Consider the following 254,259-nt stretch of genomic DNA (forward strand, 5'->3'; position numbering starts at 1 on the left):
AAGTTTAATATTAAAGTCTATGACAATGGTATAAAGAATTCAGATTAAAGTTTTTTGTTTTGTTTTTTTTTTTTTTACACAGGGCAGAGCATACAGTCAGAAAGCTCCGCCATCAACTCGACAGGGATAGAAGCACATTCAGGGTTGATTAAAGTGCAGTTTCATGGCAATTCCAACACCTCTGTTTCCTTTTCCTGCATGCGTGCAGTTGTTACCCATGTGTTCGACAGCGCTGGTACCGATCCCCTCAGAAATCAGGTTCTGCCCGAGTGCCAAATCTCTGTGGCCGAGTCCCCTGCTGCTATTTCCAAGGCAGTAAAGATCTGAGAGCCGTACCCAAGTCAGTGTGATTGAGGTGGCTTTGTGGGACCATCATGGGAAGAATGAATCATCTGCCCTGGAAATATGTTTGTGATCGCTGCTCCAGTCTATTTACACATTCTTGAGACACGCAACTTGTACAAGGGTGTTGATATTTATGTAATTCCATAAATTTAGTGCATTACAGACACAATATGCAGTTGTAGCCACAAAGAGCAGAGCAGTGGGACAGTTCTCAGCTATTTCTCATTTTCTATACGCCACGGATGAGATGTATGGCACGGGTTAAAAGTTAAGGAATTAGAGGACAAAATACAGTTAACCAACAACAAAAAAAGAGCCACGTGAGTCTGTTTGAGGTGGTGGAATTGAAGGCTAGACTCCTACCCCCAAAAAAACAACTAAAATCAATCCCTGAGAAGGTAATCAATCTCCAACATTTAACCATGACTAGAAGATGAAGTGCAGCAAAACATTTTGAAGTGGAGGATTTGTAATAGATCATGTTCATGACACAGTTTCCATGTCAGTGTGAAATTAACACCTGCACAAGGACTCAAATGCAGTGTTAAGACTGAACTCGTTTCTAAACCTTGGCTAATTGGTTTGCTTTGTTTTGGTTTGCTTTTTCCCTTCATGTTCACAACCGTTCATGTATGTACAGCCACACAGAAGGGTGCAAGATTCATGGAAAACCATGAGATAACATACAAACAGTATAACAATCAGAACAGTGTGCCAAGGAAGACTTTTCTCCAGACTAAGAAATTCCTCAAGTATATTAAAGAGGGACAAACAAGAAACTTAGTAAACTTTTCAAATTTCGAGAAGTTAAACCTAGAGCTCTCAACACCAAGAGCTTGCTTCAGGAGTTAAATCTGTCTGGTAACAACAGGAGTTAAGGCCTGTGATTTAGCAGTGGGTACCTGAGGTCAAACATCAATCTAGCAGTGACACAAGCAGTTAAGTGGTTACTTTTTTTAATATATATTTTTTAAAGGAGGATCTTGCATCAGTCTGCACCCTTATTTCTGTTTCTCTGCTCAACTCAATTAGTTCAGAGAAGGGGAGACTCCTGGCGCAAGCAGTACTTTTAGAGCCAGGTCAGTTGTCTCTTCATTTATACTTGACCAATAACATGAAAAAATGCAGCAGGTACCGCTTCAGAGGAACATTCAACTAATTTTAGACACTCAGATACTCACAAACACTCTAGGCCAGAATTTCACATAAGGGAGATCCACCCTAGCACTGCTTTGGCTCTGTTGATGGACTGATGCCATCCACATCAAAGGAAAACGCACAGAGCAATGAAGCTCCGAAGCAGGGATCCACACCTACTCTAGGGAAGCTCACCCTGTGTCACTGCTGCTTTCCAGCCATGGGGAAATGCAATTACCCAGCGCAGCTGCTGTTCTCACAAGGAAATGTGGACCTCTGGCAGAACAGAAACATGGTTTTAAGAGTTCTCAGTATACACCTTATTTTGTTAGACCGATGTCTTTCAGAAGTGTCGGGTAGAAAAGCTGAGCCTTTGCTTTATTGTCCAGCACAGATATCTCCTACAGTGCTTCTTCACACTGAATTGCTGGGGCTTCCCACGTCTCCTCATCTGCTGGGTGAGTTATCTGTGATGGCTGATCTACGGGTGCTTCCTCACCACAGGCTGTTAATTCATCTTTTTCTCCTCCTGCTAACTGAAGGTCAGAGCTACAGGAACGATCAGATCCATCACATTTGTCTGTCAAAGTCTCTGCTGTAGTTTTAGAGGGCTGGCCAGTCTCTGTTCCAGCTTCGGGTTCTGCTTTTAAGAAGAGTCCAAACACGTCATTCCGTACGATGTACCGAACACACTGCAGGATAACATTCCTTTCATGTCGGATGTCCTGGGCCAGCAACTGCAAAGTAACAAAAGACCCAGGAGAACAAATCTGATTAATAGAAAGAACTCAGTTAGGTTTCATGGAGTTTTTTTCTTTTGCAAGGCATGTGCAGGAAGGTAGAAAATACACTGTCAGCAGAAGGCCTGGCACAGCACAGAAGAGGTGAGATGATGCATCTGGAAAGGAGGCAAGGAGGGAGCTGCCCTTTGGGAAGCAGCAGCAGATGCTACAGCAGCACAGGTTGATGGTCAAACACCACTTCTGCAATGAGAGGCTCAGAAGGGCCGCTATACTACTTACAAATGTTCCACTGAAACAGATGAAAACCCTGAAATGCCCAAAATGAATGCGTTTAAGTGCCACTCATGTAGCGCTGTTGATGAACTAAGGCAGCTTGAACATGCTGACAAGTCTCAGGTGGCATAGAAAGTCAGTGAATACACCTAACTACTGGGAATTTCCTCCTCAGTTATCTCCCAGAGTAGACCCAGATGATGAAATTTTCATATTATGGACTATAAGAAACACCCAAACGCCTTCTAGGCCATGGGCAGTGCAGCAGGGTAGCAAGTCTGTGGGCATCTCTTAAGCTTTGCAGGCTATCCTGTATCTGTAATTTAATAGCCCATGCATCTTTTATTAGCTAATACCTGAGTGAAAGATGCTTTAAATACACAGAAAGGGCATTTTTCAACACCTACTAGACTGGGGGGGGGTTAAACAGCAGTAACTATTTTGGGATATACTCCACCAAGCTAGGTCTAATAGCTTAAACTGGGCTTGTAAAGTCACAGAGAAGCTTGCTGCTGGGAATTTGTGGTCTACACCAGTTCCTTCACAGTACATATTTCTGTTTAGGTTTATTAAGAGGTGTTGCAAGCAGCTCTCACCAGGTATTACGAGCACTGGCACCTGTAACCAGCTTTCCCAAGCCTCCTGCCTCAAGCAGGAGGTGCACAGCAGGGCAGGGAGGGGGCAGCATAATGGGATTCTCTCTGCAGGAGAAAATGCTGAGCTCCCAAACAGCCCGATAAAGGCACAGGTGGGACACCACCACCCCACCTATTTTTTAAATGCATTGATAGGTAACAAGAGCAATGCAATACAGGCCTTATTATTCTGGTAGCATTGCTAAACACACATCGTTAGCGTGATTATAATAAACATGCTTAGTAGTGCCCAAACTGACTGTCTAATGAGTGCCAAGACATCTCCACAGCTATTTTCCTACCTTCTACCCCCTCTCCTTTTCTTTTTTTAAAAGCATTTCACTGAGGTGACATCTTTTTCTGAGCCATACTACTACTACACTTTTTGGACACGTTTTCAGCGGTGATTCACTACCAAATTTCAGCCTCGCTTCCTCAAGGTTTTCACGCAGCAGAAGCCTACCTGCAAATCTCAAGCGCCCCTCTGTGATTCACAGCCCCAGCACACATCCCTGAACAACAATTTTAAACATTAGAAAGCCAAAAAAGGGCAATTTTAAAAGGGGGCTATACTGGCAAGCTACAATTCAGACTTCCTTGTTCTGCCAGCATCTCTAATGCCTCTCCCAGCATGCAGGACCTTCATATGACTTTTTTCCAGAATCTTCACTGCTTTGATCACCCACGACTTTGAAGAGCAAGAGATAAAGACAACTGCATGCTCGGGGAGCTGCACAAAGGGCAAACACTTCCTTTTTCAGTCACTAGCAGCTTTAATTCTTGGCAGCAAACGCAGTATGTGCTAAGAGGACTATCAAGGGATTTCTCCCAGACCTGCAGCTTGGGATGTGCCTTCCCCAGTATCTCTTGCCTCAACATCCTGTGCTGTATCAGAGCCCTGATGTCAGTGGCACCCGGCTTTCTCCTGAGCTCTGCCCAGAGTCTTCCTTTGGCAGGGAAGCTTCATGCTGGCTATTCACAGGATCACAAGCACAGCCTACCTCCTCTTGCCCTCCTGGCCAGTACTGCTTTGAGCGCTTACATGTGATAAAAGCTTTAGCACAGTTTTATCTCTAACAAAGAAAGCTAAAGTTCCAAATAGGGTGCTTCACATCGTTACTCAGAACGATGACACCTCAGAACTGCCCCCTACCAATCTTTTGACCCTTCTGAGACAGCCTGCTCTTCAAGGCACCCATGCTGTCACTTCCTCAGAGTGGTCTAAATGTGCCTACAAGGAAATCCATGCATCTGCAGGCTGTGCAGTTCAAGTCACCAACACCCTTAAGATGTCTGACTGCAGCTGAAGAAGCTGTCTCCTCAGTCAGGTGGCTGAATAGCAAAGCTGGGCACCAAGAGGGAAGGATCAGCACCAATCTGACAGGGTCATGTACAAATAAATTACAGAGTATTACCACAGAAAGGGGAGAGGTAGGAAGAAAGGTCTTATTCTTTGTGCAGCTCATTTTAGGCACGCAATTAAGGTGTCACCTCTTGCTCAAGGTCAGTCATTACCTGAACACACACCAGGGTATTTGTTTGTCTGTTTCAGCATCTACACTTGGAGGGAAACACTCCCTTGGCTATTTTAAGCCTTTGCTCCAGCTAACAGGCTGCTCTAACTTCCTGCAGGGTAGAGAACCACTCACACAGAGCTGCTCTGGTGCAGCAGGCATCATTTCAGTGCTCACACTTACCATTTCCAGCAGGGTGGGGCGACGCTTTGGAAGGAGAGGTAACGTTTTCTTGGCCCGTTTATCAGGGCCTCTGGGGGAACCCGCGTTTGTATTTGAGGTTCTCAACGTTGTGTCCACAGATTCTGGATGTTCTTGATTCAGCTTTGGATTCTGATGAGCTTCAGGAGTTTGAGGCGTGTTTCTGAGCACAGCCTGTTTTTCCTCAGCTTTTGTTGCAATCCTGACAGAGACTTCTAAAAAAACACAACAAAACCAACACTTATCTCCTAGACTTCGCATGCTTATATCCCCACGCACTGGCAGCTCATTAGTACTCCTCTTACTCACATAACCTGATGTAAAAAAACATGCAAGGATTACTTGAAAGAAGGGAGGCTTTTGTTTGGCTTGGATTTTTCTGTTTTGTTTGGTTTTGGTGTTTAAATGCAAAGAATCTTCTCTAAACAGTCACAGAACAGTGAGATACTTAATACTTCTGTCTTTTTTTCAATATACCAGAAGGGAGGTGTGGTTGACTTTGAGAAGTTGAACAAGATTTTCAGCTCTGCCTCGTGGAAGTACATTGCTTCCTCTTTACAGCATAGCTTGCTGCAAGCTTGGCAGCTGAGAGAAGTCACTGCACAGGGGAGAAAATGCTCAGGTTCAATTCCCTGCTCAGTGGATGCCCTCTGTAACTTCAGGTAGACCATCTGGGGCAAGAAATGGATGTTAATTAACTGCAGAACAAGGAGCAGCAGCTCTGCCATACGCTGATGTACACACTCAGAGAAGCATGAAATCCGAGCACTACGGAGTGCAGGTCTTACTGCAAAACCCAGAAGCCTTCTGAGGAAAAAACCCTTAAGGGCATGGAAATTAGTTCACTGCAAGTGTGTAACACCACTTTTTGGCTCTATTCAAACATGATTTGAAGCAAGACAGGCTGCTTTCCCTCCTCCCCAACAGCACACCCCTAAAAGGCTTGGGAAGCTTGATGATACACACCCTAACCAAAGAAATTTACATCCACCCTTCAACCTAGGTCACAGTGCTGAGAAAAGGCAAACAATGCAGGGGAAGAAACCCACTGAATCTTCCAGGAAACACTATTTGAGATGTTCTGAAGTATGCTGTAAGGCTAGAAAGAGGCCAGGAACTAGATTGTGGCACAGCCCAAGTGGACAAGGTCCTTGCAGTGCACCAGCTGACTGCACAAGTGCCCCACTCTGTCTGGGTACTTCTCCAAGATGAGGAGTTATTGCTGTACTTGGGAACAAGCAATGGCTCACACCGTAACGTAACCCATTTAGTGCTCAAACCGGGAGGAAGGAAGAATGGGGAAACAGACTGGGAGGAGGATGACATATGCTTTCACTCCTCCCTGCTTCTTTATGCAGGACTTGTACCAGTACCAGCATGCCACCGAAAGCACGCTGGAGAGATCAACACAGACTGCAAAAACATCCCTCTGCATAACCTTTACCAAGCTTATCTCTTCACTTTTATCTGATGATTTTTAAGCTTATACAAGACAGCTCTGAATTACAGCACTGCCAGACAGACCCCAAAAAATCAAGGCAGTTCCATACGCAGATGTTTTGGAGATGCAGCCAATGCCACTGAACTGGCATTATTTTAACAGCTTGGCTGATGTGCACAAGCTGCATTTTATCCTGCAACACCTATGCTTTATTGACAAGTTTTGAGTACTCAGTGCTTGCAATTTACTCTAGCACTGTGAAGGAAAAGAGGCAAGGAACAGCCAAGTATGAGCATATACACACCTTCAGGCTCACTCTCAGAGGCACTGCCGTAGTTGGCTGACAATGAACTCAGGGCTGAAGTGACCTGCTTGGGAACAACTGTCATCCCCAGCTTCCCATCTTCAGCTGCTTCTTCATCCTTGTCAGACTCTGCGGGGGAAGAGAAGCCAAGAGGGATTTTTCTGAGTTCTCCTGTATGAACAGCCACCTTAACTGATCATGACAGACTGATAGGCACCACTGCTCAACACCGTGGATTGATAAAGAACATACCTGCCTACTCTCTACAGATATTCTGTGGAAAAGTTTCCTCACCACTGATTTACAGTTAGCAAAGCTATAGAAGGTGAAGTTCAAATTCCCTGAACAACAGCTTGGGTTTTCTTCACATATTAAACATAATTACAGGTTTTATTATAAAGCTCAGGGGGAAAAAAAAGAGGATTTCATAATATGTTTTGAAGTCTCACTGGATTTAGTCCTGTGGAGGCAGGGGTGGGGATTCAGAAAGCCAATAATTTCACAACAACAGTTAGCCTCATGCAAAGCACGAGCAACAAAAATTCTTGGACAGTAAAAGACTTCATAAGGGACATTTTAGGGCCTACGCCACAAATGAAACAAATATGTTTTCAGCAGGACTTCAGGCTGATACTTAAATCCCCACAGAGCATTATGGATATGCATGAGTAAGTGAGGTACTGCAGCCTTACTGTAATATTACTGCTCCAAAAAAAGAATACCAGGAAGGCAAAAAAGAGGCAAGAAGCACAAAAGTGATGAAATGGCTACTAGGAAAAGCCTGGTTGCAGTCTTATTTTCACAAGGAAGTTGTGCCCTCTCCTGCCCCCCATCTGTTTAAACTTGAATATCACACCCCACAGGAAAGCTGCCCAACACTTTGTAAGCAGATATGCTGTAATAAACACTTTTGAGATCTTTATTTTTAAATCACAAGTGTTTGGCTATTTTCTTCTAATATATCAACAATTGTCAACTTGATTTATTGGAGCTCATGTTGTATGCTAGAACAACTTCATATAAATACACAGGTGTTTATCTAAAGCTACTTATCTGCCTCTTTTTACTCCATACATTTTCTGAGAGGTTGATTCTCTTTAGTTTAGTAGTCACGTCAACTCCCAAACACACTGGAAGTTCAGGGAAATGCAGTGTGTTTTCCTACCAGAACATACTGCATTCACATAAATTTAAGCAATTGTAAAGCTCTGACATTTACTCCAAATTATGTTGATTCATAGCTGCTCTTTACTCCTATCACATTCAAACTGAAGTGCACACTGGGGTCAGATGCCTTTTTTTTTTTTACACTAAGCTTAAAAACCATCTAGCCACATGAAATGAAAAATGAATTAATGAATAAGTTAATGAATATGCAAAAATCAGTTTGTACAAACTGTTAAAAGTGACAAACTTCTTTGCTTCTTGGCTAATTAGGAAGACACTTACTGCAGTACATTCTCTATTTGACAGTACCACCCTTGTAGGATGCGTTATGAACTACTGAATAGAATTGACTGTTCCAGGTCAGTTTTAGACCTGACAGGCTGATATTCTTACCTTATTTCTGTTTAAGAATCAGGAGAAAAGTGTCCTTTTCTTCAACTCATTCAATTACCTTAGCTTTGAAGGAACCAGCTAAGGAATAGAACTTGAGTGAATGCATTATGCAAAAAGGCATTGCCTCTAGAGAAAGGGCTGCTGCTGTTTGAAAGCTCTAAATACTCCAACAAAATGTTTCTATACAGCAAAATCACGGCCTTCAGTGGTATGATTTTAAAAGAAAACGTTTGTTCTACTTAACTGTATAAAAATTCAACTGTTTTTAATAATGTGTGATAACACATTCCTTTTCTACCTATTATACCAGAAGTTACTAGCTGTACTTTGCTATAATTCAAATTTCTATCATTAAGCAAAACACAGATGCTGGGGAGAAAAGCAGTTCTATTTGATCACCCCTTGTCTCCCAACTAACCGAGATTAGTGGAATACACAAATCGCACAGGGATGCTGAGCTCTTGTTCCCACTAATTGGAGATTATGTTTTCCAGAGGAGAAACTCAGCATCCGAAGTCTTTCCAGGGGATGCATGCTAGCCCTATTGCTAAAAATAGAGTATAAGCCAGCTTACTTGCCATATTCTAAGAGCACTACATCATCGCTGACTATATTATAAATAGTTGAATCAGTGGAGTTTATACTGCTGCCAGCACAGGGAAAACAAAACATGCTCATGAAAAAAAGTAAGCAGCAATACTTCAGAAAATATACACATATGGAACATATCAAGAACAAGCTAGATAACTTAGCAAAAACTGAAATTAAAGGGGAAAATGCTTGCATTTTAATGTCATTTTAAATGATTTAACTCATAGAAGGCAAGACATTGTTTTCATGCTCTCAGTGTTAAAGGACAGAAAGGGATATTAAACAGTCTTTAAAAGTGATTCTGTTGTCACACTGCTTGATGGTTCCAAAACGCCCTGGCTAGCAGGCCAAACTTCCAGTACCTTAATTCAGATGCTATTGTTTCTCCCCTACCATTGTGCCTAGCTCATGAGACTCCTCTTCACCCCCAAAACATAGGCAGCTAGTCTCCCAGTCAGTCTCCACCTTCCTGAACACCACGGCAAAAAGAAACTTGTATCTTCCTAAGAAATCTAGCTCAGACCAAGGACAAGCACCAAACCAACAAGTGCACAGACATTTCTATACATTGTCTTCAACACTGTTCCATTTACTGATGCCAATCCCTATGGTCTCCTTCCCAAAATTACTGATATCAATTCCCTAAGGCTCAAATTATTTTCCCTTTGCTGCCCTTCCCTAAGTGTTTTGAATAAAAAAAATGATTCCTTATCTCTGGAGGTTATGGATAGAGTAAGATTATGGTCAAGTATTTGTTTTAACAAAAATAGAACTGAGGTGCTCCCTTAAGAGCCCAGAAACCCTCTTCAATTTGATAGCTAAATATTGATTTAAAGCTAGTAATGTATTTGGAAATGTGAAGCCAAGATAAATACCCAGCGTGGATATTTTTCATATTCAAGACACTCCTACTTCCCGTCTCCCCTCTTCAAATTAAGATGTTTCTGATAAAAGAAATCTGATGCTTCAAGCAAAAACACTTCAGAATAACTTGCTAGATTTTCCCTGTGTTTATATGATTAATTTGGCTTGCAAGCAATCTTATGAAGAAGTTCTTAATGCTGTCAGCATCTTAAACATTGTGTCAGCTTTTCTAAATCAGAACTTTTCACCTTCTTCATTGACTTTGGATTTTAGGTTCTTCACCAACTAGGCCTGTAACAGCAAAGTAGGGCAGAAGCTGCCTGAACTGCAAGATTTACCCCGTTTCCTTTAGATAAAGCACAGACCCACTCCACAACATTCACTGAGTTCTCTTAGAAGACCACGTCCTGAATCAGGATACATCTGTACAGAAGTCTCCAGATAAAAGGAAGTTCTAAACCCAGCTTTCAGACACTGGGATGTTGGCCTACATTCAAAGTTATAAATTTTTGACCCTGCTGACCCTAGAATTATTTTAGCCGCAAAACTGGACTTTTTTGTTAATAACGAGAAGTATGACAACAGGCTCTGTAGTATTATTGTCCAAGCTTACTGGAAAGCCTTTCCTTAGTCTTCTACTAAAAGAATTTGTAATAAACATGCCCAATTAGCCCTCTTTCCATCAAGGACTAAGTTTGCATGGTGTGTTTTTTTTTTATTATTTTTTAAATCCCCAGTTCTCCCCAGAAGCTGCTAGCTGCACAAGAGGTTAGTAATAACTTAAGCAGTGCTACATAAAGTTTTTCATCTTACCAACATCACTGTTTGCCAGAAGACTGAGAGGGTCCACGTCCTTCATGCATGGCTGAGCCTCCAAAACAGGCTGCTTTTCCTGTTCTTTCTCACACGTGCTGTTCTCCGGTCCATTAGCTTCGTTTTGATTTATTTGTGATGGTACCTTATCATCGCCACCATTTTTCTTAAATTTCTTCCAGAACTGGCGCTTCTGTTTCCTCCTCTGCCTTCCTTGCTGCCCAGGCCTCTCATCTTCAGCTTTCCACATCCCCTTCATCTTGCTGGAAGAGAGAAAGGAAGTTCACAGAAATGACAGCCTGACCACACACGCAGACACAAACCATCTCACTGGCAGGATGTGACCAAGCTGGAACCTTAGTGAAGAGTTTGAAGTTGATGAATTTTATCTTTTAACAAAGGCAAAGGGCTAAGCAAGCTCCTTGATCACCTACCACGTGAAGACAGTGTTTTCATTTCAAATTAAAACATCAATAAACATTCACTGCACTTAAACAATGAAGTCACTGAAAACAGGCAGAGCATGTGGAATTAGAGGGTAGGCATCTACTGTTAGCATACTTCAAGTTCTGAAGTCTTTTTCCAGTTACAGCTCAGTGAAGAATTAATTTCAGTGACTTGCATCTAGCTAACAGGCCATTCATCTCTGGTAGAAAAAGAAGGAAAGCTTCCATCAGGACAGCAAGGTTTAAAGCAAACTACAGAACTATAGGATGAGAACAGCATGCTAATTCCACTTGTCTTCTAAACGTGTTTGTAGGAAGACAAACCTGGACAGAATAACTCAATCTACAGACAGAATGGGTGTTACATCAGAAAAGCAAATACAGAAATGAAAATGTAAGCCTCCTGAAGATACTTATTTTCAAGTAACAAAAACAACCATGAAAGACAGATCTGACAATCTTGAATGAGTCCCATGGTTGATTTGGCTCACTCTCTCCCTCAGTCTCACCAACAGCATAGCAGAGATCCTGTTAGCTAGGGCCTTTGAGTTAGCCCTAGTCAACTGCGTAACACCATGCCTGGTCAAGAGCTTCTTCCTGACACTTCTCGCTGGTTCTTGAGCCATTTATCTTAAAGGACAGCCCCAAAGGTACATTTCTAACCTTGCACCTTGTCACTGATAAGCAACCAGCAGCAGATCTGTTTTTTTTGTGCTCTTCCTTCCCTCACAAGCAGTCACATTTCTCATCTTTTTCCAGCGTTCAGAAGCTGACTGCTTAGGGACCCTCTCCAACCAGAGATGCTCACATGACACTGATCAGTTTTGTGGGGTGTTGTGTAAAACATTCATTTCCCCAAAGACTTGCAGAAAGGTGTGAATGTTCTGTGAAAAAGAACTTCCTCTGGCTTTCATTTTGATGAATAAAGTGGTCATTTGACAACTCTCCCTTGAGTTAGAAGAAACACTAACTATTCTATTTACCTTTTCACACCAATGCAAGTTTTTTCTTTTGTGATACAACCCTTCTAAGCCACCCACCTCCATTTGCACAGAAGTGTTTCCATTTGTAACCCATGTTTCCCTCTTCCACAACTTTCCAGTTGTAAGCTCTTCTTGAGAGGAGAACAGGACCAGGCACAGCATTCAAAACTGCTTTATATCATGACAAAACACTCAGTTCTCCAGTCATTTCTTGAATGTCTAGCACTGATTTCTCAGCCATCACTGGAAACATTACCCACCTTAGCTCTCCTATGATTCAAGAGAAGCCACCTCCTTCCTGTGCATCAGTCTCTCATCCACAACATCAGGCTTATGTTATCTCCCATAACTCACCTCTGTTTAAGACCAAACTGCATTCTTGAATTGTCCAACAGGGCTCCACACTGAGGATATTGTTGTAAAACAGATGCTACTGAGCACATATAGGCTCAATTAGATATTCCATCCTTGGCCAAGGGTTTAAAAAACACCTTGGATTCCCCTGAGGCCCCAAACACCCAGGAGGAAGCCCCAAGGTCACAAATATCCCAAACCTCAGCCTGGCATCTGCCTTCCTCTACTGAAAGCTGTACTCTCACTTCCCATTCAAAGGGGTGGAAGAGCCACGCTCTATTAATTAGCTGTTGTGAGACACCACACAGACTGCCGAAGTGGTCCTTCTGCATCTCTAATCTCACACGCAGGGATGCTGAGAATTAGCAGTTGTAAAGCACTTCAGAGAACCACAAATGGAAAGTGCTGCAGAAGTGTTAAGTATCTAATCCTTTCTAAATCTTCCTTAGCTATTTGCTTTAATAGTACAGCTTGCGGAGAACAAGCCCTGTTCTATTTTTGCCTCGTGCATCAGTAAGTTTGCCAGATAAGCACCAATTCCAGAATCTTTCCTGTTGATACACCAAGCAGAAACGACAGGTTTTTGGACAGCAGGTGAAGCAGACAGGGCTAGCAGTTCAGGGGAAAAAAATACCAGATTAGTTTCTAAAATCAACCAGAGGTAAAAAGTCACAAAGTGGAAGCAAACAGCAACCAGTGGTTTTTAGGGCTTTTTTCCTCCCTAACAATTTTCCAGCTATAAAGTTCCTGACACATCTAATAGATAAGCATGGAATTTCTGACTGACATTTAACACTACATATGGTCTCTGACTCACAGTTCACCAGAAGAGCTACAAGAGTTACCAAATAAACCTGTAGACACCACGCAGTTTATTACTCTGACAAGCAAAACTCATCCCTGCTTAGAAGAATCTCCAAACATAATTCCACATTTGTAGCTTTGGTCCCTCCCGCACCTTTTTGATCTTCTAAAGGAAGAAAAAGATGTTATTTCAGTCTTATGAAGAAAAAGGCTTATAAAAAAGGCAGCTGTGCAAATTATTTTGCACTTTTATCTTTAACAAATTAACTATTTTAAATAAGGTGAACTAGTGCAGGATAGGGTTTGTGTGAGACTAGTATAAAGTTTTTTTTTTCAAGGAGATGAAAAAAGTCAAATGTAATTTAGCAAGAGTCCCTTCAAAGTAGGTCCACTCCTGCTTTCTGGCCCAGTCATTCCAGTATAAACAAGTAAACCAACAATCCGCCACTCCTAGGTTATCTAAAAGTCTTCCCACAGGCCCTAAAGCAGAGCTAATGGAGCTGTTTCCATGTAACACTAACACTGTGGAGAGTAGAAAATGAAGCAATAATAAAAATAAAGTGAGAAGTAATTCACAGTATCAGGGGGACAAAAATTCAAGAGGACCAAGGACTAGGCCCGTAACAAAGGTAGCAGGTAGATAATGAAGATGGAGGGTAAAAGAAAAAAAAAAGCAACAAAAGCATTGCTTAAGCTATGAAAACAGTTAATTCTTCCTCTGCTCTTCACTTAAAGTTTGATTTATCATCTGAAAGTAGAGCGCTAAGAAGCCAAATCCACTCCTTAAGCCTCCCTGGGCCATTTGCAGGCATAAAAGGATTAGACCACTAGATTCATTACGTTCCATCCCCATTATTTCTTTCTAAGAAACCAAGGTTAGGGTGATCTAACAAATGGCTGCTAGAAAGGGCTTTTCTCAAACAAGCCGGAGTGCAGAATTCAGCAAGAACATCAGGTTTCTAGACCAGTTATTGTTTAATTTCACTGAAGTGGACTGCGAAGCACTGTAAACAAGAGGAACATTACATCTGCGACTTGTCAAGTGGCCTGTCCCCTGCTAAAGTCAGCTAGATGGTGTGAACAGTGAATGCATTGAGTACTTGGACACCACAGTAAGAGAGCATACCTTCCTCTCCGTGAGCTCAAAAGTAACAGCTTTGTTTTGAAATGCTTACCCAAACTGTGGGGTAGTCAGAACTTCTCCCCTTTCTTCCTTCTCCATCTGCATCACCTTCTTCTTCTCAATGTTCGCTAAAGTAGGAAAATTTCTAGGAGAAAAAAAAACATTTGTTCTTCAGATGTTCACCATAGTCTGTCAATTCACCCTTTAACAAACCAATTCAATCTCAAGCATAAGAGATTTTTAAGGTGTTTCATGGAAAGGCAGCAGCCTGCTTCTTCCTTCAAAAGGCATGGCAAGGAAAAGCAGCCTGAGTAGTTACACTTACATCAATACCAAGAAATCCCATAAATTGGCATTATTAGATTTACATAAACAAACGAGCTACAGACAAACAGTAGTCATGCTTCTGGTCCCTCAACCTGCTCCTACGCACAACAGGGCATGATTTAGTCCTGCAATTTCAGTTTATGGTGCTTTAATTGGAGTATTTGAGGGATCCTGGGGTATAACATTCCTTTAGCAAAAGGACAGCCAGACTCTTCTGCAAAAAAGTTTGCAAGAACAGCTTCTGGGTGCAAACAATTCCCTTAATAGGATAGCTAAGGAAAAAACCTACATACTTCCTCACTATGGGGCTTGCATACTGACCTCTATTACACCAATATTACTGCCCTTTTTTCTTCCAGTTTCAAGAATTGCTAAGTCATGCAGACAAAGAAAACAAACCTACTGTTATAATCATCTCACAAACCACCCCTCTCTTCCCACTCCCCACCCCCCTCACCATTCCTCCCTGCGGATGAACACCACACCGGTTCTAACATGCAAGACCTCCTGTAAATTGCTGTCAAAGCCTTAACTGGCTGCTCTGTAAACACCAGTTAGCTAAATCCCCGCGCTTTGAGATAAAGGTAGGAAATGGGAAACACCCCCACCCATCTCTGGAGAACACCACAGAGTATCAATATTTCATAAGTCTATTAAGTTTAGTGATATTCCATTTTCAAACAGCTCCTTACTATAAATGTAGCTATCAAGAAGGACACCTAGCTTTAATTATTGAATCTTATCACATGCATCTCCTCCGTTTTACAGCAAGAACATTCAGCTTCACACTGATGGAAGACAGCTTCAACCACATACCAAGAGAAAAAGATGAAAAGTATTTTTTAAGACACACCTAAACAGAACTTGTCTCGTTCAAGAGGATTTGAGTATGGGCTGTCAAAGTCTATTTTCATTGGATTTCTCCCAGAAATCCACCACACAGCTCAAATGAGCACAGGGACATGTCTCTTCTGTTCTTCCCCATTAGCTACATTCCTTCATCCACATTATAAAACTCCCAGCAAACAGCAGGTGTGGAATGAATTATTTAATCTTGAGAGTTTTACATTCAAAGACCCCTGTGCTTGGCAGCTCTCCACAGTTTTAGGATAAAACTGAAGATGTTTTCCTTCACATGAGTTAAGGCCCACAGGAAAAGTGCTCTTTAAATGAGTTAACTATGCCCAGAAGAACCCCAAGCTTGTCTTAGGCACGTTTTTATTCTTTTAAGAGGACATATGGGAAGACCCTTGATTCTAGAGGAACAAAGTGTCTTCCAAGTGCTCCTGCAGTTATGCTGATTAACGACATATTCAGACACGCTCTCAAAACGTGGTTTGAGACACAACTGCCTCCCACTCTCATTCCTCTGCGTTACCACTCCCTCCACTGAGCCACCATAAAGGACTCCGTGAATGCTTTCAGTTCAAGATTCAGTGCCAAGACAGACAAACTTCTCTCAGAAAGCCTCTTCAGTTGACAGACAGGAGCTAACAGCTGTAGAAAGCTCAAATTTGAAGGCTCAGTGTTCCTGCAAAAGTACATCTGATAGCACCTGTACTGATTATCTTCTCCAACTTGGACTGAGAGGTTCAACAGCATTTTACTCATTATCTTTACCTTGCTTTGTTATTACATGTGCAAGCACATCGCAGCAGCTAGATCCCTCCAAGGAGGCAGCAAGATCCACATCATCCCAAAGTGGAGGCTGATACCTGGTCTTGAGGTACAACTACATAGTGGAGCCCCATGGTTTACAAAAAAAATCAACAAGAACAGCTAGTAAATACTCAAGATAGGCCAGAAAAAAATTTTGATAGAGTTCTTATTCAGGAAGGCTAAATTTATGAAGACTGCTCCTGAGCGATGTGTGACAACGCAGAATGAAGGGCCCATGCTCAGTGTTTCCAGATAAAGGGCCGTGTATTAGTATCTGATGAGCTGACCCAGGTTTATATCCTTCTCTGAAGGTATGCCCTCCTCCCCCAGGGAGATGTGGTTCCTAAAATGTTAGCTACAGGCACCACTGAAAGAGACGTAACCCAGCACCCACGTCCTGTAAACAGCTTGTCACAGCTTGACTACAGAAAGCCTCGTCAGTCAACACAAAGCCTTTACAAATCCCAGTGACTTCTTGTAAGAGGGAGTTAAACCAGGCCCTGATGGACAGACAGTTTTGACAGAAGTCAGTACTGCCCAAGGCAGCAGCCGCATTTCGTAATAGCTGCAGGTTCCACCCAAAGATGCTTCTATAACCACGTGGAAGTTTTTCAGCAGAAGGTGTCAAGGTAACACTAGAAAACTCAAAGGCTAAGACTACATCTGCACCAACAAAATGATATGCAGGTAAAGGATACTCTAAGCTCCCAGAGACAGAAAATAGTAATAGCGAAGTATAACTAACTCAGTGTGCCTTAGCAAATAGATGATTTTTCAGTAAATGAATCATGTATGATGTTGGCTACTGCACTCATAGCCCAGCATACTCCATCTTGTCCACATAAGCCATGTCAACTAGCTCTAAGGAAGCACTGGGCAAAAAAAGCTTTGCCAATAGCTAGCTGAAAACAGACCTGAGCCGTTTCTACAGCACTTTGCACTGAATTTGAGGAATTCAAATTGAATTTGAGGGAGCTGATGAAATCCCCTTCCAAGACTCCCAGGCATTTTATCAGGCACTGCATCTCCAGGGTGATTTCACCATGAGGCAGTTTTATTACTGGTGCACAGCAGCAATACACAGTACTTATCCCATCCACATCCACCTTAATCTAACAACGCATTCAATCCACTTGGCTTTGTCTTTAGCTTTATCAGGCCCTAATAATTCATTTTCCTTATTATGTATTTAACTACTATGAAAGCACCACCAGGGAGGATGCCAAGCTGTTCTAGAACTATCATTATTCAGCTAGAGGATCACAAATTAGTAAGAAGTGGTTTGGCTGACAGCACCAGCCCTCGTTCATTAAGCACATGCTCAGCCTATCAGATAAATTGCAGGCTTGGACTGCTTTAATTCCTGAACTGGACCAAAACCTAGCAGATTATAAAAAGCAAGGCAGGCAGGCAGAATTTAGAAGCAATACACAAGATAAAGTCATCCGGTGCTATATTAGAACCTAAAAAAGAAATATATTTAATCATTTGCTTCAGCATCAGAGCAGCTTTGTCATATTTTCTGATAACCTTTCTAACCAGTTCTTCCTGGGAAAACAGCTGGCCTACCAGGACTCAGATTTCACTTGGAAAGAATGGAAGACAGCAATGCCACATTCTGACACACTAAGGAAATGCACTGCTGGTAATTCCTCCTAAGCTTGCATTTAAAAGTGCTGAAGACAGCACATTTCCCAGCAGTTACAGCAGACAGGACAAATCAGAACAAGAAAAGCAATTGTAATCACCGAAGCCAATGTCTGACTCCACAACCAGTTGTCTGCAAAACAGAAAAACCATTAGATCCTGTACAATTTTGTCTCTATCGCTGCCCATTTAACTTCAGATTGCCTGTCTTACCAGGTTCAGTAGGCCAAAAGCCATTAAAAAGCCTTTTAGGTAGAGACAGACTGAAACAGCAACCAGGGCATCCTATAGAAAGAGTGGGAAAGAGCATTCTGACCTGGCATGCTTAGTGCAGAGATACTCACTCATTACCAGCTTGCCCCTTTCCCTTTCCTCATCATGAGTAATGCTGCACTGTAAACACAGCCTCTTTCCAATAGATGTTAGCAAGAGACAACTGAGCAGCACAGCAGCTGATTAAAGAGAAAATCTCAATTTTATGAGAGCTGAAAGAACAAGCAAGACAGAAGTGTTAGGGATGCAACATGGAAATAAGTACATTAGATCTTTTTATGTCATTAGTAGTTTGTTTCTAACTAGCTTGTGATGATTTATTCTTAGCTCTGACTAGAGCTTTTAGAAAGAAAAAGGATTTCTCCTTTGACCACAAACAGAAGCTGCCTACTAATTCAGACTCCCTCTGGCACCCCCCTTTTCTTTACCATGCAGCATTTACTGCCAGTCAACAACAGGTCTTCAGTGTGAAGCCGCTGCTTTGCTGGAGACCCAATTAATGCCTCACAAAAGCTTCCTTTGCTTTTGAAGAGAAAGTTGGGACAGCTTCCTCGCTGTGCAAAGAGTAACACAAGCCACCCAAGCAGTCATTCCACACACATCCCTTATAGCAAAGAAGCCTGCACAGCAGCAGAAGTACCAAATTAAGCCGCCGCACTGCTCCATCTAGTGGCCGCGGTTCGGAAGGCCCTCATCACACGCTGCCTTTTTCCTTGGTCATGACTACACCAAGTCATTTCCATTTGTTTTACCATCCCACACAGAACGAGAAGCTCGCAACCTTGTACCACAGCCAAACCACACTCATCTGTAATAAAAACCAGTACCTAACACAGTCTCTAGGAAGAGAACAGATATTCTCAGGCAGAGCATCATCCTTCGTTAACCATGGCCTTGGGTCGCAGCACCCAATCCCCAAACAGACAGGACATAAAACATGATTGTATGTTCAATTCCTGCTTCCCTGCTGTCCTAGTACATGGTACAGCGTGTACTCACACACCTTGAACACCACTTCAAAGCTCACACCTTAGCACCAGCCACTCTCCTACACCATCCCAAAGCACACAAGTTGAGAAATAAGTTGAAAATGAAGGGACCCTACATGCAACTATTCACTTCTCCCTTGAGGCCCAGACTTAGTTTCATTACAGTAACTCCAAGACAGAAACCTAAGGACACTGTAAGAAATAGACTTGAAATGTCTTGGGAGGAGAAAGACATTTAGAACAAAAAAACAAGGATGGGCTATTTTTCTGAAGTACATTTTGAAGGAAACCTTGGAACAATAACTAATATAACACCAAACGTGGACTTGCACAGATCACAAGCCACTCCAGTATTGTTAACTAAGGCATTTTAAGCACAGAAGAAGCTTTTGTTTCCAGATCAAGAAAAGCTGTTAAATAGAATTCCTTGATATCTTTTGAGAGGAAAACACACACAGGAGGTTATTTTCATTTACAGAGACCACCAATAGAATGCCAAAGTTAATCATCAGTGAACTTGATTTAACCTATGTCACTTCCCACTGCGCATACAAGACTCCTGCCCATGGAAGCAAACCCACGTACTGCTCACTCACAAGACTGGATTCAAGTCAGGAACAGAAGTGAGGAAAACCTGCATCTTTCATCTGCTGAAGATCAGACTTTTTCACAGTAAAGGAGATGAAAAAGCCACTAATAAGGTCTTTGAAAGTGCAAAGATTTATTTAGCAGCACTGAAGTGTTAAAAAAAAAGTTACACCACTCACATCACAGAATGTAAAATGAGAAGTAGCACTTCCACGTGAACTTAACCTGGTATCCCAGCTACAACACGAGTCAGACTGCTTGAGGTATCGTTCATGGATTCTTTTTTCCATGAGAAGTGTCAAGCAATGCAGGAATGTCTAGAAAGTTAGAACTCCCTAACAGGATCTACTGAAATGACTCCAACTGTGAAAGTTTGCACACAGAGGAATATGTTACAAGTGGAGTCAGTAAAACAGCTGCAGATTTCTCAGCTATTTACACGCGCACACAACACTCTTCTGACATAAATGTCTCTGATCAGGAAAGGAATGGATCGTCCACCTAACCTGGGGCACCCAAATCAAACATTTGGGGAAACTCAGTGCCTGCCTGGCTTTCTATTACATCCACCCAACCCATCTGTATGCAGCCAGCACCCTCCTGGCACAGGGTGGTACCTCAGGAGTTCTGCAGAGCCAAACAAAGCCGCCTACTGTCCTTCAGGTGCCATCCAGTTACTGCTCAGGGAACATACAGTAAAACGAGTCCAGAGGTCACGATACTCACTTTTTCCTTTCTTCTCTCCATTTAGCAATCTCTTCCGGACTATCTAATTTTATTCTTTTAGCACCAGGTCCATGTACCTACAGAAGAGTTTCACAGGTCTTTTAAGGGGGACAAGAAGAAAAAAAAGCAACAAAAAAAACACAAAAACACAACAATTACATCAGCATCACACTGCTTTCATCTCCAGCAGTGCTGAGGCTCCAGACAGCAATCACAGAAGGAATCCATTAGAAAAAGTATTGAATATTCTCATTTGTAAGATCCCTATAACAGATTCAACCCAAAGGTGCTACATTGTCATTCCAGACAATGACAAAGCCCCAGAAGAATGAGAAGGGCAGATGGGAGGAGTGTACGGATCTGTATTTTAGGGCCAGCCGGGATACCTACATTCTTCCAGTGAATCTGAACCAACTTCTCGTGGGCATTGAAATTGCAGCCTTCTTCTGTGCACTGCAAGATAAAGGGAAGGGGTGATCTTAAGATACAAGAACACTTTATACAAGCAAATCAGAGCAAGCATTTAGGCAAAGGTCAGACTCAGTGCCAGATGATTGCACAGCTAATTGCACAGAGCGTAAGCCATAACTCCAACGGACATGATTAAGAACAGTTAGTGTTAGTATACTTGTAACTTCCATGTGGTTTTTGAATAGCCAGTGAAGCCAACATGCCTGGTAACTGGAGAAAATACAAAGTTAAAATAAGAGAAAGATTTGCAAGGCTATCAAATTTCTTATTTTGTTACTTCTTTGCAATAAAGGAACTCATTTTTAAAGTGCTTCTCCCGTACAGCATTTTCACACAGGTTTTTAACATGCTACACTGATATCATTGAAGTAATTCATAGCACTGAGAGGAATTAGCAATGACTCACACAAATGACATTAGAGTGACTTTAGCAATAAAACCAAACTGAGAGCTCCCCTGTGACAGGCATCAGAAAAAGTCTCGTATCAGGACTTTTTGTAGCTCAGGAGTCTTTGCTAAGTCTCCCATTCAAAGCACGGCTGCAGCTATCTACTTAGGCATGAAATCAAAAATCAAAGTGTAAAGAAAACAAGCCAAGCTCATCAACCTGTGTATGTTGTGAAACATGTTCATCATACTTCTCCTGGTTTTTATAGCCACGGTCACAGGTATCGCAGTAGTGGGAGAAAACTGGCTCCTTTTTCTTTTTATTCTGGGAAGATAACATATCAGGACAGTAGTCAAAAGACAGTAAGACTTTTCCATTTTTAATTAGAAATTATTTACATATTTCACATGTAATCATTCAAACATGCTTCAGAGCATCTAAAACAACACAAGTCAAAGTTCAAGTCTCTCATATTCCAAACAAAACACACTGCACTCAGTCCTTTCCACCACCTTCACCAACTTCCTTTCAGTTATCACTTATGCAAACATGTAAGGCAGACACAGATTCATCAGCAGCTGAAAGGAGGACAGGGTACAGCCCAAGTCTCCAAGCCATCTAGTCAGTCCATGGCTGCTCTCACATGACAGGCCAGAAGAGCTCAGGGGGCAGCAGAGATCCTTCCCTCTCCCACCATGTCCCTGGTAGCAGGGACACCTCCCACCAGCCCAAGTTGCCCAAAGCCCCATCCAGCCTGGCCTTGAGCACCTCCAGGGATGGGGCAGCCACAGCTTCTCTGGGCAGCCTGTGCCAGGGCCTCACCACCCTCACAGTGGTGAATTTCATCCTGATGTAAAATCAAAGCCTACCCTCATTTAGCTTCCCCTTGCTGTCACTACACTCCCCAAAAGTCTCTGAGCAAGCCCAACTCCTGCAACCTGTTTTTAAAAGAGACATGCTTCAGTGCTTTGATCAACCTCGTCCCCTCCTCTGGGTTCACTCCAGTACATCCATGTCCTTCTTGTGCTGGGGGTCCTGGAGCTGAACACAGTGCTCCAGGTGGAGTCTCATGAGAGCAGAGTAAACATGGAGAATTGCCTCCTGCAACCTACTTCCCATGCTTCTTTGGGGATAGTGTATTGAAAAGACGGCACACATGCCCACGAAGACAAGCCCCACGTGGCTGCCACCACCACAAACTCACACAACAGCAAAGATTAGAAGCGACCCCTGGAGAAGGTCACACAGCCCAACCCACCGCCCATCCTTACCTTCTGCTTAGCATTTCCACCCGAAGACCGCTTACAGAACGCGGGCGCTTGCTCTCCTTGCCAGTCGTGAGGAAAACTACCATTCCCACCTTAAAAAAAAAAGGAAGGAGAAAAGGGGGAGGCGTCAGGCACAGCAGGCAAAACCCACGTGCACCTCATCTGAGGGCCTGGAACGGGGAGGGACCGAGGTGCGGCCGCGGCGCTGGCTCCCCCCCCACCACCCTCAACGCCCCCTCACCAGCATGCGGCCCCCGCGGGGGCTCCCGGTAGGCGGGCGGGTACCACGGCGGCGGCGGCGGGGCGTATCCATCGTGCGGCGGCGGCCAGAAGGCGGGCTCCCAGGGGGGAGGCGGCGGGCAGAAGAGCGGCGCGCGGAGGGGCGGCGGGTACCAGCCGAAGGGGCCCACCTCGGCCAGGCCGGGCCCGAAGCCTCCCCCGCCGCCAGCAGCAGCAGCGCCGCCCGCCTGCATCCTCCCCACGCGCCGCCGGCTTCCGCTCTGCGCGTCACTTCCGGCGCGCGCGGCGCTTTTATAGGGGAGGGGCGGCGGGGGGCGTGGCCACAGCCGGAGGGGGCGTGGTTAACCCCGAGTGGGCGTGGCCTAGCTGCGAGTGGGCGGGGCGTAGCTGGCGCGCGCGCGCGGCCCCGCCCCCCCGGCGGCCGCCATGCCCCGGCAGCTGCCCGCAGCCCCGCCGGACCCGGAGGAGGACTGCGCCCGCGGTGAGCCTTTGGGGGGGGAGGGGGAAGGCTCTGTCGCGATATGTCCTATCGCGATCGAAACGTCCCCTGGGGAACAGCCCTGAGCGCGTAGGGCTGCGGCAGCCGTTCCCGTGCGGGGCGGCGTTTGCCCGATTTTAGGCTCTGCAACACGGGCGATAATTAATTATTTGGTTAATTAATTAATTAAGTAATTAGCCGGGCGAGTAATTAGCATCGTTAGGCTGCGATTTCGCCGCACCGAGGGTTTGGGTAGCGTCCGGGCTCGGGCACACGCTGACCCCGCCTGGGGGGGGGTCCTGTTACCCTGGGACCTGGAGAGGGAGCTTAAAAAAAAAATAAAAAATAAAAAATAATATAAAAAATAAACCTAAAAAGTATGTATAAATGTGTGTTTGAGTATTATTTGGGTTTGTAGCTCCTCAGCCGGGTGCCTTCCTGGCTTGCCACAGCGCATATTTTTAATGCCTTGTGTTCAGGGGTGTTTCTCAGCCCATATGGGAAGACTTTTTGAGCCTTTATGTCCATTTATTGTATTATTTGTGATTGTTTCTATTATCTTGAACTTACTTTGCTTTCATAGGGTGGCGTGTTTTTTTATTTGTTTTTTTTTTGCCCTCTTAATGCTAAAATGGGTCTGTACATCCCGGTTAAGGTCCATCCCATTAAATCTGGTTAAGGTCCATCCCATTAAATCGGAGAAAACGTAAGCGGCAGGTCTGTCTCGATGCTTCACAAACCAGCCAGCTGATCTCGTGCTGTGTCTCTTGCTAAAGACAGACAAAAGCATTATAAAACTCCCTTGAAGGTCTCGGTTTCTGCCCAGCCTTTGTCAGCTGACAGTGGGACCTCAGCCTGCATCAGGTATCAATTTGTGCCATCAAAAAAAACCCTTTAGCTGAAGGGGTAGTTTCCTGTTACCCTTCATTTATGTGGTTTTATCGCACCTCATCTTTTCATCTAGCCCTGTTCTGAAAGCTAACGATGCCTTTTCCCCACCAGGCATCTTTTTGTCCCATCAGGCTCAGGCTCCACACTCGAAATACTAAAAGGAGGAATGGTGCCTGTGCTGCAGGGCATTAAATCATCCCTCGCTCAGCAGAGGCCTTAACTCTGTGCCTGCTGTCTGCTCACTCCTGGGCTCAGTGTGACTAAAACTGGAGTGAGAAAACCCCTAACTGTTAGCCCATTCTTAGAGCAGGAGGGCAATTAAATTCTGGTAACGTGTGGTCTCCAGTGCTGCGTGTGTAAAAATGACGGGCTTCTTCACTAGGAAGCTTCAGATTTAACGGATTATTTAACATAATCAGTTCTTGGAAATGTCTAATAACTGTTGTGCGTACCTCTGGATGTTCAGTTGCAGGACCAGCACTGCCTCCGGACTACAGAAGCAGCAGCAGCTCGGAAAGTCCTGACAGCGATGACGACTCGGGATCTCTTCCTCTACCCAGAGATGCACACGGAGACTCTGAAGAGGAGCCAGAAGGAGCTTCAGTGCCCAAGTGAGTCTCTTCTTAGGTTGTTTGTGTTGTTACGTCGAAATAGCGACTGGAATGTGTCTGTGTAAAATAGGACAAACTGTGATACATAAACAAAAAGGTAAACCCTGTACCTACATAAAATGTAGTGGTATGTTCTCCGTGTTCTTTGGGGTCAAGATTGCTCAGCCAACCTCTGTGACTTGTTAGGGTGGAATTCAGATATTTAGGGCAATCTGGTCTGTGTATGTTCCTGTATGAATTTTGTTCTGTGATTAAAGTAATAAATTTCCTTCATGTTTTGATTGTGCTGAGGACAGGCTCCACTTACAGTGCATGTAAGTGTGTGGTGCTTGAGCTTAGCCTTGTTTCTATTACACTTACTCATAAAGTTAGAAGAACTATTTAGGGGCAGGAATTTACACATTCAGCTAAGCCAACTCGAAACAAAATTGTTTAGTAAATATCAAGTCTGCACATGCTCTCATTTTGGGGGGGTCGATGACTCATGATTGCAGTGCTAAAAACTTGTGTGTTTCAGACCTTGTGTAAGGGTCTTGAAGCACATCCTTCCGTCTGAGAGTGTTAGAGTAAATATTGCTCACTTTTCTCTTGCTGTCTTACTCAGCAGCTTTTCAATTCAGCAGAATTGAACTGGGAAACCTACCAGCCAAAATGCAGTCGACATATAAAAATGTAAAAAGTGTGCTGAATTTAAAATTACTTTGTGACTGGAAAATTGGTATTTTACCAGACTACTTCTCTTCCTTCTACTGCAAAAGCACTCCTCATGTTGGCTGGTTTTTGTTTTTTTTTTCTTAAATGTCAGAATATCTTTGGAGTGAGGCTTATGGTCTCAAATTTTTAATTGCTTCAAATTATTTTGGAACCTTTTGTACTGTTTCCTTGGTAACAGCAAGATATTTAGTACATAAAACTGAAATCATATTGTTGGTTTTCTTTCTTTTTCCCTTCTTAAAGTGTAGATAATTGCTGTGCGTGTCAAGGTAATTAGTAAGTGAAATCTCTGTGTTTGCAGAAAGCCAAAAAGAATGGAAGAAAATGATGATGACGATGGCTTTTTTGGGCCTGCTCTTCCTCCCGGATTTAAAAAAGAGGATGATTCTCCAGAGAGGTAATTAGAATGGAATTATGTTCAGGAACACGATTATTTTAGGTAAAATATTTTGTGGCAATGCTACAGAACACTTCAGTTGTACACTGCAGATTCAGGTGATTGAAATTTTTTCTTCAGTTTATGCTGAGGTTATTTGGGAGTGTCCTTTCCATACCTTTATTGAACAAGTTTCTCTGTAACCCACTTGTAATTGTGGGGTGTCCTGCTCAGTGGGCTCATTTTGTGCTTCCACAGCTCCCAGAGGAGCCAGCTCTCTTCCTGACATTTCACATGCACAGCTTGTTCTTTGAATGTTATAAAATGTAGGCAGTCACTAAAAAACAAAGAAGTCCCTAATACAGCACCACAAAGAAGTGCTTGGAGATTTAATATCAGCCAAGGTACATTTCCTGCTTTCTTGCATGAAGCCTGAAGTGGCAAAGTGTTACCTCGAAGTGTGCAAAGGAAAAGAGGGAGAAAAACAGGCATTGCGTGAAGGTTAAAGAGATGAGCAGCAATCTAGGTGCTCATCCGTCCCATAAGCTCAGGGTTTTGCGTGCTTAGCCACTTTTTCTCTCTCCAGGGCAGCTCTCTTCCAAGCTAGCAGAGAAGTTGCAAGCACCAGGCTGTGCGTTGCAGTGTATGGACATCCTGTTTCTTAGCTCGGTGTGACCTGTTTTTGTAGAAAAGCTGTTGTTCCATGCTATCCTTTCCAGACTTGTCAAAGCAAGCATTCCCAATTAAGAGCAGACCATAATGAGAATAATTCAGTTCACGTCACATTACATTTGGTTGCCCAAAAGCTCAGAGAGTGGAGATCATCCTAAATCCAGCCTCTGCCTGATGTATTGTGGGGATTCTGTCACCTGGATATTTCTGCAGGTGATAATTGTTTGGGTTTTTCATAAGCTTTGAGGAATATGATGGCAGATTATTAAAGAGCTCTTTCCAGTACAGCAGGCACAGTTTGTAGTCTGCTTTGAGTTGTGCTTACCATTGGGAATAAATTCTCACCTTTGTGTGTTCCTGGAGGTAGCTTAATTATCACACTACTTGCTGAGTTGCTGTCCAAAAGTGAATCGGTGACGTTAAAAGGCATCACAAAACCTTTCTTCTGTCTTCCCTCCTCCAAGGGAAAGCAAACTGAAGTTGACAGCAGTTTGCTGATGCTGTGCCTTAAAGGGTAGTGAAGCTGTAGTGCGAGACCAGAAGGAGCAAACGTGGCCTTGGTGCTGGAGAAAGAGCAGCGTGCGTTTGGCCTCGCTCCTTTCCTTGCTCTGTAATCTGGTGAAGGAAGCTGGGGAAGAAAAAAAGGGGATTTCCTTGACTACATGCCACAACTTTCCCAGTTTCCTTGCATTCCAGCTACCTGCAGAGATCCTCATGGGAAATGGAGAGAGACTGTTCTTACGAGTTCAGTCACTTCTGTGGTGTGCTCACAGGAGGCACACCTGCCATGGGAAGGAAGGAGAACTACACTTCTCTTAAAACTTTGATTTTTATTTTTATATTTACTTATTCAAAATTTTTCCTGCAGGAAATGCTGTCATTTAATGTAGCCATCTGTGTTGGCTGTGTTACTTCCTTTTTTTCCAACTTGAAAAAAATATATTTTTTTTTCTTCCCCCTTGAGGCCCATTATAGGTCCTGCATTACCGCCTGGCTTTAGGAAGTCTTCAGAGGACACCAGGAGTGCCAGATGTTCCCCTGGACCATCAGCTTCCTCCAAATTCTGCAACGAGGTTTGTGAAAACACAAGTCTTTTGCTTTTTTATAAGCTATCAGTGATGCTTAAGCAGGTAGGAGCCTGTAGAAGTCTAGTAGGCAAGCTTTTCTGCATGACAGTTTAATTTTAGACCAGCAGGTGTCTGACTTATTTTTGCCTGCATCGAATGCGGCATCTTAAGTAAGCCTAAAAAAGAAGCAGGCGGCTCTGGTGTGTTGTGATTTTGCTGTTAGATGGATGAATGCAAGAGGTGTGGGCATCCTAAATGGTAGTCACAGTGATTCTTCTGGATGCTTTTCCTTTATTTACTTTTGTAGAATATGTCCTTTGCAAGTGAACATCTTAGCAAAGTTCAGATCTTTGAAAACATTAAAAAGGAATGCAGCCTGCCAGAATGAAAATATTGACCTACAATTCAAGGCTTTACTCTTTTCTTGGTGGGGGCAGGTGACAGTATGAGCTCAGGGGACAATTCTCCATGCAGCGTGAAATTGGGATCCTTATGGTGGGGATGCGTCCAAACGTTGCTAGGGATAATGAAGCTCGGAGCACCAAAGCTCTACACCTGTGTGTTTCTAATCTATCTGCACTCTCAGGGGCTCCATGGCTGCATGACTGAGGGAAATGTTTTGTTTTTGGAAGGTAACAAGTAGCAGTGAGGAAGAAGACACCATTATAGGCCCAATGCCTGCCAAAGGACCAGTGGAGTCTGATGTGACTAAAGAATTTGAACGCAGAGCTCAGAGAATGAAGGAAAAACTTACTTCAGCAGACAGCGTAAGTTGGGTTTTTTCACTCATAATATTTTGTTGCTGGAGTGTGTTTGTGTTTTTCTTTCCCTGCCTGAGTCTGCTTGAGCCCTGTCACTGTTGTGTTCGTGATGCTAAGTGTTAAGACAAAAAGAAGTTCCTGATTCCTGCTGGAAGCTGAAAGATTCAGACAGTGGGTTTTACCTATCTGATTTTGTTGTGTTTTTTTTTTTTTTTCCACTCTTTTTTTCCCCCTCTCTTTTGTAAAGGATGAACCCAAGCAGCTTACCAGGGAATCATGGATGACAGAACTTCCACCTGAACTGAAAAACTTTGGATTTGGTCCAAGAACATTCAAAAGAAAAGCTGATGACAAATCAGGTGATAGATCTGTTTGGACTGATACTCCAGCTGACAGAGAGAGAAAAGCCAAGGTGAGCACTTACTCATTTGTATATGTGTTTATATATATAGAAAATCACTTTATATATAAATATATTCATGTGCATATTTATATTCATATATATGAAGTGTTGTTTGTAGATATATTTTGTATATATACCTACATATACTGCCCTCAAGTTTATATATGCAGACAGTTATTACACGTGTTGTTGGTACTCTGTGAAAACAAAGCTCAGCTGGTCAAAGAAAAAATTCTTCTCATTTTTTTCTCTAGTGACTTGCTAAAACTCCTTAATTGAGACTTAAAAATGAAGGAGAGGAAATAACCATTTAAAGTAACATTAGTATTCATTTGCTCCCTCTCCCTTCTGCAGTAGTCAATTACTCTGTATCAGGTCATCAAATTTCCAATTATCCATTTTTTTCCTCTATCCAGCTGAGCAAAAAATATCCAATGGTTTCTGCCCTTCAGATTTAATAAAAAATAAATATAGATTTTATTATCATTATCATCATCGTTATTATAATTATTACTTTGGAAGTTCTGATGACTGTGGTGATAACTGTAGTCATTCACTTGCACTCCTCAGGAAAGGGAAGAGACAAAAAAGTCAACCAGTAAGGATAATGAAGTTGTATTATCTGGAAGAGACAAGAGACTTGCTGAGCAGGTGACTTCCTACAATGTAAGTGTAATAGCATCATGCTTCCTCTTACTGCATTTCCTTCCAGTCTTCACTCTCTCCTTGTTCTTGTTCTTGCTAGCACAGCTGCTTTATATGGTGATGCCACTACGGTCTTGTTTAGGCCCTAAACCTACTGTTAAGTCATTAGGACATGTACCATTAAGCTACATGACTGATGGGCTTACAAATCCAGAGCTATTAGAATATTGTCTTAAATGCCTTCTTCTCTATTTTCTGTCTGTACTACCATTATGAAGGTAGGGGAATAACTTTTATTTTATTGAAGGATAGGGTAAGAGTAACTGACACCGTTTACGTGTTCTTCTGCAAAGCATTTGGCACTGTTCCTCGCCATACCCATGTCTCAAAAAATCTGAGAGAGATGGATTTGTCAGATCGACCACTTGGTGGGTAAGGACTTGGCTAGATGGTCACGCTCGAGGAGTTGCAGTCAATGGCTCAATGTCTAGGTAGAAAGCAGTGACAAGTGGTGTTCCTCAGAGCTTAGTATTGGGACCAGCGCTGTTTAACACCTTTGTTGGTGACAGGGACAGTGGGATTAAGTGCACCCTCAGCACGTTTACCAATGACACCAAGCTGTATGGTGTGATCAACATGCTGGAGGGAAAGGATACCATCCAGAGGGACCTGGGCAGGCTTGAGAGGCAGGTTTGAGCCTCATGTGTTCAATAAGGCCAATTGCAAGGTCCTGCATCTGAGCTGAGGCAATGCAAAGGATAAATAGAGGTTGGGCAGAGAATGGATTGATAGCAGCCCTGAGGAGAAGGACCTGGGGATTTTGCTTGGTGAGAAACTTGACATGAGCCAGCTCTGATCTTGTGAGACCTCACCTGAATTGGGGCCACCAGCACAAGAAGGACATGGACCTACTAGAACAAGTCCAGAGGAGGGCCATGAAGATGGTCAAGGGGCTGGAGCACCTCTCCTTTGAAGACAGGCTGAGGGAGTTGGGGCTGTTCAGTGTGGAGAAGGCTCTGGGGAAACTTTATAGTGGTCTTCTATTGCCTGAAGGGGGCCTGCAGGAAAGCTAGGGAGGGATTCTGCCAGGGAGTGGAGGGGTAGGACAAGAGAGAATGGCTTTAAACTAAAGGAGGGGAGATTTGGATTAGATGTTAGGAGGAAATTCTTCATTGAGAGGGTGGTGAGGCCCTGGCACAGGCTGCCCAGAGAAGCTGTGGCTGCCCCATCCCTGGAGGTGCTCAAGGCCAGGCTGGATGGGGCTTTGGGCAACCTGGGCTGGTGGGAGGGGTCCCTGCCCATGGCAGGGGGCTGGGACTGGGTGGTCTGTAAGGTCCCTTCCAAGCCCAACCATTCTGTGATTTTGAGGATCTTGGGAAATACTGCTTCTGTTTCTCCGAATCTTGACAGAGCATCTTATTCATTCATTTTGCATTAGTTTTGTAACTTTCCTTCTCTGGATATGGAGACTCAAGCACGTTGTGGGTATTCTGAACACCAGTCACAGCAAGTTACAGGTGTTTTACTAAGCGTGGCCAAGACTGATTAGCCGTGCTTTCTGCACTCTGCATAAAATTGACCCTTCTGATTTCCAGTTCTTCAGCTTTCTTCTTTCTTGGGAATTCCTACACTTGCTAATTCCTGGCCAGTCTTTCCACTTAGAAAGGTTGCATTGTTAATACCTTGTAATACGGTATTCCTTCCTCTTCCCGTTTTTACAGGAGTCCAAGAGATCAGAATCTCTCCTGGACATGCATCAGAAAAAGCTGAAGAGCAAAGCATCAGAAGAAAAGACCAAACCTCAGGAGAGAAGGCCATTTGACCGAGAGCAGGATCTCAAAGTCAATCGATTTGATGAAGCACAAAAAAAGGCCCTTATAAGAAAATCCCGAGATCTGAATAGTAAATTTGAGCACAGTAAAGGCAATATGTTTTTATAAGATAAAAGCGTGAAGCGTTTTGGAAGTCAGTTAAAATTTGAATGCTTAATTTTTTAAGTATTTTTCTGTAAATATTTGTACGCAGAATAAATATCCTGATGTTTAACTAGTATTTCTTGTCTGTAAATACTCTACTATGGAGGACCATCTGTACTAAAGCTAAACTGATATAGGAAAGTGCTGTTTTTTAAAAGAAAGAAAAAAACTTTGGAAGAAAAAAAAATAATGTGAACTTGCTAGATTTTTTTTTCAGTGTAAAAATGAATTAATTAAGCTTTACACACACCATTTTAGCAGGAAGAGATAGTGGTAGCAGAAGAAGCAGCAAAGCCTCCAGATTTGCAGATTTCATTATAAAATGCTGGTATGAATGAAGAGTGACTTGAATTTCTGTTTGCAGGGCCTATCATCAGAAAATCCATCTCTTTTAAGCAGATGCTATGTGAAAATTGAACCAAACTAAAGCTTATTTTGTCAGCTGCTTTGCAGAGCAGAACAGCTCTTTGGTATCGAAAAGGAAATAAATTTGATAGTTTAAAAAATGTACATCCATGCTTAGAATTTTTTGAGTTTTATATGTGTGTCTGCTTAGCTGAGTTGTGGTACTTACTTAAAACAGACTTGTTTTGTAGTCTTATTTTTTCCCTCTGGAGTAATGTTCAGAGTTGTTTTGTAAGGAGTCACTTAAAATATCTAAATGTGAACACCCGACAAGCCTTTTCTAGACCAAGCCAAATGGGATGGGGTTCTTTTTCAGCTCTTGAAATGCTCCTGAAGGTGAAGATCCCTGCTGTGACCTCTGCTGTTCAGCCCCAGGTGCACAGTGTTTTATTTAGGACAGTTTATAAGGGACTAGCGTTTTTGGGGTGTGGAGGGTTGGGATTGTCATATTGGCCTTGTGATTTTTTTTCTTTTTTGGGGGGTGAACCAGCCATTTGGGCACTGTGAATTTCAAGGAGATCTTTATAGGGGGACTAGCTTTTTGAGGCATTGGGGTTATTTGAGGGACTTTTTAAGGGGCCAGAATTTGGGGGATTGGGTCTTCTGGGTCCCCTTTTTTGGGGAGTTGGGATGGCTTAGGATCCTTGGAGGAGGACCAGCCTTTTTGAGGTTGGGCTTTCTGTGGGGGACTGGCCTTTCCATCTTGTTTTTTTTTTTGCGGGTCTTTGGGGCATTCAACATTGATGGGGTTGTCTTTGGTGGGAGAAGGGGAGCCTGCCCCAAAGTCCCAGCTCCCGCAAATTAAAGGAAAGGCCCAAATCCCTTTAGCAGGCCCCAAATTTTTGGGGCTCCTCGGAGCCCAGGATAGGCCTGGTCCTGGTGGCTGCAGAAGGTGGCAAAGCACAGGGCCTGGTCTCGACCCTTGGGACATGGTGTCTGGTGGTAAGCAGGGTACTTCAGCGTGCCTGTAATGGAAATACCCATAACTAGTACTGTACAGCGTGTATGCACCCTGTCGGCCTGTTGATGTCCCTCAGGATGGCAGCACGGCCCTCTGCTCAATCAGCCACTCCTCCTGGGGATGAAACCACCACAGGTGGATGACAAGATGTTTGAAAAGCCATCAGGAGAGACGTTATCAATAGGTGATTCTAAAAAGTCACCTTTTCTGAGGTGAGAAATTACTGGACCAGGCTGTCCCAGAAGAGGACACAGTCTCAGGCACTGAACATTTCAGGCACTGAACGTTTCTGGCTTTTGCGCGGCTGGTTCTGCTCTGTACGGCCCTTTGGACTCGTTCCCCAGCACCAGGAGCTTTTCTGAACGTCTAGACTAAGCTTCCCCTGTTGCACTTGGAGCTCATTATTTCTCTGCTGTTCACTGTGGACGTGGAAAGCATTTTATTACCTTCAGCTCTGCAGTTTCACTTTATCCCTTTACTGAGACAGATCCCTTTGCTTTGTCGCCAGTGTACTCAGCCACCTCAGGTCATCCAATTTGGTCTCTCAGCTCCTGTTTTCTAGACCTCTGGTCACGCCTATTGCTCTCTGCATTCTCTGCCGTGTGGGTTCACATCTTCCTTGAAGTGTGGTGCACAACAGCGAAGGCCATATTCCCTCTGAGACTGCACTAGCACCATGCAAAGCATAACCGTGGCTCAGCCTGGGGGACTGCTGGAGGAAAGCACTGTGTACTTTCCTTCAATTTCCAAGCGTAAGCCCCAATAACAAATAAATGCAGTGCTTTCAAGGCTACAACTACTGCCGTTTGGATGTGCCCAGCTACCCACTACAGCACTTCTAAAAGGAAAACTGAGATCCATGCATATAATCACAGGTTTCCAGGATCTGTGGCAAGCTCTTTTAGTATTCCCAGTTGGTTTTGGCCATTTGCCTCTTCCAGGGGGTGACCTCTGGAAAACACTAATCAAAATATGTCACCGGTGGTGGGAATGAAAGCCATGCAGAGATGCATCTAATGGGATTGAAATCTGGTGACCCAAACACGTGCACAGCCATTGTGGCTTTAACAGTGCAATCTTCTGATAGATCTTTAATCTACATGAACAGGAAACACCAGCATCTTCTCCTCCCAGTAATATTTCGTGGAAGACCTTATGGTACTACACATTTATGTCTCCAGCATCTCCTAATGTGAATTTTGCAATTTTTTCCTTAAAAGAGGGGCACAGCTGACACAGAGATCATCCTGCTGAGAAAGGGGCTGCTGCTTGGGCTAAGGAAGGTGGCCATCTCCCCATGAGGCTTTCATAAGGTTTCGTACATCATAAAAGTCAAGGAAGGACAAAGAGAATACGTAACTTGCCCCAAGGCCAGGAAGTCATCGAGGTCCTGGTAGGTGGAGACGTGCAAGCAACAGTGGTTGAACTCCTGGGAAGTGGAGCAGGCAAGGGCAACATTAAACTGCTGGAACTCTGGGCAAGACACTTCTTTAAAAAAATAAAATAATCTGATGATGAGAATTTCTTTTGCATATTTATGTTTGGATTGCTTGTTTGGAAGAAGTCACAGCTGCAGCTGCTCCTGCCAAAGTGATAAACAGTCTGAGCTGCTGTCTCCTAGAGACCTTAAGTTCCCACTTAAAAAGAGAGATTTATTTTTTTTTAAGGCTAGATTTGCCACACTGATTCAAAATCGGTATAATTTCAAGAGCAATGGGATTTGTTACTGGTATGAAGACAAGGAAGGAGGATGGGCTGATGGAGGAAAGACTCTCGGCTGCTGCAGGGATGCACAAGTGCTGCTGCTGTGAAGGACCAGCTCTGCATGGGCAACACAGCGGTCATCACGTTGGGATTAAAGACAACAGAAATGCCACGTTTGCCTGATTTTTTTTGCTCAGTTCTCACCTCCCATTCTGCAGACAGAGCCAGAAGCATGGGGACCATGTGTCATGCAGGAACGAGTCAACTGGGGCCGTCTTTTTCCTTCCTTGCTGACTTCAGCTAACGAGACGCTGTCTTTGTTAACAAGCAGCTGAGAAAAACCCAAAGCTGCTGGCTGAGAGACACCACATAACGCCCCTTTTCCAGCTGCTTTCCATATGTTAGCTGAAATGCACACACTTTTCTAGCTGTGCAGGTACACCGTGCTACCCCCAGACAAAGCTGGAGAAAGGAGAGAGGAAGAAATGCCTTAGACTGTTCTTCCAAATGAGGCTGTGGGTTTATTTAATACGCATTAACTCCCCAGAAACAGGTGTTCAAATTAGGAAAGCAGATTTTTTTCTCAGGCTAGAGTATTGCTAATCTATCACAATTTTCCTGGATCAAGCGTTATGGTAGCTCAATATGGAATATGCCCTGAAGATAGATGTGAAAAAAAAATCAGTTTTCTTAAAATGTCTTTTCTGCCTTTAATTTTTCCTTGGTAACAAGGCAGACTCAGAAGGCTTTTTTTTTTTTCTTTTGTTTGTTTTAATTAGCGTATAATATTCTTTCAAAAATCCCCTTAGACACCCACTGCAGCATTTCCTCACCACCTGCCAGCCTCCTTTTCACTGCCTTCACCACGAATTGCCTTCCGCACCCGTTTGACACCTCAGAAGGAGGGAACCTTACTCTCAGATTATTATTTTTTTTTTAAGCAAATGCTTTAAGATATTTTCTAACAGGCTTTTCACATCCGGGAAAATCTTCCTGACATCCTGCTACAAACTGGTGTGTCTTGGTGTGCCCTAAGCAAAGCAGACACTGGGCAGGCTGGCAGCCCATTAAACAGGTGTGGGGAGCTGCTTATCAGAATCATTACATACTAATTATAGCAAGAGCCTTCCATGAAATAAATTCTTTTTTTTTTTTTTTTTTTTTTCAAGAGAATCTTGAAAAAATCACCCCCTAACATTTCTGCTTGGCCAAATTGTAGAGGACAGCTCATCTCTTCGCACAAAAGCTTACAGAGCTTGTAATTTACTGAGTCGCTGTTTATTTAAATGACTGTTCTCGGCAACAGCTTGGCTTTGGTGAGAAGAGATTAGTTTGTGTATTAACACAACTCAGGAGCTCGCTCAATTTACACAAGGTAATGAAAAGCTTCATTTGAACTCTCAACAGTTCCAATTTGCCCCTAACTCGCAACGCAGATTTCATCAAGCCTCCGAGAGGCTGCTTTGAAACAGCAGCAAGAGCAGAAAAGATGAAGCAGATGAGAGAAAACACGTTCCTGACTCACATCGAGGCTTTGCTGATCAGAGCTGTGCACCCCATGGAGCGAGGGGCAGTGACTGCAATGTGATGAGCACCACACTAACCATGAAGTTGATGTCAGGGCTCCCCTGGCAGCTCTCCTCTGGAGCAAGAGTCAAGAGCTCACAGCCTTGCACTCACTGCATCCTCACAGAAGGACCAGAGGGCACTTGGGGGGAGCAGGAATGCAGCTGGACTGCAAGATTTGGCCATCTGCAACACCTGGTGACTGCTCCTGCATTTGGATGAGGGAATGAGAATGAAAAGGAAGAGCCTAACAGCTACAAGATCTCAATACAAGCTGCCCTCAGTTGTGTACATGTTCCTGCTTTCCATGGGGATCGTTCTTTGCAAACCAGGACACCCAAGCTAGCCCTGTGGTGTTCACCCTGCTCGTGCTGCAGCTGCCCACACAACCCCAGCTGAGCTGTGCTGGCTGCTTGTCTTCAAATCACAGTAACCCACCGGGTATTTCACATGCAAAATGGGCCATGCTTCCAAACAAGGTCCTAGGGGCCTCACACATAAATTTGGGCATTCACATTTAGATATCCTAAGCGACAAAAAAAATCCTGAACGTAACTCCAGACAGGAAAAAGAGACCACAAAACAAGTTTGTTTTGAATAGGTAACACAAATCAGTTTATCAGCCTCCAATGTAAGAGTTAAAACATTCTAAGCACAAATGTGCATTTTTAAAATATCAAAATTATGTCCTTTTTGATACCAAGGAGCTGTTGGGCTCTGCAAAGTAGCTGACAAAATAAGCTTTAGTTTGGTTAATTTTCACATTGTATCTGCCTAAAAGAGATGGTAAGCCCTGCAAATTGAAATTTGGATTATTTACCCCTTCATCTATACCAGCATTTTATAAAGAAATGTGCAAATCTTGAGGCTTTGTTGCTTCTTCTGCTACCATTAGCTCTTCCTGCTACTATACAGAAATAACTTTGTGTGTGTGAGTGGTGGTTGTGGGGAGCTGTACACACCATCTCCACAACACAAGAGCTGGGGGGATGTAAAAGGTGTCCCCGTCTAAAAAAAAAAGAAAAAAAAACCACCACACAGCACTTTCCTCTATCAGTTTAGCTTTAATACACGATTCTCCACAGTAGAGTATTAAACATCAGAATATTTATTTTGCATATAAATATTTACAGAAAAATACTTTTAAAAGTAAGCATTGAAATTTTAATTGTCTTCCAAAAAGGTTCATACTTTTATCTTATTAAAAAATTTTGATTTCACAATACTCATATCGAATAAGAAAAGTCAAGAGATACAAATACAAGGGCTTCTTTTTTTGTGCTTCATCAGATTGATCAACTTTGAGATCCTGCTCTCGGTCAAACGGCCTTCTCTCCTGAGGTTTGCTCTTCTGATGCTTTGCTCTTCAGCTTTTTCTGATGTACGTCCAGGAGAGATTCTGATCTCTTGGACTCCTGTAAAAATGGGAAGAAAGAGGAGGGAAAAACGCATTACAAGATATTAACAATGCAGCCTTTCCAAGTGGAAAGACTGGCCAGGAATTAGCAAGTCTAGGAATTCCCAAGAAAGAAGAAAGCTGAGGAACTGGATATCAGAATGGTCAATTTAACACGCAGAGTGCAGAAAGCACAGGTAATCAGTCTTGGCTATGCTTAGTACAACACCCATAACTCACTGTGACTGATGTTCAGAATACCCACAACGTGCTTGAATCTCCACATCCAGTGAAGGTAAATTATAAAACAACGCAGAAGAGATATAAGATGTTCTGCCATAATTAGCAAAATCAGAGGCAACATTTCAAGACAAAGATTTAAAATTCATGCCCAGTTTCTTGTACACTTTCCCTAACCATCTGGTTTTGGTCACTGATAGGAGCAGGAACAAGCTAGATATTCTTCCGTTCTCACCCTCACGCTCTTAAATTCTCGGTGTTTGAGTCACCTGCTACAAGCCCTGTAGCAGGGCACAGTCACAGGCTTAAGCTAACATGTATTTTGCAAAGTCAGGGACTTCAGTTGTGTTTGATAAAGAGTATAGAATCACAGAACCATTAAGGTTGGAAGAGACTTCCAAGATCACCTGGTCCAACCGTCCCCCTACCACCACTGTCACCCACCAAACCATGTCCCCAAGCACCACGTCCAACCTCTCCTTGAACACCCCCAGGGACGGTGACTCCACCACCTCCCTGGGCAACCCGTCCCAGTGCCTGACTGCTCTTTCTGAGCAGAAATGTCTCCTCATTTCCAGCCGAAACCTTTCGGTGCTCTCACAAGACTATGTGGCCCCTGCTTTGTTCAAAGTGTGTTTATGTACCCATATGTAGCCAAGTCCTCAGACTTTCCAACCACTACTACTAAATCCATTCTCTCAGAGAGAGTATAAAACAAGCAGCTCTATTTTCTCATGAACACAACATCTTTATTTGGAAGGTTCATTTTCCCTTTGTCCTCTGCACAAACCCTTAGTTCCTCACACACAGTAAGAATTCATGTATGACAGAAGAAAGGTTCCTCATGGAAAACAGAAAATGGACAATACTAACACACGGTGTAACTGAATCAACACTGACAGGATTGCGCTAGAGAATGTATCAGCACTAGCTATGTAACTCTGAGAAACTATTACAAGAGTTAAAGCTTCCATCTTAGGAAAGTGTCCTTGACTACAGTCAATGAAGAAAGAAAAAGGAAAGAAGAGAGTGAAAAAAGCTTAATTAAAATAAAAACAACACAAACTGGAAAGTTTGTTTTGTACAGAATGAAGCTCATAGCTTTACATAAATTATTCTACTTTCTTCATAACAGTAGAGGCAGAAAATACAGAAGAAATGTAAACAGTATGCCAGTAGCTCTGGATCTGTAAGCCTCGAAGTCAAGAGAGATGTGATTTAATGAACTACAAATAAATTATTAAAACTGCCAGATAAACTCCAAGCTTTTAATATAAGCCAAGGCTGCAATTCTCAAACTAATTACACTCTCAAGAAACCTGACTTCCTTCCTTAAGGCTTCAGGCCATAAAACCCAGGGAAGAACAGGTTAGAGCAGCTGTAAGGCAGGCAATGCTCCATATACAGGGTTGGTAGCCAGGAAAGTAAGAGGGAATTTGATGTGGAATTAAGTTTTTACTAATCTGTTTGTGAAAATTACATGCTTCTGCAGAGATTGAGAAAAACTTCATGTAATAATGCTATTATAGTGAGGTGGTTGATGACAGCACTGATCTGCTTAGCCCATGAAGCTCCTTTTGAGTTACTGTGTATGTCATCCTAATGGTTCAACCTTTATTATTTTTTTTTCCTTGGGATACTTGGGATAATATTTGAGTCGAAGTTATCTACTCCCAGCAAACAAGTCCTGATGCAAGGGTAATTTAAATAATATACAGACATAAACTGAGATGCTACACACCAAGCCACAGACTATCATAGTGTTTCCAGCAGCAGCTTAAAAATGAAATCTTGAAGTCAATGGCAAATGTCCTAATGACTTAAACAATAGGTTTGGGGTCGAAAAGGGAAGACCATAGTGGCATCACCATGGAAAGCCTCAGTGCTAGCAACAAGAACAAGAGCACAGTGAAGACTGGAAGGAAACGCACCAAGAGGAAGCATGCTGCTATTGCACTTACATTGTAGGGAGTCACCTGCTCAGCAAGTCTCTTGTCTCTTCCAGGTAACACAGTTTCTTCATTATCCATAGATAATGGTGGTCTTCTTCCTCACTATCTGTTACCTTCTAAAAATAAAACAGTTCTCTCAATCACACTGTTAAATGCTTGACTTTTTTGCCTCTTCTCTTTCCTGATGAGCAGAAGCAAATTACACGCTCTGGTTATCAGATTTCTTTTTATTTCAGACGTTCTGTATTTATTTTACTTAAATCTGAAGGGCAGAGGCCACAAGATAGCTTTTGCTCAGCTTGATGGAAGAAGAAATTGGACACATGCATTGGAAATTTGATAACTGACTACTGCAGAAGAGTGAGGGAGCAAATAAATACCAACATTACTTAAAGGGGTTATTTCCTCTCCTTCACATTTGCATCTCCATTACTAAGTTTTGGTAACTCATTGCAGAAAAAAACAAAAAGAACTTTTTTCTTTGAACAGCTCAGCTTTGTTTTCACAGAGTACCAGCAACATATGTAATAACTGCATATAGACTTGAGGGCAGTATTTGCATATACATAAATGTGTATTTATATGAATATAAATACACATGAATATATTTGGACATATAAAGCGACCATATATTTCACATATATACAAATAAATGTACAAATGAATAAATACTCACCTTGGCTTTTCTCTCTCTGTCAGCTGGAGTATCTGTCCAAACAGATCCAATGCCTGATTTGTCATCAGCTCCTCTCCTGACTGTTCTTGGGCCAAACCCAAAGCTTTTCAATCCAGGTGGAAGTTCTGTCATCCATGATTGCCTGGGAACTGGCTTGGCAAGAAAGTGAGTGTAAAAAACACAAGCAGATAAGCAAAACCTACTGTCTGCATCTTTCAGCTTCCAGCAGGAATCAGGAACATTTTTTTTTTGTCTTAACACTTAGTATCACGAACACAACAGTGACAGGGCTCAAGCAGACTCAGGCAGGCAAAGAAAAACACAAACACACTCCAGCAACAAAATATTATGAGTGAAAAAACCCAACTTACACTGTCTGCTGAAGTAAGTTTTTCCTTCATTCTCTGAGCTCTGTGTTCAAATTCTTTAGTCACATCAGACTCCACTGGTCCTTTGGCAGGCTTTGGGCCTATAATGTTGTCTTCTTCCTCACTGCCACTTGTTACCTTTCAAAAATAAAACAGTCACACTGTTAAGAATCTGAAGAAACAGTATAGCTTCTGTGGAAAGTTAACATTCCAGCCAGACCCAGTACAACCTCACAGGATTAGAATGATTTTGTCTAGAGGAGCAGATCAGCCTAACGCCCCTGCCTGTCAGATAACACAAACCCAGATTTCAGTTCCATGTCAGACCTGGTCTAGCACTTGGATACGGATACTCTAGGAAGTGCTGCTAGGAAGATTAAGAATTAGAGTGGCATCTAGAGTCTAATTACAGTCTAATCGCTTGCTGTTGTCATTTGCTTCTTAAATCGCTGTTGACATTGCTTTGTGAACAGTGACATTATTTGGAGGGCTGCTGAAAGAGCTGACTTTGAACAGGACTGGATGTGAAGAATCTCTGGGGATGCCAGGGGTTATACAAAAAGCTCATGGGTGCCTGTGAGCTGAAAGCAGCACAGATCTGGGGAGAGGCAGAACCAGACAAAAGGCAGAAAGGGGCGATGCTGCAGTGCCTTGGAAGCAAAGCTAAGGAGCTGACATCTACAAAAGTGAAATGATGCAGCCTGAGGGTGGGTGATAGAGCAACAGGAGCAGGATGCTAACAAGGCTGGACGCTCTGGATGCACAGAGCTTTACTTGGGAACACGAGGTGGCAGCAAAGAAGTTTTAGTTCAAGCTTAATGCTTATGGCTGCTCACGGACAGCACCTCACTGCTGTTGAGGGCTTTGAGCTAAGGAAGTCAGAGGATAGCAGGTGTGAAATCACTCCTGTGGGCACCTTTTGCTACCCTGCTGTGCTGTGATGACACTGCTCCGAGCTAGCCAAGCCAGTCAGCTCCATCTGCCTGCAGCAGTCAGCAGCTGTGAAAAGAGCAGAGAAGGCAAGCCTGCAGGTAGCAAGAGACACAGCCACGTATGGACCCCAAGGTGCAAGAAGAGGCATTAAAAAATTCAAATGCCTTTATGACCAGCTGCACCAAAAGGTTCTGAAAGGCCGAGGATGGAAGAAATAACCAGGCATTTATGAACACGACCAAGGCGAGTAGCTAACACCGATTTCTCCTGTAAGCTTTCTCCAAAGGATTTACAAAGCCAAATTTTCCCTAGCTAACTACCACTGCAATAGCACTTTTAGAGACTGTGGACCCTGCATTTCCTCTATTTTCTAAAGAAGGAGCTGGTGGAGAAGGGGAATAACTACCTTGAAAAGCCAAGCTAATAAAACAGTTCCCTCTCTGTATACAAACAAACGGAAAACTACAGAGATATAAAGCTTTCATAATAAATTGTGTTGTAAAGTAGTTAAGGATGAAAGACACTCCATGCTGGGTTTTAATTGAGGAACCATGTCTCATTTCCCTTCTTGTTAGTCTCAAGTTCAATTCACTCCATTATCACCTGCTGCAAATGAGATGCAATTAAACATTAAAAAATACAGCCCCATGTTTGAAGGGGAAATCAATACGAAGTCAAGAGTCAGCAGGGAATATGCTGTCTCTAAAGGTGTACTGAAATACAAAATAGTGAAATAAGATTAAAACAAAATACAAAATTAATCATCATAGTCAAAGGTTAGAAAAATAAAATAATACATTATCAAGAAGAGGAAACAACAGTATCATAAACTAAGTTGTCTGCAGCAAAGCTGATACTTGATCTGTTCAGGGAAAAAAAGGCTTTTCTGTTGTTTGTAAAATACAGGAGCAGACCAGTTTTGACATCCCTACCTCAAGAGATCTGTCATGATGATAAATTGCTTAATCGTTATTTGGAGATACAAGATGATGTGTATCTTAGAAGTGTCAGACAATCATTCTTCATGATAGATTATGACAACTCTCACTGTAGGAGGCTGGTGAATGACACACATCACAGATACAAATCAAAATTGAACTTTCAGAGCAGCCCTTGTCCCATTCCTTCCTCGTATGTCCTGTAGTGTCTGGGGGTTAAACCCAAACATTTTCAGTATCTTAGAAATAAACAGAATAGCAGTTCAAATATAAATTAATTGTCAAAAGCTTGCTTACGAGGTGCTGCTCAAGAAGGTTGTGGGTTTCTCTGAGGTGCCACTTGCCATCTGCCAGCCCTCTGCAGGTGATACAGATCCCTCAGAATGGTACCAGGGGCCCTGCTTTAGGAAGCTGAGGCCAAACGCACGCTGCTCTTTCTCCAACACCAAGGCCAAATTTGCTCCTTCTGGTCTCTCACTGCCCTTTAAGGCACAGCATCAGCAAACTGCTGTCAACTTCAGTTTGCTTTCCCTTGGAGGAGGGAAGAGAAGAAAGGTTTTGTGATGCCTTTTAACGTCACCGATTCACTTTTGGACAGCAACTCAGCAAGTAGTGTGATAATTAAGCTACCTCCAGGAACACACAAAGGTGAGAATTTATTTCCAATGGTGAGCACAGCTCAAAACAGACTACAAACTGTGCCTGCTGTACTGGAAAGAGCTCTTTAATAATCTGCCATCATATTCCTCAAAGCTTATGAAAACCCAAACAATTATCACCTGCCGAAATATCCAGGTGACAGAATCCTCACAATACATCAGGCAGAGGCTGGACTTAGGATGATCTCCACTCTCTGAGCTTTTGGGCAATCAAACGTAACGTGATGTGAACTGAATTACTCTCATTATGGCCTCTGAGTTGAAGGACAACCTGACCAGTGCAGCCCCGCTGTAGCAATGTTATGACCAGGACCTGAGAGGGGGAAATCAAAATCCAGCCACAAGCACGAACATGAGCTCAGGCCATGGCAAGGGCAGCGGTGAACCCCCCAAACCAAGAGGGGGGGTTCAAGAAAAGCTCTAGCTTACCATGAATTAAGCTCTCCTTTAATACACCTGGGATTTCACAGATGCAAAGGACGCTTTCATGGTGTTGGGCACCAAGTCCTTACTGAGGCAAGCAAGAAGATGGGTGTTGCGGCATCCTCCTGATGGCTCACATACACATTTTAAGATCACCTTTACTCTTCACCTTCATGCATAAATACTTCTCGAAAATTTACAAGTACTGGACTTCTGCATAACATCGATAAACAACAACATCCCTTCTAAAGGGGAAGGAAATCTGTTCATCTATGTTTATATTTTACACTGGAACGATTCAAATACTTTTGAAAAGCCACAAATTGCCACTCAAGCTGCTCTTAAATTGGGAATGCTTGCTTTGTCAGGTCTGGAAAAGGTAACACGGAACAACAGCTTTTCTACAAGAACGGCACACAGAGCTAAGAAAAAGGATGCCCGCACATAACAAGGCACAGCCTGGTGCCTGTAACTTCCCTGCCGGCTGGGAAAGGAGCTGTCCCGGAAAGAAAAGGCGGCTCAGCACGCAAAACCCCGAGCTTATAGGAAACCCCTGGCTGCTGTTACAACCCCCCCGCTGTCAAATAAAGCGCTCACCTTGCCGAGCCACACACCGGTGCTGTGCCTGGCCCCGCTCAGGTCCAGCTCTCGCCCCTCTCGCCCCATGGCACGGCCCCGGCCGATGGCGGACACGGGGCTGGAGGCTCCGAGCTCCCGCCCCGGGGACGCCCAAAATGGCGGCCGGGGGAGGGGAAAGAGAGAATAGGGTCTGGGAGATTGCCTGGTGCTCTGAGGGAGCCTCCTGCCTGCCCCTTGGTGCCCACTGCCCCTGGCCTGGCGCTGGGCACCCCTGAACAGAGCCTTCTCCAACAAGTCACAAGCCAGCTCCTCATGCTGCCTTTGCTTTTGCATGCCACTTTTCACCTGCAATTACCAGCCCTAGGGAAGGGATGTGGCATTGACAAGAGCAACCCAGCCATAACAACACACTGCTGGCCATCTTACATGGGCCAGAAAAATTCCTTCCCTCCTCTATCTGGTTTTTAAGTGGTGGTGGGTGTGACCTGAGCATACCAACAGAACTGAAACAGGAGGCAGGGAGACAACTTTGTCGCTAACTTGCTGCCTGTTCTAGAGGAAAATGATATTGCTGAGCTCCTCATTTGTGCCAGACCCATCCCCAAGCTGCCTTACAGCAGGGCAGGGAGCAATATGTCAGCTGGGAAGTGCCCAGAGAGGATTTGGGTGCAGAGTTTTGTGGAGTTACACTGGAGGAGAGAGTGAGGTCACGGCTGCCCCCATATTGCCTTGGCTATCCGGCCATGCCTCTGGGCCTCCCTTAGAGGGAGTGCCCCCAGGCCATCCTTAGAGCCCCCAGGAAAAAAACTGCACTATCACCAGCACAGAGCATCAGCGGGGCATGCTGCATCCAGAAATTACATCTTTGTATTGCAGGAGACACTCTGGAGTGACTGTTGTCTTAATGAAATCTGTTAATGAAATCTTAATGAAATCTGTTTTTAGTGGCAGCTGACTAACTGTATAGATTAAGCCACCCTCCCAGATGAATTCTACAGACACGTATAGTTCTAACATAAAACTAAACCAACCCCAAATATATGAAACATAATTAATCCTTATCAGAGTATTTCCATGTTAGCTGCTGTCCCTTCAGGCATACAAAAAGCATTGCCCTTCTTGGTTAGCTAGGTGCTTGCCTGCAATTCAAAAGACAGACTGCCCTACCTGAGATGTCCTACTGAGCCTGCTTTCAAGCCATGTGAGCAATGCCTTGCATAACGAGCCAGGGTTATGCTTTGCTTGGTGCTAGTGTAGTCTCAGAGGGAATATGGCCTTCGCTGTTGTGCACCACACTTCAAGGAAGACGTGAACCCACACGGCAGAGAATTCAGAGAGCAATAGGCGTGACCAGAGGTCTAGTAAACGGGAGCTGAGAGACCAAATTGGATGACCTGAGGTGGCTGAGTACACTGGCGACAAAGCAAAGGGATCTGTCTCAGTAAAGGGATAAAGTGAAACTGCAGAGCTGAAGGTAATCAAATGCTTTCCACGTCCACAGTGAACAGCAAAGAAATAATGAGCTCCAAGTGCAACAGGGGAAGCTTAGTCTAGACATGGAGAAAAGCTCCCAGTGCTTGCGAACAAGTCATACAGTAGGGCCCAAAGGGCTGTACAGAGGGGATCTGAGTGCAGCAGCCCTTCTCAGAGCAGAACCAGCCGCACAAAAGCCAGAAACGTTCAGTGCCTGAGACTGTGTCCCCCCTGGAGCAGCCAGATCCAGTGCTTCACGTCCTTAATAGGAGTAAGCGCCCTTTTCTGCAAGCCAAGCTGAATTCTCCACTTTCTTTCCAAGGGGAACCTGGAGAACCCATTTCCCTCTTCCCTTTTCCCCTGCACACATACACATGTGAAAGCTATAAGCATATTCCTGATCCCCTCTTCCCCACTGCCCTTATGCTGGGGAGTCCTATGAGGAAGAATTTGGTTTCACTGCTGGCTAGAGCTCCTGGTGTCCCTCTGCCTCCTGGACAGAGGAACTGGAAGTCATGGAAGGGAACATGCACAGCATTTCCATTCCCTGTCTGGTTGTTTTTTGAGGTTGTTGTTATCCACTGCTATTGTTCCATGTGGCACCAGTGATACTGCCAGGAGCGGTCTGAGGAGTATCCCTGAGTTTCATCAGCGACCCAACTTAAATGTCTCTATGGTAATGCACGTAGCATGGGGAATAACCAAGAGGAGTTAGAGATCTGCTTGGTAGAGCACTATGGGGACAAAGCCCTGGAGGGAAGAAGGACCCAAGAAAGCTGGTTAATATTCAAGGAACACCTCCTCCAAGCTCAGGAACAATGCATCCCAACAAAGAGGAAGCTGGGGAAGAATGCCACATGGCCTGCATGGAGGCCTGCATGGATGGACAAGGAGCTCCTGGCCAAACACAAGTAGAAAATGGAAGCTTACAGAGGGTGGAAACAAGACAGATCCTCCTGGAAACTCTGAATGGATTGAGAGCAGCTTGGAGGAGAAGGACCAGGAGGTGTTGGTTGTTGAGAAGCTTGACACGAGCCAGCAGTGTGTGCTTGCAGCCCAGAAAGCCAACTATATCCTGGCCTGCACCAAAAATGGTGTGGCCAGCAGGGGGAGGGTGTGATTGTCCCCCTCTGCTCTGCTCTTGTTGAGACCCCCCCTGGAGTGCTGCCTTCAGCTCTGGGGCCTCCATTATAAGAAGGACAAGGACCTACTAGAACAAGTCCAGAGGAGGGCCATGAAGATGATCAAGGGGATAGAACACCTCTCCTATGAAGACAAGATGAGAGAATTGGGGTTGTTCAGTGTGGAGAAGGCTCTGGGGAAACTTCATAGTGGCCTTATATTGCCTGAAGGGGGCCTGCAGGAAAGCTGGGGAAGGAATCTGTCAGGGAGTGGAGGGGTAGGACAAGGGGGAATGGATTAAAACTAAAGGAGGGGAGATTTGGATTAGATGTTAGGAGGAGATTCTTAACTGTGCGGATGGTGAGGCCCTGGCACAGGCTGCCCAGAGAAGCTGTGGCTGCCCCATCCCTGGAGGTGCTCAAGGCCAGGCTGGATGGGGCTTTGGGCAACCTGGCCTGGTAGGAGGTGTCCCTGCCCATGGCAGGGGGGTGGAACTGGTGGGCTTTGAGGTCCCTTCCAACCCCAACCATTCTGTGTTTCTGCAATACCCATGGGGCCAACCACCCTCCCACGTCCTGAAATGATGCGAGTACGATGCTATTTTGTATTTAATCAGCACTCTCGGGGACGTGAATTCTCTCTGTGGTGTTTCCCCTAACCCCTCCCCCCCGGCCGCCATTTTGGGCGTCCCCGGGGCGGGCTCCCGCAGCCTCCACCCCCGTCCCCTCCGCTGGCGGCCGGGGCCGTTTGTCCGCCTTGGGCCGCCGTCGGTGCTCGGGGGCCGGGGGAGGGCAGCGGGAGGAGCCGGGGCAGGAGCGGGGCCGGTGGGGGCCGGTGGCGGCCGAGCCATGAGCGAGAAGGGCGAGCTGGACCTGAGCGGGGCCAAGCACAACACCGGCATGTGGCTCGTCAAGGTGAGCGGGGCGCGGGCCCGGGAGCCGCTCGGTGCCATCTTAGGGCTGGAGGCGGCTCCTCAGCCTCCTGGGGGCAGGCAGCAGGCACTGGGCGTCCTCCTGAGGGGGTGTGAGAGGGGAAGGGGCTTCCCTGGTGCCGGGTCTGGGTGCTGAGGGGTGTCACTTGGTGCTCTGCTTGGGAAGGATGTAGCTGGCCTAGAAGCAGCTCGGAGGACAGCATGAGGAGTGATCAGAGGAATGGTGTCTGTGAGGGAATTCCCCAATACGCTGTTACCTTTTGTGCTAGGGAGGTGATTGATTTCCTGGCTGTGTGTACAGACTTGGGGATGAGAGGCTGGAGGGCAGCCCCACAGAAAGGGCTCTGGGGGTTGTGGTCCCACAAGCTGAACAGGAGCCAGCAGCGTGCCCTGGCAGCCAGGAGGGCCAACCGCACCCTGGGGTGCATCAGGCCCAGCACTGCCAGCTGGGTGAGGGAAGGGATTGTCCTCCAGCACTGTGTGCAGCTCTGGTGCCACGGTGTAAGGAGGGCACAAAGCTGTCAGTGCCCAAAGGAGCGGCTGAGGTCCCTGGGTTTGCTCAGCCCCGAGCAGAGCAGGCTGAGGGGAGGCCTCATGGCGGCCTGCAGCTCCCTCACGAGGGGAGCGGAGGGGCAGGCGCTGAGCTCTGCTCTCTGGGGACAGCGACAGGACCCGAGGGAACGGCATGGAGCTGGGACAGGGGAGGGTCAGGCTGGGGGTTAGGGATAGGTTCTGCACCCAGAGGGGGGTCAGGCAGACTCCCTGGGGATGTAGTCATGGTACCAAGCCTGCTGGAGTTCAAGAAGCGTTTGGGCTGCACACTTAGTTATAGGGTCTGCATTTTTGGGTACGCATGTGTGGAGCCAAGAGTTGGACTCGGTGATCCTCATGGGTCCCTTACATCTTGGGATATTCTGTGAAGTCTTACAGATGTCTGTAAAGTAATACGTGACATTACAGGTGGATAGGAGAAACATGCATAGGAGAAGATGAGTAGGTAAGAATCGGTAATACAGCAAGAATGAGGGGTGAGAAAATTCATGTGGTGGGCATGAAGAACAGACAAAGCAGGTACTGTTTTGCACAATATTTAAGTTTTGGAGCTTTTTGCAGTAGGAAGGTGTGATTGACATTAGACAAACTTGTTCCAGAATAATGTATTGAGATATTAAAAGTGAAGGTGCTCCCCTGCTTCAAGACCACTGAGTCAAAGATCACAGAAAGCATTCTAATTCCCACATGCTGTGGAACATTCCTATTCTTGTCATCTTCTGCTATTCCTGAAGCACCTGCTGCTGGCCACGTGTGGGGAGAGGATGCTGAACTGGGCTGACCTTCAGTCTGCTGTGGTTCGCTGGTTCCTGCAGCAAGGCGGGAGCTCTCAGGCACATCAGAGCTTGCAGTTGACACGGCTCTGTGAGCATGGGCTGCTGCCTGCTTTAATGAGAAAAGTGAACTAAAAGGAACACTGAAATACGGCTAATTTTGCTAGACCAAAGCAAGGTGCATGCAGGATTTTATCCTTTAAATCCCTTCGGACCTGAACTTGGAGACAACCAGACTTGTTACTGGGATCTTCAACATGCAGAGTGGTGGCAGCATGTAGCACCAGTACTTGCTGCCCTCGCTAGGTGGGATAACGAGGCTGACTTTAGCCTTGCTTTCAGGGGGAGAGCAATCAACTCTGTTGGAGGAGGGGGGAAAAAAAGCTTATTTAATCACCCTTTAGCATGTATTATGCTGGCACAGAAGGTATTCCAAAGAGACTACTTAACAGGCAATAAAAAATGCGGTCATGAGTATTTTAGAAGCACGAGACACAAGAAACGCAGTGGGCTGCTTTAGTACAAAACCAGAAGGCAACTTCGATAACTTTGTTTTGTGTTTTTAGGGAAAGCTGAGAGCATCATGAGAACTGTTGGGTATGCATTGGTAGCAAAGCGAAGCCCATTTAGTATTAGCTATTAGAGTTGTTAATTGCTTGCTCCCTCTGTGATGTGTTTATTTTTATTTGTTTTAATTTAATCTGCTGTATTTATTTATATTTTAAAGGATGAGAGCTTTAACTTCTTGTTTATATGGTCAAAAGAAAACAGAACCACAGGTCCTGAGATCAGCCTTACTTGATTTCTGATACATGCAGCATGCAGATAACTAGATAACTTCATCGAATGCAGAACATAGGCAGGATTTTATTAAAGGTGGGGGCTGCTTCTGTGTTTTGTTCCAAAGGTAGCCAAGCAGTTGAGAAAAAGCTGAGAGAAGATGTGTGAAGCAGGGATGTTTGTAGAGCTTAGGGATATGGTTTAGTGGGGACTGTTAGCGTTAGGTCAGAGGTTGGACTCGATGATCTTGAGGTCTCTTCCAACCTAGAAATTCTGTGATTCTGTGATTCAGGGGCCCTTTTGTTGTACAGCACCTGCAGGGCTCCTTGTGTGCCGGAGCCCTGGTGTTCCTGTGAGGTGAGCAGCAGGAAGAGAACAGCAGTTGTAAGAGGTCTTGAAATGGTGTTACTTAGTATGACAGATTTATTTTTGTTGTTATCTTGTATGTTTTTTTGGAGACAGTTTTTATCTAGAACCCCAGAATAAAGGCCACTAGCCTACAAGATTTCAAGTGCTCTGTCAGAAGGCAGTTCCTCTGTCCCCATGTCAGTCATTCCACGACTCCGTGTTTTTCCAACTCCTGTTTAGGATTCTTTGAAATTTCTTTTTGTTCTGTATAAAACAGAATGGCTGCTCCCATTTTCTGTACATTTATTTTCAGATGTTGTACATTGTTACATTTTCTGTACATCATTTTAAAGATTGTGAAGGCTGCCTGTTGTCAGGAAGTTACACTTGTATCGTGTTAAACTTAAAAGAAACTGGCCAGTTAAGACTTCTGTAGCGTGTAAGACATTCCTTACCTCTCCTGTGGTTGCTTACACTATTAGCATGGAGCTAGCGATTTCTGAGACCATTTTGAGGGTTTTGAGGGTGCAATCTCATTTGAACTGAAGTAACCATGAGCAGATAGAAGTAATCCTTTGATCTCAGCCCTTCACAACCCCTTTTCTTCTTTTTCTCTGTGTAGCCATTGAATCCCGATGGGCTGGCAGAAAGGTAATGATTAATTGCACTCTTTGAGGCAGCTGAAAGGAGCGGGATTGATCTGCAGCCTCCCAGCCTGAATAAATTCCCTGTCTGATCCTATTATGTGGCAAGTCAGCGACGCTAATGGCAGCAGAATCCTTCAGTCCTTCTCCAGTGATAATGTGTGTCTGCCTTATCACCTGGCAGTATAAATTAGACAGAAATGAGGTGCGAGCACATCATAATATTGCCATTGAGTCAGCCAGAGCACGTGTCACAGCATTTATCTTGTCTTTAGAGAGAAAATGAGGCCTGATTCGGCATGAAATCTGCTGTAGAAAGTCACCACTTCAAAAACTATGAAAAAATATATCAGTACAGTGTGCCCATTCATTGCTTTGTCACGCATTTGTGACAGGTTTGACCCAGTGCCAGCCTGGATTGACATTGTTTGGCTGAATGGTTGGAGGGCATGAGGATTTCCTAGGTATTCCCCAGTTATTGGGGTGCTGTGAGACTAAAGGTAAGTGTTAAGCCCCAGTACTAAGATGTTTTCTGTGGGGTTTGTTTGCTTGTTTTGGTTTAAGGAAGGATGCAGGATAAATGCAAGGTTGTTATTAAATTAGTCAGAGCTTTGGGAACTTTGCAGGCTACTGTTTGTCAGCGAGTTCCTGGGGTAGATTTCGCTTCCTCAGTGTGGAGTAAAACTGTGCTTACTTCTGTTCTCTGCAAGACAAAAATCAGGCTGCAGAGAACCAACTTGGTGCCTGAAACATACCAAGGGCAGCATGTGGTGTGTTTCTCTTTCTCAGTGGCTGCTCCTCACAACGTTTTTCGACATGGGCACGGATTTTTTGAGTAGCTGAGGACTGCGTGAGCTTTGTGGTACCAGGAATGTGAACTAAGCCAGGACTGCAAAATTAAAGAATGTGAATTTGTCCAGGTTTGTCGTGAGCAAGTTAAGAAGGAAGTTATTAAATTCTGGTGTTGGAATACTTTTTTGGTACGTTGTATTGGAACAGTAGAGGGATTTCTGCTTTGACAATTTACTATTTTGAGTCTTTGAGGTACATCCTTGCAGTGACTGCTACATCCTGAGCAGAGAGGAAGGGCTTCTGGGAAGTAGGAACTTCTGTTAGGCTGTTTTCAGCTATTTCCTTTAGAAAAGAAATATGTAATATAGTGATAGTGGGATATGATTGCCCTTGCTGTCTCGGGTCTGTATTGTATCTCTTGATGGAATCAAGGAAGCTCCTCGTGCCCCTGGGGCTCAACTGGCCGGGGGCTGAAGGCACCAAATGCAGGGGCTGGGTGGGGAGCTGCTCCCCAGGGCGAGGCTGTGACATCTTCTGAAGTCCTGTGGAAATGTGCACTCCTCTAATCAGCGCTTAGCTTTTTGCTAAACAGAGATGGAGGATGTTGGCACAAACACTTAACCTTCTGATCTCACAGAATAAATGTTATTCATCTGCCTCAAGCTCGTCTGCTCTGTGAGAAGAACTCGGTAAGGCTGCTGAGCGCTGGGTGCGTTGTCCTGGCATCCTCATCCCCAGAAAAACGAGGCGCTGCTGCAGAGGCACAGCCCTGCCTGCTGGGATACGTGTGGGAGGCTGAGGAACGTGGGTGGATGGACACCAGCTGCAGCGAGGCACGAGGCTGGCCGTGGAAGCGCCGGGTTTCAGAGCCTGGCTTACCCCGCAGTACTGAGCTGGTCTTTTATGGCCAGGGAGCAGCAAGGCAGGCTGTGATTTCAGCTCACACTGCGGTAGGAAAAGGAGAAAGCCAGCCTTCAGCTTGTCAGTTCATTACTTGTGCCCTGAGGCACCTTGCTGCCCACCAAGAGCCCAGGCTGCCTGAGGCTGCGGATACCAAAAACTTTGTAATTGAAGGGATCCATGTGGCTCCCAAACTCTAAACCTCCTCTTTTGCAGCACCTTTTGGTCTCTGAGCTGCCTGTCTTCTCACAGTCCTCATAGTTGTGGTGGTGGTGTTTTTTTCCCAAAGAGATGAGACTTTCTAGTGAGTATTTAAAAGTATAGTCTTATCTGGTAGGATTACTGAGACTCCTTCATTTAAGAACACAATGCTGATCTTTTTGGCTTTTTATGATTGCATAATAGTATTTGAGATTCAAGATAGTCCAGTTTTTCCCTCATTTGGACAAACATACTGTACGCTGGCCTTATTTTTACGCTGCATTGTTGGGGAGGGACTCTTTGTCTGGGAGTGGAGTGATAGGACAAGGGGGGATGGCTTTAAACTAAAAGAGAGGAGACTTGGATTAGATGTTAGGAGGAAATTCTTCCCTCAGAGGGTGGTGAGGCCCTGGCACAGGCTGCCCAGAGAAGCTGTGGCTGCCCCATCCCTGGAGGTGCTCAAGGCCAGGCTGGATGGGGCTTTGGGCAACCTGGGCTGGTGGGAGGTGTCCCTGCCCATGGCAGGGGAGCTAGAACTAAAGTCCCTTCCAATCCAAGCCATTCTGTGATTCTTTTTGCTCTCCCTACTGGAATATATTGCCTATGATGTTTAAATCATACCATGTTCTGGAGCGGTCAGTGAGAAAACATTTAAAGTATGTGCGTGTACATAACTTATATAGAACTTTAAAATCTGCTTTTCCTGAAATCTGTCATCTTGTTTTAGGTCCCGAAATACTTGTCACAGCAATGGAGTAAAGCATCAGGAAGAGGTGAAGTGGGAAAACTAAGGATTTCCAAGTAAGCCTTTACTGTACCTTTCCTGGTTGCAATTTTTAGACTGTTGACATTGCACATAGAAGAAGCCATCAGCAGTAAAATAGATAAGGTTGCACCTTTTATATTACATAATCCTGTTTCTCACAAACACCATGTGCATATTTCTCTGTAAACTGGAAAATACCTGCCTGTGTAGTGTTATCATTACCTAAATACATGAAATTATACTGGGGGAGTGGCACTGTGCCATCGTGTGACGTCTGATTTCTTAAACCTAAGAAATATGCACATATAACTGGAGAATCTCCTTTAATTTATGCTGTTTTGCTACTTCTGTTCTCACCTGCTGACTTCTCCCACTTATCCTTGGGCATCAGCATCCAAAAAAAAAAAATTGAGCAGTTCAGGAGTGAAGATGAGTAACAAAACCAGAATTTGCTTTTTGCATTTTGATCAGGGAAGCTAAACTTGTGGAAGTAGATCTTGGAAACTAAAACATTAAATATTTTCTTTTGCAGAAATCAAGGAAGAACAGAAGTAAGTAACTACCACATCCAAAGGCTGTGGATGTGTTATCTTTTGATTTCTAACAATTGTTTAGAGCTTTCTGGGTTCTAATATCGTGTATTTTTTGTTACACCTGTAATTAAGCGTTGTATCAGTGAGTTGGGAGTAGAGAATTCTGTTCCTAGCTATGCCCATAAGTTTATTGTGGGACTTCTCTTTCAAGGGGGGTTCAGGTTGGAGGTTAGGAAAAGGTTCTTTATGGTGGTCAGGCAGTCGGAACAGGGTCCAAGCGCTCACAGCACTGAGCCTGCTGGAGTTCAAGAAGTGTTTGGCCAGCTCTCTCAGACATGTGGTCTGATTTTTGTGTGGTCCAGGAGATATCCAGGAGAAAAGCAGTGTTAGTTAGAATTGCTTAAAAGATCACCTAGGTCTGTCACTTTGAACTGGAAGAAACTTTGGACCAAGCAATGAGTCCCTCTGTAGGATTCTTGCTGTGCCTGGCACTGGGCATTCAGCGAGTTCCTTTATGGGCATTGCTATGTAAATATGGCAGGGGAGCTGGATTTGGAGTTCCCAGGCTAATAACACTTGTGGTGCCCTAGCGCTTTTCTTGGGGACTAAGCTGGCTGTGTGAAACTGTTTAAATCACTGAATGATGCCTGGAAGCCTATTATGCCTTCCATTTTAATAAGGAAGATCAAATTATTCTCTGACTGCAAGAGAAAATAATATACTTAAAAGATGAGTAAATTCTATTAAATACATTAAAGCTTTGAATGCTTTATTTCAAAATGCAGTCAATGTGTTAAGATTCTTACCCACTCTTTTTTGGAAATGTTTTTGAAGTAGAAATGTTCTATACTACTTGTCTTTTCTCTCTTTCTGTTTCCCCATAACTCTTAGAGCTGTGTCACTGAGTCTGTTTAGTAACACTGTGGTCATTGTGACTGTTAGGTGTCATTTACTCTGAATGAAGAACTTGCCAGCATCAATGATATTGGAGGAAAACCTGCCTCTGTCAGCGCACCAAGGGAACATCCTTTTCTTCTGCAAAGCGTGGGAGGACAGACCTTAACGGTGTTCACCGAAAGTTCAGCAGGTAGGTCAGAATTTGTTACAGTCCTAGCGTACCTGATTTCAATAAACTGGGTGCTGAAAAGGCCAGAAGACTCCGAATAAATTTTGGCTTTGTTTTGTAGTAATCTGCATATGTATCACTGTTTTTTTTTTTTTTTTGTTATCTCGTACATTTCACCCGTGGGTCTGCTGAACAGAACACAGAGTGCAGTATGTTGTGCGTTCCCTTCTCGAGTTTTCACTGGAAAAAGTGTTCTTGCATTGTTTTACCTCAAAAGCACATGGGAACACATTTTCCCCTTGATCTCTACCTTGAATTTAGATTTATAAAAATGATGGTTCTACCTCTGCCCAGTTGATCAGGTCCATTTTAGCAAACACATCTGTTCACCACGTTTTCTTAGAATCTAACTGTGGTTTAAGCGTATTAAATCTTAACAAGGCCCTATTACCAAACACTGCAGAAGTAAGGTTACCATTTTTCTCACTGGATTCCAGTTGGTTGGCCTGCCTTAAGTAAAGCTCAGGAGCTGAATGAGCAGTTAGGATGTTTGAGGTAACATGTCCTAAATTGCATGTTAGATTTAAGGTACGTGGCAGTGTTACAGTGTACAATATGCTCAGCAGCCCGGCTTGCATGCAAGTCCCACGTGTTGTAGGGTTTTCAGCTGAAATTACATGGTCGTGTTTTGAATGTTGGGGAGAGAGAGAAGGAAGTAAGATGTCTGCAGATCTCATCTTACTGTCTCCATTTCAGGTACTTAGGTTTTGGTTTACCCAGGAGACAAACAATAATTTTTAATACTTCTGCCTTCTGTGGGGCAGCAAACTCTACAGCTTCTGATGTTTTCATGTTCATGGACTGGCAGGTAGTTGCTATGATGTCAGTGTGATGCTTTATCAAATAAAGGAGGGTGCAGAATCATAACTCACAGGACAGAGTTAAAATACTCAGTAAATTTGACCACCTCCTTTTTAAAATCTATTTTACAGATTTAATGGCTGGTAATAAGTTTATAAGGAGCTCGACTGTCACCATTGGGCTGGAAATTTAAGCTCTTCACACTACGACTCAGGCACTTTTCAGTTGCTATCCCTTTCTCTGAAACTAATTTAATCTTTTAATCGTTTTTTCACTTAAAAAAAAAAAAAGACTGTATTTTCATGTGCATAACATGCAACACATAAATATTGTTTTTTATAATCTGTAGATTATAGATTTGGAAAGAGATAGGGAACAAGTTTTCATGAACCTTGTAAGCATTTCAGTTGTGCCCCGTGTTTTTTTTTGTTTGTTTGTTTCTCTGTGCCCTGACCTCAGAACGCTTGAAAGAAGAGAGCTACTTCAGGTGTGAAGATGTGTTTAGAATTTGCATTCCGAGATTTTTGCATGTTTGCTATCTCGTGGGATTTTGTTTTCCAAATACTTTTTAATACAAAATACTGCTTCCAGAACCTCTTGGGGTAACTTGAACGTCTGCAATAACTGCAGCTTAACTTGAATATGGAATATTTGCCATCAGTTATAATGGAAGTCATTGGACTGTGGTAGCCAGAAGATGCCCTTTTATTTCTGTTTCACTATCTGTAATGCCAGTGTCTTGAAGCCTTTAGGTACTTAGAAGCTATCCTTTTTTTATCTAATCAATTAAAAGTTTGGCATTTCTTAGCAACTCCAAGATGTTATTCAAGGACCATCGACCTAGTGAGTGGAGTAGAAGTTATAATATTAATCAGGGGCAAAGGGAATTTACTGAAGTGAGAAATATTTGGAGTGAAGCACTGAATAAGCACAGAACCTGTCAAAGTTGTTTTTGCTTGAGTTTAGCAAGCATGACATGCAATTAGTGAGTTTTCAGGAAACCAAGTTAAACTGTGTTGCTGTTGTGTTAAAGCTGCTATTGCCAGTACAATCAAAAATAAACATTAGTGTACTTTTCTTTCTTGATTTTGTTTGTAAAAACGAACGTGACAAATATATCCCAAATTCCAGCCTGGTTGCTTTCAGACACTGTGTTCCTGCAGCCACTCTTGTCTTGGAATGTGAATCTCCAATATGGTTTGAGCTCCGTGGCCAATTTCAGCAGTGTGAGAACAGGTGTCTGAAGAGCGGAACAAACGCATGGATATACTGCCCAAAAGAAGGGCTGCTGAACTGTTTGATGCCAGAAAGTCCACATGGAAAAGAACTCCTAAAGTTGTGTCAGCCATGGGAAAAAGGCTCAGTAAAAGCTTATCCCTCTTTGCACGTCAGTCAACCCACAGTAAGAGGCAGTCCTAAGAAACTGAAAGGCATTAATTCCTATTCTCACAGACCAATGCTTGTTCTCAAGTTATAACTAGCATATTTTTGTGGAAAGCACTGGTGATCTCGCTGCTTTGTATTTTGCAAAGTGTGCTGTGTTACAGATATGATATGCCAGCTTGAACCATGGTTCAAAGATTCAGCTGGTATAGAACTGCAGGTGGCATTTCTGATGATGTATCTGGAAGGATGTATTTGATGAATAATGGGGGTGAAATATGGACAAAAAAGTGCTTTGTGCACTGTTGCGCTCAGTCAGTACCTTTCTTGAGGACTGAGCTCAAGATTCCCTCCTAAAACAGAGGGAATTCATATAACAGTTTGATTTCTTTTATAAAGAGGGTTTTGTTTTTTTTTCTGGTTCACATTAAAAGCCCTAAGATCTTTTATGTCTGCTATCCTGATATGCTTATGTAGTGACCATCTTCACCCAGAGGGTGGTCAGGCACCGGGACAGGCTTCTCAGGGCAGTGGTCACGGCACCGAGCCTGCTGGAGTTCAGGAAGTGTTTGGACAACGTTCTCAGACCCATGGCCTGATTATGGGTATTCCTGCTTGGAGCCAGGGGTTGGACTTGATGATCCTTGTGGTTCCCTTCCAACTTGAGGTACTCTGATTTTTCTGATTCAGAAAATGAATGAGAGATGCCAAAGTTTGCTTCTGAAATCTTCGGTAATCAGAGAGGATGCTGCAGGGAGTTCACCCATCTGGCCAGTTCAGCACTTCACATTGACTTATCCAGCCACTTAGAGCAAGCAAAAGAGTTGAAACTTAACAAGTAATTTAGTATTTTCTGCATGGTGTGATTTCCAGATTGCTGAGTGGGTCTCCTGTGGTTTTGTTTTGTCTGAATCGCAATTGGTTCTAATACCTGTTGGAGTTGGAAGAAATTTGTTCTTGCATTGTAAATCTCTGCAGCCTTGGCAGTCCCCAATTAGTTAATGGATGGAAGCAGGCTCTTCTGAGGTGCCATTTGTTACGTCCAAAATCTAATGAATTGCAGTTCCTTGGTCTTCTACTGCTTGTACCAGATCTGAGCTAATACAAAGTTGGATAAAGTGGATCCCATCCCAGATACTGCTGAAAAGCTGGTCTCTGCTTTCACACATGGCACGCTTTCTGTGTAAACTAACTCCGTTTTTTTCTCTTTGTTTCTTTTCTTTTGCTGTTTGTGTATTTTGAAACAGCTCTAGTGAATTACAGAGAATTAGCAATATGCATTCAAAAATACTGGTTGCAAAATAACACGTTCAGCTGCTGCCCTGACAGCTGTGAGGAGTGGTTACATCGCAGTTGTGTTGGTCCAGGTTAGGAGCAGATGCTCATTTCCCAGAAATGATCCTCGGCTGATCTTCCGAAGACTCGTTTTCTCTCCCCAGCTCCTTTGCAGTGCTGTTTGCATCTGCGAGACGTCGGAGTCCTCATTGCCGGGCAGATCACCGAGCCCTGCAGCGGTGTTCCTGGCAATCAGTTCAGCACAGCTAGTGGGAAGTGTGGCTTCCCTGGTGACTGCAGAGGGACCCGAAGCACGGTTGCCTCTCGCTGTCTAGGTCTTGCCGTCTAGGCTGATTTCGGTATTATTTTTGCATTAGCTATGAACTACATTCTGTTCCATAAACATCACCATATGTACATCAACAGTTGCTATGCAACAATGCTATTTGTGCTTCCAGGCATTTTAGCTTATCTTTGTCATCAGCTATCACAGTTGTAATTTTTTGGGCGGGAGGAGAGGAGAGCATTTTGCATATATTTCAGTGTTCTGTATCGAACAAAACGAATTTTCCTTCTGTGTATGGCTAAGAACTATGTAGGGGCAGATCATGAACTTGATGTGGGATATGCTGGATAAAAAGTGTTTTTCTGAGCTTCCTACTGGCACTCCCCCTGGCATGAGGAAGTGCTGTGATTTGACAGTTTCTGTCTTGGTTGAAGAAATGAGAACATGCTTTTGTTAAACGTTTAACAGCAAACTTTTCAGATTGGGGCTATAAATTGATTCCCTTAACTGCTTTAATTGCCTCTTGCTTATTTTTCTGTCAGCAGGTAGTTCAGACTTGCTGGCTCTCAATACAAATAAAAAACCACAGCTACGTTACAGACGGTGAGAAAAGTTTCGTACTCAGTTGTTTTTTGGGGGAAACGTGTTACTAATGTGCCATGGGAAAACACAGACCTTGGCAGGCGATTGCATCCCTCCTGTAAAGGACTGATGGATGGATAGAAAGATTTCATGCTGCAGGAAAAAATAGCGTTAAGATATTTCTGTGAAGTTGGGTGAGATGACTCATTTTATTGAAGTTTCGAATATATATTCGCAACTCCCCCTTCGTAAGTGGGATTGCCTTGATGCTTATTTTAGCGATGTTCAATTCCTTCCTACTTGCCCCAGCTCGCTGCTGTTCGAGTAAAATGTGTTCAGAGAAATCCGTGAAGTGGCAGAATGACAGGCAGACCTTTGGTTCTTTCCGAGAAGCAGTCGTGCATGGGCCGTTTCGCTGTTTCATGCCTCGCAGAAGATCGCTGGCTTGTAACGTGACATTCGTGTCCAGTTTTCGGTGTCTTCCTTCTCTTCTTTCAGAATCTCATTTCATGAAGTGCAACTGTTTTTTTTGTAACGCCGTTCAATAATACAGATGAGTCTGCCTGAATACCAGCTCCTGGATTCCCACTGCCTTCCAGTATTCTCCTCTTGTTTGTTTTGTTTTAACACAACCACTAATGTGAAAGTCCCCTTTTTGGGCTGATACATGAATCATGCCTACTGCATGGCTTACAGTGAGCCATTGTATTCCAGTGAAAATAATTATTCAGAGTTGGAGTTTTGAAAGCAGATGTATCTAGCCATTTAAAGAGATGTTAAGGGGAGCAATGGCTAATAACAATCTGGGAAAGGTGTTTCTTTCTTTCATTAAAGCAATTACTGCTGTAATTACATTTAATTATTTCTATAGTACTCAGAATCTTGATGTCTTGCGATACGACTTCCAGTCTTATTAGATGCATGTTTGACTCTTCACATTTTCATCTAACTGTTATTTGGGAAGTAAATGCCCTCATCCACTGCCTTAGTTCTGCCTGGTCAGGTGTTTCGGCACATACCCGTGTACCTCAGCAGCACTTTCCAATCTCCTCTATTTATTTGGGCTGTCACTTAACACATATTCCAGACTCCAAAGTGCTTTGCAGTCTTACTTGATGCCTCCTTCTTCATTTATGTACTTCAATCTTTTATGGGCTGGCTGGAGAGTAGTCAGGTAACAGCAAGAGAGGAAAGCCTCTTGGCAAGCCTAAGATCAAAAGAAATACAAACAGCCGCTGCCTTTCAGCTCTCTGGCATTTATGCAAATTTCAAAATATCTGTGAGGATCACGGGGAGGATGCAACCCATCATCAGAAAACCAGAATATGTGACTTGGACTAGTCTCATTACAGACAGCAGCTTGATGGGTCAAGATTTCATAGGTATTATTGTGACACATTGTCTGTTAATAAACAACAGTGACACTTAGAGCATCTTTCTTCTCCCTCTCTGAAAAATGGAAATGGTACTTGCTTACCAGCATTGTGAGGATTAGAAAATGAATGTAAAGTGGCTTCAGCTGGTTGTCAGGAGTAAGCTAATTTTCTTTTCATTTTTACTACTAAAACTATAGCCTGTTAATTCCCGTACAAATATAAATAAGTGTTTTGAGGATATAATTCAGATTATATGGAATAATAAATTAAGTAGACATGGTACAGCTGCCCTTATCTTCTTTGTACTATTTGTACTCAGAAGATTTGTAAAGCAGAGACACGTGACCCAGTCATAACAAAAACAAATTGTCTGGTGATGAGGAAAAAAGGGCAGTTTTTTACAAGGTTGAATATTTATTTATTGTTTGTCTCTGTTAAAGGCAAATTCACCTGCTGCATGCAGGCAGGCATGCTCACTCCTCTTGTAGACATAGTACACATTTATTGTTATTTGAATTGGAGATGCAATTAACAATTTTTAAGTGTGATGGCTTCTTATGCAGGAGTTATGGTGAGGTGGCAAGTCTTTCATTAAAACAAAATTAAAAAGAAACAGAAGCAGTATCTGAATTTGAAAACTATCTCAGCCCAGTTAAGGGCTGATGTCTCAGTGTGTTTGCCTGTTCTTCTTTTTGCTTGTTAGGTAGGTTGTGAATGTTTCCACAACTAAATTAAAACTGAGTTAGAATATTGGGTGGGTAATAACATTATGCTGCATAAATATGCCAAATACACTCAAAAAAGTCAGTCAGTGAAAAAATAGATGCTTTTCTTCGAACAGGCTGTCCTACGTGTATGTCTGGGATGTTACCAGGGTTTATAACTCACTTAGTGAATGCTTATGGGTGGGAAGAGGCCACATACAGACATTTTCTGAGTGAAAAGATGTATGCCTTCAGCTGCTAGGACTTCACAACAGCCTCTGCTCGGGCAGAGAAAAGCAGCATCTCTCAGATCCTTCTATTTGCATCAGTCCCCTGGCTGTCAGCCTTTTCAATGAGAAAATAGGGCCGTCAACCATGAAAGCCAGCAAGAACCAGTGGCATGAAAAAGGTTTTGTAAAACATTTCATGTTTTCAAGTTCTGTTAATACCCAGCCTGTAAATGGCAGAAATGATCAAACTAACAACTCACAAATTTCTCTCTGGATTATAGCAGTAAGTCCTCCTCGCCTGTGAGTAAATTGTCCATAATGATAGCTGTGACACGGCTGAGTTGGAAGCAAAAGACAAGTATATTTTACCATTTTTAACTGTATTGCAGATAAGTAAAAATGTTCTTCTTGTTCTTTGCCGTAGAGGAGGTGCAAAAAGAACAAATAATAGGAGAAGCAGTTGAACTTGAGGTTGAGGAATTTATGTAGGAGTTTATCTTCATAGGACTTTGTAGGTGTTAGAACTTGGTTTACCAAAATACATCCATTGGCTGCTGTCTCCTGAAAGGCTGGACTGAAATTTAATGTGGAAGCTGTTCCTGATTTTCACTCTGCTATTCACCTGAGCGATAAGTTTTATGGCAAGCCACTTTGCAACACGTGTCTTTTTTCTTTCACGCATACTTTCATTCTCTATGGAATAGGATGTGTTTCTGATTTTTAATCGATATATTTTTATCTGACAAGTCAGGCTCTAGTACCAGCTGCGGGCCAGTGATGAGAAGGTAAGAAGACTGGAAAAAAAATATATCCTTGTGTGATCTAGAAAGCTGCAGAAAAGCTAGAGAGGAGGTTGCCCATGTTCAAAATTGGTCTAGTGACAAACATGTTCTTTTGCAGAACTTTGGTTTTGTTTTAAATACACAAAAATGATATTTATTTGTCTACAGAGACTGGTAAGATAAATGGCCGTGGTTTATTACTTAAGCATAATCCCACAACTGATCTATAGCTGTGTAACTTCGTTTGTGCAGAGCTCAATCAGAGGTGTAATGGAGTTTATCCCATTTAAGTCATGAGTTTGGGTACTAAAGGGGACTTTTTGTTGCTCTGTGTGGTAATTTTTTCTTCAAAAAGCACATCTATAAACATTAATCAAACCTAGTAAGTGTGGTTTTTATCCTTCTTTGCTTTGCAGCCCACTTTTTAGTTGTAATTTCAAATAATCAATGCAGAAACGTTGTTTCTGTTTTTGTTCATTTGTTTGTTTTTTTTTTTCTTTTTTTCCAGAAGGCCAATCAGATGAAAAATCTGAAAGCGGCAGTGCTGGTGAGTGCGAACACTTTCTCTGAAACACTAAAGTGATGACTTATAGCTGGAGCTTTTCAGTTTTACTTTCCAAGAAATTGGTAGCTTAAAAAAAAAATGGTTATTTTTGTTATATTTCTAGGGCAGAGTGTCATAAAATTGACAAACAACTTAATAAACTGTATGCTGTAACCAGAAGCTTAAATTATTAATATTTTTGATTTTAATGGAAAAAATAGAATTATGAAGGAGAGCATTAGAAATGTAATGTTCTTTAGAATGTCATTATAGATTTTTATTTGGTGTTTCTCATCTATTTTTTATGTTCGTTGACTCACAGATTAGTTTGGTTTCTTTCCTCTTGGTTGGAAAGTTTGTAGCCGATTTCCAAATCTTTGTTAGCTGGTTTTAATTGCATAGGCTAATCAGTCAGAAAAATACTGTTCTAGTATCGTGCTTTATTCAAATTGTCTACTGCTTGCAAAAAAATTATAAATTCCTTGGAAAGAGTGAAAGAAAAAGTTGTAGTTCACTTGTGTCACCTACCAGTCGCATGTTAGTCAGTCTAACAATGTCTTAAATGCAGTTAGTACTTCTAAGGCTGCTTCCCAAACTGCAATTGCTCTAGTAAAAATGGTTCTTTGCACAGTTCAAAGAAGTATTTTTTTAATGAAATGGTCACCGTGCTTCTAGGAGATAAGATATCTGGCAGGCTCAGGAGTGTTAAGATTTCATTTCAGGTCTAAGCTAGCCTGAGCAGGCTTCTTTTACAGAGAGGAGGAAGGAGACAGCTCCATGAGGTATCTTAGAATGAGACAGGTAGGTGCAAGTGCAATTCCCCAGCAACTCAAGCAGAGCTCTCTTGGGGCTGTTAGATCCTAGGCTGCTCCTATCTCTTCTGCTAAATCCTTTGGGCTTACATTACTGAAATTGCCAGGTATTACATGACAGTACCAGAATCTTGGTGTCAAGCAGCATTTAATAAAAATTCCCCTTTTTGCTTTTATGAAAGATGTTTCAAAAATATCACTAATGTACTAGCACGAATAAGTGCCAGGGTAAGCAAGAGCCTGTGATCCTGGGAAACTAGACACAGCTAATGTAAAACACATAGACAGATTTCAGGCTTGTTAGCAGAAGGATTACCCAGGATGCATGCAGATTAGATAGTACTGGCACTTGGAAGTAGTAATGGCAGAGACAGCAGATGGACTAGAAATAGTCTTACAACCCTGTCCTTCTTAAAAGCACTTCCTAAATATAAGTCTAATGCTAGTGGCCTTTCAAAATGTCTTCTGGAATGTATTTTTTTATACACTGGAATATGGAGATGATTGTTTCTTCCGTGTTCTTTTTTCATTTCTTTGTTTTTCTTTTTTTTTTCCATATATTTGACTTTTATTTGAACTACATTTCAGCTTCAGCTGCTGCCAAAAGTGTATACTTTTGTCTTTTTTTTTGGAAGGAATTCTTTTTTAACATTGAGATGCTTTTTATTGTAGTGGCTTAAGCATATCAAAAGATGTATGACTAGTTTTAGAAATGTTATATCTGTATCCTCCTACTGAATCCAAGGTATGTTTCTAGCTTGCCGTTTTCCCCATTGTTAAAGCCTGTTCCCTCTGATTATCTGGCAATAGTGATGTGACTTTAAGGTGATGAAGGGCTACTTTCTAGAGATCAGTATTTTTATACCCCTTGAACAATGAGACTCATTGCTGTGGGATGTCACATTTTAAGCAGATTTTAAGAGTTTAACTTCTGAAGTGAGTCAGAATTTTAATATTTATATTGCATTTCTCTGCTGTTTTTTTGTTGTTGTTGTAGGCACGTGTGCGTATTGTTGCTTGACATTGGTGTTTTTTAAATTCTGTTTTGCTTTGCTTTTGCATTTTGAATGACTTACAATTGATAAGTATTGATATGAACGATAGTTATAGATCACCAGTATTACGTAGAATATTTGAATTAACATTTATCATTGGACCAGCATTGCCATGCTTCATACCATATGGAGGGAGACAACGTGATACAGGTTCAAACCAGAGTTCATGTACCCAGGATCTTGTCCTCAGTGGTGGCCGGGAAGTCTTGAGAAGAGTAAAAGAACAATGCAAAGCGTAGTGATGCCTTCCCCAGAGTACTTCTTAGAGTCTTCAATGATTTGAAGGTCAGAGAGAGCCAGGGGTGCTGGTTCTTCTCTTTAATAGGCCTTCATGGATTTTTCTTCTGTGAAGTATCTCTCTTGGTTTTTGCAGCCATGTAAACTGTCAATATCCATAATACCTTGAATGATGCTAAGGTTACAGTCAAAATATTCAGGAATTAAGATATAACGTGAAACAAGTTTACCTAAACAAAATAAGAGCTCCTTCTGCATATGCAGTTTGATAATTTGAGGTCACTCTTTCCATACAGAGATCCTATTTGGTTAGTGCATGTGGTAACACTGCTCAGGGATTCAACCAGTTCCCTAAGGCTGGGTTTTGCTGAATGTAAAAGAAAGGAGCAAATAAAGTGTCAGCTAAAGGAACGAGAAACGAGAACTGGCTCTGCTTTTTCCCATGTGATGCCAAGCAGCATCATACACTTTCTGAACAAATAATTTAAATCCAAACGTGTGTATATAGTTCCTGTTTACTTATGGCTTCTCTTGCACCTACCCGTAAGTGCTGTCAGTGGTGACAGAAGCTGTGAAAACCAAGTGTTTGTGCCACTTAAAGTCTGACCTACCTCCCCTCACCCCAAAGTAAAAATACCCAGAAGCTGCTGCCCTGAGTCTGTGTTGTCTTTGAAGAAAGGTATGGTAAAGAAGTGTGTTCTTCATGTGCTTATGCACTATCCTCGTGGAAGCACGTTCAAGTTGTTGCACAGCCAGCAGTTATTATTTATACATCTATCTATCTGTCTATCTATAAAATCATAATACTATTATTCATAATAATATTATTATAATATTTAATATTATAATATTGCCTAAGGTTTGAGAACATCATTTTGAAGGCACACTATTTCTTTCATAGGGGTGTGTGTTTGTTTCAGCGATGTACACAGACTACAGATGCATATTTTTCTTCAAGGATGTGTGCATCAACCAGCATTGCATGTCTTGAACCTGCATCTAGCCAATTGCACTCCTATTCTTTATAAACGTCCTCTCTTAAAGTCTTTGACATTAGTTGATAGCAAATAGCGGCCATCAGTACTTCACAAGCTTTAGGACAAGGTGTTAGTCATCTCTTTCCCTATACGTGCTGGTGAGTAATACTAAAGCCTTCTAGTGAGAGGAGAGGAACTGCTGGGACCATTTCTTATTTAATTTTGGGTAGAAGGAATAAATTACCTGAGATACTGCAGACAGTAGAGCACGAACCTAGAATTAGCATTTTGCCCATTGCGAATGTACACGTTTGGCTGCATACACAAGTATCTAATGCTTGAACTGTCTGCGGATCACACTTGCTTCATTTTTCGGTGTCACAACAAAGAATTTCAGGTATTGATTATACATACGTTGGTATGCTCAACATTCAGTGTAAGCACTTTGCTTAATGCTGAGCAGCGTTGCAGTGAAGTCAGCAAGTTTTTGGGAAAGGCACAGAGTTCTCCTGTTAGGACACAACTGCATGAAGCTGCAGAGTGCACACTTGATTTCATCCGCTTCCAAGTAATTAATGTATATTAATTGCACTTCAAAAGCAAAATCTAACTAAGGACAAAAAATATAATCAGGAGGAGTAGAGCCGTAATTCTTAATTTAAATATTAGCGCAAATCTCAGTGTTGAAGATAATTACAGAACCTGCCATTTGCAAGCTGTGGAAACAGTTTTTGTCTTGGAAATTAAACTTTGCTGTTGGCAGCTGAATGCAACAAAACTTAGATAACGGACCTCTTGGTGGTATTCCAAAAGTCATAATCAGTAATGAGGCTCCATTTGGTGCTGTTAAAACAAATAAAGACGCAACCATTCCTGCGTTATGGTATGTGGAGTCAGTCTATCATCCTGGTTATAACAGATAATCTGGAGAATTAGGAAGGGTGCACTGGTAGAACAGCTAAAAGGACCTACAATTTGATGTAGGTCAACGCTAATTGGAACTAATTTTTTTTAAGAAACTTGCATAAATATTGCCCTTAATGTCTATTTATTTTAGAATACTGTATGAATATTCTAATATTTGCTTTACTGAGCAGTCCTGATGAATTTAGCTTGCTTTTGATTGCATTTATGATTTGTCTCTAATATAATGTGAACAGAACCACAGAATTAAAGGGGTTGGAAGGGACCTCAAGAGATCATTGAGTCCACCCCCCCCCTGCCAAAGCAGGTTCCCTAGAGCAGGCTGCCCACGTAGGCATCCAGACAGATCTTGAATATCTCCAGAGAAGGAGACTCCACAACCTCCCTGGGCAGCCTGTCCCAGTGCTCCGTCACCCTCACTGTGAAGTTCTTTTCACATCTTGGTGTGGAACTTCCTGGGCTCCATCTTGTGGCCATTGCCCCTCGTCCTGTCCCCACAAACCACTGAAAAGAGGTTGGCCAAATCCCTCTGTCCCCCACGCTTAAGATCTTCGTGACTCTCAAGGAATCCCAGGAATTTCAACCACGTCTGGGGTTGCAAATGATGACTCCACAAGTTGCTTTTTGTCTTCTGCGAGGGATTTTGCTGCTGATTGGAGTTCACCCTCCTACCAGCACGGTCACATCGCATGGGCTCCATCCTCAGCCCTTTGCAGTGCCCCAGGACTGAACCAGAGCCTTGAGTGGTGGCGGATCAAAGGGGCAGAGGGAAATCTGCGGTGGCCAGTGCAAGGCTGGTGTGTAGCAGCTGTAAAGCTGGCAGGAGGCAGTTTCAAATAAGAGGTGGTTCTGCACACAGAACGTAATTAAGCTATTAATTGCTTGCCAGAGGATGTGTACATGAAGATGGGGTTTACAGGGCTTTAGAGGAGACCACAGAGGTGCAGGGAAGAATATCCACTGAAGGGCAGGAAGGCTGAGGAGATGTCTGGTTTGAGAGAGCTTTTTCTGTGTGCCTGAGCCTGGGAACAGTCTAGCAGAGCTCATTTGGTGCTTTCCCAGAGCTAGAAGGCTTTTCCAGCCCCAACACCTTGCCAGCAGGAGCAGTGTGTAGCTGTGCGTGTTGTCTTCCACATGCAGGCTGTCCTGGGAATTTCTGCACCGTAATCTGTGGGCAAACCCTAAAATCATCATCTGTGCACAGCAGAAGAGTATCACAGGTGGATTTTTATTGTCCTAGGAGAAGGCATAAAGCAGTTTATACGTTAGATTTCTGCGGTGTAGGGGAAGAACAGGACTTGCTATTCATTTTAGAAAACGTGTAGGAAATCTCACGGGACCTGGCAGTGCTGCTGGCCTTAGATAAAGTCAGCTGGTAACCCAAGAGTGCCTTTTTCTCTGTTTAGCTGATTCTTATCTGCCTGGCTTGAAGGACCTTTAATTTGTTTCCTATGAGATGACCAGGTTCAGATTGAGAAAATGTACTGCTTTATCCCTCCTGCTTGCCAAGGGCTTTGTTTAAGTAGGAAAGAGGCAATAAACAACTGGGTTTGGTGTTACAGTTGCTTATTCTGTTTACGTTTTTTGATGCTTAGGCTGTTCATTGCTAGTTTGTTTGCCTAATTTCTCCTTCCTAATTGGGAGAGTCTGTACCCACCTCTGACCTGTGGGGTTTTTTATTCATCTGTTCACTGTGGTACAAAATCAAGAACCTTCTTTGAGTTAACAAGCAGCTTTCTGTGGAGCTACAACAGTCGCTTTGTAGCTTGATATTTTTCTGTTAAATAAAAAAAATGTGTTTTTCCATTCCTCTTATTGCTGCAGAAAAAGAAAATTGTCCTCCTGATATGTGACACATGAAAAGCCAGAAGAGAATTATTAATAGCAGTAATTTCAGGATAATTAGAGTTAGTTACTGGTGTTGCCCAACCTCACTGCTGTCCTGTGCCTTCTCCATCAACCCGAGGTGGCAGTCACCCTCACGGAGTCCTTCTCCCCTCCTCGGTCCTGCTGCTCAGGTATCGTGAGCTGTCTCACCGCACTGCCTCCTCCCAGCCCTCGCTGCTCGGGCAGCTCCTGTGGAGCCTCATCTTCCTGGAGCTACAGCTTTCCCTGGCAAGCAGCCTTGGATTTTAAAACCTGTTGTCGTCTCCTTGCTCTTTGGTCTTCATCTCCAAAAACTCCTGCAGCGGGGAGGTGCCACCCTCCCTAAAGAGGATGCTGCTGCTTCTTTCGGTGTCAAGAGTGGTGGTAGTGGAAGTATCCTGGAAAAGCATAAGGATCTAGGTTTTCAGGTAACTGAAATAATGCTCAGAGTGGAACTGTGGGAGTCCCCTTTTAATGTCCAGACAGATTGTGGGCTCCATGAGTGCTCCATACACCTCTTGGATTCCCCAAAGCTGTAACACCAGTAACCAAGGCAATGCTGTACTTACTCCTAGCATTAGCACAGGTTTTGCAGACCTTCAGAATGGCTTCATTTTGAAGTCCTCTTTCTAATTGCTTGGTTTTTAAACCTTAACATGCTGAACTCGCATGTCACCGTGTAATAATGTTTTAAATGAGTGGCTGTTGTTTACGGCTTTAATTATTGTACCAGTTCCCTGACTGGTTTTGTTTCTGAAGCAGCGGAACAGTGCTCCTTTCGGAAGCTTAAAATGAACAAACGTGGTGTTAAATGATAATGGCAATGATGTTAAGCTGTTACCAGTGCGGATAGAAACAGCTTTTTGGTAGACTGTTGCTTTTAGCTGTGTGGTACTCCTACCACACACATTTTTAGGAGAAGTCAACTGTCTAGTTCTGCAGGATATTATGCAATTTCTTTCAGAAAGGAAGGCAAGTGTGTTTTCTTTTGCAGAATGCTTGCTCATCCAAGTTCCTCAGGTGCCATTAGACATCTCCCTCCTACCGTCTTTGCCGTGCTGCTTATTTTCTGACATTTTATTGTGAATGGTGATTTATAGAGGCAGTGCTTTGAGGCAGTGTTCTGTGCGATACCTCATGCATGGTTCTTACAGAATGGCCGTTTCAAAAGAAGCTGAAAACCCATATTATTTTCTGATCTTAAATTCCTTGTACCTTATCAGTTGCTTTTGTTTCAACCTAACCACTTACACAAGCTTCTCTCTTTGTATGAAGATACCTTTATTTTTTAACTAGTACTCACTTTCCTAATAATCCATGAGTTCCTGCCCTGTGTTATAGGACAGCAGACAAGACTTGAGGTTAGGTAATAGTTATTCATCAAAGATGAATTAATTCTTGCCTAAGAAAATAATGTTTACTTTGTCATAGACCCAAATGAACCTGCCTATCCCATCCCTGTTCCTCATTCATTACTTGAATCAGGACACCATGACCCTTCTACTTAAATAAACAAATTAATGGATGAGGCACTTCCATTATTAAATTGCAATAATTTTTGCAATGTGTCCTTATTCTGCATGTATGCTAGTGGGGAGGGGACCTGAGTTTCTTCATATCCTTCCATCTTATTGAATGGAAACCTTGCAATGCTTGCAAGAAAGAGGTGAAAACAACGTCACTGATTGCTGCAAATGAGGTTGTGATTTTTTTTTCCTTTTAGGATCTAAATAAATATTATTTATCTTAGAAAAGAGATGGCCAGTTGTCACTTGCACAGTCATAACAAGTACAAATGCAAGAATACAGTTAAAAATATGACACAAGTACATGGAAAGGTCAGTAGGGCAGTTAGGGTGCTGGGAAACACTGCTCACAGGGCAAGCAGGTACTGACAGTAGGGCGAGGAGAGCTGGAACCTGACCTTGATGCACAGCCTGTGGGTTTCACAGCATCAAGGCTCTCTGTAGAGACCACTCTGGAAGTGGCTGGTGATGAAGTGACTGGCTCTAGAAGTCACTGGGCAGTGAGCTGTTGGGAGTCTGGCAGCATACTTCAGGGGAGCATCACATATGTTCCTCTGCTTCCTATTTTTTTTCCTAGGCACCTGCTTTTAGCCACTGCCTTTACTTACTTGCCTTCTAGGAGAGGGGAAGGTCAGAGGGTCAAAAATGGGAATCATGACCAGAGGTATGAAGAGATGGAAACAGAGTTCACAGTCATGGGTAACGCTGGGCTAGAAACATCTTAATCTGACCTAGTGCAGCCACTTGGAGGTTTTGTCCTCATGTAGAAATAAACCAAATAGGTGAATGCTATAATACCATGCTGCCAAGTGTGATCAAACAGCTGTTGCTTGCTTCTCCACCAGTGGAGAGTATGGGCATGCGAGTGTGGGAGGAAGCAGTACACTGGGTGTTTTGATCAATTTGACATCAATATATACATATATTTTTCCACAAGCATTCACAGGAGCCAGAAAGTTTTTTCTCTGCAGTGTGTGTTGGTCAGCCCTGCCTCCAGCTCCCTGGCCTTTCTCAGTTGCCCACTTGATGGCCCTTTTCTCACCAGGAAAAGAGGCAGGGAGGCAAGTGGAGATGTCCTAGAGTGAGAACAGGTTGAATCCCCTCCTTGGGGAAGTTACTTCTTATTCTTACCACCGCAGTTGAAGGTAATTCACAGAAATTATAAAAATTACAGTTCCTACATGATGCTTGCAGGGTTATACTGGTAAGTCATCGTGATTCAGCCCTTAACAAAAGGAATAGAAGTACTTGGTGTATATCATACTCAAAGTGATGTTGTTAAAACAACTGTTGGTATTTTTGACTTAGGCACTTGATTTTGCACCTTTATCATTGTCATAACAGTATTAAATATGCAACTTCCAACTGGAAAGACAAGGCAGAAAAGGTAAGCATGCTGTTTAACTTGCTTCCTTTTCTGGCAACCCTACAGCGTTATAACACGAGCACCCACCTGAGTGAACATATGCAAAATAGATTTGTTATATTAAATATTTATGGAGCGAAGAGGAAACATTATGGAAGCTTTATGTGGTCATTTTGTTTATATATAAAAGCAAACCGCTGCCATCCTGGTTTGATAAATTATTCAAGTTCATCACTAGATCAAAGCATCTGATTGAACAAAACCACAAATACATTGAATTATCTCATATCAGCTATAATGTGAACTGGGAAGCTTTCAAGTGTTCTTTTTGTTTTTGTAAATTAAGAGGGAATTAGGTACTCTGAATCAAACGCCTGGCAAATGAAAGTTTTCCGGTAAATCTTGTAAATACAAAAGCTAAGAAGATATTTCAGGTGTTTTGAATTTTACCTGTGATTACCAGCTTGTGAATGGCTCATTCCAAAAGTATTTCCTAGAACAAATGCAGAACTGTCAAATTCTCTGCTGCTTTCTCACGGGTGAAGTCACGGTACGGTGAACAAGTGGCACTGCTTTCTGATACGACCGTGCTAACGGTTCCTAAGAGCCCAACTAAAAGGCAAGCAACCACAGAAGGTTTTTATTAATTGTTTGGGATCAAAATTGATTTTATTCTCTTTTTCTTTCTTTTCAACTCTAATGGCAATTTAAATCTCAATCAAAAATTAATTATAAGTGAAGGTTATAACCAAAAGCACTTAAGTGAAAATGGATGATGTGACATCTGAGGAGCAACAGCCTCCTCCAGACTTTGTGCTCATACAGGCTGTGTATTTGACAGCACTGAGAGCACGCTTCTTTAAAACTTGGAGATCAGTTAAGAAGCTCATTAAGATTGTCTTGTCACTTTTTTTTGCTCTTGTAGAGAAATGAGTCCACGAAGGGCTTTTCATGTCATCGTTCTGTGTGATGACATTTCTAGTTCTTGTCCTAGGAGATCAGCAGGAATCTGAGTTTCTCTCAGGTGAGCTTTCACATTTACTTTCTGCAGATGTCCTAGAGATTGTTTTAGGTACAAGATTAATGGTTAATGAGAATTTTTGAAGGCACCACTCTGAAAACAATTTATTGTGGTGTGTGGAGGGGAAGGAGGGAGGATCATTATGTACGCAGTGATAGAGTTCCAGTTGGAATGGCTTAAGAATATAAAAGAGGTGAGCATGTAAAGAATTGTATTTTTCTATGTATCTCTTGTAGATGGTTAATGTATGTGGACAAAGTCAGAGAAGTTCTGGGACATGCAAACTCTTCTTCAGTTTGCATGCCTGAAATTTCAGGTGACTTGATTTTTAATAGTTTGGGAAAACTCAAAACTTAAAAAAAAAATAAAATAATAAAAGCACGTATTTTCTGATCCTTAACTTTGTAATACAGAGAGGATAGAGAAGTTTATAGTTTCTAGTCTGTGGGTATTCTGGAGGGATCGGACTTCGCCACTTGATAAAACCATAGTGGATTGTTTTGCAGTCACTGCTGCCTGGTCTCCCTCTGAATTCATCCCAGCAAGGGACCCAGTTACCTACAGTCATCGTGTGTTACAGGTGAACTGGGGTTTCAAATGGGATGATAAAGGGACATTGAGTTTGTATTCCCAGTCACTATTACTGAAAATGGATTTGTTCCCTCTAAAAGCCGAGACAAAATTGTTTTCAGCCTACCAAACGTTAGCTCTTTTCCTCAGTTGTCACTTCTGGTATGCATTGCAGTGCGTTTCACTTGGACAGTCCTAATGTTTATTTCCTTTTTTCTCTACAAAATGAATATTCTGGGAAAGTTAAGAAACTGCTTGGTTGGATTTTCTGTCTTTAATGGTATTTAACTTGAATTTTGATTTCATTTGAGCTGCGAATGGTGGTAGAGCCCAGGGATGGACGAAGCTTAAACTTTGAGTTAGTGCAGCTTCTTTTTGTGCGGCGTGTTGATTTTTCAGTCTGCTTCTGCGGAGTGACTGGTTTGTAATACTTGTGGTTAAATTAGAGCTGTTCCGCCGAAGCTATTAAAACCTTGTTTAAAATATAAATTAGCAGATTTGATAAATTGTGAAGATGAGGAGAAAGAAGATATTTATTCCATTACTTATATTGATGCATCCTAAATGCCAGCAGGTGGTCTATTCAAAACTAATATTGTGAACTGCTTTTAGAAAGCTATTGTGCAAAGCAAGGGCTCTGTTAATTGCCTGTCTTTATGAACACCAATGATTAGTAGAAAATAGTAACTTGAGCATTGTAGGATGTCATTGCTGGAAGCCTGCTATGTCAAACTTTCTGCCAAACATTTTTATTAGCCATCTGATAACTATATGGAACCAGAAAATGTTACGTTCTCTGCAGATTCAGCTCGTTTCCCAGCACAGAAGTAATCCCTCCCCAGCATTATCTGTTGGTTCACGTGCTTTAGCAATTGTTGTTAATGCAGCAGCACAGCTGTAAATTTGATTTTAAGTGAGTTGAAATAATTAGTTTAACTTTCAAATCGAGTTGATTAATTTTTGAACCCTCTTTCAGTGTCACGTTTTGGCAAACCCAGTACAATAGCATGAACACTAGCGACCGTTCAGAAGAATTTATTCCATTTCAAAGCCAGTCTGAGAGACTTGTTAGAAGCAGAACAGATTTTCAGCCTGCCTGTTCTGTGGAAATACTCTCCCTGCTGCTTAGCAGAGCAGTTAGGTGTGTGCGTGGCAGTCAGACAAGTACACAAAAAACCCAGCTAGACTCTCCGGCTGAACGACAGCATGAAGAAAACATATTACAAACAGCACAAAGCATTCAATCTGCGTTTACAGTGGTTAGCAGGTAATTTTTTTTATTAAATTCAGGCATAAAATTCTCATTCAGCTTTAAGTAAGCCAGAGATGGATGTCGTTATGAGATTTACATACCATTAGCTCACATTAACTGATTAGCAGCCGAGCTCTGTGGCACGGGGCTGGTTAGATACGGCGTTTGTGATGCCAGGACGCTGTAGTTACAGGAGGTTTGCTGGCTGCATGCTCGTTTCCTCTGCCTTTTGCAATTACTTGATAAAATGAAGTGCATCGCTGTGAACAATAGACCCTTTCGAGCAATCCAGGCTGGTCAGCAGTCTAAATCCACATTTTAAAGCCATCATGATAGCCTCAAACTTAAGAGTCTCCAGGGTGCAGACAAAGGTGTTGTCCTCCTTCAGCACGAGCCGCGTACCGTTTTCGGACTTGATGAAGTATTTGAATTGGATGATATTCGAAGACACAGAAAACTCCTCGGGAAAGCCATCCAGCCTGCTTTTGGACACCAGCACGATGCGGGATTTAATTTTTGCTATGAAATCGGGAGCGTTACAAAAGATCCTGAGACCCTGGGAACGGTCGTGGCTGTCAGTGATCTCCAGGAAAGTAGTCTCTCGAGACGCTAGCTGCTCCTTCTCCCACTTGGATTTCACTGCGTCTGATAACACCTTAAGCTGAAAAAAATCTGCTTCATGTGCCAAAAGTTGATTTTCTCGAAACCCTTCCGGGAGCAGAAGTTCTCCATTTCGGAGGAAGTTCAGAATGTGCCTGAAAAGGAGTCCATCTCTGTCTATGAAGTAATGTCCATCTGCATCGAAAGGGCACATTATCTTGCCATTGATGATACCTTCAAGAAAGGAGTCTGGATACTTGGTTAGCGTCTGTTTCTGCGTGATGTACAGATAGCCACCAACGTTCAGGGTAACCAGAGACGTTTTGTAGTCCTTGTCTTGCTCCGAGCCTTCGGAGGCGCCGTGTATTTCCTCAGATTCCTTTGCTCTTCGGTTTGATTTTCTCTCCATTCTCGAAGCGAGGACAAAAAGCCAGCAGTCCTGCTTTGTTCCCGTCAGCCTGAAAAGACGATTTTTTTTTTTTAAAAGCACCTTTCTTCAGCTCCGGCACGATGTTGGAATGGAAATGCTGCTAGCATTGCTTGGTCTGTCAGCTGGCTTTTGCAGTAGGTGGCGTATCAGCTGTGTATGCAGGGAGATAGCAGGAATATGACTGTAAGGGGGAATTTGCATTTAACTGTGTAAGGGAAGAAGGGCATAGAAAGCGTTTCTCTCTCTCTCTTTCTCTCTCTCTCTTACTTTTAAGTCTCAGAAGTTCTGAGGGTTCCTGACTGAAATGAATAATGCTGTTCTGAATGACACCTTGTTTATAGTACTTTGAATGTATTTGTAGTAGCAGCCGGCCAAATCATGTGCAGTGCTTATGGTGTTAAACAGGACAGCTTCATTTATGTTTCAAGGGTTTTAATCTCCCGTTTTCCTTGTGCTGCTTATGGCACCTGACTGGTGCACCAGGACAAGGCTGAAATTAAAAGCATCCCCCTTTGTAGGAGGGTGGGGGGGGCTCATTTATCAGGTGTGTGCACATACTTCTCACTTACAGCACACGTGCACAGCACCAGGATGTTTTCCCAGCAGACGCTTTGGAAGGGATGTTGAAGACGTGTTGGGCTGACTGGCTTTAAGTTCGTGGTGAAAGCTTCCATTGTCACTGAGGGGAGCATCTGCACCAGTACAAGAACTGCAGCCTAATGAGGTTTGGCTTCTTCCCTTCCCTATGCCATAGACAAAAACTGTTCCAGGGAGGAGAGAGGTTTAAAATGGTGATTTTCTTTAACCCACCAAGGCTGTCGAGCATCAATTCCTCCCTTCTCGGTAGCAACAACTGTGGAACAAAAGGTTCGTGTGCCTACAGATCCCGTGGAGCATCGCACAGCGCTATAGCTTAGCAACACTTCTGCACGGGGGGGAAGCAGCAGAGCACGCGAACCAAATGGCTGGCTTCCCTCTGCGAGACTCTGCTCTGGGGCTCGCCTTCGGTGCCTTTTAGCAAAGGTTTCCCCTTTAAGCACTGGCAGCTCGGAGCAGGGAAGGGAAAGCTCTGCACTCCTCTGTGTGTGCATTTCCTTGGGGACAGGGAGGGGGGAGCTGCATGCAGCCAAAGCAGGGGCAGGAGCAAGCACCTACCTCAGGCTGGACGCGGGGAGGAGATCCCATCTTCCTCCAGATCTATTGTTCACTTTTACAGGTAGATTCCTCCTGCTTTGCACAATTAACAACAGAGAGACAGATTATCCCTTCAATTCTTCCACCCGATTCCTAAAGATATTATTCATACCGCTCCCACTGTCTCTAAGGCTGTTTATTGATACCGTGGAGTCATCACTGTAATATTTTATTAATTGGTAACTGAATCTAGTAGAAATAAATGCACTTTTTTTTTTTTTAACTCGCTATTCTACTTGCCAGGGTGTCCCTAGCACTGATACAGTATTTTTTTTTCTGCTGCTGTATGTGATATATTAGGAAGATATTATTCATTAGATTTGATTTATCAGGAATTAGTCATGGTTTTATTTTTAACTCTTTGATGCCATTGAAGCGTTTAGCATCGCTTCAGTCAGAGATTTCAACTAATTTCTGCCGATTTTTTAAACATTTAGACTTTTTTCCAAAATTAACTTATTTCGTAATTATTGAGTGAATAATCAAGGAAATGAAAGAACAGAATAGTTTTAAGTATTTCTTCTTTTTTTACCATTACAAGAGGCTTCTGTTCAAATTCAGTTTAATGTCAAATGATGGAAAATTTGGTTAACGTACTTAAATCATATAGAGCTACAGCGTTGAACCACGTTAGTGGCTGTTAAACCCTAAGAAAATCATTTCTATGACGTTTTCGTCTTACACTATGATCTTAAAATACTTTGGAGCTGAAAAGTGGTGTCCTGGCAGAAGTAAGCAGGGATTTCCAAGGAGAGCTGGGGTTTCTAAAGGATACGATTTTTTTTTTTTTTTTTTGTGGCAAGCTGATCTCTCTACATTTTACATAATCTTCTGAATGTTTTAACACTTGCAGTTGAAATTTTCTGCTTTCCCGAACGAGTACGTATTCTTCGAAAGATCACGCAAAATCATTTTATCATATGAACCACTAAAATATTCAAAGTCTATCTGATGTGGCAAATATGCTGTGGAGATCCTGAATATTTACATTCAAACCTTTGAGGCTTGAAAAATGTGGAGTTGACGTAAAACTTTCATTGCAACAAACCCATGTAACTTTACTTCACACGCGTCTGTAACATGAAATTTGAAACAGGCACATCTCTGTGAAAAGGATATTTTGAAGGTGTTTGTCTAGAAAAATGGAATTTCCTTTTTTCCCCTCTCTGTTCTTCCTCTAAAATATTGTCCAGAAGTTCATTTTGTTAAAGGTTCACAACTTTAGAGATGTTTTCCCCAGTCTTTTCACCCCAGAGTCTTTGTGCGGTGCACCGGGAGAGCAGTGAGATGTGCTCGGCGTGTCTTGGTTCTTTCTGCTTCAAAATGGATCGGGAGGGAGCGACTTGCTGCTGAATGCTGTCCCGTGCCGTGAGTGAGCTGCCTGTTTCTGCCATGTATAGCTGAATGATGCTTGCTGCTGTGGGTAGGTAGCAATCCCAAAATAACCATCACTTCACAAATCGCTGCTGTGTCACCTGCTGCTGGGGTTGGCCATTGAAGCGGCGCTATCACACTAGTTCAGCTCCTTCTCAGGCAAGCCATCCCAGAGACAGTGAAAATTGCAGCTCTGCTATCTATCAGCTACACAGAAAATCAAACCTGAGAAGCGGGGCAGGGATCTGCCCCTCATTTTGTGATATGTGCTTCCTTTTGGGGAAAAAAAAAAAAAAAAAACAACCTTGCTCCTCCTCAGCTTCCTTCTCCTCCTGAACCTCCTGGTCTGGAAGTAGCGCTCAGTGGAGCTGAGGATTCAGCGCTGGAGCACACGACAGAGAAGTCAGTGGTTTACCAAGGGTTGAGCTTACTCATGCATCTGAACAACATCAGCTTCACTGAGAGACTGTTATCAGGGCAAATGACCCAGGTTACAGAAAACAGCTATTTTTATTTATTACAGCACAAAAGGCTATGAGGAGAACTCTACAGCTGAAAGAGGTGGGGAATTTTTGAAGTGTGTTAGGAAACCCTCCTAATAAAGTCTGTTTGGGTTATCAAGGCAATGTGCTAGTTATTTAATGTCATAACACAGAAAATTGGCCAGGTTGTGGGATAATTAAACCGTTCAATAGTTACTGTCTCACAGTAACAGTAGCACAGGCATTCTCATCCCAGTAATAACTCCAGGATGTTGCTTAACAGCTATTGAAGACAAGCTCTACACGCTAATTAAAATTGAAGAACTTCAAACAAGGAAGTCTGAACAATTTGCATTCAAGAGTTTTAAAGGAGCTGTCTAGGAAACTCCATCAGCAGTTGCTGTTGATATTTTTCAGTAAATTTTGAGCACTGCAGTGCTCCAGGACTGAAGAAACAAATCCTGTGCCAGTGTTTGAAAGGTAAATCGGACAACTCAGGTACTCAGGAACAGAAAGTGACTATGAGAAAGAGTAGAACATCTGACTTGGAAGTCAATTAGTTGAAAATTAAGGGAGAGTAATATAATGCTAATCAATGTGGGTGGAAGGAAAAGGGACTGTACCTTTTCCTTGTTGTTTTTGCAGTTTGTTCAGCAAGGAGATAGTGTTTTTTTTTTTTGCTGTTAAATCTCTGAGTAGGTCCCATTTGTCAAAATACAAAAATTATATAAATTACACAATTACATAAAATACCAGAATTATCTGCCAGGTTTCAAACGGGTGAATTTAAGCAGCGAATTATCTCTAAAGTGTTGCTGTGGTTTGGGTTCTCAGTCCTATTTATTTTTAGTCAGCAGGAGACAGCTACTGATAAAGTCTGGAGATGATATAGACTGGGAGTGTAGTAGACAAGGAGACGCTTACTGATGCACAGTCATTTGGGTAGTCGGGTAGGGTGTTTTAATGTGGCCAAGTAGGAATTTTTATGCCTAGGAATACACCGTAGGTGGAGCTTGCACAACATATGCTTGTGGGAGGGGTAGGGCAAAGGCTCTGGCCTGTGGGCAGTGGATGCATCCCCAACAACTGAAGTGAATTGCTGTGGAAAGTGGTCAGCAAACTGGATCCTGTCCCATCCACCATCAAGCCTGCCTGTGAGGACGACGGCTCAGGAGAGATGGTAATAAATGGAAATTTCTCAGACCAATTAAGAAGCTGAAAAACACGGCTATTAGATTTGAGGAAACATGGTTTGTTAGGCTTAATAGGGGGTGAGAGTATGTAAGTGCCTGGATGGGCAGAAAACTTTTATTCCCAGCTCTTCAACTGAGCAATTACAGGTCTAACAAGATCTAGGGGCTGAAAATTAGAGCTAGGTGCAGTCAGACAGAAAAATTACCACAAAAAATCTGCAAGGCAAGCTGTCTCTTTCTTTCTCTCAAAAAATAAAATAAAAACATCTTCTGCATCGTTCCAATAAATTTCTCCAGTGCCTGTTTACTAAGATTTTCTTAAGTGTTTTCAGTGTTTTCATGGAACCATAGACTCAGTGGGGTTGGAAGGGACCTTAAAGCCCACCCAGTCCCACCCCCCTGCCATGGCAGGGACACCTCCCACCAGCCCAGGTTGCCCAAAGCCCCATCCAGCCTGGCCTTGAGCACCTCCAGGGATGGGGCAGCCACAGCTTCTCTGGGCAGCCTGTGCCAGGGCCTCACCACCCTCTGAGTGAAGGATACCTGAGGAACTGAGGTATTTTTAATGGGAAATTGCTACTTTCAAGCCTTATTCATCCTTTGGGTTCTAGGTTAACGTGATACAAAAGTGTCAAGGCAGACACGTAGCACTTTGGATGTCTTTTCATTGCAGCTCTGGCCTTACAACAGGTGAGAGGAGACCTGCTTCTGAAGTTACCAAGCATCAGTTGGTGATTTAAGGCTAAGTAGGCTGTGAAAGGAGTAAAAATAGTGTTTCCCCACTAGATCCTTGCATTTGGAAGTATGCATGCATCTTTACAGATTTATTTTGATAGCCTCTCTGGATGTTTTCAAATCCCCAGGAGAGTCCAGGGAAAGTGGGACACAACCCTCAGCTTCTGGACAGGGGATGGGTTTTGACAGCAGGCTGGGCTAGCTGGAAGGCCACCTTGTCAGACACTGTGGGCAGCCTTGTACTGGGAAGCAGCTGGAGGATTAAAAACCAAGTCCAGACCATTGGTAATTAAAAGAAGTTATCACTGAAGACATAAGCCATGAGGTAGTACTAAGGATAAGCATGGTTAATGGGTAGGTCCAAACAACTGTTGCTTCACGTCTAGAATAGTTGGTGTGGAGGACCTATTTGGTCCGCTGATACTAAATCTTCAGATTTTAAGAGCGTGGCTTCAAAACTCAGCAATAATTTTGTGCAGAGATTGACAGTGGCGTGTCAGTATTAGACAACTGGCCCAGATGGCTTGGGTAAGTACGGGCTAATCAGCCTTGTTCCATGCAAACCAAGGGAAAAATTGTCATTGAGTTGAGTGGATAGAAGAGAACAGCAATAAAACGACTAGCATGGCTTTACGTGAAGGTTTTCCAGTCAAGTATTTCATTTCTAGTTTCAAATATTCAAGTCAGGTATTTTATTTCTATTTTTATTTTATTTCTAGTGTCGTTTATTTTGGAGCTGACAAGTCCGTCTCATAAAGCACCAGCACGTTTGCAGTCTGCTTAGCATTTCGTATTGCATGTAATCTGAAGTCTTAAAACGTTCTGATTTTTGTTTAAAAAAAATACCAAGCATGGAATAAGATGACAAACTCGCTGACAGTGATCAGAAGGCAATTATCAGTAGGAAGGCACTTGGGTTGTAGTTTGAAGGGCTTCCTCCAGCATTAGCGAGGGGGACAGCGGGAAGTGAAAATCCCTGCTTATAGGATGTGTCGTGGTTGACACAAACGCTGGTCAGACAGTGAATAAATATGGCAGGACTGTCACGGTGTGACCTGGATCACTTAATTCACAGAATCTGGTTAAAGAAAATGCATTTTAACCAAGCCAGAGGCAATGACATACCTAGGAACGGGGAATGCAGAGCACAGAGGTAAAATGCGAGGTTTTGAAAGACTCCAAATAGATGCATTAGTGATATAATCGGCACTCAGCTCCATCGAGCTTGATTTTCAGAGAGCAATTGATCTTGGGGGGCAACCACCAACACGGGGCAGTTCATTGAATCCTAAAAGCGAGGGGGGAATTGCCTTCTGAAAGTCGTCCTCCCTCTCTTGAATTCAGTCTGCTGAATAACCTTATGAAGGCTAAGGTGAGGTGAGATAAATTGCAACCTCTTGTCCTCTATCTGTTATTTTATATCCATCTCTCGTTTAGGCAGGACGAGTACAGGAGTATTACATCCATTTTCTGGCCTCCATATTCGTAAAATGTCAGTGAAAGATTGAACAAAGCGCGGATATGAACCACGAGACTTTAAGTGTGGCATAAAGTGCCTTACGGGGAGATAATGCACGAGCTTTAACTACTTCATTTATTGAAAAGATGATTGAGAAGTGACTTGATTACAACGTAAAAGTGCTTTCCCAGGGTGAAAATACCAGGTACTAAAAGGCTCTTTAGCATAGTATAGAAAGACATAATAAGAACCGAATGCCAGAAGCTGGAGACAAATTCCTATTAGAAATTAAGCACCGATATTAGTAGCACTTTAGTCACACGTAGGTTGCTAGGTTCTGTGCAGAAGAAAGAAGATAAAATTTAATTGCCTGTAGTACACGGGAGTTCAGGCAAATTGGCCAGGTTGTTTCTCTTCCTCATGAACCTCAGGAATCAATAACAACAGAAATGTGTTCATAAAAATGTTGCTTTGTGTTCAAAACTACCTGCAAACGTGGTATTCTTCTTCCTTAAAAGGATCTAGTGAGTTTCTAAGCCAAAGCAAGAAGTTTTAAATTAAATCATTTTTTAAATAGTTGGTGTTGAAGTAATTGCTGTCTGCATTATTCAGGGGGAGCAGGCTTAGATTTCCAGATGTGGTAATATTTCAGCCAATAAGACATTGAAAAAAAATTACAGGCATCTCAGAAAGAGCCTCGTGTTACTTGACATCACTTCTTCTACGTGTTTCTGTCCTTTCGGTGACATTGTCAGCAGGAACTCGCAGTGACAGTGTGCTACCCTACACCAACAGCAAGACAAGAATGCCTTTTGGAAGGAAATCTCAGATCGTGAGAGTTAATCAAGCCATTAAAGCGAAGAAACTCATCTTTTCTTGTTATGCAAGGCTATTCCAGAGGTGTACATTTTACATGTGTTGCATTGGCTGTACCCAAAACAAATGGTAAAAATTGACACCACCACCCCCTTCTAGAACAGAACATTGTAGTACAAATTCAGACCACAGAAATATTTTACCATGGTCACTTCTTTCTTCCCTTCTACATAAGGTTGCTCTTAGTTTTTAGACTTTAAGACTTTTTTTTTTTTTTAGAGTAGGCTGGTACTATCGTACTGCTCTGGTAGGCGTTGTTGCTTTAGGCAAAAAGGTGTTCACATCGGATGACAAAGTGACTGTTAGGTGAATGTGGGGAGAGCAGTATTAACTAGAACCTGGTGGGTGATCTTCTGTGTTGTGAACAGCAAGATTTTATTTCTTTTTCCCCAAGTGTTAGCATATGTATTACTTGTTTTTTATCATAAGACAAAAATTATTTCTTCTGTAAGTAAAAATGAAACGAAAGCTCATATTTTATACCATTACTTTAGGATATTTTGGTGGTTAGGTTTTCTGTGTTTTTTTTTTTTTTTTTTTTTTTTTCTTTTCTTGGACACTGACTGTATTCAATGCACATTTTTGGAAAACTCTTCCTAGGTAAGTTGAGTGCGACAATCTAAAGAAAGGAAGACCGCCCCAGTTACCAGCCTTTTATTTAAAATTTCATCTTTGTGATTCATTCTTGCTATGTAAAACATCTGATGGCCAAATAAAGATGTGTTGGGGATACCTGCTGTGCAAGCATGTTTTGCCTGCTTCTTTCTTCACTGTCAAAATAGCAGAGATTTCAGAATATGATTTGGGAACTTACATTATATTTCCTAAATGCTGAATTAGAATGCTGAAACAGAATTCAAATATTGACCGTGTTGGTGACTTTTATTTTAATGTCCAATTGTGCTTTGTTTTTTCCTACTAGATAAACTCTCCCTGGAAGGAATAGTGGTGCAACGTGCTGAATGCAGACCTGCAGCTAGTGAAAATTACATGAAGCTGAAAAGGTAGGACAGCGCTATTAGAAATGGATATGTAATATCTTACTTCAATGCTTTTATTATTGTCTTCCTAGGGATGGACAACTTCAGCATTTTAGTGGTTTTATGTAGGATTTATATAGGATTGGAGCTGTTCTTGATTTTGGGGTGGATTTACAGTAAAGGAATGGAGGCTGGCGTGAGGCTTATATCGTCCTCTGGTGTTGTCTGGTGGGGTGATGTGGACTTTTGCGTTTCACTGTGTACAAAAGTCTTATTAGAGCACTCATATGAATGCATGTCTGTATTTAAATATGATCAAAACAGATTTTATTGAAGCCTTAAGGGTTTGTTTGTCTGGTTATAGGACCAGCTTCTGGTGTATAGGTGTCTGTGTGGATTGTCCAAAGTGAATTCCACTGAACACTTAAAACTGTGCCATGCTAGACAAAGAGCACCTCTGGGAAGATATTTTAAGTAGCCAGAATAGGAAAGAAGTTAGGGAGAAGTGCTCATCCTAAACTGGGATGCTTGGTAGAAAAAGTAATGGAAGTGACATGGAAATCACAAGACACAAATTTTACAGTCTCAGTGACTTTGGAAAATTTCATGCAGTGCATCTAGAAGTCACCATGTGATTCATGTATCATTTGCATAATTAACTGGCGATGCTCTCTATTAATAAATCAAATTTGGAATTCAATCATGCACTATATTAAATACATACTTATATATTTTAAATGTGAGTTTTCATTAAATCATCCTCTTACGTTGTTGGTTGTATATGGAGAAATGCAAGGCAGGAAATTTCAGAAAGACAATTGCCAGTGTTACAGACTTAGTTTAAAAGCCTTCAAAATAAATGCAGAAAAGGCAAAATGATGTTTTGATGTTTTTCCCCAATTCCTGATCTGTTTGCTGTGCATTGTATACCACATTTACAGTATCTTATGTTTTATTAACTTCCTCTGCGATCCAAACTGCTCCAGTATTTCCTGATTGTGTTTATTCAATTCGGAGACGTTATGTTCTAGCTGCTGGCACATCAGTGCCATAACTTTGCTCATGTGCAGTGAGCTATTTCATTTCAGACTGTGTTCTCTGATTGCTGTCATGATTTTTGTCATCAGTGTGAAATGGAGTATGAAGCAAACGCGATGTTACTAGAACAGGACTCATTTCAATCTGGCTAATTTAAATGTATATGAATATCGTCTGTGCAATGTATTTGCTTCATAATTGTTTTAATCACAGGTTGCTCGATCCAAGCGCTTTTCTGCATTTTGTACACAGCCTTCTGTTCCTCAGCAGAAAAGCTTCCATGGTAAGGCCACAGCAGGAGGCCAAAACCAAACTGACACATTACCCAAACTTCACATTTTTCAGCATTCTCCTCTCTGCCATGCGCACATGCGTACCCCTTCTGATCTCTGATTTTCTTTGTGTGTAGAACTCCTACAGGAGCAACAAAGACACAAACCATGAAAGCAGGTTTTGTCTTTGGAAGCACTGAGAAGCTGAAAACTGACTGCACCTTTTTTTTTTTTCCTTTGCTGTGGAGGAATTGTCAGGCTGTCTATGCCTAGTTTCTAACTTTGCACGTTGTTAGAAGAAAAAAATAATCTCATCTGGTGGAAATCAGCGTGAGATTTAGCAGATCTAGCAGTCAGAGCCTCAGAAGAAATTGGTTTATGTCCAAATACCGTTTCTGGTATTTCAGTAGCAGAATCTAACTTTTCACTCCCTTTCTATTCTCTCCCACCCTCAGCATGGTGCAGTGTGTATTTGTACTGGGGGAAAAAAATAAAAGCGAGAGCATTGAAGATAAACCACATAAATTATAGAATTGTGTTATATTAAACCATTTTTATTCCCTTTTTTATTTACTATTGTGCTGTACGTGAGAGAGACTCTCCAAAGGTGGAATTGATAATATTGAGAAAACAGCAAATCTGTTGTGTAGGCTTCGAGTGCTACAACAGCAAATTGACTTTGGGAAGGAAATAAAATTAAATGATAAGTGCAGTTGCTTCAAACTTGGAAGACCTGGAAAATGAAGTTAAGCTGCACACTCCAATAACTCTCATCATTTGTTTTCCGAGAGCTGGCAGTGACCAAAAGGAATTAGATGCCTCCCTGGTATCGAACGAAGACACTGATCCCTTCTCTTTTACCCTCTGGATCTGGGTCAAGGAAATAGGCTAATGGGGACGATGTGCTGCCTCCCGTTTGGGTTCTGTCCTGTTTTGTCGAGTTTTGACGGGAGGACGGAGCGATGGTCTTGTGACGGGCCTGCCAGCAGTTAGGTGGGAGATGCGTGTGATACGTGGGTTTTAGGATGGGTAATGAAAGCACAGAATTAGACACATACATAGGGGTGCAAACGTTGTCAAGCCTAGCAGATGATGGCTGGTTTTCCCTTTGATTTGATTATGGGAAGGCTGTAGACAGTTTAAGTTCAGAACCATTTAAATAAAAGGTGCAGAGGGGTCTCCTGCCACAAAGGTTGAACAAAAATTGCGTGATCTTCACTTGGCATTACCTGTTTTGTTATTTATTATCAGGTTTTGTTGTTGGCAGATTTATTTGTTCCATTTACCTGAACTTCAGGCCCTAGAAGGGGAACAAATGCCGTGAAACACTCGCAGCACCCTATGCAGGCTGCCTTCCCCTAGGCAGCCTCCAGATCCGCCCAGCTGGTCCCACCCAAACTGGATTATGTTCTCCATCTCACTGTGGTCGGCTTTACACCACGAGGAGGTGTTGTCTGTCACTTAATGTTGTCTCTTAAGCTTAAGAGATGTTCATTTGCATTACTTTCATTGTGTGGTCCCAGCATTTCATTGCCTTGGAGTTAATGACTTCCCCAAGAGAGAGGCCCCCCAGGAGGCTAGAACTGGGCACAGGGAGAGAGGAGGCCCCCAAGCAATTGGGATCCCCTCAGGCTCTATCTAACTTGAGAGGAAAACAAAATAAGGCTTTGATAGTCCTGAGGTGTCTTTGCTGTGAACAAAAGAGAGAAAATGGGAGACTGGCACGCACCCCATTTCAAATCCTCTCTGCCACACTCCCTGCTTCCATTCTTGCCCAGGTCCTCACCTCCTCGCTCCTGCCCTTCCCTCTGACCACGGCTGGCCCACCTCTTCTACAAGCCTTGCTCAGTCTCCCCTTCCCATTTCTATTTTCTTCTGTTTCTCCATTTTCCTCACAGAAAACTCATTTTTCAGAAATAAATTGAACGCATGGGCATCCCAGATGCTCCAACTGCATTTTGTTCTGAGGAAAGTTGGGAAAAACAACTCGGGGAGCGACTTCTGCACAGCTCTGATTCAACCTGACGTATCAGCAAGATCAGTACCTACAGCGAGATCCCTGGGATTGCTCAGATCGTTTGCAAGGTGGTAGCTGGGTCCCAGACTAACAGTTCTCGGAGGAGGCTTTGAAGGCACGTGCAAGTGCTGCTCAAGAAGTTGATGAATGTGGTGTTTGATAGAGCTTCCCCAACAGCAGTGCACGGCACGCAGAAACTGGGAGAAAATCCCAGTCCTTGTTTCATTCTCAGTGCTCTCCTCAAACTCTGATTGCCTTTCACGTTTTTTTTGGAGGCTCTGGATCAGGTATACGTAATCTGAATTACTGAACTCTCCCAAACTGTGTGCCGGATTAAAAAAAAGGAGTCAGAAAAAAGATCTCGGAAGGCGAGACTTGACATTTAAAACTGCAGCGAGGTTGTAATCTCCATAATTCTCTCAAGCAACTTAAAAATACAACTTGAATTATTAGTAGTGAAAGTGGAGTTTGCCAACGTGGCAACTCGTAACGAGGTTACACGAATTTTGTGTCATCTTGCTTTTTCTGTTCAAAGGTTTCTACAGAGAATGCAATGGAAATCCATAGAAAAAACTCCTGGAATAAACACGTATTGGGGGCTTTTAGGCGAAATACGCTGTTCTGGAATAATTTATCATCTTCCAGCTTTGAAAAGCCACATTTCTTTATAACCATATTACATAGGTTGCCAGAAGTCCTGACATTTGCTGGTCTAGGCCAGGCAAGTGAAATTTAATTAGTGTAGACCAGCTGAACTATTTGCTTGGCTTCTCAAAAACTACTGGTGAGAGTATTGACTGACAGTTCAGAATATTGCTGAAAATGAACATTAAGCCAGCTTTTTCTTTCCTCCTTTTTTTTTTTTTTCCCCACGTACCCCCTACTAGGAAAAGAAAATGAATAATTTGACCAGCATGCCACTTCGTATATATTTTGGTAGATGTGCTCAGTTGGCTACGCATTCCCTTTCAAAATAAATATGTATGAAGAAATGCGTGCGTTTTCCGCAGCAGCTGACGTGCTCCTCAGGTTGCCTGCAGTGGGAGGCCGTTCACACGCCCAGCTGAGGCTGCGTCTCCTGGAGTCGGTGTGACCACGATTTTCGAGCACTGGAGATCAGTTTCTTTGGCTTGAAATGAAATTCAGCTTAGTTCATAAAGGTGTTCCCTTAGATGTTCTAAGTAACTCACCCAATACCGTTCTAGTTGTGAACCATTGGACTGCGACGTCTTAAATACTTAAGTTTCTTGGTCCATTTTTTTCAGGTTTTTGGAATAAAGGAAGGAAGAGGAGCAAGTTAGAAAAACAGGGTCAAAGTGAGATGAGTGGAGCAGCGTGGAGGAGCAGTTACTCCTCAGTTCAGAGTTGGTGGAGTTGATTTTGTTGGTTTGCTACGTATTGCATTGTAATCTTAGGATCTTTTCTCTTTTCCCTTCCATTTTGTGTGTCATCTTTTACTGTTCTTACAAGTGCTGTTCAGAGATTGGATTTTAATAGGTCTGGTACATTACCATGCTATTTGGTGCAGTGATCTGAAACAGTTGTCATTTTGGACGCTGCTTCTGCCATTATAATAATGTTAATAAATAGGGAATAACATACTGTTTGTAACACAGCAGGTAGTTTATCACATTTCTCTTAAACTCACATAGGTCAACAGAACTTTTATGCCCCATCATTGTCTTCAGCTTCTCTTAGCCCGGTGTATACAGGCTATTTTAGGAGAAGAAAGAAAAAAACATCAATTTCTTTTGTTCAATACACTGCCTAGCATATGAATCATATTACTTAGGGAAAGCAGATACTCGCTTAAATTTTGGATAGGTAATTGTTGGATCTCAGTTTCCTTCCCCTTGCAAATGCACGGAGACACAGGATGAACAAAGCGGGCTTCCTTGCTGGGTAACTTACTCTTCTCCTTTCTCTTTTGCCTTCAAATGGCTTTGTTACTGTGCAGCATGAAACATGTCTTCTTCATGGCTTAAAATGTTATCAATTCCAGGTGATAGGCACACCTGCATCTCTCTGGAACTGCGGTCGTGTGATGAGATGCTGCTGGGATGCTGTCGTGCTTCTCCACAGCTGGCATACAGAATGTTTCCTGTGCTTTTCGGAGGAGCCTGGCATGAAGGTCATTTTCAAAAAGAATTGAGATGGTTAGGGGCAGGCATTTCAGAAGGGCTTGTGGCAAATATTGCATGGATTTTTCCTCATTCTCTGGGGAAGGAAATCAATAGTTGCAACTGTGGAGCTCTCCTCGGCATGTTTCTTTCATACAGGATTCATGGAACAGCGCTCTTCTGCTGGTTGCTCTGCTCCTTTTCCCCTGCTAGCACGGGCGTTGCATTTAAGAGCATATCTAGTTTGCCTTTGTGGTAATTAGCCAAAAAGCATCCATTTCCTTGTTATCTGCTGAAAGGGGCAGGGCTAAAAATAGTCCCTCTGTAATATGTTCTGGCTGGGGTCGTAGCCAATTTCTTCAGGCTGAAAAAAGCCGCTTTCAGTACCAGCACCCAGCACCACCAGTTCTGGGTACTTGTGTTTCCAGCAAGCCTAAATGTCACTGACACAGAGTCCTTCTCTGGGAACTAAAATCTTTGGGGTCGTGCAGCACTGGAGGTCTTTTTACCTTCCTGCTACCAGCCCTACAATACTTAGAAAGACGTCTCTTCCAGTAGGGTGCTCACCAAATTTCAAGGAGATATTTGGTTAGTAGGAGGGCCACCACTTAGGGACATCATTCCCAGGGCGTAAGCAGCACTGATTCCTTCTTTTCATCTTCCTTCCCATCTGTAGCGTGGATGTCACAGCGTGGTGGGTGAACACCTCTAAAAGGGAGCATCATGACTTACCCCGTGTGATTAGCCACACTAACCTTCTCTTTTATTTGTTTGCCAGCATGATTGACCCTGTCAGGGGAGGTGGGACAGCTCGTTGCGATACCAAAGGCCATTTCTCCGTCGGGGGCAGAGTTCAGATGTTAATCTCAGGTTTCTGTGTTGCAGAGCAGAGCCCGGGGAAGCGCACGGATCTCTCCCCAGCCACCGTGCCAGATGCTCCCGTCACGCTGAGCACCGCGGGTGTTCTGGGTTCTGCAAAACTGCTTTGGCAACCACCAGCCTTGACGAGCTTAAATTTACACAATATGTAGAATGTCAGCACCACAGTACATCTTCTATTTTTAAGCAACTTTGTTCGCATACTACCGATGGTATTTGCAATTTGGGGAAGATCAGTAGACTGGGATCATCCAACAGCTCCCCTGCTGCCAAGGAGCTCCAAAACTGGGGTGATGTCACCGAGTACTAAAAAGTTACCCTGGTGCAAAATCACCAGGTGGCGAGCTCTGTTGGTGCCGTATCGATTTCCTGTCTTATTCAAAGATTGCTGATTTTTTTTTTGATAAAAAGACACCGAAACAACTGTCGGAAGAGTGACAGGTAGCACGTACTCTCCAAGTAGCGCTTGTTACTTGGGGTATAACCATGTTCAGAACAAGTTCACGGATGACAAACCATCCACCCTCTGTTTCTGGTTCTTTTTTTTTTGCAGGAATGTCTGTTTGTAGAGCTCCAGTGCTTCTCAAACTGGGGTTCCCTGCGAGCAAGAGTGTTTTAATTTCTTGAGACATGGGCAAAATTCCAGCGGGAGCTCAACTGCTCAAGTCCCATAGGGCCAGCTGCGCCATGTGGGAAGCAAGCGGAGGTATCTCCTGTGCTCCTCACAGGCTCTGTGGGTGGAAAAGATCCCAGCTTTAGAAATTAATTACAGCATTTCTTATTATGGGAGAATCTTTCATTCTCCGAGAACCTCAGATACTCATACATGATGTTGAAACACTGCGTCAGTTAGTACGCAGACACAATCCAGAAACGTTTTCAGAGGGAGAATATTATGCAGTCACCTGCCAGTGCCCAAGTCTGGGATGTTTTTAAAAAATGTCTTGGGAGCTGAATTCAAATGAAAACCATAAAGTGAAAAAGAATAGTAAGTTTTGTGGGGTTTTATTGTTTTGTTTTTAGAGTTGTGTTGTAAAATCCCTTGACTTTTAGTAATCCAGAATTCTTCAGCTCACTTTTTTACCCCCAGACTAGCTGGATAGGGAAAATGAGACTGAATTATCAGAGGCCAGCAAGTTGTGCTGAAGTTGCCAGTGTTGTAAAAGGAACTTGTAAACTCTAGTGTGGCACAGATCTACCTTTCTAGTGAAATAATTTTCAGTGTTATTTTTCACAAACTCTCTTCTGCAGAAAGTTACTTTTCACAGCTTGAAAGAAGCATAAATGACTAGAAGGGACAAATGCCTAAAATATTTCTTACATAGGTTCATTTTAAGCAGAAGTTAACAATTCCATAAAAATGATGGTTTTCAAGCTTTCTATTTTCCACGTCTTCACTTATATACAGACACACCAGCTTATTGCCTTAAGGGAAATACACACTGCTATTTTAATTCTGTCACCATTGCAAAAGTAACATGGCTGTGAGAGAACGAGACGGTTTCTCTTTTAAATGGTATTTTATCAACAGAATGTAACTTAAATGTCAATGTTAGTGATGTGCAAACCATGAAATTATTCTTTAGTTATGAGTCTATATTGAAGCTTGCAAGTCACTTTATTTATTTATTTATTTATTTTTTAATGGAATGCATTTCTTTAGTGAACCTTATAGAAAATAATCCTACAGTTCCTTATTATGAACGACTGTGGCATTTCTGCCAAGCCATCACCTCCTTTGTTGGCAGTTAGTGGTTTTGGCTGGGATTTAATCAGTGTCGGGTCAGTATCTGTGATGCTTCACAGAAAATGTTATGCTCTGTACCATCAGCGGAGCTGAACACGCATGTATCTGCAGTGGTGGAAAGAGTTACTGCAAATCTGCACGAAGGTACGTTTGCCATATAGTACAGTGTGAAACCATTGTGGGGCTTTATCCATAGCTGAGGACGGAATGAGAAGTTTTTCCTGAGCTACCCTTGTGCCTTGAGTCATGTATCCTGCCAGGAAAGCGTAAGAACACTGTGGACTTTCTGCTGCTCGGCTCCTTCCTTTCCTGCTGCCCGTGGCACAAAGCTGGAGCTGAGCAGTCTTCTGCCAGCTCCACATCTCAATCTCCATTGAGCAAGAGATTTCCAGAAGCCTGGCTCGATGCTTTGCAGTGCCTGAGGCACTTCTGGAGAGCCTAGCCTGCAGGTCAGGCACTTTACAGGGCATAACTTCATTTTCCTTTTGTGTCTTAATAGGTTAAATACCCGATTAAGACAGTCCTGTAATCAGTACCAGTTCTCCTAGGACCTTCAAAAGGAGATCTGCCAGGTGTAGTGGGACTCACGGCAACACGTACACAGAGAGGGGAGTTCCTTGTAGCACAGCAGGTGGAGAACACGAGCATCTGTCTGCACTGCTGCTGAGCACAGTTGTGTTAGGGTTTGTACTGGCTCAAAACAGCCAGCAGGCTGTCTCCATCCTTTTATGTTCTAAGACATGCACTTTGAGAGCATCCAGATTTTGGATATGAGCCTAATCGATGGTGGTGGCAACAGTAATCCAACCGTTTGTTTATAAAGTGTACACATTCGCATGTTTCCAGTGAGATCTCTGTAGACAAAATATGCAGAAAAAAACAGTTTCTGGATAGTGCAAAACTAACATTTTAATGGATATGTCAGATTGTGGCTAGGAGAATCATACTGCTTGCATGCCTTGGACAGCAATGTCACAGCTGCACAGAAATGCTGAAGGGGCCAGAAGAAATACAAGGTTATACACTGTACCTGCTGGGAGTTAAATGTTTTTCAAACTTTTCCCGCCATGCATAATAATCAAAGCAGGTAAAAACAGTCCATTAAATGTACCTCATAAAAATAAATGTCTTTATTAAGGTCTTGTAATTTAGCTATCTAAAGCCATTTCCAGCTGGTTCATCTCTGAACATCCTGTGTGTACCCTTGCAAGGCAGAGGTGAGTGGCAGGGCAGGAGAGGGACTAAAATTGGGGTGTTTTGGAGCACATGCAAATTCTTCCCTTGTGCTCCCTGTCTGGCTCTTTTCTTCTGTCCCTCGCTTTTTCTTTCCTTGTCAACCTCCACAGTTATCTCACTCAGCCTTTAGGTGTGCCAGATGCTCCCACTGTTGCCAAGCAACACCAAGATTTGCTGATAGGAATTTTGGGTAGCCCTTTCTTTACTCGGATGGAACCGCAAGTGACTTTATCCAGGTTGACTCCTACCATGTATTTTATTGATGATTCATATTTCAATTTACAAATAACTAATGCCAGAGGTAACAAACTTCCAACTTTATTAATGTGTTAGTCCAGCCATCCTGGCAGACATTGATTGAGAGCAGCCCTGAGGAGAAGGACCTGGGGGTGTTGGCTGATGAGAAGCTCACCATGAGCCAGCAATGTGTGCCTGCAGCCCAGGGACCACCTGGATCCTGGGCTGCATCAAAGGACGTGTGACCAGCAGGGTGAGGGAGGTGATTGTCCCGCTCTGCTCTGCTCTCATGAGACCCCACCTGGGGCACTGCATTCAGCTCTGGGGCCCCCAGCACAAGAATGACGTGGGCATGTTGGGGTGGGTCCAGAGGAGGGCCATGAGGATGACCAGAGGGCTGGAGCACCTCTCCTGTGAAGACAGGCTGAGGGAGTTGGGGTTGTTCAGCCTGGGGAAGAGAAGGCTCTGGGGAGACATTATAGCAGCCTGCCAGAGCCTGAAGGGGGCCTGCAGGAAAGCTGGGGAGGGACTCCTTGTAAGGGAGTGGAGTCGTAGGACAAAGGGAGAATGGCTTTAAACTAAATGAGGGGAGATCGAGATTAGATATTAGGAGGAAATTCTTCACCCAGAGGGTGGTGAGGCCCTGGCACAGGCTGCCCAGAGAAGCTGTGGCTGCCCCATCCCTGGAGGTGCTCAAGGCCAGGCTGGATGGGGTTTGGGCAACCTGGGCTGGTGGGAGGTGTCCCTGCCCATGGCAGGGGACTGGGACTGGGTCCCTTCCAACCCATATCATTCTTTCATTCTGTGACATACCACAGAATCCTTTCTGCCTCAAGCTCCGAAAGACCTGCCAGAAATTAACAGGTACAGCACCATCTTTCAGGTCCCAGACGCTCAGGAACAGTAACTGAGAGAAGCGTGAACAGTCTCTTCCATGCACTCCTAGCCAAAGTTAATGCCAATTACGTATCTGTGTTAGGCTTTTGAATACTTCAGTATTTTTGCAGAAATATCTAGCTAACCCTGTTTTAATCCTAGTGGCAAAATCAGGAGGAACTGTACCCTGCGACATGTAATACAAATTTGAATTACTGTCCTGCTGTTCCCTCAGATTGTGTATGTGCCTGAGTGCTGACTGAGACCTTGCCAAAGAGGAAGATAAAAGAAGTAGTAATGCATTAGGAAAAGAAACAGCTCACCCAAGAGCTTTCCTCTGCTCCTTCTGCTCTTGGACTGTTTTCAATTCTGGGGCTTTGTACAGAGCTCCCATTAATAGACACAGAAGTTGGGGATTTTACAGGATTCATTTTTGTGACTAACTTAAGGCTCTGGCATTAGGACTCCAATCTACAGATCGTGGAGACGAATGGGACGTCCGTCCTCCTACGTAATCAGCTGAATTGCCTTAATTCAGGTTAGAATAAGGTAGAAATGTGATAACAGCTTTAATGTGAAGAAACTAAATGGAAGAAATAGCAAATATAAAAGCTTAACTTCTCAAAAGTCCAGCCTCTTTTTCATCCCCAAACCATCTCAATGACAGCAACGCGACTGCTTCGAATTCAAGAGCTGAGGGAGGTGGAAAAAAGATGTGAAATCGTTTTGGGTAAAAAATAAAAATAAAAAATGGTTGGGGCTAGAAGCAGTGAGACATATTCTGGATGCCAGGCTTATTTTTAAAAGTTCTGGTGTCACGTCTGAAAGAAGGAAAAGAAAGGATCCTCGTTGTCTGACACTGTTAACTATAGCTCTGTTTCTGATGTGAGGAGAAAGCCCTGTGTTCAAAACCCGGTGTAAGGCTGAATGTTATCTGTATTGTAGTTCATTTTTTCCAGCTGGAAAACAGACAGGAGAAATGAGAACAAAAAATCTTCACGGCTAGATTTCTTTATGTGAAAAATGGAAGAAAATCCCAGCTTTCTGGAAGATGTTTTGAATTGAGAAGTCATCTTGAAAGAGACATTTCAGTGTATGTGAGTGTAGGCGGGATTATAAAAACGTGCGATAAAAATAGCAGACTACATGGAAATCAACACTGATATGTGGATACATACCTGGAGATGTTATATGGCAATATCTGAGAGAGAAATATGTCTCGGGTCTGTATTTGTGAAAGATTTTGTAAAATGGAAAGCTCAAATGATTAATTCTCAAATTATATTTGAAGTCATTTATTTTGAGTTCTGATTTCAGCGCCGACATTGGCTCCTGTTGTTGCCTTTGGGGAGCTATTTGGAAAAAGCAAGGTCATTGAGCAACATCACATTTGGTGGTCCGTTGTGGAAAAAGGACTTTTCAGAGAAGTTCTTGAAAAGTAGGTGCTCTTTCTGGGAGTGCAGGGAACAAGTACGGCACCTTCAAAGGCTGAATCTGTGATCAGATTGCTCAGAGCACTGAGAAATAGCTGCGGTGGAGGAATGACCTTTTGGTTGACAAGAGGTAAATAGATCAAAATCGTGGCTTTCAAAACAAGTGGATGTTTTTGTAGGCTCGTGTAAAGCCTGTATGGATGCAGCAAGCGGAGGCTTCTCATGCACGGTATTTTTGGTATCAGGAGCAAAAGGTGATTTCTGTAGATAGATATAACTTCGTGAAACTGGAAAAGGTTGATTTGTTTATATTTATAAAATAAGCTGCCCTTCAAGTCGATATGGTAAACCAACTGGGAAAAAACTATCAGTGCTTTTATTCGGCACTATTTAACAATTCTCTTACTGTAATGTCTTCAGAAAAACACATTTCAGATGATGTCTTCAGAGTCAGTTGGTCTTTGTTGTTATCAGTGTGATGCAGTAGCAGCAGCTGTCCATGGGAATGAAATTTATGATAAAATATAGCTAATTATATCCCTAGGGAATTTATATTCACATGTCTGATGAAACTGAATCATACCAGTACTTCTCACTAAACTGTAGCAGAGTTAAAGCGCCCATTTTCATTTCTACCCATGTAGCAAAAGTCAACTGTGCACCTTACCCCTTTTCCCTGTCATAGAACCATTAGGGTTGGAAAAGCCCTCCGAGATCACCTGGTCCAACCATCCCCCTACCACCAGTGTCACCACTAAACCACGTCCCCAAGCGCCACATCCAGCCTTTCCGTGAACACCCCCAGGGACAGTGACTCCACCACCTCCCTGGGCAACCCGTCCCAGTGCCTGACTGCTCTTTCTGAGCAGAAATGTCTCCTCATTGCCAACCTGAACCTCCCCTGGCACAACTTGAGGCCATTCCCTCTGGTCCTATCACTGGTTACCTGTGAGCAGAGGCTGACCCCAGCTCCCCACCTCTTCCTTTCAGGCAGCTGCAGAGAGCAATGAGTTCTCCCCTGAGCCTCCTCTTCCCCAGACCAAACCCCCCCAGCTCCCTCAGCCGCTCCTCACAGGACTTGTGCTCCAGGCCCTTCACCAGCTTCGTAGCCCTGCTCTGGACATGCTCCAGGGCCTCGATGTCCTTCTTGTAGCGAGGGGCCCAGAACTGAACCCAGCACTCATGGTGCGGCCTCACCAGAGCTGAGCACAGGGGGACGATCACCTCCCTGCTCCTGCTGGTTGCACTATTCCTGATATATGCCAGGATGCCTTTCTACCACAAATCAAAAGTAATATAAAATTCATTTTATTACTGTAACACAGACCAGAAAAGATACCCTGGGTAACATGAAGAGGAACACCTACAGCAGTTACACTGCTGCATAACGGAGTAGGAGTAATGGTGTAGGTTTTATAAATTGACGCCTAAATCATCCAATCCAAGTACTAGATTATTAAAACTTTTTATTGTTTTTTAAAAACTATTTTTAGCTCTATTTTGTATTAGTAGATAAATATCCAATGTAGTGTCCGTTGTAGGCAGAAGATGCTTCCCACAAACTGCATTAGTTTGTGGCACCATAGCAAAGATAATGCTAGCAAATAGTTCTTTCAGGTTTAAAACATTTAATTACGAACAGACATTTTTCCTCCTTCTCTGTCCTGAGGACTGAAAGTTCCATGGTGTGGCACCATGAATTTTCAGTTAATACATCCTTCTGTTAAAAGAAAAAAACAACACACCTACAACTCTGATTTTTTGTCTTTTTTAAGCTTTAATATTAATTTCATTAACCTCTACGTTAAGTTAGGTTAGGAAATATTTTGGGTGTACATGCTGATTGTTGTTTCTGAGTGTGCCCAAAAGCCAACACACGTGGAAAATGATCTGTATTTTTCTGTATTCACTGAAGTATATTAGCTGCTGTGTAGCCTGTGCCTTTATAATCAAATTTGTCTGAACACAGATTGGAATATGGGAATTATTTGGTTTCATTACTTTGTTCTTCTAACCTAAGAAGTTGTTTTCTATTGCACACCTCTTCAGATTTATAAATGTTCATAGTACAGCTGGGAGGTTTCACATGCCTTAATTATCTAAGCATATAATTTGTGAAAGTGTAGAAGCTGGCAAAATGGAGGAGATGGAATACAGTTCTGGGGAAATAAATAGAATTGTATTTTTATCTTCTGTGCCTGCACTGGGACTTCCGATGGATGAAGGAAATCAAAATTTGTGAGGGCTGCTTGAAAAGCAGCTGCCTGGCCTGAACAGGGGTGCAGTCATTCATCTACATTGATGAGAGGGAAGCCAGTAAGTTATGAACTGTCCTATTGATACTGTTTTCCAACAAAGATTTCAAACTTCAAAGAGGTAAAAGCAGAGGTAAAAGAGGTAAAACCAGATTTTTTAAAGATAAGTAAACAAAACAAAAATGTAAACCAGTACGTAAGGCATCACAGGTAAGGTGTTAGCAGCCTTAGTGAATTAGGTTTTAGATAAAGATACACAAGTTAGGAAATAAAATGGCATGCATATTTTATTTGTGGTCAGTAAACTCAAATGAATTCATGCACCTCAGTGACTTCATGGTCCCTGAACATCTGGGCTGCGAGGAACAAGGCCCTTGAAAACAATATCCTCTCTTGTAGAGGAATACAACCAAATTAAACATCAGTAATTAGTGATATGTTCCAATCTGTACAAGGGCAGCTGTGTGATCGGTGCTGTGTAAATATTACAGAAAGAAACATGAATAACGAAAACAAGGAAGTGCCTAATTATGCATGAAGTAATTTGGAGTGGCACAGATTATGGGTGGATCAATTTCAGAAACTAATGGATGAAGTACAGGTGTCCTGTATATCATCCAGAGAAGATGATGTATAAACATATTTGTCCAAGCCTTGCATAAGCAATTGTTTTAATGAAATAATAAACACAGAGTTCAGGCCTGGGTTTTAGGAGGCATGGAGAGTGCAAAGTAGAAGTGATATTTAGTAGAAATACCTGAAAATTGCTAGAAAGCAAGCACACGAGCTCATACTAAATTCAGAAAGACCAATGTCCTTTTTAGAAGTAAGGGAAAAATCTTGTTAATCCATCGGCTTGGATGTTTCTGTGGGCCTTTGGATGTATTTGTACGTCTCTATATAAAGTGACTCATGCGCAAGACATTCATGTGGCAAAATTTAAAGGCAAAGATTAAATGATGTTTTGAATTTACTGCTGTGTCGTGACATCCTGCACCAGTGAAGTGGTTTTGATCGAGGAAAGCTTCCATCAGCTGCAGCAGGTATTTAATCTAACTCCTCAGTGGTGGTACAGTCACACACCTGAGATGTATTTCGTGGTCGTACAGTACATACTGCTGTCCTTACTGGTCTGCCTCTATGATGTAAGTGAAGAAAATAGTGCTTAAAGGTTATTGTGTTTTATTTTTTTCCCCTGAAACAAACTGCAAGATTGAGGCCACCCGTGCTGCCACGCAGAATGACTGAGCATTGCTTTGTCACCCGAGTGCTCTTCAGATAATCCGGCTTCTCACACTGGCTTGGCAGATAATGTCTTTTCTCTTCACTGATCACTTCAAACACAAGCAATTGCCCTGGACTCGGCTACTGTCTGAATCAAACAGATTGAACCTGGCTTTGTTTTCAGTTTTGAGTACGAATTGAAAGACCCCGGCGAGAGGAATTAAGGCTGAAAACAGTTATCTGATCGGAGCTCTTGGGGAGCAGGCAGTTAGCACACGCTTCCTTATTGCCCTCTATTAGGAGAAATTAGTGGGTTTCATCCAAATAATAGACATCGTTCCTACTTTAAAAAAAAGTAAATGTTTGGTTTTGTTCAGAATGTTTCCTAAGTTAAAGAAAAAAAAACATCCTGAAGGTTTGGCATGATGGAGAGGTATTTGCACCTCATGGCAGTATTAATAAAAAAAAGGGAAAGAAAAGTCAGGTTTTAGCTATACAAAACCCAGCTGACAAGAGAATCCCTCCTGTTCAGGCATAGCTCCTGCCTGCAGCAGAAAGGAGCCTTTTGGAAAAACTGTCAAAGTAAATGACTCAAAACAAGCAGCTAGTAGCTGATCCCCGCGGAAAATGAAGCTGTATATATATATATATATATATATATATATATATATATATATATATATATAATTATTATTATTTTTTAATAAACAAGATTGCAAGAAAGGAATATTTGATGCCATCAGCCATTCCCATTCCTCATTAAGCAAGCCTCCAGCATGCTGCATTTTGACTTCTGGGTGGAGATTAAAGGGCAGCAGCAGCTTCAGTGTCTCTACCTCCAAATGGATGTGTTTCTCCTAAGAGCCCCTAGTACAACACAAAAAATCTGTCTGATCTCCCCAGTCTCCTACGTGAAGTACAGAGGATTGATATCCTACAACTGCTGCCTGTTGGCCCCTTTCTCTATTTGTTGGTTTTCTCCTCCATATTGCGCCGTTACTCCTTTTAGAAGAAATTACCCTTTTTTTTTATTTGCAGCATTGTTTCTTGGCTATTTAAAAATGCTCTTCTTGAACTCCTAGTTTTCTGCAGCATCTTCTGTCTGCATTTTGATTCTTCATGAGGCTCCTGGCCTGAGGAGATTACCGATGAGAAGCCACGCGGGTGTCTGCACAGATACATTGGGTTCCCTGCTTGAGGCATTGATCTGGTTACGAGCACGTTGCTTTCTCCTACCTAAATGTAGTAATTCTCAAAGTTTTGTTTTAAACTTTTAGTTCTTTGTCATATCAGAGTGTAAATACCCAGTGTTGAAAAGGATGTGCACCATGAGCAGGTAATTTAATTCCTTTACAGTTTCATTGGCAGGCAGGAAAAAAAAAATATTTCATGTTTTTATCCTTCTACTTGGTTTTGGCTGAACTCTTTAGCCTGCTTGTTATTCCAGAGTGATATTTCTGTCTATTCACTTGGTCAGGGCATGGCCCAGTGGGGGTTGTTAATGCTCTGTATCGTACGGCTGTGTTCGGGGGTCAGGAAAGGCATCGCATTTTAGGTGGTTGATTTTGTGCTGCCTTTTCAGCTGGGGAAATAGATGCACAAAGAAGCTGACCAGACCAGATTTGAAGAGTGAAATGATGGTGTTCCTCTGCATGTCTCACCAGCAGCTCTGTGGCACAAGCATTTCCAAGCTTCAAGCAAAACCAGATTCTTTTTTTTCTTCTTTTTTTTTTTCCCCTTTGTCCATCTGTCTTCTGAGATTCTTCCCTCTATGACTCCCAAGTCAAGAGCCACGCTTTCAGAATAATGCTTTCCCAGCTCACAAAGGCTTCCTTTCAACGTCACTCTCAGATTTATTTCCAGCCATAGGACTGCAACAATCTAGGCCTTTGTATCCATGTATTAGATCCCGTGCTTCTGTTGAGATACCTCCGAGCAGCAGCTAATTAAATCTGCCACACATTTGGAATGACATTCAATTCTTTTTTTTTTTTTTTTTTCTTTCTACTCTACTGTGACTGTTTATGACACTTGATTACTGGCCCAGTAATTAACATTTCTCAGGCCTGTCATTTCAAGTGAGTGAGAAGAAATCACATCATCTTAGGCTTTCTCTTTCTGGACTGCCAGCTTTGCGTAGCCGGAGTGAGCACGTAGCACGTCCAGCTCGTCAGCTGCTGCTTACAGACCCGCGTGGAGCTGTGCTGGAGCTACAAAGGAGGCACCGAGGTGGATTTGTGCTCACTTTAACTACATGATTAGTAGTTAACAAACCTGTCCCAGTGTTTACCAGCCCTCTATACTGTTGTCCCCTCTTATTTTTCTCTTTTCCAGGCCTGAACAGTCCTAGTCTACTCTGCTTGCTCTTACACCACTTCTTCCATACCTTTAAGACTTCATATTTAAGAATTCCTAAAAGTGGATATTTTTTTTTTTCTTCACTGCCTTTACAAAGAAAATTGCTGTTCTTAATGAAATACTGTTGCATTAATTAATCTTCCTGCCCTGTCATCCCCACTACCGAGAACACACAGAACAATAACCTTGAAATCTCACCCTGGCCTCTCAGCTGTTTAACTCAGATGCATTTTTGCAAAGCTGGCGGATCAGGTGAGCACTTAACCAACACATCAGCCTGCTTTCTGCAGCAGGCATCGAGGTTTCTGAAACGATCTGGCCAGCTGCCCTGGGACCGCTGGGCTCTGGCATCCCTGTGCAGCTCCTGCGGTGGGGACAAGTCACCGTGCTGGGGCCAAGTCTCCACGGAAGCCTTTGCAGGCGCCAGGCTGGAACCTAACCCGCTTTTTGTCGCTTTTGTCACCACAGCAAGCCACGGAAATGACACTTGTGAAATGACAGGAATGGCATTAATTTCAGTCGGCAGCTGCTGAGGATACTGGGAAAGCATATTTTGTTTTGGGAACATCATGTTTGGGTTTCCAAAACAAAATTTTGAAGGATTTCTGTTCCATGAAAACTTTAAATGTTGGCTTACCTCCTGATTCAAGATTTTTTTTTTTTTTCTTGAAAACACAAAAATCATGTAATAAAAATTCGCATTTCCAGCCAGCTCTACTTATGCTTCAGTTGGGAAATTATTTCTCTTCTTTTTTTTCCCTACATGTTATTGGTTAAAACTTTATTACATCTATGCTTCTTGCACTTGTAGTTCTCTCATCAGTGCAATAATGGGTAGTATCCCAGCGTGTTTCTTAATTTATTTTTATCTTTTTGCCTAATTTCCTCTCATTACTTCATTGCACAGCTTTCACATAACCTAACTGCTTTTTGTGTGCACCCCTGACATCCACAAATGATAATGTTTCGCAGCTATTCCATAGCCAGGCTCTACCTATTTATCTCGCAGGCTTCTGATTAGAGAGTAAATAAGCAGCTATGGAAAATACACATTCTCTAATGTATATTAGTAGAAGCAGATGGTGCAATCTGTTCATCGATGGAGTTCAGTTTCGAGAACTGATCCCAACTCATTTGCAGCAAATACCGCTCTGGTACCGTCTGTCACAGAACATGTGCAAAGAGAGAAAAGTCCTTTTTCAGGTCGTTTGCGTTTCATGTCACTAAGGTGTTTCTTTTGTGTGTTGCATGCGAAAATACCCATTGTAAAGGCATGTTATTTAAATTCACAAGTGTGTTCTTTGTAATTTGGCGTTTTCTTACTCTATTTCCTTACTCTTTTCTGCTTAAAGCTGTGGATTGCCAGTCACTTTTTCAGATTTAATTTTCATGCAGCCATTAATAGAATTTGCACTTGAGAAGAAGTGATGGCAAATTATTTTCTTAATTTGTGGAGAGAAATTTTAAATTAATTATAACAGCGTTTCATATAAGTTTGGCTTTTTCTATAGTAAAAATAAGAAGTTTCTCCTTTCCTTTGCAATGGAGGATTTTCCAAAATTATTCCATGACCCTAAAAGCTGTTTGTGTTCTGTTTTTGCTAAGGCAAGTACAGAAAATAATGCAGTGTATAGGATCTATTTCCTGCAGCTCAGACAGATCCTGTGACCTCTAAAGCAGGAACTACTTAGGCTGAAATGATGAACTGCCATAGAAGTCTTGATCCTGGGTGTAGCTTGAAGAAGCAGGCTGGCAGAGACAGCTTTCTCTATTCCCCACTCACCACAAACTCAAAGTGTTTGCAGCTCTAGATACAGATGTTGTAAGAAATACAGCTGGGAAAGCAGTAAATGATAAATAAATAAATAGGTGATTTTTTATCCATTCCCTTCAGCACTGGAAGATGTAAGAAGCCTCCAAAATCCTGCGTAGTTAATAAAATTAAAGGATGGCGGTGGAGTAGAGCAGGTACTCTGAGAAGTATTGCAGAAATAGTACAGTACGAAAAGATCTATTTGGAAGAAACTTGTTGGGCTTTTAAAACTATTTTCTGCATTTTCAGAATTAAATGTTTGTTGCAGCTGTTTCTTTCTTTTAAGTGATTCTGTTTTCCAGTTCTTTCCTCTAGAGCATCCTTAGCTCCTCTGGACTTCGGGCTAGAATTTAAAATTTCATCACCCACGCAATTTCGACACTGTCCACCAGCTCCAAAGCTGTCAAACATAACAACTTTGGCCAAAGGTGCTTTGCTTTCCCTGTTCTTCTAGAGATGCTCTTAACTTTATTTGCGTACAAAGCTAGTAATTAATCCAGGAGGAACGAGTACTTTAAGCTGATGGCATTGTGTAAAAAGAAAGGAATGTGACAGGGGACATAATGAATTGGGAAAATAAAAATGGTCATTTTGTTAAGTGGCAAGTGTATGGGATATACAGTGATTGTTCATAAAAATATATAATGTATGCCACTGGAAAGAAGAATTCACATCACTTTGAGCTCACAAAACATTTTGATAAAATTTACTGCCATGTAACCTCTACAGACAGTGTATTATTTAATACAGGATGCTCCTGATGTTGGTGTTAAATGTCTCAATATCTCGAATCCCAAGATACTTTTTATGAAGTTACACATCAATTAGCATTTCTAAGATGCGCTGCTTTAGACTGCCATTTGATATGGATTTGCATTCTGAATTAAAAATTGAAGAATTCTTATCCTCACAAATAATAGTATTACAGCTTATTATATTTCATGCTTGAATCATTACTGATTGCTAGATTTGATTCCACATAGTTTTGTGGCAAACAAATGAAACTTCCACAAAGCATCTCGTTTTGTATACATATATATTTTGAACTGCAACTGTATGTGTAATTAGGAAAAATTATGCAGAGCACTCTTTAAAATACAGCGGTTCTGAAGCTACTTTCTTGACTTTTTTGTCCTTTTTTTTCTGTTTTTCTTTTTTTTTTTTTTTTTTTTTTTTTTTTTTGTCTTCTGTGGAGGATTTACTCAACTGAATTATCCTTGCAGAGAGTCTGCTTTCACACAGATCTTAGGGACAAACCCAATTATACAGCTTCCTATTAGGGAAGCTAGACAACATTTGTGCCTCAGCCATTAACCGGTTTTGGAATTTGTCATGCCAGATGAATCTGTAATCAAATCTGTTGTTTTTTTTTATTTAATAACAGAATAGGTACAGCTTCACAAAGTCTTGGGTGAGTTTCAGTGTATTCACAAATAACAGACACTCTTCTGAAAGTCTCTAATTAAGAGGAGAATACTGATGTAGCAGAGCTGACTAGAGCATGGAGCTAAGTTTATTTCTTAACAAATAAGCTCCCTAGGGAATGTTCAAAAGATAATATTCTGAGCTACCAAGCTCATGTTGTGTGTTTTTTTTTTTTTCCCCAAAACACAGGCAAAGTTAGTTTTAAAGTTATATTATTGAAATTCAGAATTTTGTCTTACGCTTCTGGGCTCAGTTGCCAGAAAACCTAGCCATTGCTTTGTTGTGCCTTCTGGTCATCGGGGTGTTTTTTAAGAAAAAAAAAAGCATTGGAAAGCTTTTTTAAAATAACTTTGAGAGTTGCAGCAGAGCTTGAAGCTGAAGTCTTGAGCCAGAGCTTCCACATCCTGAAGGTATTTTCAAAATCCTTGGGAGATCTTGTAACAGGGCTAGGGTCGGTACAGCTGTGGCTATGATGAGCGCTATCTGCCTCAGAGATGATGAACAAAACCCAAAGTTTTTATTTATTTACTTTTTAAAAGCAAATAACACTAACATTTGCCCTCTGCAGCAAGATTTCAAAGAGCAGACCTCCAGGAAGGTGATTGGAGCCGGGCTGAATGATGCAGGGCTGGTGTAAAACCTTCTTTCATGTAACCCGGAGAGCCACGAAGCAGCCCAGCAGCTCTTACCCCTTATTCCTGTGCCCTGTGCTCCATCCACACAGCCGTGTGGCTCTGCCGTGGCCACATGTCCCGTTGCTCTGCTCGTGGGAGCACGGTCCCCAGGCAAAGGACAGGCGAGGAATGGCGCGGCAGCGGCTTGCAAGCGGAGGTGGGCAGTGTAGGGGGAGAGGGAGCTGGGGAAGCGCCGGCCTTGCAAAAGAGGAGGAGGTAAAATGTAATTAAGCCATTTGAACAAATAGAGCACAGAGGCAGAGTGCTGTACAGTTGGCAATGGACATACAGTTGGCTGAAAGAATGAGGATCAAATTTAAGAAAATATCTCCTCTGCTTAAACCGATGCATCTTTCAGTCTGCTCCTTGGTTTGCTGTGCTTCGTTTCTTTTTGGCGGCTAGCACCAGAAACTGGTAAGTAGTTTTTCCCATTAGAGGATAAGCAAGACTGCTTTTTCACATGGGCTAAGGAGAAGGATGGGTTTCTATCCCTTTGTGTGTTTGCTCATTTATAGCGGAGGATTCCTAGGCTTGCTGAGAATACGCACCTTGTCCTTTAACCTAATGCTGATTTTGCTTTTAAGGGTGTTTTCAGAGCTCAACAACTGGGTATCTTTGCTTCCTGAAAAGTGTTGGGTGGGTTAATTCAGCAGCTTAGTATGAGCATAGGATTAAGCTATTGAACAGTGATGAACTGTGCAGGTTTACCTTTTAAGCTACCAACAGCACAATGTAGTCATGGGCACATTTACACACATGCACGCAAAGTGCTTCCTTGGAGCAGCTTCATTTCAGTGCCCTTTGCAGCAGCCCCTTGCTGGCTGTTTCCAAGTCTATTTTAGCAGAAGCGAGTGGATGTCCTCAAAAAGACAATCCGCTTATCTGGCATTTTTAGGTCTTCAGGCTAAGGAAGGAAGAGGCAGGGGAAAACCTGAAGTATTTGAGGCAGCGAGGTTTTCTAGGGCAGTAATCCAAATGCTTCCCAGCTTGCCACAAACTGTTAAATTGTTTACAGTAAATTTTAACTGGAAGATCCCCAATGGAGCCAGATGCTGTGGCTGTTTGCAGAGCTACAGGGGGAGTGATGAGGTATCTGGTAAGTGGCATTTTAGGGATGGAAGTGCCTAGCTGGAGGCAGAGCGCTGGCAGCTGCAACTCCCTGAAGACATTGCTGAGCGAAGGGGAGCGCTGTTCCAGTTGTCACTGGAAGAGGAGAGGTAGCAGAGATGCTGTAGATTTTATATATATATTTTTTCATTTGGGGACTCTTAGCCAACAGTCTGTCTCTTTCATTAGAGTTTTTCTTCAGATACCTGAGCAATTTCGTCAAAGAATTGCAGAACGAGTTGACTGAGCTTGTAAACCATCTACCTTTTTACCAATAATTTTAGTCTTAGGCTTTTTAGGATTTAGTAAAGACATGGCTCTTCTGTCTAAAAGACTCCTCCCTAAAATTATTCTTTCCTGTTTCCCATAGTGAAATGAAACAGCACTTCTGGAGCTGCAGACACCAGGTTGGGGGTTAAGCCTGGTAGCAGCTAAGCACCAGACAGCCATTCATCCTTGGTGGGATGGGGGAAGGGGAAAGGAAGAGGAAAAGCAAGAAAACTTGTGGGATGACATAGAAAATGTTTAATAACCAAAGGATAAGTGGAAGAAGAGAGAAAGAACACGAAACAAGGCAAAAGTGATAACACACCACCTCCCACCAGTAGACCGATGCCCAGCCAGTTCCTGAGAAAAAGGTGGCTAACCTACCTAAAACCCCACTTTTCCCTTTTTTATTGCTGAACATGATGTTATATGGCCTGGAATATCTTTCTGAATAGTTAGGGTCATCTGCCTTGCTTTGTCCCCTCCCGACCTCTTGCGCACCAGAGGGTGAGAAGCAGAGATACCCAGGGTACAGTGCAAGGACTAAAACACGGGTGTGTTACCAGCTTTGTTTTGATCACAGAGCTAAACCATGGCACCATACAAGCCGCTATGAAGAAAATTAGCTCCATCCCAGCACACTGGCAAGAAATGTGTAGCTTTTTGTTGACTGGATTTGCAAGTCCCTATTACTTACTACCATTGTTTTCGAAGCAGCAAGTGAAAACAGATCAGTTTGGGCAAGAAAACTATTTTCAGACTATGGATTTTTATTATTATTTTTTTAATTTTAGAAATAACTAATAGTTAAGAATTTAAATTCCATCTTCTAAACTCGGAGTCTACATAGTGTTTAACAAAGCCACCCTTTGTTATGAAGAAATTTGGGGACTGAGGAAAATGGGATGAGGAAAGGAAACTATATTTGAAAATGGAAGTGGGAAAGGAGACTATCTTTAAAAAACACAATAAAAAGGCACAAGCGTATGGTGATTCTTCATCATTTTCGTTTTTTTATTGAATCATGACAGGACATTTTTCTAAAAATGATGTAGCATATCAAAATTGACATAATAGCATGAACTATCACTAGATACTCTTCAGTCAGCAGTACAACAGAGAAAAATTTAGATTATCATTTCATGAATATAACGGCCATTTCTGCCTTTAAAATAGATAAATACCTGAAGGTAACTTCGTTTTTATAGATCTATTTTGTCTTGGTTTTTACCTCAGGAAGTCAGTTTTTTCCTCTTATCTCCTCAGACATCCAGGTCTAATGCTGGAATCAATTGCTTTATGATATCCAGGAAACTCTTCAGGTTGAAGTTTTTCTTAAAACAGTAAGTGATTTAGAGGTGCTTGTTCCCAGTACAGGCACACACGCTTTCAAACAGGTTGTTTATTCGTGTCAGTGGGAATCCAGGGTAGGATGGGCCTGAGGCACAGGGCCTGGTGCAGCTACCAGGGCAGGGCCCCTCGGGTCACCTCTCCTGGCCTTCAGAGGCCTCCTCAATGGGTGGCAGAGGGGGAAGGGGACTTTGTGGTGCAGAACACATCAGTGGAAAGGCTGATGGAGGGAAAAGTGTGGGCTGGGGGTGGTTAAAAATGAACTCAGCCCTGTCTTTCCCCTGCTGTAGGTGGGGCAGATGGGCAGCTGCCCCTTACAGAAAGGGCAGGGTAGTGCAACGCAGCTGGTGGCCATTGTCTCATAGCAAAAAAGAGGAAGAAGTGGTGTTGAATAGTTACCTTTTTTTAAATTTTTTTCTTTAAATAGGAATGACTATGAAATCTGTGTGTTCGGATATGTATGAAGTTAAAATTGTATGTCATCCTTTCTAAAGGAATTCAGAAATTTCTAATGTCCCAAATCCCACCTTCACTCTGATTTCTTCCAACGTGTTGCCTAATTCCTTCTTCCCGGCACACCTTGTCACCCTGCCAGTTTTCTGCCTCGTCTCATGTCACTGCTTGAGGTTGCCTATGTGCGCTGGGCAACACAAAAGCACGCTGATTTTACTTCAGCCTAGTTTTTAGACCTTTTTGTTGCTGGAGCGAGTGACAAACGTAACAGCCCAGTACAGAAATGCATTGTGTCCTGCAGTTTTACCTCCTTAGAATTTAAGATGAATTGCAAACAAATTTGCATGCACGTAATGGTGCTTGCAGGGATGCACCTGTGCCCTGGTTTAAGCCTCAGAGAAGACCACCCCCTCTGGTTCTGCTTTTGTTTGTTCTTGAATTTGATTTTCTCACTTCTGTTGGGATTTGTGTCGGGCTGAAGACTGGACAGAGACATTTGTGGTGTGTGTATTAATAAGAAAACGTTGAAAGTACGGTAATAAACCAATAAAAAAGGTTTTGTTTCCCTTCTGGGCACTAAATGATTGACTGTGATGATTGTGGTATAGAGAGGACTGCACAATCTTGACATTTACAGCAATTACCAAGCCGCAGACTTCTCTGCCCTTCCAGCATATGTGAATCATAATAAGAAAGTGTTCATTTCTTTGCAAGAAGCATGACTGACTGCGACAGGCCTTCCCGTTGATACACAGCACGCATGACAGCTGTGGAAGGGGCTTTTCACGTGGCTCAAGGTCCGTGCTGGCTTGAACCAGGCCTTCCAGGGAGGACAGGGAGGGCGCAGAGTGTTTTACAGGGCTGAAGGGTCATCGAGGAGGGATGTGGATGGAGAGAGCATCTGAAAATGGTCCTTATTATCCCAAAGAGGAATAATAAGCGAAGGGGAGAAGCAACAGACAAAATGGCTGGAGACAGCAGCCACTTACAACCTTCATTAACCTTCATTAACAGTCATATTTCAGGAAAGATAGCTCTGAGTTATGATTCCTTCTTAAGCTTAGCCTCAGATGATAAGCCTCTACCACATCCCCAGTATGGACCAGCAACCACCAGAGCCTAGCTCTGTCAGTATCCTCCAGAAGAATACATGAGACATACGTGAGCTTGATTTCAGATATCCAGGATGCCAAGCATTTTCTTCCTGCTGGTTGTGTTAGGGCATCGCTGAAAGTGTTTGAAGTTGAGCATCAAACACTAGGGAAGGTTATTCCATTGTATCATGCCTAGAATGCTAAAGGCTGTCTTACTTTATCTTATTTCAATTTTATCAAAACAAAACCCAAACCATATAAGAAATGGCTACTTCTTGACAAATTGTCATTCATATCATCTTGTGTTCTGTGCTGGAGAAAGATACGAAGAATTGGAGTCTCAGTGATGACTGTGGTGCCTGTCTCAATATTAGGCCTGAAAATATCTTACGTTCAAATGATTCATTGCTCAGCCTTCAGCATACATCCTTGGAGATGACAACTTCAGCAAAACCTTACAGGTTTCCTGAACATAAAATAATCGCAGCACTCTTCTTGAAATGCCAAGACTTCAGGACTTCAAATTAGTTACAAATCATGTACTGTGCTAATAATCTGAAATGTTTCAGTACTTAATGCTGGCAAATGCACTTCATAACGCCACTTCCATTCAGCTCATCCTTGTCTCTGTCTGTTCCTTACACCCGGGGCTGGGCTCACGTTGCCTTGACTCGGTGTGTGCGCTGTGTCTGAAAGAGAAGGATAGACGGAGCTACACAGCGGGCTGCAGTCACCTGCTTCCATGTAACAGGGGACGAGAGGATTTTTCTGCTCGCAGCGAGACGAGACGTGCTGAATTTGCATCTCGCTAGTTGTTAGCTTTCAGAATAAATGACAGATGGCTTCGCGTGGCAACAGGTTGTCATCGTTCTGATCTGCTCGCGTGCGTTTCTGCAAATTAAGTCATTCTGGTGGTTTCTGGTGCTGCTGCTGGTGGTTGGGTGCTGCCATGTATCAGGAGGATGTGCCCCGCAGAGTGATGAGTTTCCTTAATTCCCACAGAAGTACAAAAACTTTGTGAAATTTCAGCATCTCTTAGGAATATTTGTCTCTTATCTGCCATTGACTCTCGTGCAATTTACTCCTCCTTGGAAGAAAAGTCAGAAAAGGTGCTGCCTGAACCTAAGCAAGGTGTGGTCCACATAAACACAAGACAAGCTTGTGGGAAGCTATATTATTGTTATTACACATACATTTAACTTCTTAGCTTGTTTTCTACATGATTTTGCAGGACACAGCTACCTCTGTCATGTTTGGGATGCTTAGCAAAGTATGAAGGCAAAGAGTTGGTTGCCTTTTTCAGGTATCGTGAAGCTCGCATAATGCAGCTGCCTGTGTCTTGTTCGAGTACAAAATTGGTACAATAAGGTACAATAAAGTACAATAAGGTTGGCTCCTTCCTTGCTAGTGCCCTGTATAAATAAAAGCAAGCCCAAAAAGGTATAGAAACTTTTCGGTCCCATCCTCACAACAATTTCTTTAGAAATGTCAAAAATTCAAACACTAGCAATGCTTCTGATTAATACCTGTTTCTAATCTCTGAAACATTTGTTGTGTGACAGAAGATTAATCAGAGGAAATCATCTATTCTAAAGGTTTATTTTAAGGCTTATCTTTGTTTTATTTTCTTGATGCTGAAAGATTCGTGCATTTAAAAGCCAGTATGAGTAAAAGCTCCTCATACGAATGTAAATATTGCCTTCATCTGTCTTCCCCAGAGAGTCTGCTGCATGTTGACAAGTCCTATACAATTATTTCCAGCCTGCCTGAATATTTTTCCCTTTATTCAACTCTAGTCACAATGACAAATCAGAGTTGCGGTATAAAATGTATTTTGCTGGGAAATGACTGTGGTGAATTTGATGCCATGCTGCTTACTTGCTGGATTTCAGGGCAGAAGAGCTATATTTGATCGTGGGGGTGGAAGAGAAAAGCCACAGTGTGCAAGCTGGTGGCTGCTGTATCGTTAATTTATTGGCAGTTGTAGAAAAAAAGATCTGCATTCTCTTTTTATTTTTTATTTTTTTTAGGCCAGATACTAGCATGAGTTATGGCGTTAGCTATTGCAACAAGAGCCATGTGGAAAATTTAAGTCCTCGGAGAGTTGTGTGTAGTTCTGCTCCACAGCTAAGGCTTTTAACTCTTGCACGTGTGCAAATCATAATCAAGAGTAATAGGTAAAAAGCCCCTGCTCCTTTAAATCAGTGCCACCAGTGACTCAGAAAGTCTATCGATTTTTTTTTTTTTTTATTCCTACCAACAGCTTCAATTAAGATTCAGCAGATCCACTCCGAGAACACCCTGTCTAAAATGCTTCGTAATATTTTTGGTTTAATGTTGCTTTTTAAAATTCTGTTTAGGAAATGAGCACTCTGAAGTAGTGTTATCTGTTACATATTAAAACAGCAGTCTAAAAGGCAAAAGGAATGTGTAATTCACAGCTTTTGTTATAAATTTGTGTAATTATTAGAATATGCAAATATATATGTTTCCTTAACTTTCTTCAAACAACAGCTATACAAATTAAAACAAAAACCAATTATATTCACTCAGACCTACTACTTTCTGAAAATGGGAAAATAATGTCATAGTTTTGAACCACCCCACACCATATTTTCACCAAAAAGAGCATCTCTATAAACAAATTGCCTGGATAAAGCGATTGCAGGGTATTTGTTTTTACCCCGCAATGCACTAAGCAAATTTCAGCACTTCAACACACCAACAATTTGGTAATTTGTGACCATATTCAGCCCGGAAATCTGGCAGAAAGAAGGCAATGTGAGGCTCTGTCATCCTCCAGGAGATTGTGAGCACTTCAGAAATGAAATGAGAAGGGCAGCCATCAGGGAGACGAAGAGCAGCGTGCATGGGTAGAATAAATGCATATTAATAAAAAGGTTTGCCTCGTGAGTCACCGTGCTTCCCATTTAGATTTCCATACTGGCATGTGGCAACTGCTGTAATTGCTGGCATTAAGAAGTGATCCCAGGGATGTGATGTGCTCTTGCTTTTCACCACAGCAGTTTATCAGGTGGGAAGAGGAAGAAAAGGCAGCACCGTAGTGTTGGCCAGCTTCCTGAAGATGGGCTGAGATCTTTGGATTAAAATTTGAAAACCATTGGCACAAATGCAAGAAATTTTGAAATCTAACACTGATATCTCTGAAACTTCCACCTGAGATGGCAGACGTGAGATGTAGATATATTTGTTAGTTGGTACATGGCCATCTTTGTGAATTTTTCTGTCATTTCACAAACTTAGATAACCATTTTATAACTCAGTAGGCTTGCAGCCTGTTTCCTCAGAAGGCCAGAAGTTTTCCTTTACTTTCTGTGCTGTGTTCTGGGGGACTGCACATGTTATGTGTAACTTAACTGCCAACAAGCCTTTGGAGGCCTCACAGAAATGTACTAGTTCGACACTTTTGGTTTTCTACGTTTTGCAAATTAGCAGTTTGCAGGTTAAAATAAAAACACTGAAATGTGCTTCCTGCGCAGCGAGTCCTCCTAAGTGAAAAATGTGAAGAGATAAATTGCTGGTGTTCTTCTATGCAAAAAAAAAAAAGTAGGAAAAAAAAATTAATTTATGGAAGCTTCACTGAAACGGGTGATGAAATTTCCTGTGGTGTAATTTTCAAATGCCAGAACAGGGAGAGCCCTTTAGCATTCGGCGGTGTGAAGCTCTCATTACAGGCTCTAGGCTAAAGAGCTCTCCGTTGTTTGCATGCTTAAATATCTAATTTATTAAGAAGTTAGAGGGGGGTTGACACTACCATTATAAAGCATTTTCTTCTAAGGAAACGTGTTCAGTCCGTACTTGCAGTCTGCTGGCATTTCGTTATGGAAGGGCTAATATTCTCTGGCTGCTTTCCTGAGGAAATGGCGGATATTGGACGTTGACCCTGTTAAGAGGAATGAATATAAAACCCTAAGAAAGGGGATTTAATCATGGAAAAACGCCACCCTCCTAAGCCTCTTGTTCCCTGAGAGCATGAAGGAGACTTTCTGGTAGACTTCAGTGATGTTGTGAGCCTGGTTTGTCTCTTATCTGTGTTGTAGTGAGAAGGGCTCTACAACAACATCACCAGACAAATATAAAATTCTGGGCCGCGTGAAGGTGGCTCTGGAACAACATCGCCACACAAATATAAAATTCTGGGCCACAAGAAGGTGGTGCAATGGCCTAAAAGGAAAAGGAGAGACGAGTTTCCAGGCTGGGGCCTTCAGCAGTCATGGCCTAGCTCTTTGGTTTTGTGTGAGCCATCGAGTGGCACTGGGGTGTGAAGGAAAGTGGGGGACGGCTGGTTGTTGGGCCTACTAAATGTCCTACCAGAAACTTAAAGCGTTACGTAGGTGTTCCTAATTGCTAATATGGAAAATCTTGTAAAAAATGGATAAATAAAGTTTGTGGCTTAGTCCTCAAGGTGGCCATCCTGATGCTCCTGATGCTCCCCTTCTCCTCTCCTGTTTCAAAGGCTACTCTGGAAGGCTGGAAAAGGGCAGGGAGGAAAAACAGAAGAGAAATGAAAGCTATTAGAGAAAAAGGACACTAGAAGGTCTGGAGAAGGTTATTTTGGAGGCTTAATGGTGGATTACCACCTACTCCTTTGCAGTCAGGTGATGGGACGTTTAGATGCGTAATTCTTCTCCAGGAGCCCCTGTCTCATGAACAGGAGCAATATCTGTAAAAAGGTTTAGCAGGAAATGTATCTCTGCTTCCTACACTGAAGGAAAAGACGGAGACAGAAGAAGTGAGGTAAAAGATAGGAGGGAGAGGGAGAACACCCCCGTGTAACAAAAATTGGAAAAAAAGATAAAGAATTGCAAGAGAAGATGTTTTAAAAAGACATGCCATATAACCAGGCTTTTACAATAATAAATAACAATAATTAAATATATATATATATATTTATTGAGACCACAAAGAAAAAATCTGGCGATGAGGACATGGAGAAAAAAAATTTGGACAATATTGATTTAGCTTTCCTGTAATGTCTGTGTTTCTTTCTGAAAGCTAAGAGTTCAGGAGACCTTTGGCAATGAGGTCAATAAAATCTTTAAAATCATTTAGTTAGATTGAAGGCCAGATGATAAACCCTTGTGATAAAAACTTCTGCCTTTATTTGCTAGAGCAGTAGTAAACCCACTCATTTACCTTCAGATTGATTTTCCTTCAAGCTTAGAAGAAACATGCTACATCTGGGCAGAAGAAGGCATTGATGTACCTTCTGCTGATTCAGAAATGTAGAGTACAAGGCAATGGTCCATTAAGGCTAATTAAATCTATAGAACAGATGACGACTTTGCAAAGATTTTTCAAAAATTTTTCTTTTTCAAAACCATCCTAACTAATCTTTAAGTTACAAAGAGATGAACTTAACAAAATCTGTTCAACCTCTCTGCTTCTTATAGTCCAAACAGGACTAAAGGTCACCTTTTGTCAGCTGTTTCTTTGAGACTTGATTGCATGTTGTTTTGAAACTGGGTGGATTTCTCTGTCTTCATGTTTGTAAAAGTGCTTTTCAAATAGTTATTTGTGCTCTGATGCTATATTAGAGTGCCAAAAGAAAGGTCACGGAAATCTTTATTTTTTACATTAAAATATCTAAGAGAAGATCATGGAGTCTGATTTTGCTGTTGTCTGGCTGTCAGCAGAGGTAAATTGAAAGCTTTTTCAATTCTCAGCCAAGTAAGCTGATTTGGGGTTCATTTGCTTTGGTTTTGATAATTTTTAAATACAAAGGCTTTGTTTCCATGTGAATGTGAGGCATTTGAAGTCTGTGTTCAGACACAGCTTTTAGTATCTTCCCTTCACAACTGCTTGGTTTTCAGTATCTTCAGTAACATCTAGTGTCCTAATAATCCACAGTGTCCTCAAGCAAAAGGAGTAGGAAAAAAATCAGAAGTGTTCTTTTATTTTGCCTTATTATTTGTTTGCAGCTCACCTTCAATAAGGGATGGTTCATACTTGCAGATTTGGGGAATTCATTTTGAGTGTGTGCTTGTCTGAAGATTTTTATTAATTCTATTCTTCTTTTCTTTTGAAGATTACAGATAGAAGAATCTTCTAAACCCGTAAGGCTATCACAGCAGCTGGACAAAGCAGTAACCACCAATTACAAACCCGTGGCTAATCATCAATATAATGTAAGTAGCTTTGAATATTTGTCCTTCTTCTAGCCAGGAGGTATCTGGCTGAGGACTCCCAAGTCATGGTTGGCAGTCCGGGCTTTTACTCACAGTAGGACAAAGTCTTTGGAAATCTTTGGAAGTCTTTGGTTATCTGGTTTCTCCCATTGTTTTTCTTTTGGGTATCTTCTTTTTCCTTCAAGAGCCACACCACCCCTGGTGTTAAGGTCTGCCAATTCTTACCCTCTCTTGTTACCTGGTAGAGGACAGACTGCCTTTACCCAAACCTTTTCTATTGTCTTTACTGCTTTCTTCCTCTAGTCTTTTTTTTTTGAAATGTAATTTTAAAGTTTGGGGATAAAAGGCAATTCTTGCTTTGTGCTATAAGATGTGGAAGCACTCCTTTGAGCCAAATAAAATATCACATGGAGGTGGGCAAAAGGCTTGAATCTTTACTTTCTAGTCCTCTGCAGGAACTGGCATGAGTAGGAAAGAATAACAGCTGATAATTTTTCACAGTTTCATACCTTCATAGTACGTGTTATTTGCATCATTAGCTTTGTCAATATTACACCCACGCTGCTGTTCCAGATCAGTTGATGTACATACAAACTATAATGTCCTTTTTCTTAAAGATCCTCTTTGAGTAATTTGTATGTATGCATGTATAATCACTGTTAGTGTTGAATGTGAGGAATGTTAAGTCATACCAAAAATGAGTCAGTGTGTTAGTCATTTAAACTTTTACACTTTTTATTAAGATTTTATTTACATAAAACAAATGATAATATACTGGGTGATATTTAAGCATTATTCTGAAAGGCATATCTACAGAACCCAAAATAATCATTTTTCTCGCATGGGACGGTTTTATAGTAGTTGCTGTACAAAGTCTGATCTATACAGAGATGATCAGAGCAATAAAGCTATTCCAGCTAAGGGAATGACATTTAATCAAAATAGTCACACTGGTGTATGTACAACCGTATAACTTCACCCTGTAGTCAGTCTTCGAATCTTCCTGCCAGTTTCAAGCAGCTATGGTGGTATTGTTACAGAAATGTAAGTCTTGTGGATAATTCAGGCAATATAACTGGGATGTAACCAGGCCTCTTAAAAAGTTACGATGCCCTGGTGTACTAATTGTAATGTTCTTAGCAGTTACGTAGCTGTCCCTCTCCATATCCATCACTGGTTTGGTTTTCCTATCTGCCTTAAAGATGTTCTGAGGGGAAGAGTCTAATGGGACATTCACTTGAATCATTCTTGGCCTTGCCTTGACTCTGAAGACCCAGGCGGGACTCCTTCCTACCACATTTTTCTTTTCATTAAGTCTTTTATTAAGGTTCAGCTTAGATGACTCAAAGGATATCAGACTGGGAGAACAAGTCCATGGACTTTTTAAACCTCTTCATTACATCTTTCTGGTGATTTCAACAGCAGGTAGTTCTTAAACTTAGTGCATTGCTTGTAATTATATGACAGACCTGTTCAGGACAAGACTTTTCACGAGAAAAACAGGAAAAATGTACAAACTGCTGTACATGCTGATGCATTTGGTTATCTTCCTAGGTGTTTCTAAGAGAGTGAGCATCTACTAAAATAAGAAAGAAACGGGTAAAATTTCCTCAAGAGAGAGGTGATAGAATATTAAATAGGGCTTAAGTGTGACTGCTCTGTGTACTCCTAAATTAACATACAAATGGAAGGAAGAAGGAAAAAAAAATACTTGCAGATGAGGAACCACAGAATTGTGGAATCACAGAATGGTTTGGGTTGGAAGGGACCTTTAAGATCATCTAGGTCCAACCCCCTGCCATGGGCAGGGACACCTCCCACCAGCCCAGGTTGCCCAAAGCCCCATCCAGCCTGGCCTTGAGCACCTCCAGGGATGAGGCATCCACAGCTTCTCTGGGCAGCCTGTGCCAGGGCCTCACAACCCTCACTGCAGCCCAGACTGCCTCCAGTCTAAACCTCTTCAATGAGTTCATCCCCACTGGTGAGCACCAGGCCCAGCGACGCTTCTCCTCCGGTTGGGTTGTCTCATACCTGGACCATGAAGTTATCCTCAACACACTCTGGGAGTCTCCTGGATTGCTCACAGCCTGCTGTGGGGCTTCCCCAGCTCACAGCCAGGTGGGTGAAGTCCCCGGTCAGGGTGAGAGCATGCGAGCATGATGCTTCTTGTAGCTGAAGCAAGAAAGCCTCGCATGGTGGGGCTGCCATTGCTTTGCACAGAACTGAAATCACTGATATTCAGTCAATAGAGCAGAAGAAAAATGGTTTCAACGATTATAAGGTAATTCCTTAGTTTAAAAAAAGAATGAAAAGAATTTAAGACCTTTTAAAACTTCCTTCAGACGCATTCAGATGAAACTTTTTATTTGGTCTCACTTATCAGGCCTTCTCTATCATCTGTGTGCTATCTGTCTACCAAACAAAGTGTAATACATAAGCTTCCCTATTAATGATACCTTCAAGAAGGCAATTTTGGCAGCTTTTCAGCAAGCTTAGCAACATACTGCGAAGGTAAACAAAGAGAAATTGATTTCTCTATGAAGTCTTGCAGGGATAAGCTAGCAACTTCTCCATTTGACAGCTTGTTTTAAAATGGTTCGTCCTTGAAATCAAAGCATATTTTAATGCTCTTTAAATTTAAAATCTACGCAGTTTTAAATAAATCTAATTAGTTCACGGTGCACATGTATTCTGTAATGTGGCTCTCAGGAAGTGTTTTAAACCTGCTGCATAAAACATCTTGTTTACACAGAAAACAGAAAGGGAAAAAAAAATGAAAGGATGCATTGTAACTTGCTAGGAGCAGCGTGAGTACAAGACAAAAGAAGAAAACAGCAACACATACCATGTTTTTTTAAAACACACTTCACAATGCACTCAGTGTTTCTAGACAACAGTGGGAGCTGTTGCTGAAGCTGGAGGTAAACGCCAGTGTTGCTAATTAAAACACAGGCGACTGAGACACCAGTTGCAAATAACTTGTTTGCAGCCAAGGAGGGGGTTGACAATCAGTTTTATGTGCGAGTTGTTTTTATACATTAAAAGTGAAGAATTTTAGAATATTCACGTTGTGTTCTTATAGGAAATGCAAACACTCCTCTTTGATTTACTTCAGATAATCCACAGGATGTAAAATAGAAGCTCCTACCTACTGGGGAGGGTTTGCTGAGCCACTAAAATAATAGAGAAAGAAGAATGCTGAGCAGTAGTCTACTAGCAAAAAAAAAGATTGTGCTTCAGTTCAAAATACCACTTTGTGTTATTTTACTGGGGACTTTTATTCATATAATTAGGATTTAATACCCAGATAATCCTGTCAGAGACCTAACATCAGCAGAGACGGTTTTGAGAATTTCCTTATTGTTACTTTTTTCCCCATGCGTAGGAAGCACCAATTTTATAAGGATTATTTTTTTTTCCTCCACATGGAGAGAGTTGTAGCTGGTTGCTAGCTATGCACATTTTCCCTGTCTCATTTGGAGAGGTATGAACAACCCTGTGGATTTTTTGTATTGCTTTTAGAGGTAGTTTTGAGAGTCACAGTAGCTTTCCTCTTTGCCCCCGTAACTCACCTGCTATTCCCATAGCTCTGCCACGTACAGAACAAATAACCTCAGTGCCTGGCTCTTGTTCTTTCTCCTTAAAAACAAACCAGAAACCAGAAAGGGATGAGATTGGTTTCTTCCATCCCTTCAGCTTGAGCTTCCTACTTGAGGAGGTTGCAATTTGTTTCTGGTTTTCTTCTTCTTACTCATTTTGTTTTTGTTTTTTTGGGGAGGAGGTAGAAAATCACAGAAGGGCTGGGGAGGACAGACCTAACAGCTGCTCTTGCAGCAGAGTCGTGCAGCCTGTAACGGGCTGCGTCTCTCACACCACATCTTTCAGCTGCTGTACTGTGCAGTCAGAGAGAAGGCACTAACCTCAGAAACAAATTCAGAGGTCTTTACACTGAAAAGTGTCCTCAAGTGTTTGCAGGGACCCAGAGCTCAGTCAAGCACCGCAAACAGAGATGCCTTCATCTCTCCTACCATCTTCTGAAGTTGACCTTTGAAGTATCAGGTCTTGTCTGGCACATAGTTAAAGCTGGATGATCCAGCTCTTCCTCCTGTAAAATGTTAGCATGTGCCTATCTCCAAAACCTTGTGATGTCCCCGTAACACCAGCGTCTCAGATGTAATAGTGCTCTATTGACAGCTCAGCAGAGTGTTGTTTACTGCTGCCAGCTGTGACCTGATCAGCAGCTGCACAGAAAAACTGGAAAATATGTGGATGCCTCACTCAAGCAAGATTGAAGAGTCAGGCTCAGGAAAGCCCATTGTGGTTGACTGAAGAGACTGTTCAGAAAAGTCTGCTGCCAGGAGGATACAGTGTCAGCATCTCGGTTTTTGATGAGGATCTCATAAAGGTGTAGCTCTTTCTTTCCTTCAGATGTGGAAAGAAACACCCAATACACCCTACGGAACAGCGGTTCCTCGTGCGTGACTGTGAACTACCAAAGGGAAAGAATCTGGACCAATTTTTGAAGAGGAACAAAAAATATTTGGTGTACCCAGCTAGATTAGTGTATTTTCAGCAATATTTGGGTCGCTGCTGTTTACTGATTTTCTTCTGAGAACATAATATAACACGGCACTGCCTGCAACTTTGTGCTTGCCAGGTATTTTCTCCGTCTTGGTCTGATTCCATGTAAAATGCTGCTGCTGCCGTACTTCATGGTGATCTTACTCATTAGGAAGCAATTTCAGTCTCATTACCTACGTTACAATGGGTTTTGCCATTGGCTCTCTCCAGCTTACAAAGCAAAGAAATGGATTTCAAATCCAAATGCCACTAAAAAATAGAAACCCAAATGGTTGCTGTGGATGGAGATACGGCTCCCAGGCTAGACATTGTGATGGGAATCTGATCACAAACAGCCCCTTTTCAGCTCTAGCCTGGAGTATAAAGTTTAGACTGTAGCCTGGGATGTGACATTCATGTATTTTTCAAGACCAAAGGGACAACTATTGTACTAAAATAAATTAAAAATGCATGTCCTGAAGTCTGCATGCTGTATTGTCCTCAGTACTCACACACGTTCGAGTGGCACATCGCTATGTTTCTGCACTGAGTCAGGACTGTGGAGAGCTGGTTTCTCTGGCAGGAAAAACACATCATAGATCCAAATGTATCTTAGGAAATTCTGACTTGAACCAGGTGTAAATTAAGGGGGAATAAGGAGAAGCCCGGGGCTTGCCCGGGTGCCCAGGACCCCGTGCAGGCACCTTGTGCCGCTCACCCAGGAGGATACCCCACAGCCTCTCTGGGCAACCCTGAGTTCCTGGTAAAGAATTCAGCTTTCCAGCCACAAAAACATTGTCATTTTATAAGTCCTGTAATTATTTTCTAATATATTAATGGATCCTGACTCTTCTTTAGGCTTGTAGTTTTAAAACATCTAAACCGAGTAGACTTCTTCAGATACATTTCAGCATCTCTGCAGTTTTGCTTCCTGCGTTTGCAGTGAGACGCAGACTGCTTGGCACTACCCTCTATTGTGAGACGACACCAGCAGAAGAAAGAAATTGAATCCACAACACGGTTTCCGAGGCTTATAATTAAAATCTTTCCAAGGTCAGCGGAGGGCCCTAATGATTTGTCTGCTGGACTTTGAGAAGAAGCAAATGTTTTGACAAACTGTTATTTATAGCAAGACCGATGTCCTAGATTTATGTTCCTACTCCAGTTTCTGTGGTGTAGCAGCTCTGTTACAGATCATGCCAAGCGAGATGATGTTACGAAAGCTGTTTTATTTGATGCTGCAGTTTACTATCACTACAAAACTATTACTGTTTTGAATGGCTTTTTTTTTTTTTTAATGAAGAGGCTAAAGGTTTAAATAATTGCACCAAAATGTATCAATGGATGAAAATGAACCGGATTTGAGCAGAGATGCTGCATCCTTCGTAGCACTGACATAAAACTGGAAAAGCAGATAAATATTTGGATGCCCGAGCCCACCCCCAAGTTTTAAGCAGAAGAAACAACCTTCAGGTTATGGGTTGGGAACCTTTAGTGATGACATCTGCTCCAGAACTTGAAAGGAAATTTGGCTGGCCAGAGACCTGTGAGCAAGGGCAAAGGTGGTGATAGTCCTGAGCCTCTTGAGATGGATACCAAGAGGCAGGATATTATCACTAGGAGAGCAGGAGGGAGTTAGCTGGCTGTGAAACACAGGCCATAAAACTGATGTCTCTCATCAAAAATACGATTTCTAGTATCCAGTAGAACCTTAAATTTTCATTTTTAGCCTTCTTCTCTGAAGGTCTTCCTTGAGGATCAGGTTGGAGACACAAGAGGCAGGATGACTCCTGTATAAAGTTACCCTGCTGGCAGCCAGGTCTTTATCCAGTGCCTGGATCTGTTCTGCTGTGTCACGCCGGTTTGCATCCAGCCATGCAGTTTGTCTGCAAGCACCTGCTGATGACATTAATTGATGACGTTCTGGGACATGTTTGTCATTTCCAAGGAGTTTGGGGGTTATTAGGGGTGTCAGGGGGTGGATGGGGTGATGGACAGGTACATTTTGCACTCGGTGGTTGGGGTTGGGGCCTGTGCTGGTCTGTGCAAGTCATGCTTTTGATGATGGCTTTGTTGAAATGCAGGAGGTATTTTTGGAGACTGGCAAGGATAAAAGTTTCTGCAAAAAACTTTTTTTCTGCAAAAATAAGTCCTACATAGGTTATCACAGTTATATATTTTTCATACACATCCTAAAATAGGATGATGATTGGCAGTGAGGGGCCTGTGCTTGCTCAGAGTTCTCTTTTTGGACAACAAACAGTAAGTTTGTGCGTGTTAGTCACATTTCCCCTGAAGAGTTCCCAGCCAATTCCTAGAAGTGTGTTGTTACTTGGAGAAGATTGTTGTTACCTGGACGGAGTGGTTGTCTCGAGTGCCATTTCTGGAACAGATGAGGCAATGTCTGAGGGCCGTCAGAGCGTGCTCTGAGCAGGTGATTGCTGTGGTCATGGATGCAGCCGTGTTGGTCTCTGGATTTTCCTGGTCTTGCAGGTTGTTTGTTATTACTCTATGATATCAACAGAGTGAAAATAGCAGCTCAGTTCAGATTCCTGTATTAATATGAATTCTCTCTTCAGGTTTGGGCACATCTTGCAGGCTCTGTTTCTGATTTTTTTTGTTATCCTTGTTGTATTTTTTTTACTGGTTAAAGCAGAGATACATATCTGAAAGGCTCATTGTACTGAAGACAAAATGCTTAGTCTGTGTTCATAAAAGAACATTTGAGTGCTCAAAAGAAAAAAAAATTCAGATGAAAAGCACTGAGTCATTGAACAATGTTTTATTATAGTTTTTTTATGTCTTAATGTTCAGCACTAAGAATTATACAGCTTTCCATATGAATGTCTTTAAAACATGTTTTGTATCTAATTGGTAGATTGAATACGAGAAGAAAAAGAAAGAAGATGGGAAACGGGCTCGGGCTGATAAACAACAAGTGCTGGACATGCTCTTTTCTGCCTTTGAGAAACATCAGTATTACAACATTAAAGACCTGGTGGACATAACCAAACAGCCAGTGGTACGTACCCATAGTCTTTTAATAGAAGCATTTTCTGTAGTTGCTCTGGTGTTTGCTTTCCATACCACATCTCTAAATGTGTTTACAACAAATGGAAATCTCCAGGTTTTAAGTTGACTCGTGTAGAACTGTATAGGATGCCAAGGAAGCACTGCAATGAGTACACTTTTCCTTGGCAGAGATGGTTTAAGTAGCCTCAGTTGTCCCTTACTTGTTTAGGTTCTCTTTAAGACAAGAAACCAAATTCTCTAATGCTGTGATGTCTCCTGTGAACATTATTTGTGTTAGGAATGTATGTTAGGAGATCGGGCATCCCTAAAAGCACTCAATTTCCTTTCCAAACAAAAGAAATCTTAGATTAGAGTTCTCCTTTATGAACATGAACTTCCCAGTTCTTTCCTTTCTCCCCCCTCCTCAAGCTTTCCTTGTAGACTAGGCAGGAGTGAAGGGAGACAGCAGCAGACGAAGTGGGTGATTGTTGCTTGCCAACCAAACGCAGCTGTAGTTCTTGAGAAGATGGGATGACAGGTCAGGAAATTGTATAGCTGATGCTTTTATCTCCTTCTGTCTGCTGGCTTTATCGCAAACAGGCACGCAGAAGAGATAAAGTTCTAGCAGAGTGAAAATTAGAAGTGTTTGCAGGAGCCGTGTGCTTTTTCTGCATGCACAGGTTATTTGGTAGGACTACCAAAGACTTTTTCCCTGTGATTTGCATTACCTTAGCCTCACCCACCATCGTGCTCCCAACCCCTGCCCGTGCTCCTGGAGTCAAGTTTGAAACTGGCCTTGTTTTATGGGTCACTGGCTTCTGTTGCACAGCGTTTGTAGCAGCTTCTATTGCTTGTTTTCTCCTAAGATGTTGGTATCTTTTGTACTTTTTGACGTGTTGCACAGCTGGCTTTGATGTCTGCCCACAACCCAGCTGCAGTTTGCAGCAAACTCAAGGGAAATTGATTACGTTTGAGTCTAAACGGAGCAACAGTTTCAACAGTTGTTAGAGCTAAGGGCAGAAGAAGGAGCAGTGACAGCTGGATTATGGAAAAATTCATTGCTCTGAAAAAGAGGAGGGAAAATGGAGATGCTTACCAGTTTTGCTCATTTTATGGTGAGGAGAGAGTATATCCATACCAGGGGATTTGTGTAGTATAAGGTGCACAATCCGTGTGGTTATGAAGCTGCACAGAGATGTTAAATTCAAATACATGCAGCTACACAGTGCTGTAGTATCCTGGAAGAAACTAGCTGGATACTTTATTCATTTTTTCTATTTCATTCATTTATCTAATGAGTCAACTCCTTATCTGCGTGGCAGAGGCGGCGGGTAGATCATGGAAGCTGAGAAGGAGGAAGGAATGGGAGGAAGATACGAAGGCAGTGGCAAGAAAATGTTAGGATTTTTCTTTCTAAGTAAGAGATAGGTGTGACAGTCACTATCTGGATAATTTGGAATGCAAGTAGATGCAGATTTATCCCACCGAACATGACTTCAGCTAGAAATAGTCTTCCGCAACTCCCACTTAAGCCATGGGAGAACAAAAGTTTTCTTCTCCCTGTGAGGCACTTACCTCTGGAACATACCTGGCGCTGCGTGAACTCAAAGCAGCCTGGAAGAACTGTGCTTCTGACACAGGTTTCTTCACTGAGCACCAAATACTGGGCAAGATGATCCAGCTTTTGTCTTAGTCTTCTCCCCAAGGATTAAACGTAAAGGGCATTTTGTGTTTGGAAAATACCTCAGATTAATTTTATTATGTGATAAATGATTTTATGATAAATTTCTAATCGTGACTGTGGATCTCTGCTGTCAATAGATGCTCCTGAATGCCCACAGCATGGTGCACCAGCTGCATAGGCAAGGTCTAGAAGACAGCCCCCCTGTTCTTATTTACCTGAGGGTTCCTGACATCGTTCCAGCTGTTAGACTTTTTCCCCTGAGTGATCTGTGCAGTCTCAGTTTCATCCTGTGTGCGAGGATTAGGGATCTGCTGTTAATTCCTAGGTGGATCTTTGCGGTAGGTGTCTGTGTCCTTCCAGCATCCTCATGCCTGGATTCTCTAAACGAAGCAAATCTTCCTGATGTCTTTCTTCATTCAGTGGGTAGCCAATACACTGATAAAATCAAAAGCAAGCTGTCACAATTCCCTAACTGGACTCTAAAAACTTCTGTAGGGACTTGCTGGTGGCATTCATTTCCATTTAAAAATGCTGGCCGTCATCTCCCACTGCGCTGCCAGCTTCCACCCCGTCTGCAGGTTTCCCTGATGCTGAGAAACTTCAGCCTCTGGCCTAAAGTTTTTTTTTTTTTACTTTTCTGAAAATAAAGTATCCATTGCTGGCTCCCACTGCGACCCCATTGCTCGCAGGGCAGCTGTGCTTCCTAAAAAACCATGCAAATGCCAACAGGTTGAATAGGCACGCCGTCCCCGTGCCGCAGAAGTTGGCTGTTAATTAATCTCCACTGGGTGTTCGCTGCTTTATTTTCTGTCAGAGCATCTCAGATTTTCTGTAATTTCTCCTCTGGTTTCTAAACGTTGAGGTTATTTTCAGAAGTGAGAAAAAAACGTTGCTGCTGCTGTCTCGGCAGCTCTGGTTAAAATGAAGTCCTAGGTGCCTACATTGCTGGTTAATAGTATTAAAAATACTCTTCTCCGAGGGAATCGAAGTCTTTTTTAGGGAAATAACAAATAAATAAGGGTATTTTTCGTACCCAACGGTAAGTGCAAACAGCAAGTGGAATCCCTGCTACAGAATATATTCCATGTTGCATGGGAAGTTGCTGCCATCTTTATTTTGAGACTATGATCTCCCAAAGCGAGCTGTTCCTGAATGCAAACTGCTGTTACGTTAGGGAAGCCCGGCTTTGTTTGTTTCTCTTTTTAATGAAAAGTAACAATTTGCATTAGTGGGCAAATCTGTTGTCATCTACCCAGATGAAAATACAGAGCGCTCCCTGGAAACGTTGCGGTAATTCCAGATTTGGGCGTAATGGCTGAGAACAAAACCTGCTTTTTATGTCAGCAATCAAATATTTATAAGAAACGGAGCCAGTGGTCTAATAGGAACTGTATTTTTTCAAAATACCGTATACTGGTTGCAGTTTTTTCTTACCTTTCAGCTTTAAGTATTGGTTATGCTCAGTCTGTTTGGGGTTTTCTTTTGCCGAAAGTTTCAGGAGGGTTTTCAGAGCTTGGAAGTTAATGCCTCTTTCAAAAATGCTTTTATCTCATAATTCTACAACAGCATTTCATTTTTTATGTAAAATAGAGGATGTGTAACAGAGCAGAGGCTGCCTTAACCATACAAACAGATTACCCACAGATTAATTTATGTATTATGATTACGTGTATACAAATACATAGAAACTTTCTGTGAGAAGCAGTTACAGGTCCCTGATCAGTGCTCACCAGGTTCTAACGTGTGGTTTTTGGCACTGCGGAGGAATGTGGAGGTGAGAGGCTTCTCGTGATGCTGTAGCATCAGGCTGAGCCTGCCTGAAGATGCAGGTGGGCCCTGGTGCCTGGGGAAGAAGGGATCCCACGGGAGGAACCATCGTGTCCTCTGGGCACGCTGCTTGCTCTCCAGATAGGTGAAGAAGAGCAGGATTATCCCTCGTGCTCCTCCCATCCCACCTGGAGCCTTGGCTCCCAGCTGCAGATCAGCTCTCTCAGCACAGTAACTGCATTTTGCTCTACTTCACCTGCCTAAGTGCATTTTTATTCATTTTTCACTCTCACGAAGCCGTCTGCATGGTGAGGAGTGGAGCTTAACCTTGAATCCGAGTGCCTTTCTCCCTCCCACACTCTGCCATCTCCTGAAGTATCTGGTGGTGGCACCAACAGCTAGCTCACACGCACACACGGGGATGGCAAACAAAGCCGGGGAGATGCAAGCAAACACAGCTACACATCCCCGACATCAACAGCGTCTTCACCTGCTCTCATCACCTCTTAAAAAACACTCTGGGCAACAGCACCCTCCTTGCTGCTGTAGTGAGCACATCTGTTTGAGTGACCTGGCTGCCAAATAATGACAGTGCTCTACATCAGGTTGCGCTTGGAAAGGTGTGCAGGGAGAAATCGATCTCCTGCTGCCACCTGCTGGGCTTTGCACGCTCAAAGACTGAAATCATCCCGGCAGTGAACACCCTCGTCTCCATTTGTGGCCACCTTGGTTGAAGAAATACCCTAAGAAATGAGAAGTGCATCCCATCAGGTGTATATATCATCCTGCTGGACAAAGTGGTCTCATTTGGATAGCCCTCGATGCTCTGGGACACGTTTTTAAGGATCATTTTGCTACGTGCATCTAAACATCATTGTTAGTGTGGGATCAGGATGGTTTGGGCTTCCTAAATTTTCATATGTAACACAAGTGAGAGTAACAATCCCCTTCTCTAAAAGCCACTTTGATTTTTAAAGCGTATTTTTACTCATTTCCCAGTTTTTCCATTTGGCAAAGCACAAGCAGAGTGTAAAGAAGAGCCCGGGCGATTCTTTTTTGGGGTCATCAGCAAAGCTTTACCGTGTTACAGCTCGGAGTAGGTGCAGCCACAGAAAGCAGAAGGGTGCCCGTAACTCCTGCTCAGTGTAAGCACTCGCGGAGGATTAAATTGTTCAGACGAAAGCAATTATGAATTCAACGTGGAGATGCTTAAACCGTGGCCTGCGGTTGCCATGGCGATCAGCCCAAGTCAGCGCTGATTAATATTTAAACAAACAAGCAGGCAAATGGCTCTTGAAAAAAACTGCAGCAAATTGCTGGTGTTTAATACAAGGAGCTGGGAGCTGTCTGGTGTCAAAGTTCATACTACTGGTTATCAGACCTCTGCTTTTTTTTTTTTTTCCCCCTAATTTCCCTTAATGTTTGAATTTCCCTTCCTAGTCTTAATATTTGAGTGTATTAGGAAATGCTCTGGCACCTACTCAACCCTCCTCTAAAAACAAGGCAGCAGTAAAACGCCTCAAGCTTTGCAAAGCAGTACAAAACCCAACAGCTTGGGGCTTGGGTGGGATCAGAAGAAGACAGGGTTTTGAGATACCGAAAATCCCAGTGCAAGCGAGCTGATTCCTCTACCGAAAAGCCAAGAGCTCTTAGCTGGGCTTGTGAAATCCCAGCAGGATTCTCCCTGCCCTCTGTGGGAGACGGGAGCCTGGGTGAGATCTTTGAGCACCTGGTTGGGTGGCATCTTGAAATGTCTTGAAATATCCGGTGGTGTTCATTTCACAGTCACAGAATCACCAAGGTTGGAAGAGACCCCCAAGATCATCGAGTCCAACCTCTGACCTAACACTAACAGTCCCCACTAAACCATATCCCTAAGCTCTACATCTAAACGTCTTTTAAAGACCTCCAGGGATGGTGACTCCACCACCTCCCTGGGCAGCCTGTTCCAGTGCCTAACAACCCTTTCGGTAAAGAAGTTCTTCCAAATATCCAACCTAAAACTCCTCTGGCACAACTTTAGCCCATTCCCCCTCGTCCTGTCACCAGGCACGTGGGAAAACAGGCCAACCCCCACCTCGCTACAGCCTCCTTTAATTTCAGTGGGGTCCTCATCAAAGCAGTGCTGCTCAACCATGTAAAGAAAGGTGGTTTTGCTGTCTGTCGGGTTATTTCCTAATTGGTCGTGCTAACGAAGTAAGCGTGCCTTTATAGCTTGTTCATAACTTGGGTTTTGTTTCCTTTCAGATATACTTGAAAGAAATCCTCCGAGAAATAGGCATCTACAACGTGAAGGGGACCCACAAAAACACGTGGGAGCTGAAGCCGGAATACAGACATTACCAAGTGGAAGACAAGAGCGATTAACAAAACCCCTACGAAGCAGAAGAGGACTACAGAGGAGAGTGACCGCACCGAGGGAGCTGCTGTGGGTTTCCAGACAGAACTGAGCACAGCCCAACTGTGCAAGGCTAAATTAAAATCCAAACAACCAATCCTTTGTAATTTTCCGTAGCCTCGTTTGTTTTTCAGAGGAATATTTCTTGTAAGTTTCTATAAATGTTTGTCTTTGGACAAAAAAAAATATTTATAGAATAAACTTGTATTAGATTTATCTTTATTAGAAATCTGGTGAGTTCAGATCTTGCTTTTTCTGGATAGCTTCGTGCTTTTTCTAAGCCTCAATAACTCAGGAGGAAAACGTGTCCTGGAGGAAGCTGTAACTCTGTGTTTGTTGCCTTCCTGTAGAGCCGAGTTCCTGCTCTTTGCTTCTGCTGGGATCCGCCGGGGCTTTAGCTGCAAGGCTGCAGAGATGCTCAGTGCTTTGTGTAACGTTTGGCTGTGCTCTTTTTGGGAGAAACAGCCCAGCCGTGGTGCTCAGCACAGGCCTCAGGCTTCGTGGGAACAAATAAATAAATAAAAAAAAATAAGGAAAGGCGGTTTGTGGGGGAAAGAAGACAATCCCTTCTGGGTGGCTACTGGGGAAAAAAAAAGGCAATGTCTGTCTACTAACTACATCAAGGAACAGATCTATCTTTTTTTTTTTTAATTATTAATATTATTTTATCTATGTTTCATGCTTCAGCACACCAATAAAAGCATTATTTTAATTTGTACCCAGCACTGATCTGCCTTATTGACTGAGATTTTGATATTTAGGTATGAATTTCAAATCAAACGTATTTAGCGGTGGCTTTGTCACAGGGTTTCTGTGTTTTTTGGGGAAGATTTCTTAAGGTATCCACATCCCCAGTCCCCCATTTCTGAAGTGCACATTGCACTTGCAAAAAAATGAATTGTGCATTCAGCATCCTGTAGGGGTGGAGCAGGGAGGGAGGTGGCAAAGGACTGCTGGGTTGTGATCTCAAAGCTCGTGTGTTAGAAAACAGAGCAAAGAAAAACGGAACAGAAAACACCTCATTGGTGTGCCTGTAAATGAAACAGGTGAGGTTTTGTAGCGTGGCTGTCACTTCCCTCCGGTCCTTCAGACATGTGCATCATTTCTGCACATGGTAATAAAATAATTGGGCTATTGGAAAAGCCAACACACCACTACTGCACTTGGGAGGAATAAAAGCTTGGGAGGGGGGTCCAGTGCCCTAGGAGCTTTGTAAAACAAGTGCCCTGCTCTCTGTGCGCGTCACACGTTGTGGTTTCACTCAGATCATGTTTTTCAGAGCTGTTCGTCTCAGTCCCTGCCTGCTGATGCTTCCTGCTGGCGCCCAGCCTTCTGTCCAGGCTTTAGGAACAGCTGAGCGTGTCCAACAGACCCGGAGTGATCCTGCAGATCCTGCCAGTGCCACGAGCAGGAGGCCCCAGCCCGCCGGCTGCGGCGGAAGATATTTGAAAGCTGTGAAAAGGAGCCCAGGAAGCCGGCGGTCACGGTATGGCGTGTGCTCCCCGGGCCTCCTCCAGTCCCCTGCAGGGATATTTATATCTATTTATATCTATTTATGCTAATATTTAGAGTTTGGGGCAACCTGGTTTGGAGCCAGCAGGTGAGAATGAGCCCAAACCTGCTGGGTCTGCACCATGCCAGCCAGGGGGGGAGGGGACCACGGAGCCACCCCCAGGGCGCAGGCAGGCGGCGGTGAACCCCCAGGAGCAAATTTCCAGGAGGTTTCTGAATGTGACAACTGAAAAAAAAAAAAAAAAAAAAGCAAGGGTACAGAGGTGGAGAGGTCAACGGGAGGTATCTCACCCACCCCAGGCAGTCAGCAGCCACACAGAGCCAAGGTGGTGTGAGGGAGGCTTTTCCCAAGCGCATCGCTGCACGCAGGCTGGAGAGATGCATTAAAAACGGAAAAAATGACCCAAAAAGTGGATTTGGGATGCGAGCTATCAAAACCCAGGTGGGGAGGTGCAGCTGTGAAGAGGAGGAACAGGCAGGGAAGGGAAAAGCCAAGGAGAGCCTCAGGCACACCCAGCACAGGATTTTCTTCTGCCAGCCGTGACACGCCACGTGGTCAAGCACAGAAGTAGGAAATGATGAAGGAGGGAGGGAGGCTGCTGGCTTTTTTTTTTTTCTTTTTATAACCTGTCAGCTGGCTCCAGGCTGGTGAAGGCGTGTGGGGCTGAAACCTGAGCTGCCAGGGCAAAGATCGCTCCTGGAGCCTCTTCACCCGCTCCGGGGGTTTGGACTCTTCCCATGGCAGAGCCCTGCAGCTGCAGAAATGCTTTCCTGAGGAATGCAGGATACCAGGCTGATAAGTGCGTGTTTAAAACAGGAAAACAAGCCGCAGCTGCTGCCGGGCTGTCCTTCAGCTCGGTCTTTCACTATCAGGGTTGTTTGTTGTGAATGGGGACTCGTCGCAAACCCTGGCCTTGCCCTGCCCCTGCCCAGTTCCCAGTCACAGCACTTCCACACCACCTTAATTGGTAATTAACCAAGCAAGTGCTCACTCCCCCAGCCTTTAAGGAACTCCTTTTTTCACTGGTGTGATCTTTCCTTTTTCCTCACCTGGTAAACAAAGTCCTTTGTTGGTAGAGCAAGGACCGCCTCACTGATTTTTATTTTTATCCCACATTTTGAGCATAACTCCCCTTGGCTGAGGGCAGGGGAGCGTTAATCCCGGCTGCTCGGGTTACCCCACACTCGCACCGCAGCCAGAGCAACAGCTGCCCCCAGACCTTCCTGGGCAGGGGCTTGGGATGTAAAAGGAGTTCCTACAACTGCAGCCGGGCGTGTTTCAGATGGGCACCCCTCAGAGAGCCCCTTAGGGCGCTCTGCTCCCACCTCCAGCCCCTATCTTGCTCCTCCCAGCCCGCTCCTTATCTGACCGCTGCACGAACCTCCCTCTGCCTGCACTCAGGCTATCTGCGAGGCCGTGCCCACCCCATACAGGCCCTTTCTGTCCCCAAACTCCTGCTGGCACTGCAGCTCGAGGCTGCCTCGGGGCCTTTGTGCTCCCTTCTTCAATCCGGACTGCCACGGGGCGGGCAGGTGGAAAGCGCAAGGAGCCGGTTGCTGTCGCATCTCCACAAGAACCCGAGAAGCAACGGGTTTTTGCTCCAGGTCTGTCAAAGGATGCATTTCCGGGCAAGAACAGCGAGCTGTGAGCACCTGGGTTGATCCCAAACCCTGCCCCGCACCCAAATGAGGTCTGCTCAGCGCGCTCCTGGTTGCCCGAGAGGAGCCAGCGCCACCGCTCAGTGCTGGTGTTGGGCTCCTGCTCCCTCCTACCTTAATCCCGCAGTCACACTGACTGAGGATGGACCCAAACATCCTCACCTGACAGAGCAGCTCAGCCAGCACTTACTCGAGCAGCACATATTCCATCCTCTTTTTAATATTCCAATTAATTCTGGTGTCTCTCCCAGAGGTGGAAGTCTCTGCGCAAGCGCAAAAGATGAAGGTCCGCGTCACGATGGGTTTAAATGAGTTTTATTTTAGACAACCTACATGACAGATGTTTTGTTTTTTCTTTTTTAAAACAATGCCTCCACTCCAAATCAGGGTCAAAAATTAAGTGAATAAAGCTCAAGATGACATCAGTCCAGTTGTTAGACATCGCCGATTCCTGGTGTTGTGCTGATGAAGAAGAAACAGCAGCCAGCTATGAAGACGGGTGATCCGAAGCCAAACTGTTTGATCCGTTACTGCAACGAGAGCAGCGAGCGTTAGCTCAAGGTCACGACCGGCACAGTGAGTTCCTGCAGCTTATTCCTGTGTTCCCCAATTCAATCTGAGCTGCCACGGCCAGGCAGGCAGAAAGCACAAGGAAATTCTTTTCGCATCTCAGTGCAAACCAGAGAGCCACAGGAAAATCGCTCGTGGTCTATCAGAGGATGCTGAGCGTTTCTGTCACCCCGGGGAGCAGCTGCCACCAGCTGCTGGCCAGGCCGGACCCAATGCTCACTCCCAGCCTGTCTGCTTCACACACCGAGTTTGGGATTTCCTCTCAAGTTAATACTTGTTTAGGACAGGCTCTAAACTGTCTCTTACAGGAGCACTCCCAGAATAAGCCAAAACATACAAGCACTGGGATCTAAACACTGTTTCACTTTCACATTCAAACCCAGAATTAAAGAGAGAGCAGAGCAGAGTCGCTGCCTGAGCACAGAGTAAGGTAACACACTCAGCCAGGTGTTACCACGTTCCCAAACTCAGGGCAATGTTTAAACACAGCCCCCGCATAACAAAATAAAGGGCAGATAACGCAAAAGAGGGAACCACGATAAAGTGCAGCGCTCCAGAGTTAACCCACAGCAGAGGGATCCAAAATAAAAGCGCTCCGTTTCAGGGGCATTGTTTCCAGACTGACAGTCTGAGGACAGGGCCAGCTGCACACAGCTCCCCGCGGCGATTCCTCCCGCATTTCTCGGCAGTTACGTCAGGGTGAGTCACGGCGTGAAGCCATGCCCCCTTCGGCGTGATTCAGTGGCACACACGGGAAGCCTCGGCCACTTTACGTAACACAGAGCAGCCACCAGACCGTACTTGGGGGAACTTCATGTTTTTAAAGATACCGTTCAGCTTTTAGCAGAGATACTGAAGAGCCAGTGACAGATTTGGGCACATTGACCCGATTTCAAGTCAGCACTTACACATTTCTCGATTTCTAAGCCGTCCTTAAAGAAGATCATATAGGGGGTGACGCCGTCCTCGCGGAAATCCAGCAGGGCCACCATGCCATCTGGATTCATGTTCTCTCCTACGAAGAACTTCAGAGAAAGGCGTTACTGAGACACTCTGTGAGCTATCACCAGCAGACACTGCCCAATACACAAAAAAAATCTCCAAGCCAAGTTTAAAAGCCTCCCCAACCAGCTGCAGGGGGTTTGCTTTCTTAGAACTGTCCATTTTAGTACCACACTGCCATGAACATTAAAGTAGGAAACAGGGGCCAGAGTGATTCACCTCCCACACCTTTAACCCCACAGAACTTGGGGTTATCACCACAAGCACTGCAAAAGTTGAAGGAAGATCCCCAAACACTTAAAAGTCCTCCAACTATTTCTCCTCCCTGACTCCCAGGACCCCAAACACCCTCAGAGAGAGCCCAAGTGAGACGTCCCTACAACAGGGGGCCTCAGAACTCAACAAGCCATTGAGCAGATAAACTAATCTCAGAATCACTGCTGTGAGGAAGCACAAGTTGTGTTACCTGGTAGTTTTTGAAGTTGGCGAGGATGTGTTTGATTTGTTCTGCAGCCCCTGTCATGAAAGGCTTTACTCTCTCTGGCTTGTGTTCCTCAAGTCTGGCTTTGATTCTGGGAAGGAGAAAAGGAAGCTTTGAAAACATATTTTAGCCTATTAACTTCAGCATCCCACCACAGCAGGAAGTTACCAGCAGTCACTGGTTTTGTTGTGTTTCCCCCCACTCCTCCAGAAAACCAACCCACAAAATTTTAACTTCATTTTGCTAGGGAATTAGAAGAACAGTGCCTGCCACTCACATCAAGCTCGCTTTACTTGTAGCTTTGTGCTAGACAAAAAAAAAGAGAAGTCATTTCCAGAGCAGCAAGAGTGTTATCCATCAATACCACAGAAAAAGCACTTTCACCTGTAATGCCAGCCCACTGAACTCTGAGCAATAGGAACTATGATTTCAACTAGGAAACAGCTCCTTTTTACACACAGCTTTGGGCATTTAAGTTCAGTGTCCAGCTCAGGAAGCTCCCCTTTGCCACCCCACCCCCTCTACACAAATGTTTGGCACAGAGGAACGAAAGAAAACAACAAGGTTACAAATAATACCCAGAGCACATGATCTGCTCTTCTACCTCAGCCAAGATAAGCTTCGATAGTCCAGTATTGATTCTTTAGAGCTTCAGTTTTGCCAGGTATTAAGACATCACCGAATTTCACAGCCAGTTTGGCACCTGCACCAGAGCTAGCATCCACTAAAAGTAAAGCTCAATGCTATTTTTGAGGTCTGTGCCCTAGGAGCCCTGCAGTCCCGCCCAGAGAACCCCCCCCAACCCCAAACTTACGCTTTCATGTAGTCCTTGATGTACTTCTTGTAGGACTCCTTTGTGAAGCTGGTTTCCTGCAGGTGGTGGTTTATCACTATGTCCACACCAGTTATGACCGTGGCTTCTGTCCCCTCTCCCTCAGGACCTTCGGCAGAGGCATTGCCACCAATTAGAGAGTCATCAATTTGACCCTCTGTCCTGGTGACCATCTAGATTTAGAGACATCAAAGAACTTCAAGGCTCTGCGGAAAAGCCCGGCCCTCCTGCCCTTCTCACACACCTACAGACAGCAGGGCAGGGCTGCAGAGCCACAACCAGAGGCGGGGGCTCTGCAGCCCGAGGGGGGTGCCCCGAGCCCAGGTCCCCTTTTGGTGGCCTCACCACAGCCCTGTGACGGGCTGTGGGTCCCCCCAACCCCTCTGAGGCCACCCCATTAAAAAAAAAACACCCTAAAAACAGCTTTTCACCTCCCCCTTAAATAGAAAAAGGGCCGTGTGCGCACTCACCTTGCCCTCCACTTCCAGGCACAGGCCGTTCGCCACCTCGCGGATCTTGTAGATGTCCGAGAACATCTCGTCCTCTGCAGGGACAGACGGACAGACACACACGGACACACAGACACACACACACCGGGCCCGTCAGCCGCCGCCATTTCGGGGCCGCCCCCCCCACCTCAGGCATGCGCGGCCCCGCTCCCGGCCTACACCCGAGCCTCTCCCCCCCCTCCCTCTTCCCTCCCCCCTCCCTCCTTTTTTTTTTTTTTCCCCCTTTTCTCCCCGTCCCCTTACGGCTGATGCAGTCCCGGTAGATGATCATGGTGGCGGGGGCGAGGCGGAGGGCAGGGCAGGAGCGGCCGGAGTGCTCTGCGCGGCGGCGGGCGGGCGGCGGCGGGCGGCCGGCAGCGAGGCGGAAAGGGCCGAGTCAGCGCCTGCCGGGGCTCATATAGCGGGCACGGCCCCGGCGCGTCACCGCGCCGCATGCGCGCTCCCGCCCCGCCTCAGCCGCCCGCCCGCCCTCGCTCCCTGGTGCCCGCCGCGCACGCGCGCGCGCGCGCCCCCGCGCGGCCGCCATTTCGTGACCCCACCCCCCCTCCAGTCCCTCATCTTCCCCTCACGGCGATGCCCCCTCGCCAAGGGGCTCAGCTGCGGTTTGGAAATGACAATAAACGGTCGTGATGAGCGAGTTATGATAATTACATTATGATAATCACATTATAATAATGAAATAATGATTAGGGGGTCGTTAGGCTCCTCCTCCTGCCCTCAGATACATTGGTTTGCACACAGATACACCACTTCTTGTTGATGGACTGACTGGGGAAAGAGAAATATTCCTTCCCTTCCCTTCCCTTCCCTTCCCTTCCCTTCCCTTCCCTTCCCTTCCCTTCCCTTCCCTTCCCTTCCCTTCCCTTCCCTTCCCTTCCCTTCCCTTCCCTTCCCTTCCCTTCCCTTCCCTTCCCCCTTCCCTTCCCCCTTCCCTTCCCCCTTCCCTTCCCCCTTCCCTTCCCCCTTCCCTTCCCCCTTCCCTTCCCCCTTCCCTTCCCCCTTCCCTTCCCTTTCCCCTTTCCTTTCCCCTTTCCTTTCCCCTTTCCCTTCCCCTTTCCTTTCCCCTTTCCCCTTTCCCTTTTCCTTTCCCCTTTCCTTTCCCCTTTCCCTTCCCCTTTCCTTTCCCCTTTCCCCTTTCCCTTTTCCTTTCCCCTTTCCTTCCTTACGGGCAGTAATACTGCCCAAGGCCTCATTTTACCTCCCTTGTATACACTTCCACATCTCACCTCAGCTCCATTAAAATAAATGTAGACCTCCCTTGAGCCCTGATTCTTCGGGGACGTTGACAAAAGACCTTCAGAAGACATCATGGGACTTAAAACACTTCATGCTGCTAGCAATCCCTGACATGACAGAGCTACCAGAATCACGGAGTTGATATACAGAATACCAGGGCACAGGATGCAGTTCCCTGTCCCTCACCCTCCTAGGCAGTAAACTACTCATTACTTTTTTCGTGGGGGTCAAAAGAGCTCCTCTTTATATCTCCTCCTGCTCTGCTATTCCTTCCTTTGCTCCATATCCCAGTGCTTTTTATTTTTTTCCTTTTCCTTTTTCTCGTAAATACTTACATAATCTAAATCTCTACAACCTCTACGTGGTTGTTCTCCACCGTGTTTTGCTTTCTACGACCACTTCAGACCCAAAGAAGGGGCTTCTGCCCCCAAACTCGTGCTTTTAATCGGTGTCAGCTGGCCTGATAAGAGCTATTCCCTGTCTTTGCGAGCCTTGCCACAGTGGAAGAAGAGCAGCTTACGTCTTTAGCAGTGGGCTGAGTGACGGGAGAACATTTGGCTCCTTCTCCGCAGCTTAATATGCAGCTAAAAACATCCACTTTGTAGGTGTGCGTCGACTTGGTTTCATCTTGAAGAGACTGTTCTAGAAAAAAATGAATATTTCTATAGTAGCATCAATTAACCTCGTACAAATTCAATGGTTGCCTGTTTACTGGAGTGAGGGTATGAGGGTAGAAACCCTTTGGCATTCCTGGTAGAGTAAATGGACCTCTGGGTGGCTTTGCCTGCAGCATTCAGACCTGCAGCCATGAAATGGGAGATTTTGTCTAAAATGCATCAGTTAAATAGGTCAAGGCTCCTGTGCGAACACCAATTTGATGTGGAGTGAAGCTAAATCAACGTCAAATATTAAACGCTTTAAATGAAACTAGGAGCATTGACAAGGTTTTGCGTCCTGTTAACTTGAGTTGCTTCTAAACCTGATTCAAACGCAGACAACTGTGAATAAATCCTGGGACTAATCCTGGTGATGTTTAAATTGCTGTAGGCTTTGCTGTGGTCTAACCCGGGTGGGCAGCTCAGCGCCACCCAGCCGCTCGCTCAGTCCTCCCCCAGCGGGAAGGGGAAGGTGGAAGGTGGAAGTGTGAGATCCTGTGGGTTGAGATAACGCCAGCTTACCGGGGAAAGCAAAAGCTGTGCGCACAAGCCGAGCAAAACAAGGCGTTGATTCACCGCTTCCCATCGGCAGGCAGGTGTTCAGCCACTTCCAGGCGAGCAGGGCTCATCATGTGGACCTGTTTCTTGAGAAGACAAATGCCGCCTCTCCAAACACCCTCCCTTCCTCCTGTCCTCCATCTTCTATCGCTGGGTGTGCTGCCACATGGCATGGGATGGGACATCCCTTGGGCCAGTTTGGGCCAGCTGCCCTGGCTGTGTCCCCTCCCAGCTCCTGGGGCACCCCAACCTCCCTGCGGATTAGAAAATGCATTAAAAAACATTTTTTTATATATTTTTTTTCCAGAAAACAGCATTGTTTGAAGAAAACTTTAGTGTTCCTCACGTGCTTTCTGTGTAGACACCTCACACATGGAGCCAGGGTTAACACATTTCAAAGCAGTTGTTGAAGAAGTCAGTCCCTCTGCAGCAGGGGGCATTTTAGATGCTGATTGACATCTAAAATGACATGCCAGGTTTTCCCGACAGTGCATCTCATCTCTGGAGACGTGTAAATCCCCAGAGGCTGGCAAATTCCTGTGTTTTTATAGATAAGCCTTTGAATATCGCTTGAGCAGGATTTTCTAGGCAGGTTCCTGCAGAGTTGTGCGAGAAGCCTCTTGCATGGAAGATGCATCTCAGCTACTCATGAATTTCTGCAGTGCTACTCAATTCCACTAAACATAAGCATCTGGATATGGTTGTGCTCAGCTAATTACTTGTGCCTTGGATTAAAATGGCAGACGACAGCTGCTACTTTGCTGTTCTTTCTCTAAGCAAGCAGTACGCTTTCAGCCCGTCGTGGCGACTTGCCTTGAATGGTCTGGAAAGCGAGGAGATCCTGCCCACAACTGAGCCTCCTGCAAGGTGCAGTGTGTTAATAAATGAGATGTGAGGCTGAGGAAGAGAGGTGAAGCTGCACAGTGTGTTCTAACCTTTAAGGAGGCTGTGAAAATCACGTAGGAATAATAACGTTTTGTATCCACTACTGGATGTGGGGAGAGGGCCCTGAAATGTGTATGGCCTGGTGGAGAAAAACTGAAGGATTGAAGACTAACCAACACAAGACAAGCCAGGCAGTCACCATGGTTCTTTATGTAGGGTTTACACTAGGCTTGATAGGATATTCTTGGTTCCCCAGGACCTGATGTCAATACCCTGGACCACCAGCCCCTGCCCCCGTGAGGCCACAGCAGGGCCGAGCTCCAGCTCCCCACAGCCCTGCCCTGCCCAGCCATGGCCCCACCGTGCCAGGCCCACGTCCAGGCCTTGGCTCATTCCCCAGGGAGGTGCCTGTGGTGCCCCCCTTCAGTCCCTGTCAGTCATTGGGAACTTCTGGATTTCAAACCAAAATTTGTAACCTGGAGCTCCCTTGAGAGCATACTAAGCCAGAATCCCAGACCACAAGACAGGCACTGGGAAGAGTTGTGCTGACTGTGAGTGTAGTTTGTCTGGTTCAATGTACTCACAGTGGAATATGGATTAGATAGATAAGGGATTGGATAGATAAAGGATTAGATGGATAAAGGCTCCACTTTTCAGAATGCTAGAAAGGTCTGTTAGCAATCCCACCTGCACTCAGAAGCAGTGCAGATGTCCATTTGACTAGAACTATGTTAGAAAACCCCAATTCTGCTCCTGGACCTTGGCTGATTTTGACACATTGGACAAACGGCCTGGATAGGCAGAAGACACTTTATCAAGACCTTCAGGGCAATTTTCTAAAGGAAAATCCATTGAGGGCTTTTAAACACAGAACATGAGGTTGAGACAGGCTGTGAGCCACACGCTGTGGGGGTGTGCTGGGGGAAGTGCTGCGTTATCCTGGCCCTGGCCCTCTGCTCCTCCCCAGCCTTCCACCACTGGCAAATGCCAGGGGACAGCGAACAGATGCTGCACCAGAGGGATCTCGGTTTGCCTCCGTATGGCTCCTCTGGTGTCATGTTCCTGAGCGCAGAGCAGGAACAATCAAGTGCAGCCACAGGACAGAGAACTGGGCAGTTCCAGGACTGTCAGTAGAAAGGCAAGGACTCAACAGCACTCCCTGTCCCTGCAGGCTTCTGAGGATAGGCTAGACTAGAAACTGCCCGAGGTGAGATCAGGAAGCATGTCAGATCCATCATGAATGCAGATAATATCCGATCCTGCCCTGCAACAGAGAGACAGCCTGCCCCCAGGTCCTGTCTAGCCCTATTCTGTGTGGCACGATGAGTCTTAGATGAGCCGTGTGCTGTCATTTACACCTGTTTAGTATGGTTACACAATGGGGATAAAAATAATTCCCTCATATTCCTATTCAGAATGGACAAGAGGGTTTGGAAAATGTTGGCAGAGAGGAGTGTGCTCATTGTCCTGCATGGAAAGATGGGTGTGTGTGGAAATTACGTGCACAGAGGGAGAAGTTTTCAGGTTCAGCAGTGCCCAAAGCTTTAATCCTGGTACAGTTCCATACTTTAGCCCTATTTGAATATAAAATTATACGGTCCTTTGACTCAGATTAGAGATATGTGGCAGAAAGGGCTCCTTCCACACCAAGCTGAAGGAAAAGGGGAGCTGTGATTTGACTGCTTGTGCTTGCAGTGGTCAGACTCTGCCCTGTCTGCATGCAGCGATCCCTAAGCTCACAGGAGTTTCACCCAAGGTCATGACTTCTATCTCCAGATGCGAACAGCTTTTTTTTTTTTCTTTTCTTTTTTTTTTTTTTTTCTGTCTAAGGCCAAATAACACCTCTGCCTACGCTGAATTGTGTCCTTGGTTAGCCAGCCCCGTTGGGAGGACTTCAACAAGCCTGTCCCCACTAGGTGTCTGTGTTTGCCCTCCAGATGCAAGGCTCCCTGCTTCTCGGGGTGCCTGTGATGTGCAGAGATATCCCACTAGGTGGCAGGACAGGAGCCGGAGGATGGCAGGCAGGGCACTCCTCACCCTGGGAGGAGGCCAAAGATTTTGCCACCTCATTCCCACATTACCTGGAATGCCCCAGGACCAAAGTAAGAAGAATTTAATCTTGGGCCAGTGACTGGTACCACATCTCTGGGCTCCTGGCCAGGTGGATGCTGCACACAAATAGCGGTCTCCCCAGATAATTAGTGTCCTCATGGGGTCTCTCGAGCTTTTAACCATTGGAGGGGCTAGTTCTGGCCTGTTAAAATCACCAGGTTGTGATTTAATGAAATGGAATTTGCTCCACAGGTATTTTCAAGCCTGAAATCGAGTTCTGCGAAATTTTAATTCATTCATTGTTATGAGGTGTGAATGCTAGGAGGATTCGTCAGTAGAAAAATAGAGTCTCTAACATGTTGTTGGTGTTGTTCCTAAAATTCCGACACTGAATTCACCAGCAGGCAATAAATAATATTAAAAATAAATAAATAAATAAAGGTGCATTATAAGTAAGTAAAAGGGTAGATTAACTTTTAGGTCTCTCCACTTTAAAATAGTGTAGAGGAAACCAGGGAAGAGGACTAAAAGACTGTGTTTTAGAAAGCAGCTTCTTAAACTTCAGTCCAATAACTTGAGTTCTTGATGCTTGTCAACTGCAAAAACAAACCTGCTGTTGTTTTCAGTGCCAGATCCCAAGACAGATTTATTATTTATTATTTTCTGATAAGGATTTTTTTTGTGTTCTCTATTCCCATGCCCTGTTAAAATCAAAAGGGGACCTGAATGAAAAAGGATATGTCTGAGGGTTAGGAGATAATGCCCAACCTCTGAGAGATTTGGGTTTGTTCTGGTTTATATCATTTTAGAAAGGCACAGAGACATTATGAAATGGGAAATGTTGATGGAAGGATGGCAGAAGAAGCTCTTTGCAAACTGTCCCCCACAGATGTGCTCTAACAAAACAAGGGTTTATCTGTTTATCTGTGAGATAATCTCAGGCACGTCCAGGCTGGGGGAGGAAGAGACCTTGAGAGGGGTCAATTGGGCAGTCTTCTTGCTTCAGGGGGATTAGTCAGACATGCACCACTCTGGAGAGATGTTTTGTCTACGTGTTTTTTTCAGGTCTCCTGATGATGGAAATTTCCATGCTCAACAGCACAAACATCCACTGGAAAAGGGGCTGGCGGCTGGGTCCTCCCATTCCCCTGCTAGTGTTGGAGATACAGGCTGCATCACCACCTGTCCTGAAGTGGATTTAGGCTTCTGTCTGATGCTCAGATCCTGATGGAGCTCAGCCAGCCTGGACACATCTGCACAGTTTCCATATTTACCTGAAAATTTGCTGTATTTTTTGTCAGCAGTTTGCCACAGGATGGACCAGGATGTCCCCCCCTCTTTGGTTCCTTCTCTGGGCCCACGGGCACATGGAAGCCCATCTGCAGGGTCATGATACTGCAGGTAGAGAGGACATCCCATGTGCTTCTACCAAGAAGTTTTACGTATAAAAATCTTGTACACAGAGTAAATTTATATATATATTCATTTATATATGCACACACAGGTCGTGTGCTCACATATCAAAAGGTATGTGGAGTTCTGGCTTCCCTATGTCAAAAAGGGTGTGATGAAAGTAGCAACAGTACCAGAAGAGAGGCAAGGAGTAAAATAATTAACTAGAACAGGGCATAACACCTTTAAAAAAGGGTGTGATGGGGGTCCTTGAAATTAAAAGTGGCATGGAGAAAGTTACAAAGGGCCAGTTATTCACCGCTTCTGCATAGAGGAGCTGCGGGAGCATGGAGAGGATTGTGAGGCGACAGGCTCAGGCCAGCCAGAAGAAGGTCACCTTCACCCAGGGTGTGGTTATGCTGTGGAAACTACTGCTCCCGGGCGCTGTGGTTATTGCAAAAGCAATTAGAGAGAGTCACAGAGCTCTTCCATGGAGAGTTAAGGCCTGGGGCCTACAGAGGCCACTGAATTACGGCCTACAAGGACCCCGATAAATGCTACCACCGTAAAGGAGCAGCAAAGAGGATGAGGGAGGTGAGGATGAGGGAGAATAAGGACATGAGAAGTGCAGGGAATCGTCTCTGGCCACCTGCGTGGCCTGAGATCACCCTCGGCGAGCTGTGGTGCCGTGCTGAGGTGAGGGGGGGACACCTCTGCCGCTCTGCCTCGCCAGCTCCCAGCTATGCTGACCGCGTTGGCGGCTGCCCTGAGGACTTTCCATCGGCTGCTTTTGCTGTCTCACAGCTCTGACCTGCTTCTGACATTTGAGGGAGCAAGCAAGCCCTCCTGTGTGTCAGGTGCACCGGCCGCCACCAGCTTCCTTGCTGTTTAATTAAAGTGGCCGAGAGCCTGGCCAAGGCGGTGTTGGATATCCCTGGGCAAGCGAAGGATTGCAGGGGTGCTGTGAGGTCAGGCTGCTTTGTTTGAGCCCTGCCAAGAAATCATAGCAATCCTTCACAGACTTTTGGGCAGCCACAGGCCCCCTCCGACTGGATTATTTTTGAGTTCCTCCCTAATGTTGTCTACCCCTGTGTTCTTTTACAGTCCCCACCTGGATCATCCTGACACACACGCACACCTCACCCCACATACATTTACGTGTGTGCAGGTAAAATGTGGTCCACCAGAGGTAGAAAATCCATGTATCCACACCCAAACTCAGCACACACATTTCTCTGCTGTAAATGAAACCCGCTGGGGCCGTGCTGCACGCGGTAGCTGCTGTGTTTTGTTTTTTATTTTCCTCTCTTTTTCCTAAAAGCTTATGCTGTCCTTCAGCTGTGAAAAACTCAGCAGAGCATAGCCCTGGGAGGCCACAAAGTCATCCCCGTGTACCCAAATGGGTGCCCACAGCCGCTCGGCCCCGTGCCTGCAGCCAGCACATCGCCCCTCTGCCTCGGATTCCCCATGTGTGAAATGAGGCCGGTAATGTTTATCCACCCACTGCGAGGGCTGATAGGACAAATCATCATCACTCCGTGGGGACAGGGAAGCAGGAAGAAATCCCGTTGAAATAATTAATATATACAGGAGAAAAGAGAGGCCCGGGGGCGTACGCTCTTCGAGCACAAAGCAAGCTCTTCTCCACCAGGAACGGCATGAATATGGAAAGCACACACCAGATGCAGCGTGCCGCACATCAGATGCATGTAAATTATTCCCATCGTCTTTTTGGTGTATTTAGGTTTCGTGCTTAACATCCCAGAGAGGATCAGCAGGGCTGCTTTTGGTCACAGTGGGCACTGCAGGCACACAGGGTGGAGCTGCCCGGAGCCGTGGTCGACCCCAGGAGCACCAGACCCGCTCTGCTTTCAGGCTCAGAAGAGCTCCTCCGTGGCAAGGCAAAGGGCTTGAGTCACGGCCAGGCTCTTCAGAGCGACGGCACAGGAATGAGGGCTGGTTTTCTTCCCGCTAATCTGTTTGTTATCTGCTCCTTTGGATCCCCCCGCTGGTGGTCAGCGCTATTTAGAGACTTGGCTGTTATCCAAGTCCTGCGCTCACATGCTTCATGTAAGAGATGCTGGCAGAAAAAAAAAAAAAAGAAAGAAAAAGCAAATTCTCTGTTGGTTCCTCTGCTGCTGAACACACAAAAAAAAACATCTCGTGTTTTTTTTTCATGCACCTTCCACTTAAATGGAAGCTACCTCCCTCAGGGTCAGCTTCTCCACTGGAACGACCTGACTGCTCCTGGTGCCACGTGGCAGTACTGACACAGCTGCCTGTACACAGCCAGTGATTTTTATTTTATTTATTTATTTATTTTAGGGTTTCACATGAAAAGCACCCCCCCAAAGATGGCATCTTTTGATTGTCCTTCACTGAGAGGTTGGATGTTAGGAAGAACTTCTTTACCGAGAGGGTTGTGAGGCGTTGGAATGGGCTGCCCAGGGAAGTGGTGGAGTCACCATCCCTGGAGGTCTTTAAAAGACGTTTAGATGTAGAGCTGAGTGATATGATTTAGTGGAGGACTTGTTAGTGTCAGGTCAGAGGCTGGACTCGGTGATCTTGGGGGTCTCTTCCAACCTGGATGATGCTGTGACTCTGTGAAAGTGAAGGGCCATGAAAGTTCTTCATCACTTCCCTGATTTCTGCTGATATTCTCTGTGCCTGAAAACAACCATGGCAGCCAGCAGGCATACTGACCTCACCTGCTTATTCATTCACAGCCTCTACTTTGGTTTAACACAGTTGTGATGAATTATTACATTTTTCCACAGGCAGGGAAACAAAAATAGAAAGATCACAGTTATTCAAGGATAATAAGAACGTGAACTGCTACCGTGATGAAATTTATCAGGGGTGCTGTTGCAGGAGTTAAACCTTCAGAGAGCTGCAGTGTTTTCACAGTGTGGCATGTGGCCTTGCATAACTAACATTCAAAAGGTTAATCCCAAAAGAGAAGGCTGAAAAGAGGGCTGGGTTTTGGGCTGCCAGCTGGGAAGTCCCACATCTCAGCCCTGCTGGAGCTGCTTTCTGGGGGGTTCAGGGCTAAGCTCGTAAATCTGTAGTTAGGAAATAAAGTAATTTTCCTCTGCTTGGAGGTGGTAGGAGCTTCTTGTGCTTTTCAGGTCTTGCTCTTGGCACTGAATCCGCCCTTCCTTCTTTTGGTTTCAGTCCCTTTATTCATCAAATGTGCCTGTGGGCAGCAACTTTGACCACACATTGCCCCGGAGACTCACTGCTGGCAGCTCAGAGGCGCTGTGTATCGGATGAGATCTCCCTAAAGCCTCGAGGCAGAAGGCTGAGCACTGCCAAGCGTGTCAGACGCTCCTCCTTCATCCATGCCCAGGTGCAGAAACGTGAAGAGCAGCGGGCGCTGCTCCAGCCTCTTTGCACTATTCCTGAAATCTCAGTCATGGTCAGGGTTTTGAAGTCTTCAATCTTTTAATCTTTTGAAGACTTCGATCTTTTAATGCAAGTATCCAGTAGAAGCCTGAGAGAAAGAATGCTGAGGAGATGTGTTTTGTTTTCGTCTGGTGGGTGATACAGCAGTAATATTAAGGTGCTTTTATGATTTCCTGCTAGTTTTTCTATGCTTCTTCTGCAAGGTAGTGTATTTGGGCATTTTTAAGCTGAGCAAAAGGTCTGAATTATTACTCTGTTTGATCCCAGTTGTCACAACATGTTGGCTGATGCATCACCATTATTGCCATGGTTATTTTTAATTAATACATTGAATAGCTTAAATGTGGAATGAGTTTGTATTCCGTAGGCAAGGTTTATGCTAAAAACATGTGGCATTAATGTACAGCTGATACAAAACCCAGCACCACATTACCAAAAGTCACACTCCATTTGCTACGGGATCTGGTGCATTCCCTACAAGCATGAAAACAGCTTTAACTTGCACAACTCGTTGCAGCTTTCTCGTGCTCACACTTTTATTTTGTAGGCGCTGTATTTACTTCTCTTTACGCTGCTTGCAGTCACCCAGACATGGAGCTATTAATGTAGTTACACAGACGTGAGGCAGAAAGCAAAAGGCTTACTTTTTAATGTGCCAGCACGGAGTGACCCACCGTCAGGTCACGGCGCTTGCACTGGCTCCTGCCTGTGCTTGGGAGAGGTCTCTGGGAGCCGGTTTTGGAACCTGGCACAAACTCGCTCTGTCATGTGCTACGCGGGGAAAAGTTCAAAGATGCAAATCTGGGCTGAAAACACAGGCAGCAGGAGCTGAGATGCAGTCCTTAAAGAGAGGGCTGATTGTTTATTTTTACCTGTCCCACGGATCTCCTGGCTGCCCTTTGGAGGCTGTGCCTTTTAAAGTTCATGGTTGGAAGCACCTCTTTCAGTGTGAAGTAGGTTGGGGAGTGGGGTGGAGAGTATCAGTGTCTGGGGACGTGGTGTTCAGCGGCGAGGAACATCTCAGGGAATGCTCCAGAAGGTTTTAGGATGGAGACATACAGGAGCCCACGTGGACCAATGCACTGGCATGAATACAACTGGCCAGGCTCTGCCATCAAACAGCCAAACCTCAACTCGAATCCACAGAGCAAACCCTCTGTGGGCTGTGTTTGAGCCTACGTCTCCGTATTTACAGCGCAGGACTCAGCGGTGGTGCAGCAGCGTGGCTTCAGGCTGGGTGTACACGAGGGAGGTGCAGCTGCCCTAAAAATTCATCTCCGTCTTCTGCAGCAGCTGCTGAAGTGTCAGTGCACGTGAAATATTTTAATATTACCATTTCTAAAACAGTATTTGAATATCCTTGGTTTAGGATGAGTGGTGGTCAGCATCCGGGCAAAAAGCTTTCCCTGTTTTCACTCCCGAAACTTCTGCCCTGAGAACTTCACAAACTAATAATCAGCTTCCTGCCTGATTATTAAGAAATTATTAAGAAACAGTTATTGTAATGAAAGCTCTGACTTGCCAGGTGTTCTTGCAGTACGCTCCTCACAAGGCTAAGAGAGATCAGCTAAAACTAGGTACGTTTAATGAGCCTTTTGTTCGTTAGCATTTACATTGCCTGTTGTTGCAGTGCATTTGATGCTGCTGAAGTGGGAAAAAAAAGGAGAAAGCAGCAAATGATAGCAAGAAGGCTGAGGGTCTGATCCCATCACCACTGGCCAGCAAATGCTAAAAAAAACTTCAAACCTGTCAAATGTGCTCCATTGCTAAAACCATTGTGAGAGAGCATGGGATGGGAAAAAAAATGTTGTGGCCTGCCTGGACAATTGTTTTCCAGGCAGCTCATGTGTTTTGCAGTGGGTTTAGAAGAATCAGGAAGGAAAGAAGCGATTCAGCCCAGCTTTCTGAGTTAACTTTTGACCAAGAATGTTGTTCATGAGGATGCCAAATGCTCTTGTCGTTTCTAAGGCAAGACACCAAAACAAAAACCCGTGGCACAGACAGAAGGGCTTTGACTGTAAGAGCCCCAATTCAGATTTCTGCTGCCACGAGAAGTGCTGCACTGATGCCAGCGTGCCGAGGTGCTAATGCTGTCCTCTTGCAGCACGTGAAGGAAGTTTTGCAGGTCTCGCTGCTGTCTTTTATTACCCTCCATAGGGAATCACAGTGCTGCTGCAGGAGCTACGATGTTTTAAGTAAGCTCTTTGAACCATTTCTGGGCGGCGATCCAGAAGGCAGTGTCTGACTGAGCTTGTAAATCTTTTCAGGCACAACTAACCTGCTACTTGACACCCTTTGAATGTAGGGGTGTTAGCATTTAGATCAGAAGAGGCTGGCACATAGGAATGTGTGGCATGGTCAGATGAGAGGGCAGCTCGGTCTGCGAGCCGTCTCCTTCTGCGGTGGTGACGCAGGCAGGGCTTAAACAAAGATCTTTTTTGCTGATTAGAGACTTGCTGAGCTAATTGAACGAGCTCTGTTCAGATAAACCAGATGGAGCTGCAGGAGGCTGCACCCCACCGAAGCTTTTCCCCACCACCTGCTCTTTAACCAAACCATTTTAATGCCTGTGCTATGTGCCAGACAGTACGGAGAGGATAAGATCATCTATACTGTGCACTACCTGCATCAGTCTACCTGCCTCTCAGGTAGAGATTGCAATTTAAGATATAAAATAATAAAAGCCGTGGATATACATCTTTTGGAACCATATAAAAACCCTAATGTATTAAACTACAATATCTCCAATCCAGGGGGAAACACATAACCTATTGCTAAGTCCTGCAGCCTGACGGGTGGCTGTGCTGAATCTCCTGAGGTGTGTCTACATGGTGCTGTGGCCCTCTAAGGTCCCTCAGGAGCTCCTCTAAGATGTCCAGCTCAGCCTCCAGCCACTTTCCTGGCTGTATTTTGGGTCTCAGACTGCAAAAGAAGTCTACCACCACTGAAAGCTCCTGCACAATGTATGCATGCCTGTTCCCCTCATGTCTCCTGACATAGCCTTCATTTGCATTACCCAAAGACTTTAGCTGAGGTTTTAAACCTGCTCCAGCTGGTAGCCTACAGGCTGCAAGCTGGCTCTGCCTCGTTTGCAGTCGCTGCTCTCACCTTGAAGATGGTTGGAAAATGTTAAGCATTGCGTTAAGTCTGGTGGTTAATGCAACCTCCTGCCCAGCCAGGAGGCCAGAGGTATCAGGACGTGGCTTTAAAGGCAGGATGCACACTGCAGCCCCTCAAACTTTTTCCTTTTTTTTTGTTCTCTGCCAGGCACCTGCAGCTAAGTCCTGTGAGCTGCTGAGTCAGTCTTAATAGCGAGATGCTTCCAAAAAGGGTGAACTCAGTGCAGGTCATGCACTCCTGCTGCTTCTGTTACACTGGCTCCGGTGCCAATTTCAAGGCAAGTCAGGTCCGTCAGCTGGCAAAAGGCATAAACTTAGAGAGTTGCATCTGCTCACGTATCAGACCAGAGCCATCTCTGGTATGAGCATAGGGTCAGGACTGTGTCTGGGAACAATGGCTGAAGAAGGATAGTGAGGCTCTTTTGTACCCTTTAAAGTTCAGTAACAGCACTGAAAGTTTGAAGTTTTCCTCCATATGCATTTCTGCAGCCTAAATCCGGTACTGGGATGGACTTGGCTTGGGGTCATCTGTCCCCACATCTTTCTGTCTATTGTCTTATATGAGTAGTTATTTCTGTTTTTGCAGAATTACTTCAGCTGCAACCCTGCTTTCACAGGACTGTCGAGAAATGGGTAAAAAGTGGCAGAAAACACACCATTTGTGCCACGTGTTCTGTGGCGTAGCACCGACTCCAGTGTCCTTCGTTCAGCATTAGATCATCTCCTCTTGTGCAAAAGGCTGGGCCAGGATCTGACACCATGTGATGCCTGGCTTTTCGTAGGGCACAGAAACGTGTTTGCTTTCCTTTCTATTACATCTGCTGACATTCAAGTTGGCAGCATTTCATCCAGCTGCTACCTGTTCAGCTGCGGTGCCGTGCTGGACAAAAGCTTCCGTGAAGCAATTGTGATTGATCTTTATTTGACAAACAGTCAGAGGACAGCAGCATTTCTCAGATCGCCCGCTGGAGTTGGAAAGCACTGGATAGTAGCGAGCAGACCTTCTGTCACACCTTCCTATTAGATAATCTTTAACACCTTTTCATTTGCTCATTCAAATACCGTCAAATCCAACCCTGTGACATACACGGGAATTATTATCTCTGTAGGGAGTCTCCGAACTGAAGAGAAATCAATCTCCTAGGACCTGCTGGATGATTGCAACACTTTCAGAAAATTTTGTCTGGATTACAGGTTTGCATTTACTAGAATTGCCTTGCTGGGAACTCATGCTGTATGACCTCTTCCACTGAAAGCCCAGAACTAGCCTCAGTCCCTCTACACATTAAAAGCAAGTTAACATGTTCCCGTTATATCCACAAAAACAGGACATGATAAAGACTTTTGGCTCCTGCCAATGCAAGAGCTCAAATCAGGTCATCAATATGTATTAATAAAAAGGCTGTGAAATAGCATTTACTGCTATTCCTGCTTTCACTTTCCTTTCTCCTTGAGCTCTGTCACTATGTCAGAAACTGTAAGATGGCATCCACGGTATGCCTGCATGACATACGTGAGAAGCTGGAGCACAACACCAGGATATTTAACATTATATATTTTTATGTATGCCAATAACACATCAAATATATATATATATATTTTCCCAACAAAGTCATTTGCTGTATGACTAAAGGCCAGATTAATTCCTTCTCAGTCAATGCTGTGGCAGGGCAGGGAGAACTTGACTTCCATGTGCCAGGTTTGCTTTCACCATGCAGCCAACGTGACGTGAGCAAAGCAAATGAGTTATCTGACTAATGGTTATGATTATGATTAAAAAAGAAACATAAAAATGTGTGAGGAAAATCAGGAGCAGTAAGCTTAGGGGCCTGGGAACCGGGAACCAACGGGTCAAACTGTAACACCTACACAGTCCTGCAGAAAAGAGCTGGCTTTTGGACAAAGGCACTGTAAGAGTGGGTGACCAGTGGCACACAGGGATCGTTCAGAGCCATGTGAAGAGATGCTGAGCACCAAAGTCAACTGCTGATATGGCCCTGATGTCAGGCTCGAGGCAGCTCGCCAAGATCGTTCTGCTGGCGGCTGATAAAGGCGTTACGTATCTTGTAGCATGAACTGGGCTGAAAAGGCAGGGAAAGAGGTGATTCAGAGGACCCATCCAAAAGTCGGTGAAAGCAACATGAGGTGGCCTGAATTCCCTTTTATCTGGAATTACGTGGGTGAGTACTAATGGGAACTGAAGAAACGCGGCCAGGTGCAAGCTGCAATGCCTGAGTGCCTGAGCAGGACCCGCTTCACATATTCGAGATAATAAAAACCGGCTGCCTGCAGAAGGAGCTGACTGAAACCCCAGGGACAAATTAAGGTCAAACTGGAAGCCAAGCCTTTCTTAAAACGAGGCAGCAGCCTGTGAAGTCTGAACACAGCACCCTACCGCTCCGTGTGGTGCCCCCAACCCCAGCTCCCTCAGGGCCACCCCAGCACGGGGCGGGGGGGATCCTATGGGCAGGATCCTCCTCTGGAGGCCGTGAGGAGAGGCTGGGGATGGGGACAAGGCTCCCACAGGGCAGCCTGCCCCACATGGCCCCTTTAATGTCCCCCTCCTGCTGTCCCCGGGAGGCGGGGAAGGGGGCACGGCTTGGGGCGGGCGGCAGCCTCCAGAGGCCGCCCGCTGGCGGGGCAGTCGCAGCGTGAGGGCGGCAGGAGCACGGGCTTTGGGTTTTTTTTCGCCCTCTTCGTGTCTCTTAATCATCGACCCGGCGGCTTTGGCAGAGGCTGTGTGGGGGAATCTCCCCGTTCCCAGCCTGCTGGGGACGGCAACACCGCCCTCGGCACCTCAGCTCTTCCGCGGGGGGCTAAGAGTGACTCCTTGAGCCGCGCATTTATTTTTATTTTTTTTTGGGGGGAAAAACCGAAGAATCCGCTGCGTTTGGAGGCTGAGAGGACGCTTAGGTACTTCGCCATTGATGCATCCGACGTGGATATTTTGGAGAGGCTTAGTACGTTTCTGAGCAGTGCCGGGAAGAAATTCTGACTAAACGAGCAAGAATTGGGAAAATGAGAGAGCTGCGGCGATAGGGCTCGGTGATATCTGTCTGTTTGGTCGTGTGTCTCGAGATAAGCTCTGCTCTCTGCTTTAATTCCTTCCCATACTGCTGGGCGAAGATCTGAGAGGCTGAAATAATCCCAAGTTGGAGGAGAGTGGTGCGGCGAGCCCCTGAGGGGCACGGGACCCTACTATGTCTGTAGGGTCTCGGCTCTGTCAAGGGAGCAGCACGCTGTGGGGTTTCTGGGGTCGGGTATCCTATGTGTGTATCAGTAATAAAGCCAGTGTTAGTGAGTCTGTGTGTAAATTAAATCCTATTTGGCGGGGCTTGCACGTTTCTGCGTTGTGTGATTCCAGTGGGCTAACACAGAAACTGAGGAGCCTTCATTGCTTGGGCAGGTTGAAATACGATGGAGGCAGAAGTCAGGCTATATTTTGGCTTTATATCAGTTAAATTATATCTGTTGTAAGTAAAAAATTTGTCTTGGTGTGTTGAGGGTGGGGGGAAGTTAACTGCTGTCTTTAATTTTGGCAGTGCAGCCTTAAAGCGAAGGTTGTGTCTGTGGCTGGTGGTGGGGAAGCAAAACTTGGTTTTGTTTTAATGAAGCAAAGATCCTCCGATCCCGATGGCAGGACTGGGGGCTGTGAGGAGCTTGGAGCTGGATTTGCTCCTTCTCTGGCACCGTGTCATGCATTCCTGTGGCTGTGGCGCTTTCATGCTGAGGTGCTGGTGGTTCATTTCCGAACTGTTTCTGACAAAATAGTGGGTGCCCTTCCTTGCTTGTGTTTCATTCTTACATCAGCTCTGTGCATTGCAGAGGCCTGAGGAGTAAGCTGGATTACCCTGGGTTTGGTGGCAGAGTATTTGCTTGGACTTCTATGGTTTGAGTTCCTTTGTGCCTCTTTTGGTGTGTCGTGTCAGAAGAGCGAACACCCAGGTAACTTCCTCGTGAAGGAAAGATGAGAAAAGGAAAACCAGGGCTGCAGTAACCACTCATCTATGTTCGGTACCTGCAGCTTGCGCTAACTTCATTTGCACGCTGGATTAGCAGCATATCTAGAGGGAGGAAGTGGCCCAAAGCAAGTTCATCTTTCTGCCTGGTTTTGCACTGCTTCCTGATAACATTAGCAAGAAGGAGCCTTGTAAGCTGGTAGCAGAAACAGGCCTTAACAGAAGCAAAATGCCTCCATATCTTCTGCCTAAGCCTACCAGGTCATGCTAATGTTGATAACATCGGGAAAAAGGGGAGAGAAGTTTAATAGTGACCGTGTTCAAATGCCATTTGATGTCAGATGTAGTCAAACTAGTTTGGCTTGGTGAGAACCACTGGAGGTGCTTTGCTGCAGTGCTCCTTGAAATCCTGCCCGAGGGACAGACTGCTTTCCTCCTGTATGATGGGGGTAATGGTTGTCCAAATACGCAGTGGAGACAGATTTGAACTCAGATGCCTTTAAGTGTTACTGCCTTGTGATTGTCAAAGGTATTAATTAAACATTTCTACCCTTAGCATGTTTGGAAGGTCCATCTTAAGAGGACAAGGCACAGCACTTTATTAAATGTTAACATATACATTCATGTAATGCTAGTTTTATTTGTAGAAGCTTTAAATCCTTGCTTTCTTTCACAGAAAGAAGAATCAATAATGTCAGCGCTGAACTGGAAGCCCTTTCTCTATGGAGGTTTAGCATCAATCACTGCAGAATGCGGTAAGCATTTCTGGAGCTGTCTACATGATTTCCTTAACTGAGATGGGTGCTTTTAATGTAAGCTTGGTTCCCAGGCTATTAATGACACAGTATTATAAGGTCTTTTGTAGGGTACAACACAGGAGTGTTGCTTTAATGCTGTGCGATGTGTTGCTCAGAATTTTGTTAAAATTTTAAAACTTCTGTCTGTAAATTCATATACCTGTCTTGTTTTAACGTGACCTTTGTCTTTGGATTCTGTTATTTGGTGTGTACAGATTTGGTCATAAGTATGCACAGCTTTTGTTTTGCTAGAGTAGATAAGCTTGTCATGTTGCCTGTAAACATAGTGAAGACAACAATTGGATAGGAAGCAGGCATGGCCTCTGACAAGCTGTCTAGAAGAAACAGAGTGATGTAGAATGAACTGCTTTAACAAAGTCCTGGTGAGAGACTGTATGCTTTTATTTTCAGGACTGTTTTTATATGTTCTGGTATTTAATAAAAGCTGCAGTTTCTTAGGACATGTTCTTTGTCTCCTTTGGTTAGGTAAGTCCTTGCTTAACTTTCTCTGAATTTCTCTCTTTAAGGTACTTTCCCAATTGATCTGACTAAAACACGTCTGCAGGTTCAAGGTCAAGTAAATGATGCTAAATATAAAGAGATCCGCTACCGTGGAATGATGCACGCCCTGGTCAGAATATGCAGAGAAGAAGGACTGAAAGCCTTATACTCTGGGTAAAACAAACTGACTTGTAGTATTAGCTTCTGAACGCTTTATTGCTGATTATAAACCCATAGTGGTTAAGCTCATGGGTTTCAGATTGACAGGTATTTAGAGAAAATGCAATGTTCTCCTCTGTGTGCAAGCAGAAAGCCCAAGCTTGGATTACTTCAGGCTTTGCACTCTGCAACAGCACTTGATGTTTCTAAAGAAAACAACCTACTTGAGAAATAATAGTGAAGCATAAAGTTCTTCTGTCCAATAACGCCACATTTTTTCCATCTATACAATGCTACTATAGTGGTTCAATCATGCAGCTGGAGAAAAATGGCCTTAACCTTTGTTAATTTATTTTTTCTGCTTTGCACATATATCAGTGTGCATGCTTCTCTTTAGAAGATGTAAGATGGGGGGGAAAGGTGTACTTTGCAGCTGTCTGGGACAAGTTTGCCAGCTATTTTAGAGATCCCAGGTTGAGGTATGCCTTCATTTATGTTCTTACAGTGTTTATTTAAAAAACAAACAAACAAAAAAACCCACCTTGCTTTGTCTGCAGTGAGTTTAAAGTATAGATTTAAATGAACAAACCTTTAATAGATGTCTTGTGTTCAGTCCCCTGCTTAAAAAAAAAAAAAAAAAAGTAGTTTGCTAATCAGTCTTTTTTCAATTTTGAGCATAAATATTATCATTACCTATTTTTACAGGATTGCACCTGCAATGCTACGGCAAGCTTCATACGGAACTATAAAAATAGGCACTTACCAGAGCTTAAAAAGAATGTTTGTTGAGCGTCCAGAAGGTGGGTGCTTTTTTCTTCCAGTTTAATTGAGGACTGTTTTACTTGAAGCTGGTTGTTTACCATTTGCAGTTTTACTGTAGAAGTTTGAAGAGGTCTTCTAAGAAGACATTCCTTGTGCCATTTAGAACAAAGTGAGCCAGCAAGGAAGTGGCAGTGCTGATTTTAAGGCTTTTGTAGTCAGCGCTCTTTCTGGCTAAAGTAGAGGTGGCATCATCCCGCCCGGATGCATCTTAAACTTTGTAAATCTGCAGCTAATCCCTTTTTCTTGTTTTTGGAATAGATGAAACCCTGATGATAAATGTTCTATGTGGCATCCTTTCGGGAGTAATTTCATCGTCTATTGCCAACCCTACAGATGTCTTAAAGGTAATTAATTATGCATTCTGTAGAGTTTGTCCTTATTTTCTTCTGTATTTTAATTGAGGAAATACAGAAGTTGATGAATACAAGATTTACTGTTTTGTAGCACCACTTGTTATAGTCTCTTATATCTTCAAAAAAATAAGTAAGGCTGTTAATTCTTTGAATCTCTTTCAGATCCACACGTATTATTTGGAAGTATGTACTGAGAAACTAATGGTTGGGGAGGTAGCTCAATGCATATTTTTTCTTGGGAGTGGGCTGGGGAGAGAATCATATAAGATGACTCTAATTTTCATGCTGTAGTGTTTATGTGGAAGCTCTCCTGTGCCTTTTATCAGTATGGGTTGATGCTTGGTAGCATTAAAAAAAAATAAAAAATTCTAGAGTGCAAAATAGGTAAGCATCAATTCAGAGGTAAGAGTTTCAGCATGTGAGTGCTGTTGTGCTATATTATTCCTGAAATCCCGTAGGAAAAGTTGTTTCTCTTAGAGGCTTTGCAATCCAGTGTCCTGTGGAAATAGTGCTGCCACATCATTCACTCAGAAGAGAATTTGTGAAAGCATCACCTCTAGAACCTGGTAACTTAATGGAAGATGGTCGAGGACTTCTTTTCCATGTACCTTAAGGGGTTGTTGGTATTTAAATTACAAAGGTATAGCATTTGAGTTAATGGATGCCTCTAATGAAAAATTAAGGCAATTCTTCAGGTAGTAGTTTTGAAGATATTCTTCTAAAACCACTAAAAACTGAACTAAATCCTTCATGGGGCTAGTGTGGTTATTTAGAGGCATTTCTAAATAACCAGCTTGTGGATGATCCTAAATGAGGCAGAGCTGTTAGAGAGTGCCCAAAGGAGGGCTATAAATGTGGTGAAGGGTCTAGAGGGCAAGGTGTATGAGAAAGGGCTGAGGTCCCTGGGTTTGCTCAGCCCTGAGCAGAGCAGGCTGAGGGGAGGCCTCATGGCGGCCTGCAGCTCCCTCACGAGGGGAGCGGAGGGGCAGGCGCTGAGCTCTGCTCTCTGGGGACAGCGACAGGACCCGAAGGAACGGCATGGAGCTGGGACAGGGGAGGGTCAGGCTGGGGGTTAGGGAAAGGGTCTGCACCCAGAGGGTGCTCGGGCACAGACTCCGCGGGTTTGATTTCTGGATGGTTCTATGTGGAGCCAAGTGTTGGACGTGATTATCCTTGTGGGTTCCTTCCAACTCAGGATGTTCTGTGATACAAGAACTTGGTTGTCACTGAACTTGTATTTGGTTGTTACTCTGCCAGTGTCCAAAGGACATTCTCAGAAATCCACAGGGTTGAAGAACATGGCTCCTAGTAGCTGAAATCTTAATCTTTTTAACCTTTCGTTTTAAGGTGCTCTTGTGAGAACACTGTAAAGGATATCCTGCAGAACCCAGCTGTCAGTCTAATCTAAATGGCGTAGTGTGCAAGTACAGAAATAGAAGTGACTTAATGCAGCTAAAAACTGCACCCCATAGTGATTCAAAATTAGCAGCTACATTTAGATGGCGAAGGTACTTGCAGAGATTGCATCATGGCAATGGTAATGTCAGCTGTTACCTTGTATGCAGAGAAATTGACTTTACTGTTTCAAAGATTATAATTTACCATGTTTGTAAAATTGTATTAAACTGTTACTGGTCTTCTGCTTGAAAAGCATTTTTCTCTTTCTCTTTCAAATAATCTCAGATCAGAATGCAAGCCCAGGGTAGTGTGATTCAAGGAGGAATGATGGGCAACTTTATACAGATCTACCAAACAGAAGGCACTAAAGGATTATGGAAGGCAAGTTTTATGAACTACTTCTTATCTTACTCAGGTGAATTTCATATATTTCTCTATTCTCTAACAAAATATAGGTAAGTCAGTAGCTAAGAAGTGTGTAGTTTGTGAGGACTACTTCACTGTTGGCATCTCGGTGCATTTTAACAGTGTTGCTGCAAGTATTGTATCCAAGCATTAGTCCAGTCTTATTTAAGAAAAAAAGTTAGGGTGACTGGCTCTAGCATTAGTTAAAGAATGCTCTGTAAAACACAATCTGTATGCTCTACTCTTTTTATTAAAAAAAAAAGCCAAAACAAAACTAAAAACAAACAAACAAACAAAACAACACACAGACATTTGGAATATTTGGAAGTGAAGATACTAATGAACATCTGCTGGAGCTCAGGAATTTGTGTACTCAGTCTTGAAGGTTCTGCTGGTTACTGTCAGTGACTACAGTAAGTGAAGGCTGTAAGAATGGACGATTGTTGTGAAACAGCTGGAAAATAGAAAAGATTTTGCAAAAATTTCATCATCTCCATGTTGCTTCTCTGTTCATGTTCATCACCTTGTCAGTTTTTCAGGTAGTGTTAAGGGGAGCTGCTATCACCTGGCTGTTGAGGTCTTAGTTGACAACTGATGTACAAATTTGGAGGTTAAGCAGAGAGATGGAGTAGCGTTAAGGAACGGAAATTAACATTCTATGTGGGCACGTGATTTAGCTATTAATTTGTATGTGCTCAAAAATACAGATATGTCTAAGACTTGCACTACTTAGTGCTTTGTGAGCATACAGTGTTGTAAATCCATTCATGGTGTGCTGCTTTGTAGTAGAGAAGCTAGGCCTGTCTGCTGGTGCATAAAAGTGAGTTATACTTTTTTTTTTCCCTCCTCTAGGGGGTGTCCCTGACAGCACAGAGAGCTGCTATTGTTGTTGGAGTGGAACTGCCGGTGTATGACCTTACCAAGAAGCACCTTATCATGTCTGGCTATATGGGAGACACAGTATATACTCACTTCCTGTAAGTTTTTATAATGAAAGCTGCTTGCATCACTCTCCTTTGGTTAGTTGTCGTTATGTGGAATGAAACTTCAGATTTTTCTCTTCTGAGAAGATAGGTATTCACCAATCCAATTCTATTTTATCAGTTGAGATGTGTTTGTACACCTTAGTGCAATAACACTTCAAATAGCGCATAATGTGGAAGCTAATTTTATTTAGGAATTGTTTTTAACCTTTCTCAAAGGTTCAAAATTCTGTACTATAGTAAATGAAAAGTGCTTTCCGTGTCTATTAGCTGATGTAGTTTTTAAGCATTAAAAACACTCATTGCTGCACTTTTTTTTTGGGGGGTAGGGGGTGGAGTGATTCTTGTGCTTCTTTAAACGTAGTAGGTGAACCTTTATTAAAACCTTCTTTTATTAGCTCCAGTTTTACGTGTGGGCTGGCTGGAGCCCTTGCATCCAACCCAGTTGATGTTGTGAGGACACGCATGATGAATGAGAGAAGCCAACGAAACGGGGCACACTCAAACTACAAGGGCACTCTGGATTGCTTGTTACAAGTAAGTAGCTTGTGTATCAGCTTAAGCAGAAACTGGTGCCCAAGCAATAATTCTGGTGTGGAAGTTGAAATTGTTCTAAGTTTCCCTAAAAACGAAAGCAAATCAAGATTACAGCACTCAGTATTGCAGATTCCCTGTAGCTGACATGATGTCTGGATTTCTCTCGCTAGTAGAGTTCTGTAAATGTGTTCTTGTTGTTTATGTGGCTATATTTATTTGTATTTTATATTTTTTTCAGACCTGGAAGAATGAGGGCTTTTTTGCTCTCTATAAAGGGTTTTGGCCAAACTGGCTAAGACTTGGTCCTTGGAATATCATTGTATCCTTTTAAAAGGTGTTCAGAAGAGATGAAATGAGCCGTACAGCAGCAGGTATTGACAGACAGTTCCAAATCTTTGTATGGAAGGTGTCATATCAGCATCATTTTTTATTAATGGAACATCATCTAGTTGCCCATTTCCTTAGTCAGCTGCTTCCAGTCAGGTCGCCTACGTGATGTGTTACACAGCGAATCTTATAAGATCCTGAAAACCCCTTTTCACTTACTCCCCCAATTTCCTATCTGTCCATTTCCTTAATTTGGAGCTTAGTTTGAAATCAAATGGAGCAGATGAGTTGGGAAGGGGGGTTGTTTCTGGACCTGAGGAAGCTGTAGGCAGCCTTCCATTTATCTTGGCCTAACACAAGTTCGTGTAGTTGTGCTTTAACGGTCAAGTGGTCAGAGCCCTGCCAAATGAGTTCCTAGTAACCATGCCACCATGCTCTTCCTATGAGCAAAGCTACTTAAAGCCAAGTAAAGAGCCTGAGGGCTCTCAGAGGGGTCCCCTGCCTCAGTTCTCTCTTGAAGATCTGTAGAAATAGGGCTGAGTAAACAATTGGCCTGGCCAGGCTTGAAGCATTCCTTTTACTGCAGTGTTCTGAAGCAGGTTGAATTATTCCACATAGAACTGCATGACGAAAATGATCAACCAGCACTACTACAAAGGAGGGAACTAAAAGGAAGTTTCCATATTTCAGCACATATGCTGCTATCCTTTAGTAGTGAAATAACCATTTTGCACTGAGTGAATGCAAAAGTTTTCCTTAATAATGGGTTCAGTTCTTCCTGACATACGAACAGCTGAAGAAATTAGACTTGTGACGTACTGAAGCCTGTACTGCATTCTTCTACCACGCTGTTTGAATGTAGAGCAACTTGTAAGTTATCTCGAGTATCTTCTCTTCTTCCTGCCTGAGATCATGACCAAAGGAAGAGGTCATCACAGGACTGTGGCCAGTCACCCAGAAGTGATGTCAAGGCTCCTGTACCATTGGCTTGCTCACATGATGAAGTGGATGACGTGCACTATTTTCTAGACTGAGCCAAATGGGATGGTATTCCTTTCCAGCTCTTGAAGTATTCCTGAATGTGAAGATCCCTAATGTCACTTTCGCTGTCGAGACCCAGATGCACAGTGTTTTATAAGTGTCAGAGGTTGAAAACAATTTTTATTTTTCTAAAGGAGGATAGGTACTACCAAAGCTTCGGGCTTTTACTGTTTTCAGAAGAGTACAATATTTGACTGCAATAGTTCAGTTCTTATTTAACTGCAAGTGCCATGAGATGTCTTTACAGCCTTCCATTTTACCTGCTGCAATACAAAATCTGCTTCTGATTTTATAGACTACCTGTGTTGCAAGTTCTGCTGAACTTGCTGGGAATAAACCAGCTTCACTGGCAGGTGGGGTTGCTACAGTTCTCGGTTGTGCGTAGTGTGAGGAGAGCTTTTTCCACTGTATCGTTCTTGGTTTTCAGAGTAAGTGGTTTCTGAACATATTCGTATGTAAACTTGAATTAGGAATGAAGTTCAGACAAGCCCGTGCTCATCTGCCTGTCCAGGGAGGACATTTCTTGTGTTGGGAAGAACTGCTTTGATCTATAACTGTGATGGGCAGTTACAAAGGTGGGAAAAAAAAGAAAGTAAGTTCTGTATTGAGCAGTTCAGGCCAAATAATGCAGGTGCCAATGTGAAAAGAAGAAAGGTAAGTCCAAGAAAGACTGCTTTCATTAGTTAAAGAAGTAAAAACAAACAAACAAAAAAAGCAACACCAACAACTAACAAAAAAAAAAATAAAATAGATTTTGACCCATCCTGGAAAAGAAAAAACAAAAAATCTGACAAATCTGCCAAAAAATCTTAACAAAAAAAGGCTGGTTCCCCTGCAGGAAAAACAATAAAAAATAAAAAATAAAATCACAAAACAGGCATACAAACCAAAGAAATAAACAGCTTGTGTGAGACTGTTCCTCAAAAATGAAGCCCCCCAAAAATGTCTGACCAGACCAGAATAGTTCCTCTCAGAAAAACTCAACCCCCAAAAGGCCAGCCCCCTACAAACAACTTCTCAAAAATACCCAACCCCCAGAAGGTTGGGACCCTGATGAAGACATCCCACCTGAAAAATGGAAGACCAACAAGATCTCCCCAAACCCTAACCTCCAAAAGGCTGGACCACCATCAACAATCAAAAATAAATAAATAAATAAAAATCCAGAAACCTGACCAAATATAAGAAAAAAGGCCCAGCCCAAATAAAAAAAAAATAATAATAAAAAAAGGCTGCCCCCAAAAAAGACCCCCTCAAAAACAAACGAAAGAAAGAAAGAAAAGAAAGAAAGAAAGAAAGAAAAAGAAAGGGAAAGAAAAGTGCCCCAAAAGGCTGGCACCCGACTGAAAAAAAAAAAGGGCACTCCCCCAAAAGACCTGCTTAAAAATTAAAGACTAATAATAATAATAAAAAAGAAGGTGGCCATGCAGAAAGAGCTCCTTCTCAGAAAAAAAGAAAAGACCCAAAAAGGGCAGTCCCCTCAAAAAAGGGAAAAGATCTTTCCAACAAAGGGCAGCACTCAAAAAAGAACCCCTCAAAAATAGGTGGAATCCAAACAAAATAGGGCAGCCCCTCAAAAAAATAAAAGGACACAAAAAAGGCACATCCCCCACCAAAAAGCCCCTCAAAAACAACAGAACAGAGACCCCAAAGGAGCAGCTCTCCAAAAAGAGCCCCTGGGGAAAAAACTAAAAGAATTGGCTCTTGGATTATTCCCCATTACTGATTTTTCAGGTAGGCAGTGATGAACTTTTGCTCATAAATAGAGAAGGACTTGGTGATGGGAAGGTTGGAGGCCGTCTTGGGCACAGTGATCTTGAATTAAATGTTTTCAAGTCTTGGAGAAGTTAGGATTGGGGTTATAAAGCTTCTGGAGGGCAGATTTTGGCCTGTTAAGGGGACTGGTTGGTGGAGTCCTGAATGAAGGGCAACGGAGGCCAGGAAGGCTGGATGCTTTTCAAGAAAGCCTGCTCCTATGCGTTTAGGATTTGTCCCCATCTGCTTAAAGATGAGTTGTCTTGGAAGATGACCGTCCTGGCTGAACAGGACGTTTGGGAAGAAGAAGAGGGTCTGCGACCTTTGGAAGGGGTGGGTCACTCAGGAGAATTCCGAAGATGTGGTGAGGCTGCGCAGAGACAAAATTAGAAGGGCCGAAGCCCAGCTGGAGCTCCATCTGGCTGCTGCTGTTAAAGACAATAAAAAATATTTGTATAAATTCGTAAAAAAGGAAAACTGAGGAGAATCTCCGTCCTTTATTGGGTGTGGGGGGAAACTTGGTGACGAGGGATGAGGAAAGGCTGAGGTGCTTCACGGCTGCTTTGCCTCAGCCTTTGGTTGTTCTCCAGGTACTCAGCCCCTGGGCTGGCAGATGGGGACAGGGAGCAGAATGAAGCCCTCAGAGCCCACGAGGAAATGGTTGGGGACCTCTTACTCCACTTACGGGTACGCAAGTTGATGGGGCCGGGGGGGATCTCCCCAAGGGTTCTGAGGAGCTGGCTCCTCCTCTCCAGGCTCAACAGCCCCAGTTCCCTCAGGCTGTTGGTCACCATGTTCAGCCGGCTGTGCCCACCTCCCCCATTTCCTCATCTCCCCCAGTTCACCACTTCCCCATTTCTCCATCTCCCCTATTTGCCATTATCTCCCCCGTTACCCCATCTGCCCCATTTGCCCATGTCCCCCATTTCCTAATTACCCCCATTTGCCCATTCCCCCATGTCCCCCATTTCACCCAATTCCCCATTTCCCCCATGCCTCCATCTCCCCCATTTCCCCATTCCCCCATCTTCACAACTTCCTCATCTCCCCTATTTCAACATTATCTCCCCCATTTGCCCATCTCCTCCACTTCCCAATTTCCCCATCTCCCCCATTTCACCTAACTCCCCTTTTTCCCCAATTCCCCATTTCTCCTATGCCTCCATCTCCCCAATTTCCCCATCTCCGCCATTTCCCCATTCCCCCATCTCCCCCAATTCCCCATGTCCCCCAATTCCTCATCTCCCCTATTTCCCCATGTATCCCATTTCCCCCAATTCCCCCATTTCTCAATCTCCCCTGTCTCCCCATCTCCCCCATTTCCCTTAATTCCCCATTATCTCCATTCCTCAATCTCCCCCATCTCCCCATTATCTCCCTCATTTCCCCCATTTCCCCATTATCTCCCCAATTTCCCCGTTATCTCTCCCATTTCCCTATCTCCCCCATTCCCCCATTACCTCCCCATTATCTCCCCCATTTCCCCAATTCCCCCATTCCCCAGTCTCCCCAATGTCCCCCATTTCCCCATTATCTCCCTAATTTTCCCCATTCCCCATTATCTCCCCCGTTTCCCCACTATCTCCCCCATTCCCCATTATCTCCCCATTTACCCATTATCTCCCCCATTTCCCCAATTCTGCCATTCTCCAATCTCCCCCATCTCCCCATTATCTCCCCCATCACCCCATTATCTCCCCATTTTCTCCCCCATTCCCCAATCTCCCCCATTTCCCCATTATCTCCCTCATTTCCCCCATTTCCCCCATCTCCCCCATTTCCCCATTATCTCCCCAATTTCCCCCATCCCCCATTATCCCCCCACATCCCCATTCCCCCATTCCACCTCCGGCCTCCCACCACCAGGGGCCGCTCCCTCCCCGTTCCCCTCCCTCCCCTCCCTCCCCTCCCTCGCCACGCGTCCTCCCCTCTCCCCCCCCCGCGCCTCTCCCCCGGTTCCGCCGCCGCCATGGCGGAGCCGCCGGGCCGGGAGCCCCGGGACCGCCTGAGCCTCTGGGACCGCCGCCCGCAGCCCCTCGCCCCGCTCAGCGAGCTCCAGGCGGACTCCGTGCTCCGGCTGAAGGCGGCGGCCGAGGCCCTGCCGCTGCCACCCGAGGTGAGCGGGGGCTGAGGGGGGCGAGGCGCCGTGTGCCGCTCCCCCGGGAGGAGCCCCCGCAGCCTCCTCGCCTCACGGGGGGCTCGGGGGGTGCCCAGCGCCTGGGGAGGGGTCTCGGGGGGCTGAGGAGCCTCAGGGAGCTGCCACAGGGGGTAGGGGAAGCACCGGGAGCCGCCACACCGGGATCCTGGCTGTGCCTTCCTGCACAGAGCAGCGCGACCAGGAAATCAGGATTTTTTTAATTAGCAAACGACTTGTTAGTGAGGTGCCAGGGTGTTTTGAGCTAGCACTTTGCGGTTTTATGCTGGTCATGTTCGTAGCGATAGCACTGCTGTCAACTGAATCCAAAAGCCTGTTTTCCTAATGTCATAGAGTCACAGAATCACAGAATCTCTAGGTTGGAAGAGACCTCAAGATCATCGAGTCCAACCTCTGACCTAACACTAACAGTCCCCACTAAACCATATCCCTAAGCTCTACATCTAAACGGCTTTTAAAGACCTCCAGGGATGGTGACTCCACCACTTCCCTGGGCAGCCCATCCCAATGCCTCACAGCCCTCTCAGTAAAGAAGTTCTTAACATATATAACATAATCATAATAACCATATTCATACCATAATCATGTAACAACGTGTGTGTTTTTTTGACTTGTTAGCGTTAGGTCAGAGGTTGGACTCGATGATCTTGAGGTCTCTTCCAACCTAGAAATTCTGGGATTCTGTTTTCACCATATAGGCATCTCCAGTTGTATTTAAATGTAATTTCTCTCAACTTGCTCCTTTCCATATTTTTACTGCTTAAAAAATAATCGTGGCTGCTGATTCCTATCAAGCCAGTGCTATTCCTTGTCTTCTAAAAAAAACCAAACCAACAAACTTTAGCTTGACTTCTTCACTAAAAAGTCTTGGAAAGAATCTGAAATGGTATTTCCCAAATGTGTAAAGTTACAGATTTTCTCAGGGCATCTGACGAGGAGATTTGACCATTCCTGTGCTGTGGTCTTGCTGTGTAGCACAGACAGTAGTGGCGTTTATTTTTGCTTCTACATAATTCTGAGCTCTTAGGTTCTCAGATACTTTTCTAGGATGTTTCTCTGAGTGTATAACCAGTTAAATTGGAAATTAATGCAGTGATATGTCAAGTAGATGTATATTCAATTTCAGTTCTTATATAAGTATTTAGATAAATTCTTTTATTTTTTTTGACTCTAAGTAAGTACATTTGTTGGGTGTTTCTGAGTATATAGCTGTGCTGGTGGTTGGTGTGTTATCATATTGATTAATAAAACATCCATTGCATCGATTACTTCAAAAGTAAATGCTGGTAATTTTCTTAAATTGACGCTTTGGATGCTGTAACTGTAGTTGAGCTGAATATACTCATTTTTAGTAAACAGCCCGACTAAAGTTTGTGCGTTTTTTGTGAGCAGCTTCCAATCGAAGACTTGTGCAGCCTGACGTCCCAGTCGCTGACTGTTGCGCTGACGGCCGCGGTGCCAGAATCCACAGAGGATGTTCTCCTGAAAGGATTTGCCATGCTGGGGATGGAGAATGAAAGAATTGAAACAGCACAGCAGGTAAATGATTCCGGATAATCTCCAAGGTGCGGTAATCTTCTTCAGAGGGTTCTTTGATTTTCTTTTTTGTCTCTTGCTCAGCTTTTGGTGGTTTCATTAAATTTTTTTGTCAGTTATTAAGAAACCTGTGGAAAAAATCATTGGAGTCTGAGCTCTTAAGTAACAGATACGTTCTCCATTTTGAGTGGAGCCTTATGTGAGAGTAAGGTGGTGTGGCTCCTAATGTAGAAGAATGGCAGATCTCCTCCTTTTTTATTGTGAAGACCTTGCTTGTTCTTGTGCAAGTAAGAACAGATGAAATTCAGTCTCTCATGTTTTACTACTGATGGTGTATTTTTTCTTGATTAGTCAATAAGTTCTCGAACCTCTCTATTTTTAATAAAAGCTCATCTTCTGAATTTCTACTTCATAGATCTGTTTTTTGTGGGGGGTGAGAAAGAGGGTGGCTTTTTTTTTTTTTTTTTTTTAAATTAATGGCATTGCATGTGAGGTGAGTTGTTCACGCTATAAAATCTCTTCTAGTTCTTCTCCTGGTTTGCTCAGCTACAGACGCAGATGGATCAAGATGAAAGCGCCAAGTACAGGTAAGTGTTCTTCCCCAGTTTCTTTAACTGTAAGCAATTTAAATCCTGAAGGACTTCATCTTGTCCCTGTAATCTTAGCATGCACTGGGGTCACCTGCTGGGGAATGTGTTGGAACAGCAGAAGCTCTCTGAGGCTGAATGCCCCACTCCCTTCCTGAAGCCTGTTGCCCTTGTGACAGAGCAGTTAGAGATTCAGATTTCCTTCCAAACTGCCTAGTATATTAAGAAAATTTGGAGTTAGTTCTGGCTTACAGCTCACCAGCGCCTGTATCTGTGAGGGTGTAGCTGCATTGCCAGCATTCCTTGACACTTTGTTTGGCTCCGCTTTTGAGAGGTGGCATTCTCATCTATTTTTGTCTGCCTGACTTTTCCATCAGGCTCAGGAGAACCCCTTTCCACTGGCTTTCGTGAGAGTCTGTAGCAGGGCTGAACGGCGTAGCCAAACCTGCTGTGGCTTCTGTGGGAACTGGCCTGGGTTTTGAAACTTTACAAACCTGCCCTTGGCTGTAAAGAGATTGTGCTGAATTCCTTCTCTTTTTTTCTATTTATCTTTGGTCTCTTCTGCTCTTGCTCTGACATTTGAGGATGAGGCATTTCCTGAAAGCAGAGATTTAGGAATACTCTAAAGCCCACGTACAGATCATTAACACCCTGTAAAGAGTGGCAGCCTTGCCCTTTGGTAGTCGGCACGTTCATGATGCACGCAGACACCTGTGTGTGTCATGAACACGGAGCGGTTTGTAGGATGGCCAGGAGGAGTAGTTACATGCAGGAGGCCAAAGGAACAGGAAAAAAATAAGTTGGTTCTTTGCCTGTTGTACATCCATGGTGAGTGGTTCACCCTCTGGTGAACTGCAACAACTTCGGGAGGGTTCTGAAGGGAAACTGAAAATTGTGTAGAAAAGGAGACCCAAATTACTATGCCCCTGCTGGACACAAGGCAGGTAGAATTTGGCTGCTAGCAGCAGCCTGCAGTAATTGCTACGTTTGTTCTGTCCATTTAGGCGTTATTTACATGCTCTAGACAGGCTGCTGTTCCAAATCCTATAGCTTTGTTATTTCTGCAGGTCATGAAACATCTGCTTGCTGTGCATGCGAGCTTGGTGCCAGTCTCTTATTCCTCGAGTTAATTTGTCTCAGGGAAAGGTACCGCCAGCGTCCCTGTAGGCAGCTGAATTTGTAAATACGAAAAGTGAAATTGTGCTCGTTTTCTGTTGATTCTCCCCCTTTCTTTTTTTTTCCAGGCAGATGAGGGATTACTTGTCTGGGTTTGAGGAGCAGTGTGATACTATACTGAACGACGTCAACAGTGCCCTTCAGCACCTGGAGGCCCTGCAAAAACAGTACCTCTTTGTGTCCACCAAGACAGGAACACTGCATGAGGCCTGTGAACAGCTTTTGAAAGAGCAGGTAAGCTTCCATGCGAGGATTACCAGAAGCTTCCAAAATACCATAAACTAAAGTTTCTTAGGCTGAGGAAACTCGTGAGCTGTGGTGACAATCCCTCCGTTTCCTCTGGAGCACTTTTTCAGTGCTTCACCTGCAGCTTTAGGCTGTAAGGCTCTGCCTAGTGAAAGTTGAGCATGTGTTGATATGTGCTTCAATCAAGAAGGGAGGCTAGCTGATAGGAGCTTTGGTAAGCGATGCCTGACAAGTACAAATCTTACTGAGATCAATAATTCGTATCACAGAAATATTTTGAGCTGGTTAGTTTAGAGAAGAATTTCTCCAGTTATTAGCTTAATTCCAAGGTACTCTCTTTTTCTTTCCCTTTCCCACAGGGATAAAAGCAGGCATGCTTTCTTAGCCCTCAGAACTTTAGTGATACAAGGTTATTGAGGGATGATATCGCATGTAACTTGTAATTCTAAAATACCCTTCTCCAAAGTTATTCTCAATTCATTGTTGCTTTTCGGGGGGAGGAGAGGGAAGGACAAATCACAAAACTCTTTGTCTTTGCTTTTACTCATAAACTATTGCCTCATCTTAAATATGGCATGAATATCTTTAATAAATAGCAGAAACATAACACATACTCATGGTGGAATCAGAATTTCTTTAAACGAATTGTAAAGGAAAGAATTACCTTGTAAAAGAGGGATGGTAGAGAAGATGTACTTGTTGTCTCTTTTGAAAACAAAAACTTCAAAGCAAATTTTTGGTGGCGTGTGCTGCCCTCATCCCCACCTGTTGTAGTAGCTCTACATCTTTGTGGAGGAAACAATACCAGTTTCAGATGAATCAATAGAATAAAGTTCATAAATACATAGATGAGAATTAGAAATACTGCTTACAGTGTTGAAATTGCCATTTTTGTACGCTTTGAGGAATTTTTGTTCAGAGAAAAATAATCTAAAGACCAAAATGTAGTTCCAAAAATCTTTGACCTTTTCCATGCTCGCTGGATAGCGTGGGCTGTTTTGATGTACAGGGAAGCAGGATTTTCAAGTTCAAAGAGAAAGCAGCTTCCAGGTTACTATCTCTGCATCTCTGTGATGACTTTTAAAAGTTCTCCATTTTTGTGGGTGATCTGAGATGTTCCAAACTGGAAAAGGGAGAACTTTTAAAGGCTCCAGAACTGAAATACAAGACTTGGAGTTCTCTGAAATACGGGTGTAAGCACTGCTATTTGTATGCAGGAGTGTCTGTGGAATGGTGACAGACCTGCAGAATAGACTCTTTAAAGACACTTCTGAGAGTAATGTGTCTTAGATGAAAGAGGGAGACAGAGAGCGTGCACTGTTGTGTTCTGCATATTTTGTTGTATTTATTTAGGTGCAAGTTATTTGGAGATAGTTAACACTAGTGCGTGCTGAGATGCTGGGAGTGTTTTATGTCTCAATTTTGGGGAAAGGGATGCTGATTTTTTTTTCCATATTTAAATTACTTGCTGGGTTATTGGTTTTCTGTAATTTATTGCTTTTTCTTAACAGTCAGAACTCGCTGACCTGGCTGAAAACATCCAGCAGAAACTTTCTTATTTTAATGAGCTGGAAAACATCAACACGGTAAGTATATTATTTCACTGGTAATAGTTTTAGAAAATTAAAATGTACTAATCTTTTGAACTACATCACTAAAACTAAGTTACATTGGTTGTTGCAATGATGCTTTGTTTTGTTTTCCAAAGAAACTGAATTCCCCCACGTTGTCTGTGAACAGTGAAGGATTCATTCCCATGCTGGCTAAGCTGGATGATTGTATTGCATATATTTCATCACATGTAAGTAATTCTGAATTGTTTCCAGTTAATTTGAGTTTCAAGACTATGTATTAAAACTATTGTTTTTTTTTTCCCTCTACAATACTCTGTTTGCCAAATACAGCCAGAAGGCAATGATGGCAGTTTATATACTTAAGAATATGTATTTTTTGTTGAATACACTCGATGTTTTTTATAGACTACTGCTTTTAGTTTGTGTAAATTAGCATTTCTGGCTAGCAAAAGTATCTTTTGATAAGCTTTTGACTCGTTTTGTTCTTATTTTAAAATAGATTTCTTGTTTCTTTCAGCCAAATTTTAAAGACTATCCTGTATATTTGACCAAGTTTAAACAATGCCTTTCTAAAGCTATGCACCTTATCAAGACGTACACTGTGAACACACTACAGAACCTCACAAGCCAGCTGATGAAAAGGGTAAGGGGGATCAGTAAGTGGTGACTCAAGCTGTGCTGAAATGTGTGTTGTAATTCTGTACTGTTTTCTTCTATTGGTTTTATTTTGAGGGCGGAAGGTGTCAATAATTCTGTGAAAATAGGCCAGTCCTATCATGGGTACCACAATGTTTATGTGGATTGGCTAAGTTTCAGCCAAAATCTGGCAGAGACTGGGTGATCTAAAAGGAAAAAAAAGAAAGGGAAGTTGGAGACTAAGCAGATGAACTTGCCAAAGGCCAGGAATGGCTAAGCAGCTGAGTTAAAACTGCTGCGAGGCAGAAAGCAGCTTGCCAGACGGCTTGCTTCCCTGAACTGGTTTGTGCACAGCAGCTCTGAGTCAGCCACAGCACGTGCTGCTGTCTGTGTTGACAAATGGGGAGGTGCACAAGAGAAGTATGGTGCTGTGGGGATCAGCTCCGGAGATGAATTGTTAAGAGACGTAGAGAGGTTGAGGGGAATATTTGAAGGGTGAATGCGAGAGCCAGGAATCAAGATAAAACCTGTTTGAAAGCACAAAAGCTTTGAGTTCCTGACATGAGTCTTCCACTGCCATACCAGAATCTTGCAGGAAGAATTTCGGGGTGCTTTTGGTCATCTAAATAATTATTTTTTTGATAAGTCTGCGGTGCTTAGCGTAGCTGCAGAATAACTGACAGGTTCCTCTTGATTTTACTAATATCTTTTGGTCAGTTTTAAAACATTAACAACGATGTTCAGGAGTCACAGGGAACAGTTGGGTGCTTCATTCTCACTCACTCCAGGGAGTTCAGGCATAAAGGTGAGTAGGGAGGTTTTTTGGTCTTACTAAAACATTAATAATCGTGATGCCGTATTTTAGCAGAGTAGAAAGGAGAGGGGAATGTCATTTTCTGCCACAGCTTCTGCTGTGCTTTGTTAGTGGTAAAGTCCATCCAGATTTTAGCTGTCTACCCAGATAATGTAAGGAGCCACAGTAGCAAGCACCTAAAAACCTGATCTTCTGGTTGAAGCTCAAATGTGAGTTGAAATTTATCTTCCCGGGTCTGGGATTGATAGGTGCAAGGGAAATTTTGTTCCATTGTAGTACCATGGATCAAAGAGCAATACTCAGCAGTACTGTGGCAGGTCCAGAGGAAATGGTTGTCTCAAACGGAGAATGTCGTAATTACTGGAAGTTACTTTTGCTGTAGAGATGGCTGGTTGAAGCTTTCACTGTGGCTTTTGTTCTTCTATCTGCCTTATCTGAGTTCTGAAACAAGCACGCCTTTCTAGGTGGAAGTTGTCAAGGACTGTAAAAATCCAGTTCCCTGTTTTAGAGCCTGATTGTCTCAGATGGTTGATGCTAGAAGCCAAATACAATTTTCCATTTTAACCAATTATCCATGTCTTCTTTCAGGATCCTTCATCTGTGCCAAATTCTGACAATGCCTTCACGCTGTTTTATGTAAAATTCAGAGCAGCTGCTCCCAAAGTCAGAGTAAGTAGACTGGTAGTTAACTGTTGGACATAAAGCTTTGAAAATGGGTTTTGAATTTATTGGTAGTGTGAATACAAGGACTGCATATTAACTGTCCAGGGAGAAGATAATTCTCAACTATTGTGCAATGATAAGAAAAACTCATTTACTGCTAATAACTTTTTTCTTTTTATTGATTAGACTCTTATTGAGCAAGTAGAGCAAAGATCTGAAAAAATGCCAGAGTGAGTATGTCTATGGAATTTATTTTCAACTCTTTTAAGGTTTGAAAATATTTACTATATTAAAATACTTTAACATGTTATTTGCTCAAAAGAAAGTTTTAAAAATTGAAATTGTGTAGACTTGAAAGAGGATATTAAAATTAATTTTATATTTTAACAGAATTTTTTATTTTACCAGAAAATAAACGTTAGGATGCAGTCAGTGTTCTAATTTCTCGATTGTTTGGCCTAGGTATCAACAAGTTCTCAATGAAATCCATCAATGTTACCTGGATCAGAGGGAGCTTTTGCTTGGTCCAAGTATTGCCAGCACCGTTACAGAATTAACCAGTCAGAACAACAGAGATCATTGTGCTTTGGTAGGCAAAGATGGTCGTGTGTTGTGTTTTTGTTTGTTTGTTTTTTAAATATAGTTTAATTTTTCCCCTTCTCTCAGTAAAATTCATTAATTTAACTATTTACACACAGAGTTAACAAGGTGTTGTTTGTGGTTTTGAATCATAAGAAGTTCTTAGTGATTTTTTCAGTTAATGTGTTTTGTGAAAGATTCCTCTGTAGAAACTGCTCTGCTACAAACCTCAGAAAAGGTTGTTTACAGAGAAGCATGAGATGTGGTTACTTAAATTGCATAAGAAACAAAAAGGGGCAGTAGCTGCACAATAAGCTTTTATTTGGCTGGTAAAATCTTTTTAGGTTTGTAGTTGATTTCAATTTTCAATTTCTTTAAGCTTCCATTTAATCACAGCTGTAGTGATATAATCCATGTCCTTTGGTATTGATGCAAGGAAAATCATTTAATAATCAAGCCTTTGTATTACTCTGAACACAGGTGCGAAGTGGTTGTGCCTTTATGGTCCATGTCTGCCAGGATGAACACCAGCTTTACAATGAGTTCTTCACAAAACCAACACCAAAACTGGAGTAGGTGGTACATGCTGTTTTTGTTTTACTGCATATAGAATTTACTGTGTTGTGATGTAGCAGCCAACATTATACGGCAAATAAGGGTGGTATTGAAGTGGTTTGGTAAGAGTCAGCCTGAAAAAAAAATATCTTGGGTTCCTTTATACATCAGAATTTGATGTTCTTGTGTTTCTTCCTTCAAGTGAAGCTGATAATTGACTTTGTAGTAATCTGAGTAATATAAATGGTCAGAAATAGGTAGAGACGCACAATTTCTGTGGAAGTAGAGACGCACAATTTCTGTGGAAGTAGCTGTACAAGTTTTCAATTTTAGAGCCCACAGCTGTTTTTGTATTAAGCTGATAAAGACACACAAAGCCTGACTAAAAATCCACCGTATTGCAGAGTTCTGAAAGATGTCTGAACCTTACAGATGGACTCCAAAGCCTAAGAAATTCATCAAAGCATGGAGGCGTATTCCTCTGAGCAGGAGCATGGGAGAAGGGGTCATTGATAAGGGGTCGTGGTTACTTTTGAAATATATATTTCAGGAGGATAAAGTTCTTCTCCCAGCTCTCTCATTCCTTTGTTGGAAGTCTGAGTGAAGAGTTGCAGTAGTTGTGATGCTACTCTTTTCTTTTTCCTTCCCTGAGAAGGATCTGTTCTCTGAGAAACTGAGGTCTCCTGTGAGATGTGCTCAGGATTTGAGGTGACCTAACTCAGTTGACTTAAGAGCCAGTTTAATCCAACTCCTAAAGTAAATTTCAGGTCCTTGTTTGAAATTAGTACAGAATATTGTTCAGACAGAAGTTTTACCACTGTTGCACTACATTCCAAGAATGAGAATAGACTTCTGATTATTTTTGAATCAATGGAATATAGTTATCCCATCATAAAAAAAAAAAAAAGTTTCCCTTTCTTGCATATATTTGAGGGAAATGTTTCAAATACATTTGAAACATTGTACCTTTGGTACAAAAGTACCTTTTTAGGTTTTACTTAAGTGCATAATAAACAACCTGATTTTTTCTAAAGTGCTGAGATACTGTGAAGAAATAATAGTAAGGTGTCTGTATACAGTTGCAAGAGTCTTGACAAGAGTAGAGATGTGAAATCGAGTGATCTGGTTAATGATGCTGATGAAAGTTTCTCCTTTGTTCCTGCTTTTAGCATAAAGTGGGATAGTCTTTTTTCAAGTTCCTTGTAAAGCTACAGAAAGCTTGATGAGACATTAAAAATGTGTTTTTTTTTTTTTTTTCCTCTGAGCATTCACTTTTTTTTTTTCAAACCCTGAAAGGAACTTGGAGTGTCCTTTTTCTGTTGTCAGAGATTCTTACTGAATTAAAAAACGTGTACAGTGCAGTAAACTTATTAACTGTAGTACACTGTGAGTGCTTAAATTTTCTTAGTCTTTTATTTCCTAGTCCAATTGGGAGATTAGCTGATGAAGCTGTTGACATGATCTGAACATTTAAATAATCTGTGACTAATGAAGGGGTCATTGAGTGGCAAAAATGCCTACAATGGCTTCTATTCGTATCTTAACCAAGATACGCATCTATGTGAGCAGGAAAGAAATATTTAACAAATGGAAGTGGCATTTTTGTGTTTCGTACTGCACTGATTCCATAACTTCTGCTAGATGGGCAAGTGTGTCCTGCGATGCTGGAAACAGTTATAGTAGAGGTCAACAAGATTTTCCCTGTGTATTTCCCCTTCATGTGCTCGTGGTTCTAGTGAACTGTTGAGTAGTTGGACTTGGATGAGCCTGTCCTCACCGGAGAGTGTGGAATGTGAGCTCGGCAGGAGCATTTCACTACACAGAATCAGTCTGGGGTACCTGCCCTTTTGTGTGTCTGTGTGTGTGTGTGTGGAGGGTGTCAAGGTTTTTTGTTCTTGTTTGTGCTCTTTGTTTTTAGAATTCAAAATTGTACCCCTATTTTAGGATACCTTGCCTCTCTGAGAAGACTTGGTAGGAACTTGGGCTTGTTTTTGAAACGGTCCTTTTTTAAGACTTTTGTGATAGCATTTTTGCATTGTTCTGTCATGCTCATTTTAAAAAAATCCTTGCCATAAAATAATCAGTATTTGTGATAAGATTTTAGGTTGATACCGAGGGATCCTGAAATGTTTTGCTGTGCTTTATTTTTTCTTCGTAGCGAGCTCTTGGAGAAGTTGTGTCTTTCGCTATACGATGTCCTGCGGCCAATGATCATTCACGTTATCCACTTAGAGACACTGTCTGAACTCTGTGGGATCCTTAAAAATGAGATGCTGGAAGATCACGTACAGAACAATGGTAACTCAGAGATGGAATCTAATTGCTTTTAACTGTCTTCTTAACTGATAAAATTATTCAAGTGCACAGGCAACAAACTCCCTAGATTTTTTTTCTCTCTAATGGGTCTTAAACATGTCAAAGATGAGGTAAGGTTATTTTAAATAAATTATGGCTTTTTTTTTTTAATAATAGAAAGGTCTGTGTTTTATGGGTCTGTGTTTTATCTTCACTTAAATTAATACCCCAATGTTATAGAGTCCCATTTTCAGTAGATTGTACAAATACAAGCAACCATTCACCCAGCAAATGGCAACCTCCAAGACTGGTATAAATGAGTCTTTTCAAATGAATAAAGTGCTGCATTTGGCTCTGCTGATGCAGCATTCGTACAGCTTTCTGTATTCCTTGTCTTTTATCAACGTGTATACCTGATTTTTGTTCATTTTCCTCGATGTAGTGGTTCCCAGGTTAGAAATTGTAACTTCAGCAGTGGAGTCGACAGAGGTTTTGGAGTTTTAAGTGTTCAGTGTCCATGTTCTATTAGAAGTGGACTGACTGTCAGAAATACCTGGTGACTCATTTCCTTTCTCATTACCAGTGTGTGATGGAATAATTTCACAGTCTTAGCCTTGCACCAAGTGATAAATAGAAATCAGACTTGGTAGCAGGTATGTAACAGGGTAGCTCTGTCTCTGAACAGTGCCAATATCATGAAAGATTGTTCATTTTCCTGGAAACGAGATTGTAACACAGTTGGGAACGAGGAAAAAAAATTGTAACATAGTCTTTAGGCTAATCTTAAGAAGTGATTGAATACTGTTAAACACAGGCTGATAAAATAGTTCTGAAGCTGGACTTGAGCTGCTTTGGATCATCTGCTCTGTTGGGTAGGTAGGTGAGTTAGCTTGTCAGCTCTCTGTGGTCAACTGCAGGCATTGGCTATGATAAAACCAAAGCACAGAGGTCTGGTATCCAGGCAGAAATGCCCCTCTGACCAGCTTTAAGTGAGCAGAACTCTTAACTCTGACATGGTGTCTGATATTGTGAGTGGGAGATCGCGTTTTCACACGTGATACAAATTTGGAGAGCTACAACGACTGCAGTATGGAGTTCAGCAATTCCTCATTTGTCACCAGTTTGTCTGCATGCCACTAGTCCAAAAATGGTCTGCCTTCTGCAGCAAGTCAGTTTTGTAACAGTTCTATATGTGATGCTTAAAATTCTGCATCTATGAACTAGCTATGTAATGAAATTAACATTTTTTTTCTTTTTTCTTTTTCTTTATAAGCTGAACAACTGGGTGCGTTTGCTGCCGGTGTCAAGCAGATGTTAGAAGATGTACAAGAGCGCCTTGTGTATCGGACACACATTTACATTCAGACTGACATCACAGGCTACAAACCTGCTCCGGGGGATCTTGCATATCCTGACAAGTTGGAAATGATGGAGGTATCCGATCAGCTTTTATTGTCCTTGATTTGGTTTTCTTTTTATATGCAGTATGTACATTTGTGTGGTACAGTGCTTTGCAGATGGGATTTTCTGGTTTTTAGGTGTATTTAATACTACTGGTGCTATCGAAGAGGCACCTGCTGATGAAATTATGACCCTAAAATAGATGTCAGAAAGCACTTTATGTCACGCCCAATAAAACTGGTGATAGTTCTCACAGTTAATGGTTTCATCGAAACTTGAAGCTTCTAAATTTTCCCTCATCACAGTAAATTTTTATTTACTTTCAAAACTAGTAGCTGTTACTTGGTGTTCTTCAGTTGGAGCTGGAGTTGAGGAGAAGCTTTAGACAGGCACAGTTAGCCCCAGGTTTGTTTTCAGAACTACTGGTCAACTAGTGTTTGGTATGAACGTGGGTATGCTATGCACAGATGATATATGGGGAGACTTGGCTTTACCTATAGATAATTTAACATGTTATCAATGGTTTTCAGTCGCCTTTTTCAAATTCTTACCAGTATCAGCCATTTTAGCAGTCATCCCAAGCCCTTTGACTCAATGGTCCTAGTGAAAGGAATCAGACTAACTCTACTTAGTTTGAGAGATTGATACTATATTGATGAAATATTCAGAATGAGGGTACTCACAAGATTAAAAAGTGTCCAATGAAAGACTTTAAATTGATTTTTTGGCTAGAGGAATCTGTATTTGATATGCAACTGGAAGGTAGCATTACTTGGAAGGGATTAAGCATCACAAAAATCCTTCAAAATAGCTGTTGCCATTCATTTCATAATGAGGCTCCCGAGCTGTCAAAGGATGGGGCTGGCAAAGAATGATAATTCCAGCCCGGATTGGCAAGATGCAGATTTCTTTGGTCCATTCTGCTTCCCATTATCTACCAGAACAGCTGCTGGTCCTTAGAAAATCATAGGACTTAATTGCAGCTGATGAGTCAGTAGAGAAGCTGTTGTTTGACTCTGGAATCAGATCATTACTTAGCTCCAAAGCTTCCGTGTTTTACGTATATGTACATATGTAAGTGTGTATTTCTTTGGGCTGGAAGACATTAACATTGTAGAACTGTATCTTATTGTGTTCAATTCTTGCCTCTAAACAGACAAACACAGTGAGAAACCTCTTAGTACTGAATTTGCATCGCTATAATCTTGTCATTATATATGTTTAAAACTTTCTGCTATGTTACAGTTTGTGCCTTTGTGACTATAAATGGCATTTGTAGGTTTTTTAGGAAAAGATTTACAAATCCTGAAGATAGTAAAGGGCAAGGAGTCTACAAAATTAACGATGAAAGTTCAATGATCAGTAAGTTTTTGAAGAGGCAAAACTAGTAATTGAGAAGCCCACCACACAAAACATAGCTAAATGGGATCCCTATGTTCAGGGTAGCTCATGGTCGGAAGTTTTACCAGTATGAGTACTTGTAGTGCAGTATGTTTACTAGATCTGAGTGCATATAACTGAATGAAAAAATGATTGTGATAATTTTCTAATGTTAGCTATACCTTCCTTAGGCTGGGTTTCTGTGTTGTTTGCTTACATAAGGCCTTATTTTCATAGAATCACAGAATGGTTTAGGTTGGAAGGGACCTTAAAGCCCACCCAGTTCAACCCCCTACCATGGGCAGGGGCACCTCCCACCAGCCCAGGTTGCCCAAAGCCCCATCCAGCCTGGCCTTGAACACCTCCAGGGATGGGGCAGCCACAGCTTCTCTGGGCAGCCCGTGCCAGGGCCTCACCACCCTCTGAGGGAAGAATTTCCTCCTAACATCTAATCTAAGTCTCCCCTCTTAGTTTAAGGCCATTCCCCCTTGTCTTATCACTCCATTCCCAGACAAAGAGTCCCTCCCCAGCTTTCCTGTTTGCCCCCTTTCGGTACTGGAAGGCTGCTGTAAGGTCTCTCTGGGGCCTTCCCTTCTCCAGGCTGACCATCTTCTGACAGGTCTGTGTCCTTTTTTTGTTGTGTGCCTCAGAGCTGAATGCAGCACTCCAGGTGGGGTCTCACGAGAGCAGAGGGGGACAATCACCTCCCTCACCCTGCTGGCCACACTGCTTTTGATGCAGCCCAGGATATGTCTGGTTTCTGGGCTGCAGGCACACATTGCTGGCTCATGGTGAGCTTCTCATCAACCAACACCCCCAGGTCCTTCTCCTTAGGGCTGCTCTCAATCATTCTCTGCCCCGCCTGTGTTTGTGCTTGGGTTTACCCCAGCCCAGGTGCAGGACCTTGCACTTGGCCTTGTTGAACCTCATGAGGTTTGCACATGCCTAGGTCCCTCTGGGTGGCATCCCTTCCCTCCAGCATGTCCACACCACTCAGCTTGGTGCTGTTGGCAAACATGCTGAGGGTGCACTCAATCCCACTGTCCCTGTCACCAACAAAGATGTTAAACAAACATCAAGCAGTGCTTTTTCAATTTTCTAACGTGTTCTCTGGCCATTCAGTTAGGAAGAAAAAGAAAGTGTGCTTTACAGCTCGTTCTACAGAGAACTCTGTGCTGTTGAAAGTATGCTGTTTTTCATTTGTCCTCATAAGACTGTTTTTACCTGGTTTGGGACTCATTTTGCTGTTTGATTGCTTTTAAACCTCAAAACCTTGCTATTTAGGGAGGCCTTCTGTCTGAGTAAATTAATTATTAAAATGTTAAAAGCATGGGGCAGAAGTATTTCTTGTGCTGGTCTGCTCAAATATTAATGCAGTTCTCTGCCCATTCCCCCTGCCTGTAGTTGCTGTGAAGCAGACCAAGCGGTGGCCAAAGGTTGAAGCATGCAAGGGCTGAGTAATGTTAGCGGGAAGCTTTTTCTTGAACTCCTGAAGGGAATAAACTAGAGAGCACTTCAGGACCATCTGCACGTAACATTCGTAGGAATAAAGCCATCATAGAGGTCGTCTGTATGAAATCCAATTAAATGTTGAGTTGGGCTCCTCTATTTTGAGCTTCTCTTTCTAGGTGTCTTGGCTGGTTAATCTTTAGAAATCAGTAAAACAGGTGAAAATGGAAAGAACAGTGCTTTACAGAGATAGTTCAGTGCTCGTGAATCTTTTAAGTTTGTACTCTAATATTTCATGTACTGTTTTGGGAACAGCTGTCTTTACTTTGTTTTCATTTCTTTGAAATACTGGTGACAGTATAGCTGACTCCTTTTCCAATTTAATGCTTTTTACTGTATTCTAATCAAAGCATAATGCTGCTTAAATAATACATATATTGTATCTATATACATATAATTTTTTGTGGTGTGTCTTCCTCTGCAGCAAATAGCACAGAGCTTAAAAGATGAGCAGAAGAAGCTGTCGTCTGAAGCTTCATTTTCAGATGTCCGGCTAGAGGATCCTGAGTCCTGCAGTTTAGTGAAATCTGGTATGAAACGTATCTCGTGTTGTCAAATTGTTGTCAAATGAACGCATAAAGCTCACAGAGAGCGAGCATTAACTCGAATCATCAGTGAGAAACTTGCACGTATCTTTAAGGGCTGTTTCCCTAAAGATTTTGAGGGGAGAGCTTTGTCTTGGAGTTCTTAACATTTTATTTTTCGAAAGAGGAACAACTTATTCTTGTTCCTTCAGTGGCTGTGGTGTTTCCTTGTGCTCTCAACTCAATCAATTCTTTGAAGCAATTATTTTTGTAGTTGTATATAATTATTGTTCTTGGAATAAAATGGAGCTTCGGTATTCTTTACTGCAAAGTAGCCCTGCCATCAAGATGTATGCTTAAAGGGTGATGTTTGTTAGCTGTGCTAAAATGAAAAAGGTGGTTTTGGTGTCAGGCATGTCTCTTAAATTAATGCTTTTAACATTTAGGAGTGTTTTTTTTTGTGTGTGCCTTTAACTGGGAAAGCAAGTTCTTTCTTTGAATGCTTTTCCACTTACTGAAATCAGTTAGTAATTTTAGCTGTTACAATAATTCCTGGTACAGTCCTTGACTTTTTAAATGTGAGCTGTGTGCCTGTAAATTACAGTGAACTGGAAGCGTATTCCATGAAACCCAGTTCTTTTAATGCCAGTGATAAGTGCTACAACCCTTTAAATTTTCCCTAAGGTCCATGAAGGATTTCTTCCTTTATTTTATCAGCATTCAGAACGGTGTAGTGTTATGTTTCCCATAGTCCCATATGTTTTCCAGAAGATCTTCCTGGCTGTTTCTAGCTGGACTCCACAACAGCTATTAAGAGCAGAGTCCCTCTTGCCTCATGCCAAGCGTGTGGCGTTAACAAGCCCTGTAAACCCCACCTGCAGTCAGGAGGAGGAAGGGACCTGTGTGGTGTAATTCGTCCCATTACAAGATAAGTGCCTGAGATAACTGGGATTATTTGCCCTTCAGAATTCCTCACTCCCACTTCAGTGCCTGCAGGAGTAGCTGAAGTAACTAAAAAGTAGCTTCAACCTGATAGTTGAGGTCTTACGGGCCTTCTAATTAGTGACAATAAATACATGCTTGCAAAAGGGAGAAAGATATTGCTGATTTAATTTGGACAATTTCCACACTTACTAAATAAGCACCACACAAATGTTTCTTCCATCATTAGGTAAAACATCAAAATTTTTACTTTGAGTGGTTGCTGATGGCAGTCTGAGTTACGACGCTATTGGCTTAGCTGTTTCCCAAAATTTTAGGAGAAAACAAAAATAATACAAGGCTTCTGTCTGGCAGGTGTTGTGGAAATCCATCTCAAGCATACAGAGGTATTACAGAGGTTACCCAGGAGGAGGGCTTTCTTATTTTTACAGTCTTACCCCTGCCCACCTCCCTGCAATGTTTTTGCCATTATTTTTGAGGTTATTAACATGATGTTCAAACCCTACACTTCCTACAGCTCTTTAATCCATGTAGGATCATCCCCAGCAGAAAAGAAAGCATGAAGAAGTAAAATTTATGGAATGTTTTTCTTTTTCCTTTTTTTTTTCCTGACCATCTCTTGTGGTTTCATGATCACTAACTGTTTGTTTTTCCCTTCTACACCTCTCAGTAATTGTTTGACCATTTCAGCTGTTGAGTTAAGGAGGGGGAGCCACTAGAGACATGCCTGTAAAACTAATTCATTAAAAAAGATTGAGCGGGGCTGAAAGCAAAATTGTGTCTTTCACAGCCGTGTGTGCTCTATACACGTCAGTAAACTAGTTCTGACCCGCTCAGAAAGAGAAAAGCTAACCTGTTTGGGTGCAATATGTCTTGTTACTGTGGAGTCAGTATGAAGTGAGTTGATATTGCAGTTGAAAGGACAGATGGATGAGTTTTTCACGTGTGCATTTTATTTCTAACTAGGTTCGGCGGAATCCCTTAATCCCAGACACCAGTCCACGGTTTCACCAGCAGATCTGCATGGGATGTGGTATCCCACCGTCAGAAGGACGCTAGTGTGTCTCTCCAAACTGTACAGATGTATAGACGTATGCAAAAATTTCTTTATCTAATATTTGAAGGGAAGTTATGAAGCTTATAGCACTGGTTCTGAATATTTTTATCTAAGAGGAATGGGCAGTTACTGGCCCCTATTATCTCCTGTTAGGCTTTTTGCTGATATCTTTATGTAAAACATGAACTGACAAATTTTGGTCATTATTTCCAAGACAATTTTGGAATTTGGTAGAATTAGAAAAAAAAAATAATGCTGGTTTGTACATCCATTCCTTTTGCCATTATAGAGATATTTCAGTATCTGATGCCTAAGTTATTTACCACACCAAAACTGAGGAGTGAACAGGAAAGGGTATAAAGCTCAGGCTCGATTATACAGAATGATCTTATTGCTGAAATCATTGGGTGAATGTATTTTTTGCTTTGTGCTTTTCAGCACATCAGACAGGGTGATGTTTCTGGTCTTAAAAATGCTGGCTCTGCTGCTTCTACGTTTTGAACGTGTTCCCAGTTTTTTTGTGTTGCACATCTTTAAAAAAGTAGGAAACTGACATACCAAACAATGTTTAAATTATCCAGAGTTTAAGACAGTATAAATCTTTATGTCTAAGAGAAACAAATGTGTTATTTACTTCACAAGTATTTTGAGATTTGCACTTTAAAGTCTGACTTTTGTCTGTCACCTAACAGAGCTAGTAAGTCTGAGAAACATAATGTGAGTGGTTTTGTTTCTCTGTATGTGTTCTATCTTACTTAATACATGCTTAATACCCAGGTACAAATTCAGAGCTGGATGGTGGTGGATTTGGGCATACGTTTAGTGTAGACCTGTATCCAGTCCAAGTGCTGTAACAAACTTTTATGTATCAAGGCTTTATTCTATTGGATTGCATTTGTCAGTGTGTTTGTAACTAACTCATCTAGAGTTGTGTGTGCTGGTAAGCATAACCTTCACAAGCCACAACTCTTAAAATTCTGTTTAGGCTTTGCTAATGTTTTATTTTTTGGTCTGATTTCTTCTTTCCTGCAGAGGGCAGTGTTTCAGGGATTATCGCAAGAGGCCTTATCTGCTTGCATCCACTCACTGCTGGGAGCTGCTGATTCTATCAGCAAAAACAAGGTCAGAGTCTGTGCTTTGGGGGATAGGGTGGTTTTTCTCCTTTTTTAACTTTTCCCCATGTACGTGTAAAGCCATGAAGTAGCTGTTCCAAATTCCATTGAAATCTTAGTGAAATCATGTGGCTCTGACCAAATTCCAGACTTGATGGAATTGCTAGCTGATTAATATATTCTAAAACATGCAAGCCTATCTGAAAAGGTAAAATACAAATCACAGCAATCATGTTTATGGGCTGCTATAACTCATATGAATTCAGTCAAGTGATGCCTGAATAAAAATAGTGCTGGAAGTCTATCCTGCTACCAATTTGCCTGTTACTCTTTTTGTTTTTTTTTTTTCTGCTTCTTTTTTTGGAGTTTTCAAAAATCTTTCCAAGTATTAACTTCACTGGCAAGATTTGATAAGTCTTTTCTGCTCAGAACTATCTATGAATAAAAAGCTTTGATCTCGTATGTGGTATTCAGAATTTGATGCAGTTTCATCAAGTCATTTTTACCTTACATGTTACTTTAATTGGAATAGACCTGTGTGTTTTTTTTTCTCTTGCAGTTTCTTGAATACAAATACTGTAGTATTTACTAATTCGTAACAGCCAGGAAGTGAAATTTATTAAAACAACAAAAAAAAAAAAGAAAACTCTTGACAGGATAAACTTGGTGGATTTGTATAAGCAGTAAATACTTAGCAATGAAAACAAAATAGTTGCCATTAGAAATGAAGAATTATTTAGAAGTATTTGTTTTGAGTGTCTCATGAAAAATATCTGTTACATGTAGCACCTCTAAAAAGAAATTTGAGCCACATTTTCCTCTTGCTTGAGCATGTAACTATTTCTTACGTAAATGATTCAGATTTATACAGATCCATTCCAGCATTGTATATCAGGTCAGAGCACGAAACTGATCCCACAGTGAGCCCTGAACAGACTGGCCCGGGACTAGGATCTGTACCAGTTTACTGTTGGTGCATGTCAATATAACATTACTGATGAAATTCTGCATATAATAATAATAAAGTCTCAAGAAACCAGCGCACCACGTATTTTTAGTGAATGCTTCCATTTGTTAAAACTGTATATTTAAACCTATTTTCTTGACTCTCTCATTTAACATTATATCAAGGAAAGATCTTTTCCAGCTTGCAAAGGCAAATACACCTTTAATCCTCCTTCATTTGCCCCAATGAGCCATGAACTTGAAAGATTAAAAACTGCTTGTGGTGTATAGCATAGCTGAAATAACAAGCAGTGCAAAACTGATCATCTCGGTGGTGTGAACCTGGCCTTGGTTTATTCTTTCTATCTTTGCCATACAGTATAGAAATTAACTAAGCTTTGTGTTTAATGATATGAGAAAAATGCCTCGTAAGACCTTTGCACAGTAGCAAAGTTAATGTTTCTGTAATAACCTTGATTATCTGTCTTTCTGGCTTTTTTAAATTATCTTAACGATGGCAAAAAAAAAAAAAAACCCTTGCAATTTCATATTTTTCAACATATTTCATGTATGAATTACATGAAATAATTCCTGGCTTTTATGAAGAATAAGTTTGTGTCTTTCAAATACCAGATACCTGTACCTAATGTGGACATTTAGAAATAGAGCTGTGTATAATCCAGGTCTTCTAAGAAATAGGAATAAAGTCAGCTTCTGCAGGGCAGAGTATTCAGAGCAGTACAGATCTGTGTCTTGTTGATCCTAGAATGCAGTTAATGGCACTACAGACTAATGCAAAAAGCTTGTTTGGAAAATTGTTGGTAATAATTTTGTTGCAGGAAGTTAACTAATAAAAAAGTGAAGGTGTTGAAGTTGTGCTGTTCGTTTAATGGTTGCTTTTTACATGTAATGAGTATTTTTTTTTCCTTGTGCTGTAGACCCAGGTTGATGGACAGCTTTTCTTAATAAAACACCTTTTGATTCTTCGTGAACAAATTGCTCCTTTCCACACTGATTTCACCATTAAGGAAATTTCCCTGGACCTTAAGAAAACTAGAGGTACTGAACAGTTGCTGGCTACAGAATGGGATGGCGTTGTCATCCCTTCATGTGCTAGCAAAAGTTCTGGGTTTATTTTATGTTCACCTGCAATGACCTGTATGCTTGTGCTAATCTCTTGCTTTGTTCTTACCTTCTCTGAGAGAAAAAAAAAAAAAAACAACAAAACAAATGTTCTTTTTTTAAGGGCAATTCAAGATGTATCTAACAAGTTCTTTATTTTTGTATGGAATGCGTTTGACTGCCTTTTGCTGCTCACCTAACTTCTTTATCCAGTCCTTTTTAAGAACAGCTAAATAATCTCTGTTTCTGCACAGAAATGTCTCTTCCATCTTCTGATCTTTTAAATGAATATCTGTTGTTATTGCTGTTTAACAGGCTAATTTAAAAAAATACATAGCTGACTTGCCTGAAACAAAATAAGATTTCCTAAACTTTTCTGTTTTGTTTAGGAAAGAATTCTTTTTTACATTGCAAGTCAAATAAGCAGTATTGTATGTTTTTTTGTGGCAACCATGTCTGTTTTTAGGAATAATAGAAACTATGTGTTTTTTTTTTTTTTTTAATTGTGCTATGGTTCCTTTGTAAAATGCAGGAAAAAAGCCCTACGAAAATAAAAGCGAACAGTTGTGGAGTTGTCAGGTTTATAAAGATAAGGGGGAAAGTAATGGGAAGCATGTCAAGTTTCTCCTCTTCTGTCCTGGAAGAGAAAGCTGAAGAAATAACTTTTCTTTCCTGCCATCTAATACGCTGCTCTTCTAACTCTGAAGCGAGCGATTCCCACACTAACCATTTCACCTGTTGCATTTGAACATCAATGAAACCACGTACCTGTTGAGTAGTTTCTAGTTGACTGGAGGTTAAAGGGTAAATATGTCCTTTTGGTGTCTCTTCCTGGCTGACACACAAGTTTGTTCTCCTTCTTTAATTAACTGAATAAATTTTTGTGCCAGCCAGTGCTTCGCACACGGTAGTGGTAAGTAATGGGAAATGCTTTCTTTATGGTGGGGGATGGAGGCTGTTGAAAATGTAGACTGAGCTTAATTCTTAATGTAGCATGGCACAGGCCAGCAGGGCTGTTATATTTGGGATGAGTTGTAGTAGAAAGATAGCATGGCTAATAAGAGTTTTATTGTCTTCCAGCCAAGCTCTCTGCACATAGATTGTACTTTGGGATTTATATCTGAAAGGAACACTGCTTAATGTAAAAGTCATGCTTCCACTTTTTTAAAGTAGTTTAATACTAAGGTTATTGCAACTGGAAAATATAGCAGGGAGAGGTGGCTTTCACACTCTCTGGCTTGTAGGCATCTAATGAAGAACTTAGGCTCTTTTTGGAATCAGAAGTAATTCAGAGAACAGAATGAATCTTTCTCTGCAGTCTCCTTTAACTGCATAGGAGTGCAGGTTCTTAGTTTGGCATTGAAGTACCTGGCATTCCTTCTTTGTTTAATGTACTTTGACAGCACTTCTTTAACTCACACATCTTCTTTCCCTCCCGTTGTTTCATACAGCACCAGAGGCACAGAATTACTTTTGATATGAAAGAAAGCAGATGGAGGTGTAGGATGGTAAATGAATGACACTGGGGCAACAAACTATGCAGAAACTGTATTGATGATTTTCTTTTTCCCAATTTGATTAGATTTCAGGTTGACAACATTCCCTTAATTCAATAGGAACAGTTTCAGGATGACGTGTTAATTGCAGGCATTGTTGTTTTTATTTCTTGGTACCATAAATATGAATGTATTTCAATATGTTGATGTTTTTTGTTTAGTCTTAACTAAAAACCTAAGCACACAGGAAAAGAGTGCCAGTTCTGAGTCGCTTTGTGCAACCATGCTTGGTTTTCCCAGTTTAACTGCTGAACTACGTAGCTTATGTAAAAGTCTTTCACTTGTAGATGCCGTTACAAAAGGAAAAGAGCTCACACACTTTGCGTGCTGATAGCACTACTGTTGTTATCAATCATTTTTTAGTTTGATGTAATGAATTTTTCTGTTTGAACTGTGTTCATTGTTAGATCCCGGTGTACTGTGTGTGTTTCTGTGCATATGCATTTGTGTGTGCACGTGCATGCACACCTACTGGTCGTGGGATCTGTAGTGTTACAATGATGCTAATGAGGCTTGGCTATCTTAATGAGTAAATAAGTGAATAAAGCTTTGTGTTCCTGGAGCTGAATCCCATTTACTTACAGTGCGAGTGGTTTTCTGATTCACAGATGCGGCGTTTAAAATCCTGAACCCTAAAACAGTTTCAAGATTTTTTAGACTAAACAGCAACAATGCCTTGATACAGTTCTTGCTGGAGGTAATACAGAGTCTCGTTGCATTCAGAAAAAATTGGTCGTTAAGCGGGTGGTGATCTCTGGCAAATAAAAAGGAGGGATTTGTTGTCTTCTCTTCAAGGGTACTCCAGAAATCAGAGAACATTATATCGACTCGAAGAAAGATGTAGATCGTCATCTGAAATCAGCTTGTGAGCAGTTTATTCAGCAGCAAACCAAACAGTTCATAGAACAGCTGGAGGAGTTCATGACAAAGGTACAACCATGTTGTATGTTTGTTAACTTAACTGAAATACTGATAGGTCAATGAAATTAGTATTTAAATTGGGTACAGGAGAAGCTGCTAGATCTCTCTGATTAGCTGAAGATGTTGGCATTTCCCATTTTAAAACTGTGATTCCTTTTAAGTTTCAACAAGGAACTGTCAAAGCATTTTCAAAATTAATAGATTAAAAGAACAAGGCATAGTTTGTTTTTAAAAGCAACTCTTACACTCTTTTGTTCAAAAGCTGTACCTGTTTCAGTGAGTTGAAATAGGGCTATGAAAGTCAGCAGGAGCTTTTCTGTTTGCAGGAAAAGCACTCTCCAACCTTGACTGAATTTGTAAGCCCTCAATAAAAGTCTCAGGTTGTGCGTGTTCTTAAGAGAAATCTCAGAGTATGGCAGCCATGCTCCAGTATACTTTTAGCAGCCAGCTAAGTTTGCTGAAGGCTTTTATTTTCAGCATATTTTACAGCAGTGAAGTGATTGCTGAGCATGGCTTTCCTTCCAAGTCTTGTTTTGTCAGGAATTTCTGTCACAAACTGAGGCAGGTAGATCGGGCATCCTAGAGGACAGATACAAAAGCTGTCCTGTTACAATACACTTTTTTATAGAACCTATCCTAGGGCACAGGATTCAAGACACCTTGAGAAAAGCACGCAGCGTGATCTGTTATTTCTGGAAAACAAAGCATGATGCGGATCCATGTTGCACCAAGATGTGTTTTTATAGCACAACAACTCAGAAACTGGGTCCTGCAGCATTGCTGGACTTCAAAAATACCCCAGATGCTGGCTTTCTGAGAATTTAGAAGATTCCAATGTTAAATTTACTGATGCCTGTGATGATGGGGCGAGGGGCCAGTACCATGCCTAAATATACAGGTGATTAAAATGCAGATGATCAACTGAGATTGCTAGATTGTTGAAGTTATTCCAATTTGGGGAGTTTGACTAACCTGATGAAGCTTAATAATTCCCTTCTGAGCTTTCTTTGGCACCTAAAGACACAAAGAATTTTTGTAAATTTAATCCCGTTTTGATTTTTTTTTTCAAGACGTATTTATGATTGTATTTTTGAACTGCATTTCTGTCAAGCAGCTTCCCCTGTGTATTGTTAAGTCAGGACCTAGAAAAAAAGAGAGTTCGGTATCTAGGAGACTTGTGCAATTGTTGCTTGGTCAGTGTGTTGTGACTTCAGCTGCAAGAAACAAACATCATTTTGTTGATTGTCATTGTTTTAGGTGGCTGCTTTAAAAACAATGGCTACTCAAGGAGGTCCCAAATACAGCCTTTCACAGCAACCTTGGGCACAACCAGGTATTTGCTTTGTTTTACTTTCATACTGCTTCAGAGATCCTTGTAGGCTACTAAAGCCATGATCATTTACCTGTTTGAGACTCCCACAGGAAACTCATCTTCAAAAGATGACCTTCTCTTCAGGACTTTCTCTTCGAAGTCCTGGCTTATATTTTTACTTGTGTGCCAGTTTAAATGTCTTCAGATTCTTCTAAATCAAAACCTGACAAACTTAAGAATATGCGTTTAATTGGAACAATAGCTGAATGAATCGAGTGTTTCTCAAGCTGTGAATGCTCTTGCATGAAAACAGCTTTTTCTCAAACAGATGCAGAATGTGCCTACGGAATTACTTGATCACGTTGAAATGAAGCTTTGGCTTTTGTAGAAAAAAATCCGAGTCTGTATGGAAGCTTTTATTGTCTGTAGCTGTGGCAAGTGCTTCCTTTTCAGAACTCAAATGCTTCGTAGGAACATTTGGAGTAGTTCAGATGTTCCTGTGTTGCTTTGCTGTTCATGTTACCAAGTTGAGCTTCTCGATGACACTGAGAAATCTGCTTATTCCAATTCATACATTGAAACCTTCTGTTGCTGCATCACGTTCTTAAAATGCAAAGCCAGCCATATTCATTCATAATTCAGTGCTGCTCCATGGTCAGACACTCTCAAGGGCTAACTTGAGCTTCTACTTAATATTTCCTGCTTCTTCAGGGGTATTTTTAATGTTTGTCTGGAGATAATTATGTGTGTAGAGGCAGATCTAAGCAGATCTTCTGTTGTTTCTTGGAGTCATTTGTGTGGGAAGCAGAAGTAAGTAGGAGAAAATCGAGGCACTGTAGAAAGAGAGGAAAAACAAACATAGGATACTAACTTGGGGGATTTAAGGCTACAAAATGTATGTTGCCCCTGCCCTTTAAGCAAAGATCTTGTAAAGCCATTAAAATACCTAGCAATAAAGAAAGAAGGTCTTGTCTGAGAGAGGATTCCTGTCTGCTTGATTCAAAATGCAGAAGGCTGTGCAGCCCTTCTTCCAGACACAGCCAGTGAACAGTAAGGAGAACTGGTGCTACACTGTTCTGTTTACTAGCAGTATTTATTCCTGGCAGTTCCTTTTCCAGGGCAGTTTGACGTGGGGTTGGCCTGTGTAAAACTTTGTTGCTCCTTCAGTTGGAAGGCTGCAACTCCAGGAATTTGAGTCTGCGTTAGCTGGCAGAAACGGGTTGGGTGCTTTTTCTGCAGAGTAAGAGGCTGATGTCTCGAGTAGGTCCTGAGAGGTGAGCCTGGTCTGGCGTGTGCTCATATGATGGAATGATGCTGTGCTGCCCAGTCTGCCCCCCTATTTCCCAGTCTGCCCCCCTATTTTGATTTCATTTGTTTATGATCACCCCTAGTACAGGGGAGATGCTGTTCAGGAATGTAGATTTCCAATTGCAGCATGATCTTCTGCTTCATTAAGTATGTTTACTCTTATTTCAGCAAAGATCAACGATATGGTCTCTTCCACTTACAAGACAATAAAAACAAAGCTGCCATCAACGTTACGAAGCATGTCCTTATACTTGTCCAATAAAGATACGGAATTCATTTTGTTCAAGCCAGTTAGGGTGAGTACTGCTCTATGTACCTCAGCATGTTTTTCTCTGGGTGCGAAACCTATTGAAAAGGCCTGTGAAATCAAAAAATCTAACGGTATCTTTTAGCCTAAAACCAAAATTGTCCTGTTTCCTCTTATGTTCAGCCTGCATAGTATCCATTGCAGGGACAGAGGTGGGTTCTGGTACTTACTCTGGTCAATGTTTGGGGTGAGTTCTGTGCTTTTTTTTTTTTTTTTTAATAATGACTTTTTCCTTCTTTCCTTTAAAAGAACAACATTCAGCAAATGTTTCAGAAACTCCATGCTTTGTTAAAGGAAGAATTTAGTAATGAAGATCTCCAGATCATAGCCTGTCCTTCAATGGAACAGGTATGTACCGAATATATTGTTTTATTAATTGCTTTTTCATGTGACTGTCTTTATTTTTAAACATGAACTTTTCACTTTTCGTACTTTTAGCGTTCAGATATTTTTTTAAATCCTCCTTAATCCTGGCTGATTAAACTCAGGACTTTCTCTGAACTCCAGGGTCTCAAATAAAAGGTTTTGCTCATTTGTTTGTTATGAATATCCAATAGAGTGTTTTTTTAAATTGAAGGCAGTGACTGATGTTTTTGTGGATTGGTTTGTACAACATCATGGCAGAGTCTTGCCATTTTTGGGCATTGTCTTTTTGAAGAGATACCACAGCTAGAGAACAAGCTTAAAAAAAAAATCTGTGCACGTGAAGTTGGTCTCGCTTTTGACAAATACGAGAAGCAGCAACTTTTTATGTTTGGGAAGTAGGGGAAAGAGCTACAAGGGTGTATTTGAAGTAAATTGGATTGGGAAAATGTGCAGTTTTTTAATTGAAATTTAACCCTACATAACCCTTCTCAAGAGGTGAGTGGGGTTGAGAATTCTCTGACAAAAACAAGTAGGTTTTCAAAAATCTGTCTTTGACTTTAGGAGTCCAGGGAGTATGGTTAAAATCTTAATATCACGGGCTGCCAGTATTCAAACTGAATGTGGTAGAGGAGTTTGCCCACAATGAACGTGGCCACAGGGATGTGTGTTAACTATCCTGGAGCACAGAGTAGGAGTGATGCACTGGAAAAGGTGGGGTTGTCCTAGAGGAGTTGGCTTCTTCTAATGTCGTTTATCTGTTGATCCTGAGGATCATTTCCACAAGCTGAAGTGCATTGGAAGCAATATTCTAGTTTGTGGGAACCAAGGATTGCAAAGGACCCCAAATGTGTTTCAGATATCTAAGATGGATGCTGACATTTTCTCCAGTGCACAGATTTTTATGGAGTTTGTTGACAAAGCCAGAAGTCATCCTAAAAAAATCTAAAACAATAGGTTGTGACTGCTGAAAAGACTTCTCAACAGCTGCGTTTTACAAAGCCTGTGAGTTGGGATTTGACTGGAAGTTTTGACCAGTTCTATGGGTGTTCTGCTTCAGATAAGTCTCTATGTGCTTCCATGAATTCCTGTTTAAAGGTTAAAATATGAGACATCAGCTCCTGAACTTAGCTGTTCGGTCTAATGTGGGCTTTTGCTTTGTCTTCCAGGTGAACTTACTTTTGTCGATGTCCAAGTAGCCAGTGAGGCTGCTTCAGACAAACTTCAGCTGAGTGGCAGACAGTGAAGGGGACGTGAAGACATTTGCAGACATTTTGAAGTAAATGAAGGATCCCCCGTGCAGTCCAGTCTGCATTAAAACCCTCCAGGCTGTTTCTCCCTGTTTTAGGAAAAAGTTTAAAAAAAGAAATCAGTTTTATTGATTTGTTAAAGGTCTTCCTATTTGCTGGCTTGAGAAGGGGGGGGAAAAAGCAAACAAAACAAACCTTTTGCTGATCACTCTTATGGAAGCTCAGTTACTGCCTTCTCCAGATATTCTTGAAGTCCTGTTTTTTTTTTTTTGTATCTAAAATCCTTTCATACTTTAATGGAGTGAAGAGAAGCACTTTCAAAAAAACCCACTGGAAGTTGAGTGCAGGGAATAAAATGGGAGCAGTGGTATTTGCAAGGCTTGGAGATAAGCACGTTGATACGACCGTTTGACTTAAGCAGGCATGCTCCAATTTTTTAACACCCCTGAGAATCCTGATAACTTACCAAGTGCGTGAACATAATTCAGAGGTTTTTAGCTGGGAAAACTTTATTTTCTACATCTGAAGCGTTTCTTGAAACACTGGATGTGCTGTTTTCTTCTTGTACCCTGGTGATTAAGAGCTGCGAGGCCTGGCGTGAAGTTTTATGCTCTAGCCTTACTCCGTGTAAAGAATCTCGGATTCTTGGGATTTGCAATGGAAAGCTGTGCAATATAATTTCTGTTGTTTCTGAGGGAACTGCATGTTTTCAGATGCTTTACAGCAAAGCGTAGCATTGAGATTCTCAGGTACTTAGAGTTTTAGGTTAGAGGTGTTTTTTGTTTTTTTTTGTATATTTTTGCCGTACCCAAGATCAACTGGTGGTGTCGGATTAGTCAAAGCGGGCGCTGGGACCGGAACTTTTACAGCCTCTGTGGGCTGGAGCAAATGCTAGTGGGGGTGTGCAGGGGATGCCAGAAATGGATGTGTAAGCACTGTCAAATCATCATCGTTAGCAGGGGTTGAGTGCTCAGTTACTGGTAAGCAGCGTGCTGTGATCAGTAGGCATTAATTGATCCTTATTTCAGAAAGCTGAATGCGAACCCCTCTGTCATTAATTGAGTGAAACACTAAAAGCAGCTCTAGAGTATCTCGGTGTGCAGATCTTGATCGTGCAGCACTGCGAAAGAAAACCACGGTGAGGTATGTGGCAGCCTCTCAACTCACTCGTAAAAACTCTTTCTGAAATATTTAATTACGGAGACACTTCCATGCACATCAGTGGTGTTTTGATTTAATGTTTTTCCTCTTACGAATCACGTGGCTGGAGACTAAAACAGTAGGATTTAAAGCTACCATGAGAAGTGTTGCAGCAGTGGTGCTGAGGTACGCAAGTGGTACTCGTAGGACCTTACGTGACTCCTTAAAATTAACTAAAGGAACTAACAAGGAAGCAAACCTGCCCTTTTGGTTTTTCTTTTTACTTATGTAGAATCGCAGGCTGTAAAATACTGCCCAGTGCGCTGTAATATATGTATATTTGTTTTTTTTACAAAGTTATACAGAAGGATTGCATGGTCACTGCACAAAGCTGTGGCGGACTCAATACATTGTACAGAGGAGATGTGAAGGGTAAACCCTCGCAGGAGGCACTCTCGGGATTTGGGTCTTTTCTCTCCTAGAATACCTGGACAGCTCTAGGTCGGCTGGCTGGAAGATTAGCAGAGCAATCAGTTTATACAGCCTGTTTGCTAAACGACCCTTTGTTTAAACATGTACAGTTTCAGATATTTACGTTTACAAATAGTGTAAATACTTTCAGAAGATTAATTTAAGATGCTTTATATTATCTGACTAGAAACTTGCCGTTTTTAATTTTTTTAAATAAAAATGTTGCCTCCTATTTTGGTCAAAGAGTAAAGCTTTATTCTGTATCCTGAGGCTTGTCTGTCAAGGTAACTGTAATACAGAGACCATAAACACCCTGTAAGCACAGGCAGGGAGCGCGTTGCTAAAGAGAAGTGTTCTTTGGCAGTAAGAGAAATGACTTTATTTGGCACAGATGTATACCTGAGTGCTGAGCGTACAGCTAATTGTTGAAATAATCCCTCTTTATGGTTATAATAAAGTAAATTTGTATTTTCTTTACTGACAAATTGGTATTTTCTTTACCGACAAGTGGTCTTGCGTGGCTAAATGCTCTCTTTGCTTCAAATTTTATGAGGGGGGAAGAAACCGTGACTGTAACAAAACATATTTTATCTAGTTGGCCCTTACTCAGAGTAAACTTGGGAGGTGGTGGCTGAAAGCACAACGATTATTTTATTTGATAGCTGTTCCTGTTGCTTGCAGGCTTCTCTACCCATCATTTCTTACTACCACAACTGTTCTTCTGGCCCTTGGTATTGTAGGAGCGCATCCTTCAGAGGCTCCTGCTTTGTTCCCTGTAATGTCAGTGTGAGGCATCCCTTCACCCTCTGGCTTTGACAGCGTCATCTGAATGAACTCATCTCAGGACAAACGCCGCTTTCTGGTGGAATTTATCTGCTGGCTGACTGGCACAGGCAGCAGCGTGTGACCACTGCTGCCTGGATGCTTGGAGCCTGCTAAAAGGCTTTGGCCCTTTGGATTGTCTATCTTGGGAAATGCAGTGAATGCCAAGGCAGTTGGCCAGGCATTTATTCTTTCTTTCTTTTTCTTTTTTTTATTTTTTGCACAACAATCACACCCTCAGCAGAGCTTATACTGGGCTGGGTGCTCTGCAACCAAAAACAACCCTCCCTTCCTCAAACTGTGCCTGTTTGGTGTCGGCGAAGTGATGTGGGTAGGAAAAGGAAGAAAGTTTTTGCCACTAACACCTTGTGGTCACTGCAGGAAACTCCAGCCTTGTGCCTGCGAATGCTGCTTTCTCCTGCCCTCACATATTTTTAGCCTTATTGAACCCTAAAACCAAGCCAACACCCTACAGCAAACAAGATCTTGGTAATGAAGGTCTCAGAATACAATATGAGCTCCACCTGTCCAGCTGATCAGCTGAAGGAGGAGGGAAACCATCTCCTCCCTCAGTGATCGGTGTGGTAACCTTCAGTGTAATCCCCCTGATGGAACTGCAAGCCATCAGCTGTTTTCAGCTGGGGCGGGCCTGGTGTTACAAGGACTCGATGTACAGGTAAAAGGAGCTTTATTTTCATTGCCGAGTGCCAGACTTATCCCCTTGATGAAGGAAAAGTGGATCTGAAGCGCTCATGTAACCACTGCATGTCTTGAGGTCTTTGTTCCAGTACTTCATGCAGGTAGAAGATGAAACGCGAGAAGTGATATCACTGAGGCACTGCCAAAACTACTGCAAAATTGCCTCTATTTTGGCGAGCAGGCTACTGAGCTGAGTCTTTTTGGACTGCAGGAAGAGCTCCTCTTCGCTTTCGAGCCCTTTTAGCAGGTGGCTTGTCCTGGGGTCTTTCAGCTGCGAAGAGAGCCCGAGCAAAAAGAAGAGTGTCAATGCTGAAACCCCTGAGGGGAGGCTGTGTGGAAGAGCATCGCTTCGAACCCAACCTCTCATGCTTGCCCTCATCCCAGGAGGGTCAGAGGTGGGAAACCTGAGTGCCAACAAATGCCGAAGGATTTTTGGTTGTCCCTGTCCCCAGATGCCTGTTTCACGTGAAGTGAAATGCCGTTCAGATAAACTCAGGAGCATCGTGTTTGTATTGACGTTTATATTAAACGTTTTGAGAAGGGCGAGTGTCTCAAAATGAATTTGTGAGACGTGCTGTCCTCACCCGTCAGCGGCAGCGTTTCAATCTTGGCTAAATGCTTTCCCGAGGGGGAATTTCATTAAGATTCACACGGGCAGGAAATTCGCTTTTGAGCCAAACGGTGACTTTTTCACCTGAAAATCCGTGCCCCGGCCCCGTGCAGCAGCCCCAGGGCGAGGGGGCTCATCTCAGGCGGGCTGCTGCGGGCACGGCGAGCGCTCACCTTGAGCCGGGCCCCCACGTTGAAGCGGATGCAGTGGCTGTGGCTCGTGAACCACAGGTGGATCTGATCCTGGGACACAATCTTAAGGGTGAGGTGGCCGTTCAGTGTCGCGGCGATGGGCTGGAAAGGGGGGCCGTGCACGTGGCGGCTGAGGTCGTGCCAGCTCCAGTGCTTCTGGCTCCCCCCTGCCTGGTCAAAGCAGATCCCAGTGCGAGGGGTCAGGATGATCCTGGGGACAAACATGGGGTGAATCCAGAGCCAACAGCTTACCCCTGTCCTTAGTGCCACCTCTGAAAGCCCAGCATTAACTCATGCTGCTGCTTGGAAGAAACAGCGGGAATAAAAAAGGAAAAAAAAAGCTTTTTATAGATGCATGGGTGGTCGCTAACTCCATGTTGCCCTTAATTTATGGCTGCTGGGAGAGCTGTCATCGAGCCTGGGGCTCATGCTGATGGGAAGCAGTCCAAAAAGTGTGGTCCAGCGGGGTCGGGAGTGCCCTGGGGTGGAGGACAGGGCTTGGCTGAGGGGTGGGTGATGCTGCGGGGGATCACGACAGTGTTGAGCCATGAAAACCCGGCTGTGGTATGATGGATGAGAGAGCAATGTGGCTGCAGGCAGGACCTGCAGTGGTCTTTATCCCTGTGCTGTAATGGGACCGAGACCCCTCTGAGGACGTGTGGCCCTCTGGGCCTGTACCTACCAGCTCTGCCCGTCAGGGTGGAAGCAGACCCCGTGGCCGCGGCTCCCGAAGGCAGCCCTAACGCCCAGGCACCCGCTGTCCTCCAGGACGAGGTAGGTGAACCGGGCCTCCTCAGTGAAGGTGATCAGCACGGCCACGTTGCCCGACGGGTAGCTGGGAAGCGGTTAAGGAAAGGCAAGCCAGCCCCAAATCCAGAGGCAGGTTACCCCCGGGGAGGAGGAGAGCCACCGTGGTCCACCCCGAGGTACAGCTTTCCCCCCTACATGAGCTACGTTGGTTCTGGATGCTAAACCTGGCCGCTTCCATCTGGGAACAGGAGAAAGAAGGTCTGTCCATCGGAATAGCATCTCCTCACGGGGCCGGGGGATTGGCAGAGCTGCAGGAGCAAAACCAGGGTGGTGAGAGGCAGGGGAGCGGTGTGGGGACACCTGCCTGGATGCGTGGGGTGCGGGTGCCCCACACCATGCCTTCCTCTCCCCATGCCTGTACCAACCCCGAAACATCGTGCCCCGCAATCTCCACCTGGCCTTGATATTTCCATTTGCTTCCTTTTTAATTAAAGCCCTTTAAATAACCGAGGAAAGCTCATCCTTCAATCCCGTGTTTTCACGTTTCACATGCAAAGCTCGGCTCCTTTTATTTTATGTTATTAGCTGCTCCCCGATGATATAATTTGCCAGGAGCCCTCTTTCCATCAGACGCACGAGTAATTTATCCCGCAACGTCCTGACAAGTGAAACAGAAACATTTCTTTGCTGAGGGCTTAGCTCCAAGCACTGCAAAGGAGCTTTGGTGCTTTCTAATAGGAGTAAGAAGCATTACTGCTTGCTTCTCCTGGAACATAAAAAAGGAGAGCAGCTTGTTTTGCTTGAGCTTCTCCCCTTTAACATCATCATTAAGAGCAGCAGCTGATTATCAGGTGCAGAAAGGGGCCCTGCTTGGGTTTTGCCTCTCAGGGGGATTGGAGGGACCCATCCATGGCAGCTCCTGGGGACCTGAGCAGTGACTGATTTCATCCCAAGCTGTGGCACTCGTTAACAACCCAAAGGTGCACATTTTGGCTCTGCAAACTGGCTAAAGATCACCCCTTGGTTGTAAGGGACGGAGGGGAAGAGAAAAGCTACAAACTGACAATCTTGCGCCTGCTTTCATTTTTCAGGCTTTTTATGAGGCTAAAAAAGACAGGCAGTCCCAGGCAGGAGGATTTGCTGCCCCTATATTTCAGGAGGGGAGAGCAGTATAATGCGCTTCTATGTCGAAAATAAAAAAGCCAACAACATCGCTGATTGTGTGATAAATCACGGGCGGTTTTCTTGTATGCCTGCAGAAACTGCAGAAATGTTTTCTGGTTTGGGGAGGGAGAGGAGAGGCAGAAAGGGGAGAAGAGAAGGGCTGTGCTGAGGTGATGGGGGGCCCAGCAGCCACTCTCTGGCTGTTAAGTTGTTGGATTTGGCCTGGGACCAGCAGCTTTCCAAGGGGTTCCTAGCTCAGGACCCCACATCTATCCCCACCAGGAGGTTTGGATAGGGCAGCCTGGCTCGGAGAGTGAGAAGGATGAATGGCATGGAAGGGAGTAGAGCAGAGCTGAGGTTTCACTTGGGGTGGAGATGGCTGACTGGTGGCATTCAGCCTTCCAGCTGCACAGGATGGTCCCGGAGTAAAACATTTACACACGGACGTCATCCTTGTAAACCTCCAGGGATGCCAGGCTCAACTTTCCAGGTATGTCCCATCGCCGTGGTGCACTCACTGATCAACATTTCAACGTTTTGCTGAAGCAGCATCTTCCCCACATCTCATAAGTGGTATCTAAATGTGCTGTAAGTGGTGTCTAAATGCGCTTTACTGGAAAAGACACGACTCTTATGGGATACGAGCACACTCAACACCGTACAGTACTGTAATCCCTGCCTGAAAAGCACGGAGAAGAGCTCCAAGAGGCTACCCCCACCTTCAGGTGCTCCGCGACACAGTCACTGTCCAGCTCAAACAGGTCTTCTGGAGGGGCTGATGTTGGGCAGTGCCTTTCGGAAGTCTTTGGTTTGACGGTGTATTCACTTGGTTTTGAGAGTCTGAAAGAGATCCTGGTACCTGAAAAAAAAAAAAATTGGAAGGTTGGTGTTGAGGAAAATGAGGTAGGTCTGTTTCTTCAAGCTTTGTGTATTGGATTATTCGGAAAGGAGAGGGAATTGAGGGAAAGGTTGGGGAGTTTTTGCTTTGTTTGAGAAGAAACGAGTGGGAAGGGAAAATCTAGCCTAAATAGTGTGGGGTAGGGGCTGTGACACTGTAGGCTGGTTTTCCTAAGAGATGTGAGGGATCTTCTTGCTAGAAACATCTAACTGAGAATTACTTGTAGTGAAGGCTGGACTGGACATGAGCTAGCAAGGTTTTTCTGCACCTTCCTCTGTTCCTCTCATGTAGCTGACAGGCCTCACAGTCAGGGAATTGCATGGACCTGTGTTTTGAGTAACTATAAAGGTCCTTGATCTCTCCTCATTAGGATTACAGCACCTTTTACTACGTGAAGGGCTGCAATCCCTGCTTCTTCTCTGGGTGCCCTGAAGCTGCTGTGTGCTTCTGGCTCCAAATCCAGCCCAGTGATCACAGCAGCTCGCTAGCAAAGGTACTCACAGGAAACAAATCTCAGGTACTGCTGAAGTAGTTCCCTGTAGCTCCCAAAGCCTCCCTCATCCAACCTAAGATTAAAAGCAAAAAAACAAAAATAACAACGGGGGTTGAAAATAGGATCAAAGTGTTGGCTGATGTTACTACCCATAAAATCTAAGGGGAAAAAAAAAAGGTATCTTGTGATGTTATTTCAGGAGAAATGCCCATTTCCCTGTCTGGTGTGCGGGGAAGCTGCAGGTGATGGGTGAGGGCTTGCAGAGGTGAGGCCCAGCTCTGAGGACCTCCTGCTCACACCGCTCATCACACATGTAGCTGGCCCCCAAGCCTGGCTTCACCTACGTGCCATGCCCCTGACTGAATTACTCTTGTAATTCACATACACTGCTGCACCCTACAGACCCCACAGACAGCCCAAAAGGCTCAAATCCCACCCAGAGATGCCCTGTGTGGCATTCAGACCTTGTGTTGCCCTTCTGCACCTGAGGGGAATTTCAGCATGTGCTGCTGATCCCATGAAGACCTGCTGACACTTACAAGTCAGACCCCAGAGGACCAAAATGGTGTGAGAAAAGGGAAAATAGCGATGAGGGACAGATAACTCAAGAGATGTGGCCTGGTCCATGCCCTTTGTGGTGAGGTGCGTGTGCCCCAGCCGGTCTCTCTGATTCTCTTACTGTTGCAGCAGCTTCTCCTTGATGCTAGTCCGCAGCTCATCCTGCGAAGGCTTGGTATAAGGAGCAGCTTCCAACTCTTCCTCTGCCTCATCTTCGCTCACCAGGTCCTGGATGACGGTGTCAAACACCTTCCTGTAGCTCCGGCAGCAAAAGAGCTGTGGGGTGCAGCACCCGTCAGGAGCCGTGGGGCTGGCAACAGGCTCCTGGGAGGACCAGGAGCCCCCTCGCCCTTCAGCTCCCTCCACCCACTGGCTTCATCCCTTCCTCTCTGCCTCAGCCACGAGATGGTCGCTCTCTCTTTTGCCATGAAAAAAAATAAATGTTTATATGGCAGACGTCCTCACACCGTAGTGGTAGACTCACTTTTTCGTGAGGTTGTTCCTTCAGGTCAGCCACCGTTGGGATTGGCTTCTCAGGGGTGCTGCAGAAGGTGCACCTTGCAGGAGGCTCTTCAGTTACAGCAGTTTCCTCAGAGGACAAAGGAAATTCAGCATCAGGGTCATTTTTTATTTTTATTTTTTAAAAATGAATTGGGATTAAATCTAGACTGCTCCATAAAAGCAACCAAACCCCCTGCATTCAGCGTAACACCAAACCTCTTATTTTTTGTGCATATATATATATGAAAATATATATATAGTCAGGAAACTCAGGCTATATTTATTTATGTATGCTCCCAAATAAGTGCAGTTGTTACGTGCACTCTTCCCTTCCTAAGAGCTCAGTGGAAAAGTATTAATTGATTTTCATGTAAAAATGGGAACAACTTAATTTGCCTCTCTTTTAAGATCCTGTGAAGCACTGAGAAAGTGGAAAAGAAAAAAAAGAAGAGCAAAATGAAGCTCAAATGAGTTTTAAAAAGCAACTCCTGTTTCTTCTTTAAAAAACAAAACCCAGAGAGAATACACTAAAAAAATACAAGATGTGCTCCGTTTTTTAGGCAAACTTCAAGGGAAATGAGGATGTTTTCATTTTGGAAAGAAAAAAAAAACAAGAACTGCAAATCATTCATGATGGAAATATTTGTGATCAGCTCTTCTCCTGCCTCATAATTGCTCAAAAGTGGCTTAAGGTCTAGCTGCAGAGCACACCAAGCTTGCCTGGTTCTCCAGCAGCTGGTTGGCATTGGGTACCCTGCGTGAGAATTTGAGCCCCCAGATTTAACCTTGAACAAACAAGGGCTGAAGCCCCTTGCTATTTCTCTGGAGACACAGGGTCTTAGCACAGCCCAAGAGATATTTTGTTCCCCAGCAACTGCTGCCTGTTCTTTTCTTGCTTTGTCAACCTTTAGGACGGCCAAGTCTCTTAAAGGTGGGAGCTGCTGCACTTTTGAGCAATTTTTACTCTCTGAGAAGATATCAGAGAAGAAGCATTATCTTTCCTTTCCCCTTGAAAACCACTTGCAGCTCGAGGAGTGTCCTTTCTGAATGGCATCTCCCCAGAGTGGGCCAATCCTGTACCTCCTGGCTCTAGATACAGCCACGAGAACTCACCAGGGTTGGCAGGAGAGGGAAACGAGCCCCTCCGAAATCCCTGATAGCCAGATGGATCCACACTCAGTGTGACCCTGTGTCTCAGATGTGCACTGCCAGATAACAAAAAAAAAAGCAAAAAAACCAAACAAGCCACACCAAAAAAGTGCTTGTCACAGAAATTCCTGGTCCTCGTGCTAACCTCACCTCATCTGTGAGGAGGAGAGCTGCCGTCCCGTCATCCTCGTGCTCTTCTCCACCAGACAGTGGCTCCTCCTCTGACTCTGCCCTTGGACTTCCCTGGGCAAGCTCGAGAGGCTCACACACAGCTTTTTGCAGGGAAGAGCTGCTGGTTAGCTTTTATTTATCAGCACCCACGGCTCACAGATTTGTGTGCTGCACTTTTCTCAGATAAAGGCCTCACCATCCATTGTTTCCCTTCTGCCTCCTCTCTTGGGGCCCCAGGGCATTTGTGAGCTTATTTGTGCCAGGGCCCAGGAAAAAGGGCCACCATTGGGTCTCCTGTTGGTCCCATACAGTCTGGAGGAGGGGGCAGATGCATAATCCAGCAAGTAACATCACCCCCCCATCTCTTTGTGCAGCAGGGAGAGGGAGATGTGCACATCAGGCACATCCCCCTCCATTCCCAGTGCCATCCAAAAAGTTTGGGAGGCTGCGTTTCTACCCTCCCCTTGGGACCTGGCACTTCAAAATTCGGAGAGGAAGCTGCTCTCTTAGCCTAAACGCTGTCCCATGTGTTTTTAACATATTCAGAAGTAATCTCAAAATAGAGGTGGGCAGAGAGAGGAGAATTTTGCTGATGATATTCAGGGCGGCTGAGGCAACGAGCTGACTGTGAAGAGTCACAGAAAGACCCCCCTGGCACTGAGTAGAAGGGTAATAAAATCACAGGTAAAATCTGATGTAGATAAATGTAAAGTGATGCGCATGGGAAAAGACAATCCTAGCTTTACACACAAAATAATGGGCTCTGAGGTGGCTATTTCCACCTGGGAATGGAGTTTTCGGGTTATAATAGATAGCTCTATGCAAATGTCAGCTCGATGCTCAGCAGCAATCAAAAAAAGCAAACAGAAAGCTCGGAATTATTAGGGGTAGGGAGCAAAACAGAGGAAATCATTATGCTGCCGTATAAATCCATGGGCTCCCATCTCTTGAATGCTATTGTGCAGTCCTGATTCACCAATCTCAAATATGATACAGAAGAAATAGAAAAGCTACAGAGAAAGGCAATTGAGGATGATCAAAGGCATAAAAGGGCCTCCATTCAGGGAACGACTGAATAGATTAGGACTTTTTTATCCTGGAAGAAAAACGACTGCAGAAGAAATACGGCCGAGTTTTGTGATGGGAAGAGTGGCGTGACTGGGGAACAGCTGTTCACATCGTTCAGCGCTCTTCAAAAGAAAAGGACAATCACCAGAGAAAACCATCAAGTGGCAAGCTCAAAATAAACAGAAGCGATTCTTTTTAGCTGCCGTCCTCCCTGCCATGGGGTACGGTGGCTATTTAAAGTCTGCATTGGTTCAATAGGGTGGCAGCTGATCGATGGGAGAAGGATTCATCAAGGGCTATTAAACGCAGAGATGGTGTCTGCAGCGCAAGGAGCTCCCGAGTCCCAGCTCACCAGGGGATGAGAGGGTATTCTGGGAAGCATGCAAACAAATGCTGGCTCTATTTTTGTATTTCTTCCTGAGCATCTGCTGGCTCCTGTCCAGGGCAGGATGCTGGGCCAGGCGCACTTCTGGGCTCCTTGCAGTCATTCTTATGTTCATGCTGGGCCTCTAAGTCAAAGCAGCTTACATACAGCCCGAGGTGTCTTTGCTGCCTGACGTAGGAAAAGGGACCTCTGCAGACACCAGACTCGCACCATCTCCTCCCATGGCCAGCTCTGGGACCTAGGGAAGCCTGTCCAGTCCTCCTGGCCTGCAGGGACTTCAGGAGGCTGTGTCTCAGAACAAGGTATTTGGTGTCACTCAGCTCTCCTTCCCCTGTCCTGGCCCAGGTCATGTTGTTTTTTCTATAGTTCCAGGGTAGCACCCAAAGAAAACACCTCCTCTTCTGCTTGTTATGCGTGGTAACAAATGATGGGATAGCAAAAAAAAGCAAATACATATTGGATTGAATGTTTAGATTTCATTCACTCAGGCTTTCCCCTAGTAAATTAAAAAATAAAATAAAATAAAAACACTGGGAGACTTCAGTTGCACAACATATAAGAGCTTCTTCTGGCTGAAAACTCAGGCTGTTAATGACAGGGCCTCATATACATTCCCGTCCCTGTGCACCTTTCCAAGGTTGCCTTAAAACTCCTGCCTTGGCTCTTTACCAGCTGATGGATACGAGCCAGGAGCCTAACTTTGCCCCTCGTCTCCAGCCAGACATGAGGATGAGGGATAGTGGCTATTACAAGGTAATCACGCCCCGGGGGAAATTACTGAGCTCAAGTATCTCTGCTCCCCAGACCATGGTAATCTCCTTGCACTCAGCTAGCCCTTGGCAAAGCTTGTCAGGGCAGGCTGGCTTCTCACTCCCAGCATTTACCGGCCTGCCCCATTTCTGGAGGCGGCCGCATCTCCCGAGCAGCCTCGTGTTGACACTGCACGCTTCCTAATGTGGAGGTGAGGCTAATTTTCTGAAAACCTACCATTTTTTTACCTATAAAGCCTTATCTAAAGCAAATGTAAGGCTGAATTCTGTTCGTATTGACACCCGGGCTATTTTGCAGCAGCTCCGAAAGGAGTAATGATGATATACATTGAAACAGGAGGGCAATCAGACACCTGTCTGTTCGATTGATCTGCAGGAGAGGGAGCACAAAAAGCTCTATTACACACCCCGAAGAAAATAATCTGATGGTGATTGTTATGGGGGGGGAAAAAATAAAAATCTTGCCCCTAGATTTCCATTAGGAAGGAGTTCCTGCTGTGTTTGGCTCTGTATGGAGATGGAGGAAAGCTGAGGCCTGAAATGAGTGCAAACTGCAAGTGCGCAAGAGTAGAAAACCTCTTCCCCTTCCCCTTCCCCTTCCCCTTCCCCTTCCCCTTCCCCTTCCCCTTCCCCTTCCCCTTCCCCTTCCCCTTCCCCTTCCCCTTCCCCTTCCCCTTCCCCTTCCCCTTCCCCTTCCCCTTCCCCTTCCCCTTCCCCTTCCCCTTCCCCTTCCCCTTCCCCTTCCCCTTCCCCTTCCCCTTTTCCTTCCCCTTCCCCTTTCCTTTCCCCTTTCTGACTCCCCTTTTCACCCCCTCCTCCTCCTCAGTGTGCTGGCCCCATCCCAGCGGTGCTAGAGAGATCGTTTAGCCATGGAAAGGCTAACCCATAAATAATATTTGTCTATTTATTTATTTATGTGCGTTATGTATTATGTGATGTATTTTCATATTATAAATAATTTTTTCTTTATTCATCATTATTAAAACATAATGAATAAATAAAAGCCGGGCACCCCACAGCCATACACCTTGTGCCTAGGCTGCCCGTGCTGGCTCAGGTTCCTAACTCCCTTGATTGCCTTATTTTCATGTGGTTGTGCTGAATAATACATATTTCTCGGGAAGGAAAAGCAAGCATTTCTGTGCAGGGGGAAACTTGGCAGCTCTGAATACTGAGCAGCAGTTTCCTCAAAGCAGTAGGATTCAACCTGGTAATCAACACTATTAGCATTAAAAGGAACTGTCTAAATGTCAAGCCCGTTCAATACATAAGAGCTAACACACTTGGAAATAGCTTAGAATGGGGAATTAAAAGTTTTGCTGCTAATTATGTTTCTTATTTTGGATTTTCTGTCAATTCCAGCTCTTCCATTCAAATGAGACAATCATTTGCTGCCAAGACGAAGGAAATGAGATGGTCTGAAAGTGGAGTGCAGGCAAAGCTGTTCTTCCGTAGCAGAGCTAAAGGGGAACACAGTTCCTCTCACGAGCCCCTGGAAGCACCGTAAGGGTAGGGTCTGCAGACCCTTCGGTCAGAAGCATCCTTTCCTGGGGCACCGATCACCAGAAACACTCCTGAGGAGCACATCCCCGATGGCCAACCTCACTGCTATCTGCCCATAGCAGCTTCTGACCCAGCGTCATCTCAGCAGGATGGGGAAAACCAGCTGGAGGCAGCCTGGATGGTCTTATCTTCAATGCCCAGGTGTAGCACAAGCAGTCAGATGCCCCAACATCTCGACACCATCCAGCCCACCAGCTGTAGCAGCTCCTCCAGTACCTCTTGGTCCCATCAGAGTTGGGAGATGCCAGGAGATGCTGCAGGGTTTTGGAGGAAATCATTTTTCTGTGAAAGCCGCAGATCCATGAGCCCCAGGAACCCACACGTGATTCGGGCTTGTAAAAAAATGGAGGTATAGGATGATGTTTTACAGCCACGGCCTCCACGTTGTACTGCAGGATTTGGTCCTTGGCTCCGAGCCACAGAAACCAGCACTGGGGGAACATCATTTGGGTTAGGGGGGAAAAAAAAAGAGGATAGCTGGATCCTGCAGGGCTGAATCTGGCCATAAGAGGGGAAGGGGAGGAGGGAGAGCTCCTCAGCAGAAGCAGGGGGTGCAGCTTGCTGGAGGCAGGTTTTCCAGCAGGTTTAGGAACCAGCGCTGGCTTTAACAATTGACCCAGCTCCTCCAGAGCCAGCCACCTGCAGCGCTGTGCGGGTGGAAGCGGCTCGCCCACGCCTGGTGCTTTGATGCAGTAATGACACGTAACTGATACTGATGGCAGGGGCTAATCCGCTCTGCCCTGTAATGTCCCCAGTCAATCATGCAATATCCCGTTATTGGGAAAACTCATTTTTGCCCCTCCGATGGTAATCAGCGTATGCCCTGAAGCACGAGGCTTGATAGCCCGCGTAATTTGCAACCCAGCTCAGTGTAACTGCGGATGTTAATCCTATTTATATGAACGGCTGACAAGCCACCGTAGGGATGGGGGGATGAGCTGCGGCGTGGGGGGAGTCTTCCAGGCATCCTCCTGCAGATTTCAAGCTGCTGCACCCCACTGATAGGAGATGGGGAGGCTTGGGGTGGGCAAAGGGGAGGAGGGAGGCCAGGCAGCAGCTCTGCTGTGGTGCCTCGTGGATTGCTTGGCACCCAGCGCTGGAGCAGACCTCATGCTGAGTGCAGAAATGTGTGCCAGAGCCAGTGGCACTGTTGTGAAAATGAAAACATCCAAATAAATACATTAAAAAAAAAAAAAAAGGGAAACAGACCAGCAAGATTCTCCTCTTTCTGCCCTTTCCCCTTTTCTCCCCCATGCAAGTGCTTTTTATCCTGAGCAGAAAGGAAGTGCTTTGCTGTCCCAGCTCTTTCTTTCACAGCCTTTCAGGACTGCAGACACCCAGACAGATGAAGAAAAGAGGAGTTATGTTTTCTGCTACATTTTGCCACCTTTCAGCCAACTTTCAATGAACAACAACCAAAATCATCTTGCTGAGCCTATCCCCCCTGGCTCTCTGGCATCAGGCTCTCTGCTTTTCAGCTTCCACTTGGCTTTCCAGATCAACTTCTTCTCTCCTTGGTTTTGCTTCTTTAGTTTATATCCACCTTCTCCTTCAATGTCTCTCCTGCTTTTCCACCTTCCTTCCCCACTTATCTCCTAACCCCGTTCTTGTTTTCCTCTGCTCCTGGGGTCCTTCCTCCTGAGTTTTCCATTCATCCCTCCACAGCTATTGATATTGTTTTACTTCTCTGATCCCGTATTTCTTGTTCTCTTTCTCAGATTCCCACTTTTCCTTTTTTCATCCCATTTCCCATGTGTTTTCTTCCTCAAAAACATTTTCTTCCCTTTTGTGGTCTCTGACACCCCTTGCCCCACTCAGCTGAGGTGGGTCAGAACTGGAACCCATTAAAAATTGGGAGGAAGACCATGTGAGGGAGAGGGCCGAGACCCCCCAGTCTAAGGCTGGTGCTGCCAGGCAATTGCCTGACCCTTTTCTAGAGGCTACCTCCAGTATTCTGACAAAAATTTGCATTTCCCCTCCTCATTTTTATTACAGCTGCATCCAGCATCGCCAGTCCTCTGTTCCCACCAACCATTGCTAACCCCTGAGCCGTGGTGGCAAAAGCAGGACTTCAATGGTTTGGCCATCCTCAAGAGCAAAATAATTTCTAGTTTAGCTACGGGCCATCGCCAATGGCAGATCTTGAAAGCTCAGATTAATCTCGTGGCTGCTGTGATTAAGCGAAAGGTCTGACTGTACCTTGCTCACCCATCTCTGCTTGGTTATCTTCCTCTCCTTCCTCAGCTCCTGCCTCTTCCTCGGTTTCAGCTGGCTCCTTGCTGTCTTCTGCCTCTGAGCACACCTCGGTGTCCCTGAGGAGCACCACCACATCTGGAGGGAAGAGCAGAAATTCCCACAAGGTGAGGACACAGTGTTGCTGTGACTTCCACGGGGAGCCATGTGGAGTACGGATCCCGTATCTCCAAATTCTGCTGCATTTCTGTGCCTATCAGCTGCCCAGATGCCACCACACTGTGCCCCGAACCATCGCCTGGCCATGAGCACGGCCTGCAGCCTCCTTTGCTGATGACTCTGCTTGGCAGGGAAATGTCAAGGCAAAGAGACCCTTGGAGGCCCTGGGAGGAGGCAACAAAAGGGGGAATGAGATGGGGACTCAAGTACTTGTTCACTTATAAAATGTCTGGAAAATGTATTTCCTCACCTTGCCAGGGTGTATCAACACCTAAATACATTACACATCCCACTTGCTGTGGTTCCAGCTGCAGGGCACAAGGACAGCACTGAGGTTGTCTGGTAATATTTTAATTGCATCCCTTAATATACATGGAAAGGCACAGATGAGCATCTGAGCGTGTTTGCTGCTTTCTTTTGGGCCTGAGAAAGAGCAGTTGCAGCCAAAACCACATTTTCCACCCCAGCTGTATACTACAATTGGTCTAATAAAAACGAATTTCATTTGCCTACAAAAGAAAAATCACTGTTCTGGGCATTTTACAGCAGTAAAGCACGCTGTTTGCTATTCCTGGCCTCCTGTGAAAGGACAGCTCTTGCTGCCTCTGTGAGTGGATGCACGAGACGCACGTTACAGCCAAGCGAGCACTGCTGTAGGAGCCTTCACGTGGTAGTTTTCTAGGCTTGATCCTCCATGCACTTAAATTGATTTTATGGTCATGGTCCTCCCGGGACGCAGGGCCAGCTGCTTCAGGTTTTCGCCAGTTTAAGTAAGATTAGGTCGGGATGCACACGCCAGCAAGTAGCATTTGCTTCCCTCTGTGGTCCTTTAGCATCCGTGTGCAGGCAGGGGTTACGGTCTAAAAAGGTGTAAAAACCAGAACCTGCATCTTCTGTGGACTTGGGGCTGCTCCTGCCGCTGACAGCCCCGGAGCTCTCTCCTCCTATTACTGAAACAGCCTAAACATCATGTTTTAGTTATAAAGTGAGTTTAGTGGGTGGAAGGGTGGGAGGGGAAGGGGGATTAAATTTACTGCTTCTGTGACTACAGATCTGAAATAAATCTCCGATTCAATGATAGATCAATAACACCCAGATTGGGTTTAAATTATTAATAAACTATGAGAAATGAGGATAATTATTCTATGAGTCACAGCTCTCTAATGCACTGCACATTTTTTTTTTCCCCGAGACATCTGCATTGAAGCACGACCTGCCTATCTCTTGGCAGCAAGCTGTAGCCAAGAAGCGAGTGCCTTTTGTTTTGCTAGCTAAGCATTAACAAGCCCTCGCGGGCTGAGGCAGATTGGTGACAAAGCAGGGCTTCTTTTATGGATAAGCACGTAGACCAGGAGCCCCTAAAACATTTGGGTGCTTGGCATGCCCCTGGAAATCAAAGCAACCCCAGCTCTTGAGTGTCCTACTGAATGTGGATGGCTGGAGATGGAGGAGTTGCATTAGCCTAAAAGGGGATTGCTGCCCTTGAAAAGTGACCTTGGGCTGCTGCAGAAAGTGTGTGCTGGTGGTGACCAGGGTGAGAGCAACCCCTGGCTGCAGGAGGCATGGACCAGAGGGACGGCTTTTGCACGTTGCTGGTAGCCCACAAGGGCAGCAACCTTTCAGCTTCACTTCAAGTGAAGTTCAGTTCAACCTTGGTGCAAAGAGAGAGGATTGATTGATCAGCCCGAGGAGTCCTGTGGAGATCAAGAGGCTGAAAACTGGAATATGGCCCCATTCTGGGTCAGGAACATCCCTGTTGACTGAACCAACTCACAGTGTGGGCTGGAGAAGCAGAGCACCCCTGGATGTCCTCCCACATCAGCACCCTTCAGCTCCAGCACCACAGCTTGTGGTGGTGACAGAGGACAAACCCAGCATCGGGGCAGTCCCAGACCTAAGCACCAGCACCATCTCCTTGAGGAGGATTCCCCCAACTCACCACAAAGCCAGCTTTTCCCTGTGCCTTGGCAGAGTGGGCTGGGGGTTTAGGGGCTCAGCGCGCTCTTGCTGGTGCTCATCAGCCGCGGTGCCACCAGCTGAGGTGCTGAGCGTGGTTTACCACTGGGTGCTCACTGGTGTCTACGTGAAACCCCTAATAATGTGGAAAGCCAAGCAAAGCTGGATCTAAGGAGAAACGCCGCAGGGCATTTTGAGCCTTAATGACAGGAAGGGAACAGAACTTAGGATATCGGTAATGAGAGGCATTTATCCTTGTCAAAGTGCTCCAACTGCATCAGAATTTCCGCTGAACAAAACTTATTTCTGAATAATATTATTTTTAAAGCGAGCTGATGCCAAAAAGCCGCTTTCCAAAGCAAAGCCACAATTCTGGAGTACTCGGGACGTCGGGGAAGGTCGCTTCAAATGAACTCACCGTCCTCCCCGGCAGCCAGGGGCTCATCTGAATAGCTCCACTCCGTCTGGGTCATCTCGTCCTCCACCTCGTGCCTTCTGCTATGGTCACTGCAAAGAGGTGACACCGGGTGGGATGCTCGTGGGCAGTTCATGGCCACAGGGGAAGAGGGCTTTGGGGCTTAGGCAAGGATTCCCAGCAGTGACTCATGGTGGCTTCATGTAACACCAGTCCTAGAGCCCCTGCTTTGCTCATCTTGCCTTGCACGGTTCTGCAAACAGCATTAGGCTGGCATGGTCCACCATGCAGCATGGTTTTTGGGCCACCTGGGGTATGGGAAGCAGGACTTGTCCCTTGTCACAGCATGTCCACCACAAATGGTGCTTTTTTTTTTTTTTCCTTTTTTTTCTTTTTTTTTTCTGAAGTTGTCTGGCATGAAAATGCCAGAAATGTCTGTATGAAACCATTTTGAGGTTATGACACAGAGATATCAAGGTGTCTGTGCAAAGCAGGGAGAATTTTGTGATTGCCTCTGATCTGCTAATTCAAAGATGCCTGTGGCCTCAGCAAATGGAAAAAAAAAAAAAAAAGCATGGGAAAAAAAATAAAGGATGCTGAACAACCTGTGATTGGGGCCTGACTCAGACTGAATCAGAGAGGGAGCGAAGAGCTTTTGATAATTTTGTTTATCTGTATTAGTAACTCAAGGAAGCCGTTACAGACTTCTGCTTTTTTACTAGTGACCTAAAAAACTTAAAGTTTTTTTGGGTATGGCATCTGTGGGTGAAAACCTGAGGGTATCCTGGAGAGCAGCAATGCTCTGGTGCTTCCATCGCTGTCCCTCCCTGAAATGCTCTCATTTCCTCTTTACATGCGAGGGGCAGAGGGCCACAATCTTGGAAACCCAGGGACTAATCCTCCTTCATGTTGCAGTGGGGAATTTATGACCCTGTGATGACAAAACCTAGCTGTGTGCTCATCCAGCAATACAACAAGCCTTCCCTTAGCTGCTTATATCCCTTTTCCCATGGTGCCAAGCATACGTGGTGATGTCATTAAGGAAAAAAGCCCAAACATCAGTCAATTAGTAACAGAAGGAACATTATCAATGGCACCCAGCTCATTGGTGATATTACCAAAAACTCTAGAGATGCTCTCAGTGTCCCTTTGAACACAGCAGACATTGATGGGCCCACAGACAACCATTGGGACAGGCATCGCTTCCAGTTTATTAAGAGGAGAGGCAGAGCAGCGGCTGCAGGGCTGTGGGTGTCTCAGGCATCCTGTAAATCTCCAGCTGTTTGGTGTTCCTGCTGCCAGCCCACGTACGGCATAAATACAGCCTCACCTGGCTGCGCAATACAGAAAAATTGCTACCAATTACTCTCCTTACTTGGACTCCCTTGGCTTAGAGCCAGTGAGACGAGCTGATGGGGAATCTGTCGCCGGTGCTGGAGGGGAGAGAAAATGGTTCATCTTAAAAAGAAATCATCTTTTTGTGTAGAACAGCAGGGATTTTCTTTCCCTTTTTCTTTTCTTTTTTTTTTTCTTTTCTTCTTTTTCTTGAGATTTCTTGCCATTTCATTATTTTGTATTTCAGATAAAACCTCCCCCACCTTAACGAGGAACATTTTTCCCCTATTGCTTTTAGAGGTGTAATAAATTGCAGGCGAGCCAAGAAAAAAGCTCCCGAAGAATGAGCCTTAAAAAGTGGCTGGCGACTGAGGGCAGGCTTTGCAGAGGAAGAGACAAGAGTTACAAGCTAATTCCCTCCACCTTCCCCTGCAGATTTCATCTTGCAAACAACTGCATGCAACCTCAGTGCCAAAATCCCAAGGGGTGTTATTTCCAAAAAAATCAGGAAAGCCTGAGGGAGAGATTTGGGGCAGGCATTTGGAGGAGGTGGTGGGAGAGGAGAAGCACCCATTGGCATATGGAGGCTGGGGAAAGGACATGGATGTGGAGGCATTTGGGGAGGGTGACAGGTATGGGTGCTGTGCAGTGGGGTGGCAGAAGAGGTGGTGGAGAAGAAAACGTGGAGAAATAAGGGATGTGGGTAAAAGAGAGGCACGGCTGTGAATTGCTGCGCTGTATAAAGTCTTGAAGACATATTAACTGTTCACTCTAGATCCTATTGAGGCATTCCCAGCTACATTGGATTTTCCTTGGTACGCGTTTCTAAATAATGGTCCTCTACCAAAACCAGCTGAAAGAAACCTCTTATTTCACCTGAATTTTAAATTCCACTTTTAAAATCTGTGGAAATCCACCAAGAGGTTTCCTGGGAGAGCCCTGCAAGAAGTTTCTGCACCTATCTGCTCCCAGTCCCTCGTGGCTGCTATTTCAGATCCTTTGACGTTTGCAGGAGCAGGTTTATCCACCAGGATGCTGCTCACGTGCATGCCCGCTAAGAACACTTGGTTTCTGTGAGGAAAGCTCTTCAAAAGAAATAAACCTTACGTGTGCAAGCAGTCAGTTGTTCTCATTCTCGGGGGCAGGAAAATTTGCATTGAAAAAAAAAAAAAATGCAGAAGTGAGCAGAAAACATTTCCGTTGGCCAACCCCCAAGGAGGAGCGATGCGTGAATTCTCTAGGAAACTGCTGACCCTTTACGTGAAGGGTTAGCCCGGCTCTTTCATGCCAGCTGTGCATTTCTGGCTGTGCGAGGGGCTGTCCCACAAGTAGGCGGAATGCACGGTCACAGAGTGTTCAAAGAAATATGGAAAAAAGGCCAAACTTTCATCTAAAAACCTTGCTTAGGATGAGGCTAAGCTGCCTGGCTTGGATCCCAGTTCAGCACCCAGTTCCTGCGCACAGCCACAAGACACCTCCTGGCTTGCAAGGAGAGATGGGCTGTGTCACTGCAGTCAAAATAAGGACAAATTCTTCCCATCTTTTAACAATCTTTTTTTTTTTTTTTCTTATAATTTTTTTTTTTTCTTTTTCCTTTCCATGGATTAACCACATTTCTGTCTCTCTTATCTGCCTCCAAACACTAGTTAGATTACTTAATGAGCTGTAAAATATTATTAAAGGCATGGCGTATGGAAAAATAACAACAAACTGTAAACATAGCTTGAGATATCTAGCGAGAGACAGTTGTCTAATACACATTTGCTGGCATATGCATGCAACAGAGCAACCGTGACTGCTCCAGGCAAACCTAAACCATGGTATTTTGAACACCTTGGGCACTCTGAACACATTGTTTACTAAAATGGATGTGTGGGTTTTCCAGTTGCACCTAGAGCAGTGTTTTCCATTTGTGATGAGCTGCCCAAAGGCTGCTGTTAACAATACCTGTTAATAGCTTACCTTTCTTTGAAATTACTGCAGAAGTCTTCCAGCAAACATCGTTGTTATTTTCTCTCCATTTTTGTGGAAAGGATGAGGAGGCTCCTTCAGGCTCTTCTTTCCAGACAAGATCTGTGCTGGTTTTCCTACTTTTCTCTTTGCTGGAGAGAGCAAGATTACTCTGCTTAATATAATCTTGTATTTTCTTGTTATTGAAGGCCTCTTTAGAAGTTGCATACTCCTTTTCCAACCTTTTTACATTTTCCACTGTGAGAGCAGAGCTGGAATCTGATGAAACGGTCCCAGGGGGAAATATTTTTGGTGGGGACTGGTTACTGCCAGACCGTGACAGCTTGCGTCCATTAGACATATCTGCAATGCATTAAGGAGATGAGACTCTTCAGCAACAGGCAAAGTCAATTCATCATTCTGGTAACAAAGAAAGAAAGAAGAGAGAAATCCCATTAGTCATTTACTCCTGACGGGCGTATTGATTGATGTAGTTAAAATGTTCACACTAAGATAACCTTATTAGATTGAAAATCACTTTCTTTTCAAGAGGATCTACTAGGGCCACAATTCAACAAAGCACTTAAACGAATACCTGGTATTAAGGGTGGGCTGAAGTCCCATTGGTGGAATTTTGTTAAACAGATTCCACACACCACTTAAACACCAAAGCTTAAGACACTTAAAAAAGCCCAAACAGGCCACAGATTGTCTGCCTCTGCTCAGAGAGACCCAACAGTGAGCAACCAGACACCTTGTGTCGTAACACTCAATGGCACCCTCGTCCCCACTAAGGCTGCACTAAAGATTGCATCAGTGATTTTGTTATTAACCCAGTTTGCTTTGGCTGTAAAATGCTCTACGGCTGAAACTTACCATGGGCAGGCTGGAACGGAGCCCATTTTATACTCATTACCTGTTATCAGACAAATTGTTTTCAATATTTTATGCTACACACTGATGAAGAAAACAAGCAAAAAAAAACAAGGCAAAACAAACACAAACAAAAACATACAATGGAATCTATTGACTCTGTTTATTTGGACCTGCTGGTGGCCATCTGACCATGCCAATTAAATAAAGGCAAACAAGAGCAACTCCCAAAGGACTCGCAGTGAATAAACCCAGTGTAAATGCCACATGATTTTTGTTATTGCATTATTCCGTATAGTTGTGTGTGTCTGAGACATAAACTAGTTATAAAAAGCGACTCGCCCTGCTGTTCGCAATATCTGGTTAATTGTGTCTGCATCTTCCCTTCATCCACTCGGCCTGTTTAATGTCAAAAGAGAAAGGAGGGAAAAATAATAAGGTTAGTTTGGCGGCACTAGTGCTTCGCAACCTCCCCTTCGCCTGCTCACTTCTCCCTTCCATTTCCCATTGGGAATGATGCTCCTCTGCTCGCCACGACTGCCAAGACAGCTGTTTCCAGCTGTTTTACAGATGCAGGAGGCCCACAGCCTTCCTGTGACCTGGGTGTCAGCTTTGGGGCACCCATCTGGATCACTTCCAGACTATGCAGCCCTCTACATCCATGTGGGCAGAGTGCTCAGGGGACCCTTCAGTTGGACCAGAATTTTGCCTCTTGGTTGGGCTTCTCTGGTGGGAATCACACCAGGAGGTACATCTCACTATGTGGACACCTGGTGAAGATCACTAAGTCGAGTCCTCTGCATTTGCCTTTCAAAGAGCAGCACCATGTGGAGGGGTGTCTGTCTGGGAAGGTTGTGGAGTCTGCATTATTGGAAATTTCTAGGAAGAGACTAGACAAATGCCAAGGAAAACAGTGCAGCACCATTGACAGTGCAGACATTGATGAGGTGGGGTCACAGTCAACTTTGTTTTTGAGAACAAATTCTTCACTGTGAGGGTGGTGAGGCCCTGGCACAGGTTGCCCAGAGAAGCTGTGGATGCCCCATCCCTGCAGGTGTTCAAGGCCAGGATGTATGGGGCTTTGGGCAACCTGGGCTGGTGGGAGGTGTCCCTTCACTTTATCAGAATTCCTTTTATCAGTTAAACTTATAAATCTTATTAGAGAATGTATCTTTTGTCCAACCAGCTCACTGATTTCTTCTAACTGCATATTGGTTCACACTAAGGTTTTTCTTTAATTCTCCTCTTATCCTTCTCTCAGGATATATTTGATCAGTTGTCTAGAACTTTTCTTCTGATCCAGGACATCCAAAAAGCAATACCAATGGTGCAGGGAGACCACCCAGGTTTTTCTTTTAGTACTATTTGATCTGGGCTACCTGTCTACATCTGCTGATTTTAAAGCATCTAGCTTTATTAGTGGCAGACTAACTCTTCTTCCTTCATTGCTGGGACAGGAAATATCTCATTATCATACCATCTAGTTACACTGTTTGATTTTCAACTTCTTAGAGAACCAGCTTTTTTGGAAACGTCTGTTATTTCTGCATTTTATGACCAATACTATTATGTATATATTATATATTATATATCATTATATATTATATATATAATACTATATAGTTCTCTTGTAAGAAAGTTTTTATATTCCTTTGCTTCTTAACCATACTTTAAAGCTTTTCTGATGTCTGTAACATTACTGATCATTGCACTACTGTCCTTTTCCTTCTTTTGTCAAGTTTTCACGGTCACAAACCCACAGAACAAGTCAAGTTGGAAGGTGCCTCTGGAAATTGGCTGTCCAGATCCCTCCTCAAAGCAAGTCCACTAGATCAGGAGGCTTGGGGGTCTTTCTCAGTCAAATCATGAATATCTCCTAAGATGGGGATCCTACAGCCTTTCTGACTGCAGTACCTAACATGTCTTGGTGGCTCTTTGCTGCCCTTTCTCCAGTATGCCCATGTCTCTTCTACTGGGGAGCCCTGAACTGGACACAGCACTCCAGATGTGCCCCACCAGTGCCAAGCAAACAGTGATAATAATATCCCTCCACCTGGGGTTTGGAAGTCAAGGCACAGAATCACAGCATGTGGCTGAGGCTGCAAAGGAGCTCTGGGGGTCACCTGTCCCAAGCCCTGCTCAAGCAAGTTGCCTCATGTCAGATAAGGGCCAGTTTCAGCCAGCTCCAAAGGGACCTGCCACTGGTCAGAGCCAAGCCAAAAAGCAATGTTGTTTGTGCCACAATGAGGGCAGATTTAAGAAAGCGGGAAACAAAAAATCTGCTGCACAACAGCAGCTGGGAGAGAGGAGCAAGACCCAGCCCTGCAGCCCCCAGGTGGGTGCAGCAGGAGGGCAGGAGGTGCTCCAGGCAGGCAGCAGCAGTTCCCCTGCAGGCTGTGGAGAGGCCCCTGGTGGAGCAGGCTGTCCCCCTGCAGCCCATGGGTCCCACATGGAGCAGATCTCCACGCTGCAGCCCCCCCATGGGTGGAGGAGCCCCCGGTGGAGCAGGTGGATGTGGCCCGGAGGAGGCTGCGGCCCATGGAGAGCCCCCGCAGGAGCAGGCCCCAGGCTGGAGGATGCAGAAGAGGGTGAATGGGGGGAAGGTGTTTTTAGTTTGTTTTTCTGTTTCTCACTGCTCTAGCTTGTTAGTAACAGGTAATATATGTTATTAATCTCCCTGTGATGAGTCTGTTTTGTCTGTGATGACAATTGTTGAGTGATTTCCCTGTGTCCATTCAAATGGACTTTTTCTCCCTGTGTTGCTCAGCACCAAACTAAACAGCTAACCCTTTGATAATCTTATATCTAAACCTTCAGGCCAGACTGCCTCTGTGCTCATGCTGTACCTACAAGGCTGAGCTTTCACCCTCATTGGGATGGTCCTGCTGCATAATATGCATTACAGTAGTTTCTAGAAGACCCTCTCGTCGTTTTTGGCTCATCAAAGCTGTGTAGCTAACGGATCAGCAGTTTCACCACCACTGGTAGAAATGCAGTACTTGTAATGCTCATATTGAACTTTTCCAGGAAATTGAAGAGGATCAAATGAAGCATTTTATTGAATTCTAAAGAGGGTTGTTTTTTGTGCGTGTGTGCATGCTTGCTTTCATCAAAAGAAATGTTTGAAACAAAAAGCCCATGGCAAATTAGAGGGATGACATGCCACATTTTGAGAGTGCCAAAATTAAAAAATTCTGCTTTGGAACTTTGCCTCCTTCTCTCTATCATGAACCATTCTGGGATTTTGATATTAAGCCATCAGATTTTTCACTTGATCTGATACGTGCTTTCCTTACAAAACTAGCCTTTTTTTTTGCACAATGCAAATAAACATTTTCCCAGGTCTGACCAAATGCTACCACCACACAAAGAAGAGTGCTCTTGCTTCTGTGAGCTCAGAGTTCATGTATTAAATAGAAAAATCAGTCACATCAGAATGACAGGCTTAAAATCTAATAGATAAGCTGCCCATTACAATGCCACAGGAGATCGTCCACTAAGCATTCACAAACACATCTGCAGCAGAGCAACGCATCTCCTCCAAAACCATATCTGTCCATGACATCAGAGCTCTCCATAAAAAGCAAGTGAATTTAAAGCCACATTTATTGGCTATTTCCTCTCTGAAGCCTCACTTTCTGTATATCTCTTCTGTTCTCATAATAATATGCTGAAATCTAGTCAGAATATTTGAATCTTGGAGAAACAAAACACAGCTGAAGTAGCTGGAAGGCTAAGGGCTTGGGAGGCAATTTCCTCCGATTCATCAGGAGACAAAGGGAGAGTGATGATTTTGTTCCTGTTAATAAAAGCCAATTTGCCTTGCTGGCACAGTTGCCCCCAAATTTCATTTGCTCTTGCTTTCGTGCCCCACCTCAACCACAGCCCTGTGACCATGGCCCTTGGGTCGTGGTCCTCCTGGGTTTGAGTGCAAGGACCAGGGAAACATTGCCCAGCAATTTTGTTGATGAGACCCAGCATCCCTGGCCAGGTGCTGCAAGCACATGGTCAGAGATGATGCCTTCCCCACCAGATCACCCCTAGGGAAAAGGTATTATTTGTACGGCTGTAGCTCCCCAGACAGCTGCAGAAAGCACAGAGCACAATGCCATCAAATGAGGATTAAACTCAGTGCCGTACCAAGAAATGTCAACTAAATTAATTTCAGTCGTAAGCTCCCAGCACATGTCCCAGAAGGACTGCTGTGTACACAAGGCCAGAGAGACTTTCATGCACAAACGGTACGGGGGGATTTCCACTCTGCAGTGGGTCTGGAGAGAATACCGTGTAAATATGAGCTTGGTCAGCCTCTGCTTTGTTTGGTATCTCAGGGTATTTGTGCTTGCAGAGGGAATCTTGCTGACTACTTTCCTAATACAGTGCATAACAGAAACACATATTTAAAAGATGCACATATATATATTTAAGTATTCACGGGTTTTAACTAGAGAACAAGCCCACGAAAAGAAAGCAGAATGCGTTTCTGCCACTGCAGTTGTGTCCAGACTAGATCTCCAAATTCCATGTTATAACCACCACTTGTGCAGAGAAAACAATTTCCTAAAATTTTGGGCCCCTCGCTACAAGAAGGACATCGAGGTGCTTGAGCGGGTCCAAAGAAGGGCGACGAAGCTGGTGAGGGGCCTGGAGAGCAAGTCCTATGAGGAGCGGCTGAAGGAGCTGGGCTTGTTCAGCCTAGAGAAGAGGAGGCTCAGGGGTGACCTTATTGCTCTGTATAAGTACATTAAAGGAGGCTGTAGCGAGGTGGGGGTTGGCCTGTTCTCCCATGTGCCTGGCGACAGGACGAGGGGGAATGGGCTAAAGTTACGCCAGGGGAGTTTTAGGTTAGATGTTAGGAAGAATTTCTTTACTGAAAGGGTTGTGAGGCACTGGAACGGGCTGCCCAGGGAGGTGGTGGAGTCACCATCCCTGGAAGTCCTCAAAAGACGTTTAGATGTAGAGCTTAGGGATATGGTTTAGTGGGGACTGTTAGTGTTAGGTTAGAGGTTGGACTCGATGATCTTGAGGTCTCTTCCAACCTAGAAATTCTGTGATTCTGTGATTCTGTGATTCTGTAAAATAACTCCATCTTGCACTTTCAAAGACACTTGTAGAGTAATCATTTGCTGTAAATCACAGAGACAAATCTGGAGTAGGATCCTTTTGTGCAGCCCTGGCACCTATGGCACCCCATACATCCATAAATCCCAATGGGTCCGGCAGAGCTGGCTGTGCTCATCACAGCAGTGCACTGCCATCTCTCAGCCTCAAGGGTATAAAGACCAGACTACTCCAGTTGACCAGCACTCACCACCTGCAAATTAAGAGTTAAAGTCATTTATTCTGGTAAATTGGAAAAGAAACTTCTTGTCCTTTCCATTTGTAATATGTAGGTGCAAACAGCAACCCTGCTTAGGAGGGGCATGCAGAATCAGGCTATCAACTACTGGTGTTTTAAAATAAACCTGGTTTTATCAGATCCCATCATCTGGGCCACGAAACAGACAAGGCACATGCTGTACAGCTGAGGAGCTGAATATTCTCCAGCAAGCTTCCCTGTTCAGTGGGATAGCAATTACACGACACAGTAAAACGGTACAGCTCGTGTTGTAAATCGTGGTCATTAGTGCATATTCTGGGGTCTGTGTCACAAGAGATGGAAGAAGCCAGCTGAAATGAGAGCGAATGTACAGAAATCCTTCAGTAATGCTGCTCTGCAAGGGCAAGGACTTGTCCGACAGTGCCACGGGAGATTTGCTGTGCTGGGCTCGAGGCAGCGTGGAGCTGAAGTTACTGCTATCTGCAGTTTTGATTTCTAGCACTGCAGCGAGTTGTGGGCAGAAATGTTTTGTGCTGGTTTCTGCAGGCAGGACCTGACCCTCTCAACCACACAAAGGTCTTCTGCTGGCGGTGGCTTTAGCAGAGTCCCTCCTGCTTCACACTGAGCAATGCGTGAGGGAAGCCCAAGCAGCACTGCCTGCTGCCCTGCCCTTGGCAGAAGCCAGATATTTTAGGAGAGATCACAACACACTTCTTACGGGTGCCAAATCATACATAATTAATCCATCAGTCCCTAAGCAATAAGCTAGGGGTTGTAGTCACAACACAGCCAGTGAAACACCAATGGTGTAAATTTGCAGCAATATTGGCTAGCTGAATTTACTCCAGGTTTAGAGCAGGATAAATCACAGATGCACAGCCAGTCACGCTGTGGAAGAGCTAAGAAGCTATCTAATGCCTCCTCCCTCCCCTGACAGAATAAACTATACTTATGCTATTCAACTGAGCCTCTTTTTTATGCTGTGGCCTCCAAAGTATGCATCTGGAAATACAAGTGCTATGGTAATCTCGGGAAAAAACACATATATTCACAAACCTCTCTATTTATGTTACAAGTTCTGAAGCAGAAATTTATGAAAGCATAACCTAAAAAAAAAAAAAAAAACAAAAACAAAAACAAAAAAAAAACTACAAAGAGAAAGAGACAAATGAATGAGAAACTTATTTATGTAGAGATTGCAGAGAATCAGAAAGAAGCCAGGAGCTTCTTGACCCATCTGAGACAGTCATACCAAATCCCCTAAAATCTAGCCACTGCTCTAAACAGCCTGCACACTACCAGCAGGTGCCTTGGGAAGAGGTCACCTGCAAGACTGTGCTGACCCCATGTGCTGTTTGTAGGGTCTGCCAGCCCCAGGGTCTCACCTGCCTCCAGCTCTCACCAGGACCAGATCTGGGTGGGAGACAGGCATTTTTGTTTGTTTGTTTGTTTGCTTTTAAGGTATGTTATAATAGGGTTTGGCCCACAGTTGTTCCTAATTTCAACTCTGATTCCAGGGAGGGATGGGGAATGAAGAAGGAGGTCGGCTCCATATATCTCCCCTCTCCCATCCCACCTTCAAACCTGCCTGCAGGGGTTTGGTTTTCATCAGCTAGGTGAAAGGGAAAATGGGAGAAGAGCAACAAAACCAGGATCAACAAGGAAACAAGAAAGCATAAAGCAGCATCTGACAGTTGTGGCTGGGCAACCTGTAGTTTCCCTCAGTAAAACCCCAGGGGACAGGTTTACCTCTCTGGGCAGGAGCATCCAGGAGAGCAGAAGTGAAAACCACCCCTCTCCAGGCCAACCATGGGCAGGCAGAGACCCAGCGGTAGGGAGATGTCCAGGACAAGGACACCCCCCTGGCCCCTGGTGGCCCTGAGGGTTTGTGGTCTTCGGCCTCTTGTTGTCTCCTTGTCCTATTGTCCCCCTGTTCCATCGTGGTCCCTGGGGCCATGGCAACGGTGCTCCCCCCTTGCTGGACACCCCTCCATCGCTTTCCCAGTACATCCCAGTAGGTGAGGAGATGGTGGCTCCTGCCAGCTTGCAACCCGCCCCAGATATTTCAGCAGGGCTGAGGGTGAAGCGAGGTTACTTCTTCTTCTGGCAGCTGAGTGTCTGAGCTGAAAGGGCTTGGTGTCCTCGGGAACTCGCAAAGGTCAATGACTCAGGCAAAAATTTGCTTCTTCCTTTCATTCAGAGATTCCTTGAAAGGGAGGCCGCGTGGTGAGGGAGGGCCTGCTGAAATCCAGCGGTGAGCTGTGCCATCTCACGCCATGATGTGCGCAGCCCTGTCTCTGCTGTGTTTTGTTCTTTGCGGCCAATTTTGTTTTACAGGGAAACAAAAAAAATGACAACAGGTGAAACCAAACGAAATGTGACAAGGTCAGTGACCATGAAGGCGGGCTGCCTGCGGAGCTCTACGTGCCCTTCAGCTTGATGGCACAGCCTGGTCTTCCTCTTTGGTGGAACAGCGGCAAAAGCTGCACTGAAATGTCAGTGGGTTTGACCTTTAAACGCAGTCTAAGAAGTTAAAATGGATAAGGGGGAAGCCAGAGGAGCTTTTTTCTCCGTGTCTGTGGCCAGGGGCACTGCTCCTCCCCTCTGCTAGACAGATATGATTGAGAATTGCACCTTGTGTCCCCAAAACGAGGTGCCCTCAGCACCCAGATGGAAGAACCAGTTGCATGCAATGGAGCTGTTAATGGGGTCTGGGAGTGATTCAGTGGGGCAGGTGGGGTTCCCCAAAATACAGTAATTTACAGAAAAATTATGTATTGTAAAGTATATACCTCTGATATACTATAGATTTTATAACTGGCTCAAATTTTACAAGGAAAAAGTCAGTTGTGCACGGCGGGGTATCCAGAGGAATGCACACTTTAGTCTGCTCAGCAAACAGGGACCTGTTTTTAATCCAAAGGTCCTCCGCTAGTCCTTACCCATTTAATATAAAAGCAGGATTTACTACGCATACAACTTAATCCCTTTCTTAAATTTGCATAGAGATCCCGGAGCATGTGTACGAACAATTTCTGAGATAAGAGAGGGAAGGCCTCGGGAGTCAAAGTCATTATTTTTGCATGAAGTATTTAATGCTAAACATAAATATTGAGAGGGCTGAATTCCCATGCACTTGCAGACTTCGCTGGTGCTCCTGAGAATTTTGCTTTACATCCGACTATTGAGCGCATGGTTGTAAGTGAATAAAAAAGAAAAAAGAAATTACAGGAAGGCTCTAAAGCAAGCAGGCAACTTAGCAGGCTTCGTTTTGCACTTAACAGGATAGGTCACAGACAAAACAGAAGGAAAGGTGGTATATGCCTCATCTCACCCAAAAAAGTGTGGTTAAGGACTGGATGTGTCAGGCAGTAGGATACCAGCCCCAGGACCTTCTTCAGTGGTGACCTCGAGGTGGATTGAAGCTGGAGTTCCTGCAGTGCACATTCATCAATCCCTCTCGTGGCAATTTGCGTGATTTACGCTCTCACCGTCGTGATTAGGTGGTGAAAAAAAAAAGCTCTACACCGGTGCTGACTTCAGAAAGCGATATTCTTTGTCCAAATCTAATCAAGCTCCACGGCAGGCAGTCCTTCTGATTTAGCATTAATTTGAATATGTGTGGCCCTGAAAATAACCCTCCTGGCTCTGGAAACCTCGGAGATGAAAAGACTATCGGGTAAATGCTGGGCGGAAGATTATCTCTGAGAGCCGTCTCCTTCCTTACTCTGGAGGCAGTTTTGCTGGAGGGAAGAACAGGATGCTGCGCTGGCATGAAATTAATTATAAAAATGCAGTCAAATTCAGCTTGGTGGGGAAATTTACTTTTCCAGCCTCAAAAGCTGGTCTGGAGGAACCCCACCAGAATGTTTCACGGGGTTGTTTGGGCTCACAGCACAGTGTAGCAAAGAGCAGACTTCTGCCTGGGAGGGGGGCAATGTAATCAGATTAATTTTTACTCTGCTGCTTCTGATAGCTTTAATGAAACTGGCAAAATGTGCCTGCCTTTGAGTGTAAAATCCCTGCTTTTTGTTGATGCTGTTGTGACTTCAGTGGGCCAACATTTTACGCGGAAGCCTCCTCCTGCTGTTACGCAGAGCTTTCCAAGATGCTCAGATGACAGCCTGGCTCTCACCTGCCGACAATCGGGCTCTCCAACTGCAAATCAAAGAACAGAAACCAGCAAACTGTATGCATATCTGATCTGATTCCCTCTCCTAAACTGGGGCAAAATAGGAGGGTAGAAACCTGGGCAGCATCTCTCCTGCGTGTCTTTCTGTGCCACATTCCTCTATCAGACTTCAAAAGCCAATCTTGACCAGTGTTAATGGGCAGGAAGTGTCCGTGGCCAGTCATTCAGCTCATGGGTATGGTGGAGGAAGAAATCAGAAGAAATGTATTCTTTAACTACTGCAGGTTGAGAGAACGAGGTTGAACCCCAAACCTGAGTTGGATTCAATCAGACAGACAAATGAACAAGAGTGTACTTATTAGTGTGCTGCATCAAAAAAGTAGGGAACTGTTCTCTCCTAATGACGTTTTTGAAACCGCTAACCAGCCACACTACACCAGTGACAGCTTTTCCCTGTGCTCTTGAGTGGTTCTCCCACCCTATAATTTTTCTCCTATGAACAGAAAGCTGTAGTGCTGATTGCGAAGGACAGATACCTAATTATAGGGCTTGCTATTAGTAGATTCTGGGAAATAAAAAGTCTGCAGCTTATATGGTATTAAGAATGATGAAGCATCTCAAATCTCTAATGTGACTTAAAATTGGATCTATTGGAATTTGCACATTTCCCCCCCGTTAAATCCATGGGGAAGCCTACTTGCAGCAAGATTTGGAGGGCTTTGCAGTTCTTTCTCTTGACTTTTGGTGAAACTAAATTTCTGATGTTTTCCTGATGTCTTTATCCCATCACTCTGTCAGTCAGGCTCACAATACCCTTGATGCAAAAGTAGCAGGAGATCTTACAGTCCGGTGTTTTCCTTGTGCCGCTCTGCCAGGAGGAGCCCCCCCAGCCTCTCTGGGCAGCCTGGGCCAGTGCTCAGCTGCCCGCCCAGCACAGAAGTGCTGCCTGGTGCTCAGAGGGAGCCTCCTGCCTGCCCCTTGGTGCCCACTGCCCCTGGCCTGGCCCCAGACTTCGTGATGAAAGACAGCGTTTGACAATACCCCAAAGGCTTGGGATCTCGCTGTACTCAGGCACACATCACAGCAAATTTCTGGGGCACATCGTCCCTTTTCTGTCCTTCTCTGAGGTTTCCCACTGGGCTTGGTGTCCTCAGATGTGGCTGCAGAGGAATGACCTTGGGGAGGGATGGGAGCTGGGCTGTTTCCAGTCAGCACACACCTCCGTTCCTGTTAGCAGTCTGCTTTATGGTCACATTCACACTAGATATATTGTTTAGACTAAAGCAGAGAGAGAGAGAAAGAGAGAGAGAAAAGAAAGTGTCCATCAGTAAAGATGTAAAGTGAGGGGAAACAGACACTTCTTTCTACGTTGCTGAAGGCTTTGTAAAGATAACAAGCCATTAAACTTTATGACCAAGGTCTCAGAGTAGTACTGGTTTGTTTTTAAGGCTTCGGCTGTCTGTGCAAGTTTTGGACTGCTTTTGACCCCTCTCATACCCTCCTGCATTTTCCTCCCTCCTCCCCTGCCCGTTTCTGAGATATTCAGTCCTTTGAGTAGAACTGCACCTATTCATTTATCATGGGATCCTTGTCAGTTCTCCTAAGGCCAGTCCATCAGGCTGAGTTAACCTCATTTGGTGGTGCTGTAAAGCCCATCTGGGCTTGTCTCTTCTCAGTAGATGCTCCTAGAAATGTTCTGTGCTGGTACTTACTCAGTTAATGAGAGCCACGTCTTTGTAGGCTGAAATACCTGACTCCAGAGTCCCTGTTATGTGGTACCTGGTATGCATGGGGATAAATCTTTGGATTTGGCCATGATTTTATTCTGGGCAAAAATACAGAAGAAAGGGTCATTTATAACTCCAGACTTATAGATCCTGCAGCCCTTCCTCCTCCTCTCACCCTCCTCCTGGGCTATTATATCTTAGGTTAGTCCTAAACTTTGGCCAAAACCCCAAAGAGGCACAAATCATAATCAGCAAGTGATGACTTGCTCATAGAGGTGTTAAATGCGAAAGGGAAAAAATGAAGAAAAAGAAGAAAGAAGTGTGGTAAGTTTTATGGGAAACCCAGAGCAGTCTCAGAAGAGGAACAACGTGACCTTGACATTACTAATGAGCCCGTGGGACTCTGAAGCAGCTGAAAATGATATAAAGAGTTAAAGAGTTTACAAAGAAAAACAAAAACAAACAAAAAAGCAAGAAACCACAACAAAACAAACCCACAAAACAAAAACCAACCCCCCAAACCAGCAAGTAGAGAGAGAGAGTGACAAAATTATGTTTCAAGGATTCTGGTTCTCCTTGACATAACATGTCAAAAGCTGGAAATATCCAGGCATGGGCTGTAAACAGCTTTGACATTCTGATTGATGTGGGCATTAACAGAAGTTATGACATCAAATATATGATCCTGCAAGGGCTTATTTTTCCACATGAAAATGATTACCACAAGCACTCTGCCCAGTGACATGTGTGTGATCTTGTACCTGTGGTTTCTCAGACACACTGCAAGAAGATGTCAGTGTAATGAAGAGGAACTATCTCTATAATTTATTTTAAATGCACGTGCAAGCGACAAGGCATTTAAAACAAGTATCCTTTTAATAAACTTCATGATGAGGCCAGATTTTAGTTCAATTCTTATTACTGCGTCTTTCTTTTCCACTTAGGTAGTTTCTCAGTGATTCTGCTGTATGGAAAAAAAAAAAAAAGTAAGATATCCTACAAAAAGAGACAATTTCATTCAATATTGACATTCAGCTGTATCTCAGAAGCAGTTTCTTTAGGAGGCCTCCCCAGAGATCTGCAGCTCAGCCCTAACCATCACCCATAGGTATGCTTTGGCGGCAGTTGCACATCAGAATTGGCACATTTCAGTGACAGGAAAAGCAATTTTTGGTCTCATTTGCTCAAGCAAGTTTCTTGCATGCAAATTTTTGCCTCTGAACAGAACCGCCTGGGGCTTCCTCAGAAAGGGAAACATGAGGGTTACGTGTAGGTGTAAGTGGAGATGGTTGGAGATGGTTTCTAAGGGCTCGTTGTTTGGTGGGGTGGAGCTGGTGCACAAAGGAGAACATGGAGGTAGTGGCAGGTAACAGAAATTGTAAGGTTGTAAAGGCTGCAAACAAATGCACTGGCTGGTCATTTATCAGTCTTTCTCTTCTGAGGCAAAGTTGAATGACAGAGAGGCTCGTAGTGTGAGCATCCACTGCAGCCTGCAGGGATGGCACAGCCATGGCTCACCATGGGCCTCCTGGCAGCTGGCACGTTCCTTCCAAGCTCAATGGGGTTGTAGCAAAAAAGAAATGAGAGAAAATGACCTTCTGACTCCCTGGGGTGCAAGGGAAATTTAACCTCTAAATAGATCCAGAATCCAGATGTCAAGCAAAAAGACCCCACTTTCTCATTTTTTTTTTTTTTAAATCAGTCTTTGTTTTTAGCCAGTTTTATCATTTTTGAAGGCTTGGGGTTTGCAAGGGTAAGCCTAGTCAATGAGACTGTAAAGTCCAGCAGATAACAGCATCTTTGATCAATCAGGCAAAGAAGATAAAGACGTGCCACAAAAAAACTGGTCCAAGAGCCACAGAAATACCTTCCCTTTCTGTCATTCATCAGTTCTTGTGATGAGACTTGTAGAAATTAATCAGCGTTGGGGTGGAAGGTGAGGGAGATACGGGCTGATGACATGTACCTTGTCTGTGAGCTTGTGACAGGCTTTGGTGCAGTCATTTCAGATGAGGCTTCCCAGGTCACCCGAGTGCCCCTTTCTGCCTCAAAAAGGTGGTGTCGAGCCGCTCGCTTCTTATTAGTGTCAGGTAGAAATCTTAGCTAGAGATAGGAGGACGGTCTCCAGGTGCCTTGTTAGATAGAGAAGATGTGACAATCACAGCAGCAAATAATACAAAGCATTTTACGGCTCAGGAAGGACCTTACAATCTCATAAAAAATAATAAAAAATAAAAATAATAATAATAAAAAAGGTTTTGTAGAGATTTTCGAGCCAGGACAACTGTTCTTTCGCATGCGGTTCAAACCTGTGAATAAACATGCAAGCTGGCACACGTTTACAGGAGCAGTTGTGCAGCTTTCCACAAGCTACAAACTAGTGTCAGTATGATTTTAGGTGGGATCTATTGTCCTAGCACTGTCTTTTCTGCTCTGAGAGGCAGTATCTTGGGTGTTTGTCATTTCAGCAGTGAGGTACCAGTGCACTCGGTCCATAATAAGTTGGAAAACATTAACAAAAATGAGCAGTAAATCATATTTCTGATTTTATTCTGATTCTGTCTATGCAGAAAGCAACTTTGATGAGATGGGAAGAGTGCGATCAGTATGCTGTGTAGCCTCAATGTTTGCCTTATACAAAATGGAGTTTCAGTTATTGGGGTGACTGCCACACGCTGTCTGTGCACCTTGTACCAAAAGTCCAGGTGGCTGATAATTTCTTTTACAATGCCCAGGTTAAATATGAAGAATTACCATGCAAAATATTTGTGTGGAGATTGTGTATTTCTGCCATTTTTTCCGTGCTTACAGAGAAAGAGAAAAACTGTCTTTTCCCCAAGAAGAAGTTTTCTTTTTGCACAGGCAGGAGTGATGCCCGCTGGTGTCTGATGTGGCTGGCAGCTGGGACAAGGCAGCACTTTGGCCCTGATGCTTTATGTAGTAGAAGACAGCGATGGATGAGAGCTCCTGCTGAACTACACCTTACTACGAAGCTTATGTCACTGATGGGGCTGCTCATTTGAGCGAGGCAAAGAAACCGGGACATCATAATTAATAATGCTTAGCAGGAAACGACTTATTGTGCTCGGGGCGAGATGGGGGAAAACCGTTCTCTATTATTTTTTGAAGAGTTAATTGGGAGTAGGCAAAGATTTGCTGTGTGGAGCCAGCAGGTGCTGCTTTATGACTACATTAATGTTAATGATATCCTCCGGACACGTGTGAAGACAGTTTAACCTATTTCTTTCTCATTGCATCGCTCTGACGGGGTGTGTGTTCTGGCTCTGGTTATTTTCCCGGTGTCACCCCAGGGTGCGTGGACAGACAGTGACCCCAAATTTGCACAGATGTGTGCAGGTAGCTTTACAACAACAGGCAACTTTTGCAACCTCCAGTCACCCTGGGACAAACTTGGCAGACTGAAAGTAGAGGGAAATGGATGAAAAGGGCTGTTTCTCCGGCATAAAATCCTTCCGAGGGGTTATGTAACATTTCTAAAATTGCATTTTAACTGTTCCTAGGTGTATTTAACGGTAGTACCTGAGATCTAACTGTTTATTCTCTTCTTTTATTGCTGAGATCTCTCGACTCCTGGCATACCATTAAGAAGGTGCTCCAGCAGCAATTTAAACCCTGAGATGAACAGGTGTTAAAATCACATTCCTCTGAGAAAAGTGTGCTGTGGCCCATCAAAACATGATACACGCCAGACAGCTGAACCATTGGCTCCAAAGAGCTTGAAATTGTCTAATTTCAGCACCTCTCCATGTTGGAAGTTTTATTATAATCCTGTATTGCTTTTTTTTTCTATGCTTTCTGCATATTTTTGGTAAGCCTACTGTGTCTAGCAGTCAGCTTGAAAGACCCTTCAAGCTTTTGTATTATTATTATTTTTCATATTATTATTATTTATATTATTATTATTTATATTATTATTATTTATATTATTATTATTTATATTATTATTATTTATATTATTAGTAAGATGCTTGTCAAAGCCTGGGTGCAATCATAGGCAAAAAAAATGTGGAAGGACAGTCCTTGGAGCTGGGTGCTGAGCTCCTTACTAAATTCAGGCGATGAAGCTACCGCTACAGAAACCCACTGGGTAGAGAGTGGGTTTGATTGTAGTGAGATTACCGAACAGTTCCTGTGCCCCTAAAGACCTGGTGAAAAAAAATATGAGAGAACAAGTCTTGAATGCCTGTAAACAGCAGGATGAGCTATACAGGAAAAGGAGAAAGAAACCTGGGGCAGCAGTGACTGGGGAAGACACACAAGAAGAGGTGCAAGGTAGCTGATGGAGCTGGGCTGCGGTGAAACACTAGGAAACCCTGTCTATCCCACAGATCCCAAACTGGAATTTGGGGGTCTCCAGGTTTCTTGGGCATCAGTATGTTCCCGTGAAATTGTGGAGATGCTGGCATCCTGCAGGTGAGGTGTGAAGAGAAATGTTGTATCACATCAAATTTTCTCCATTCTTCTAATTAACAATGTCAGAAGCACAAGCACAGGTCAGCTGAGCATTATGGCTGTAAAGTCCAAGAGTCAAGGGGCAGGAAATGCCTGGGATTGGCAGTGTTTCTGAATGAGGGACATCTTTCTTCCCTTGGAGGTTCCCACCGTGCTCTGCTGTTTAATCTTCTGGGTTAGCATCTGAACAGATTTTTTATGTGGCTTTCATCATTCCTCGTGTAGCCTTGTTTATAGTATACTGTCTGGTAAATCCTAGTGGGATACTAATTTTTAAAGGTCTTAACTCCCTCTTCCTTACAGCTTTTAAAACAAAATGCAGTGGTTGGATTTCTATAAACCAGCTCCCTATTAAAGCAGGAGCTAGCCTGATAATGACTTAAATTGGTACTACGTGGCCATCACATGTTATTTGATAAGCATTCCATTATAATTAAGAAGTGGCTAATAGACAATTAATATACAGGATTACACACTTAGCTAATTAGATGATTTTCATTTTTTTTTCTAGATTAAAATGTACAGGACCCCATAAATCACTATTAGCGCTTTCTTAATAAGCCCGAATCCTCAATTTTCTCGCTGTCAATCAAAAATGGAGCTTCTGACTTTTGGGCTGCGAGTATTTTTGTTGGCAAGGATCACGAGTCGTACACCACAGAGACAGAGTGCAGAGGAGTAGCATTGACAGGCAATGGCTTAGAGCTGACCAGCAGGCTGCACACAAGAAATATTCACAGCTGAAAGAAGCTGAAAGGCAAAGTGGGAATGAGATCTGAGATGGAACCACTCAAAGCCTGACGTCTCCATAAGGTGTCATTTACTGGCAAACACCAATTTATTATTTTTTTTTCAACTTGTAAACACCGTGTGTATTACAGTCGTGGAGATAAACAGGGCTGGTGCATGGGGCTGCTTCACCAAAGTGCTCTTCACGCTCAGAGCACTGTACAAATAAGAATTAACTTCTCTTGACAGCTCACATCAAAAAGTCAGCATCCCAAACTCACTGCATGCTTGAGGAAACAGGGGTAAGGAAACAGACGGCTTGCTCAATGTCCCAAAAGAAACTTTTTTTTTTTTCTTTTTTTTTCTTTTTTCTTTTTTCTTTTATATATTCTTAGATTTATAGAGAGGGGAGCTATAAAGGGGGCTTTCCACCTTTTAGTCCAGCTCTCAGCTGACCTAGCCATCCTGGCCAGTGGTGGCATGGGCACGCAGAGAGTTTTTTTGCACAACATTGTACGTTTGAGGGTTACTTAGGCACAGTGACAGCAGTGCTGTGGTGCAGTCCCTGGAAGGGCAATTAGTCCGAATACATCGTGACATAGGTGTGCCCCTGGAGCCATTTATCATTCTGAAAAAAAAAATCCCTGCTCTGGAGGCTTTCATTACTGATTTCACACTGCTGACCAAGTGCACTCAGCTCGTCCCGGGCAGAGTACAGCGCTGACATATCACTCCAGGCACATCGCTGCCACGAAAGCTGACAAAACATCATTTTTACTCCCTACCCAGTTATTCAGGTCAGGAGAGGATTCGAGATCACTCATATATGCAGGAATCTTTTTAGTGACTCGGTGGGATCTGCATGAAGGCATAATGCCCCGGAGGATGGGGGATCAGCGTGGGGTCAGCAGCTTGTGCTGACATGAACAGAGGCAGGAATTTCAAAAGCACAAATTTGTTTGGGGTGATAAAAAGTGCAAGCAGATTCCTTTGGCTTTATTAAATAAAGTTTTAGGATTTAAAAACATTTATTAAAATAAAAAAAAAAAAAGAGAAGAAACATTATGCTTTTATTAAAAAGCAGACTGTTTTGATTGCAGGCACTTTAGCAGGGCTTTTAAGCCCAAAAGCAAAGGAAAGCAAGATCTGAACTTTGCTTTAGGTACATGCCACTATTCTCAATGGGAAGGGGGTGAGATGGGGTCTCCAGGGTCCTTCCCGTTAAATCTTCACAGCATCACTTTAGGCCTCCACCTCCCTCCTTTTCCAGCCCAGCACCTGCTGGTGATCTCTCACAGCCCAGCGTGGAGCTGGGTTTCCAAACTGGAGAGTATCGTGTGTTTGTGTGTGTGGGGTGATCATCCACATGTTCCCGCTGGATCATTTCCAGAACTGGGTAAATTCTAAGAAGAAGCCTGGTGTAGGGTGTGCAGTGGAGAAGAGGAATATGCCTTCGTTTCCGATTAATTTTGGGTTCTCTTTTATGAAACAGCTTCACCTGGAGGAATCGAATAGTCTGGAGCTGTAGACAAAGCGCTCAGCTGGGAAGTTGGTTCAAACCCTTCCTGCAGAGCAGGGGTTACTCATCTCTTGGCAGGGAGGGGAACACACTCAGCATTACTTCTGCCCTTGTAGTCTGGTGAATGACATCTGTGTCCTTTGGAGAGTCCAGCTCAGAAATCAGTGTAGCTGCTATGAAAAATTCTTTTATCAGAATTGCGGCTTTTGCAATTTTGATATATTTCTCTGCAAATGTGGTTGCACATCTGATGATATTCACTAATTTTAATCCCAATTTATTAGTATTTGAAACCACGGTTTTCAGCAAAGAAATAACATGCCAGGAGTACTTTGTCCAACTTTCAGGAAAACAAGAAAAGGTGAAGGTATGCTGCTAATTTAGCTCTCAATACCTCTGGATTAAGCAGGCTTTACCTGCTGACCAGTCTTATGCTGTGCTTGTCTCTGTTAAATCATTTTCCAGCCAGCTCTTGGACCTTAAAACTTTTCATCCAAAGTCTGCTTCAGTGGTCCAAAGCCTCAGGCCCTCAAAAGTTCACCCACCCCTCCTGGGAGCTGCTGCACCTGGAGAACATCCCTAAATTACCATCTGATGGAAGGCCAAGCATGAGTACCCCAGGACGTCTTTTCCTTTCTCTTTAGGGGATATTTTCCTGCTTTCCTGTGCAGGATCCTGGAACTGGAACAAAGGAGGATGCAGCTCCCTGGGGAGTTGCCATAGTAACCCCTGATGGCTTTTTGTTGTCTCAGATGAAGTAGAAACAAGGGAGAAATTACAGAGAAGAACTTTATACCTGAGTTTATTACCTTTGCCTAACACCGAAGCTGAACTATACCTTCAACTTCCTAAAGCAGTAACAGTCACCTTGGGGGTGATATCAAGATGGTTATTTTCACTGGAAATGAAATCAATTGCTGTATTTATTATTCAAGAACCCTGATTAAAAAATAATAATAATAAAAAAACCACATCTTAAGGAATGTAGCAAATAAGAAAGAGAATAAGAACATTAGGAACATAAAGATATAGAAGTGGGAATAGCTGATATAGAAGTGGGAAAAGCTGCTTCAAATAATACCTAAACTTGCAATGCATGGATGCCTTGCATATTTTGTTTTCTTCATAATAGGGTTCAGTGATACTCTGTCCCTTAACCTATAGACAAACTCCAAAGCTACATTGTCCTTGGAAAATAATGTCTGCTGTCACAGAGCATAGGAGGAAGTGATTTTTGACTGTATCAGCATCAGCTCAGCACGTGACTTAATTTGAAGGTTCAGAGTAAAAACAAAATCTGTTTTAGAAGGGTGTGACAGAGAGAGAAGCCGTCTAAGCTGCTCTCAAGTTATGAGCATCAAAGGCAGAGGGAAGCCTTTGGGTTCAAGAAAGGGCATGAGAGCTGAGCTACCAGAAAGGTCATTTCCTTGAGAAATGACCCAAAAGCACAACACTGGGAAAAATCAAAGGCAACTCTTGGGAAAAGCATGATGTCTGGAGGGAGGGTGCGCGGGAGCTGCCAGCCCCAGCTGGGGTGGGGGCTGGATTTAGGGCGTGGTGCTCGCATCACAGTCGGTTCCGTTTGTCCCTCTGTCACCATAGCGTCCCCAGGATGCCCCAGCTGGCCGCCTGCTTGTCCCAGAGCAGGACCTCAGGCTGAAAAACCAAGCAGGGACCAGGCTGCCTGGCAGGGGAGAGGGAAGGTCATCGCCTCCAACCAACAGGTGAGCACGTGCAGGTACGTGGTGGAGTGCTGCCAAAATGCCCTCTTCTGCTCGATTCCACGTGGCTTCCCCCAGCCCTGCCTGCCCATCCCACCTCCCCGTCCTTTTGTAGGAGTTTTTAATTTGGGAATACGGTGAGGGAGGTGGGAGAACTTGAAACCCTCCCCTCCCGCCGTGGAAGCCTGGGTTGACATCTCCCCTGCAGTGCAAAAAAAGAGCTGACAGAGATGCTGTCAAGTTCAGTTGTCCCCAGGATAACGTCCTTCGATGCCGTATATATCATACACTCTCTGTTTATCCTGAAAACATGCCATATAAACACATTAAATATAAGTGGCTTTAGCAAATCTTGCTTCCTCCCCCACGAAACTTGGTGACAGGTAGGGCTTGGCTTATGATACTCGTTATTTTCCTCCTCTCATTTGGATGTTCAGGGATTAGACCCACCTTGGAAACTCCAAGAATACCAACAATTTGGTTTTAAAAAATGTTTTATCCTTGTTCCGTATGACAAATAGTTCAACCTTGTTTTGTATGACTTCATTGTGAAAATCAAACTGATGTAATTTTTGTAAGTACTGCAGAAAATAAGACCTTTTTGGCACAAAAAGTTCCTTTTTAATTCATGCCAGGAGACTGAAATCCTTCATTTGCTCAGGCTCGCTTATGACCAGAAGGTGATTTAAGCAGCAACACTTTGGGCAGAAGGAAGGAAGTGTGCTGAGCAGATGAGCCTAAGGTTTCTGGGACTGGGATATGAAGCACTGGCGGTACGACCCTGAAGTTTGGATTTTAAAGGGAGGGCTTTCTGGTGATGTGAAAAAGAGGCAGAAGGACTGTAGGAAAAAGATGAGCAATCACTGTTGCAGGTCTAGAGAGCAAGAAAAATAATAGGGCTATCAGAGGATATCGAGAACAGAGTTACTGGGGAGAAAGGAGAAGAGATGGAGAATTATCTATGGGTTGTGACAGTTTTTGGAACGTGATGATGGGAACTTGTCAGAAAAAAACATGTGGAGAGCAATAAAGCCCTCCTGATCCTAATAGCCTGGTGCTGTGGTTTGGATTTTTAATTATTTGTGCATTTTGTATCATTCAGTGCTCTCCCTGTTTGTTCTTTTTTTGTAGATTTTTAGATTAAAGAGCACAACTGCCACCACGATTGTGTGGCATCCTGTTAACAAAGGCTACTGAGCACCAATGAGAAAAAGATGCTCTTAGGGACAGTTTCAAAGTTTGTTTTTTTCACTGAGACAACATTTCTGGTGGATTCCTTACTTTCCACTGTCAAAAGCCAACACAGCCAGCTGTGGGAACAGAGTTGTTTGTTTGTTCCTGTCGTGTAATGTAATTTAATTCTGACACCAAATTGTGACGTGTAAATCTCTGCATTTATGTTCCCTGTTCTTTCAGTCCCAATCAAGCTCTGCCAGCTTCTGTGTCATCTCCAGCTTCTGTCATCTGCTCCTCGCTAGATCAGTGGCCTCTTGCAGAAGTCCTGGAAGAAACCTTTCCACAGTCTGCCTCAGCTTACTAGAGGAAGGCCATGTCTGCTTTCGACCTGACAAACCAGAGCATGCAGTGTACAAGGCCCGAGACTGATTATGCCATCCCGAGGATGAAGCTGATGGATGAGACGTTTGTCTTTATCGATGGTAAGTGGGTGAACGAGATGTACTGCCAGCCACCTTTTGCTACCCATCGGAAACTCTTTGGCAAGAAGGCACAGAATGAGTGGAGCATCTGGGAGGAGAACAGAGCACTCTGGGAGGAAAACCAAGTCCTCCGTATTGAGAACAGGATGCTCTGGGAAGAGAACCAGGCTCTGCAATGTCTCCAGTCCCAGAACAAAACTGTCCAGGTTATTTATAATGATGCCATCCAGCAAAGCCTCCAGAAGGAGAAGCTCTTCCCGTTCTTCCAGGACAGGGACTTAGGCTTCCAGGTTAGCCCGAGCAACAAAGCTCTCCAGTTGGTCAGGGAAAGGAACAGAGTCTTAGAGGTTTTCCCGCAGGAGAATAAAACTCTTCCCAGCATCTGGAAAGACCAAAAAGTCATGGTGGTCCATGAAGAGAGCAAAGATGCCAGCTCAGCTCAGAAAGAAGCTGAAGCTTCCACAGGTGTAGAAGAAGGCAACCTTGGCCTGGCATCTCAGCAGGAACAGGAAGCTAAAGCAGAGAGCATCACTCCATCCCAGAGCGAGAGCAAGGCTGCCCTGAGCACGCAGGATGATCGTGAGATCCTCCAGGCTCTCCACGACCTATACCAGATCCTCCAGGTCTTCCTGAGAGAGAACCGCCTCCCTGGGGACAGAGAGAGACCTCATCTTCTCCATGACAAGGGGAGATTCTACCAGGAAGAGTACAAGAAATTGAAGCTCCAGCTGAACGCTGTGAAAAACACCGTGTCAGACATTACGGCTCAAATGGAAATGCTGGAAAAAGAGCTCATTGCCTTCACTTTTCCAATGTACAAAGAAGCAGGACAGAACCTGGCAAATAAGTGTCAGCTTGGAGACATCTGAAGCCTGGTGACAAACCTGCTGGTTCGGTTTCCTGGAAAGGATCTCTCCTCGTTTCAGGGAACTTAATAAAATCTCAGTAGAGACTGAAGGAAAAAGCAAAAAAAAAAAAAAAAAAAAAAAAAAAAAAAAAAAAAAAATCTGGGGAACATTGTGTTATTTTTTTATTCTGAAACTTATATTTAGGCGTATTTCACCTTCTGGTAACATGGTGTGGGTGACTTATGAATTTGCCTAGTGTCAGGAAAACATGTTTTTCAGCATTTTTTTTTCAAAGTTTTTGATAATAAGGCCTACAAAGTCAAAACGTAATTCATGTTTTTCACACTTCACGTGAGGTAACTTAAGTTAGCCATACTTTTCAGAAGGGTGAGTTCTTCCCTAAAACAAGGAGCCCAGCTGGGAGCTGAGTTTGGGTTCCCAGTTGTCCCTGCTGTTATGGTTGGCCACGTTCAATGGCTGAACTGTGTCTTCTGTGATGCGCCAACCTTCGCTCTTTCAGGGAAAATATAGCCTCCAGGAAGAGACAGGACCATGAAAGACAATGGGACACAGAAAAATAAACTGTGTCCCATGAGGCACTGTATACTAGTGCAATCATGGTAAATACATTTTCTATGAGGGGAAATAGTGCAATTACATGACATTAGGGTTTTGTCTAAAAACTTCTTTTTTTTTTTTTTTTTTTTTTTTTTTAGAATGGAAATACTTCCCATTCTGAAAATACCAGCTAAGACAGATCTGTCTTCTGCACTTCTTGTGGATAAATAAATAGACAGAGAGACAGATAAATAGATACATACACAGATAATGGAAAGCAGATACCCATCTCCATTAAAATTGGCCCTTACCATATTCTTGTTGTTGCCTTTTCCCAGTACCACGTCCCCACATATTTTGTTGTCACTTTCCATTGTTTAAAGCTCTTCCTCAGAAAAGAATCTGTCTCTTGCCTCTGAGCATAGCAGGACCATAAAGCAAACATCCCCCAGCAGAACAGCATGTCCCCTTCCGCCTCGGTTATTTGTAAATTGCTTTCATCATTTTGTACCTTAATTAGTCTTAATTCTTCTCAAACGGCCTTGTTTTGGTACACTTGAATAATCCTACTGATTCCAAGTGAGATTATTATTTGCTGATAAATGGCACTTTTAGGTTGCAGTGTATATAGGAAGGGCTGGGTTTTGTCTTATTTACAGCTTGCAACTAAAAAAGGAAAATTCCTGTAGACTTTGGTGGTCTTCTGGGACAAGCTCTTCTTTGAGGTCAGGAATTAAGCATGTCTTTGTCTGTAAATAATCATGAGTAGTTATGGAGCTAACAGCATTCAAGCCTGGAAGAGCACTGATATTTTTAGTGGTATCACAGGGCCAGGGAAAGGGCAATGCTCTGCCCCTGTGCAACTGAAGCCCCTGGGAAGTGTTGTGAGCCTGAGCTGTCGTTCAGAAATCTTGCTACTAATCATTAGCTGCTTCCAGCAGAACTGGCCCATTGATGGAGAGCTTACCTGTGGTGGGAAGAGGGAGAAAGGAAAGAGGTGCCCCCCTCGTGTGGGGGGCTCAGGCTGTGGGGGACACCACGTCTGGGGTGAACTGCTGAACTGCCATACCCAATTGTAGCCTGGGAGGTGGGGCAAGAAGATTACAGGAAAAAAATGCATCCCGAGGGCATAGTCGGCTACAAAGTGCTAGTGAGTGAAGGAGAATCCCTCCTCCAGCCATCATGGTGGGGTCACAGGAGTGGATGGAGCAGGCAGCAGGACCACCTCTCCTGCACAGAGCAGTGAGGGCTCTCAATTTCTTGAATGGCCCAGTGAGGCAGGTTTTCAGCTGGTCCATAACAGAGAAGTAAGTTGTCAAATTCAGCCTCTTGGTGGCTGTTCCATGGCTTAGGTTGGTACTTGGATGTGTATGCGCTCACACAATGAAGAGTGATCCTCTGTCACAAAGGAGACAGAGAGCCTATCGATATCCTCATGTTTAAAAATCGAGTCTAGACTCCATTGTGTGGCCAGTGCATCTGGAAATGCATTTTTCTCTCTGTCTCGGACATCCCTGATACAGTGCAAATTGTCTCAATCTTTCAGGCAGGATACTGGAGTCTTTGGGTAATCGAACAAGACAGGCACAAGGAGACTTCTGCAGTGTAATTGTGCAAGCGTTATTTCAAAGCGAAGGAAAGGTTATGGTGAGGTTTACCTTTCGCAACAGGACCCAAGAAACATCTTGTCACTACAGTTTATAGGTCTCTAAGTGATTTGGCACCAAATTACTTAAAGGATGAATTATCTTTCACCTTGTATTTCACTCAGACAACACCAGGCCAAATACCAGTAATGACTGTTTATTTCAGAGGCTTAAAGCACAGAGCATTTTCTTCTGCTGTCAGGATTTCAGGATGCTGAGGCAAATCTCCTCTCACAGTAAAAGGGGAAGGGCTGGCTCTCAGCGATGCAGAGGGCAGGAGGGCTGTGTGTAAAAACAGTAAAAACTGGAGGGATGGCCATTATCAGGAGGATGTACAGAAGAAAATATCCTCCTTCTCTAAGGCAGGATTATAACTATTATAATATAGATAGATGCCACAGACCCATGGTGGGGAATATGCTCATGCTTCTGTGCCTTCAACTTTTCTCCTAGCTTTACCTCTCACTGTATTTTGATGTAATATTTGTTAAAAGAGGTGGTGGTGGGGGGTCTACAAGGACCCTAAAGCTGAGCTCCAGTGGGGAGTAGGGGTAGTGGCAAGCTTCGGTTGTATTTTATTATTTTAACAAAGTGATTTGTGTCCCATTGGAAATGCAGTTCTCCTTTGGCAGTGATCAGGGCACTGACTCATGCTGTGTCCCTGTAGGTGGGCAGGAAGGACACACAAACTGCGGCTCTCCACCGGATGGATGGAGGGTGACATCTCTGCTGACACCGGGTGTCCAGGACAGGACATCCAGATCTCACCTAGCCACTCTGGGCTCCCTTTCCAGTCTGTAGGATGAAATATGCACCTTCAGAACTGTGTATGATAAGCAAACTTGCAAAATCCCACAATGTGCCAAATCTCTAATCCGCGCTTGTTTGCTTACAAACTGGAACGAGTTGGTGGCAGCTGTGGAGGATCGCTTCTAGATGATGGGAGAAAGCAGATGACCCTAAATATTGCTTGTTCTCCATAAGCTGATCTGTTATTCAATGTCAAGAGCACGGATGGTGAGACTTGGCCAAATTGCCTGTGGAGTGTCACAGGACTGCCTGGAGACAGCCCTAATTGCTGCCCACTCTCTGCTTCACTCCACGCCCAGGAGAGTGGCATTAAACACTCTTCCTTACCTGCAGTGGGGCCACCCCAGTGTCCTACAGGTCTCTGTCCTGCCTCACCTTTCAGGGTGTGTGCTGGTGAGGTGGGCTGTGCACAGTGCTCCTGCAGCTTATTTAAGGTAAATATGGAGGAAAAATGCAGCAGTAGGTGTTTACAGGGACAACTTGCTAATTATCATAACATTTAGGCAGAGCTGGAAAAAAATATGGGGTAAGCTTTTTTTTTTTTTTCTCTTCTCCTTGATTTGCATGTTTCTGGAAACTGATAGCTATTCCAGTTTGATATGGATGGATGTCACTCTAATGCTGCCTGATTTACCTTTTGCAGAGAGACAAACTTTCCGTCCCTCTCTCCTTCTTACTGTTGCTGATTATCTCCTTATTTTTACACTACTCATTTGTCAGGACTATTTTTGGAAAACTGTTCTTTTTTTTCTGCAAGGTCACCATCAGCCTCTTGCTTTCCTGTAAATTGGATTATAGCCTGTAGCTGGGCTCTCTGCAAGTGCTGACTTTCCTGTTCGTGGTTCTTCTTAGGTAGTCTAAATTGTTTTGAGTTTTTTTTTTTTGAGTCCTGGCTTACCACTGAAGACAGGTTTCCCAGAGTTTCATTTGTGATTTCATGAAATCAGGGATGTCTTCCAGAAGCTGTGGCACTTGCCAAAGCCCACGCTCAGTGGTGGTGGAGGATGTCCGGGTTCCCAACAGCCTGGTGTGATCTTCCCAATGGAGGACCCAGTTCACAGAATTAGCCATGGCCATACTTTTCAAGCCTTTGTGCTGAAATACAGAGGATGGAGGAGCAACTCTTTGGATGAACTGCACAAAGGAATTGTCACCTACAGAGGCAGTTCATTGGTGTTAAGGCAGGTGGCTTTAAAACACTGCCACATTTTCCAAGGTGGTACCATCCCACTGAAATGGAGGCTCCTAAGTGAAAGTGCTAATTTAGGACCATGGCCACCTGAGGTGGCTTCTGCAAGTGACAGAAAGAGGCAAAACTGCTGCTGAGCTGAGGATGAGCAGTACGGAGCGTTGTGGTTACACAGCACAAAAAGCACAACCAAATTTCACCAAACTCATTGAAATATTCCCAGCTTAGCTTTTTTCAATCTTTCTGTGCCTCTGGGTTAATGGATTTCATTGTTGTTTAGGAAAGGTAAACTCAGAACTTTCAATTTTTTAGAAAAGTGTAATTGGCAAAAATATTTTCTAAATACAAATTGAACATCTCTCCTTGGATTGTGGGCTATGCCAAAGCTCTAACATACATCTTTGATGTTATGGCAGTGTCTGGAGAAATGACGGGATTCTAATATGGAATAATAGATTCTCATCAAGACTTCTAGCTTTAGGAAATTGTTTAATATCCATTCTCAGTGGCTGTTTCTTTGATGCAGCTGTGACTGAAGGGTCCCAAGTGCTGAAGAAAACAGCTCAACAGCTCAGAACAAAGCTGATTATGTAAATTGTGCATTAAGATTCAGCTTCGATTTAATTTTATTCTGTAAATAAATATCCCATTAACATCCATCTGCTAAAAGTCAGGTAAAACATTTTCAAAACCACCACTGCTATGGCAGATGTGACGGTGCCATAAATAGTGGCGGGGTGGTGGCATGTGGACATCAAAGTCTGAAGTGTGAAGCATGTTTTAAGAAGCAAGGCAGGTGATAACATTTAATTATAATGAAAAGGACATTGCCTGATTGCCTGAGACATTCAGTGCCTTCTTTTCTGTTTGTACTGGTTGCATCACACAAAATGTGTTCTCTAATCACTGTCTCAGAGATCACTAATAATTATAACTCATTAATTCACTTAAAATATAAAAACATTTCAGCTGATGAAGGTCATTACTGAATGATGCCTAAACCTTTTGCTTAATGGCTTTTTTATTTCAACAGCTTACTTGTGAGTAGTCGTCTTCCCTGGGTCTAGCTGGTATATCAACAATGTAAAAGATTACACTGATCAGGAACAGAATGACGAACCTCAGGTATCCTGCATTACTATTTTAAGAGTATGAAAGATTCAAGTGCTCTTAACCAACAGCTATTTTTAACTATTTTAAATAATCAGCGACTTCATGGACACTGCAGAAGAGCACTTGACAAAGAAGCAGCTAGGGATGTGCAGCAGATTTCATTTATACTGGAAGTATAAGACTGAGTGTCTGCGTCAGCTGGAGATCAGAAACAGGTTCCCTAAATATTCTTTAACATCCTAAAGGAGGAATTGTGCACTAATTGAATTCTGTAAACAGGATGTAAAAATCATTGTCTGTGGGCTGTGCTGCAGGTAATGGTTAGAGGCAATGCATGGTTGTATGGCTCCGAGGTGGAACAAGCAAGGGCGAAAATGCAGTTCTGCAAGGTACCTTCCAGTTCTCTGCTATTCCATCCAAGCACCTTGTTTACAGGCAGTCTGCACCATATGTGCAAATGCCTACTGCTCGGCAGAAGCTAGCCTAAGGCATAAAATTGCATGTCTGTGAATACCCAATTGTTGGTACAACAAAATACCATATGTGACACTAAAGTTGACAGTCTAATTCCCAGTAATACCAGTGAGCACTAATGCTGTGTTGAAATAAAGCAGAATCTGGCACCAAGTTTCATTTTTTTTTTCTTTTTTTAATTATTTATTTTATTTTGCTCAATTCAAATCTGTTTGCAAATCTGAGATAACCCACTGGTTCTCCAGGTATTAAATATCACAAGTTACATCCTCATTCCTGTCCAGTTTTCCAAAGAAAGCATGAGCAGGTCCCTCATTCACAGCATTATTCTGGCTGATGTGCTCTGCCAAGATTTGGGGTGAAGCAGCAAGGTGACCCTGCTAAAGAACATCTCCAGTGCTGGAGCATTAGCCTGACCAAGACTGACCAAGAAAATAGTTCTCTGGCACGGACACCAGCTATTCTGTAAGTGGAAAACTCAGACTCCTGGGAATAAACACAGCATGGATGCACACAGTCCATGGAATTGTTCTTCTGCAAGCAAACAAACAACCACAAAAAAGCATGTGCTGCATGATCTGTAGTGTCTCACAACATGTAACCAAGGTTTCATCTGATCTGGCTTTCACAGAAGTCATATATTACCCATTTCCCTGTTAAGTTCCTAATCTCTTCTCAAATCCTTGCCCACTCTCACCTCCCAACCTCCAAGAGACTTACTTGGGACAAGTTACTGTGGATCACATAATGTACATATGAAATCCATACTTTGCTGAGGGATGAGGTTCTGGGGGACCCTTTGGTGTATCACTCCTTTTGCTCGAACCTAAAACTGGGCTTGGATTTCAAAATTTTCAACAAACAAACAAACAAAACAAATGCCGAACAACCTGGGCTTGGCTTTTAGGGCCCAAAACTAGCTTCAGAAAATTACTTGAATATAGGTCTTATCAGAGCTATTTCACTTATTTTTGCCTGGGAAGAAAAGACTTGCCATATCTGGTAAGTTTTCTGTCTTGTGGCAGGGAGAGAGCAGTAGGACTCCTGGGGCAGGGTGAGGCTGTCCCCTTCACCCCATGCTCACAAAGGGGTGGTTCTGAACACTTATGTGTTGCATATCCTAAATGAAAATCCTTTCAAAAGAGGATTGCTAGAAGACATGCATTATTCTAATCAGATGCCTCTGTGATCTTTGCAGCAGAGAGGCCAGGAATTGCTGGCAAGCTTTATTGAGTATGACTTAAATGCATTAGATTAGAAAGCACTCAATTTAGCTGGTTGTTTTTCCTGATTTGCTTGGCTACTCTAACCATCTCCCCCTCCCACTCCCTCATTGTGATGGAGATGCCGTTAGGCTCTGGCACACAGCAAAGGCAGCGTGTCAGCATATTCCTGAAGGCGAGATGTGTCCCTGATTGCATGGCGCAGTGATGAACAGAATTCCAGGGCCTCCTAATTAACCTATCTAATTTATCTTCCTACCGTATGGTGAATCAGAAGTTAAATGCAGGAGACGAGTAATTCCTGGCCTCATTTCCAGAAGGTCAGAGTTGCATTTTACACGCTCTTTCCACCTGGGGTCAAAATGCAAGCTCAGAAAATAAAACCTGATGCCACCTCCAGCACTTTGCTGGGGTACAGGAGGATGGGGAGCGGTGCACGTCCACTGGGAAGAGTTTTGCAAGCAAAAGCACAGAGTTGCAAAGTTCATGGGTGAAAAATATCATTGGGCACAAGGGAGGGCCAAGCTTCACCCTGTTTGAAATATTTTCTGCAACTGGGAGTCGATCTATAGGGTTGGGTGTTGTCACAAGTCTTTCACTGCAGTGTGGTGGGACATGACATAGCTGTGGTTCAGGGTGGCACAGCTACATCAGGAACCTGCCTTCTTCTAAACTTGCTTCTTAATGTTTCAGCAAGGCAGACTCACTCAGACCTGGGGCTGCACTAATTTCTTTAGACAGATGTTTATGAGAGCTGCTTTCCACCCCCAGCCAGGTCTGCCTCCTGGCTGATGCCTGTGTTAGGAACATCGGTACTCTGAGGTCCCATATGGGTTACAAAGTCCTCCTGAAGGTTGCAGGTGTATTAACTGTGGTGTGTCTTACCTGAGGGCTCACCATGCCCTGGGAGACGGTCAGGAGATGTGGGTCCTTAACAACTTCTCAGTCTTCAGAAAATGATTTAAGCGTGTAGTGTGCCCAGCCTTACAGAAATGGGTCCCAGGTCTTGGGATGCCACACGGCGTCCTTACCCACAGCTAATCCTCACACACTGGCTAATTTTTTCCAGATCTTTTAAAGGTAGCTGTGTAATGACCCCTCGCAAGATGAATTTCATGGATGTGTGCAGAGGACAGCAATATCCTCAAGTATACAGCCATAAGGCTGGCAATGGGCAGTCTTGAGAACACAGTCCCAATAATACTTACACAGCACTTTGAAGCTTCAGAGTGTGCTGAAAACACAAATAAATCCTGTGAGCAAAACAACTCGGTAGTGCTACCTGCCTCTTTCAAACGGATTACAAAGGAGGAAACGCTGCCCTTATCAGCAAACCACTTCAGTTGTTCGCTAAGGAAAGAAATCAATGGCTTGAGCTCAAAGCCGAGAACTTGTGGGTATTTGTTTGCTTGTTTTTTTTTTTCAAGTTTTATGGAAGGAATAAGTTTCACCCTTGAGGAAGGCTGTGGGGACTCATTGTGGCTGCTGTGCAGGTCCCTCACATGGGTGGCTGCATGCTCCCCACGTCGGTGCGAGTGCAGGGGTCTCCTCCTCAGCTGTAGAAAAAAACATGGTAATTGGCTTAGATGTAAACATTTGCATTGTAAACTATGAAGTTGTCTGAGAGACCTCTCAAAGACAAGATCTGCTGCTTCAAAGTCCAACTTTGTGCTTAAGAAAAGCATCAGCAACAAAAAATAAATAAATGAGGAGCTTCCACATTTGCATTTGTTTCCCAGTGCTGTAGAAAGAGAGGGCTCTAGACCAGCCATATGTTTCTGTCCTGAAAATGTTTACAATCCATTCCACTGATAACCCACTGAGTATTAAACGCGTGTTTGAGCACTGCTGAATCAGGACCTAAAGCAAACAAGTTCGTAGAAAATTCAGCTGGTGAAACGGAAGGAAAAAGAGAAAGTAACTTATCCGTTTTTACCTTGCCTGTGACAACGACTAAAATGAAATCCCATGGGATTACATTTCACCGAAATAAAATTTACAAGAGGGGTAACAAAAAAAACCTGTGGCGAGTCAGTGAGACATTGTTTGATCGCTTTTGGCTCTGCCTACATTGGGAAACAAGAGCCCTGCAAAGGCCCATCACTTCTGTGCGGCTCTGTGACTGATGCCTCTGCTGACGCAGGGAGGTTTTTCTGCATGATCCATGCCTGCAGTGTTATCTCCTAATATGCAATTTGCTGTTAAGTAGGAACTGCTGGAGAAATTAAGTTGCAAGCAACCAAGCTTGAAGCAATGCTGCGAATGGCAATAAAGGCTCCTTGCAGGGTGGTGTACCTTGCAGGGTAATATACTCCAGTTTAAAGGGCAGGTGACAAACAGTATCTTCACTGCATTTTTCCCCTTCTGCTTTACCAGTGAAGATCATTTTTAACATCTCCTGCACTCCCTTCCCCTCAGAGCAGAGCTTTAATTTTAAATTTCATAGGATGCCAGGAGGAAAACAAACAAAAGCAAATGAGAGAATAAATCTACTGGGGAAAACACAACGATGGAGAGTCACTCCGGTGACTTCCAAATGTTGGAGGTGTCCACTTGATTTCATGGGCAGTACAGTTGGTCAGAGCTATCTCGGTGTATTACAATCACTGCAGTTCAGGCATGAAGGTTTGGCTTCCAGTTCTCATTTTAACATTTTTCTTTATTTTATTTTTTTTTTTTCAGTCCAGAATGGAAAAACATAAAAGAAAAGAGCTTTGGGCTTCAGCCTGCCAATACACACATAGCCCATGTTGGGGCTCATTCATCATTGGTCTGAGTGAGCAGAAAGAGGGGGGAGAGAGCACTGAACAAAAAATTAACAAATCATTTAAGTCTGACAGGGCTTAAGTTTACTTTTGCTGCAAAGCGTGACTGGTACTAAAAAAAAAAAGGACACCACAGCAGCACCGCTCCTGAATACTCTCATGTCTGTGTTTTCTCACTGGCGACCTCAGAAATGCACTTGGACGTCCTCCCAAAATGTATGTGCCAGCTCAGCAAGGAGTCCTGAGCTCGGTGGAGGAAATGAAATGTCCCTGCACTCCGTCAAGGAGCTCAGACTAGACCATTAGCTCACTTCTGGCCCCAAAATGTAGGACTCTTTTACCAGCAGTGGCTGGCACCAGGAGCTTTATCCGGGAGAAAGTCTTTGCCACAGGGGATTTTTCTGCTGGCTTACTGCCATGATCCAGCCTTTTCTGGGGGCCCAGGGACGATTTGAGAACATCAGAAGGTGTCTCTTTACACCAGCTACAGGACCAGGAGAGGGTGAGAAGATATGCTGGGTGTCAGGCGTCGGGAACAGCAAGAACTGCCTCTTTTGGGGCTGTGTCCTTTCAGATGTGTGCAGATTTCACTGTGCTACATGGATACAGCTTCTGAAACAGGGATTTATGTGGGATTTTGGGAGATGTGATCCAAGCAGAAGACCACACTGGTAATACCTCTGTTGGATTAGGGAGGTATCTTCTTGCCTCACAGGGCCTCAGCTACAGTGTACAGTATGGAAGTCACCCCAACTCATCCCTAAAACTGCAGCTTTCTTGCTCTTTACGTGAGTCCCTGGGCTTTGCTAATGCCTTTGGCAGAGAAGCGTGATGTAGGTAGATACACCCAGTTTTTCCTCACGAGGATTTTGGGAGGACTGACCATGCCTGTTTGGGCTCACATAGCATGTTTGCAGGGTAGATCTCAATTCCCCATAGGGTCAACATTGTCTTCAGTGAGGGTAGGTAGACACCTTCAAGGTGAAGGACATAACCTAGTGGGAAGGTCCAAAAGAACTCGTGTTAAACGTGAAATGCCATTTCTGCTTACAAAAGGGGTTTCTAGCAAAGAGGAAATGTCTAAAAGGGTGTGCACATATGTGTGAACAGTAATGAGATCCCGTGAATAACTGAGTTTACACTGAGGATCTAATTAGGTGCTCGTGCTTCTGGAGGACGAGGTGCTCTAAGTCCAGCTCCAGAGGAGGAGGGTGGGTGACTCCAAGGACAGATCAAGAGGGATGTGAGATGACGAGCAACTAGCAGCCAGTGGCCAAAGCACATCTGAGAGCTTTCCCCTCTCTTCAGCAGGAAGGAGGTGGTCAGGCTGCTGCTTCTCAACCAGGCAGATGGTAAAATCCCAAGCCATGTTTCCCATGTTTCTTTTCCAGGACAGGCACAGATGTGGCCTGAAATGTTCAGTGTCCTCAAGTGCACGCACCTCCCAAGCACATCCCACCAAAGACAAAGCTATTTGGGCTAGTCAAATCAGGGAAATAATCATTACTTGTAAAATTACTGCAAGCTGATTTTCTCATTAAACTTTCATTAACGTTTTTTTTTTTTTTCCTTCTATTTTTTTTTTTCCTCTGGCTGTGCTAAATCCCATACTTTTAAAGTCATCTCGTTCCATTACATTTCCATCAACATTAGCCACCATATTAATAGCTTGAAAACACATGTTGGTACATTTGTGCTGCTAATGAGCACGGCATCCCCTTCCCAAAAGACAGTTGTTCCACGCCGTACAAATATTATGGCTAATGCTTCACATTCCTCCCATGGACATATTTTTAAGATGTCAGCAGGGTTTCCAGTTGATTGCAAAGGTCTCGTCCATGTTTAGTTTGGGAAAAAATATGATACCAAGTTATTACTGTCTCCATCAAAGCATAGATCCCAGCTGACAAAATAAAAGTGTCACATCAATGCAAGCTGTCATCTTCTCCTGGCTCCTCTTCTGGGAGCTCCTCCATGAAGTCCTGCTTCACCAGGAAGGTTTCTTTGCTCCACCTCACCCTCTGGAACTTGTCTTTTTCTGCTGAACTCCATAAAGACCATTAGGTCCTCCATCACCCTGAGCCTCCTTCCTGCACCCGGTGGCTCGAAAAGTCAAGTGAGCCAAATCTGCCAAGGCTGTGCCTCGCCGGGCAAAGAAACCATTGCCCAAAATAACCCCGTTCTAAAAATTTGCTCCTAATGACCAGAGAGACAGTGGGAGGAGGTTGTTGAGACCTCTGCAGGGAGGAGACGAACCATCTCCCTATGGATTTGCACTGGTGTAAAAGGGAGGAGAAGCCGACAGATTGCTTCAGCATCCTGACAAAAACCATGACCCCCAAAGGCTTGAGCAGGCTCCCTTCGTTCAGCCTCCTTGGCCATGTCGGTGAGCTGGGTGTGTTAATAAAGCAGTCAGCCAGCACAGGGACAGCCTGCTCTGCTGTTCCTGCTACCAGGCAATCAGCGGTGTTTACTTTCTTGTACTTTGCTAATTAGGGTGAGAGAAAAAGCAATATCCACGCACACCGTCTCCTGGGAGGAGGCTGAATTTTAACACATAACTTGAGCAATAGATAGAGTTATCTTTTCCAGGACCCAAGCTAATCTTCCCTTTCCGCAGCAGGGGATTAGGGTCAGGGTTGTAGGATTTGCAGGTTTAATCAGCAGAGCCTTGACAACTTTCATTGCCTGCTCCAGGTCACTCTGGTGAGTCTATATCTGCCCATCCCTCTGAATAATGAGGAGCCACGGACTGGATCCTGTCTTACCAACACTGCCGAACTTTTATGGCTTTATGGAAATTAGCAGTTATATAGGCTGCTGCTTTTTTTTTTTTTTTTTTTTCTCAGAGTAAAATGAAGGTTTCATTGGTGTTGGAATCTGAACCCTTGAAGAAGATATTTTGTGGTCATATATTGTTTATTGTTTTTGACTGCATTTTCCCATTATGCTTTAGTGAAATTTGAGGTGGATCATCTGGCTGTATCCTTGAGGGAGGGAAACAAAGGGGGAGAAATATGGAAAGACCAGAAAGACCTGACCTTTTCAACCTTCCAAAGGACCTTTTCAATCCATTTTGACATAATCCCCTGCAGTGAAAACCTTCAGAAGCTTTGGGATTTCCTCTAGTGGGAAAATTAAAGTAGATTTCAGGAGTTCTGGTTCTTGTGACACCGAAGTGAACCGTCACCCTCCACTTATCCCTCCCAGCCTTACCTTACTTCACCATGAGACGACTACTTGAGCTTATATTTAGGAGGTCTGTCCCAAAGGTGACAATATCAGCCCCAAAAGCGGGCTGAACTGAGGAGTTAGGGGCTGCCTAAGTAGAAGGAAGTAGAGTGTGGTTGGGAAAAGAGTTTGGTTGGGGCTCCTGAAGGCAGGACACACGGATGTGCAGCAGGATCTGGGATTTGGGTCCAGTTATCTAGATGTATGCATGGTGAAACCACCACAATTTTACCCTGGGGGGGCCGTGAGGCACCTTCTGTCCCACATGAGGACCTCCTGTTTGCTGTGGAAAATAGCCCCAAGTGATTTCTCAAGAGCAGTAGTGATCCAAAGAGGGGGGAAGCACTTGAATAGGAAGTTTTCTGCATAAAAAATCAATAAAAATAAAATTGATTCCCTCATCTTTTGAGATATTTATGTTGATTGCACACAGCTGCGTTTATGTTTAGGGTTGGATACTCAAGCCTTTGGACACCAGGATCCCCATCCACTGGTGAACAGGGGCTGCTCTGCATTCCCTGAAGTGTCTTGATACAGGCAAAAGGGTCCAAAAAGGCTGGCATCATACTTCCTACAAGAAAAATGAAATTTACACAAGGCTCTTTTGTAGCTGTACAAATTGTTTTGGATTAATCTCAGTCCTGTGAGTGATTCTGGCTGGATGATAACCAGCTTTTTTTCTAATTTCTCCCGCATTGTTTGATGTAGGACTGAGCAGCTTTCAGTCAAAGCTGATTTTTTTTATAAATAGATCTGGAAGCAAATTGAGTTTACATTCAGTCTCTTTGTCTATTATGCAGTTTTCATCGATGTAATAAGTTTGCAGAACAAATTTCTTCTGAGAGTCTTTATTACATTTGTTAACAAGAACAAGGCTATTCCACCAGAGTATTTCTACCATAGTATTTGAAATACAGAGACGCTTTAATTTCTGTTGCTCTCATTAAACTTAGTGTCTTAAAAATCCTATCTCCATATGGACAGTTTCAGGATGAAGACCTTATCATTTGTTTGAAAAGAAACCCTACTCGTATTCTTCCTGAATTCACCCTCATCTTGCCTGTAGCCCTGGGAAAACCACTTCTTTTCTTACAGATGTCTGCAGCCTGCTGCATTACCCTGTCACTTCCAGAAAATAGGATTTCTCACCTACAGATGGTGAGGAGAGAGGAGGATAGCCGTGAACATTAGGTTGAAATTACTTGTCAGGTTTGATCAATTCACAGAAAGACAAAAATCCTTTCTGAAAAGGCACAGTTGATTTCTGAAGATTAGTAGCGGTGTCCTCACAGCTCCATTGTTTGGCTAAATTATACAAGGCTGCAGTTTATTACCTAAATGAAAGATTCATTTGCATGTAGATGGTACATAAATTATTTCATTCTGCACTGGCTGGTGCAATAAACAACCCCTCTCCCATACACATGCCCACAAAAATGCACACACGTATTCACCTGCCCCAGACTTATGGCACAGGGAGTGGTTCTTCCTTCTGTGTTTTCTTTTTGCTTTTATTGCCTTGTAAGTATTATTATTTGACAAAGCACTAGGGAAGGAGTACATGAATCTATTAAAGATAACAAAGCTCCATTATGACCTGAAACTCAGGAAAGCAGATGAATAAATCTTTCATAATGTGGAATAGCTGGTCCCTCGCTCTTCGAGTAAAGGAGAAAAAGAGTTGGTCTCAAAATGAACACTCATCCGAATCCTGCTGTTCTTGTGGTGACTTCTTGCAGCAATTTCTTCTTACAATTTAGGCATGTCATGATGCATTAATTACCATCTGTGTGGCTGTGTTTAATGGGAACATTAAGAGACAATACCTGTTTTGCTCCCTCCTGGAGTAGTATTTATAGGAGATGAGCGTGTGTGTGCCAGAAAACAGCTCCCGATCTGCTGTATGTTTTATGGTTCACCGATGTAGGCTGCTAACAGGCAGGTAGTTGGCTGCCTCTGACAGGCAAAAAAGATATGTTTCATAAATGCTTCCTGCTCTGATTTTCAGCCTGGTTTCCTCTGAGCTGTGGTTTGTGCAGCCCCGTGATATGCAATGCCTTATCTCCAGGGAAAGCCCACGTGTGACCTCCATGGGCAGCTGGGGAACTGGGTGTCCCATAAAAATGGGTGTCCTGGGTTAACCGGGAGGGCTTCAGGGGAAAGGGTAACAAAGCTGGGGAGGGAGCTCCCTGTGATGTCTGCAACAGAGGCCACGATGCGTCATGTGTGCTCCTGGGGGATGCTGGAGAGTTTGGAAAAGTGGGTGCTGAGAGGCTGCAGAGAAGCCACCTGCCTAAGTTTTGGGATGGAATAAAGATGTAGATGCTTCAGCCCTTAGCACGTACAAATTGGGGAAGATCAAAGTTCTTCTGTGTATGAAATATCTCAGTCCCCCATCTGGGAGCGTATGGAAAGCCATCTGAAATGTTATGAAAGCGCTCTCTGACCCACTTTGTTTGCTGATCACGTGCGTGCAGCTTCAGGAAAAATAAAGCAACTCCTGCTTCTAGTCATTTTCCCCTTCGTCCATTAACATTTCATTTTCCTAAGATTAAGGAGGAAAAAAATCAAGGCCTGAACAGCCTCATGTTTCTGAACACTTCGCAGCAGCAGCAAGAAACAAAATGAAATAACCCCTTAAATTATTACATTTTCAAAAAGAATCATAATCTCGTTGTACGTGTGGTGTGTGCCAGGCCCTCATTAGCATCCCAGGCTATTTTTAGCCCCTCTTCTTGCTGCGCGTGATGTTTGGCTGTGTTAAAGGAGGTGACACGCTGCCTTCCCCAAGCATCATCTCAGTCCACAGAAAGCCAAAGACCTCTGACTCTTTCTGCTCAATTTTTAAAGCACAGCATCCCTTTCTGCAAACTAGTGACTGCTCTTCTACCACTTCTTTAGAGGAAACTTGCCAGATCTTCCTCCTCCATCGTCAGCTCATCTTTTTTTTTATTTTATTTTATTTTTTATTTTATTTTTATTTTTTTGTGAGCAATACGATGATTTTATTCCTTGCCTCCCTATAAAGAAAACTAAGGGTGACCCACGCAGCTGCAGGCACTTGCTTTCCAGATATCTATAACCAAGAGAGATGATATCCACGCTTCATGTCCAAGGGCAGAAGTTGGTTTTTGTAGTCCTTTCAAGTCCCCTTTCATTTGCACATATGGCAGGAAATTTCAGGTGAGTCTAGCCTGAATCAGGTACAGTTTGCTTTCACTGTTTTGCTGAATTATTTAACACGAGCTCAATGTCCCTTGCAGCCAGGCTCCAGGAGGAATGAATGGTAATGAGGCTGTAATTTGTATGAGAGTCAACAGGTCAGCTGGAGGTACCCTGCTCTGGGAAGAGGGTGGGGGTAGCTCCAGTAAACCATGAATATTCATCTTGCACATCTGGTCAGTTTTGATCACTCAGCTCTTTTCAAGGCAATTTCTATCAGGCTTCATGTGAGCCTGAAACAGGTTTTGGCAATAAGAGAGCAAAGAAGAAGATTGATGTTAAAAGGAATTGACAGGCAATAGGGTTAGAGATCTTTCCCAATTCTGATCGTGCAGATAGCCATCCTGAAATTAAAGGGTTGGTCTCTGAAGGTCCTTGACAACTTATTCCTTGTCAATTGTACCAGAAGAATACTCACACACACACACAAATAAACAAACAAATAAAACACAGCTCCCAAAGACTCCAATCCCTGAGGAGCAGCCTGGGGTTGTTTCTACTATTTAGTCAAACAACAGGAAGATAAGAAAATGCCAAGAAGCCCTTTCTTTGTTTCCCCCCCATCCCATGACCAGCTTTGGGCTAGACACAGAAGCAGACTGCAAAGCCCAGATTCCCATGTGGGTTTTCAAGCTGCTGACACCGAATGCTGAGGGTGCTGAATCCAGCTCATGAGCAGCCCAAACTGGGCTTTACCTTTGTCATCTATTGTGGCGGTGGTGACACTTTTCTTTTCAAACTGGTTACGACTGTAGAAGATTAAAGGTAGGCAATAACAAATTGCAAGGCAGGCTCTTGCAGGCAGTGTACTTTGGCAATTGTTCTTTTCTTCCTAATATTTCATTTCTACCCTCTCATGATGCACTACCCTCATCATAACAGTAGCCCTCCAACGCAAGTAGGTGATACAAGCTGAGAATACCAACTAGGATTTAATGGTGTTTTTCTGTGGCAGACATTGTCAAATGTTTTACAGATACCAATAGAAGGGTTTATTGCTGCTCTTTCACGTAGTACATCATCATAGGAATTTATAGAAAATTATATATGTCGGTACAGATTAAGCAATTCTTTCTGAGATATTGTTGCATGTTAAAGCAAAGCACTTCGTACAATGCAATATATTAGGTCAATGGCAAAAATTTGAGGGTGGACAGTGGAATATGGGCTCCAACAAATACAGGTATATATCAGAAATGTGTGGAAGAAAACACTGCTAAGGATTTGTACAGTAAATTCCTTACCCATTGCCATGTCAGTTCCTTTACTTAAATTCCAATCTAGCATAACTCACCTGGGTTCGGGCAGGTTTCTCATGCCTATCTCTGTGCTTAGTCCTTCCCTGTTCAGTGAAACATTTAAGCATAATTCGTAGGTCTCATAACTAAGTCCTATGAAAGAGCTGCTATGCATTGGTCCTGAAAGCAAGCAGCTGCCTAGGGGTTTTG

The 254,259-nt window shown here is 43.7% G+C and overlaps 10 protein-coding genes, 2 long non-coding RNA genes and 2 other non-coding genes across 21 annotated transcripts; 7 read left to right on the forward strand and 7 right to left on the reverse strand.

Annotated features, from left to right (window-relative positions):
- Window positions 1-456: 456 nt before the first annotated feature.
- NUFIP1 (nuclear FMR1 interacting protein 1) lies at window positions 457-22,978 on the reverse strand. The gene is made up of 10 exons (XM_027472035.3): window positions 22,709-22,978; window positions 22,471-22,559; window positions 21,419-21,523; window positions 20,731-20,793; window positions 20,341-20,417; window positions 14,184-14,276; window positions 10,422-10,684; window positions 6,594-6,722; window positions 4,831-5,063; window positions 457-2,219 (listed from the first exon to the last, which is right to left on the reverse strand). The coding sequence occupies exons 1-10, from the start codon at window positions 22,938-22,940 to the stop codon at window positions 1,884-1,886; spliced, it is 1,620 nt and encodes a 539-aa protein (XP_027327836.3). The 5' UTR covers window positions 22,941-22,978; the 3' UTR covers window positions 457-1,883.
- Window positions 22,979-23,056: 78 nt separating this feature from the next.
- GPALPP1 (GPALPP motifs containing 1) lies at window positions 23,057-31,377 on the forward strand. The gene is made up of 8 exons (XM_027472045.3): window positions 23,057-23,188; window positions 24,543-24,687; window positions 25,703-25,798; window positions 27,414-27,522; window positions 28,149-28,283; window positions 28,525-28,689; window positions 29,251-29,346; window positions 31,047-31,377. Exons 1-8 carry the CDS (start codon window positions 23,134-23,136, stop codon window positions 31,263-31,265), a joined length of 1,020 nt encoding a protein of 339 aa, XP_027327846.1. The 5' UTR covers window positions 23,057-23,133; the 3' UTR covers window positions 31,266-31,377.
- A 5,587-nt stretch (window positions 31,378-36,964) lies between these two features.
- Window positions 36,965-44,518, reverse strand: LOC101800907 (uncharacterized). 5 transcript variants are annotated; one of them, XR_003501308.3, is made up of 7 exons: window positions 44,120-44,518; window positions 42,738-42,971; window positions 42,435-42,649; window positions 40,573-40,707; window positions 40,202-40,350; window positions 39,535-39,641; window positions 36,965-37,352 (listed from the first exon to the last, which is right to left on the reverse strand). XR_003501308.3 is itself a non-coding variant. In XM_013109082.5 (5 exons), the coding sequence occupies exons 1-4, from the start codon at window positions 44,432-44,434 to the stop codon at window positions 39,546-39,548; spliced, it is 699 nt and encodes a 232-aa protein (XP_012964536.4). In that variant the 5' UTR covers window positions 44,435-44,509; the 3' UTR covers window positions 36,970-37,352; window positions 39,535-39,545. The 5 variants fall into 5 exon arrangements, 1 of the variants encoding a protein (XP_012964536.4); XR_003501307.3 differs by lacking the exon at window positions 42,435-42,649 and having other exon boundaries at window positions 36,969-37,352; window positions 44,120-44,511; XR_003501311.3 differs by lacking the exons at window positions 42,435-42,649; window positions 42,738-42,971; window positions 44,120-44,518 and adding an exon at window positions 41,909-42,411 and having other exon boundaries at window positions 36,970-37,352.
- Window positions 44,519-47,400: 2,882 nt separating this feature from the next.
- Window positions 47,401-130,102, forward strand: GTF2F2 (general transcription factor IIF subunit 2). The gene is made up of 9 exons (XM_027471966.3): window positions 47,401-47,610; window positions 53,345-53,418; window positions 53,916-53,934; window positions 54,859-55,003; window positions 62,970-63,008; window positions 83,877-83,958; window positions 115,859-115,958; window positions 123,397-123,540; window positions 129,229-130,102. The coding sequence occupies exons 1-9, from the start codon at window positions 47,545-47,547 to the stop codon at window positions 129,346-129,348; spliced, it is 789 nt and encodes a 262-aa protein (XP_027327767.1). The 5' UTR covers window positions 47,401-47,544; the 3' UTR covers window positions 129,349-130,102.
- On the reverse strand, window positions 74,606-75,970 carry KCTD4 (potassium channel tetramerization domain containing 4). The gene has a single exon (XM_038173353.2). It carries the CDS (start codon window positions 75,618-75,620, stop codon window positions 74,847-74,849), a length of 774 nt encoding a protein of 257 aa, XP_038029281.1. The 5' UTR covers window positions 75,621-75,970; the 3' UTR covers window positions 74,606-74,846.
- On the forward strand, window positions 83,965-95,654 carry LOC140001314 (uncharacterized). Its single transcript, XR_011806417.1, has 2 exons — window positions 83,965-85,255; window positions 85,382-95,654. It is a non-coding gene; the product is annotated as an uncharacterized lncRNA (long non-coding RNA).
- Window positions 130,103-132,380: 2,278 nt separating the features above from the next.
- On the reverse strand, window positions 132,381-132,514 carry LOC113842476 (small nucleolar RNA SNORA31). The gene has a single exon (XR_003495010.3). It is a non-coding gene; the product is annotated as a small nucleolar RNA SNORA31 (small nucleolar RNA).
- A 335-nt stretch (window positions 132,515-132,849) lies between these two features.
- On the reverse strand, window positions 132,850-136,348 carry TPT1 (tumor protein, translationally-controlled 1). The gene is made up of 6 exons (XM_038173357.2): window positions 136,188-136,348; window positions 135,906-135,979; window positions 135,418-135,608; window positions 134,589-134,694; window positions 134,029-134,145; window positions 132,850-133,080 (listed from the first exon to the last, which is right to left on the reverse strand). Exons 1-6 carry the CDS (start codon window positions 136,213-136,215, stop codon window positions 133,078-133,080), a joined length of 519 nt encoding a protein of 172 aa, XP_038029285.1. The 5' UTR covers window positions 136,216-136,348; the 3' UTR covers window positions 132,850-133,077.
- LOC113842475 (small nucleolar RNA SNORA31) lies at window positions 133,146-133,275 on the reverse strand. Its single transcript, XR_003495009.3, has one exon. It is a non-coding gene; the product is annotated as a small nucleolar RNA SNORA31 (small nucleolar RNA).
- Window positions 136,349-151,351: 15,003 nt separating the features above from the next.
- SLC25A30 (solute carrier family 25 member 30) lies at window positions 151,352-161,020 on the forward strand. Of its 3 annotated transcripts, none has more exons than XM_005026214.6 (10): window positions 151,352-151,427; window positions 153,883-153,961; window positions 154,531-154,678; window positions 155,369-155,463; window positions 155,744-155,829; window positions 157,522-157,617; window positions 158,494-158,618; window positions 159,023-159,161; window positions 159,400-159,480; window positions 160,261-161,020. In XM_005026214.6, exons 2-10 carry the CDS (start codon window positions 153,898-153,900, stop codon window positions 160,300-160,302), a joined length of 876 nt encoding a protein of 291 aa, XP_005026271.1. In that variant the 5' UTR covers window positions 151,352-151,427; window positions 153,883-153,897; the 3' UTR covers window positions 160,303-161,020. The 3 variants fall into 3 exon arrangements, with proteins under 3 accessions (XP_005026271.1, XP_005026269.1, XP_005026270.1); XM_005026212.6 differs by lacking the exon at window positions 151,352-151,427 and adding an exon at window positions 151,674-152,207; XM_005026213.6 differs by lacking the exon at window positions 151,352-151,427 and adding an exon at window positions 151,677-152,160.
- Window positions 161,021-164,193: 3,173 nt separating this feature from the next.
- On the forward strand, window positions 164,194-194,193 carry COG3 (component of oligomeric golgi complex 3). The gene is made up of 23 exons (XM_038173333.2): window positions 164,194-164,400; window positions 165,832-165,978; window positions 166,501-166,562; window positions 167,807-167,972; window positions 169,496-169,570; window positions 169,693-169,785; window positions 170,076-170,201; window positions 171,597-171,677; window positions 171,858-171,901; window positions 172,134-172,260; window positions 172,731-172,822; window positions 174,964-175,103; window positions 176,374-176,534; window positions 179,815-179,920; window positions 181,823-181,947; window positions 182,946-183,035; window positions 184,909-185,029; window positions 187,257-187,345; window positions 187,444-187,578; window positions 188,827-188,902; window positions 190,358-190,485; window positions 190,746-190,844; window positions 192,029-194,193. Exons 1-23 carry the CDS (start codon window positions 164,254-164,256, stop codon window positions 192,056-192,058), a joined length of 2,460 nt encoding a protein of 819 aa, XP_038029261.1. The 5' UTR covers window positions 164,194-164,253; the 3' UTR covers window positions 192,059-194,193.
- Window positions 194,194-195,364: 1,171 nt separating this feature from the next.
- On the reverse strand, window positions 195,365-221,687 carry ERICH6B (glutamate rich 6B). Its single transcript, XM_072032543.1, has 14 exons — window positions 221,523-221,687; window positions 213,593-214,000; window positions 211,671-211,728; window positions 210,299-210,387; window positions 207,712-207,843; window positions 201,706-201,827; window positions 200,390-200,494; window positions 200,027-200,181; window positions 199,356-199,420; window positions 198,676-198,815; window positions 197,012-197,100; window positions 196,725-196,877; window positions 196,025-196,253; window positions 195,365-195,512 (listed from the first exon to the last, which is right to left on the reverse strand). The coding sequence occupies exons 2-14, from the start codon at window positions 213,939-213,941 to the stop codon at window positions 195,390-195,392; spliced, it is 1,809 nt and encodes a 602-aa protein (XP_071888644.1). The 5' UTR covers window positions 213,942-214,000; window positions 221,523-221,687; the 3' UTR covers window positions 195,365-195,389.
- A 51-nt stretch (window positions 221,688-221,738) lies between these two features.
- LOC140001493 (uncharacterized) lies at window positions 221,739-223,310 on the forward strand. Its single transcript, XR_011806735.1, has 2 exons — window positions 221,739-221,931; window positions 223,058-223,310. It is a non-coding gene; the product is annotated as an uncharacterized lncRNA (long non-coding RNA).
- A 10,606-nt stretch (window positions 223,311-233,916) lies between these two features.
- On the forward strand, window positions 233,917-236,708 carry CBY2 (chibby family member 2). Of its 2 annotated transcripts, none has more exons than XM_005028584.6 (2): window positions 233,917-234,077; window positions 235,491-236,708. In XM_005028584.6, exon 2 carries the CDS (start codon window positions 235,624-235,626, stop codon window positions 236,599-236,601), a length of 978 nt encoding a protein of 325 aa, XP_005028641.1. In that variant the 5' UTR covers window positions 233,917-234,077; window positions 235,491-235,623; the 3' UTR covers window positions 236,602-236,708. The 2 variants fall into 2 exon arrangements, with proteins under 2 accessions (XP_005028641.1, XP_071889175.1); XM_072033074.1 differs by having other exon boundaries at window positions 233,931-234,091.
- Window positions 236,709-254,259: the final 17,551 nt, after the last annotated feature.

The sequence above is a fragment of the Anas platyrhynchos genome, chromosome 1 (assembly GCF_047663525.1).
Source record: "Anas platyrhynchos isolate ZD024472 breed Pekin duck chromosome 1, IASCAAS_PekinDuck_T2T, whole genome shotgun sequence".
NCBI classification, from domain to species: Eukaryota; Metazoa; Chordata; class Aves; order Anseriformes; family Anatidae; genus Anas; species Anas platyrhynchos.

Excerpts from the sequence above, each read along its gene's own strand:
- GTF2F2 (XM_027471966.3), top strand. The coding sequence starts at position 47,545 with ATGAGCGAGAAGGGCGAGCTGGACCTGAGCGGGGCCAAGCACAACACC. Across the intron at positions 47,611-53,344 it reads CCGGCATGTGGCTCGTCAAG|GTCCCGAAATACTTGTCACA; the intron begins GTGAGCGGGGCG and ends ATCTTGTTTTAG. Across the intron at positions 55,004-62,969 it reads GTTCACCGAAAGTTCAGCAG|AAGGCCAATCAGATGAAAAA; the intron begins GTAGGTCAGAAT and ends CTTTTTTTCCAG.
- GPALPP1 (XM_027472045.3), top strand. The coding sequence starts at position 23,134 with ATGCCCCGGCAGCTGCCCGCAGCCCCGCCGGACCCGGAGGAGGACTGC. Across the intron at positions 24,688-25,702 it reads GAAGGAGCTTCAGTGCCCAA|AAAGCCAAAAAGAATGGAAG; the intron begins GTGAGTCTCTTC and ends CTGTGTTTGCAG. Across the intron at positions 27,523-28,148 it reads CCTCCAAATTCTGCAACGAG|GTAACAAGTAGCAGTGAGGA; the intron begins GTTTGTGAAAAC and ends TGTTTTTGGAAG.
- COG3 (XM_038173333.2), top strand. The coding sequence starts at position 164,254 with ATGGCGGAGCCGCCGGGCCGGGAGCCCCGGGACCGCCTGAGCCTCTGG. Across the intron at positions 175,104-176,373 it reads AGATCACGTACAGAACAATG|CTGAACAACTGGGTGCGTTT; the intron begins GTAACTCAGAGA and ends TTTCTTTATAAG. Across the intron at positions 188,903-190,357 it reads GCAACCTTGGGCACAACCAG|CAAAGATCAACGATATGGTC; the intron begins GTATTTGCTTTG and ends CTCTTATTTCAG.
- ERICH6B (XM_072032543.1), bottom strand. The coding sequence starts at position 213,941 with ATGTCTAATGGACGCAAGCTGTCACGGTCTGGCAGTAACCAGTCCCCA. Across the intron at positions 197,101-198,675 it reads GTGTCGCGGAGCACCTGAAG|CTCTGCCAATCCCCCGGCCC; the intron begins GTGGGGGTAGCC and ends TTGCTCCTGCAG. Across the intron at positions 196,254-196,724 it reads CACCCTGACGGGCAGAGCTG|GATCATCCTGACCCCTCGCA; the intron begins GTAGGTACAGGC and ends GTTTGTCCCCAG.
- TPT1 (XM_038173357.2), bottom strand. The coding sequence starts at position 136,215 with ATGATCATCTACCGGGACTGCATCAGCC. Across the intron at positions 135,980-136,187 it reads CTACCGGGACTGCATCAGCC|AGGACGAGATGTTCTCGGAC; the intron begins GTAAGGGGACGG and ends CTGTCCCTGCAG. Across the intron at positions 134,695-135,417 it reads ATCAAGGACTACATGAAAGC|AATCAAAGCCAGACTTGAGG; the intron begins GTAAGTTTGGGG and ends TCTCCTTCCCAG.
- KCTD4 (XM_038173353.2), bottom strand. The coding sequence starts at position 75,620 with ATGGAGAGAAAATCAAACCGAAGAGCAAAGGAATCTGAGGAAATACAC.
- SLC25A30 (XM_005026212.6), top strand. The coding sequence starts at position 152,175 with ATGCATCCGACGTGGATATTTTGGAGAGGCTTA. Across the intron at positions 157,618-158,493 it reads GCACTAAAGGATTATGGAAG|GGGGTGTCCCTGACAGCACA; the intron begins GCAAGTTTTATG and ends TCCCTCCTCTAG. Across the intron at positions 158,619-159,022 it reads ACAGTATATACTCACTTCCT|CTCCAGTTTTACGTGTGGGC; the intron begins GTAAGTTTTTAT and ends TTCTTTTATTAG.
- NUFIP1 (XM_027472035.3), bottom strand. The coding sequence starts at position 22,940 with ATGCAGGCGGGCGGCGCTGCTGCTGCTGGCGGCGGGGGAGGCTTCGGG. Across the intron at positions 20,418-20,730 it reads TTCAGATTCACTGGAAGAAT|GTACATGGACCTGGTGCTAA; the intron begins GTAGGTATCCCG and ends ACTCTTCTGTAG. Across the intron at positions 2,220-4,830 it reads GCCCCACCCTGCTGGAAATG|TTGCTGGCCCAGGACATCCG; the intron begins GTAAGTGTGAGC and ends GTTACTTTGCAG.
- CBY2 (XM_005028584.6), top strand. The coding sequence starts at position 235,624 with ATGTCTGCTTTCGACCTGACAAACCAGAGCATGCAGTGTACAAGGCCC.
- LOC101800907 (XM_013109082.5), bottom strand. The coding sequence starts at position 44,434 with ATGCAAAAGCAAAGGCAGCATGAGGAGCTGGCTTGTGACTTGTTGGAG. Across the intron at positions 40,708-44,119 it reads CCGGTGTGTGGCTCGGCAAG|GTAACAAGTGGCAGTGAGGA; the intron begins GTGAGCGCTTTA and ends TATTTTTGAAAG. Across the intron at positions 40,355-40,572 it reads AACTTACTTCAGCAGACAGT|CCAGTTCCCAGGCAATCATG; the intron begins GTAAGTTGGGTT and ends TTTCTTGCCAAG.